This window comes from Muntiacus reevesi, chromosome 10, assembly GCF_963930625.1.
Source record: "Muntiacus reevesi chromosome 10, mMunRee1.1, whole genome shotgun sequence".
NCBI lineage: Eukaryota > Metazoa > Chordata > Mammalia > Artiodactyla > Cervidae > Muntiacus > Muntiacus reevesi.
In genome coordinates, this window is record NC_089258.1 from 11584514 (window position 1) to 11814046 (window position 229533).

A 229533-nucleotide genomic window follows, 5' to 3' on the forward strand; every position below is an offset into this window, starting at 1 on the left:
CTCAATAATTCCCATGGTTCGAAAACGACATCTTTATTAATAAATTTGACTTGAAAATATTTTCAAATGGTAAATCCCAAAAACAAAACAAAACTAAAACTGAACAACCAAAACATAGTAAAAAAAACAAATGACACACTGGCTTAAAAAATTCAACTTAAATTAAAAGTTAATACATAGAGCTTCTTAAGAGAAAAAAGAAAATAATCAATTCCATACACAACAGGCTAGAGATAAAGACGGATCACAGAGAAAGGTGCACATTGTCCTTAAAAAGATTTTCTACCTCACTCATAGTAAGAAAATGCTAATTAAAACTATACTGAAATATCATTTTCATCACTTAGCGTTTGGCAAAATTCTGAAAGTTTGGCCACATACTGTATTGATGAGGTTATGGAAAAGGGAGCACTTCCATACATTGCTAGTTTCAGAGAAAGAACCTTTGATTGGGGGAATTTGTCAATAGCATAGTTACATGTGCTGCTATAAAAAGTTAGCCCAAAGATATACTGGCAAAACTATGAAAAGGCATATGCACACTGCTATTCATGGTAGCATTATTTACAATGGTAAGCCCCTGAAAACAACCTAAATGTCTATCAACAGAGAACTGGTTGAACAAATTATAGTATATTCACTTGGTGAAGTGAGGTGACTATCTTCACAGTTTGTCAACCCAGGACACAGCCACATTAGGAAAAAAGATACATAATAAATATACACATACATATTAAACATAAATTTATGAAAATAGATATTTGATATTCTAGATATTCTGCATTCAATTTTCTGTTACTTAGTGCTGTAGTCTAAACAAGCAGACTAGTTAACAGTGGTGATTAGTAGTAACTAAAAGTATGAACAACAAATTAATGTGTGAGAAAATATAACTAGAAATATTACATAGAGGATACTTATCCATTATCTCCTAACACAGAAGTTTTTTATAACTCTTTATTACTGTATATCAAGATACACAAAATGTAAAACTTTTTAAAGAAGAATGTAAATATGATAGAACTACCTAAATTGATATTCTTGTTGTTTAGTCACTAAGTCATATCCGACTCTTTGCAATCCCATGGACTGTAGCCCATCAGGCTCCTCTGTTCATGGAATTTTCCAGGCACGTACACTAGAGTGGGTGGCATTTCCTTCGCCACAGGATCTTCTTGACCCAGGAATCAAACCTTTATCTCCTGCATTGGTAGGCAGATTCTTTACCACTGAGCCACCAGGGAAGCCCAAACTGATATTACCTATACTTAATAAAATATAATGCCATGTTTCTTTTTGTCACAGAAACATGAATATGCAGTAGGATATTATTTCTATTTCCTTTTCTTTTTTCTTTTTCTTTTTTTTTTTTAAGAGACATCAGTGGTTAAAAGGATGGTGGGAATCTTACATGTGTGAAACAAGGTCCTGGAACACACCTCACTGTGTGTGGCTGATGGCTGAAGGACACAGTGGCAGTCTTCGTTAGGCTCTATTTCCTTTTCAGAAAGCATTGCTATAAACTGCCTATAACCTTTCACTTCAGTTTAGTTCAGTCACTCAGTTGTGTCCGACTCTTTGCGACCCCATGAACTGCAGCACGCCAGGCTCCCCTGTCCATCACCATCTCCCAGAGTCCACCCAAACCCATGTCCATTGAGTCAGTGTTGCCGTTCAACCGTCTCATCCTCTGTCGTCCCCTTATCCTCCTGCCCTCACTCTTTCTCAGCATCAGAGTCTTTTCAAACGAGTCAGCTCTTCGCATCAGGTGGCCAAAGTATTGGAGTTCCAGCTTCAGCATCAGTCCTTCCAATGAACACCCAGGACTGATCTCTTTTATGATGGACTGGTTGGATCTCCTTACAGTCCAAGGGACTCTCAAGAGTCTTCTCCAACAACAGAGTTCAAAAGCATCAATTCTTCGGTGCTCAGCTTTCTTTATAGTCCAACTCTCACATCCATACATGACCACTGGAAAAACCATAGGCTTGACTAGACGGACCTTTGCTGACCAAGTAATGTCTCTTCTTTTTAATATGCTGTCTAGGTTGGTCATAACTTTCCTTCCAAGGTGTAAAGGTCTTTTAATTTCATGGCTGCAATCACCATCTGCAGTGATTTGGGAGCCCAGAAAAATTAAGTCTGACACTGTTTCCACTGTTTCCCCATCTATTTGCCATGAAGTGTTGGGACAGGATGCCATGATCTTAGTTTTCTGAATGTTGAGCTTTAAGCCAACTTTTTCACTCTCCTCTTTCACCTTAATCAAGAGGTTCTTTAGTTCTTCTTCACTTTCTGCCATAAGGGTGGTGTTATCTGCATATCTGAGATCATTGACATTTCTCCCGGCAATCTTGATTCCAGTCTGCGCTTCCTTCAGCCCAGTGTTTCTCATGATGTCCTCTGTATATAAGTTAAATAAGCAGGGTGACAATATACAGCCTTGACATACTCCTTTTCCTATTTGGAAACAGTCTGTTGTTCCATGTCCAGTTCTAACTGTTGCTTCCTGACCTGCATACAGGTTTCTGAAGAGTCAGGTCAGGTGGTCTGGTATTCCCATCTCTTTCAGAATTTTCCACAGTTTATTGTGATCCACACAGTCAAGGCCCTTAAGATATCCTTAACTTTTATGCAGTGGTAAAACTGATGCATTCAAACATAAAGTTCACTTTGGCAGCTCTAGTTTTATCAAAACCATGTTTTACTGATTCCTGATGTCTGTACAATGTAAAGGCATCTAGTTAAATTTCCTGTCAACACAAATATTTAAGAACAGAATACTTAGGATTTTACAATTCAAGACTTAGACTCATAGCTTCCAGCTCTCCAAAGATGCCCATCTACTCTGCATCTATTGGAAAAGGAAATGGAAACCCAGTCTAGTATTCTTGCTTGGAGAATTCCGTGGACAGGGGAGCCTGGTGGCCTCCAGTTCATGGTGTCTCAGAGTCGGACACAACTGAGTGACTATCACTCACTCACTCGCTCTGTAACTATAGACTTGTTTGGGTACACCACTACTTGTCAATCAATAGTTGTTTATTCAATACATAGTCTGCTGCTGCTGCTGCTGCTAAGTTGCTTCAGTCCTGTCCGACTCTGTGTGACCCCAGAGACGGCAGCCCACCAGGCTACCCCGTCCCTGGGATTCTCCAGGCAAGAACACTGGAGTGGGTTGCCATTTCCTTCTCCAATGCGTGAAAGGGAAAAGTGAAAGTGAAGTCACTCAGTCATGTCTTACTCTTAGAAACCCCATGGACTGCAGCCTACCGGGCTCCTCCATCCACGGGATTTACCAGGCAAGAGTACTGGGGTGGGTTGCCATTTCGTTTTCCAAATATGTAGTCTACTTAATGTGTAAAATGCTTACTTTTCAACTCTATGAAGCATATGGATATCATTATAAGTTAGACTTCTCCTTCTCAGGGAAAATGTTTTTAAAGCAGAGAGATAATTAGAACTTGTGAAAATAAATTTGAATTTCAAGTAAATTGCAATTTTAGTGAAGAAATTAAGAAAATCCTGATTCATTTGGTTACTTTGTTCTGCTGATTTTTCCTTTCTTTTTAGCTCTTTGTTTCACATTATTTTGGAAGCAGTCTAATTTTGAAATATTGGTGTTTTGTTTCAGCTTTTTTTTGTGCTATATTGGTGTTTGTCACAATCTACACATAATACTGAATAAATCAGATGAAGTTAGTTCACGCTTTCCTAGATTTCTTATGGCCTCCGTAAAGCACTGGAAAAAGTCAGTTTTCATTCCAACCCCAAAGAAAGGCAATGCCATAGAATGCTCAAACTACTGCACAATTGCACTCATCTCACACCCTAGTAAAGTAATGCTCAAAATTCTCCAAGCAATATGTGAACCGTGAACTTCCAGATGTTCAAGCTGGATTTAGAAAAGGCAGAGGAACCAGAGATCAAATTGCCAACATCCGTTGGATCATCGAAAAAGCAAGAGAGTTCCAGAAAAACATCTATTTCTGCTTTATTAATGATGCCAAAGCCTTTGACTGTGTGGATCACAATAAACTGTGGAAAATTCTGAAAGAGGTAGGAATACCAGACCACCTGACCTGCCTCTTGAGAAACCTGTATGCACATCAGAAGGCAACAGTTAGAACTGGACATGGAACAGACTGGTTCCAAATAGGAAAAGTTGGCTTAAAACTCAACATTCAGAAAACTAAGATTATGGCATCCGGTCCCATCACTTCATGGCAAATAGATGGGGAAACAGTGGAAACAGTGTCAGACTTTATTTTTCTGGGCTCCCAAATCACTGCAGATGGTGATTGCAGCCATGAAATTAAAAGACCTTTACACCTTGGAAGGAAAGTTATGACCAATCTAGACAGCATATTAAAAAGCAGAAACATTACTTTGTCAACAAAGGTCCATCTAGTCAAGCCTATGGTTTTTCCAGTGGTCATGTATGGATGTGAGAGTTGGACTATAAGGAAAGTTGAGTGCTGACGGATTGATGCTTTTGAACTGTGTTGTTGGAGAAGACTCTGGAGAGTCTCTTGGACAGCAAGGAAATTCAACCAGTCCGTCCTAAAGGAAATCAGTCCTGGGTGTTCATTGGAAGGACCGATGCTGAAGCTGAAACTCCAATATTTTGGCCACGTGATGCAAAGAGCTGACTCATTTGAAAAGATCTGATGTTGGGAAAGATTGAAGGCAGGAGGTGAAGGGGACAACAGAGGATGAGATGGTTAGATGGCATCACTGACTCAATGGACATGAGTTTGGGTAAACTCTGGCAGATAGTGATGGACAGAGAGGCCTGCTGTGCTGCAGTTCAGTTCAGTTCAGTCGCTCAGTCGTGTCTGACTCTTTGCAACCCCATGAATCGCAGCACGGTGCGACTGAACTGAACTGAACTGTAAAGATCATCAGATATTTTTGGAGAAACAACATAAATTTCTGTTTTATTGTAATTCTTTTCTATATTCTCATCCTCAGTGTATTTAGTGAGTACCCATTATATGTCAACCACTGCTTTTAATGGTAGGGATACAACTTTGTTCAAAATAGGCAAAGCTCCTGCTCTTATGAAATATTATTCTATATGAGACACAAAGATGTATTTTTTTGTTTTTAAAATCGACTTCATTGAGGCTTGATTTGCACAGAGTAAAATGCACACGTTGTGTGTACTTCAGTGAGCTTTACAAGTCAATTCAGCCATGTAACCACTGTAATAATCAAGATACAGAATGTTTCTAACATCTCAAATCACCCAGCCCTATTCCAATTAATTCCTCCTTGATACCCAGCTCCACTCCTGGCGCTCACTGTTCTATTTTGTCACGATAGATTACATGTCTTTTCTTGAATTTCATATAAATGCAATCATACTGTGTTGCTCATAGTCTGATATCCTTTGCTCAGAATAATGTTTTATGAGATTCATCTATTTGCGTGTCAAGTAGTCATCCTTGTTTGTCGCTAATTACTATTCATTATATGGATAATTACATATCTTTGTATGGGTATGCCACAATTTGTTATCCATTCATCAGTTGAAGAACATCAGGGTTGCTTCCAGTTTTTGATCATTAAAAATAAAGCTATGAAAATTAATGTACAAATTTTTGTGTGGGCACATTTTCATTCCTAATTAAATACCTAGAAGTGAAATTGCTGGATCATGTAAATACATGATTAATTTTATAGTAAAAGATGGACTGTTGACCAAAATTTTTGTACCATTTGGGATTCCCATCAGCAATATATGAGAGGTCCTGCTGATCCATGTTGCCAGCATTTGTATCAGATTTTAAATTTTGTCCATCTTAACGGCTGCCTGTGTGTGTGCTGTCTTGTCCGACCCTGCAACCCCATGGACTGTAGGCCGCCAGGCTTCTCTGTCCACGAATTTCCCAGACAGGAATATTGGAGTAGGATGCCATTTTGTCCTCCAGGGGATCTTCCCCACCTAGGGATCAAACTCCCAAATCCTGCACTGGCAGGAGGATATCACTGAGCCACCTGGGATTACCTGTTAATGACTATTAGTGGTAAGGCTGTGTTTTGTTTCCTACCCGTTCTAGTCACTAATGTAACCCCACTTTAAAACTGTTCATTTTATTAATTTTAGGAAAATGCTAAATCAAAGGTCTAAAAGAAAAAAAAAAAGCTCGATTCTGCTGTATTTTGTTTCCATTTTTCCTTTCGAAATTCCCAGACTTTCTAGGAAACATAAAACCGGTGTCAAGCAGCAGAGCTGGGGTCCTCATTCAAGGACCCAACCTCTAGGATCTGCGCACACTTCCATCCTTTCCTCACTCCTTCCTGTCACCTGTCTAAGAATTTCCCAGGTAGCCGTGCGAGGTGAGGAGGGGCGGGCTCTGGGGCCCCCAGGCTCCGCCCCTTGCTAGGACCCACCCATTACCCCGGATGCGGCCGCAGGGTGGAGAAGGAATATAGCTTCCGGTCTCGCGATCTGCTCTAACCCCGCGAGAAGAGAAGATGGCCGCCAACGGCCGAATGTTGGCGGTGGCGAGGAAGGGGGTGTGGCCGAGGGGCGCGAAGTCCTCAGGCGTGAGCGAGAGGAGGCGGGGTCGCGCGCATCAGGCGTGCGCATGCGCGCACCAGGCCGGTCAGGCAGGGCGGAACGGGGAGGGGGCGCCGGCGGTGGCCGAGGAGGTGTCGTTATTTCCGCGGTCTGGACGGTGCGTGGCGGCGCGGGTGGCCACGAGAGAAGTAGGTACGGACCGCGGTGCGGAGCCATTGAGACTTCCCTCCTCCCGTGCCTTAGAGCTACAGCCCCCCGCGCGTGTGGCGGACCCTAGGGAGGCCAGGTCACCCTGCGGCCCCGGCCCTCCCGCCGCGCTTCAGGTAGGAGCTTAGGGCTTACTCGTGCCCGCTCCCCGCCGAGGCCCTGCCCTTAGCTGGTGTTACCCGGGCGACGACCTGGTACCGGGCGTGCCCGTCCTTGCGCGCGACGCCAGCCCTGTCCTTGCTTCCCTGCCCGTGGAGCCGGGGCCGGCCGGGCTGACCCGTTTGGGGCGGGTCTCCTCTTCAGGTGTTCCCCCGCCCTGGGCCGGCGGTTTGCTTTCTCACGCGATGCCCCCACCCCCACCCCCCTGTACAGGGTGTGCGGGCGTCCAGCCGGATCGGGAGAGGTTCTCCCTATGAGCTCCGGGCAGGTGAGGGACCATCTTGACTTGACTAGTTGCTGCTTGGGGTCTTGGACTTCGAGAGGGGACCTTGAAGAGTGCCTTGGTTATTTGTGGCCAGTGTTAAAAGTTGGAAGCTCTGGAGTTCGTTCTTTGGGGCCTCTGGTGGGATGGTTTGTGATTTTACTTCTCAAATAGACACACTGATCATGAGTTCTGGTAGGTGATGGGCTATTTATTATTAAATGAGCAGCAGCAGTGTTAATTAACGTGAGATTTAATTGCATTAAGGTAGTTTTTCACAGAGCTGTCCTCAAACTCAGAAGATCTCTGCTTCAACAGTTTAGTAAGAGTTTCATCCAATACTTAAACACACATGATTTGCAAATATTCTTGCCCTGAAAGCTGCATCCTCTCTCTTACGATAATATTAATTTTATAGGCGTAATGGTTATGAAAGCTTCTGTAGAAGATGATGATTCAGGATGGGAGCTCGGTATACCAGAAAAGATGGAAAAAAGCAATACAAACTGGGTAGACATAACCCAAGATTTTGAAGAAGCTTGTCGAGGTGAGTTTGAATGTTTGAATTAGAAGTTCAAAATTTGGGAAAGGGTATAATAAAAATGTGGATTGTGATCTTTAAACTATCTCAATAAATGGGAAAAAAACATTACTCTGGTTTATTGAGTTACCACACTTACTCATTCTCTATCCTCTGATTTTAACTTTTATTTAAAACCAGTTTTTATAGATATTGCATTAAATACAGATGTTGAGGCAGTTTCTTCTGTTAAGATTTTCTAACTTTAACAGGTTAGAGTGCACATAGCAATAGTTTCAAATTGGAAATACGAATTCTGTCACCCTAAAGACAAGAGTATTATTGTATATTTGAGCTTTGAAAATAATTGGATCATGTCATTCCCTGCTTGAGATCCTCCAGTGGCTTCCTGTTGCATGTAGAATAAAATTCACGCTTCCCTACTGCCTATATGATCTGGTGCCTGCCTTAGACTTTTTGTACCACTGCTCCACTAGGCTCATTATGTTTAGTCAAGAGGTCCTTATCTCATTAAGTACACCAAAATTGTGTCTGCAGGTCTTCAGGTAGCTGGCTCCTTCCTGACCCCTTAAATGTTACCATTCCAGTGAGCTCTCAAAATAGCCAACCTAAGCAGATTTATCCCCTTATTCTCCTCTGTCCAACTCCACCCCAGTTGAATACCAGTTTATTTTCTTTGTAGTACTTATCTGCTGTGAGAAACTATCATTTTCAATTACTATTTACTGTCAGCCTCACCCACTGAAATAATAAGGTCTGTGAGTGCAGAAATAATCCTAGTACACAGAACAGTGCCTGGCACTTAGGAAGTTCAGTAAATGCTTGTGTATAAATGACTGGAGCGGAAAGAGCTTTGGAGAGGGAGAAAAGGAAAATAAAGAGAAAAGAACAAATGGTAGAGGGCTTGAACTTTAAGAGAGGATGGGATCAAGAACATGCAGAGAAATTAAAATTAACTTCAGGAAAAGAATGAATGATAAGATGGTAAAGATACAGGTGTGTTTTTAAGTGGGTGGGGAGGAATGGTAGAGGGATCACACATGATGGCTTCTATTTTCTTAGTGAACAGAGGGTTGGGCTTTTAGTGATGGTGGTGTGTATTTAGAATAGTGCTCTTAACAAGAGGAGTAAAGACTTGGAACTGCAGATGGACAGGGAGCCAGCTGAGTGTAATCACAGGGATAAATCATGTGCTTTCTCTTCAACTATTTTGAAATATATGTCCAGTTAAAGTACACCTAAGTGAGATAGTGGAAAAAACATTAGCCTGAGAGAGTTGGGTGACTGCCCATATATGTTTGTCTAAGGGAGAGAGAAATGTAAATTAAAATGTAGTGTTTGTGCTCAGTGTTCTTGGACTAGTAAGTGGATCACACCTATAATCTTATGCTGAGTGATGTGTATTAGAGAACTAACATGAACCTAAATAAGAAAGGTTCTATGAAGTAAATATAGCCTGAGTTACTTCCCGGGTTTGATCCCTGGGTTGGGAAGAGCCTCTGGAGAAGGAAATGGCAACCCTCTAGTACTCTTGCCTGAAAAATTCCATGGCCTGAGGATCCTGGTAGGCTTCAGTCCATGGGGTTGCAAAGAGTTGGACACAACTGAATGACTTCACTTTCACATGGCCTGAGCTGGGCTGTGAAGTAGTGGTCAAGATTCTGTTAAGTGAATGTGAGGGAATTACTCTAAACTGAGATTTTTATGTTTAAGGAACAGTGAATAACTGCTGCTTCTGGGAAGGAACCTTGAGTAGGACATGTGGTTTAATACCTGATTCAGTGTAGATTGAGAGAGGGTGGCATTTTATCTTGTTGTCAGCATCAGACTATCCTATTCCCCCATAATTAGCCCTTGTACTGTTTCAGGTGGCTCAAATGAGAGGTATACTTCTTGAAACTAAAAAGTTGACATAGGATTAAACTTTCGTATGATTTTAGGACTAAAGGCTGTTAGCAGTCTTAAGCCCATGGTATTAATAATTTGTTTAACTGTTGCAGTGCTTTCTCTTTGGTAACAGTGTGATGGCATTTAGTTAGACTTTTGTGATTCAGGGGCAGGGAAGTACTATAAAATACCCTGTCTACTGATGACAACATTTTTCATGCACATTTTTACTTATTCTTTTAGTGGCTCTTTAAAATCCTCAAATTCTAACTTTAATTATTTCTTTTATTTCCTGTTGGTCAGCTGGCACACATTCCTACCGCATTTCCTATAATTGACATTGAGTCTTTTTTTTTCTTTTCCAAAGTATTTTGAATGTATAGTGCCATCACTATTATTTTATGTAATATATGTAATGTATCATTCGTCTAAATAACACCTCTGAGCTTTGCTTCTCTGGGAAATCTGGCCTAATTCAAACCATCTCATTTTGTTACCTGTAAAGCCTTTGCTCTTTATTTCCATTTTGTTGTCTATATTTAGGCACTTTCTGAATTACAAAGTCACAACTTAAAATTTCACTTTAACATAAAGATCATAAAAAGTACACTGCTGCTGCAGCTTCTGACTGCAAGATTCCCTTCCACGCTCGTTCTGGACAGCCAACAACCTCTCCTGGAATGATGACACCATCATGTGTCTAGAGCTCAGAGGTAATCCAGAGTCAGCTCTCATAACTAATTAAACTCTAGTTTAGGAGATATGGACCCATCCGCTCACTTATTTTCTTTTCTTTTTGATGACTTAGTTCATTCTGCCTTCATCAATCTTTATAACAGATTTCACTGTTTAGGTTGGTTTCCCTAGTGTCTCAGATGGTAAAGAATCTGCCTGCTATGCAGGATACCTGTGTTTGATCTCTGGGTTGGGAAGACCCTCTTGAGAAGTAAATGGCAACATACTGCAGTATTTTTGCCTGGAGAATTCCATAGATGGGGAGCCTGGCAGGCTCCAGTCAGTGGGGTCGTGAAGAGTTGGACACAACTGAACAACTTAACACTTTTACTTTCATCACTGTTTAGGACTCCTCTTATCCATCCAGTTTCTTTAGGTCTTGCCTAGTATTTTCAGAAAACTTGTTGTTTTCTGTTCCCTCATTTAAAATCTAGGATGCTTTGGATGGGAGGGGAGTTTGGGGGAGAGTGGATACATGTATATTTATAACTGAGTCCCTTCGCTGTTCACCTGAAACTATCACGACATTGTAAATCGTCTACACCCCAATGCAAATGTTAAAAGAAAAAATCTAGGCTACTTAAGCCTCTTCTCTTCCTTTCTGTTCTATCTTCTCTTACCCAGAACAATATGTTTGTTTTTAAGAATAAAAGATATTCTAAGGCCATGTTTCTTCATACCAGAGACTATCTGGATCTTGTACTTAAAAGTTTGAGACCCTGTGTTATATGTGAGTGATCGCCTGGAACCAGCAGAGTTATGAACACAAGCACTGGCACTGTAGCAGTACTTGATTATGTTGTCAGCTGTTCGGTTTGGAATTTGTTTCTGTAATCTTTTAAACAATCACAGCAAACTGGAAAATTCTGAAAGAAATGGGAATACCAGACCACCTTAACCTGCCTTCAGAGAAACTTGTTTACAGGTCAATAAGCAACAGTTAGAACTAGACATGGAACAACAGACTGGTTCAAAATTGGGAAAGGAGTACATCAAGGCCGTATGTTGTCACCTTGCTTATTTCACTTACATGCAGATTGCATCATGTGAAATATCGGACTGGATGAAGCGTAAACTGGAATCAAGATTGCAAGGAGAAATACCAGTAGCCTCAGATAGGCAGATGACACCACCCTTATGGCCGAAACTGAAGAAGAACTAAAGAGCCTCTTAATGAAAGTTAAAGAGGAGAGTGAAAAAGTTGGCTTAAAACTCAACATAGAAAAACTAAGGTCATAGAATCTGGTCCATCACTTCATGGCAAATAGATGGGGAAGCAATGAAAACAGTGCAGATGGTCACTGCGGCCATGAAATTAAAAGACACTCCTTGGAAGAAAAGCTATAACCAACGTAGACAGCATATTAAAAAACAGAGACATTACTTTGCCAACAGAGGTCTGTGTAGTCAAAACTATGGTTTTTCCAATAGTCATGTATGGATGTGAGAGCTGAACCATAAAGAAAGCTGAGTGCCAAAGAATTGATGCTTTTGAACTGTTGTGTTGGAGAAGACTTCTGAGAGTCCCCTGGACTGCAAGAAGATCCAACCAGTCAATCCTAAAGGAAATTAGCCTTGAATATTCATTGGAAGGACTGATGCTGAAGCTCAGTACTTTGGCCACCTGATTCGAAGAACTGACTCATTGGAAAAGTCCCTGATGCTGGGAAAGATAGAAGGCAGGAGAAGAGAATGACAGGATGAGATGGTTGGATGGCATCACCGACCTGGACATGAGTTTGAGCAAGCTCCAGGAGTTAGTGATGGACAGGGAAGCCTGGTGTGCTGCAGTCCATGGGGTTGCAGAGTCAGACATGACTAAGTGACTGAACTGAACTGATTATTTTAGAAAGATTGTCATTGAACTGATTGCATAGCATTTAACAATTGTTAGAAATATGGATTTTTGATAAAACTTTAATGAACTTTCACTGCACCCTCTCAATTCATGAACCCTAGTTTCAGAATCATTATTCTATGTGTTTGCTGCTTGTTGCACCATTTTATTCTAAGAGGAAAAAGTTGAACAGAAATTCTCCTGGTGAAAGATCAGGGCAGCCTATAAAATATTTCTAAAGTGATTTTGGTTTGGGAAATGAAGATTTTGTTTTCTGTGTTCCATACTTTTAAGAATGTGTGTAGTGGCGGGGCATGGGTGGGGTGAGCAGCGTGGTAGCTGTGGAGCACCACCACTAGCTTTGTTTGTAGTGATACTTCCTAAGGCCCACTTGACTTCTTATTCTAGGATGTCTGGTTCAAGGTGCGTGATCATATACCATCGTGATTATCTGGGTCGTGAAGATCTTTTTTGTGTAGTTCTTCTGTATATTCTTGCCACCTTTACTTAATATCTTCTGCTTCTGTTAGGTCCATACCATTTGTGTCCTTTATTGTGCCCATCTTTGCATGAAATGTTCCCTTGATATCTCTTAATTTCTTTGAAGAGATCTCTAGTCTTTCCCCTTGTATTGTTTTCCTCTATTACTTTGCATTGATCACTGAGGAAGGCTTTCTTATCTCTGTGGACTATTCTTTGGAACTCTGCATTCAAATGGGTATATCTTTCCTGTTCTCCTTTGCCTTCACTTCTCCACCATGTGAGGTTAAAAAGAAGGCCATCTAGGAAATAGGTCCTTACCAGACACTGAGTCTGCTGGTTCCCTGATTTTGAACTTCCCAGGGTCGAGAACTGTGAGAAATAAAATTTGTTGTTCATAGGTCACCCAATATATGGTATTTTGGTTATAGCAGCTGAATGGAGTTAAAAGACTTTGAATTTAATTTCTTTTTCCTGTTACAATGTTTTTAATTTGTACTGTTTGGTTTTTTTTTTCCCCCTCCTCTGAATCTCTCTCTCTCCCTTATTTTGGATATCTCTTTTAAATAAAAGTAAAATGTCCTGGTTTTGTTTCAGGGTTGCACTGTTTTGTCTCTAAGGATAATAACAGTTCTTTTGAAATGTTGTTTCCCTACATAGTGTCTTTCCTCCAACCTGCCTTTTTAATTTTGTTTTCTTTGGTTTCTGTCTTCTGTGTTAGAGGATTACTTCAGGTATCTGAGAATCCTTTGTTGCCTAAGGGGCCAAAAAGCCAACTTGAATTTTTGAGCAGGACTCTTCTGCTGTGCATGTCAGTGTCAGATGATCTGACTTGGTTTTTGTGTTTGAGAACCTGTGGTGTCAGTTATTTGGCTCCTTCCTCTTGGAAAGATTATATTCTGTAGATAAAATTTATCTGCTTGAGGTTGGAAATTTGACTGCATTTTAAATAGGGGAAGAAGTCTGGAGTTGTCATGTATTCACTTAATGCCCCTTCTTTCTAGTACTGAATCCTAGCCTTCAAATAACCTGTTCTGAAAACTTTTTGGTTTGCCCCTTTCAAAGAAAATCTTCAGTATTACCCAAGGTGAGGGGAGGGGTAGTTCTCCTGATCTGTACATTAGGGCAGGGCTTTGGGCTGTCTGATGGCCCAGTCCTCCACATTTCAGCCTGTCTTTATCCTCACTTTCAAAGATGAGTGATATATCAAGTTGTTTTTGGCTTTCTCCACTGCTGGTAGCTCAGATGGTAAAGGATCTGCTTGCAGTGCAGGAGACCTGAGTTCGATCCCTGTGTCAGGAAGAACCCCTGGAGAAGGGAATGGCAACACACTCCAATATTCTTGCCTAGAGAATTCCATGGGCCGAGGAGCCTGGTGGGCCATAGTCCATGGGGTTGCAAAGAGTCTGACATGACTGAGTGATTCAAGCTTCACACTTCACTGCTGGTTTTATTTTTCTCGAGTTTGCTAAGAAATTACTTGTCTTTCTGTTTCCTAGTTTCCCTAATTTTGTTGTATTATTTTTGCAACAACTAGTTTTCCTCTTCCTTAAGGTTCATAGTTTTCTTTAAAAAAATTTTTTTTAACTTTAATTATTGAAATAAAATTACAGGAGGGAATTAAAGGTTATTGCATGTGTTCAGTTGGCCACCTTTACCCCAGGGGTAAACTTTAATTCATCTGTTAATTATTACTGTATAATGATACTGGTGTCCAGCTATGTCATAGATTCAATAGGGCCTTCATAGTGAAGAAAGCAGCAAATTTAACCATCATTTATAATGTTACATGTAGAGATATGTAACTTCAGTTTACAAATTATGTTCTCATTTGTAAGATGGTAAAATGTCAAATAGTTGCATATTTTTCTCATCCTGTTAGATTACTTTTTTCCGGGAGAATGAATATATGCTTCAAGTGCTTAGCACTACTGCAAATCCAAACTCCAGCTACAAGTTATAGTTTCTTGTTCATTTCAAAGGCAAAAGGGAGGATGTACTAAGGAACTTTACAGAGTCATCTAGTACAACCCTTCATTTTTCAGATGATGAACTCAGTGTCCAGAGTGATCTACTTGCTCCTAGTTCTCTGGAGTGTTCAGTGAAGCTGTTTGGTACCCACATCTACTCTAAAGTTTATGATAAATTATTATAGCAGTTCTCAAACTTTTTGGCATCAGGACTCCTTTATATTCTTAAAGAATTCACCTGCCAATGCAAGAGACACAAGTTTGATCCTGGGTCAGAGACAGTCCCCTGGAGAAAGGAGTGGATATCCACTCTAATATTTTTGTATGGAAAATCCATGGACAGAGGAGCCTGGAGGGATACAGTTCACAGGGTTGCAATGAGTCAGACATGACTGAGCATGCAAGCACATGTGCTTTTTTTAAAAAAGTATTGTTTATGTGTACTATATGTATATTGATGTTTATTAGAATTTGAAACTGAGAAATTTTTAAAATATTTGAAAATGATAATAAACCCTTTGCATGTCAGCATAGCAGTTTTAAAAGAAAAATGTATTTTTCAAAACAAAGGACAACTTTGAAGAGTGGCATTATTTTATACTTTTGAAAATCTCTGATGTAGGTATAATAGAGAGCACCTGAATTCCATAGCAGCTTCTCATTCAATCTGTTGCCACTTGTTGTTTTGGTTGAAACATTAGAAGTAAATCTGGCCTCACAAAATATATAGTTAAAAGATTGGGAAACTTTTTGGGTAATTTGCTACTACACCAAAACTTGTAACAGGTGATAGTTTCTTAAAGATTAGTTTGCAGTGTGGAATCTGAAAGCCTATCAGTGGACCTTTCCTGCTCTGTTACATAAAGTATATTGGTCTGTCTAGAACTTTGGATCTTTTATCCATGCCTCATTTTGTGACATGGATTATCATTTGCAAAAACTGGTTTAGTGAGTTAAGCACATCTTCCAGGTGTTGACACACTTCATTATACAATATTAAAAAACAAATTTGTTAATACTGTCACCACCAGTATAATCAGAAAAGTCCTTTTAAATATTGGGACACTGTCAAGTTCACAGTGGCAGATATGTGTTTTCCAGAGTTCTGATTTTTTTTTTTTTTTTTGAAAGTTCAAATGTTGTCATTGGCAATAAACCGTGTTGGTTATTTTCTTAAAGTGACAGACTCTTATTTTTTTAAAAAAAACTGCTATATCGTCAAGTTCGAATGACTAACTTGTCATGTTCTTTCCAGTAAAAATGGTGTTCCATGATAATTGTGTAAGAACTTTTCTTTGAGACAGCCTCTTACTTTGGTAGTAAGCAGAGGAAGTTTACATATGCTTCCTGTTTATCACATAGAGTATTAAAAAGATGTACTCAGAGATTAAAATTTAACTAGGTATATCAGGACCAGCCCTAGGATGAAATGACTGAGGCACATAGGGTACAAAACTTAAGAAGGTACTATCTGAAAGTGCCTCATTAAATTTTGCACCCTATATGCCTCACTTGCACTCTGGTCCTTGCCCTGAGATTAATAACTTATACCGTTCCCATCAAAGACTTCTTGAGTGAAAGTGCATGGAAATGAAGAATACGCTGTTTTGCTTGGGACCACTGAATTGATTTGTGCTAAAACTACAGTTCTGCCTTTTCCTCTTGACACTGTTGTTTTTGCATCATCATTGGAAATGTCAACACGATGAAAGAATCTTTTAGTATTATTTGAAAAGTAACTTTAACATCGGGCTTCCCTGGTGGTTCAGTGGTAAAGAATCTGCCTGCCAGTGCATGAGACATGGCTTTAATTCCTGGGTCAGGAAGATCCCCGGAGAGGGAAATGACAACCCACACCAGTTTCATTGCCTGAAAAATTCCACGGGCAGAGGAGCCTGGCAGCCTGCAGTCCAGGGGGTCACAAAAGCATCAGACATGACTTAAAGACTAAACAAAAACAACAACTTTAATGTCACAGACTCTGGGTTCTCAGACCATCTTTGAGAACTGTTGTATGTTCTACTTTATTGTAGTATTTTGATAAATGTTTCTCATCTATTTGTTTTGGTACATGAAAGGAAAGTGTTAGTTGCTCAGTTGTGTCTGACTCTGTGACCCCATGGACTGTAGCCCACCAGGTTCCTCTGTCCATGGGGTTTTCCAGGCAAGAATACTGGAGTGGGTTGCCATTTCCTCCTCCAGGGGATTTTCCCAACCCAGGGATCAAAGCTGCGTCTCCTGTGTCTCCTGCATTGTAGACAGATTCTTTACCCACGTGAGCCATTGGGGAAGGTACATAAAACTTTAAACACCGAATGTTACTGAACTTATAGTGAGCTAGGGGGGTTAGTAAAATTCTGAAAACTGCTTCTTTATATCTTCCACAGGATTTGACCATCAGCATTTAAGCTACTTAAAAATAATACAGGTGTGGTTCTCATCTTCCTTGCACACTGAAATCATCTGGAGTCCTTTAAAACCACTGTGTAGGTCCCACTCTCAGAATTTAATTAATTTGGGATGCTGATTGGACGTTAGGAATTTCAAAAGCTCTCCAGTTTATACTGATATGCAGCCAAAGTTGAGAACAGCTGCTTTACAGGGGATAAACATTCTTGATCAGCTGTTTACTCAAGTACTTTCTACCTTGTTTGAATCAAGTGTAATTTTAAAAAATGGCTTTTGGACTTCCCTGGTGGTCCAGTGGTTAAGACTCTGCAGTTATACTGCACAGGGTGCGGGTTCAATCCGTGGTTGGAGGACTGAGATCACCCTGTAAGCCATGCAGGGCAGCCAAAAAAAAAATAGTCTTGACACTGTTCCTGGGACAAAGAGAGATGAGATTATGGTGCCAAGTGGTTTAAAAACAACTTGAAAAATAGCTTAGCTGTTCTGTGGAAAAGTTTATGTAGGGATAAATATATTAGCGATTTTTTTTTTTAATGAGTCTGATAATTCTGATTGTATTACTGTGGCCTGTGATGGGTGGGCCACTTACTAAATTCTCAGAAGTTCAATTTATAGTTACTATTTAAATATTCACTGCATAGAAGACATTATATTAGTAATTGAGTAGAATAATATGACCATTTCTTAGAAAACGAAGTATAAAGGACTCCAAGCACATTTTCCAGATGCTAATATTTTGTTTCATTTTTTTCTTAGAATTAACAGTTAAATATAAATATGGTATTATTCAAAAGGTTTTTCTCTTCTTTTTTTGTTTCTTTTAGAGTTAAAGTTGGGAGAACTGCTTCATGATAAGCTGTAAGTATTTGTATCCTTTGAAGTACTGTAGTGTAATATTTCTATTTTGTCTTGTGTGCAGTAGTATTCCTTGAAGTCTGAGTAAATTTGCCTTTCAAAGTTGTAAGTATAACACTAATTACATATTTTTTAACCTTGGTGAGCTCTTTGAGACAGCTGACTTTAGTTGTGATAGGAAGTGGTTGTACCTAGTGAAACTGTGATTTCTGGTCCTTTCCTTGAGAATAGATGTACAGGATGTGAAATTTATTGAGAAAAGCTATTGGTTGCATTCACAACAAACTGGAAAATTCTTAAAAAGATGGGAATACCAGACCACCTTACCTGCCTCCTGAGAAATCTGAATGTAGATCAAGAAGCAACAGTTAGAACTGGACACGGAGCAACAGGCTGGTTCCAAATTCGGAAAGAAGTATGTCAAGGCTGTATGTTGTCACCCTGCTTATTTAACTTACATGCCGAGTACATCGTGAGAAATGCTGGATTGGATGAAGCACACCTGGAATCAAGATTGCTGGGAGAAATATCAATAACCTCAGATATGCAGATGATACCACCCTTACGGCAGAAAGCGAAAAAGAACTAAAGAGCTTCTTGATGAAAGTGAAAGAGGAGAGTGAAAAAGTTGTCTTAAAGCTCAACATTCAGAAAACTAAGATCATGGCAAATAGATGGGGAAACAATGGAAACAGTGGCTGACTTTATTTTTTGGGGCTCCAAAATCACTGCAGATGGTGATTGCAGCCATGAAGTTAAAAGACGTTTGCTCTGTAGAAGAAAAGTTATGACTAACCTAGACAGCATATTAAAAAGTAGAGACATTACTTTGCCAACAAAGGTCCGTCTACTCAAAGCTATGGTTTTTCCAATAGTCATATATGGATGTGAGACTTGGACTATAAAGAAAGCTGAATGCCAAAGAATTGATGCTTTTGAACTGTGGTGTTGGAGCAGACTCTTGAGAGTCCCTTGGACAGCAAGGAGATCTAACCAGTCCATCCTAAAGGAAATAGTCCTGAATAGTCATTGGAAGGACTGATGCTGAAGCTGAAACTCCAATACTTTGGCCCCCTGATGTGAAGAACTGACTGATTTGAAAAGACCCTGATGCTGGGCAAGATTGAAGGTGGGAGGAGAAGGGGATGTTAGAGGACACGATGGTTGGATGGCATCACCGACTCAATGGACTTGAGTTTGAGTAAACTCTGGGGGTTGGTGATGGACAGGGAGGCCTGGCATGCTGCAGTCCATGGGGTCGCAAAGAGTCAGACACTAAGTGACTGAATTGAACTGATTGGTTGCATGTCATATGTGATAGGCTGGTTGATGACCAGAAACAGATGACTAATTGCCTAGATGAAAGTAGATTGAGAATCCCTTGGTAAATGAAAGGAAATGCTTAATTATATGTATACTCCCATAGCCACTGTTTCATACTGCTATGGCCAGACTCAATTTTCAAGGTTGGAAGTATGAAATTTTAAATTAGTAAGTGGACAAGATTGGACATTTGGTTAGGAGAAATAGAATTTGAAGTTTAGTTTTTCTAAGACTTTAGTGATACCAGTGTCATCTGAAAGAGTTTTTAAAACATTGGTTGCTGGGACCTGCCCCCAGAGTTCCTTACTTAGTAGGTTTGGTGTGGGATCACAGAAGTTGCATTTCTGACAAGTTCCGAGGTGAGATTGATGCTGCTGATCTAGGACCACACTTTGAGAACATCATTATTTGATGCCACTGGCAAGTATAGGAAGGATGTAATGAAATCAAACTTGGCTCCTGGCTATGGAAGAGCATTTGAGAAGGATCACAAGAGGAACATAATCATTTTCATTTCCTCAGGGTTTTAGTCATTGAGCCCAGGGATCATGATTACCAGCAGCCTACCATGACCATATCTTAAAGTTGTATCCTTTTAATCCATATCATCTTTTAACTGTCATTTCCATCCCCTAGCATGTACAGTCTTCTAGCTGTCTATGTAATCTACCTATGTAATTTACTTTCGTGTTGTCTGTTTCCTTCCACTAGAATGTGAGCTCCAGGAAGGTCAGATTTGTTTTCCTCCCGCGTGTATCTCAAGTGCCTAGAACAGTGCCTTGCAGGTAGTAGTAGGCACTGAGCATTTGTTGAATGAATGGAATAGCTAGCTTATTGCTACTATAGTTTCTATGGCAGCGTTACTAATTAGACATATCTTATTGATCTAGGGTTTTAATTGTGCCCATAACAACTTTTCTTAAGTTGTTTTCATATAGTAATAAATGGATACTTTGTATTTTAACAGATTTAAGCATTAGGGATGAAGCAGAACTTCCCATGAGACTGTTTCCCCCACACAGTCTCTGTTCCTTGTCTGGAGATAGTCATTGTTATAAAACTAGGTAGTTGTAAATGGGGATATGCGGAGCAGTATTCAACTATGCTGTTTTATGTAAAGGACTCGAGCATCTGCCAAGGTGTCAGGAGCCAGTCCACTGTGGATAGAAGGGTTGACTATGTTGTACTGCAGATTTCTTTCCCATTCACTGTATCCTAGAGTTCTTTCCATTTTACTGTGTAATAGTTCCACCTTGTTCATTTTAAAATTGCTGTTTATTTTATAAAATGACTATCATAATTTGTTCTATGGGATCCCTATTGATGGACTTTCAGATTGTAGCATTTATTGGTAGCATGGGAAAATTGGAAAATTAAATGTAGATTTAATTTATACAACCGCTTTATACATATATATGTGCAAATAATTTTGAAGACAGAAGCCTAGAAATCAAATGACTGGATTTTAATGGAGTCAGCCAAATTTTCCTCACAAAAGGCTTTATCAGTTTACACACCAACAGTATATGAGAGTATGCTTACTTTTTAAAATTTCCCTTACTCCTCCCCTCAAAACACCATCATTTTGTTTTGCATTACTTGATTACATTTGAATTTTTATTCATATTAATAGTCTATACTTTCTCTTCTTTTAATTGTTCATGTTTCTGGTTACTTGCCTTTTTATATTATGAATTGGGCTTCCCACATGGCTCAGTGGGAATCCACCAACCAATGTAGAAGATACAAGTTCAATCCCTGGGTCAGCAAGACCCACTGGAGAAAGAAATGGCAACTCACTTCTGTATTCTTGCCTGGAAAATCTCATAGAAGAGCCTGGCAGGCTGTAGTTGATGGGGTTGCGGAAGAATCGGACATGACTTAGTAACTAAAACAACAACAAACATTTGTATGAATTAGTTATATTTTCTGGATGCTATTTCAAAATAGCCTATATTAAAAATATTTCCCCCAGATAATTGTCTGTATTTTAACTGACAAGTTTATTATTGCATGTGATTTTTTAATATTTTACACAGCTGGAGTAATCAACTTTTTTCTTCATAGCTTTGTAAATTATTGAAAAATTTTTGTTCATTTGTTTGTCTTAGATTTAGAACTTAAATCTGCCTGGGGTTTGTTTTCAATTGTGTAAATCAAAGATTTCACTTTTTCACAGTAGTTAGCCACTTATCTTAATAGTGTTGATTGACTGATGCACTGATTTTTCCACTAATTGAAATTCCATCTTTACATCTGTAATTCCTACATGGAATTACATGGATTACATAAATCTACATGGATTTAGATTGCTTTCTCTTGATCTGTGTATGCTAGAATGCCTTTAATTAATACAGGTTTATAGTATCTGATACTTGGTGAATCCCTGTTTTATTGATAAGGTTCTTTTCTATTTTTGCATATTTTCTCTTTTGGCTTGACAAGCTCTTTGGGTTTTGAGCCACAGCTTTGCATCAGATTTATAGATGAAAGTTGTCTTCAGTAATACCATATGCTCATATTGTCAGAGTGTCTTAAACTGAAGCATTATAAAGATTTGAGGAATTTCAGGGAGTATCTCCTTAAAGCACTGCTGCTGTTTTGTTTTTCTTAATTGAAGTATGGTTGATCTACAGTGTTAATTTCTGCTCTACAGCACAGTGACTCGGTTATATGTACATACACGTTTTCATGTATTCTTTTCCATTGTGGTTCATCAGAGGGCACTGAATACAGCTCTCTGTGCCGTACAGTTGGACCTTGTTTATCCATCGTGGATATGATAGCTTACACTTGCTAACCCCCAACTTCCTCCTCCATTTTCCCCCAGCTCCCTCCCCCTTGGCACCCACAAGTCTGTTCTCTGTGTCCCTGAGTCTGTTCTGTTGATAGACTACTTTGTGTAATATTTTATATTCCCCATATGAGTAATAACATATGGTATCTTTCTCTGTCTGATTTCACTTAATATGGTAATCTATAGCTCTATCTATGTTGCTGCAAAATGGCATTATTTTGTTCTTTTTTATGGCCAAGTAGTAATCCGTTGTATTAGGTTGGTGAAAAAGTAATTGCAGTTTCAGACCGTGAATTTTAAAGCATTATAACTCGACTCAAACATATCTTTATTCATGAAAATAGAAACCATTACAATCAACACATTTTTGCCAATGAGAAATAAGTTTGTTTATTTCTGTACCTTAAAAATCCGTGTTTTGGGATTCAGCAAACTTTTGGAACACTTCCTGCTGGTTGCGGAAGCATTTTCCCTGCGAAAAGTTGTAGCGATGCTTGAAGAAGTGGTAGTCAGTTGGCAAGAGGTCAAACGAATATGGTGGATGAGGCAAAACTTTGTAGCCCAGTTCCTTCAACTTTTGAAGCGTTGGTTGTGTGATGTGTGGCAGGCATTGTGGGAAAAAAGTGGGCCGATTCTGTTGACCAGTACTGGCTGCAGGTGTTGCCGTTTTCAGAGCTTCTTCTCAGTCCAGCCATTGAGCTGGTCATCGTTGGAAGTCGTATACAGTTGATGTTTTGTAGCACATCACAATCCGATCATTGTTGCACAGAGTAAAAGGAGATGACATTTAAGAATGCTAATTTTTTTTTATTTTTGGTCAGCTCCTGAGGCACCCACTTATCGAGGTTTTTCACCTTCCCAATTTGCTTCAGATGCAAACCACCATAGAATGGTCGACGTTGAGTTCTTCAGCAACTTCTGTAGTTGTAAGAGGATCAGCTTCGATGATGCTCTCAGTTGCTAGTTGTCAACTTCCAATGGCTGGCCACTGTGCTTCTCAACTTCAAGGCTCTCATCTCCTTTGCCAAACTTATTGAACCACCACTGCACTGTACATCTGTTATCAGTTCATGGGCCAACTGCGTTGTCGATGTTGCAAGTTGTCTCCTCTGCTTTACCACCCATTTTGAACTCAAATAAGAAAATAGCTCAAATTTGCTTTTGTCTTAACATCACTTCCCTAGTCTAAAATACATATAAACATCAAGTATAAGTCATTAGCAAAAAAATGCAAAGTGAGTAGTGTGCACTAAAATGATGTATAGCATAACCACATTTATTTGAGAATATTTTCTAGTATCAGCAAATCTCAACAGCATCAGTTCAGTTCAGTCGCTCAGTCATGTCTGACTCTTGGCGACCCCATGGGCTGCAGCAGGACAGGCTTCCTTGTCCATCACCAGTTCCCGGAGTTTACTCAAACTCATGTCCATTGAGTCAGTGATGCCATCCAACCATCTCATTCTCTGTCGTCCTCTTCTCCTCCCGCCTTCAGTCGTGCCCAGCATCAGTGTCTTTTCAAATGAGTCAGCTCTTCGCATCAGGTGGCCAAAGTATTGGAATTTCAGTTTCAGCATCAGTCCTTCCAGTGACTATTCAGGACTGATTTCCTTTAGGATGGACTGGTTGGATCTCCTTGCTGTCCAAGGGACTCTCAAGAGTCTTCTCCAACACCACAGTTCAAAACATCAATTCTTTGGTGCTCAGCTTTCTTTATGGACCAACTCTCACATCCATACATGACTACTGGAAAAACCATAGCTTTGAGTAGACGGACCTTTGTTGGCAAAGTAATATCTCCACTTTTTAATATGCTGTTGAACTTTAAACAGCAAAGTTCAACAATGCAAAACCGCAGTTATTTTTCCACCAAGCTAATATATGTACCACATGTTCTTTATGCATTTATCTGTCAGTAAACATGTAGGCTGTTTCCATATCTTGGCTATTGTGACTATAGCTGCTGTGAATAAAGGGCTGTGTGTATCTTTGAATTAAAGTGTTGTCTGGATATATCCCAGGAGTCTACGGCCATACCACCCTGAACGCGCCCGATCTCGTCTGGATATATCCCAGGAGTGGGATTGCTGGGTCATAGGGTAATTCTGTTTTTAGTTTTCTCAGGAAGCTCCATACTGTTTGGCATATTTATTTATTTATATACCAACTTTATATACCAGGGCTTCACTGGTGGCTCAGAGGTTAAAGCGTCTGCCCGCAATGCGGCAGACCCGGATTCAATCCCTGGGTCAGGAAGATCCCCTGGAGAAGGAAATGGCAACCCACTCTAGTATTCTTGCCTGGAGAATCCCATGGATGGAGGAGCCTGGTAGGCTACAGTCTACGGGGTCACAAAGAGTCAGACACGACTGAGCGACTTCACTTTCATTTTTCACTTTCATACGAACTTTCTTACATACTTGCTTACCATACTTACATACCAATTTACATTCCCACCAACAGTGCAAGAAGGTTCCCTTTGTTGTATAGCCTCTATAGCATTTGTTGTTTGTAGAGTTTTTAATGATGGCCATTCTGATTGGTGTGAGGTGGTATCTTGTAGTTTTCATTTGAAATTCACTAATTAGCAGTGTTGAGCATCTTTTTCGTGTGCCTATTGGCCATTTGTATTTCTTCTTTGTAGAAATGTTTAAGTAGGTCTTCTGCCCATTTTTCAGTTGGATGGTTTTTGTTGTTGTTGAGATGTATGAGCTATTTGTATTTTGGAAATTAAGGCCTTGTTGGTTGCATCATTTGCAAATATTATTTCCCATTCAGTAGGTTGTCTTTTTGTGTGTTGATGTTTTGTTTCATTTTGTTTATGGTTTCCTTTGCTGTGCAAAAGCTTGTAAGTTTGATCGGATCCCATTTGTTTATTTTTCTTAATATCTTACTGCTGCTGCTTTTCTGAGAGGAATGATGTAGTGTAACAAGGTAGATCTCTTTTATTTTCCTAGTAATCTGTTGGCTTAGACTAAGCATATTAGAAAGTGAATACCTTGATGGCCAGTCATACTTTCTTTTAGGTTCTTCGTTTTTCATATCTCAATTAAAGATATACTAACTTTTCAGGTGGAGAAGGCAATGGCAACCCACTCCAGTACTCTTGCCTGGAAAATCGCATGGACGGAGGAGCCTGGTAGGCTGCAGTCCATCAGGTCGCTATGAGTCAGACACAACTGAGCGACTTCACTTTCACTTTTCACTTTCACACATTGGAGAAGGAAATGGCAGCCCACTCCAATGTTCTTGCCTTGAGAATCCCAGGGACGGGGGAGCCTGGTGGGCTTCCGTCTATGGGGTCGCGCAGGGTCGGACACGACTGAAGTGAGTTAGCAGCAGTAGCAGCAACTCTTCAGGCCATACTGTATCACAACTAATAAGCCACTAATATCAGACCATCAGGATTTCTTTTTTTTTTTTTTTTCTTTCTTATGTAATTGCCAGAACTTTGGGCATTATGGATGGCGATGTACCAGATTTTTAGACTTTCAAGATATTAAGAAAATGAAAAATACGTGAAAGTTACATTTGATAATGATTATTCCAAACATATCTAAGTGTTAAATAAAGAAGGCAAAGTGAAATCCATTGCTGATCAGTTGATCTTTTTTCCCCGAAAATGTTCTAATGTGCAGATTTTTTGAAGGAAGAATGAAAAACAGCTTTTCTTTTAATTCTCTTGTTGTCCCATAGTGCATGTAAAATGATTTGAGTGACAAGTACATGGAAGAAATTTTATGTTGAAGGCAGATTATTTATTTGATTGAAATAGAAGTGATAGCAAGTTGTGGAGACTAAATACCTAGAATAGGGTAGTTATTTGAAATATTCAATACTATAATGATTTTTGTACCATTGTGGGAATCTATTTAAGCTTATTGGTTCAAATATAATTTGTAGAGTCAATTTTTTTTATTGCAGATTTGGTCTTTTTGAAGCCATGTCTGCCATTGAAATGATGGATCCCAAGATGGATGCTGGCATGATTGGAAACCAAGTTAATCGAAAAGTTCTCAATTTTGAACAAGCTATCAAGGTTGTTACCATTGTGCCTTTTGCGTTTTCTTTTATTATTTGTTATTCATACGTTAAAACATTTTGATTAATAATGGAAATCAAACTTAGTATATCAAATTTTCTTAAATGCATCTCAGGTATGTAAACTGGCTATCTGTCTGTGAAAATTTTAACAAAGGTCTCATTAAAAGCTTGTTCTAAATTTATGTATGCATGCATTTTTTTAAATTAACATTTGAAAGTGTTTTGAGTATACATGCCAAAGTAATTGGCTTAAGGATTAAATTTTAAGTATAAATATATTCAGTAAAATGCTTGTGGTAGTGAACTAGAAATTTACTCAATGAGAATTAATTTTGAAGTTCATTCATAGATGCCTCAGAGCTTAATTTTGCCTACCTTGTGAAGAAAGATTTGTTAAATAAGTGGAAACCATTAAAAAATTATGAGATATATCAGTTTAAGGAAAATTAAAAAAAATTTTTTTCTTTATAGTTTCAGTTCGTTAAAATGCTTCATATTTATTAATGTTCAAAACTAATTTTAACTGTGATTTTAAAATATTTGTTAGTTTGACTCATTTTTTTATAAAGGCCTTTATTTCAAATTAGGCTTTTATTTTTAGTATTGAAGACATATTAAGATACGTTATTTTTAAGAATACAGAGTTAATTTGGCCCCTTGGTTTTATCAGATGATGAGATAGAGTTTTCTTAGAATTTATACTTTAAAATATTTACTGTACATAGTAACCATACATTTTTAAAAAGCTTATATGTCATATTTCCCCTTTCTTTTAGGATGGCACCATAAAAATTAAAGACCTCACCTTGCCTGAATTGATAGGGATAATGGATACATGCTTTTGCTGTTTGGTAAGAGTTAAGATAGCACTATTTGTTAATTTTAGAACTGTGGCTTACTTGAATTTCAGTTTGAAAGTATATACACTATCACTGAATATGAAATATATATAATTCTTGGCCTAGTAAGATGTATGTAAGATTATTAGGCTAAGTTATGCTATAGAAAGCAGCTATTTTATCTTTTCATCTGGGTGATTTTAGGTTGTCATTTTCTGGAAGGATATTTTCTTTCCAAGAAAGATAATAACAGATAGCCATTATCCAAAGTGCTTTTTCTATTCTCAAGGTACCCAGGAAAACAAATCTGTAATTGAAAGGTTCTGTAAATAAGCATGAAATTTAACCAAAGAGAGTTTTGGATTGGCTTTGAAGAAATTTTTTTCCTAATCTAGTGAAAATTGAAGTAAACTGGCCATTTTACACTATGAGGAAAATTTTTTAGTTATTTCTGTATGCACACTGAATAGGTTGTCTTCCCGAGACAGTGCGGTTTAATTGTGGGAAAATACTCATTTGTGCTGCTATTGCCCCCCCCCCCGCCCCACCCCCACTTTCTGAGTGTCCCTTTCTTTTTTAAACTTGGTATTAAATCATTGTCTTTAGACATAATGTAAAATTTCTTCATTTGTGTGTCTGGTAAAATATTCATTGATTACCAGTGTGTATGAAGTATTTCTGTTATGTGTTTTATGTGTATATTTTTTACTTTGGTCTTTTACATCAGCTCCGTGAACGGTCTGGTATCACTCTTACCTGTTTGCCTATTATTTGCCTAGGGTTATGTTGCTAGCTAAGGGCATAGCGAGAATCCTGATCCTTCTTCCTCCAAAGCTCTTTCCCTCAGAAATATTTTTATTACTCTTTGGCCATTTCTAATTGTAGTGGAATAGGATTAAAGGGGGCAAGATGGAGGATTTGTGTCAAAGTTGAGGAACAATTCTATGAGAGAATTGGGGCTCTATCTAAGTTTGGACTTTAATAGGCAGACAGTTTTTAGTCTGGAGAGTCTTCTGCATCCCATTAATACAAAATATGCATCTTAATTAGAGCAATTTTCATGTGCATTTCTCATTTTGTAATGTAATTTTCTTGCTCTATTGCAGAATTCTTCGACCAAGTATAAATTATAACAATAAGCATGGGCAAATTGTTTATGCTATTTCTTTATATGTAAGATGAGAAAAACACCACCTTCCTCAAAGTGTTAGATGAGATAAGATACATGCAAAATACCTAGCATAGTACTCAAATATCATAAATTACTCAGTTTTGGTTGCAGTTCTTCTGGCTTCTAGCCCAGGGTACTTGGCCGATGGTAGTTACTCAGCAGAATAGTGTTGCATGATTATTTTTGTGCTTTAGAATGATCCTTTTTATTGGGAGTATTGAAATAGAGGTGGGAGCAGGAAAACAGTTGGCCAGTTTCTTGTGGTAATCTAGGTGTGATATGAATCTCTTGACTGGATTAGTAGTAGTTGGGATGAAAAAGAAGAGTTGAATGAGTGGCTAAGAACCTGGTTGGCTCTAAAATTATGAATTCCTTAATTTCATGGGTTTTTATTTACTTCGTTATAATAGAATTAATAGTGTTTGGATGTGAAGTAAGGAGGCACTCTAATTTCATTAATACCTAAATATTTTGCAAACTGAATTATTTAATAAAAGAATGCTTTCCATATCTATAACTTTGGGGTAATCATATTTTTAATTCTTGAAAGATTTTGGTCAGTGAAAGTGAATTCAGACTCTTCTGATCTTCCTTTTAATCTTCTTTTAAATCTTGTGATTAATCATATTTATTTGGGCCTGTGTCTGGCCTAGGACTGTTGAATCAAACTTTTCAGACTTGTGCATTCTTTTATTTCTTTATAGATAACGTGGTTAGAAGGCCATTCCTTGGCACAGACAGTATTTACGTGCCTTTACATTCATAATCCAGATTTTATAGAAGATCCTGCCATGAAAGCTTTTGCTCTGGGTATCTTAAAAATCTGTGACATTGCAAGGGAAAAAGTCAATAAAGCTGCTGTTTTTGAAGAGGTAAGATTTTGTTATTTAAGAATTCCTGAAACTCATTGGCCACCTTCCTCTTAATATATATTCTCTCAGTACCATTCATGGAGTATTCATTATGTAAAGAGGTACTTATTCTGGATGTTGTGAGGATTCACAAAGAAAATAGAAGAGATAAACTTGTCCTTTAAGTTTCTTATAAATTATAACATAAAAATTAATTTCAGTCTTTGGAGGAAAGGAAGACAAAAGTTATGAAGAATAGTTTAGAGTATAAACTTTTTTTCCCACTTAGTACCTCAGACTGACAGTGTTTTACATTTTAGTCATAGAAAGATTTTTCCATTTATCATTAAAAAAAATGATTATAGACCCTGTATTTTAAGGGGAGATGTGATAGCATTTGAAACTAAGTTATTTCTGTTTCTTTCATTTGTTGAAACTGTTAACTTTCTTTTTTACACTGTTACTGACCCAGAGTAAATATCTTAGGCTCCAGCAATGGTTCAGTGTAAAGCTTTTCTGAATGTATATTATATATGTGAGAATAATAGCTAAGTATACACCTAATGGAGTTCCACATTTAAATGTGTGGCTTATGAGTTGTTTATGAAGTACTGGGTATTTCTTAAACACTCATTGGTTATTTAGCTATATATTTGAATTGATACAGGTAGAAAATCTTACCCATTTGGATGGAATTTTTTAAAAGATTAGCTTGAGTTAAAAAATGAGAAGAGACACACAAATTGTTTTAAGTATTCCCAAAAGGACATTAAAAATCAGTGGGACAGAGAAAGGGTGTTTTTACCAAATAGTTCTGGAATAATTGGTTGGCACCCTTGAAACTTACTTTATCAGCATTTTACATCTGCCTTAGTCTGTTTGTGTTGCCATAACAGAATACCATAGCCTGGGGTGGCTTATGCACAGTTATTTATTTCTCATAGTTCTGAAGGCTGAGAAATCTAGGATCAAGGCATCAGCAGATCTGGTGCCTGGTGTGGGCCTGCTTCTTGGTTCATCTTTTCACTGTGGCCTCACATGGCAGAAGGAGGGATGGGGAGTTCTCCAGAGTCTCTTTTATAAGGACACTAATCCCATTTATGAGGGTCCCACCCTCATGGACCTTCTAAAGGTTCCATCTCCCAGCACTGTCACATTGGAGGTTAGGTTTCAACATATAAATTTTGAGGGGACACAAGTCAGTCTATTGCAGTTGGTTGATATTCTTAAGTCTCAGTCTGTAGGTTCCCTCTCTTTTTTTAGTTTTTTAAGCCTTGCAACTCGTTTTTAAAGAACTCTTCCAAAGGTTCCACCTCCAATTGCTATCACATTGGGCATTAGAACTTCACATATGAATTTGGGAGTGGGAGGGGGACACAAACATTCAGTTTATAACAACATCAAAGTAAATTGTAGAGAGATAAAATGTTTTAGATATTAAGAAGTTGCTTAAAAGTCAGAAGGCAGTTTATAGAAATAAAATGGCCAATAAGTGTAAGATGTTTAACCTCATTTTAGAAATGCAGATTAAAACTGTGAGATACCATTTTTTTTACCTATAATAGGCACTGGCATGCTGCAGGGGGCAGTGTATGGGGGGGGGATATGAATAGTCATTGTTTTCCTTTTTTTTAACTTTTAAAAATATTTTAACTTTAAAAAAAATTATTAGGGGAAAATTAACATTTCCAAATAACAGTGATATTAACAGTGATAGCACCAAGAGCACCCAGATTCAGCTGCTGTTAACCTATCATGTCATTTTTCACTTTTTCTCTCATGTATGTATGTATATATGAATCTTTCTGAACCGTTGACGAGTAAGCTGTGTACATTTTGGTCTCTGAGACACGTCAATATGGACCTCGTAAGGAAAAGGACACGCTCATAGACAACTACAGCACAATGATCAACCTCAACAAATCTATGATACCAGTCCATAGACTACCCATGTTCTCTGTCAGTTGACTTAGTAACGTCCTTAGTGTTTTTTTCCCTACAGTGTGGGATCCAGTCTAGGATCATGTCCTGCGTCTAGTTGCATATCTCTTTAGTGTCCTTTAATTTACAGCAGTTCTTCATTCTTTGTCTCTAATGACATCGGTATTTTTTGGAAAACAGCCCTCTCCTGCTTTCCCTTACTTAATAGAATGTTCCTTACTTGGGGCTTGTCTACTCATTCCTCATGATTAGATTTATATTATGCAGTCCTGGCTGGAATATGACATGAGTAATGCTGTGTCCTGTCTATGGTTTCATATCTGAGACATAGAGTGTCCATCTGTCTGTCCCTCAGTGGTAATGTGACTCTATCACCCCATCAAGGTGCTTTCTGATTACCGTATGGTTACTTTTTAAAAACAATTATTTTATTGATGTATAGCTTATTTACATTGCTGTGTCAGTTTCTGTTACACATCATAGTGATGCAGTTATACAGTTATCCATGTATATACATATTCTTTTTCATGTTCTTTTTCTTTATGGTTTATCACAGGATATTGAATATAGTTCCCTGTGCTAAACAGTAGGACTTTGTTGTTTATCCTGTATATAATAGTTTGCATCTGCTAATCCCACACTCCCAGTCCATCCCTCCTCTGTCCTCCTTGGCAACCATGAGACTGTTTTCTATGTCTATGAGTCTGTTTCTCTTTCATATATAAGTTCATTTGTGTCATATCTTAGATTCCACATATAAGTGACATCATTCGGTATTTGTTTTTTCTGATTTACTTCACTTGCTTAGATAATCTCTAGGTCCATGCATGTTGTTGCAAATGGTATTTCATTCTTTTTTTGCCTGAGTAGTATTCCATTGTGCATATATATGTGTGTGTCTGTGTATATATATACATATATACACACAACATCTTTATCCATTCATCTGTCAATGGATGTTTATGTTTCCATGTCTTGGCCATTGTAAATAGTGCTGCAGTGAGCATTGGGGTGCCTGTGTATTTTGAATTATAGTTTTGTCCAGATATATGACCAGGAGTAGGATTGCAGGATCATATGACAACTCTACTTGTAGTTTTTTTGAGAAGCCTCCGTACTATTTTCCATAGTGCCTGCACCAGTTCACATTTCATGGTTGCTGTTTTTAACCTTGCGTACATAGTAAGCAATATGTAGGGAAACTCTTTAAGATCATATTAATATCCTGCTTATTAAAAATCTTTCCATGTATATGTAGTATCCATTCACGGTACTTGCTTGGACTAATCTTAGTGTGTTGACTTCAAAATGACTTCAAAATGATGATTCTGAATTCCAGCACTCTTTCCACATTTATTAGTTAGGACAGGATTTAATGGGAGTGTAAATTCTACAACTTTTTAAAAGAGTAGTTTGGTACTATCTATGATTTAAAAGGCTTGTCTTGTTTCATCAGTTTCAGTTTTAGGAATTTAGCTTATAAATATATTCAAGCTTATCCCCAAAGATCTGTGTTCAAGGACATTAGTTGTAGTGTTTGTAGGAACTAAAGTCTGGGAACTAGTGTCCATCAGTACAAGACATTAAATGACACTACCCTCATACTGCCAAGTAACTGTTTTGCACCCTTTACAAAGGAGGGGGTAGGCTTGCTTATACAAATTAGATCTCCAAATTAATGTAAAAATATAAGGTTGGTATAGAAGAGCATGTGTAACTTGCTACCATTTTTGCTCTTTTTTTAAAAAAAGATGGGTAGTTAAATCATCATACACAAGAAGATAACTAAGGTATTGAGGATCAGAGTATAAACTTGTTTGTATTGTAATTTTTATTATACACCTGTGTTACTTTATAAGTAAACAAAAAAAAATTTATAATATTTTTTAGTTCAAATTTCTGCATACTCTGGATGAAGGACTTACTAAGAGATAAAAGAAATCCTAAAGAAAAGGACTACTAGAAAAAAGCTGATAGAAAAAATTCTTAGGAAAAATACAGAAAAAAAAATCAGTTTTTGTGTATTAAAATCCCATTCAAATAAAGATGAGAGTAAAACCCACATGAATAAATAGCAGTAGAATAAATAGCTTATTCATAGAGAAAGGTTATCAAATGATCATAATACTTTAAAAATTCAGGCTAAAAAAAAATTCAGGCTCAGTGTAATCCAAGAAAATCTAAGTAATAATTAGTTCACTTTTCCTCTACACAGTATTTAAAATAAGAATATATTTTTTTTACTAGTGAGAGTATGCATTAACATAGCTGCTTTGGAAAACAATTTAGCAGTGTATATATCAATAGTTCTAAACTTATTGATACCATTTAAACTAGTTAGTTCACCTTTAGAACTCAGCCTTAAAGAAATTATTAGGCATAGGGATGCTTAATGTCCAAATACATTAATCAGAGTTTTTAATAGTGAAAATTGGTGTTGATCAAAATACTACCATTAGGGTTATGGTTGAAATAAATTGTGCTTAACTGTATCTCATATAATAATGATTATGTGTAATGAATATATAGAGATGACAGTATTTAATATCATGGGAAAATGCATACTTTAAAAGGTTGAGAAGGCAGCACACAGTGTAACCAATTATGTAAAACTAAAACTGGAGAAACAAAAGTTAGTTCCTAGGCTGGAAAGATATTTTTCTTGTTTTGCTAAACTTTTCAGATAATCCAGATGAATTTGTCTCAGTTTGGTAATTTAAAAATGTTGATTGCCTAGTAAAATCCTTTAGAGGCCTTGTAGTGAATAAATATGAATGACTTAAAATCAACAAATAATTTGTTTGAAATGGATGCTTCTGAAGTCCCTAATGATTATGTATTATGTCTCTGCTTTGTTTTCACTCCTGAACTGGAGACACTCTCATTTGCCCAAAGAAGTTTCTTTTAATATGTTGCTCACGTGCAAAATGGGAACCACAGTTCCTCTATCAAATGGCTTTTCTGCTGTCTTGCAAAATGATGTTTTTAGTGTTAGCTTTGATTACTTTTTTTTTTTTTTAAACCTTCTACATCCAGATTCTTTTACCTTGCAAATGTCTTGAATCTGGGCACTGTTTTTTCTTCTCTACAGCCCACAAAGTGTATAATGAAAAATTATAGTGCTCTCCTCTTTCCTTATCCATTCATAATAATCAGTTCTTTTAGTTTTTCCTACAGTTTCCATATTTCTGTATAATAGGCTAATATTCTAGTTTCTAGGTTTAAGAATTTATCAACCTTTAGGTAGCATATAGTATCAAATTTTTAGTGTATACTTAGCATTTATATGCTAAGGATTCGTATACATCCCTCACTCCAAATAATAATTCAGTTTATGGTTAAATCATTCACTACAGACATTATTATGACTGTATAAATATTAATGACAGATGAGCCAGAGTAGTGTATGCTTTTCTACTCATGCAAATTTTTTTTCTTAAAGGCAGTGATTACTATTTCTTTTGAGTTTGCTTAGTTTTCTGTGTACTTCTCCTTAATTCCTTTCCCATTATTATTAAACTATCAAATAATCTGTATATTTCATCATGTATATATGCAGCTATACATACATCCAGTAATGTATAATTTTTTTTAATATTCTTGAACTTCTTTGTTTTCTAGCTAGGTCATTTGCTTTATAGGCCTGGAGCTGTCATCGCAGGTTTCTCTGCATTGTTCTCCTAGGAATTCCGTTTCCCTCTCCTTTTGTTAGATCCCTAGTTACCTGGGTCTTATGCCCGTATTGTTTGTAGTTTATAACCTTGCTTGTTCAGTGTCTCCAGTTTCTTTGGGAAGACAGGGAGGGAGTTTTTCTTTGAGACCTTGTATGTCTGAAAATGTTTTCCTTACCCTTTCACCTGGTCAACGGTTTGGCTATAATAGACTTCTAGGCTGGAAAATAATTTTCCTCTGAATTTTGAAGGCATTGTTCCACTGATTTGTAATCCCATTGTTACCATCCTGATTCTTGACTCCTGTTTTCTCTTGGAATCATTTAGGATTTATCTTTTTAGTGACCATACCTTAGACTTAGTCTTTGTCACCCCTTATGATCTTTGAAGCTTGAAACATGCTACCACCTCTGTTTGTAGATTATTTGTGTTCTGATTCCTGTGGTTCTTCACTCCTACTTGGAATAATGGAATGGATGGAAGTGCCTTTTACCAATGTGGTAAACACTATGAAAGTTCATATTTATACATGTACAATTTGAGAATCCTATTTGATGTCCAAGTAGAGATAAGAGTATAAACTTCATCCAGAGGCTATGTTTATAGCTCTGTAATACAATCTGAGACTTAAAAGATCCAGTCCTGTGAGGCATACAGTTCCTCTGAGTTCTTTGAGACTAGGATATTTGTTTGTACTTCATTCTCTCTGTAAGTTTAGTGTTTGACATAAATTGTATGCTTACTGACGTTTTTGTTGAGTCCGGAAATTTCTCTACAATTCTGGCAACAGCTGTGAATGAATGTTATTCCTTTATATTAGGCTTTTATATACATTTTAGAAGAATTGTAATATGGCAGAAACACTCCTTTATTAGAGCTTTTAACTTCCTAGCCAAAATCAGCCAGATGACCTTAAACTCTTCATAGTGGATCCAGCAAACCACTTAATTTGCTAATATCTCAGCAGTGTTTTAAATTATTTTGAGAGTGGGAACTCATATTTGAATCATTTTTTTCTTTACAATGGGTTGAAGTGGGAATGTGGTTCTGCTGTCACTTTGAGTAATTCTGTTTGAAAAACTTAACTTTTGTAGCCTAACAGTCTGTAAAAAGACACATAATAGGTTTCCAAGAGTCTTGTCTAAATTTTGCAACCTTGTCATCAAATGGTAATTGTTACGTATTTATTGTTCACCTGTAAATGTGAATTCTTTGTAGGTGGGAATAATTTGTAATATTATCATAAGCATTGTTTTGCAGATGAACATATTAAATGCAAGTATGTTTAAATAGCCTAAGGATAAACAGTTGAAATTAAGGTACTAGAGATAGCGTTAGAATGTGGTGTTTTCGTGGTATGACTATAAAGAAAGTTGGGTGAATGATAGCAATGTTTGAGTGACATTCTATTACCATTTCCTTTTAGCAAATAGTGATTTTGTAAGAGAAAAATGATGAAAGGTTTTGCTACTATTCAAGGGCCTAATTATTGCTTTTCCATATAGGAAGATTTTCAGTCAATGACTTATGGATTTAAAATGGCTAACAGTGTGACAGATCTTCGAGTTACAGGTAAAACCATTTATAAAGGTAATTCACAAGTTTTACATTTGAATTTGTTTCCTTTTAAAACTATTGTCTCTATTTCTAGGCATGCTAAAAGATGTGGAGGATGACATGCAAAGAAGAGTAAAGGTATATTTTCTTTCTCTTTTCTTTAGTATAGGATATTTATATTCTTCTAAATGTCAGGTTAACTTTAGCTAATTACAAATAGCTAGTAAGCTAATTACAAATAGCTAGGTAAGACTACCAAGTTCCTTTGTGTATGCTATGCCTTTTTTTGGTAATGAGTTTGAAGACTACTGGAGTGGTTTCTGATGAATTAATATTACTTTCTAGTATTCAAAATTTAACCATTTCAAATTTTTTCAATTTTTTGCCACTGTTTTAGAATTTTAGTATGCTGTTTTAAGAATAGCATAAGATGCTAGAGTTTTAAATGCCTCAAAGGTAAGGATTATCTTCTTCACCTTTGTATTTTTAATGGTTAGGACAGTGTCTAGAACATAGTAGAAGAGTGCAGTAAATAGTAGTTTCTCAAATCTGGTAAAAACCTATGGGTGACAGACACCCTTTGGTCAGATGACCATGATGATTTTGTTCTGATAGAGATTAAAAATGAAAAATTATATTTCTATTATTTTTTTACACTTATATAACACAGCATGGTTGTCAAAACAGTTTTGCATTATTGTCTTATTTGATATTTACAGTTACTCAGTGTATTAGGCAATAAAATACACTTTCAAATGAAGAAAATAGAGCTCAAAAGCGTCAGGTAACCTGTCTTGAGTCTTCTTAAGGGCATGCCGTTATTAAGTGGCAATTCCAGGTCTAGAACCCAGATCTACCGGATCTTCCTGTGGTATTGCCTTCGGGTTTTGCCCGAATCCTCAGCCACATGTTACATGCGTATGAAGAGTCTGTGTGTTTGTGTAGAACTGAGCAGTGTTTACCGTGTGACTTTATGATGTGATTCTGTAAAGATCACATTGCATTTCTCTGGATTAGTTTTGAGAACATCAGGAACTTCAGTTAATAGATCTTTTAAAAGAAAGAAGTACTGTGTACCATGTGCTTTTGCTTATATTATTCATTGTTTTGCTTTTGCTGTTTTTAGTAAGTACCTTTTTCCTTTGTGTGATATTTATATCAAAATGAACTAAGTGTGTATAGTACTGTTAGGTAAATAATTGATACAGTGTTTTCCTTCCAAATATTTGCTTCAAATAGATTATAGTGTATACTCAATAAGTTAATTTATTCCTTTACCTTGTGTAATCATAATTTATGCTTTTACAGGCTTGTGTTTGTTTTAATTCACATTTTTTAAAATTTTAGAGTACTCGAAGTCGACAAGGAGAAGAAAGAGACCCAGAAGTTGAACTAGAAGTAATTGAACTTATTTTCTGGTAGATAATATCAGAGAAGTCTGCCTCTTAATGTTGTAGTTTTATGAACTGCGTTATAATTTATGGAAGCCCTTTTTAAGGTATTTCTTTAAAAATTGGACATTACAAGGGAGTTTATTTCCCTTGTATTTATTTTGATAGAATTATAATACAACTCTTTCAGATACATGATTTCAGAGTTCTTCGATATTCTTATGAGGTAGGTAGGAAGAAAAAATGTGTGTTTTTTTTTTTTTTTTTTCAGATGATCCACCAAAACTTGGCAGAAGTCAAGAACTTACATATGAAATTTGTCTAGCCTTTGTTGAGATCCTAAATTTTCTGACTGCTTAAAGCATGTTTCTATCATTCCTCTTAAAAATACTAATTAAATCAGTTTTGAAATAATAGTGTAACTCCTGACTTGGGAAAAAAAATCAGCCCTTGTGATACAGAAGCTTTATTATATATTTCTGTTTCAGTAAAATAGGCTTCATTTTACTGTGTTTTATGCAGCTCATTTTCAGATATTTAAAAGCCTATAAGTGAAGGTATTTCTAAGGTATTAACACTGAGATTTAGAACTTAATATACCGTATTTTAAAATGAAATTTCTTTCACAAGGCTTTGCATCTTTTAACTTTTAGTCCTTTCTTATTTTTTTAGCACCAACAATGTTTAGCAGTATTCAGCAGAGTGAAATTTACTCGAGTGTTACTGACAGTGCTTATAGCCTTTACTAAGAAAGAGGTAAGGGTATTTAATCTGTTCATTGTTTTTGTTTTTGATGGAATGCTTTACTTTGGTAGCTCTGAGACTTTTCTGTTGGAATGTGTATGCACACATACACAGCACTCAGCATTTGGTGTGTTTGTGTCAGGATATCCCTGATGATGTTCTCCGAAAGTCACGTGAATTTTACATTGTGCCCTTAACATATCCATGTCTGTTGTTGATATAAAAATAATGTATTGCTTATTAGTGGATACAATAGTAGAAGCTGAAATTGCTTCTGTGAAGTTAATTGGAGAAATTAAAAATGAGAATTTTAGGTAGGCTCTTGTTTCATTCAGTTAAATAATTAACTTGGATTTGTGTAGAACCAAAAGCAACCTTTAGATGGTAAATATTTGTGTGTGTGTGTGTGTGTGTGTGTGTGTGTGTGTGTGTGTGTATTGTGTTAACTCAAGTAAATTACAGGCTAATTTGTGAATAGTTAATTTTGAGTAAAGATCCAGCCCTTAAAAGCTTCTGTAGTTCTCTTCTTTTTTTAACATTTTACCTTGATGAATGACTTAGGAATGTTGCAGTTTCTCATTTTCTAGTTGACTACATCTCTTTAGGGGAAAGAAAAACATGAGATTGGTAGAATAAACCAGAAATGTTTCCTATTATTTTTTAGTGGTTCCTACAAAGTATTGATATGAGTAAAAAAATTATTTCTATCCTAACAGGATCTGGGCATCCTGTATTAAGTGAATAGTTTGTGAAAACCAATGTCATTACAAGCATTTAATAATTTCATTATTGTTTATAGGATTTTCCTATTTAATGTATATCTTTCAGTGAAAGAATATGTAAGAATGTTTTTGGTGATTTATTTGCTAGACCAGTGCTGTTGCAGAAGCTCAAAAATTGATGGTTCAAGCAGCAGATCTTCTTTCTGCCATTCATAATTCATTGCATCATGGTATCCAGGCCCAGAATGATACTACAAAAGGAGGTAATTGTCTGTTTTGTTCTTGCTCTTGTTGTTGTTATTCTTCTCCATCCATGGTATATAGTGCTTGGTTTGTTCTAAAATATTATTTGTCAGTCTATCCAAAACTTTCTAACTTTGGATTGTTTTGCTCCATAGGCTTTTATATATAGTGTTTATGGTCCCTTCTTCATGGTCATCCTTTTTCTTTAATCACCTCTCCACTTTACTGCTTTGAGAGGTCATCACCTAGATTTCAGTCTTCCCTGACTCTACCAGGCAGGCCTGGGTATTTTCTGTGGCCTCATTGTCCTCATACATGCCTCTGTTACATTTTTTTAGTATATCGTATTATAGTTTACCTTGTAATTCCATGAGGTTTTTAATACTTCTATGCCAGAGTCTCTTCCTTGTGTTTTCCTGCAGTGCTTGGCACATTGTTGACACTCAGTAGAGTTTATCATGAACTGTTCCTTAAAAATAAAAGTGACAGTGTACCTTTATAAAACTCCAGCTGAGTTAACACTTTAGTAATGTGCAGCAATTTTGGTTATCCTTAAAATTCATTAAAATGAGATAACATTTATGTTTTTAAAATTTGTTTTTCACTATTGTTGGTCTTCTGACCAGAAGGTCCAGCTTTTATTGATTCATATTCCTTTGCTTTTTTGCCCCTTTTCCTCCTTTTTGGAGAATAAGTTGTGGTATTCCCCTTCCCATGAATTTTTTTCTTACTCCTACATTAGGTAGTGAAACAGTCCAAAGATAATTTGGCTTAGGGAATCAATATAATCTTTATGGATAATAATTATTCTGAGCTTACAAATTCATTATTAATTCTTTAACATTTTATCATTTTCTACAGAAGAGGGAAAGATCACGTGATGGTTAGATGACTGACTAGGTGGCATTCTGTAACTGTGGGACATTAAAAAGAAAAAAGTTTTATTCATAGCCGGCTATCTAGTACATGTTTACAGAGAGTTTAACATTTCTACAACTCTTCAATACTTTGAAATCGAGTGCAAGAATACTTTATGAAAACCAGTGTAAAATACATTCAGTTCAGTTCAGTACAGTCGCTCAGTCATGTCAAGCTCTTTGCAACCCCATGAATCGCAGCACGCCAGGCCTCCCTGTCCATCACCAACTCCCAGAGTCTACCCAAACCAATGTCCATTGAGTCGGTGATGCCATCCAGCCATCTCATCCTCTGTTGTCCTCTTCTCCTGCCCCCAATCCTTCCCAGCATTAAGGTCTTTTTCAGTGAGTCAACTTTTCACATGGGGTGGCCTAAGTATTGGAGTTTCAGGTTCAACATCAGTCCTTCCAATGAACACCCAGCACTGATCTCCTTTAGGATGGACTGGATGGATCTTCTTGCAGTCCAAGGGACTCTCAAGAGTCTTCTCCAACACCACAGTGCATTGCTTCCAAGTAATTGTTTGGTTGATTATGTATCAACAAGGTATTATGATGCAGAACAAGAGTCAAATGACTTGATTCTAATGCTCCTGTTTTTGCCATATTTTACATGATCTGTTCTGGTCTATAACTGAGGATAATAATTGCCTTGAGATCATTAGTTGCCCACATGTTTTGTGGCTTCCCTGTAGTTCATATCAGTCAGCAGTTAAAATAAAAACGTATGTGTATATTCTCAACTATTTCTCTGGTTTTATAGGCTGTTTATGAGTAAGCTTCTAGAAGATGGTTTGCATAAAGTTGGTTTGAATAAAATAAGCAAGTGAAGTTTTAAATATAGGGAGTTCTTTGTTTTTTGCTAAACACTTTTTATGCTCACTCAACTTTGTAATTATCCAACTTAAGCATGAAGCTAAACAGTTCTATAATAAAAAAGTGAAAACCTTCCCAGTAATTCTAAGAAATTCTTATTCTAAGAAAATCATGATAAAGCTATTAGTATAGATTAGTTTGGATCTCAGATTATTCATTTTGCCTTCTTACTGTTATTAGAATGCATCTAGTGACAGAATGACTGTAAAGCTTGAAATTGCTGAGCATTGATTTTATCTTCTTATTGAAAAAATACATAGTAAGTGGGAACTTGGAAACTGGTGTTAAGGGAGAAAATAGAAAGAATCAAGCTTGGTTCAAGGACTGCTTGCTGGTTGGTTTACTCAGTGGATATGATGGCTTGACAAATGAAGGAGGTGGAAGTGGTTTGGGGACAGGAGATGTTTAAGGAAGGCAGCTTGGGATTTTCTGATGCAGGGACATGGAGCAGACTGCTCACCAAGTGAATATTTCGCTCTGGAAAATAAACGGAAGAAGGTTTTGGAGTTATTTTCATGTTAAGTGCTAATTGAAATCGAAAAAGTAAATGTGGTTAATCAGAGCTTTCTGAGTTCAGGACTTTGTTAGACCTTTCATGAGAAAACAGGGGAAGCAGAGGATTCAGTGAAGCACATTGTTGCTCCTTGTATTTGCTTGTGCTGTTTTATTGCTTATGAATTCTGTACTGCTTTTTATATGTCTGTGGAGCTCTTCAAAATAATGTTCAGATTATTTCCTCCAATGATACTTTTCATGTTCTACTTGTCAAAGTTTGTTTCTCTCGCCCGTATTCTTTTCTATTTATCTGTGGATTAGGTTTGATTTACTCTTTCGAATGCAGACATCTTTAACAGTTGCTAGTAGAAATTAAAAATTTAATCAAACTTAGGTTGTCTGAAATTGGTAGGTACTTTGGAAGTGTATCTCCAACTCTGGCATTAAGTTTCAAGAGCCCTTGGGGAATTCCCGGGCAGTCCAGTGGTTAGGACTCTGCACTTTCACATGGGTTCAGTCCCTGGTCGGGAAGCTCAGATCCCACAAGCTGCGTGGCATGACTGGAAAAGCAAAAACAACGAAAAAGAAGTCTTGTCATCCTTTTGAAAAAAGATGTATGATTCAGATGATATATTAATCACATGCATTACCTTCTGAAACCTTAGTGACAATGAAGAAGTGTTTGGGTTTTTAGCAAATAGATATAATTAATAAAGGGGCATCCCAGGTGGCACAGGGTCAAAGAACCCTCCTGCCAACACAGGAGACTCAAGAGACCCAGGTTCAATCCTGGATCGGAAAGATTCCCTAGGAATAGGAAATGGCAACCCACTTCAGTATTGTTGCCTGGAAAATTCCATGAACAGAGGAGCCTGGCAGGCTGCAGTCCATGTGGTTGCAAAGAGTCATACACTACTGAGCACACATAATAAAGATGGAAAAGACAGGGAAAGAAGGCAGTAGCAACAAAATTTTAGAAGCTGGAAAACAGATGTTGAGCTCTCTGTTCAAGTAACTGAATTCTTAGCTGCTGATAAAGAAAGTCAAGATACAGTTCACTTTATACTGCAGATCCTCTGAAGGGCCTCCTTTTTAGTATACCAGATACCTCTGAAAATGAGGATGAGAATTATGCTGATGAGATCTGGTTGAAAATCTGTTTAGAAGCAGAGAGATTTCCCTCCCATTTTCTCCATGATAACATCCCTGAGCCTCAGAATACTAGAAGTTTATTCTCTTGAAATGCAGAACAGAGAGATTCTGGACTGAGGAGATACCAGGCACTGTTGAATGCTACACATTATGGGGGAGATAAGTGGTAATTTAGATACTTACTTTTGTAACATCTATCCTTCCTTTTCCTACACACCACATCAAGCTCTGGCGGGTCCCCTCACCCCTCACCCCCGCTCCCAGCTTCCAGAACAGTGCAGTCTAGCTCTTGCATTCCACTTAAGAATTTGGAAAATTCTTAGGGAAATCTGGCAAGCCCAAGAGATAGAGAAAAACATCAGCAAAATCTAAATTCATTGGTATTAGCAGTTCTCCTGATGAAATAGTTTGGTACAAAAACCTTGCCTATATTGATAGAGCTCCTAATGAGGTTTTTAGTCCTTCAGCTTCAAGCCTAGGTATATAGTCATGGGTTGAAATCTCTAGCCTATAAGAAAAGACCAAAACAGACAAGCAAAGACAATACCTCTTAAAAATGAAAAAAAAAAAAAGAAACAACAAACAAAACACAAAAAACTGTGTATGTAAAATAATAGGATGTTATAGAAAAGAGAAAAAATATATTCTTTGACATTCATAATTTTAAGAGCAGAATCATTAGTAGAAAATAGAGAATGCAAATTTGAGGAAATCTTAGAGAAAGTAGAGTAAAAATGAACAGGTTGAAAATAAAGAGAAAAAAGGAAACAATATTTTAGGCTCAATCCAGTTCCGTTATTTAATAAAGATCAACAATAAGATAAATGAAGGTAAGCTAGTAAAAGTTTTTCCAGAAATAAAGTGCAAAAAATAAATGTCAAAAAAGAAAAAGTCATGTAATGACTTAAAATTTCCCGGAATCAATGAAGCAAATGCCCAGGGTAAGAGCGCCAGTAAAGAGCTACTCAGCATAACCAGGGTGAAAGTAGACCTCTACTAAGGCATATGATCAGGAAATTTCAGAATAGTCGGGGAAAATAGAAGATCCTAAGAGATTTGAAAGAGAAAAAGAGGTTGCACACAGAATGAAGACAGAATGTCGTCAGAGTTTTAAACAACAGGAAAGGAAGCTAGAAGTCAGTGGAACAACGAACAAACTTGAAGTAGTCACACTTCCTGATTTTAAAACTTAGCACCATGCTACATTAATCAAGAGAATTAAAATTAGTATGAAGATAGTCAAATTAGTATAAAAATAGTGGGATAAAACCAAAAATCCAAAAATGATCGTTTATGGTCAGTTGGTATTTGGAATGAGTGTGAAGACAGTTAAGTGGGGAAAGAAAAGTATTTTCAACAAATGACAGTGGAACAACTAGATAACCACAGCAAAAGGATAAAGTTCAGCACCTTCCCCACCCCTCCTCACATCATAAACAAAAGTCAACTCAAAATGGATCAGTGACATAAATGTAAGAACTGAAAATATGGAACTCTAGAACCTGGGAATAAACCATTAAGAATCAATAAAAAGAAAAATCAGTGAAAAAACAGGCAAGGGATCTAAGTTAGACATTTCTCTGAATATGATTTACAAATGACCAGTAAACATCAGAAAAGATGGATATGCCATGGGAAATGCAAATCAAAATGAAAAGATTCCACTTCATAGTGAATCAGTGTTTTCAGAATTTGCAGGGGAAGTGATTTAAAATCTTGAGTTCTTTCCCAAAACTATCATCTAATTGTGAAGAAAGATATCAGGTTTTTAAAGTCTCAAGTGTTGATATTTTGAAGACATTGGAAACTTTATACACTGCTGGTGAGAATGTAAAATAAGCAGCTACTTTGGAAAACAATTTTACAGTGTCTCAAAATACGTAATGTTAGATTTATCACATGACCCAGCCACTAATTCTAGGTCTGTATATATACCCAGGAGAAGTGGAAATATATGTCTACACAAAAAGCTGTATGGTAATGCTCACAGCACTTTCATTCATAATAGCCAAAAGTTAGATACAACCCAGATGTCCCTCAGCAGATGAACAGATAAATAAAATGTTGTATATACATGCAGTGGAGTGGCATTTGGCAGTTAAATATCTGCTGCCACATAGATGGACTTTGAAAACATGCTAAGTGGAAAAAAAAGTCACAACAGATCATATATGATTTTCATTTATGTAAAATGTGCAAAATAGGCAAATCCATGGAGATAGAAAGTTGACCAGTGGTAGCCGTGGGCTCGGAGAAGGCAGTGGCACCCCACTCCAGTACTCTTGCCTGGAGACTCCCATGGACGGAGGAGCCTGGTAGGCTGCAGTCCATGTGGTCGCACAGAGTCAGACATCACTGAGCAACTTCACTTTCACTTTTCACTTTCTTGCATTGGAGAAGGAAATGGCAACCCACTCCAGTGTTCTTGCCTGGAGAATCCCAGGGACGGAGGAACCTGGTGGGCTGCCGTCTATGGGGTCGCACAGAGTTGGACATGACTGAAGCGACTTAGCAACAGCAGCAGCCTTGGGCTGGAAGAGAGTGGGAAGAAAGGGGACTGCTAATGTTTATAGGATTTCTTCTTGGGGTGAGGAAAATGTCCTGTTTTTCTTGTGGTGGTGGTGGTTTTACAACTCTGAATATACTAAAAAAAAACCATGTTATTTATCTTTAATAGATAAATTATACAGTGTGTTAATTATATCTGAGAGTTGTGATTAAAAGAAAATCAGTGAATCAGTGTTTTCGGAATTTGCAGGGGAAGTGATTTAAAATCTTGAGTCCTTTCCCAAAACTTATCATCTAATTGTGAAGAAAGATATCAGGTTTTTAAAGTCTCAACAAAATTAATCTCCCAGAAGGTTTACAAGACTACTGGAATGTGCTTCATGAAAACAGGAGAGTAAATTCAGTAAAGGAAAGCCTGGAATTTAAGGATATAAAAATCCAGCATGAAAGAAAAATGAAGGAAATCCCAGGGTCATAGTGTAACAAGAACCTAATACATTGTCTCAGCATTATACATGGAAGACAAGTCCAGATTGAAGAAAGGTCACAAGGCTCTAAGTAGATACAAGATCTGTTGTCACCAATGAAATTGATATAATAGCTGTTTTCCTTAATGTAGAAGGAAGAGATGTAGAGAATTGGCAGAGGAGGATTCCGTGGACAGAGGAGCCTGGCAGGCTTCAGTCCATGGGGTCTCAAAGAGGCAGACAAGACTGAGTGACTTTCACTTGGGGTTGAATTAAAGTGTTAAATACATACAAGGTGAACAAAAGGTAAGACTTTTTAATGCCAGAATATGTATGAAAGTAAAATTTATTTCTGTGTTTGCGAAAGTTATCCATGGTCCAAATGTGAAGTGTAATTTATTTAATAGTGCTAAACATTGATGATAATAAAATTCCGATCTAACTGTTGGAGGTAAGAGTATCAAAGTGCATACATGTGTGTGATTTATATGTGCTTATAGTGCTACTTTATATTATTTTCCCACTCCAGGATTCTTGTCTGGAGAATCCCAGGGACAGAGGAGCTTGGCAGGCTACAGTCCGTGGGGTCGCAAGAGTTGGTCACGACTTAGCGACTAAACCATCCAACCAACCATGTTATTTTCAGTGTCTCTCTTTTTACATTTATCTCTTTTAGACAATGAAGTAAGTTAGATAATGTGTAAAACTGAAAAAAATATGAAATAAAGTAGCACAATAAGCTTTTTATTTGGTGATATGGAGGTAGATACAAAAAGAAAGAGCTAAGAGGAAGTGGAAGGCATTGCCTCTGGGAAGAAAGAAAGAAATGGAATTGGAGGGAGAAGATTGTTAGTTTGTAAATAAGAACCTTGTTTGGCTATTTGATTCTTTTTTTTTTTTTAATTTAAATCAATGTATTTATTTTAGTTGGAAGCTAATTACTTTACAATATTGTAGTGGCTTTGCCATAAATCAACACTAATCAGCCACGGGTGTACATGTATCCCCCATCCTAAACCCCCCCTCCCACCTGGCTATTTGATTCTGGAGTGGCATGTATTTATGACTAAATAAAAGAAACTCAATTAAAAGTTAATGTGGATTAAAATATAAGATGAGTAGTTTAGAATTATGATGGTTTCTTGTCTGGTAATACTGTACTTGAACCTCCTGAGAGCTGCTGCTGCTGTTTAGTCGCTAAGTCATGTCTGACTCTTCTGTGACCCCATGGACTGTAGCCCACCAGGCTCCTCTCTCTCGGGATTTCCCAGGCAAGAATACTGGAGTGAGTTGCCATTTTCTTCTCCAGGGGATCTTCCCTAATCAGGGACCAAATCTAGGTCTCCCACATTGGCAGGTGGATTCTGTTACCACTTAGCCACCAGGGAAGCCCTCCTGAGGGCTATCCTTGATGCTGAAGCAAAATTGTGCTGCCTCAACCCAATCGACTTCATTTGTGGTTTGGCAGTGTACAGGAGAGGTGGGAGCTGACTTCATTTTAAAACAACCATGCATTAGAGAGACATATGCCATGATGTTCTAGTACTGGGAACTTGAGATGGTAATCTTTGCCAATAAAGGAAATAGGTAATTTCTCTTGATTACTTAGAGGCATATCACACGTGGCTTAAATGTAAGTCATTGAGGCTTCTTGATAGTCTGGAGTGTTACTCTAACACCACACCCAAATAACTAGCTCAGAAAGCATTTGCTGAATGATTTAATAATAAAGAAACTGCACAGTTTTCACACATATTCCAGGAAATTAATGAAAAAAAACAAAATGCAGAAGACAGATGAAAAACAGATCAGAAACATTTTTCAAAATTTCCAAAAATTCATTAAGCAATAAAATGACCCCTATAAAGCAAAACAGAAATATTAGGACCAAAGGAGGAAATAATAACAGTACAAGTAAACAGGTAGAGTTCAGGAAAGAAGAGAGAAAAATCTTGAAAGTGAAGAACAAAAGGTATGCTGGGCATTGTTGAAAAGTTGAAAAGAATGTGAAGTTCATGACTAAGGGGGAGATGGGTTTCAATGATTGATAACCCCAAAGGTATCAAGACCCAGTTCTCGGAACCTGTAATTGTTACTTTATTTTTGAAAAAATAAGATCTTTCCAGATGTTATTAAGTAAGAATCTTGTGATGAGGTAATCTTGGATTATCTGGATGGGCCCTAAATATCATCCTAAGTGTCCCTCTTAGAGGCAGAGGGAGAGTGGACCCACAGAGAAGATGAGAAGGTGATGTGATGACAGAAATAGAAATCAGCATAATTGAACTGTAAGCCAAAGAACTCCAATAGCCTCAAGAACTTGAAGAGGCAAGGAGTAGATTTTCTTTTAGAGCCTTCAAGAATTCAACCCACCTAAAAGTTTGATTTCAGCTAAGTGAAACTGATGTTAAACTTCTGGCCTCCATAACTGAGAGAGAATAAATGTCTGTCTTAAAACACACAATTTGTGATAATTTGTTACAGAAGACCTAGAAACTGATACAAAGATTGCTGGCACACAGTGGAATTGATCATTTATATAAATTTATTGATAATTATACTTTGCTATTTTCCTCAGGCTTGAGGAGCCAACTTAGACTAATTTCTAGAAAGGGAGAAAACTAGATTGAATTGTGTGGTGTTGGATTAAAATTACAAGTATGGGTTTAAGTTCATCGTTTCTAATATGTGTGTATATATGTATAGATTGATGTATTGATAGAAATGTACATGTAAATATATATGTTTGAATGTGCATGTATGTAAACATACTTGTATGTCCCTATAGCAGTAAGCACACTTAGCATCTGGGTCTTGCTTACTAAAGACTATTGTTTGCTAAAAGGAACTGGAGAAGACATGGGAAGCCCCTAAGTACCCCTTCCTCACATGGGCACACCAAATATATACCTATACATGGAGCAATTTCTTCTAAAAGAGATCCAGAAACTAGTTGAACAACTTATACACATTGGACAGTTGGGGATATATCTACATCAGAGTGGGTAGGAAAGATTGAGACACACTTGTCATAAACCCCGCCCTTGATGCAGCATCATGCAATTGGGAGAGAATCTCCAACTTGCAGGTTCTATCTGAGGAGTGAAGTGTGTTTTGACTACGTCTAGCACTCCAACTTTAAGATTCCTTCCAGTGGGGTAGGCTCCCAAAACATCTAGCTCTGAAAGCCAGTGGGGCTTGTGTCCATGAGACCTATACGACTATGACAACTGAAGGGAATGCAATCGTTTACTATGACTGTGCCTGTAGGGTTCAGCTCAGAGGAAGCAGACAAAATGCCCATCTTCCAGTCTTTCCTTGAAAGATCTATCCGTATACTGTAAAAATTGCTCTGAGGGCCAAGCTTCTAATTTACCAAGCACTAGGGACTGGCTGCAAACCTCACCAGAAGCCAGTGAAGCTGGAGGACACCTTGCCTTCTCCCTCTAACCCATTCCATGTCACTACTGTGTGCATGGAAAAAGTTTGTATGTACATTTGAACCCCAACTTTTGTGACTGCTGCTTAAATCAAGGGACCCAAATTTCCCGTCTTTTATAGCAAAAGGGATTTCCATTCATGAGGCCCAGAAGACTGTAGCAAAGAAGGATTCCTTAACTGGCTCTACCCCTCAGGACTCGGCACACAGGGAACAAGCAGAATTAGCCATTTTCCAGTCTTTCCTTGAAATAGGTTTATTTCTGTACTTTAATATCTACTGCCTGCATGTCAAGCTTCTAAATTAGGAGGCATCTAGGGACCACCGGAGAACTTCCCCAGAGACAGGGGAAGCCAGCAGGCATCTCTCCTACCTTCTCCCCTTTAGGCCACTCCAATAATAAAATCCAGTTGACAGCATCTCCCCAGAAGGAGCTTGTACTCACATTTAGTGCCCAAGCTGTTTCAGCTGCCATCTAAGGGATGAGGCCCCAGGTCATCTGGCTCCATTGGGGCTTGCATTCAAGAGTTACAAGGCTGTATCAAACAAACAGTTGTTAATGGGTATGGGGGTACCCTTCCCCATGGCTGTACTCCAAGATCCAACAAAGAAACATCAGGCAAAAACAACCTTCTCCCAGTTTCTCCTTGGAAGAAGTTTACATACTTTACCAGCTGCTGTTCCCAAGGGTCCAACTTCTAATGAGTGTACATATAGGTTCTGAGTGTGATCCTTTCCTTTGGGACATTGTTGGATCTTGGCACACCCTCAACTCCTGGGAGCCATAAGAGCAAGGAAGGAGGCTTGGCTGGTCACAAAACTGAGAGAAACCTAGGAGTTTGGGCTGGGCTGATTGACTAGGTGTCCATCTTGTCTATAGCAAGATTATCTCCTACATGAGACCACTCTGTCAAGACTGAAAGATATGATTATTTTATCTAACGCACAGAAACCAGAGTCAAGAAATGAAGACTCAGGATTACATTTCAAACAAACGAACAGGGCAGATATCCAGAAGCAGATCTTATATCTTACTTGTATCTGACTGAGAGTTTAAAATGACAGTTATTAAAGATGCTCACTGAGGTTAGGAAGCAAGCATATGAACAGTGAGAATTTCAACAAGGAAATACATAAAAAGAGAAATCACAGAGCTGAATAATTAAAAAATAACTGAAAAAATTAAATGGATTCAGTAGCAGACTACATTTGCTGGAAGAAAGTCAGTAAACTTGACAGGGCAGTGGAATTTATTTAAACAGGAAGGAAAAAATGAAGAGCTGGATTATGGAATTTGTGGGACAAAAGCAAGCAGACTACATGTGATGGGAGTTCCAGAAGAAGAGAGAAGCAAGGCAGAAAGCATGTTCAAAAAAATAATGACTGGAAACTTCCTTAACCAGGGAAAGAAACAGACAGTGCACACTGTCCAGGAAGCTCAGAGAGTTTGAAAGAAGTTGAATCCTAATAGACTCACTCAAACACATTGCAATTAAACTTTGAAAGATTAAAGACAAGAAGAGAATCTTAAAAGCAGCAACAGGAAAGCAACTTGGTTTGCATATTCAAAATATTTAGAGAATACCAGAAAAGTGCTAAGAACATCTGACAAAGTTGTCCTTAATAACTAAGGAAGAAAAAGAATTTTACAGACAAAAGCTGAAACAATTCATCACCACTGACCTCAAAACAAAAGTTAAAGGGAGTTCTTCAAGTTGAAACAAAAGGACACTAGTTAGTAACAGGAAAACATGAAACTATAAAACTCACTGGCAAAGGTAAATTTATGGCTACATTTAAAATACTCTAATATTGTAATGGTGGTGGATAAACCATTTATATCTCTGATACAAGTGTTAAAATACATAAAGCATTAAAATTAAAACTATAATCATTTGTTAGTGGGTTAGTCAGTTCAGTCTTTCAGTTCTGACTCTTTGTGACCCCGTGGACTGCAGCGTGCCAGGCCCCCCTGTCCATCACCAACTCCCAGAGTTTATTCAGACTCAAGTCCATCGAGTCAGTGATGCCTTCGAACCATCTCATCCTCTGTCAGCCCCTTCTCCTCCTGCCTTCAATCTTTCCCAGCATCAGTGTTTTTTCCAGTGAGTCAGCTCTTTACATCAGATGGCCAAAGTATTAGAGTTTCAGCTTCAGCATCAGTCCTTCCAATGAATATTCAGGACTGATCTCCTTTAGGATGGACTGGTTGGATCTCCTTGCTGTCCAAGGGATTCTCAAGAGTCTTCTCCATCACCGCAGTTCAAAAGCATCAATTCTTCAGTGCTCAGCTCTCTTTATGGTCCAGCTCTTACATCCACACATGACTACCAGAAAAACCATAGCTTTGACTAGATGGACCTTTGTTGGCAAAGTAATGTGTCTGCTTTTTAATATGCTGTGTATGCTTGTCCTAGTTTTTCTTCCAAGGAGCAAGCGTCTTTTAATTTCATCTGCAGTCACCATCTGCTGTGATTTTGGAACCCAAGAAAATAAAAGTCTCTCACTATTTCCATTGTTTCCCCATCTATTTGCCATGAAGTAATGGGACCAGAACCTCTGTCCATAGTTCATCAGGCTCTCTATCAGATCTAATTCCTTAAATCTATTTCTTTCTTCCCCTGTATAATCATAAGGGATTTTATTTAGGTCACACCTGAATGGTCCAGTGGTTTTCCCTACTTTCTTCAATTTAAGTCTGAATTTGACAATAAGGAGTTCATGATCTCACCACAGTCAGCTCCCGGTCTTGTTTTTGCTGACTGTACAGAGCTTCTCCATCTTTGGCTGCAAAGAATATAATCAATCTGATTTCGGTGTTGACCATCTGGTGATGTCCTTGTGTAGAGTCTTCTGTTGTGTTGTTGGAAGTGGGTGTTTGCTATGACCAGTGCATTCTCTTGGCAAAACTCTATTAGCCTTTGTCCTGTTTCATTCTGTACTCCAAGGCCAAATCTGCCTGTTACTCCAGGTGTTTCATCCTGGAATGTGAAGTCAAGTGGGCCTTAGAAAGCATCACTACGAACAAAGCTAGTGAACGTGATGGAATTCCAGTTGAGCTATTGCAAATCCTGAAAGATGATGCTGTGAAAGTGCTGCGCTCAATATGCCAGCAAATTTGGATAACAGCAGTGGCCACAGGACTGGAAAAGGTCAGTTTTCATTCCAATCCTAAAGAAAGGCAATCCCAAAGAATGCTCAAACTACTGCACAGTTGCACTCACCTCACACGCTAGCAAAGTAATGCTCAAAATTCTCCAAGCCAGGCTTCAGCAATACATGAACCGTGAACTTCCAGATGTTCAAGCTGGTTTTAGAAAAGGCAGACAAACCAGAGATCAAATTGCCGACATCCGCTGGATCATCGAAAAAGCAAGAGAATTCCAGAAAAACAACTATTTCTGCTTTATTGACCATGCCAAAGCTTTTGACTGTGTGGTCACAATAAACTGTGGAAAATTTTGAAAGAGATGGGAATACCTGGCCACCTGACCTGCCTCTTGAGAAACCTTATATGCAGGTCAGGAAGCAACAGTTAGAACTGGACATGGAACAACAGACTGGTTCCAAATAGGAAAAGGAGTATGTCAAGGCTGTATATTGTCACCCTGCTTACTTAACTTATATGCAGAGTATATCATGAAAATCCCTGGGCTGGAAGAAGCACAAGCTGAAATCACGATTGCTGGGAGAAATACCAGTAACCTCAGATACGCAGATGACACCACCCTTATGGCAGAAAGTGAAGAGGAACTAAAAAGCCTCTTGATGAAAGTGAAAGACGGGAGTGGAAAAGTTGGTTTAAAGCTCAACATTCAGAAAACTAAGATCATGGCATCTGGTCCCATCACTTCATGGCAAATAGATGGGGAGACAGTGGAAACAGTGTCAGAGTTTATTTTTGGGGGCTCCAAAATTACTGCAGATGGTGATTGTAGCCATGCAATTGAAAGACACTCCTTGGAAGGAAAGGTATGATCAACCTAGATAGCATATTAAAAAGCAGAGAATGCCAACAAAGGGCCGTGTAGTCAAGGCTATGGTTTTTCCAGTGGTCATGTATGGATGTGAGAGTTGACTGTGAAGAAAGCTGAGCACCAAAGAATTGATGCTTTTGAACTGTGGTGTTGGAGAAGACTCTTGAGAGTCCCTTGAACAGCAAGGAGATCCAACCAGTCCATCCTAAAGGTGCTCAATCCCGGGTGTTCATTGGAAGGACTGATGCTGAAGCTGAAACTCCAATACTTTGGCCACCTCATGTGAAGAGTTGACTCATTGGAAAAGACCCTGATGCTGGGAGGAGGCAGGAGGAGAAGAAGATGACAGAGGATGAGATGGCTGGATGGACATGAGTTTGAGTAAACTCTGGGAGTTGGTGATGGACAGGGAGACCTGATGTGCTGCTATTCATGGAGTCCCAAAGAGTTGGACATGACTGAGCAACTGAACTGAACTGAATGGGACCAGATGCCCCAATCTTCATTTTTGAATGTTGAGTTTTAAGCCCGCTTTTTCACTCTTTTCTTTCACTTTCATCAAGAGGCTCTTTATGAATGGATAAAGAAGTTGTGGTACATACACACAATGGAATATTACTCAGCCATTAAAAGGAATGCATTTGAGTCAGTTCTAATGAGGTGGATGAACCTAGAACCTATTATACAGAGTGAAGTAAGTCAGAAAGAGAAAGATAAATACTGTATTCTGGAATCTAGAAAAATGGTACTTAAGAATTTATTTACAGGGCAGCAGTGAAGAAACAGACATAGAGAATAGACTTATGGACATGGGGAGAGGGGAGGAGAGGGTGAATATATGGAAAGAGTAACATGGAAACATATTACTGTATGTAAAATAGAGAGCCAACGGGAATTTGCTGTCTGGCTCAGGAAACTCAAACAGGGGCTCTGTATCAACCTAGAGGGGTGGGATTGGGAGGGACGTTTTAAAGGGAGGGGGGATATGTTTACCTGTGGTTAATTCATGTTGAACTTTGACAGAAAACAACAAAATTCTGCAAAGCAATTATTCTTCAATTAAAAAGCAAGTTTAAAAGAAAAAAAAAAAAAGAAGCTCTAGTTCCTCTTCACTTTCTGCCATAACGGTGGTGTCATCTGCATATCTGAGGCTATTGATATTTCTCCCGGCAGTCTTGATTCCAGTTTGTGCTTCATCCAGCCTAGCATTTCTCAGTGTACTGTGCATAAAAGTGAAATAAGCAGGGTGACAGTATATAGCCTTGATGTACTCCTTTCCCAATTTTGAATCAGTCCATTTTTCCATGTCTGGTTCTAACTTGCTTCTTGATCTGCATACACATTTCTCAAGAGGCAGGTCAGGTGTTCTGGTAGTCCCATCTCTTGAAGAATTTTCCACAGTTAGTTGTGATCCACACAGTCAGAGGCTTTAGCATAGTCAATAAAGCAGAAGAGATGTTTCTCTGGAATTCTCTTGCTTTTCTATGATCCAGTGGATACTGGCAATTTGATCTCTGGTTCCTCTGCCTTTTCTAAATCCAGCTTGAACATCTGGAAGTTCTCGGTTCATGTACTGTTGAAGCCTGGCTTGGAGAATTTTGAGCATTATATTACTACTGTGTGAGATGAGTGCAATTTAAAGCCTATTTGTAAGGCCTCAGACAACCATTTTGCCTTTTTGCATTTCTTTTTCTAGGGGATGCTTTTGATCACTGCCTCCTCTACAGTGTTATGAACTTCTGTCCATAGTTCTTCAGGCACTCTGTCACATCTGATCCCTTGAATCTATTTGTCACTTACACTGTATAACTGTAAGGGATTTGATTTAGGTCATACATAAATGGTCTAGTGGTTTTCCCAACTTTTTTCCATTTAAGTCTGAATTTTGCAATAAAGAGGTCATGATCCGAGCTCGGTGGTTTTTTTTGCTGCCAGTATACAGCTTCTCGAATTTTAACTGCAAAAAATATGATCTGTCTGATTTCAGTATTGACCATCTGGTGATGGCAATGTGTAGAGTTATCTCTTGTGTTGTAAGATGGTGTTTACTGTGAACAGTGCATTCTCGGCAAAACTCTGTTAGCATTTGCCCTGCTTCATTTTGTACTCCAGCAAGGCCAGACTTGCCTATTACTTCAGGTATTTCTTGACTTCCTACTTTTGCATTCCAGTCCCTGGAAGGTCTTGTAGGTCATCATAGAAACATTCAACTTCAGCTTTTTCGGCATTAGTGCTTGGGGCATAGACTTGGAATACTGTGATATTGAATGGCTTGCCTTGGAAATGAACAGAGATCATTCTCTCGTTTTTGAGATTGTACCCAAGTACTGCATTTCAGACTCTTGTTGTCTATGAGGGCTACTCCATTTTTTCTAAGTGATTGCCCACAGTAGTAGATTTAATAGTCATCTGAATTAAATCACCCTTTCTGGTCCAGTTTAGTTCACGGATTCCTAAAATGTCAGTGTTCACTCTTGCCATCTCCTGTTTGCCCACTTCTGATTTACCTTGATTCATGGACTTAGCATTCTAGGTTGCTATGCAATGTTGATCTTTACAGTGGATTCACAGCTTAAAAAGATGCAAATTTTGAAGTTAAAACCATAAATATGAGAGAAGGAACCTTTTGTATGCATTTGAAGTTACTTGTAGCTTCAAATAGACTATGATAAATATATTTTATGCATGTCTCATTATAACTGCAGAGCAAAAGCCTGTAGTAGATATGCAAAAGGTAAAAGAGAAAGGAAACATACCACTACAGAAAATCAAATAACAAGGGAAGAGAGCTTGAGAAGGAAAAACAGAACAAAGGGATTGCAAAACAACCAGAAAACAATTAAACTAAAAATGTTAAGTCCATACCATTTATATCAGTACTATCATTGATATACCATTTATATATATACACACAACACACACACTGTTTATTACCATACTATCAATAATTATGTTAAATGTAAATGAGCTGAATTCTCCAATCAAAAGACAAAGTATAGATAAAATTTTTTCAATTTTATCTTTTTAAAAATTTAGCTCTTAGTTTTGTTCTTTTCTAGTGTTTTATCTATCATTTATTTCCACTCTGATCTTTATTTCCTTCCTTTTGCTGACTTGAGCTTAATTTGTTTTTCTAGATCTTGAGGTGTAAAGTTAGATTGTTATTTGACATCTAATTGCATAGTATATACATTGATTGCTATAAACTTCCCTCTCAGAATTGCATTTGCAGGATCCTATAGCTTTCTGTTTGTTTGTTTCCTTTTTTTTTTAAATTTGTTTCAGGACTTAAAAAAATATTTTTCTAGTTTTCTTTGACCAGTTGCTTGTTCAGGAGTGTGCTGTTTACTTTCCACATATTTGTAGGTATTCCAGCTTTCTTCTTGTTATGTTCTAGTTTCACACCATTGTCATCAGAAAGGACAATTGGTATGATTCAGTCTTCACTTTATTAAGACTTGTTTTGTGTCCTGTCACACCCTATGGTTGGGAATGTTCAATGTGCCTTTGAGAACAACGTGTATCGTATTGCTCTTGGTTGAAACATTCTAAGTATGTCTGTTAGGTCCATTTCGTATAATGTGTAGTTTAATTCCAACTTTTTTAAAACTCATTTTCTGTCTGAATGATCTATCCATTGTTGAAAATGGTATATATACCAGTCTCCTGGTATTATTGTATTGCTGTTTCCCTTTTTAGAGTTCTTACTATCTACTTTATATAATAGATGCTTCTATGTTGCATTATAAATATTCAAATTTATTATATCTTCTTGATGAATTGTCTACTTTATGACAACTTTGTCTTTTGTTATATTCTTTGTAGTCTGGTTTAGGTTTAGCTGCTTCTAAATGTTTTGGTTTCCATTAGCAAGCTTTTTCAATCAATGCTTTTTCTACCTTTATTCACTCTAAAAGTAAGGTATGGGAACAACCTCAGTGCCCACTGATGGATGAGTGGATAAATAAAATACAATATATGTACAGTGCAGTATTAGTCAGCCTTAACAGAGCGAAATACTGTCATTTGTGACAACAGGGATGAACCTGGAGGGCATTGTGCTAAGTGAAATAAGCCAGACCGAGAGAAATAAATACTGCAATGGTATCTAAACTTACATGTGGAATTTAAAAAAAGAAAAAGTAGAATTTATAGAAACAGTAGAAAAATGATTGCCAGAAGCTGAGGGAAATAAGGAGAGTTTGGTAAAGGGTACAAACCTTCAGTTAGAATATGAGTAATATCTGAGTATCTGTTGTATGAAACAGTGACTCTAGTTGATCACACTTAACTGTATAGTTGAAAGTTGCTAGAAGAGTAGAACTTACATGTTCTCATCAAACAAAAAAATAAATATTCAAGGTGATATACATGTTAAATTTAACTCTTGGGGGAATCCTTTCAAAATGTATACATATATCAAATTATCACGTTGTATACTTTAAATATCTTTTCAATTTTATTGTTAATTATACCTCAATAAAACTGGGAAAAAAATGAAGAAGAATTAGTTCATCTTGGAGGAATAGGTGATTCCAGGACTAGGGTAGAGATAGAAGAATGAGTCTGCTGGAATGTGTTAATTAGCCAGAAGTGAGTAAATGTTCAAAGAATGTTGGGACCAGTCATTTATACCCAAAAGAACTTGAAGGGGCATTCACACAGTCAAAGTTGGGAACAACTTGAGCATCAAATAATTCTGGTCATATACAATTGAATAAAGGATAAGCCATGTGTCCATACTGAATAAGTAGATTGATTAATGAGTGGATAGTTTGATATTAATGAGCATATTTAGTTGTCTTTCCCCTGACCCACACATATTTATTGACTACAAAGGCAAAAGGTAACAGTAGTGACTAGGCCTGTCAGACACCAACTTAATCAAGTGATCACAGTAAACATTACAAGAAGTGAGTCAAAACCTCCACTTTGTTGATGGGTTACAATGAGAACGATAATAATGTCGCTTCTTTTATACTCCTAAGAGTAATAATTTAAACTTAATCACAAGGAGACAAGAAAACCATACTGAAGGGCAGTATACAAGACTATTGGTGAGTTAGTCTTCAAAGTTGTCAAAGGCATTCATAGAAGCCAAGGAGGTGCTGATGAACTGCTGTAACTTGCAGGAGACTAAGAGACAATGAAATTAAATCCAACTTGTGATACTAATGTAGATGTGAAGTATGTTCCTGGGACAGTGTGCAAAACTTGAATGAGGTCTGAATATTAGATGACCAATAATGATTTTGATAGAATATTCATTGAAACCATGCTTTTTGAGTTTAGCAATTATTAAATACCTTTTCATAACATTTTTTGCATTGAAATAACATGAAATTTGCCATTTTAACATTTTATGTACAATTTTATGTGCAATTCAGTGGCATTAAGTAGATTTACATTGTTGTGCAGCTGTCACCACTGTCCATATCCAGAAGTTTATCTTATCAACCCCAAACTCCATACTCATTAAGCAATAAATCTTCATTTCCCCCTCTTTCAGTCCCAGACAACCACGATCCTACTTCCTGTCTCTATGGGTTTGACTACTCTAGGTACCTCATGTAAGCAGAATCATACAATATTTGTCCTTTTGGTGTATTTCACGTAGCATAATGTTATGATTTTATAATGGGAAGTCAAGTAGCCCAGAAGTACAGTACAATATTAACCTCAGCAGCTTCTGCATTGTTTTCTAGAATTGTTGTCAACTTCAGGGCATGGAAAACTTACTTCTGTAAGTCTAACTGTAAATTGCCAATATAACTCAGAAGACATATGTTGTCCAATAATGATGTAATATCTCTATCTCTTTTCACTTATACATTTCCAGATCTTTGATTGTGGCATCTAATTAATTTTAAAATGACCTTTTAAGTTAAATCACAGCACATTGTTACTGTAAATCTTTTATCCACAGACCGTGTGCTATTTGTAATACTTTTATTGATAATGAAGGTCAATTTTCTAGCAAGAACTTTAGCAACTAAAACACTCTAAACCAATGTGCCATAATGTTTTGATTATAGTAATTATACTTTAGTATTTTATCCTTAAAAGAGTTCTGGTGTAAAGGAAAGTGTTTTGACTGGAAAACTAAGGTAATTTTTGTACACCTACAGACTTGTAAAATCAGAAGAGACTCTAGAAGTTGACTTGTCTGATCTGTATCTAGTTTAATTCATGAAATCTTTACTGAGCATAGTACACATTGAGTAGAAAGTGATGTGAAGTTGCTTCTTTTCTGGGTTCATTTAGTAAGGGTTATCCAGGCTATTTTAGTGGGAATCATTTAGTGGGAAAATGTTAGAGCAGTTTATTCTGGAGGATTGGGCTTGGGTGTGGTAAAACTTTTTAAAAACTTTTTGTAGTTTGTGTTGTCATGAAGTCAGATGCAAACTCCTGCTTGGTTTTTATCCCTGCTGCTCCTTCACTGTAGTATACATTGAATAATGACTTTGATCTCTTATTACATCTCAGTTCTTATGTTCTTTTCTAGTTAGGCAAGTTACTGTGTGTTGTATAGGATAGTTACAGAGTCCTTAGGCATGAGATTCACCAAACAGCTGAGACTTAAAAATAGCTACTAGGAACTACTTTAACACTTAACTATTAACATGGACTATGTCCAAAAACATGTGTTGGGGAGGAGAGGATTTAAATGTGTGTAGAGAATAGAGAGAAGCTTGTAGATCTAAATTCTGTGCCTAGGGATTTTGTCCCCACTCTATTTATATGCATCTATTTTTACTTCTGAGTTCCAATAAGTTATCACTTGGAAAAATTGTGGCTCCCTGAGGGGAAAAGAAAAGGAGCCATTTTATCTGTCCTCCTTGCCTTTTATATGCTTGGAATACTTTGTGATGATTAATATTTGTCAGCTCTTTTCTTAGACTTCTATGAAATCTTTCATCTAATTTTTACATGGATAAGACGCTCCTATTACATTCTGAGTTTATTCTCACTAAATTATAGTTGCTATTTATGTTCCTCTAGACCAGTGTTTCTCAACTGGGGCTTCCCAGGGATATCTGGCAATGTCTGGATCCTTTTCACAATTAGGTTACTACTGGCTATGGTTTTTCCAGTAGTCATGTATGGATGTGAGAGTTCGACTATAAAGAAAGCTGAGCGCCGAAGAATTGATGCTTTTGAACTGTGGTGTTGGAGAAGACTCTTGAGAGTCCCTTGAACTGCAAGGAGATCCAACCAGTCCATCCTAAAGGAGATCAGTCCTGGGTGTTCATTGGAAGCACTGATGTTGAAGCTGAAACTCCAGTACTTTGGCCCCCTGATGCGAAGAGCTGACTCATTTGAAAAGACCCTGATGCTGGGAAAGATTGAGGGCAGGAGGAGATGGGGACGACAGAGGATGAGCTGGTTGGATGGCATCACCAACTCAATGGACATGGGTTTGGGTAAACTCTGGGAGTTGGTGATGGACTGGCATGCTGCGGTTCGTGCGGTCGCAAAGAGTTGGACATGACTGAGTGACTGGACTGGACTGGACTGGAATATAGAGGGCAGAGTCAAGGATGCACTCGGCATCATCTGTGCAGAACAGCTAGGTAGTTTCAGAAGTTAATACTGTTTTATATTGTACTTTTTTGTTTGTATAAAATTGAATTCAGAATATATCATGTTATTCATTTCCCATTAATATTTACTTCTTTCCATATAAATTTTCATGAGTGGCTATTATCTTCTATTTGTGGTTTAAGCCTAAAAATAAATGTTTTAAGAATAAAAGCATAGCCCTGGGTAATCATTTTAGGTGCATATGAGAATACTTTGAGAGAAAATAAGTAACAGCATTTAAGTATCTGGATTCTGTGCATTTATCATTAAAGTCTGAAATGTATTCATATTTACATGGTAAAGAAGCTTCTTACAGCATCATTATTATTACTTTTACCTTAGTTCTGAATGAAATAATGTAAATCAGAAGTTCAGACTATTATAGTGGTAGCAGCCTTTTATTTTATTTTGAGCATGTATATCTTGTCATTCAGCAAACAAGTATCCAGTGTCTGTTATGAGCCTGGCATTTGGTGTTTGGAATCCAACCCTGTTCTTGCTTTCAGAAGAACTCAGACAAATGCTATAATCCCACATAGACAGTATAATAGTGTACATACAAAGAACTCTGTGTATATATATATATATAATATATGCATCATTGGAGGGACCAATGATGAGAGAGAATTCAGGCTATATCAAGTTCAGGTTAAGAAGAAAGGGGTAGGTTTTACGGTAGAATAATTTGTATAAGTAAAGAGGCATAAAAGAATATGACATTTGTAAGTCACAATGCTTGCTTATGTCTTATAGTGCTTAGGAAATGGGGAGGATTAAAAGATGATTTTCAGGGGGTTCCCAGATGGTTCAGTGGTTAAAGAATCTGCTTACAATTCAGGAAAAGGTGATTTTCAAACAAAGGTAAAACCATGAGTCTCATACAGATAAAAAAGTGAACGTGGGTTAAGGATTTTGTTAAACTCATTCAATGACATAACCAGACATGAAAAGTTTTAAAACACATTTTTATGGAGTAGTGGAATACTGAAATAAAGTATAAATAGGTAAAACTTTTTTCTATAGAGTGAAACAGAATTTCATATTTATCAGATAGCTACAATTTCTAGCTGTGTAAAATAACTCCCATAGAATCAATCTGACAATGCATGCTCCATTGGAGTACAAAATTTTTTTCTTTGAAAGTGGCAGAAAATTTCAAGCTAAAGACTTAATTTGGAGCTTTGTACTAGTGTGAAAAGTGGAATCACCAGAGGACAAAGAGTGGGAAAGAGAAAGTTACCCTTAGGTCTCTTGTGATAGGTTATTTTCATTGTGAATTTATGGAATTGCATGTCAGTGCCAAATGCATTCCAGACTCATGGGGATGAAGTGCGACTGTTCTCTACTGCTTTGCATTGCTGTGTAGTCCAGTGTGAATTGATTCTGCCATTCAGAAATTGAAAGGAAGACAAGCCTCCTTTTGTGTTCCCATTTGAAACTTTTCTTCACAGTCTCATGGTTAATACACCATTGTCCTTTTATTTTATTTGTTTTTAAGAGAATATGTTAACCCTGTTTTATCCTGCTCTTGGCTTGGAGTTAATTTTGAGGTAGAAACCTCTCTCTGTCACCAATACCACCACCATGTAGGAAGGAGGTATAATTTTAGGTTGTTAAATCTGCTTATTTCCTTTAAAAAACACGTGTAAAGATACATTAATTGTGAATTATAAAATCCATCTAGAGGATACTATGATAATTTAGAGATGGTTTTGAAACTGATATTTTTCTTTATGTATTTAAGCAGTATTTGAGGTTAAAATGCATAGAAATATTGAAAATGTTAACTTTTTTCCTTTGTAGATCATCCCATTATGATGGGTTTTGAGCCACTTGTTAACCAGAGACTACTTCCACCCACCTTCCCTCGATATGCAAAAATAATAAAAAGAGAAGAAATGGTCAACTATTTTGCAAGATTGATAGATAGAATAAAAACTGTCTGTGAGGTGGTCAATTTAACAAATTTACATTGTATCCTGGTAAGTACAAATCAAGTCTTTATTCTGGAATATAGCTTTGATTTAATAGCAGAATAGTTTATTATGTTTTAGAGACTCTTTCAAGGGTAAATAATGCTCCTCACCTATTATCTGTCATATCTGGAGAATTAAGTGTTTGTGTATATTATTTTTCTTTCTATATTTAATCCTCATAAGCATTTTATACTACCCATTCTAGAGATTAAGAACCTAAAAAGTGGAGAAGTTAGGTAATTCACTCAAACTTTAAGAATGGCAGTTTGAACCCTCAATTCTATGCTAAACCTTTCATATAAATAAATGTTTGTTAATGTATACATATATGTGCATATGTTTTTTCATTAAAACATTGATAGTAACTTGCTTTTTCATCAGTAATCTCTGTATCTTGAATATGTTTTCATGTCAATAAATAATACACAAATAACAGCTACCAAAATACTAATTACAACTATTTATAAATATTGGAAAGCTATATGATAGTTTGTTTTTTGCATTTTTTATGCATTTTCAGTGTTTTTTGGTATTTTGCATATAGGGCAGAAACAATGGTAAGAGAGAGAATAGTGGTATTAGTGAAGGAAAGTTCATATATTAGGAACCCATATGATGATACTTTTGACAGTTATGAAGTAATAAGATATACCTAGTTTAAATGAGGTGAGTAATGGACTATATAGCATATATCCTGTTAGGAATGTGCACTAGGAATAAGAAATTGAGTACAAACTGTGATAGTGAGTATACATACATTCATACGTACATTCAGTCAGTGTGCTTTTTTTTTGTGCTAGGCACTGTGCTATGGGTAGTATATACAGTGATGAGCAAAAGTATATCATCCATCTTGTCATGGGGCTGTAATGTGCTATAGAAATTGATCAAATAATCACATAAATGTTTATAAAATTACAAACCAATATGAGCAGTATGAAGGAAAGGAACTGGGAACTGTAACATAATACCATATAATGAAGGAATTGACCTAAATGATCAGAGAAGGCTTTTTTAAAGAAGTGACGGTGAAGCTGAGATCTGACAGGTACATTTCATGCAGGGATAGAATGATAAAGGACAGAAATGTAAAGACCTGACAGAAGCAGAAGAATTTTAAAAGGTAGCAGGAATACACAGAAGAACTGTACAAAAAAGATCTTAATCACCCAGATAGCCACAATGCTGTGGTCACTCACCTACTTACAGCCTAAAATTCTAGAGTCTGAAGTCAGGTCAGCCATAGGAAGCATTGCCATAAACAAGGCTAGTGGAGGTAATGAAATGTGATGGATGAAACTGGAGCCCATTATACAGAGTGAAGTAAGCCAGAAAGATAAAGACCAATACAGTATACTAACACATATATATGGAATTTAGAAAGATGATAACGATAACCTCATATGCAAGACAGAAAAAGAGACACAGATGTACAGAACAGACTTTTGGACTCTGTGGGAGAAGGCGAGGGTGGGATGTTTCGAGAGAACAGCATCGAAACATGTATATTATCTAGGGTGAAACAGATCACCAGCCCAGGTTGGATGCATGAGACAAGTGCTCAGGCCTGGTGCACTGGGAAGACCCAGAGGGATCGGGTGGAGAGGGAGGTGGGAGAGGGGATCAGGATGGGGAACACATGTAAATCCATGGCTGATTCAGGTTAATGTATGACAAAAACCACTACAATATTGTAAAGTAATTAGCCTCCAACTAATAAAAATAAATGGAAAAAAAAAAGAAAAGAAATTCCAGCTGAGCTGTTTCAGATTCTAAAAGATGATGCTGTTAAAGTGCTTCAGTCAGTATAAGGACTGGAAAAGGTCAGTTTTCATTCTGATCCCTAAGAAGGACAGTGCCAAAGAATGTACAAACTACCATACAATTGTGGTCGTTTCACATACTAGTATGGTTATGCTCAAAATCCAAGCTAGGCTTCAGCAGTACGTGAACCGAGAACTTCCAGATGTCCAAGCTGGCTTTAGAAAAGGCAGAGGAACCGTGGATCAAATTGCCAACGTTCATAGGATCATAAAGCAAAAGGAAATCCAGAAAAACATCTAATTCTGCTTCACTGACTACACTAAAGCCTTTGACTGTGTGGATCACAGCAACTATGGAAAATTCTTAGAGATGGGAATACCAGAGCACCTTACCTGTCTCCTGAGAAACCTATATGCAGGTCAAGAAGCAACAGTTAGAACCTTACATGGAACAATGGACTGGTTCAAAATTGGGAAAGGAGTACAAGTGAAAGGAGTACAAAAAGACTGGATATTGTACTCTGTTCATTTAACTTCTGTGCAGAGTACTTCATGCAAAATGCCAGGCTGGGTGAGTTACAAGCTGGAATCAAGATTGCCAGGAGAAATATCAACAACCTCAGTTATACAGATAATTCCACCCTAATGGCAAAACGTGAAGAGGAACTTAAGAGCCTCGTGATGAGGGTGAAAGAGGACAGTGAAAAAGCTGCCTTAAAATTCAGCATTCCAAAAACTAAGATCATGGCATCCGGTCCCATCACTTCATGGCAAATAGATGGGGGGAAAGTGGAAGCACTGACAGATTTTCTTTTCTTGGGCTCCAAAATCACTGTTTACAGTGACTGAAACCATAAAATTAAAAAACGCAAAAAAAAAACCAAACCAAAACACCCACAAAAAACATGCTTTCTCCTTGGAAGGAAAGTTATGTTGAGCCTAGGCAGCATATTACAAAGCAGAGACATCTCTTGGCTGACAAAGGTCCATATAATCAAAGTTAGGGTTTTTCCAGTAGTCATATATGGGTATGAGAGTTGGACCATGAAGAAGGCTGTGCTCTGAAGAATTGATGGCTTCAACTTGTGGTGCTGGGGAAGACTATTGAGAGTCTCTTAGACTGCAAGGAGATCAAACCAGTCAGTCCTAAAGGAGATCAGTCCTGGGTGTTCATTGGAAGGACTGATGTTGGAGCCTAAACTGCAATACTTTGGCTACCTCATGCGAAGAGTTGACTCATTGGAAAAGACCCTGATGCTGGGAGGGATTGGGGGCAGGAGGAGAAGGGGACGACATAGGATGATATGGCATCACCGACTCAGTGGACATGAATCTGAGTAAACTCTGGGAGGTAGTAAAGGTAGGAAGGGAAGCCTGGTGTGCTGCAGTCCAGTGGGTCACAAAGAGTCAGACACAACTTAGTTACTAAATAACAGCAGAGTAAACATAGTGAGATAAATAAGGAAACCATTACCACAGTCCAAGGTAGAAAGGATTGTCACTTGGATTGGAAGGATGGCAGGGAGATGATGAGATTGTCAGTGTTACAGCTATGTGTGAGCTAAAAGGCTTCCCTGATAGCTCAGTTGGTAAAGAATCCGCCTGCAATGCAGGAGACACAGGTTCAATTCCTGTGTCGGGAAAATCTGCTGGAGAAGGGATAGGCTACCCATTCCAGTATCCTTGGGCTTCCCTTGTGGCTCAGCTGGTAAAGAATCCACCTGCAATGCAGGAGACCTGGGTTCAGTCCCTGGGTTGGGAAGATCCTCTAGAGAGGGGAAAGGCTACCCACTCCAGTATTCTGGCCTGGAGAATTCCAAGGACTGTGTAGTTCATAGTGAGCTGAAGTTGATAGAATATTGGTTGATGAATTAAATATGGGGCATGAAAGAGCTCTCGAAGTTCTCTAGGCTTCTGCCTTTCTAGTCTACATGCATATTTGGTGCTGTTCACTCAAAGGGGGAGATTCTCTAAGGAATTTGAGAGTCAAATAGGGGTCTTAGGGAAGTAAAGGATGAGCTACATTTAAAATATTTAGGTGAATGTTGAACAGATAATGACTTATGGGTAGAATTTAGAGATCTATGCTTAGAGTTAAAATTTTAGAATTATTACAGTGTAGATAGTAGTTGAAGCATGAGTGTTTATGCTTTACTATTTATGAGGAGAAGAGTATATAGATTAAGAAAAGAAGGTTGTCTGAAACTAAGCTTTGAACCTACAGAACAAACTGAGAAGTACCCAGAGGAAGAAACATGTGAAGGTCATTTAAAGATTTTTCAAGAAGGAAGTCATGCTGTTGAATAGTTGAATGAAAGAGAGAAATAAGGTCCAAACTCAGTGTTCTTTGAAGTTAGTAACGAGGGACAAGTGGTGCCTAGAGCCAAGAGTCAGGTTACATGTGTTGAAGAGGAGTAGAGACAGTGGCTTACAGCCAACTTCTTCAGAAAGTTTGGCTGAGAAGACAGCAGTTGAGAGGAAAATGTGGGATCATACAGTAATCTTTTCTAAGATGAGAGAAGTGAGTATTTAAATGAAAATGGGAATGATCTGGTAAAACGGAGGAATTTTAATATCTGTGAGAGCAAAGTATGGATACTTGACAGTGTGATGATTGTGAAAAAGCCAAAGGAATGGGATCCTTTTATACAGGTGTAGGATATCTGTTGTTAAAGTAGACAGCTAAAGGATCTGGGTACAGATGTGTATAGAGTTAGTTTAGAGGCTAAAGTTGGGGAATTTTCTGTGGTATAAATTATTTTAATTTTCTTTGTAATATAAAATAGTAGTATCTCTCTCTAGTGGAGAATATTCACTTTGAGGAGTGTGTGCAAGGTGTAAAAATTCATTGTGAGAAAAGTGAATGAATTCAGTTAGCTTGATTTACATGGTATTTATTTCTGTGAAGTAGGAAATAAACCTCTGTCTTTAGTTAGCAAATTAATATTGATACTATTATTTTCATGATATAAAAGTTTAATGTTGGTATCCACATAATACTATTTTTCTTCAGTTTGCTAAAATAATTTTTTTAGGCTCTAAAATTATCCATTGTTCCATTCTTGTTGTTGTTGTTTAGTTGCTAAGTCATATCCGACTGTTTTGCAGCCACATGGACTGTAGCCCAACAAGGCTTTGTTATGGGATTTCCCAGACAAGAATATTGGAGTGGGTTGCCATTCTTTCTTCAGTGGGTCTTCCCGATGCAGGGATCAAAATTCCATCTCCTACACTGGCAGGCAGATTCTTAACCACCGGACCAGGAGGGCAGTCCCAAGCTGGACAGCGTTTTGATACAAAACGAACTCTTCCTTTACCTTACAGACTCCCAGTCTCTCAAGAGCCACAGTACATTATCTTCCTAATACCTTTTGTTGTTGTTTAGTCGCTAAGTCATGTCCAATTGTGTGACTCCATGGACTGTAGGTTGCCAGGCTCTGTCCATGGAATTTTCCAGGCCAGAGTACTGTAGTTGATTGACATTTGTTTCTCCAGGGACTCTTCTCAACCCAGGGGTCAAACTCTCATCTCCTGCTTTGGCAGGTGGTTTCTTTGCAGCCAAACCACCAGGGAAGCCCGTTCCATTCATACAAATAGACAATTCTTATAGAAATGATCTTTAGCAATCTGTCTTATTGTAATTTTGATAGTGTATCATTTCCAGAAGATCTAGTAAAAATTACACTCTATATGCAAGCATTTTCAACTTTTATTTAATCTGTTAATGACATTACTTTTCTTCTGTGTATCTTTTAGGATTTTTTCTGTGAATTTAGTGAACAATCACCTTGTGTTCTTTCGCGATCTCTATTACAAGTAAGTTCCACTCGGTATCAAAGTAGTTCTTTAAGCAGCAAATAATGTGTATTGACATTGTTTTATTTATTATGGAATAAAAGGTGGATGCTTCTAAAGGGTATTCCATGGTGTTATATTTTTGGAATAGAAGTTTTGACTTACAGTGTTAGACATTCATTAAGATCATAGTCTGGGGCAGAAAACAAACCTTAGTAAGTAAAAAAAAAATTGAAATCATACAAAGTATGCTCTGTGACTATTTTGGAATTAAACTGGTAATCAGTAACAGAAGCATCTGGAAAATTTTCCACATGTTTGAAAATTAGCACACTTCTAAAGAACCTGTTCGTCAAAGAGGAAGTGTTGATGGTAATTAGGAATTATTTTTAACTGAATGAAAATATATCGGATTTTGTGGGATACAGTTAAAGCAGTACTTAGAGAGTAGAGTGTAGAACTAAATGTTTATATGGAAAAAAGGAAGAAAGGTCAGAAATTATAATTTAAGCTTCTACTTTGAAAATATAGAAAAAGAAGAGTAAATCAAACTAGAAACAAGCAGAAGGAATGTAATGTGTAAAATTACACAGAAATGTGTAAAATAGGAAAGAGACAAAGAACAGAGAAAATCATTACAGCCAAGAGCTAGTTCTAAAATTGATGAATCTCTATCAAGACAGACCAAGAATAAAAAAAGATACAGATAAATAATATTAGGAATCATTCTATATCCTAAACAAATTAAAAGGATAATATAGAATTTTCTAAATAACTCTATATCCATAAATGAAAAACTTAACTGAAATGGACCAGTTCTGTGAGGGACACTCCCAACGCCCACTGAAGAAGTAGACAATTGGAAAAATCCTGTATCAATCTGAGGAATTGTGTTCATAGTTAAAAGTCTTTGAACAAAATTCCAGGCCAGTTCTACACACAGACTCTTCCAGAAAATAGAAGAGGCAAGAACACATAGTATGAGGCCTGCATTGCCTCAATACCAAAACCAGACAAGGACATTTCAAGCTTAGAAAACTATAGACCTATATCCCTTAAAAACATAAGAATTAAAGTATTACCAGATCAAATCTACCAATATATGAAAAAAGAATACATTATAATCAAGTGCCTTTTATCCCAGGAATGTAAGCCTGGCTCAATGTTTAAAGTGTAATTTACCATATAATATAAAGTCTCAATAGATTCAAGAAATCTATTGGACAAAATCAACATCCATTCATGATAAAAACTCTCAGCAAAACTAGGAAGAGAACTTCTTTAATCAATAAAGAGCATGTGCAAAAAACCTATAGCTAACATCACATTTAATGATGAAAGAGTAAGTTCTTTCCTCTTTTGATTGGGAAGAAAGCAAGGATGTCCAGTCTCATCACTCCACTTTTACTCACTGTGGTACTGGAAGTCTTAGCCGATGAAAAAAGGCATGAAAAGAAATAAAAGACATATAATTGAGAAAGTAAGAAATAATATTTCTTTATAGACAACATAATTTATGTAGAGTACCAAGAAATCTGCAAAGAAGTTCCTAGACCTGATAGATGAGTTTGACAAAATCACAGGATATGATATCAATGTACAGAAAGCAGTTGTATTTCTATATACTTGCAATGAACAATGCAATCCAAAGATTTTAAAGCAGTACTATTTACATTAGACATCAAGAATGAAGTACGTAGGAGTAAGTCCAGCACCTGTTTGGAGAACCTGTATACTAAAAAACTACAAAGTGATAATGAAAGACATCAAAGGAGGCTTAAATAAATAGATAGGTCTTGTTTGTGAATTGGAAGAATTGATGTGTTTTTAAGATGTCAGTTCTCTCCCCAAATTGATCTACAGATTCAGAGCAATCTCAAAATCATAGCAGAAGTTTTTGTAGATGTCAACAAGCTACTTCTAAAATTTATATGGAGAGGCAAAGGAACTAGTACAGCCAAAACAAATTATTATGACTGTATTTTGAATTGAATAAGAATGAGAATATATCAGACTTTCTGGGATTGTAAATAATAATAATATTATTATAAATAACAATGTATTTTAATTTAATAATTCATTATTTTAGATATATTTCTCTTAGTTTCAGAAAGTTTTTATGTATTCCAAAGTATTTATTTGAGATAGGTTATCAACTGGCTTGATATTTATAGTCATTAAATATTTCATAATTTATGAAACCTTTTCTTGTATGTTGTTGACATATTCGGACATGTCATTTCATTTTCACTAGTTCAATATTACTACCCTTGACTTGAGAGATTTTTTTCGTGCACATTTCTTCTCCTGCATCAAAATACTCTTAAATAGGGATTAAGTAGTATCCATCATGGAAGCAATGATTTATAAAAAATTTTCTACCAGCTTTTTACATTTTAATCTCTTGTATTCTGTGACATTTAAAAGAAGTATGCTTATGTCATGGTAATGGGAAATACATGTACAATATGTCAAGATTGTGACAGCATTACTAATATATATAACATTTGTTTTAAGACCACTTTCCTGGTGGATAACAAAAAGGTCTTTGGAATGCATCTCATGCAAGACATGGTGAAAGATGCGCTTCGGTCTTTTGTCAGTCCTCCGGTGCTCTCCCCAAAGTGAGTATCACAGGACATTGTTTTGTACAGCCTGTGTGTTCCTTAAAAGCCCAAGTTCTCTGTGTTCCTATATGGCAAAGATATAAAAACTGTTGGATTCAAGTCTCCATGTAAAAAAATATAACTCTTTTCGTTAAAATTAATTGATTTCTGCCACATGTTATTTAAATTTAAACTGAGGTTTTTTGAAGTTGATACTGGGTCCAGTATGAGAAGAAAAGTTTACAAGGATTTGTCAGAAATTCAGCAAGTTGTATTGACCCTTATTGTGTGCAAAGCACTGTGCTAAGTAGACACTTTGGGAAATAATTATAAAAAGATAAGATTTCCTGTCAATAATCTTGAGTCTAGATAGAAATAGAAAATGCTGATAATTGATCTTTAATTATATTCTGGTAGAGTCATTTCCCCAAAATTATGCCACCATAAAAAGCTGGAAAGGATCGTTTGAATTGGCCTTTTGGAAAAGAATGCCAACTTTATTGACATTTCCCTTGAGAAAAGAAGAAAGGAGATGTTATTTCTTAGGAAAGAAACCAGCATTTGTTAAGATATAGTGTATGAAATCACATATTTTAAGGAATGTTGGTGGTTCAGCATTCAATTTGTTGAATAAATTGTGCCACATTTCACATAGAACTCTGGTAGCTTCCTGTTTTAGGTTGGTTCTCCAGAAGGTGATCCTGACACAAAGATTCATGCCAGTGTAATTTAGAAAGTAACTCCAGGAGAGCTTTCAGGCTTGTAGGCGGGTGGGCACGGAAAGGAAGAAAGCCGTGTAGTGGAGTGCCTCACAGCTGGCTGTTGCTCTTCAGTCTCGGGGTCCTGTTTGACTTCGAGACAGGATGAACTGTGGCACGCCTAGTTCCTCTGTCCTCCGTTATCTCCCGGAGTGTGCTCAGGTTCGTGTCCATTGAGTCGGTGATGCCATCTAACCATCTCATCCTTTGCCGTCCCCTTCTCTCTTTGCCTGCGATCTTTCCCAGCATCGGGGTCTTTTCCAGTGAGTCAGCTCTTTCCATCAAGTGGCCAAAGTATTAGAGCTTCAGTTTCAGCAACAGTTCTTCCAGTGCATATTCAGGGTTGATTTCCTTTAGGCTTGACAAGTTTTATCTCCTTGTAGTCCAAGGGACTCTCAGGAGTCTTCTCCAGCACAACAATTGAAAGCATCAGACTTGTTTATGGTCCAATTCTCACATCTGTACATGACTACTGGTAAAAAAACCATAGCTTTGATTATATGGACTTTTGTCAGCAAAGTGATGTGTCTGCTTTTTAGGGTGCTGTTGAGGTTTTTCATAGCTTTCCCTTCCAAGGAGCATGCATCTTTTCATTTCATGGCTGTCACCGTTGGCAGTGATTTTGGAGCCCAAGAAAATCTGTCACTGTTTCCACTCTTGCTCCTTTTATTTGCCATGAAATGATGGGACTGGACGCCATGATCTTAGGTTTTTAATGTTGAGTTTTATGCCAGCCTTTTCACTGTCCTCTTGCACTTTCACCCAGAGGCTCTTTAGTTTCTTTTCACTTTCTACCATATAAGTGATATTATCTGCATATTTCAGGTTGTTGATATTTCTCCCGGCAGTCTTGATACCAGTTTTATGATTCATCCAGCCCAGTGAAGTACTCTGCATATAAGTTAAATAAGCAGGGTGACCCTATACGACCTTGTACTCCTTTTCCAATTTTGAACCAGTTCATTGTTCCTTGTATGGTTGTAACTCTTGCTTTTTGACCCTCATACTGGTTTCTCAGGAGACAGGTAAGGTGGTCTGATATCCCCATCTCTTTCAGAATTTTCCACAGTTAATTGTGATCCACACAGTCAAAGGCTTTAGTGTAATCAATAAAGAAGAAGTAGTTGTTTTTCTGGAATCCCCTTGCTTTCTTTATGATTCTACAAATGTTGGCAATATAATCTCTGGTTCCTCTGCCTTTTCTAAACCCAGCTTGTATGTGTAGAAGTTCTCAGTTCACATACTGCTGAGGCCTAGCTTGAAGGATTTTTAGCATAACCTTGCTATCATGTGAAATGAATGCAATTGTATAGTAGTTTGAACATTCTTTGGCTTTGCTCTTCTTTAGGATTGGAGTGAAATCCAACCTTTCCAATTCTGTGACCACTGCTGAGTTTTCCAAATTTGCTGACATACTGAGTGCCTCACTTTGACAGCATCATTTTTCAGGATTTTAAATAACTGAAACTCTTTGTGTATAAGATATATATATATATATATATATATATATATATATGATTTTATATATATGGGATCACATTAAATAGTCTATTTTTATCATGAACGTTTAACTATTTTTTATGGATTTTTTAAATCAAAAGTTTAATTTTAAAATATTTATAATTTTTCTACTCAAAAGTAATCATAACTTTGTATCTCAAAGTACATAGTTAATTCTTTTTAATGACTGCCAAATGTTTCATAATATGCATGTATTTTATAGAGATTACTGGGTGGGGGGCATGTATAGTTTTAATTTTGATATATGTATTAGATTGTATTCTGAAAGATTTAACAGTTTATATTTCTACTAGGAATATAAGAGAGTACAATTTTCCTTTATCCTGACCAGCAGTAGTAGGTGTTATCATTCTTTAATTTTTTGCAGTGTGTATGATATCTCATTGTCAGTTTAATTTGAACACTTAATATGATGTTTATTGGACATTTGGAATGGTTTTTCTATGAATTGCCTTTTTTTTTTTTATCCTTTACCCATGGACTTTTATTAAATGGTTTACTTTTTCAGAAAGTTTGTAACAAATCCTTGTGTATTATGAGAGGTTAATCCTTTGTGATAGACATTGAAGATTTTTTTCCTTAATTTTCTGTCACATCAAAATGTGTAAAATGCTGTTTGAATTTTGATAAGAATTACATTGAATCTGTAGATCACTTTAAGTAGTTTGGCTATTTTAACAATATTAATTCTTCCAATCCATGTGCTTAGAATATTTTTCCATTTATTTGTATCTTCTTCAGTGTCTTTTATCAGTGTCTTATAGTTTGCAGTGTGCAGGTCTTTCGCCTCCTTGGTTGAATTTATTCCTAGATGTTTTATTCTGTTTGATGCTACTGTAAATGGAATCGTTTTCTTAGTTTCTCTTTCTCATAGTTCAGTGTGACAGTTTTGTATATTGAATTTGTATGCTGCAACTTTACTGAATTCTTGTATTAGTTCTAACAGGTTTTTTTTTATAGAATCGAGAGTTTTCAATATGTAATATAGTGTGCTCTGCATATAGAAATCAGTAAAAATTACTTTTAAATTTCTGTGATTAAATGTATCATATATTCAGAATATGAATTGACAGACACCTGTACCACCATCTATTTTAAGCAAAGTTTTTATTAATTTTGTTTTTATAAATTCCATTACTGATAAGGTCATTGGCAAAATTAAGTATTTCATAAACACTCAATGTGTGAATTACTCATACATTACACTCAATGTATGAATTATTGATACATTATTACACTCATACAAACACTCAATATATTAATTGGTAAATTTTATTAATTCCCTTATTTGGTGTCTAATGTTGTCAGACACCTTTCTACGTTCTAGAGAAAAGGACACACCTGGTGACAAGGAGCTTACCTTCTAATGGGAAAGACTAAATTGTGAACAAATATATAATGTCAGGTCATAAGTACTGTATAGAAAGATAAAGAGAAGATAGTTCTCATAAATGGGATAGTTGTGAAAAGTCTCTTGGAAGTGGTGATATATGTGAATATGCTGAGAATGAGCTACGCAAAATTAGAGGATGAAGCTTACTGACAGTAAACAGTAACTGCAAGGTCTCAGGGGTGAGACTGAGCTCTAGGTATCAAGGAGCAAGGTAATTTTAATGGATTCATTTATTAGAGTTACATCTAAGGTAGCAGTTCTCAACTGTTTTTGTATTTACATTCTTAAAAGATTTTAAGGACCTGAACAGCTTTTGTTTATATGGGGCCTATTTATTGATACCTACTATTTTAGAAACTAAAACAATACTTTAAAAATGTTTCTTCTTTTTGAAAAACAGTAAACTCATTACATGTTAATAAACATATATAACATTTATAAATCACATTAACATAAATATGGGAAATAACTTATTAATTAAAATTAATGAGACAAGTGTAATTGTTTTACATTTTTGCAGCTATCTTTCAAGTCTGTCTTAGAATATAACTGAATGACTTTAACCTGCTCTGTTTTCAGTCTGTTGTAGTATTGCTTGCCATGTAGCCTCTGGAAAAGCCATTGTACAGTTACGAGAGAATGAGTGCTTTTGGCAAATCAGTGTGAATATTATTATGAAAGTAGTTATAACCTTGTGTTCCCCTCAAAAGCATCTCACCAGGGAAACCTAGGCTACATTGAGAACCAGTGACTATATTTCAAATTCTCCTCTCCCACCCCCTTTTCTTTACTCTGGTCCTAGAGGTGACCACTACATTACAGTTTATGTGTCTCACTTTTATGAATACTTGTATACTTTCCCCAAATATCAGTTCAGTTCAGTTCAGTTGCTCAGTTGTGTCCGACTCTTTGCAACCCCATGAATCGCAGCATGCCAGGCCTCCCTGTCCATCACCAACTCCCGGAGTCTACCCAAACCCATGCCCATTGAGTCGGTGATGCCATCCAGCCATCTCATTCTCTGTCATCCCCTTCTCCTCCTGCCCCGAAATATATGTGTCCCTAAATAACATCAGCTTATTTTATGGTTTTAAACTTCACATAAACTTTGTCACAGTATGTCTGTGTGTGTGTGTGTGTGTGTGTGTGTGTGTGTGTATCCTTTTGCAACATGATTTTTTCCTTCAACATTAGAATGTTGAAATTGACCACGTTTATCCAACAAATATATTTTGTTAAAATCCATACTTTGTACTGAAGTTTATTTTGTTGCTTCTCTGCATTTGAAAATATACCTTATTTCTAATTTATCACCATTATCATCAGTGCAGTAGTGAACATCTTTGAATTCTGACTCCTTTTGCACATAAAAAATAAAATTAATTGCTTATCATAGGCAAATGCATATTCAGCTTTACTAGTTTTGCAAAATTGCTTTCAAAAATAATTCAATGAATTGTGTATGCCAGCCAACAGTGTATAAGGATTCCAGGTGCCGCATAGTCTAGGCATTATCAGACTTTTTAATTTTTGACAATATAATACATGTGAAATAAGTGTCTACATCTTAATTTGTGTTTTGTCTTCTCTATTTAATAATCTTTAACACTTAGATTCCATATTGTCACGCTTAGCATTGTTCATTTAGATTTAATTATACAGTATGATCCTCATTATTTGCAGATTCTATATTTGTTAATATGCCTACTTGCTAGAATATGTTTGTTAACCTTTAAATCTTTACTCACTCTGCTCTTGCCAGTCTTCATAGACATGTGCAAAGTAGCAAAATATTCAAGTCATGCAACACTGAAGTCAAACAAGACAACTCTGTACTTTCTTGTGCCTTATAGTGTAAACTCTTTATTTGCCCCAGTTTTTATGCTTTTTGTTGGTGATTTTGTAGTTTCATGGCCTCTGAGTTGTAGTGATATGCTGTCTAGTGTTCCTGGCACAAGAAGGCTGTGGTGTGCCTTACAGAAAGATTGTGTGTTAGATAAAATTTACTCAGGCGTAAGTTCTTTGCTAATCAGTCAGCAGTGTACTTTATATATAGTGTCTTTAAAAAGAAACACACATAAACTAAGGTTAAACATTGATCAGTTGATTAAAAACATTGGGACCAGAGGCTGGAGGAACCTAATCCTGTGTTTTATCCTAGCAGCAATGTTTCAGTATTCTCTATTTCAGCATCCACAGCAAGTTTATAGAACATAATTATCACAAATACTGAGAATCAACTGTGTGTATAGCAGAGTTTATTACAAGGTAGTCATCTGTTTCTTGTTCATTATTTTTTTCTTTTTTTCATTTATTTTTATTAGTTGGAGGCTAATTACTTTACAATATTGTAGTGGTTTTTGCCATACATTGACATGAATCAGCCATGGATTTACATGTGTTCCCCATCCTGATCCCTCCTCCCACCTCCCTCTCCATCCCATCCCTCTGGGTCTTCCCAGTGCACCAGGCCTGAGCACTTGTCTCATGCATCCAACCTGGGCTGCCGATTTGTTTCACACTTGATAATATACATGTTTCAATGTTATTCTCTCAGATCATCCCACCCTCGCCTTCTCCCACAGAGTCCAAAAGTCTGTGCTATACATCTGTGTCTCTCTTTCTGTCTTGCATATGAGGTTATCGTTACCATCTTTCTAAATTCCATATATATGCCTTAGTATACTGTATTGATGTTTATCTTTCTGGCTTACTTCACTCTGTATAATGGGCTCCAGTTTCATCCATCTCATTAGAACCGATTCAAATGTATTCTTTTTAATGGCTGAGTAATATTCCATTGTGTATTTGTACCATAGCTTTTTTATCCATTCGTCTGCTGATAGGCATCTAGGTTGCTTCCATGTCCTGGCTATTATAAACAGTGCTGCGGTGAACATTGGGGTGCACGTGTCCCTTTCAGATCTGGTTTCCTTGGTGTCTGTGCCCAGGAGTCGGATTGCTGGGTCACATGTCAATTGTATTTCCAGTTTTTTAAGGAATCTCCACACTGTTCTCCATAGTGGCTGTACTAGTTTGCATTCCCACCAACAGTGTATGAGGTTCCCTTTTCTCCACACCCTTTCCAGCATTTATTGCTTGTAGACTTTTGGATAGCAGCCATCCTGACTGGCGTGTAATGGTACCTCATTGTGGTTTTGGTTTGCATTTCTCTGATAATGAGTGATGTTGAGCATCTTTTCATGTGTTTGTTAGCCATCTGTATGTCTTCTTTGGAGAAATGTCTGTTTAGCTCTTTGGCCCATTTTTTTATTGGGTCATTTATTTTTCTGGAATTGAGCTACAGGAGTTGCTTGTATATTTTTGAGATTAATCCTTTGTTTCTTTGTTTGCTATTATTTTCTCCCAATCTGAGGGCTGTCTTTTCACCTTGCTTATAGTTTCCTTTGTAGTGCAAAAGCTTTTAAGTTTAATTAGGTCCCATTTGTTTATTTTTGCTTTTATTTCCAATATTCTGGGAGGTGGATCATAGAGGATCCTGCTGTGATTTATGTCAGAGAGTGTTTTGCCTATGTTCTCCTCTAGGAGTTTTATAGTTTCTGTTCTTACATTTAGATCTTTAATCTATTTTGAGTTTATTTTTGTGTATGGTGTTAGAAGGTGTTCTAGTTTCATTCTTTTACAAGTGGTTGACCAGTTTTCCCAGCACCACTTGTTAAAGAGGTTGTCTTTTTTCCATTGTATAGTCTTGCCTCCTTTGTTGAAGATAAGGTGTCCATAGGTATGTGGATTTATCTCTGGGCTTTCTATTTTGTTCCATTGATCTATATTTCTGTCTTTGTGCCAGTATCATACTGTCTTGATGACTGTGGCTTTGTAGTAGAGCCTGAAGTCAGGCATGTTGAGTCTTCCAGTTCCATTCTTCTTTCTCAAGATTGCTTTGGCTATTCGAGGTTTTTTGTATTTCCATACAAATAGTGAAATTATTTGTTCTAGTTCTGTGAAAAATACCGTTGATAGGGATTGCATCGAATCTGTAGATTGCTTTGGGTAGTGTACTCATTTTCACAATACTGATTCTTCCAATCCATGAACATGGTATATTTCTCCATATGTTTGTGTCCTCTGATTTCTTTCATCAGTGTTTTATAGTTTTCTATGTATAGGTCTTTAGTTTCTTTAGGTAGACATATTCCTGAGTATTTTATTCTTTTTGTTGCGATGGTGAATGGTATTGTTTCCTTAATTTCTCTTTCTGTTGTTTCATTGTTAGTGTATGGGAATGCAAGGGATTTTTGTGTGTTAATTTTATATCCTGCAACTTTACTATATTCATTGATTAGCTCTAGTAATTTTCTGGTAGAGTCTTTAGGGTTTTCTATGTAGAGGATCATGTCATCTGCAAACAGTGAGAGTTTTACTTCTTCTTTTACTATCTGGATTCCTTTTATTTCTTTTTCTGCTCTGATTGCTGTGGCCAACACTTCCAAAACTATGTTGAACAATAGTGGTGAGAGTGGGCACCCTTGTCTTGTTCCTGCTTTTAGGGGGAATGCTTTCAATTTTTCATCATTGAGGATAATGTTTGCTTTGGGTTTGTCATATATAGCTTTTATTATGTTGAGGTATGTTCCTTCTATGCCTGCTTTCTGGAGAGTTTTTATCATAAATGGATGCTGAATTTTGTCAAACGCTTGTTCTGCATCTATTGAGATAATCATATGGTTTTTATCTTTCAATTTGTTAATGTGGTGTATTACATTGATTGATATGCAGATAGTAAGGAATCCTTGCATTCCTGGGATAAAGCCCACTTGGTCATGATGTATGATCTTTTTAATATGTTGTTGGATTCTGTTTGCTAGAATTTTGTTAAGGATTTTTGCATCAGTGATGTTAGCCTGTAGTTTTCTTTTTTTTGTGGCATTGGTTTTGGAATTAGGGTGATGGTGGCCTCATAGAATGAGTTTGGAAGTTTACCTTCTTCTGCAATTTTCTGGAAAAGTTTGAGTAAGATAGGTGTTAGCTTTTCTCTAAATTTTTGGTAGAATTCAGCTGTGAAGCCATCTGGTCCTGGACTTTTGTTTGCTGGAAGATTTCTGATTACAGTTTTGATTTCCATGCTTGTGATGGGTCTGTTAAGATCTTCTATTTCTTCCTGGTTCAGTTTTGGAAAGTTATACTTTTCTGAGAATTTGTCCATTTCTTCCAAGTAGTCCATTTTATTGGCATATAGCTGCTGGTAGTAGTCTCTTATGATCCTTTGTATTTCAGTGTTGTCTGTTGTGATCTCTCCATTTTCATTTCTAATTCTGTTGATTTGATTCTTCTCCCTTTGTTTCTTGATGAGTCTGGCTAACAGTTTGTCAGTTTTACCTATCTTTTCAAAAAACCAGCTTTTAGCTTTGTTGATTTTTGCTATGGTCTCTGTTTCTTTTGCATTTATTTCTGCCCTAATTTTTAAGATTTCTTTCCTTCTACTAACCCTGGGGTTCTTCATTTCTTCCTTCTCTAGTTGCTTTAGCTGTAGAGTTAGGTTATTTATTTGACTTTCTTCTTTTTTCTCGAGGTAAGCCTGTATTGCTATGAACCTTCCCCTTAGCACTGCTTTTACAGTGTCCCATAGGTTTTGCGTTGTTGTGTTTTCATTTTCATTCGTTCTATGCATATTTTGATTTCTTTTTTGATTTCTTCTATGATTTGTTGGTTATTCAGAAGCATGTTGTTTAGCCTCCATATGTTTGAAATTTTAATAGTTTTTTCCCTGTAATTGAGATCTAATTTTACTGCATTGTGGTCAGAAAAGATGACTGGAATGATTTCAATATTTTTGAATTTCCCAAGGCTAGATTTGTGGCCCAGGATGTGATCTATCCTGGAGAAGGTTCCATGTGCACTTGAGAAAAAGGTGAAATTGATTGTTTTGTGGTGAAATGTCCTATAGATATCAATTAGGTCTAGCTGGTCCATTGTGTCATTTAAAGTTTGTATTTCCTTGTTAATTTTCTGTTTAGTTGATCTATCCATAAGTGTGAGTGGAATATTAAAGTCACCCACTATTATTGTGTTATTGTTAATTTCCCCTTTCATACTTGTTAACAATTGTCTTACATATTGCAGTGCTCCTATGTTGGGTGCATATATATTTATAATTGTTACATCTTCTTCTTGGATTGAACATTTGATCATTATGTAGTGTCCTCCTTTGTCTCTTTTCACAGCCTTTATTTTAAAGTATTTTATCTGATATGAGTATTGCAACTCCTGCTTTCTTTTGGTCTTGTTCTTTTCTTTTATTATTTTTGTTGTTGTTCTTTTCTTTTAAAAGAGCTCTTTTGCATACTCTGTCTTGTAGATTTTTTTCTCTGTATTCCTCATGACATCTATTTTTGCTGTGTTGTAAGAAAGTTATTCTCTTGCTCCTCAAGGCTGTTGTGAGCATCCTTTCATTTACCAACTTTTTTAACTTAAGAAATCCTAATTTTCAGATCCAGGAAGTCCCTTTTTTTTAAGTGCTTTATTTTTGTCATCTTAAGCAATTTTCTTACCTTGGACCTTCCAGCACTTCTCTTTTGCTGCCACCTGTTTTCAGGTGTCCTGCCTGTTCTTTCTTCTGGCTGCTGCCTGCTGTGTCGTTTTCTGTCACGTGTTCATGATTCTGTTTTATCTCTGAGGTTCTGGTCAGATTGCTCAGTTGTGGCAAACACTTAGGAATAGCAAGTTGTCAGCTCCTTTTGGTGCACCAAGGAAAGTTTTTCCTCCTTCCTGTCTCCTTAGGAGCAAAGGCTGCTGCCCTCCTACCTCAGAAAAAGGGGGGGAAACACTTTCCATCTCTTCAGCTCTTGTATTTCCTCCAGGGCCAGGCAGGTAACAGATCTTCCCAGACTAAACAGGAAAGCCTTTCTCAGTTAAGCGATGCTTTTAACTGAGATAAGGAGCACCACAGGGACACTGGTTTGTGAGGATAGACAGTGAGGTGCTAGCAGGATGTCGAGGTGATAATTTTGGCCAGTGATTGGAAATGTGGGTATATCTTGAAAAAAATCAGATTCTATACAGTACTTTTTAAATAATTACTGTTGTAAGTACAGTTCACAAGGGTACCACCTGTAGGAAAATAACGAATATTAGAGTAGGATTAGAAAAAGTAGAGCTTTAGAATTTTCCCTCTTTGTTGATCTTATTCGATCCAGCACTTAATTGTTCAAGTACAAAACTAAAGGAACTGGAAATATTGCACATTTATCATGTGGCTAACAAATAGTGAAATACTGCCTAATTTAACGCTAGCACTCTTCAACTTCATGATGTATTTGTTTCCATTTTCTCATTTTTCCACCTTCCCTATGTGTTGGTAGCATCTACAGTACTTCTTTTTGTAGGCCAAATAGTTTAATTTGAATAACAAGAATATTACATTATTTTACAGGTGCTGCCTATATAATAATCACCAGGCTAAGGACTGTATTGACTCTTTTGTTACTCACTGTGTTCGGGTAAGAGCTTCAGTTTGGATCATTGTGGTGGATTGTGGCGTGAAAAATCTTCAATAGCATTAATTTGTGCTGTTTTTTCATCTAATGTTTCTGACTCATTTTCCGTGAATAAGTAGGAAATTTTTGTCTCCTCTTAGACTCAAGTGGATAACTTCATAACCTGTAGTCTTCCTGCAAGATTGTTACATGCTGAGGCACCTTCTGATGCCCTCTCACCATAACCCTTGTGGACAACAGAAACAGAATTAGCTATGACCCCCATCTAAAAAGAAAGGAGTTTACTTTTTTTTGAAAAAGGACATAAAAACTCTTCTCACCTTTGACCTTATAAATAATGAATATGGGTAACATCCCCAGGCGTTTATGTTTGTACTGCTTTAATGCGCAGGATTACGTACTGTGCTTAGTCGCTCAGATGTGCCCAACTCTTTGTGACCCCATGGACTATAGCCCATCAGGCTCTTCTGTTCATGGGGTTTCTCTAGGCAAGAATACTGGAGTGGGTTGCCATGCCCTCCTCCAGGGGATCTTTCCAATCCAGGGATGGAACCCAGGTCTCCTGCATTGCAGGCCAATTCTTTACTATCTAAGCTACCATGGAAGCCCAAGAATACTGGAGTGGATAGCCTATCCCTTCTACAGGGAATCTTCCCACACAGGAATCAGACTAGGGTCTCCTGCATTGCAAATGGATTCTTTACCAGCTGAACTACCCAGAAGCAGGACTATAGTAATTTAGATGAGATTGTAAATCTTTTCAAATCTCAAATAATTTGAAAAAAATAAAAGCTTCATAGTCGATCAAATTAATTATAAATCATTCTTAATTATAAGCTTTTTATATATCTTTTTTTACCAATTCCATTTACTAAATGTGTGTTTGTGTGTAAAGAGGAAGTGGGATAAGATAGCATGATATGATGCAAGGAAAATCAATAAAAGACCAGATTTTATTTTTATTAATTGTCATTTTATCATTATCAGGCAGATCACTTTACTTTTTTATAAACTTGCCAATCTTTAAAAAATGAAATGTTAATACTGCTTTGATACCTCTTACAGACTACTTGTTGATTAAATGAGATAATAGCTATCAAAGTATACAAATGTAAAATCATTACTATCCTTAGAGAATCTTAAAATGCATATTTCTTAAATCAGAGCATTCCTGTCTGTTGTCTGATTCATGAACTGTTACAGTATTTTATATGAGAATACTGAATAGATTAAAAACAGTGATAAAGAACCTTAGTGAACAAGTGTAAGTCACACAGTCGTGTCTGACTTTGCGACCCAATGGACTGTAGCCCACAAGGCTTGTCTATCCATGGAATTCTCCAGGCAAGAATACTGGAGTGGGTTACCATTCCCTCCTCCAGGGGATCTTCTCAACCCAGGGATTGAACCCAGGTCTCCTGCATTGCAGGTAGATTCTTTACTGTGGTTTTCTGGGTTTTAGCCATTACCTAATTATTAGGCATTCTGGTATATTTAAAGCAGTACACAGAAGTGTCTGGCTTGAACAGTATCTTTTGACTTGAAATAAGCAGAAAAGAAACTACTCTTGAATATGTGGAAAAAATATCTAAAGTTTGAAGGAATTATTTTTGCCATATGAGAGCAAGTTTTGTAAACAATCACTTTCCTCTGGCTATTAATAATTTCTAGTATTGAGTTCCTTTAAAAGAAACACCTTTGTAGTAAGTATGCATAGGCATTATTTTTCTATACAACATTTTTTCACTTAAACCTGATTTTGAAAATTTGGAATGTTAATTTTCTTTAGTATCAGCAGATTTCATATTGACAGTTAATAAATTATACTGTTAACAAATACAGTTAACAATCGTATTGTGTATTACAGCCATTCTGTAGTCTTATTCAGATCCATGGACATAACAGGGCTCGGCAGAGAGATAAACTCGGTCACATTCTTGAAGAATTTGCTACCTTGCAGGATGAGGTAAGAGCCAAAAAGAAGCCTTCCCTTCCAAAATAAGCAGTTCTTATACCTTGACTAGATTTTCAGAAACAATTCCTTAGAACAATAATTTGACTACTTAATTTTTTAATATGGTGAATTTTCTTTTCCATTGAAATGTAACAGTTACATATACCAAAGAAAAATTTACAGAAAGAAATAGAACAGTAATCTAAATAAAAAACATTTTAAATTATTATAATTAATGAATTATAAAATAGGTATAGAGCTGTAGTTATAATTAGAGTAAGTTTGCATTGTAATAAAAATATATTAGTCTTCATTTAAATGTGAGCAACAGCCACATTGATAATATAGCTATAGATCTGAAGCCAGTTATTTTTATACTGTAAAATGAATGTCTTTTTAATCTAGGAAGTGTTTAGATAAATATTATCCTTTCAGAAATGAAAGGTTTGAATGTAGATCTTACCAAAGGTGCATTTTAAAGTATGAATTCTTTCGTTGTCTGCTTGTGTGCTGTTTTTAGCTGTTACATTTTCTGTAACTCTTTCATTACCTTAGCAAGTTGATATTAACGACCTTTTGTTGTGATAGGCAGAGAAGGTTGACGCAGCCCTTCATACGATGCTGTTGAAACAGGAGCCCCACAGGCAGCATTTGGCCTGTCTAGGTACCTGGGTCCTGTACCATAACCTGCGCATTATGATACAGTATCTGCTCAGTGGCTTCGAATTGGAGCTCTACAGCATGCACGAGTATTATTACATATATTGGTAAGAGAACGATTGGAGTTAAAATTGATGGTGGGTGGGATAGATAAGATTTGTGAGAGCATCTGTAGAGTGTAATTTTAGGGTTTTTTTTTAAATTTACTGTATTTGAATTTTAGCTGTGGGACAGTTGAAGAATATCTATTGAAAATTAGAGCCAGATCATCTTAAAAATCTTAAGTGTCTTAATAGTGTACAAATACATTTTTTCTGCCATTTGAATCATTATTTTAAAATTACTGGTAAAGTGCTTAAAAGTAAATTGATTAATGGACTTTTATCTGTTTCCAAAGAGAAAAATTAACATACATTTTGCCCTGACATCAGTGATGCTAGGTACTAGCTGTGGAATGTACTTAAATGAATTAAGGTTCAAAATATGAACCAGATCTTCCTTCTGAGAAGAAATTATGGCTAAGATTATCATTGGGAGTATAACTGTTGCAAACTGACCCTGAGGATTTGTCTCAGTAGCTTTGAAGAAGTTTACAAGAGTTAATCTTCAGCAGAGTAGTTCTTAACTTTCACTTAGGGGTGAGATATATCTAGTAAGAGGATGCTTGAGAATATTTTAGACATGAAAAACCTGTCACAGAAATAAAGTAAGAAAATTGAGATCTAAAATGAATTCAGCTATCTGGCATCTTTTTGTTAGTCTAGTAAAGTATAGTAATTTAGTTGTAATTTAAAATAGAAATGACCTATTGTTACCCATCACAAACAGCTAAGTTTAGTATATTAGATCTAATTATAGTTATTCTTTTCAATTCATTTTTAAATTATGTAACTTAAAATTTAAAATATTGTATATTCCCTGAAGTCAATGCTGTGGAGGCAGGAAAATAATTATTTTCCACACCATTAACAGCATCCATGTTAGAGATGGGAATACCAGAACACCTTACCTGCCTCCTGAGAAACCTGTGTGCAGGTCAAGAAGCAACGGTTAGAACTGGACATGGGACAACAGACCTGTTCCAAATTGGGAAAGGAGTACATCAAAGCTGTGTATTGTCACCCTGTTGGTTTAACTGTATGCAGAGTACATCATGTGAAATGCCAGACTGGATCAATTACAAGCTGGAATACAGGTGGCTGAGAGAAATATCAGCAACCTCAGATATGCAGATGATACCACTCTAATGACAGAAAGTGAAGAGGAACTAAAGAGCCTCTTGAGAAGGTGAAGGAGGAGTATGAAAAAGTTGGCTTAAAATTCTACATTCGAAAATTGAAGATCTTGAGATCTGGTCCCATCACTTCATGGATTACAGATGGGGAAAAAATGGAAACAGTGGCACTTTTCTTTTCTTGGGCTCTAAAATCACTGAGGATGGTGACTGCAGCCACAAAATTAAGATATGCTTGCTTCTTTGAAAAAAAGCTATGACAAATCTAGACAGCATATTAAAAAGCAGAGACATCACTTTGCTGACAGGTTTATAGAGTCAAAGCTATGGTTTTTCCAGTAGTCATGTATAGATATCAGAGTTGGACCATAAAGAAGTCTGAAGCCCTGAAAAATTGATGCGTTCAAACTGTGGTTTGGTGAAAGACTCTTGAGAATCCCTTGGATTGCAAGGAGATAAATCCAGTCAATCCTAGAGGAAATCAACCCTGAATGAAGCAGGGCAAAGGCTAACAGTTTTGTCAAGAGAACATGCTGGTCGTAGGAAACACCCTCTTCCAACAACGCAAGAGATGACACTACACATGGATATCACCAGATAGTACTGAAATCAGATTGATTATATTCTTTGCAGCTGAAGATGGAGAAAGCTCTATACAGTCAACAAAAACAAGGCCTATAGCTGACTGGGACAAAGATCATGAGCTCCTTATTGCAAAATTCAGACTTAAATTGAAGAAAATAGGGAAAACCATCATACCATTCAGGTATGACCTAAATCGGTGCTTTATGATTGTACAGTGGAGGTGACAAATAGATTCAGGGAATTAGATCTGGTCGACAGAGTGCCTGAAGAATGTGGACGGTGATTGGTGACCAGAACCATCCCAAAGAAAAGGAAATGTAAGAAGGCAGAGTGATTGTCTGAGGAGACTTTACAAATAGCTGAGGAAAGAAGAGAAGTGAAAGGCAAAAGAGAAAGATACACTCAGCTGAATGCAAATTTCCAGAGAGTAGCAAGGAGAGATAAGCAAACCTTCCTAAGTGATCAATGCAAAGAAATAAAGGAAAACAATAGAGTGGAAAACAGTAGAGATCTCCTCAAGAAAATTGAGGACATTTCATGCAAGGATGGGCATGGTAAAGGTCAGACACAGTAAGTAACTAACAGAAGCAGAAGATACTAAGAAGAGGTGACAAGAATACATGAAAGAACTATACCAAAAAAGATCTTAGACCTAGATAACTGTGATAGTGTGGTCACTCACCTAGAGCCAGATATCCTGGACTGTGAAATCACATGGGCCTCAGGAAGCATTACTACAGAGCTGCTGGGGGTAATAAAATTCCAGCTGATCTTTTTATTTTTTTTTCAGCTGATCTTTTTAAAATCCAAAAAGATATTGCTATTCAAGTGCTTTACTCAATGTTAGCAAATTTGGAAAACTTAGCAGTGGCCAAAGGACTAGAAAAGCTCAATTGTCCTTCCAGTCCCAAAGAAGGGCAATGCCAAAGAATGTGCAAACTACCATACAGTTGCACTCATTTCACATGCTAGCAAGGAGATGCTCAAATCCTTCAAGCCAGGCTTCAGCAGTACCTCAACTGAGAACTTTTAAATGTACAGGCTAGATTTTGAAGAGGTAGCAGAACCAAAGACCAAATTGCCAAGATTTGTTGGATGATGAAAAAAGCAAAGGAATTCCAGAAAAACAACTACTCTGCTTCATTGATTATGCTGAAGCCTTTGACTGTGTGAATCACAACAAACTGGAAAATTCTTAAACAGGTGGGAGTACCAGACCACCTTACCTGTCTCCTGAGAACCCTGTATGCAGTCAAAAAGCAATTAGAACCAGACAAGGAACAATGGACTGGTTCAAAATTGGAAAAGGAGAATGTCAATACTGTGTATTGTCACCCTGCTAATTTAATTTATATGCAGAGTGCATCACGTGAAATGTCAGGATGGATGAATCACAAGCTGGAATTAAGATTGCTAGGGGAAATGTCAGCAACCTCAGATATGCAGATGATATCACTCTAATGGCAGAAAGTGAAGAGGAACTAAAGAGCCTCTTGATGAGGGTGAAAGAGGAGAGTGAAAAAGCTGCCTTAAAACTCAACATTCAAAAAACTAAGATCATGGCATCCGGTCCTATTACTTCATGGCAAATAGAAGGGGAAAATGTGAAAACAGGGACAGATTTTATTTTCTTGGGCTCCAAAATCACTGAGGATGGTGACTGCAGCCATGAAATTTGAAGATGCTTTCTCCTTGGAAGGAAAGCTACGACAAACCTAAACAGCATATTAAAAAGAGAGACATCACTTTGCCAACAAAGGTCCATATAGTCAAAGCTATGGTTTTTCCAGTGGTCATGCATGAATCTCAGAGTTGGACATTCATAAAGAATGCTGACTGCAAGCGAATTGATGCTGGGAAAGACTCTTGAGAATCCCTTGGACTGCAAGGAGATAAATCCAGCCAATCCTAAAGGAAATCAACCCTGAATATTTATTGGAAGGATTGATACTAAAACTGAAGCTCCAATATTTTGGCCACTTGATGCCAAGAGCTGACTCACTGGAAAGACCCTGATGCTGGGAAAGATTGAGAGCAGGAGGAAAAAGAGGTGATGGAGGATGACATGGTTAGATAGCATCACTGACTCAATGGACAGGTGTTTAAGCAAACTGTGGGATATCGTGAAGGACAAGGAATGAAGCCTAGTGTGCTGTAGTCCGTAGAGTCACACAGAGCTAGCGGCTGAACAGCATAACCATTAACATGGTTTTGTTGTCATGGTTGCTAGGGCTTTTAGCAGGTAATTCTTGGTTATGAAAATGAATTGAGCATTAGTATAGTTATGTGAGAACAGTATTATTTTGTATATTCTCCAACATTTATGTAGGTAACAGCTCTTACCAACAGGTGTTATAGCTACTTAGGATTTTTTTCATTAATTCATACTGTACACTCCTGTTCAAACAAGGCATTTTGTAAAGGATTGTGCTCAAGTTTTGTTGTTTGAGGCAGCTGATTAGAAGCTTTTGTGCTCTTGATTGCTCAAAATATAATTTTTATATGATCTTTGACACACAGAATTGGCAGATGAATTATATTCAGATAAATACTTGAATAGAAATTTACCTATATATTTGAGCAGATTCATTTCTTGCTAACAAAAGAAATTTTACTTCTGCTTGTAAGTATCCTGGTCTACTTTGATGTTAGTTTTTTTTTTTTTTTTTTCCTTTTTTTCTCTCTTTTCTGGACCTCAGTTTCAATGAGGAGACGGTAGTGAGTTTGATGTTAGTTTTAACTGCTGTTTAGTTTTAGTATTACAGATTGGGCTCCAGCATTTTTATAAAATATGTATTGCTGTTGATCTTCCTGAATGTGATCCCTAAAGCATGTGGATCCTAAAAATCAGTTTAAAAAAAAACAGTAATTCTTAAATTTAGCATGCATCATAATCACTTGGAAAGCAACTTGCTGGCATCTGTTCTGGCGTTCCTGGTTTAGTAGGTCTAGGGTAGGACCCCTCCCCTCCCAATCATTCGCATTTGTAACTGCTTTGCTGGTAAGACTGCTTCTGGTCCTGAGATCACAGTTGAGAACTGGTATAGGATATTAGCTCTTTGATTCTCTTTAGATAAAATTGTATATTAATTTTGATAAAGCAGTTAGTAAAAAGCTTGTTGATATATCTGATAAATGAAAGGAAAGGCTTAAATTATGCTAGCTCTCCCCTTTACTCATCTCTTCTTGGGTTAGGTAGTCAAAAGGTAGAAGGTAGCGTTAGTTCTCTATAGAAATCATCCCTTTGAGTTAAGGTAGGTTACAAACCCTCATTTTATAGTGTGATGGGGGAAAATTTCATTTTTATTTTTTACAAGGATTCTGTAATAAGTGCTTTTCTTAAATTCATTGCCAGGAATTCTTTTCTCTCCACATAATACATGCTTCTTCTAATGAGATGAAACCGTACTTTCCATATACTTTTTCTGCTCAGATTTCCTGGTTTGCTTCAGCTGCCAAGAGGCATAGCGCTCAGTTTAGCATTAAAATAAAGTGCCCAAGTCATTCCAGGTGTATCTTTTCATTTGTTTTGTTTTTTTTCTCCTGGCTGTGCTATGTGACTTACAGAATTTTAGTTCCCTGATCAGGGACTGAACACGGTCCATGAAGTAAAAGCACCCGAGTCCTAACCACTGGATGCCAGGGAGTTCTCTGGCTTTGCTTGAAAATGTTCCTTTTTAACATGTTTTAACAGTATAACCTGCCTTATAACTGTTTGAGAAATTTTTGGAATGTGTCATACAAACTTGATCATGAAATTTCTTATAAATCTTTGATTTTCATTTAATATAGTAGTGGTCCTTAATTTTATTCAAGGAATATATATTTATGTCCTAGAGTTGAACTATTTTTCTGGTCTAAGAGAAAGTAGTATTTGCCATTTTAAACTTAAAAGAATTTAGTACCTGGTGAGATAATCTGTCTCACATTTCTTTATTGAATAAGCTCAAGTAAATTATATGCTTGCATGTTTTTAATGTTTTAGAATCATTCTGTCTAATGCATGTAATTTTTGTTCTGTGTTTGTTTCCTTTAGTAATTAATAAGAAAATAAGAAATTCCTTAATAGGTTTAGGTGAAATGTGACCTATATTGATAGAGTAAAAACAATTTGCTGGACATTCATTTGATTTACTGATATATGTAATTACCAAGAAATCTTTTTTAATTGAAATATACTCGATCTATAAGTATTGTGTTAGTTTCAAGTGTATAGCATAATGATTCAGTACTTTTGCAGATTATATTTAATTATAGATCATTACATGATAATAATTCCCTGTGCTATACAGTAAATCCTTGTTGCTTATCTATTTTATGTATAATAGTTTGTATCTGTTAATCCTATACCCCTGATTTGTACCCCCTCCAAAAATCTTTTGAAAAGTTGTAAAACTCACATCATTGTGGTATATTTTCCATATTGTGTGGCAACAAGAAATTTTCCATATTGTATGGCACCAGGATAGGGAAAGTTAATTATTTGTAATGGTCATTTTTTAAAGATTTAATCTATCAATTATCTATTTGAATAATCTTGTTTTAAAACAAAAAACTTTTAAACCATTATAAAAAAAAAAATCTCTCTTTATTAGTACTAGAGCATGTTTGACCAGGCCGTCTCATTTAGACATCTATCATTAACTAACGTTTTCTTTTCATTAAGGTATCTCTCTGAATTTCTTTATGCCTGGTTGATGTCGACATTAAGTCGTGCCGATGGCTCTCAGATGGCAGAGGAAAGGATAATGGAAGAGCAGCAAAAAGGGCGTAGTAGTAAAAAAACAAAAAAAAAGAAGAAAGGTGATGTGAATTATTTTTAAACTTAAGAAATAAGTAACACTGGAATGCACTTTAATTTCATCAAATAATGGATGAATTAGTCATTATATTTTTATTCTCACCCATCTTCTCTTCCCCGGTGACTCAGCTGGTAAAGAATCCGGCTGCAGTGCGGAAAACCTGGGTTCAATCCCTGGGTTGGGAAGATCCCTGGAGAAGGGAATGGCTACCCATTTCAGTATTCTGGCCAAGAATTCCATGGACAGAGGAGCCTGGCAGGCTACAATCGATGGGGTCTCAAAGAGTCAGACACAGCTGAGCAGCTTTCACTCACTCACTCACCTTCTCTCCAGAAGACACTGGGGTAGAAACTGAGTCACAGTATTAGTGTAGAATCCTTTCGGTTTCTTTCCTTGCTTTTCTTTTACTTCTTTCCTATTTCATGTGTCAAAGGACCTTAGGACAAAAAGTAGTAACCACATGGAATAAGATAAGGAACAAGACAGCAGGAGACTTTTGATACTCTTGACAGAAGGCTGACAGCTCAGGAAGGAAGGAAGTCTGGAGTGGTGCTGTTACAGTCAAACAGAAAGATGATCATACACTGCCCAAGGACCTTGAGAAGAAAGAAATGTTTCCAGGGGACTACCCTATTAATCACTCATGGGCTGATACAGATAGACTACAGTCATTAAAAATAGTGCTTTGTGTTCCCTTCAGATTCAGCAGTTTGAGTGGGTCATTAAATGACTATACTCATGGCTTTCCTGTAATAACAAATTCTCTCTGTATTGTGACTTGAGAAAAAATTACAATTAATTTATACTGAAGTCTTACAGTTTTGAGAACACAGTTACTGTTTAACCTTAGCTCTATTTTATTATTTGTAGATTTGGGCCATAAAATTTAGCCTGTGGGAACAAACTTTTTAATATTTTAATTTGGTAAACAAGATAGAAGATTTTTTTTTAATTTAGATTTCTTCTGCAGTAATGCAAGAGGAGGAGGGAAAAGAATTTGGATAATTTTCTTTCTAATTATAGTTCGCCCATTGAGCCGAGAGATCACAATGAGCCAGGCGTATCAGAACATGTGTGCTGGAATGTTTAAAGTAAGTTGCTACATTGCTGTTTTATTATTTAACTAAAATGAACTCTCCTATGATTCTAGGTTCTAATTTAACCTTCATTTTTACTAATTGTCTGCTTAAAAATGACCTTTTATCCAAGTCTAGTGGTTTTATTAATTTGTTCAACAAATACTGAACATTTGTCATGTATCAGATGTCTTGTACTAAGTGCGTTGTGAGATACCAAGTCTAATCTGATGTGATCCTTGTCTCAAGTGCCTAGTTAATGTTAGATCAGATGACATATATGTGGCATAGATATTTTAGAAGTATGTTAGGAAAGGGGCCAGCTCCACAATGAAAGGCTTAATTTGAGCAAAGCAGGCATTTTCAGGAGATAGTAACTTGAGGAAACAGTAAAATACATAAAATAGAACATGGAATTCTGTTTGGAAAACAGGATCAGTGCTTTTCTTATAGAAATGATATATTACTTTTTCTTCCAGAGCTTTTACTTGAAGTTTTCAAAGCTGTTACAAAAGCCTTAAAAAGAAGAATGTGCATGTGGTACAATTTCACTGGGAAAATTAAAATATTAGACACTGGAACATGAATGTTTTTCATATAAAAGATGGTGCAGAATGTCAAAATGAATATTAAAACTAGTTTTTCTTTTCCTGTTCTTGATTTCTGAGCCTTGTTTTGATTTACTGTGTATAAATAGCTGTTTCTTATTTTCTGCTATTAATGAGGATGTTCACATTTTCATATTGTTATCGTCTTTCTCTCTCTCTGTACTGTAGACCATGGTAGCTTTTGACATGGATGGCAAAGTACGAAAACCCAAGTTTGAGCTTGATAGTGAACAAGTTCGATATGAGCACAGATTTGCTCCATTCAACAGTGTAATGACACCACCACCAGTGCACTATCTGCAGTTCAAGGTGAACCTGCTCCTTAGAATAATTGCAAAATATTTAGTCTCAGACCTTCTTGGAGATGTGCTGTTTGTACCTATCCATTTTGCTAAAATAGTCAAGTGAAACTATTATTGGACCAGTGAGATAAAGGGATGAAATAGCAGTTTTAAATAGTATGAATATTATTTGATTTTGTAGGGTATACCCATCACATTAACAGTTATTTAATTATGAGAATAATATGAAGTGTGGTATATAAAGGTTGAAAATTGAATAGGAAAAAACCAGGACATGCAGAGTGTTTGCTTTAGTGTCCATATGTGAATGGATAATCAATGTAGACTTCTTTAATTTAAAAAGGTATTTTAGAGTTTTTTCACATTAAACATACTTTAAATAATAGTATTTCTTCCTTTTTAGGAAATGTCTGACCTCAATAAATATAGCCCTCCTCCTCAGTCTCCAGAACTGTATGTGGCAGCTAGTAAGCACTTTCAGCAGGCAAAAATGATACTGGAAAATATCCCAAACCCAGACCATGAGGTAAGACTGCAGTCACAGTTATTCTACAGAAAGTTTGTCAGGAAGTACATCACTTACTACTGGATAAGTTTAATCATAAAATGAACCTTACAGTATTAATAAATGAAGACTGTCATGTTTCTGCTAAGTATGTCAATCTAACTTTGTCAGACTTAAAATTATATGATGAACGATGATACAAATATCTCCTTTGTGTAAATTTAGAAATCAGTGCAAAGAGAAATTAAGACATAGAACCATAAAGCTGGAAGAACAGAAATAAGACCCAGATTGATCTACAGCTCAGTAATGTTAACATTAAATTTTAAAAATTTTAATTATAGTTTACTGTATTAAAATATAATTACATAAATCTTAAACCTAAAAAATGATCTAGTCAGTTATCACAGGAAGTAAAAACAACCTTATTCCATTTGACCATTTAAAATAAAACCTATTGTTTTAAAGACTATTTTGAGTATCATTCTACAGAGCTTAGAACTTGCAAAATACAAAATATTGTTTCAGCCTTTTATGAGTTTCATTAATTTACTGTGTAACCTAATTTTATTGAAATGTATTTATTCTGTAAATGCGAGTTACCTGTAACACACAGACCATTTGGGGGGTATATCTTGATACAGCCTCCATGAAAGGTATCTTGGCAATCTCTTAAAAATCACAGGTGCCTAGGCCCTGAAATTCTGCTTCTTGGGATTTACCTTACAGATACCTGTGTACATGTGGGAAATGGTAAATATACAGATATTTTTGAGTGTGTACTATGTCCTAAGTACTCTGGTATATTCCAGCAGGGGAAAAAAAAACAGAAATCTGGACCCTTCTAGGGGCAGGGGGGTGCAGGCAGTAAGTAAATAAATAAATAGTCTGTTATAAGATCAGAAGTACTATGAAGAAAAACCTTAAAAGAGATTTTTGTTCTGAAAATAGAGATAGTGAATGCTCCAGGAGGTATGGAAGTGGACGGGATTAGACATTTTTAAATAAGTTGGCCTCTGAGCAAATCCTGGAGGAAGGTAGAGAAGCAAGTCATATGACCACCTGGGAATGGAGCCTTCTAGGCAGAGGGACCCACATGTGTAAAGGTACAGAGGGAGGAGTGTGTCTGGAGTATTTGAAGAACAGCCTAGGACTGTGTGCTGGAGTGAGGTGAACACAGGGTTGAGCTGCTGGAGAGTTTTAATGTGACCAGATCTGATTTTTGTTCTAAAGGATTACCATGCTGGCCACTGTGTTGGTAAAATAGACTGGTGAAACCAAGGATGGAAGCCAGGGAGCCAGTTAGAGGCCATGGCTATGATGCAGGTGAAAGATGGTAGTGCCAGTGGATCAGAAGTGATTGCATTCTCTCTAAATTTTAAGGTCTAGCCAGTGGTATTGACTGATAGATTGGAGGTGGAGTTAGAGAAAAAGAGGAGTCAAGGGTGGTTTTGAGGTTTTTGGCCTGAGCACCATCTGGTTGGATTGAGCTATAAGGGGAAGACTGAGGCTGGAACACATGGGGAGGCAGGGCTGGGAAGGTCAGGAGCTCAGTTTTGAACATGGCTTTTGGATGCCCAAATGGAGTAGTCATGTAGGTGAGTGGATATGTGATATGGAGCTGAGGGGCAGCACTTCCTGAACTTGAGGTAATTAATGTGTCAGGTGAGGTGAGTAAGAAGCAGGCAATGGGAATTTTTTTTTCAAGTTGCCCATTACTCCTTCTTAAAGAGAAGTGAGTATTCCATTCTGTTGTTATTCATATTTTCAGGCGAAATGTTTTAGACAAATGGTTATCAGAAATAGCAGTTAAAGGACACTTACTGCCTGCTAGGCATGAGTTTCGGTTCATAATATGTGTTAACTCAGTCCTCAAAAATCTTTGCGGGATAGGCAAATTATATTCCCATTTTTACAGATGAAGAAACTGAGGACAGAGAGGTTAGAAAACTTGCAGAGGTTTCATAGCTAGTAAGTGGCAAAACTGAACTTTGAAACTAGACAGCTTAACTCCAGAGTCTGTGCCCCAAACATTATATTGTACTGTCTTTGCAGGACTTCACAATGTAATGCTTCTTTGTTTTAATGAAAACAAGATACAGTAGTCCTTTCAAGTTTTCATGATGGTAAACTAGAGTCCTTTGTTACTAAAAGATACATGGTGGTGCTCATGTTTTGAAATTGCTTTCATTTTAATAAAATACTGACACTTATTTTGTGCCACATTCCTATTGGTATCTATAAATCAATATATTTTGACTATGAATTTTATATTTTGATAGCTTAATGTTGTTTATTATTTAGGTCAATAGAATTTTAAAGGTTGCCAAACCCAACTTTGTGGTTATGAAGTTATTGGCAGGAGGACACAAAAAGGAATCCAAGGTAAAATATATTATTCAATTATTATAAACTTCATTTTTTTTTAGTAAGCTGAAAATAAATATTACAAAAAAGTCAAAATGCCCATAAAGATGATTCTTAAAGAGATTCAGTGGCAGAAAATAAATTGGAGCTTGCCATTTTGCCTTGAAACTTACAGATTTTGTTGACTTAAAATCTCTAAAGTTTGTTCTGCCCTTACACATAAATTACTGAATGACTTGAGGTAACAAAAGAAAATGTGTGGAAACCAGCTTACGGGAGTTATTTAAAAAGTCCTCCCCCTTTAGAAAAGTGAACGCTTCAATCAGTAAACACTTCAGTGGCTCAGGAGAGGGACGATCCTGTCAGCCTCGCTTGGTTCCACTGGCGCTGTGTCAGCAGTCGGTGCAGAAGTGAGGCCAGCCGCTGAGCCGTTTCTGGTGGCGTCTGTCCATTGTATAAGACACACCTCTGTTTGTTTGCGCCCATTGCTTTTCTGTTACCCCCTTTCTTACCGCCTCTGCTTTACCAGTGACTCATTTCACTTCTCACAAGTAGCAGCCACCCTGGGACTAAAAGAAATCGCTGACCCACCTTTTCCTGTAATTTAAGTCTGTTTTCATTAAGTAGTCTCTAAAAATAGAAAACCATTGGTCAGCATGTTTTCTAATGACCTTCACAGATCCAGAGATAAGCTAAATCATTTTCTTTTCCTTGTTTCTAAAAACACAGGAGTCTAAAATTACGTCTTTATTTTGCTTACTGTCTGAATATGTATAAGATACATCAGTTGACTTTGTTTTCACAGGTTCCTCCTGAATTTGATTTCTCTGCTCACAAATATTTTCCTGTTGTGAAACTTGTTTGAGAGAAAGACTGAAAAGGTGACCAAAAGGGTGGAGTCTACTTTCAGATTCTGTTCTTAGAGGATCTATCTGTTAGTCTTACCACATAACGTGAAGTGAAATGGATTTCTTGGATAACAACCCATTATAAGGAATATTTTTAATTTGACAGCCTTATATGACGTGAATGAAAACTGCTGTTTTAAAGTGGTTTATTATGTTCCATGGATGAAACTAGTCTTATTGAATGCATTGATGAATGTTACATGGTTTTATTACAGATTTAATCATAAATCATTTTTTATGAATGAGTGAAAATAGTGTTTGTAAAGGTTAATAAATTTCTTGACAAAAAATGCACTATTGGAGATGAAAACCAATAGCACTTTGTTGGTACAAGTTAAGAATTGAAGGTGTTTACTCTTAATATTTGAGCAGTTCAAACAAATTAAAAAGTTTTAAATCAAGGGATTTAGTAAACACTCACATGGGATTTGGGCTAAATACACTTAAGGGAGGTTTGGGGGGACCTCCTAGCTATACAGGGATACTAAGTCACACAGGGATTGTGATTTTGTGTGTCACAGTATCTTAAATTATATACCTGTCAGAAGTTTTTTTAATCCTTTAACTGTTACTTTTGGCACTTTTAAAAGATTATACATCATGTTTGCTAGTGATATTATAGGATTAGGTTTAAACATGACATACCGCTTTTTATTACCACTTATTTAGTTTAACCCATGAAACATTTTCAAATGGGGCCTTTCCAGCATCCTCTGGCTCTGAAAACTGACTTAAATTCACCTGTACCTACAAGTGCCCAGTGCCAATGGCCCCAGCCTTCTTCCTTTGCTGCCAGTTCCTCCCCCATCTGCTCTGCTGTTCTGTGCCATATTGCTGTGATATCTGGGGGCCTTTCCTTTGGTCCTGCTATTAATAAGACAGTCTTGTTAGCAGAAGGAGTTACATGAGCTTTTGGCTTGGCTTAAAATGGCAACAGTTTTAGATTTCCTTTATGGTTGAAAGGGTTCTGTGTTTCAAGTATCTTAATTCTTATTTGACACCTTTCTTGCAGATGTCTTATTGAAACTTTTATTTCTGGAAATATCTTAAAGCAGCTAACCTGCATAAATCTTGCATATAGTAGAGCCAACTGTAGAGTAAGAACATTCGTGACTCCTCTCTTCTCAGCTCCTGAAGGCTCTTGTTAAAGGCTGTGTTTACCAAGAGTGGTGATAAACATTGTTAACCAGGAACAGTCGGTAAACATCCTGAAATCTCAGAATCCAGAAGTCTTAAAAAAAAAAAAAAAAAGTAGTCTGTACAAAAGAAACGAGCTATAAAAAGAGAAAGAATGTATCTGTTGCCTTCTATTTGGTTAGTTTTCTGAGAAGGAAAACACTTTCTGGCTGGTAATTTCTGATCATTTTAAACAAGAAAAATGGTAGAAAAGAGGTGACAGAAGAAAGAATTCAAAACGCAAAGAGGATAAATAAAGCAGCAAGATTTGGCAGACAGCCAAGAGCCTGAGGCAAGCTATAAGAATGTGGACCAGTGCCAACAGGAACCATGGATTAAGAGGGCGCTGCTGGCATTTTTTAACTGATGCCTAATTAGGTCAGCTGAAAATGTACATGAAAATTATTGAGCAAGGGTTCTGCCTAATTATAGAGCACCTAAGGCTGTTTTTTCAGGAGTGGCTCTCCCTAAGAGCAAAGAGTGTTCGTAAGTTTCAGCTGCAGGTTTCTAATCAGAAAAGCTGAAAGTTGCGTTTTTCACAACTTTTTAGAAATCTACCATGCAAGGTGCAAAAAAAAAAAATGATGGGGGAAATAAGACTGTCTCTCCCCTCAGAGATCTAATAACCCTAAGAATGCAGAAAAATCAAGAAGTCTTTATTATGCCCTGGGGAAAATGCAGTGTACTGGTGTAGGAGACCCACCTCACATGATTAATGGAGAAAGTCACCATCTCATCCAGGTCCCAAAGGTTAACGATGACGCACTACCTGAGCCCCTTGACAGGGACACAGATGGGCCAGGCCTGAGGTGAGAAGGTGGCAGTTGACTAAAGTATAGAGCAGGACAAGGGACTGGAGAGAGGAGCTGGAAGGAAGGGGAGACTGTTGACTGATGGTGGTGGATACTGCTGGAAAGTTTGAATCAGGTAAGCAGCAGGATCAAATCAGATCTGCTTGCTCATGATTACTGGTTCAGAAGGCTGTAGGCAGGGAAGCTTGTTAGGTGAGAAGAAATGATGGTTGGTCTTAAGGTAGTGGCAGAGGGAACAGAGATGAATGGACAAAACCCACTGAAATGTTGTGAAGTAATTAGCCTCCAACTAATAAAAAAATTTAAAAAAGAGGTACAGGACTTCGGTGAGTTTGTGGGAATCAAGGGTGATGATTCACAGGTTTTATGGCTTTGACTACTAGATGAATGTGGTGCTATTTGCTTATATAGGCAAAACAGGACACAAGGTTCAGGGATAAAGATTGTTTTAGATGTTAAGATGTCTTTTTTTCTTTCGGGCTGTGCCGCTTGCAAGGTCATAATTCCCTTACAGGGGATTAAACTCAGGCCCCTGGCAGTGGAAGCATGGAATTCTAATCACTGGACCACCAGAAAATGCCTTGTTGAGCTGTCTTTGAAAAACATCCTAGTGAGAGTGGCAAGTAGTTTGGTGTGGAGCTGAAAGGCGCATTCTTGGGTAGACATGAACTGAAGACTTAAGTGGCTGCAGAAATGAATTGTAAATAGAGGCCTGCACTGGGGGTTGCCGGAGAAGGCAATGGCACCCCACTCCAGTACTCTTGCCCGGAAAATCCCATGGATGGAGGAGCCTGGTGGGTTGCTGTCTGTGAGGTCACACGGAGTTGGACACGACTGAGCAACTTAGCAGCAGCAGCCCGTGGGGGTTGCACTTGCTCAGGGAACATGTAGAAGAGCCTGAGATTGGTCCCAAGGAAGAGTCAGGATAGCCAAGTTCTAAGAGTGGGCCAGGGAAGAGGTGGGAGAAAGGAGCAGGTAGGAAATGAAACAAAAGTGAGCACCTTAAAATCATGCTGTGCCACCCTCTGACCAAGTTTCTGTCACTGGTTTCATAAGACTCTGGCCTTCTAAGAAATCACCTTAATTACTGGTCAAAAAAGCACCCATTTAGAAAAGTTTAGGAGAGTTTTTCTCTGGCATGAAAAGGAGATTTAGCCAGAAAATAAGCAGTGCAGGGCCATATACAGCTAATAGACCTAAGATAAGGACCAAAATGGGCCCACTGGATCTGACAGGTTGCTGGCGACAATAGTCAGAACCTTCTTGAAGAGGAAGGGCAGAATTGGCACGTTGAAGTGTTAGTGAGTGGGGTGTGAAATAATGGAATCATTCTTTAGAACTGACTTCTCCACATTCATCCTTACTCCACCCTGTTCTTGGAGGAGCTGGTATGATCATAAAAGATCAACTATTCTCTGGTTAATGATAGTCTTCACTAAGCGAAACCTGGTTTGGCCACTTCATTTCTGCCCTCTCCCCTTGGCTTCTCAAGCTGCATCTTACGTTGCTTTTCCTCTGACCAACTAACCTCTTCTCTTGGACAGCTTTTCTTTATCCTCCAAGTTTCTGAAACGTTACATCTTCAGAGAATGCTCCTGTATCTCCTGGTTTAGGCCAAACCATTTAAAAGTGCTTAGCATTTTCAGTTCAGTTCAGTCACTCAGTCATGTCCGACTCTTTGTGACCACATGAGCTGCAGCATGCCTGACCTCCCTGTCCATCACCAACTCCCGGAGTCCACCCAAACCCATGTCCATTGAGTCGGTGATGCCATCCAACCATCTCATCCTTTGTCATCCCCTTCTCCTACTGCCCTCAATCTTTCCCAGCATCAGGGTGTTTTCCAATGAGTCAGTTCTTCGCATCAGGTGGCCAAAGTACTGGAGTTTCAGCTTCAGGATCAGCTTCAACATCAGTGCTTCCAATGAACACTCAGGACTGATCTCCTTTCAGATGGACTGGTTGGATCTCCTTGCATCCAAGGGACTCTCAAGAGTCTTCTCCAACACCACAGTTCAAAAGCATCAATTCTTCGGCACTCAGCTTTCTTTATAGTCCAACTCTCACATCCATATATGACTACTGGAAAAACTATAACCCTGACTACACGGAACTTTGTTGACAAAGTAATGTCTCTGCTTTTTAATATGCTGTCTAGTTTTGTCATAGCTTTTCTTCCATGGAGCAAGTGTCTTAATTTCATGGCTGCAATCACCATCTGCAGTGATTTTGGAGCTCCCCAAAATAAAGTCTCTCACTGTTTCCACTATTTCCCCACTATTTGCCATGAAGTGATGGGACCGGATGCCATGATCTGTTTTCTGAATGTTGAGCTTTAAGCCAACTTTTTAGCATTTTCAGTTGTAGTTAATTGTTTCTGTCTTCCCAGCTGTAGTATAAACTTGAGAAAAAGGCCTTCATCTTTGAGGAACCTGCTCACTCAGTTAATAGCCTGGGGGCAATTAGTTGGACAACTGAATGAAAGTTAAAATCAAAGCCTCCAGGGCAGTAGGAAGGCTCAATTTGAGACACTTGATGGTGAGAACACAGGACACTTAAGAATGCTAGGGGAGTTTTGAAGTAGGAACCTGGAAGTGGTCAGTTGGAGTCTGGTAGCCTTGCCCATAAATGGCTTGCATCAGCTGAAGAAATTGGTTGCATTGACTTAAACTATAGGAATTTTTTCTGTAGTCCTCTGCTAACAATGCCTTCTATTCTTTCCATTTAAAAAGAATCTATCGGCTTTTGGAGGGCCACATAAAGTTTATTATGCAAAACTCTGAATTTCTAAACAACTGCTAAGATACAGATGCAGTAACTGCAACCATCTGTGTAGAATTCAAACGTTTTAGGCCAAACCTTTAAGCCAAGCTTAAAGGAAAGTGTGGTGCTTTGTTTTGATCAGAGATGTGTAATCCGTTGACTTCCAGAATAACTTTTGAATGAACCCATCTCAAAAAGCCAGAGCAAGGATGTTATTATAGCAGAATTGTCCTTCACAGGGTAAAAACTGGCAGCTGTAGACTGGTGGTTAAGGTCACAGAACTACTCTTTTAAATGATATTCAGATGTGAAATAATAATGTGGCCGCTTTTTTGGTGTGAGTTAAGACGTTCAGGTGAAGGTTTGAGTTCTGGATAAAGGCAGATATGTTACATCATACTGGAAGTTCCACTGTCGTTTTACTACTAAGAGAGCCACATTAGTAAAAAGCAAGCTCTAACATCAGGAGCTCCTCCACAAAGACTCTGGTTTGCTTCTTTTTTAAAAAATATTTATTTTTAATGGTGCTGGTTGTGGCACATGGGCACTTGGTTGCTGCACATGGGCTTTGCTAGTTGTGGCCTGTGGGCTCAGTAGTTGTAGCTCACAGGCTTAGTTGTCCTGTGGCATGTGGGATCTTAGTTCCTGGAACAGGGTTAGAACCTGTGCCTCCTGCATTGGCAGGCAGACTCTTAACCATTGGACCACCAGGGAAATCCCTCTGGCTTATTTCTTAAAGCCTGAGTTTTCATCCTCATTCTTATGTGTCTATTAACATTCATTATAAAAATGCATTTGTTTCCCTAAATCTGTTTATGAGGGTTCTAAAAGGCAAAACTTCAGTTAAATGAAAAATTAGGTTACCTAGGACCACGTCTCTGATCACTCAGTCTTTATTTGAACTTTAGTCAAGTTTACCAAGCACCCCTCGCAATATTAGAATCTCTGTAGGGATATGAAGTGTAAGCCTGTGTCACTCAACTCAGGATTTTTAGTCTACTTTAAAACATTTAATTTTATTCTAAGGAGTAAGGATTAAAAAAAAAAAAAAAACAGGTATTTGTCCCAGGGCCTTGGTGTATAAAAAAGTCATTAAGTTTATATATAGTTTACAGATGAGAATGTCTCAAGTCATGTCTCTTCCCAGAGATGAGTTTCACAGGCACATCAACAAGCACAGTGCATGGGAAGAGACCTACTTCTGGGGAATCCTTCAGTGTGTACATTACCAGAACCTTACAAACCTAGTTGTTAAGAAGAGTGACTTAGTTAGTACCCTTAAGAAAGTGTTGCCCTCTGAGCTGAAATAGAACACAAACATATAAATACACAAGATAAGCCATTTCCCCAACTTTCTAATACTAATATTTTCAAAATCTAAGATGACAATGTGAAAAAAATATTAGTATAACCCAGAGTTAATGGAAACTTTAAAATTAAATATATATTTTCAAACTCATTTCAATGGCAAGTGTTAGAAGTGAACTGAGTCTCTTATAAACTATCCTTAATCTATAATCATTAGTAAAGATTACCATCTCTATTAATGATTATTGTTATTAATCATTAATAAAGATTACTTTATAATCTTTTAAGCTAAAATACATAATGAGAATAGACCAGTTTCCCCTGGACCTTAAAAGACCCTGAAATTACAATTCTCTTCCACCATTCCAAGTTCTGTAATGAATAGATAACCACCAAGTAAAACAATTATGCCAGTTATCAACCTAGTTATTTAATGACACCACAATGACTTAAACAGGGAATGTTTTTTCAAATTCCATCACACAAAAGTATGCTAGGTGCAATGATTAGAGTATTCATGAAATCTAATCCAAAGCTGCTATGGCAATCTTCATCTGCAGGAAAAAAGATCAAATTAATCATCATTCCTTGTCTACACACCATTTGAAAATATAGAGGAGGGTGTGAATCAGTTTATTAAAAATTGGACTAGCTGCTGATTTTAGATGAACCCAAGACCACGTTGTTTGATAATCTACTTGATGCTTATTACACAGGTTTTATTTTTTAAATAGCTGTGGCATCTCTAGATTGTTCCTTGGAATAGTTGATCCCAAGGGAAGCCGACAGCAATAAAGCATGACTGCCTGAAGAAACACCTAAAGTACACACCTGAACAAACAGCTTTCAGGTGCCTCTGTACAGGGAAATTAAATCATGATTATTTTTTATTTATATCAGCATCTCATTCCACAGAAAGGTTTAATTAATAAGGCAACCAACCATCCTTAATCCACAGTTTACAAGCTGATTCCTTAGGGTTTCAACAGTAGATGAAGGGAAAACTGAAAACAGTTTTAAAACCTGAACAGAGTTTCATTTCTCAGCAACTCTAGGCACACTGATTAAACATGAGATGAATAAAGGCTAATATGCAAAGACATCAACCCTAAGACTGATTGAGACTTAGACACTGGACAAGGACCTAGATGAGTATCTTATAAAGCTACTTTCACACCCTTCAGTTGCCTTTTCTGGGTGGAAAGTTATAATCTTAATGATTAGGTAGGAAAAATACCACACAGCATTCAAGTTGGAGATCATAACCTGAATGCAGACCAGGCCCTGCCCCTCAGTGGCAGCAGGAGTCCACAGCTGGCGGCCAGGCAGGCACTCTGGCTGGGACTGGAGAAGCTTCAGAAGTCCTCTGGGCCCCAGTCTCTTCTCTCTTAATCAGGGGGTTATGTCACATGACCTGAAGCCCCTGCATCTCAAGCCCTATGACTCAGAATGCTGATTTAATAAGCATCACCACCCACTTAACCCTGTAGGGAGCCTTTCTAAAGGTCACTAATGTGAGTCTGCCAGTCATTCACAAGTCTAACAAGAGCCTGTTTATTTGCAAAGTTAAGAACCAACTTAAACCTGATGTCACTATTAAGCAAATTAGGATGAGTCATTTTCAAATTAACTTTTGGTTTTTAAATCAGTTTGTGATATGGTCCTTTACCACAAGGTACATGTGTAAACTGAAAAAGACAACTACTGTGTTTTTTTGACTTTCTAAACTTTCCAAATCTGTATGCTGTATGTCTCCTTCCTCATCAAATTTCTCTTCTCTTCTTCTAGCAGTGAAGTAGGCAGTTTGTCCACAGCACACCCAGCCACAGTGCGGTACCGCCCTCTCTGCCACACGTGCCCAAGGTCAGCCCCGCTTTGGCCCCCGATGTGTCAGAAGTCTAATCCACACTGGCTTTTCTTGGTAATGCTTTGCCCACACACACTAAGCAAGGCAAGTATAGATCACAGGTATTCAAATTACAAGTCACTTATAAGCATTTTGTACATTAATGACAAGGGTTATTGTACAAGTAGCAGTCTTTTAAAAAATCCTCACACAAAACACCTCTGTGTTTAGACTTGTTTAACACCGTTGCTAGTGATGTTTATGTTAACAGTCAGTGCTCTAGGCCACTGATTGTCAGAACCAGAAGTGAGCACAGAAGAATAAACCAAAAATCACTCAGTGCCGACTGCAGGGCTGGTTCCTGTCTCAGCACTGCACGTGGCGAAGAGAATGACTCCACGTGGTGAAGAGAATGACTCCAGAGGGAACTGAAGACCAGCTCTGCAAGTATGGGAGTCCCCTTCACATCAAAGGTTACACTTCACAATATGAATCCTGCTGTTGCCGCACTTGAAGGAGAACCTGTGTTCTATTTCTGGTGTTGCTCTTCTTATGAAATACCTATTAGCCAACAAATTTCAACAATTTTGACATCTCAATATAAACACTTCAAAAATACCTCTAAAACACTGTCTCAAAGACAATCTCATTTTCCTACATTGTAAATACAAACTCCACAATAATCATCTTTAGATATTTTACTTAGTACATTTCACAGTATTCAATCCCTCGTGACTATTGTAGTGATCTCTGTTCGATTCTGACACAAAAGAATGTGATTCCAGTTTGATTCAGAGTGTGTGATTCCTCTTTTCACGCTGATCAAGTAAATTTACTGTGTCTCCTTTCTGATTTTCAGCATTAAGAACTAAAAAGGAGAGAAAGAAAACAAAATGTTCTAGTATTAAACATTTTGAGAAACCAGCCCAGGCAGGGCCCATTTGACTTGTGTCTATAGAGAGGACTGTCTCCCAGGGTAACATCATAATGTGGAACTTCATTGCTAATCAAGGACAAGATAGCAAGAGTCCGTATGTACAGCCAACAAGGTACCGTGAACTGTGAAACAGTGTAATGATGTTCTACAGAATGGACAGTATGAAATGTGCTCATAGAATTTGTGACATGATCATGACCCTCATGCGCTGCATGAATCTGTTTCCTGCACCTCCAAAAGGAAGCACACTGCCTCCTAAAAGCCATTCACAGATCAGGTGAGCTTCTGTGCCTCCAAAGCTCTTCCTTTACAGAATGGACGTCTACATGTGGTTTCCACCCTCTTTATCCTACGACACCCAAACGCTGTAAAAAGACACGTCACAAATATATCCTAAACCCAAGATCCTCATTTACAACTACTGCACATCTTAATGATTTTATTAAATAACTGACTGTCTTAAGTTCTCTAATAAAAGTTGGGACTAATGCCTTTTTCTTCTAATTTCCCTGGAGAAGACAGGGTCTGAAACCATCCTGATGACATAATTTTAAAATGACATTTCTTCAACCTAAAATTCTTTCTTAAAAGAGCTGACAGAACCATTTCTCTACTTTGCTCACCTCCTCAATTTGTTTAAAAACCTTAGCAGGTACAAGGTCAAATCCTTAGAAGGACACCTGGGTGTAAAGGATGAAAGATCCCAAGGCTTCATTGCAGAGTCACACACCTAACTTGTATTTGCTTAAAATTCTGACTCCTAACATGTTCATCTTTTACATTAAAAATAATTAGCTAAAGAGTCTATGAAAATAATTTAAAAATGAACTTAAGACTTTCAATTTTAGAAACCCCAAGCAACTCTGCCAATTGTAGTAAGTGACATGCTGGATAAAATACGAAAGACTTTTTAAGGATGCACTGCTGAATCAAATTGAACTTTCTACCAAACAACTGGCCAAAACACTTAAAAAATTATCAGTGCTATAAGTGATAAAGACAGAGGGTTCCAGGTTAAAAGACACTAAAGAGCTATGATGATAAATGCAATGTATGATTCTGGATTAGATCTTGAATCAGAAAGGGGTTAATAGTTGGACAATTCAAGAAATCTGAATAATGTCTATAGATAATAGCATTATGTGACTATTAAATGTCTTCATTTTGATAACTGTACTATGGTTACATAAGATGTTAACACTCGGGGTACCTGGATGAAGGTTTGTGGAAATTCTTACTAGTTTTGTTTAAATTATTTCAAAATGAAAAGTGAAAATAAAATTAATAAAGCATTAAAATGCATTGCCTACAAACACTAACAGGAAGATCAAAAATGGAGTGGAAATATTAACAACTGAAGCTAATAAGCATCAATGCCAGCTTTTGTCCTGAGGACTTTTGCTGAAGGCTGAAGACTCCGAGCTCCCCTCACAGCTTCAAAAGGCCCTAAACACGAGGGCTCCCCTCAAGGTGGGGAGTGAAGAAAGGGATGCCCATATAAAGGTGAACCCTAAAGTTTCACATCCTTGACTTAGAAGCAACAGGAAACAAACCTGCAATGAAAAGTCTCATGTGGTTAAAAAGAGCATTTTTAACCACATGAGATGATCGTGCAGGTGCATAATTCAAACTCTCATTTTTCCATGTGATCCCCAAAAATCCTCAAGGTGACAACCTACTTTATTAAAGCAGTTGTGAGTTTGCAGTACCCTCCTTGGGACTGGCAGAGGCAAACAACCTTCTCTCTGTGACTCGGTTCTCAAAGACTTCCCACAGATGAAGTTCCAAGGAAAGTAGTAAGGCTCACAGTGAAGCACAAAATACACAAACAAGGTATGTGAGGAGAATCAGCAGAAATGAAATGAAACCCCGCAAGTTTTCAGATACTACAACTGGAAGACAAGGCATATGAAATAATGTTGACGGAGAAATTGAAAGCATGAGCAAGGAATAAGGACCCATAAAGAATGGCCAAGTAGTAAAACAGAGCAAAGAAGGCATAGATGAAAGAAAAATTTTTGAATTGGAAGATATTTCTGAGGAAATTATTCTCAACACAGATCAGAGAAGCAGAAATGCAAAATATGAAAAAGAGGACATGAGACATGAATAGATTGAAAAGATCTAATACACTTCTAATCTGAATTCAAGGAGGAGCCAAAAAGGAAAGAAGCATTATTCAAAGAGATGTTGGCTTGAATTTTCCAGAGAAAGTAGACTGGCTAGATTAAAAAAAGAAAAAAAAAGCTGCTATACTTGGAACAATGTGGTACACTGTGAATCAAGAGAGAAACCAATAGAACAGAAATAGAAAATCCAAAAATCAGAACCAAGTACATATGAAAATCCAGTGTTTGATGATGGTAGCACTGCAAATCACTGACTATGAGATGGTGATCTGAGATGGTGTTGGGCCAACTGCAAACACTTTCGGAAAAAGAAAACGACCCACATCTCATGCCCATACACTTGAAAACATTTAGAGTGAGTCACATGAATCAAGAGATGTAAATTATGAAAATAGAGGATTCTGGAAAGATGGCAGAAAGAGTGGCAGTTTTTGAACCTCTCAGAGTCCTTATATAAAGCAACTACTAAATTTAAAAACTCAAAAACTAGAGACCATTTACAGCAAAACTAGATGAGCAGGAGTCCTGCAGACCCCAAAATACACGCAGTCAAAAGTAATCCATGGACAGCAAACCATACACTCGCAATATCTGGAAAGAAAACAGAGGGAAGCAATGGAGCCTCTGATGGACCCGAGAACAACAGAAACCCTACCAACCAACAGGTTACGCCGGAAAGCACCTGGGCCAGTGGAGGAGCTGCAGCTGGGAGGGGCAGTCTCTGCTACTCCCACAGCAGGTGCCCGTGGAAGACAAAGGAGCAGGCGGAGGTCCCTGAGACACGCTGGCAGCAGCTCCTCTTTGGGTTCTTCCCAGGCAGAGCCCCTCACAGAGAAAAGGCACTGTATGGAGTGAAGCGGTGGCTAAGCGGGACGAGAGACTAAGGAACCAATGGTTCAGAGAGAAGTGGGGCAAACCTCACTGGCCAAAGAAGGTGGGACGATGTGAACTTCAAAAAAGATTATAAATGCAACTGAATGAAACCCATCAAAAAGGCTTAAAAGTTTATATTTTCAAATGGTCACCTTCAAAAGGTCAAAGGAAATAATTCCTTATTGTGAAAACTGGTAAAGAGAAAGAAGCATTTATCCTGCCTATGCTATATGAACAATACCATGACTTTTCTATTTATAAAATATTTCAATTAAATGAAATAGGAATGGCTGAATTAAAACACCGCCTCCAGATATCAGCTAGTGATCTGCATGAAATAAACAGGGAGGAAAGAACACACTAAACCAAACCATGACTAGAACCGTGAATACACAATCGACACTCCCCAGACTGTGATCAAACAGCAATGGCTGGCTGGATGAATGGATGGATGGAAGAAGGGAGAGAAGACTTGTAAATTGAGACATAAACTCATATCAAATATAAGAAAATGGGCAAGACTAAACTATGGCATCCAGGGATGCCCACTTGAGTGATAAACCCATAAAGAAATTCAAGAAAATGCCGAATGAAAAGGTGAGGACAGGTATTGCATACAGGGAAGGAAGATGCTGGGACAGGAAGGGCAACAAAGAAGGAACTTCCTGGAGCCCAGTTCTGTTTCTTGATCAGGAAGGCGGGGTGCAGTTACAAAATGTTTAACTTCTAACAACTCGCTTGTTTTGTGTGTTTTTTGAATCTGATTTACTTCATAAAACCAAAAGAAAAATCTGAAAAGTATACTGAACAACAACAAAAAAAAGGGTGAATTCAACTCTAAATGAGAAAACTGTGACTCCATATCTGTAGGCAAGAAAAGACATAAAATTTTTTGAAACTTTCACATGGCAAAAAACCATAATCAAAATCAAGATAAACTGCTAGGTAGTATTGGCAATCCACCTCACAGATAAAGGCCAACCTCCCAGCATGTAAAGAGCTCTTAAAAACTGAGAAAGAAACAGCAAGAGTTTGATGGAAGAACGAACGTTAAGAAAGGAAACCTTGAGTCTACAGTGAAACTAACACAAGGGAGAGAGAGTATGTGTGCCTGTGTGAGTGTGCAAATGTATACACACTGGGGGTGAGCGAGTCCTTAAAGAATGACAGCTGATCAATGTTGGAACGACCATCCAGACAATGGCTTTCAATGGACAACAAAGTCACACCACTGCACAGCACCCCCTCTGGATGACAAGCTAGTTACACAGGGAAAATGGACCTTTGTGGCAGAGAGACCTCATGGGTACCACCTTAACCAAGGATCAGCCTGCCACACCGTGCCTCCTGGTGTGAAGCTAGAAGAACACAACTGCAGCTATTTTAAAAAAAAAAAATGTTCAACCAGAATCCAATGACAAGGAGACAAATCCAGAATCTGACCATCCCACAGGCCTGGACTCTTCAAAAGTTCAAAATAACAGTAACACAAAGTAACACGGAGTGCTACTATAAAAACTTGCCTGTGTACACATCACGGCATTTTGACTGGTGCTATGAAATGATCGTGCAGTGATCTACCATTTTGAAGGGAAATTCCTAAACTTCACTGAAGCATATCCGCACTGACCCCTGAGGGGCTAATGCCCATGTTCATGTATGCAGACTTTCTGAAAGGTCCTTGTTGTGACTTCCTGAAACCATCACCTCTCTCCACTGCCCCTACACTCCAAGGCTTCCGGAGAAAACAGTATTCTAATGAGGGATTACTTACAACATTACTGTTGGGATTCAGTATACAGTCATACCAAAAGTGAAGGACCACAATCAGACATGAAAGGTGACCCCCACCACCACCACCATTGTTAATTACCATTTCTGTTTTTATCATTCCCCGCAAGGGCTGCCTGCTTGTCTGTTTCAGATTCTGCCTCATTCTCATCCATGTTGTAGTCATCATCAGCTCCCAGTTTCTGCTGATTTCTCCCTGAAAAATTAGCACAGAGCCACAAAACATAAGCTACATCATTTCTCTCTCAATGCCATGGGAACACCAGAGCCCAGGTGCTAGGGTTATCCCAACCCTGGTTTAACAATCAGCTCTTTCTGCTTCCTCTCCGGAAATGACAGGGACACATGTGCTTGTTCCTGGTGCAAAGACCATGCAGGATTTCTCTACTTATGTATGCCCCATTCCAACTCTGAATCTATTTAAAACATGGCCCTAAATAAAGAGCTTCATTCCAGGCTGGAGTCAGGGTAACTAGTTCACCAAACCAAAATTCCAGTTTTTTAAAGAGATAATCAACTCAAGATTAAAGGAAGGTGTAACTATTTGCAAACAGGTTTCTGGTTAAAGGAGGTATCTGCTTAAAATGGTTCACTGCCCTGAGAGGAGGAAATGGAATGGCTATTGTGAGTCAAAGGGTAAAATTTTTCCATCAAACATACAGAATTAGCTCATTTATCACTGCATTCATCCCCAGAGAGAAGAGCAACCAGAAAAGATCAGGACAGGATGCAATCAAGAGACATGCTCAGAGGATTACTGTAAACATTTCATATCTGTATAAACAAGATCTTCTGTTTAAAAAGCATGCCTGGAAAAGTCAGTTCTAGTTCTGTATCCCGGCGCTAACTGCCTGGAGAGGAAACAATGCCCAGGCCTGTGTGCCGTGTGGCTTTATCCTGCTAATCAGACCGTTACAGGTGACCTTAAACAAGGTGTGACTCACAGGCCCTCGCAGTAGCTCAGGCCTACTGGCAGCTGTTACACCCTGTGACCTACTGCTGAGGAAGCTGAAACTAGACTGCCACTCTGATCAGCCCCCAGAGTGTCTTTTCTTTTTTTCCTCCCCAATTATTTAACTGAAAACTTGTGAGAACACACTCTTCAGAAAATCGGGGTAACTTCTGCCAGTAAGTCCTATCCCCGCCTTCTGTCACTTTATCAGGCTCAGCACACAGGTGTCTTCTAAGTGCCCCTGGCTTAGCTAGGATTAAAATGTTTTCCGTCTTTCAGGGACCAAGATACATCCCAGAATATTCTGCTCATCTCAGTTTCCCACACTTTTCTTTAAAAAAGAGAAGTCAACCAAACCAGGAAGGTGAGATTCCCATGTCACTTTTGTTTTCCTGCAACGCTCAAACACGCATGACCCTCCATCTATCCGATCCTTCCATCTGTCTTTCCTCCCTCCTTCGGCTCACCAGGTACTGCCAGTGAGACGGCAGGAGGAGGTGAAGGGACAAGGAAAACGTGTGGGGTCTGCCTGCCAGGCGACCTATGTGGACTCTACGCTCAGCTCCCATCCAAGGTCTTCTGCCTGGCAAGCCCCCTAGGCTCCCAGTGAATATGATTTCTACAAGTTCCAAGTGCTAGGAGGGCCTGGCCCTTCTGTCTTGTCTCCTGCCTGACAATGGACCAAACAGACAGAACGGACTACCAGATGGCGCCCTGCAGGTCGGGCACCTTCACGGCCGCCCATTCTGCATCGGGAAGGACGTGGGCTGGCTGGCGCCTGGTGCAGAGGACTGAGCGGGCAGTCCAGGGAGCCTCTCACCCACCTTCCTCGTCGGCGTCCTGCCCCTCCTCCTGTCCATCGCGGATGACGAGCTGGTCCCGTTCGGGGCCCTCCGCTTCTTGATTCTCCTGGCTGGCCAGCAGGGCGGCTGGGGCCTGTGCGATTTGACCCAGCTCTCTGGGCTCTCCATTGCCTTTTCCGCCCACTTGTTCGTCTCCTTCCACCGCCTGCTCTGGGCCTGGCTCCTTTGGCAGCGCCAGGCTGTCCCTCTGAGGCTCCTCGTCGCTGACGACCTGAATCTCCTTGGTTTCCTCTGGGCACAGGACACAGTTTGCTGTGACCTCACCATACAGAACAGAAATCCTCAGACCACTCAATTCCCAGAGCCTTCCCAAGGACTGTGGGTGGACGGGGCAGCCGATCATGTATGCCATGGCCTAGCAGATGGCATCACTGACTCAATGGACTCACTCCAGGAGACGGTGAAAGACAGAGAAGCCTGTTGTGCAGCGGTCCGTGGGGTTGCAAAGAATTGGACAAAACTGAGCAACTTAACAGCAGCAGACTCCAAGCCTCTCTGTGCGTGGAGTATATCTTCAGAACCATGAGAAAGAGGAAATGGTTCAGAAAACAAATCCAGACCAAGTCATCTGGATTGAGCGCATCCTCCAAGTGGAGGAGTCTGTAATGCCAGGTTTATCTGATCGCCCTACTTGAGGCCAGAACCTGGGAGCCAGTGACAGCCACCCAGGACTCAGCCACATCCCCTTAACTAAACAGTTCCACCACTGTCCTGAATAAAGGCACACCTAGACCTGCCTTTACCAAGCTGCCAAAGAATGAGGAAGTTTACAAGGGTGGGACATCAGGAAGGCAGATAAAAGCCCTGTGGCCCCGAGTCCAGGTGCCCAGAGAGACACTCACTGCCACATGCAGCCCCACTACTGGGCTCCCCACAAGCAGCGCGCTCCGCTGTCTGTATGGACTGGGGGCAGGAGCTGCCGCTGTGCTTTTTGTTGGCACAGGGCCCTGAGACAGCACGTCACTGGCAAGCTTCACTTACCCTTCTCATCTCGTCTCTTCAGATCGAAAGCCACCTCGGAGCTAGGGGCTGGTGTCTGGGGCTCCCTGTGGCTGGGCACATTTCCTCTCGCTTCTGGCACCTCTGCCTGGGGCAGGCCTGCCTCCTGCGGCCTGGGCTGGGGCTCACCGGGGGCTCGGGGCTGAAACAGGAACACAGGTGGTCAGGGCAGCAGCTCTGTGACCATGAACCTTCAATAACCCTGAGCAGTGCAATGGACCACTGCATCCTTCTGATGAACAAGAACACGGAAACCCTGACTAATGCCATACCCTACCCTGGTCGTGCCCTACCTGGCATAAAGCAGAGATCTGAGCTTGGGCCCATATCTCCCAGAAAAAAAACTTTTAGTAATGGATTAACAAGTAGGCAGAAGGTCAACAAGTAAAGAGAAGGCTTGAACAACATGACAAACCACCCAAGCAGACATCTATAGAGACCCAACCCAACAAGAGCAAAATACACACAAACGTGTATTCTTCTCAAGGGCACATGGACTGCTGTCCAGGACAGACAGATGCTAGGCCACAAAACGAACCTCAGCAAATGTTAAATGACTGAAATCATACAGTGTATGGCCACCAATCACAATGGAATGAAATTATAAGTCAGGAACAGAATGAAGTTTTCTGAGAAATTCACAAATATTTGGAAATTAGACAATACACTCCTAAATACCCAGTGGGTCAAGGAAATCACAAGGAAAACTAGAAAATACCTTGAGAAAAATTAAAATGAAAACACAACACACCAAACTTCTGGAAGGCAACTAAAGCAGTGCTTAAAGGGGAATTTTCAGGCCTATCTCAAGAAAAAAGACAGATCTCAAGTCACTAACCTAATCTCCCACCTTGAGATACTTGAAAAAAGAAGAAAAACCTAAACCTAAAGCAGGGAAGGATATAGTAAAGATTAGAACAGGAATTAATGACATATGTAAAAGAAAAACAATAAAGAAAATCAACAAAACCAAAAGTTAGTTCCTTGAAAGATGAACAAATTTGACAAGCTTTAGCCAGATTAATTTAAAACAATTTCAAATTACTAACATCAAAAAGAGGATAACACTACCAACCCTTACACAAATAAAAAAATTGTATTATAAGGAAATACTAAGAACTGTTTGCCAACAAGTTTGATAACTTAGATAAAACAGACAAGTTCCTAGGAAGACACATACTACCAAAACTCATTCAAGAAGTAGAAAATCTGAGCAGATTGTAACAAGAGACTGAAGTGCTAACTTACAAATTTCCCCCTAAAAAAGCCCAGTTACAAATGGCTCCCGTGGTAAATTCTACCAAACATTTAATACTAAATCTTCCCAAACTCTTCCAAAAACAGAATAGAAAGGAATACTCCCCAACTCATTCTATGAGCCCAATAATGACCCTGATACCTAAGCCTGACAAAGACATTATAAGAAAATAAAACTGTAGAACTAATATGAATATAGACCCCCAAATCATCAACAAAATACTACTAAATTAAATCAAGTGACATACAAAAGGATTACACACTATGGTCAAGTAGGATCTTCCTCATCAATGCCAACGCTTAACATCAAAAGTCAATTAATATAATACTATGTCAATAGTGTAAAGCATAAAAAACATACGATCATTCTAGTAGATGTAGAAAAAACATTGGCAAAATTCAACAGCTTTTCTTCATAAAAACACTCAACAAATTATGAATAGAGGGTAACTTCCTCAACTTGATAATGTGCATCTATGAAAAATACATAGGCATACCATGAATATATCACAGGTTCAGTTTCAAACCACTGGAAAGAGGTGAATATCACAATAAAGTGAGTCACACCAATTTCCTGATTTCCCAGTACGTATAAAAGCTATGTTTACACTATTCTGTAGTCTATCAGGTGTGCAATAGCACTATGTTTAAAAAAAATGTACTACCTTAGTTAAAAAATACTTTATTTTCTAAAAATACCAAAAAATTACAAGAGTAACATCAAGACCCCTGCTCATAGATTCCTATAACAAATATAATAATAATGAAAAAGTCTGAAATATTTTAAGAATTACCAAAATGTGACAAAGAGACAAGAAGTGAGCAAATGCTGTTGGAAAAAAAGGAAGCCAATATATCTGCTCAACACACATTTGCCACAATCCTTCAATGTGTAAAAAAGACAAACATCTGTGAAGCACAATAAAATGAGGTATGCTTACACAGTTAACATCAGACTTAAGAGTGAAAGAGTTAAAAGCTTTCCCCCTATGATCATAAAGAAGACAAGGATGTCTATCCTCACCACTTTAACATTTAACATTATACTGGAGGTTCTAGCTAGGGATATTAGGCGATAAAAGAAATAAAAGGCATCCAGATTGGAAAAGAAGATGCGAAACTACCTCTGTTTTTAGATGACATAATCCTGTATTCAGAAAATCCTAAGGAATCACAAAAAATACTATTTGAACTAATAAAGTTCAGAAAGGCTGATACAAAACCAATATAAAAAATGAATTATCTACACACTAGCAATAAACAGTTGAAAATGAAATTAAGGAAACAATTCCATTTATAACAACATCACACATACTTAGAAATAAATTGAACAAAAGAAGTGCAAGAATTCTGAAAACCACAAAACATAATTGAAAAGATTTTTAAAGGACTTAAAAGAAATGGAAAGAAATCCCACATTCACACATCAGAAGACAGGATGTTAAGAGGGCAACACTTCCCAAAGGGATTTACAGACTATAATCTCTGTCCAAATCCCAGCTGGCTTGAAGACACTGAGAAGTAGATCCAAAAATCTGTATAAAAAGTCATCCAGTGCAGAATAGCCAAAATAATTTTGAAAAAGGACAAAGTTGGAGCAGTCAAAGCTGCTGATTTCAAAGTTTATTACAAAAATACAGTAATCCAGACTACGTAGTGCGGACATAAGGATAGAAAAAGAGATCAAAGGAACAGATGGAGAGTCCAAAAACAGACCCTCATCTTTACAGTAAACTGATTTTTCTGACAAGGATGTCAAGGCAACTTAGTGGCGAAAAGAATCATTTTTTTTTCCTTTCCCAACAAATGGTGTTGAGACAACTGGATAGCCACACGCAAGATAATAAAGTTGAACCACTACCTCACATCATATGCAGATTAACTCAATATGAATCACAGGACTAAACAGAAGAACTAAATGCTAAGAACTTTACAAGTCTCAGGAGAAAAAACAGGAGTAAATATTCATGATGCTAGATTAGGCAAAGCAGTTTTAGATATGACACCCATAGAACAAACAACAAAATAGATAAACTAGACTTAAAATTAGTAACTTCTCTACTTCAAAGAACACCATCAAGAAAGTGAAATGATAACTCACAGAATGGGAAAAAATATTTGCAAATCATACACTCAATATCTCTATATGAATATATAAAGAACTCTAACAACTCAATAATAAAAATAACTCAATTTCAAAATGGACAAAGGATACAATTTACAATTTCTCCAAAGAGAAATTACAAACAGCCAACAAAGTTACATGAAAAGATATTCAATATCATCAACTATTGGGAAATGCAAATCAAAGCCACAATGAGATAGCACTGCATACCTACTAGAATGGTTATAATGAAAAAGACAAATGTAATAACAAGAGTTGGCAAGGATGTGGAAAAACTAGTACCCTCATAAACTGTTGGCAGGAATGTAGAAGGGTATGATCACTTTCCGAAACAGTATGGCAGTTTCTCAATATATTGCGGAGAGTTACCACATGATCCAACAATTCCACTCCTAGGTATATACCTAGAAGTAATGAAAGCCTATGTTCACACAGGCTCATGTGCATGAGCCTTCACAGCAGCATTATTCATAGTAGCCAAAAAGTGGAAATAACCCAAATGCCCATCAACTGACAAATAAACAAAATACAGTATAGTCATACAATGGAATATTATTCAGCCATATAAAGGAAGGAAGTACTCATACATGCTACAACACGGATGAATCCTGAAAGCTGTATGAAAATAACTGATAAATGTTATTGTCAGTCATAAATAAATGTCCAGATAAGGCAAATCTATAAGGCAGAAAATAGATCACAGCTCATCTAAGGCTCTAGGAACTGGAAGTAAAAGGGGAGTGAGCTAATGGATATGGCATTTCTTTTGGGTATTATGAAAAGGTTCTAAAATTGACTGTGATGATGACTGTATCACAGTGTGATGATGAGGACTTCCCATTTGTGAATATACTAAAACCACTGAACAGTAAATATTACATAGATGACTCTATGGTAGGTGAAATATATCTCAATAAAATGGCTATATTTAAAACAAAGACCCCCCAGAAGGCTGTGAGCAGCACTTCCATAGGCTGTGCTTACATAGGCGGCAGTCTGACAGCGTGGCTCAGATCAGCTCCATCACTGACCAGGCGCGCTGACCTTGGGACAGTATTTGACCACCTCCATGGACCTTGGCGCCCTCAAAACAGGAAAACAAAAATAACCCTCTCCTAGGGTGGCTGTGAGCTTTAAATGAAGCCTGGAGCACAGAGGCTGGGTTCAGAGGCCAGCATACTGAGTCAGAGGCCCCACACCCTGGGACCAGGCTGTTGACTCTCAGGGAACTTGAGCAAACCGGACAGCAGATGCCTGCAGAGAGGGCAGGAAGACCTCTGGGAGATTCTGGCAGAAAAAGGCAGGACTACCTGCTGGCTTTGGTCCTTCTGTTCACTGAGATCTCGGGAAGGCAGGGCCTCAGTCCCCTTTCTGGTGACTTCTTGTATTCGCTCTTCACACTGCTCCTTCACCTCTTTCATCTGACTGATGCACTGGTTCCTGTGAAGGTGGGAGAAAGCAAAGAAAAGGACAGCTGTTCAGAGACACTATTTAAGCTTGGCCCTGCTGTGACGGTGAAATCCAATCCCCAGACAGACACAGTCATCTCTTTCTTGCTTCCTGCACTTCATCTGAAAAAGACACTGAGTCAGGGCAACAGTATGTTATTAAATGACATGAAAACTGGAGTCAACTGAAACTTCAAAAAAATACGTCATATTGTTCTAAAATAAATGACTTATCTGGTTAAAAAAAATTTTTAATATAATCTGTGGCATAATGAAAAATATATATATGTGTGGTCTTTGTCCCCAGCTATTGGCACAGAGCTCCTACAACCCTTGGCGTTTCCTGAGTAACAGTGTCTTCCGCTATGCATAATGAGCCCCTCCACACCATACCTGAGTTTATACTAAGGAGCTGACTGACTGGGAGGAGCCTACACAGCTTCAGGATGGGGGCTGGTGGCAACGGCAGCCAACTGTAGAATGAGAGGGTTGGAACTCACAGCCCCATTTTCTAGGAAGAAGGGAGAGACTGGAGACTGAGTTCAATCATATGGCCATTCAACCAGTCACGCCTATGTAATAAAACCTCAGATAAGCACCCTAGATCATGAGGCTTGGCGAGCTTCCCATTTGGTGAACATCTCTGTGAACCAGTAAGGAGGCAACCCAACTCTAACAGAAGCTCCTGCCTAACCCCTACCTCCACCCCAGGCCTTGCCTCATGAGTCCCTACCATTCCACTCTTGCTAAGTTGTATCCTTTATAATAAAACTGCAATTGTAAGCACAGAACTTTCCTGAGTTCTAGAGAATTATTTATCCTGAGGGGGTTGTGGGGAGCCCTGAATCTGTAGCTAGCCACGTAAAAAGCACATGTGGCCTGGGGCCACGAGAACTTACGGCTAGCATCCAAAGGAGGGGCAGTCTTGCGGGACTGAACCCCATAACGTGGGGTTTGTGCTAACTCTTGGTGGTGTCAAAACTGAATTGGACTTCCATTTGGGGAAGACAGAATAGATGTATTTTTCACTATTCCTTCACTAAGCACAATTTGAACTCTGGAAATTATATTTTCAACAAACAGAAGAAGACTATGAAAGATGGGAGTGATGAAGGCAGACAGTTAGGGACCTCAGGATCTAGAACAACACAGTGGGGTCCCTGGAGAGTACACAGAAAGTCTGCGTTTCCACCCCACTCTGACACTAGCGAGGTCCCCCTCCCTCTCCCCAGGCAGTGATGTCACTGAAGTGATGTCAGTGAAGAGCCAGCCTTTCACCACCAACTGCTTAGAGGTGTCAAAGATCACTCATCTTATCAAGAACCAGGAAGATCTTAAATTGAATGGAGAGAGACAACCAACAGATACCAAACCAACATGACAGAGGAGTTGAAATGATCTGACAGATTTTAAAGCAGTCACTTCATTAAAAATGTTTCAATGAGTAATTAAAACATGCTTGGAACAAATGAAAAATTTAATCGTTTCATCAAGGAAATAGAAATTCTCAGGAAAGAAGAGAAGATATAAAGAAGAACCAAATGGAAACTTAATGCCATAAGTAAAATGTTAAAACTCAGAGTAGGTAAAGAACCAATGAACTGGAAGATACAACAGACATTACCCAATCTAAACAGAGAAGAAACAGACTGAGGGGAGAAAAAGGACAAAGCTTCATGGATCTACCTGACAATTACAAAGGACCTAACATTCACGTCATCAGAATCTGTGTAAAAGGCTTTCTCAGCAGGTCCACATAACTAGTCACTTTCACACTCATCCTTAAGATACGACTCTTAACTTGCTACCCTCCATGACCATATGATACAATCTGCCCTGCCCAGGTCACTCTGACCTCGCCAGGTTCTTTCTCTCCTAATTATCTCCTCATCTTCCTTCCCAGCTCCTTATTGCTTAGGACTCAATTCTCAATAGCCTCTCCTAAGAAGTCTTGTTTGGAGGGGTAACAGATAAGCATTAATGAAAATGATCTAGGTTAAAAAAACAATATTTAAAGAGATAGGCACCTTCAAAAAGTACGTAAGTTAGCTTCAGGTTTGGCTAGGTGAAACAAAAAGGCCAAAAGATAGCAGTTTATATTTTCCTCACATAAAAATAGATCAGGGTTAGTATGGCAGCTTGGAGTCATCAAAAATTCAGGTTTTTCTTTTGGTTTTACAATCCTAGCACTGATTTCTATCCCCCATGATTACCTCATGACCCAGGATGGCTACAAGCAGTCCAGCCATCTTGTGTGAAGCCCAGGCAACAGGAAGGAAGGAGGAAAAAAGGTAAAGAAAAGGGATGTGCACTGAACTATCCTCATATTCAGAAGTCTTCCTGTAAGTCCCTCCCCACAATTTCCTTTCCCCACTGGCCAGAACTTAATCACCTGGCCATACCTAACTGCAAGGAGGGACTGGGAATGTAGTATTTTTCTGGTAAAATGATAAATGGATGGATAAGCACTGACTGTGCCACTGAGAGCTTCAAAATGTTTTGAGTTACAAAACATTGATAAAATAATTGAAGAGTATCCCAGGTTAAGAACACAACCAATTACATACTATTATGTTAATTTACATGGATTAGAGTTGAAGATAGCAGTATAAATTTATGTTTAATTTAAATACAGATAGACACATACACAAATATTTATCAATATATAACACAATAGTATACACACATATATATCTCTTTGCTCCATCATCTGAGAGGACCTAATAGCAATGATATCCTAGTAGCAAAAAGCACACCTAGTACCCAGATCTTGATTTCTAAAATACCATTCTCCAATAAAGAGAACAAGGACTCCTTGGAGAAATGGTTGACTGGATGATTCTAGGACTGGGACAAGAAATATATGAAAATAATTCTGAAGTATCTTTTGGTGCCAGATTACAAAAAAGTAATTTAAAAGGGGGCTGGGACTGTTTATAATAGCCAGGATGTGGAAGCAACCTAGATGTCCATCAGCAGACGAATGAATAAGGAAGCTGTGGTACATATACACTATGGAATATTACTCAGCCATTAAAAAGAATTCCTTTGAATCAGTTCTAATGAGATGGATGAAACTGGAGCCCATTATAGAGAGTGAAGTAAGCCAGAAAGATAAAGACCAATACAGTATACTAATGCATTTATATGGAATTTAAAAAGATGGTAACAATAACCCTATATGCAAAACAGAAAAAGAGACACAGAAGTACAGAACAGACATTTAGACTCTGTGGGAGAAGGCAAGGGTGGGATGTTCAGAGAGAACAGCATTGAAACAAGTATACTATCAAGGGTGAAACAGATCACCAGCCCAGGTTGGATACATGAGACAAGTACTCAGGGCTGGTACACTGGGAAGACCCAGAGGGATGGGATGGGGAGGGAGCCGGGAGGAGGGATCGGGATGGGGAACACATGTAAATTCATGACTGATTCATGTCAATGTGTGGCAAAAACCACTACAATACTGTAAAGTAATTAGCCTCCAACTAATAAAAATAAATGGAAAAAAAAAAAGAAAGTAAGTTAAAAAAAAAAGGGGGGGGGGCGAGGCTGGGAAGAGAAACCCACAATATCACAAATATGTCAACTGGATAAAGGAACTAACTGAAAAAGTTCCCAATGGCCAAAACTGAAAAATTTAAGAAAAATAAATAAATCAGTATTGGATTATAACGTAAGTATAAAATAAACATCCACTAATCCATACTAATATCAATCATTAGACAAACAAGAAGAGTCACATCTCCTGTGCAGGAAAACTTCATGTGGACACTCCACCTTTAGGGAAGTGGAGCATAATTTCCCAATCTTTAAGCATGGTGAACTTTTTCCAAAGATGAAAGGAGAAAAAACAGAGTAACTTTACAATGAAAAAAAACCTGATAAACATGACCTCAATCAGACACTGAACAGGGATAAGTCACAATGATGCATGTACCCTTGATGTGAAGCCATGAGAATGGCATTTCACCTCTGTGGCCTTCCCCTCAAAAACGGGCTGCCCTTGTCTCACCATGAGAAAAAACATGAGTTACATCCCAATCGAAGGACTTTCTACAAAACACCTGGACAGCACTCCTCAAAACTATCAAGATCATAAAAAAATAAGTAAAGCCTGATAAAACATGATAAATACAGCATAATTACCACACTCTCTGCCTGGCATATAAGAAAAAACCTATAAATGAGTCATGCCATGATTTGTGTGCCTTTTTATTAGTGAATCTCAGTTTTCATGCTGACATGTTAGACTCCTTTTATGTTATGTAATCCAGGAAGTAATTATATAAGCTTAGATTAAAACAACTATGCAACTTATTACTTTGTATAAGGATTAAAACAACTATGCAACTTGTTAAGGTGTATAAGACTTGTGGACTTTGCTAATTTAATAATGCCACTTGTAAAGTTAGGTTACACCTAATTAAACAAATAAATTCTTGAAAGTTAAAAAAAAGTAAAGCCTGAGAAACTATCACAGCCAAGAAAAGCCTAGGGAAACATAACAGATCAATGTAACGTATACCTGGAACAGAGAAAGGACAAAACTAGGGAGAAACTGAAGAAACACTGAGTAGAGATGAACTTCAAGATAAAAATAAGGCAAATATATTGGGTAATCAATCACGACAGGTGCTTCACGAACGTGAAATGTGAACAACAGGAATCTGGTGTGGGTTGTACAGGAGCTTCCCGTACTGTCTCTACAATAAGGCTGTAAATCTAAAGCTGTTCAAAAATTTTTAATTTATTTTTAAAAATTAAAAATTGAATTGGAGACATCCGACTGGTGTCAGAAAGTTATTATTGGGACAAATAATCTAATTCAGCCTGAACTCCCAATTAGACATTTCAAGACATCACTTCAGCTCCCTGCCTGGAATTTATTTTACGAATATTTCAAGTGTCAGAGCTATAAAGTAACTGAATTACCCACTTGTACAAATAAGAAAGACAGAAATAAACCATGTAGGTGAGAGTGTGGAGCAAAGGGAACCCTCGTACCCTACTGGAGAAGGAAATGGCAACCCACTCCTGTATTCTTGCCTGGAGAATCCCATGGACAAGAAGCCTGGTGGGCTACAGTCCATGGGGTCACAAGGATATGACTGAGTGACTAACACTCATACCCTATTGGTGAGAATATAAATTGGTGCAGCCACTACAGAAAACAGTATGGTGGTTTCTCAAAAAACTAAAACGAGAATTACCATATGACCAATTTTACAGAAAAAAACAAACCATTAATTCAAAAAGACACATGCACCCCAATGTTCAAGTCAGCATTATTTACAATTGCCAAGATACGGAAGCAACCTCAGTGTCCATAAATAGATGAATAGATAAAAAGTGCGATACATATATGTGTGTGTGCACACACACAGGAATACTACTCAATAATAAAAACAATGAAATTTTATCATCTTCAGCATATGGATGGACTTGGAGGGCATTATGCTAACTGAAATAAGTCAGAGAAAGACAAATACCGTATGATACCACTTCTATGTTGAATCTAAAAAATACAACAAGCGACTGAATATAATATAAAAAGAAGCAGACTCATAAACTAGTTACCAGTGGGAGAGGGAGAGGCAGAGGGGAAATATAGGAGAAATATAGTGGGGAGAGAGAGGTACAAACTATTGGGTATAAATAGGTATATATTGTACAACACAGGGAATCTAGCCACTATTCTGTAATAACTATAAATGGAAACAGTTGGATTATAATCCAACTCTACAATTATAAAAATTGTATATTTTTTTATTTAAAATTATTCCCAATATAAGAATACAGAAAATACCAAAGAGAGAGAGAAGAATGTGAGGATTCCAGGAGTAGTTTTGTTATACCTTTGTTTGGAGTTTCAGACAGAGAAGCAAGGGTGAATGGGGTCAAAAAGCACTGTAAGACAGAATGGCTGGAAATTATTCAAAATTGATAAAAAAGAAAAAAAGATCTCAACAGACTTGAAAAAATAAGTATTTCCCCAAAAAAAGAAAGAGCAATTAAATAAATACATATACACATACATACAAATAAGGAAGCTAGGAGGTGATCAGACCGACCGTGACCAGGGTCAGAGAGACAGAAAGTGGTAAGGCTGAACTCAGAAACCAGACTTGGGGCTCCCTGACTAAGCAGGGCTCTCTCTATCCCCTGGCTGCCTCTTTGGAACTGCAGGTATTTCAGAGCCAAGTGTAACTGTACTCAACCTCTAACTCTTGTAACAACCCTTTAGTTCAAAGGACTTACTGGGTCTCAGAGTACCACACACAGAAGGGCAACAGAATTGCAGGAAAAAAGGGGAGACAGAGCATCTGACCTTGGACAGCAATACAGAGATCAAGGAAAGACCTGGGGAAACATTCATGGAAATAAAGTTCACATGAACATGCAAGCCACAGGAGGTGGACAAGTGCACAGTAGCCTAAACGGAACAAACAAAAAGATGTCTGTGTAAGGAAAGAACAAAATGTGTGCAATGCATTGTGATCAAACAACCTCCCAGAAGCTCAGGATTGGCAAGGAGCAGATGCACAGCCATTTCCAAACCTATAAATCTACAAAAGGCAAGTACTGTTCTCACCTGCTCTCAGCCCTTCCAAAGTCAAGTACAAAGAGTCTTGCACAAGATCATGGCATCCGGTCCCATCACTTCATGGCAAACAGAAGGGGAAAACACAGAAGCAGTGACACATTTTATTTTCTTGGGCTCCAAAATCACAGGATGGTGACTGCAGCCATGAAATAAAAAGATGCCTGCTCCTCGGAAGGAAAGCTATGACAAACCTAGACAATGTATTAAAAAGATAAATATCACTTTGCCAACAAAGGTCTGGATAGTCAAAGCTATGGTTTTTCCAGTGATCAAGCACGGATGTAAGATTCAGACCAGTGAAGAAGGTTGAGCACTGAAGAACTCTTGCTTTCAAACTGTGGTGCTGGAGAAGATGCTAGAGAGCTCCCTGGACTGCAAGGAGAGCAAAACAGTCAATCCTAAAGGAAATCAATGCTGAATATTCACTGGAAGTTCTGTTACTGAAGCTGATAAAGCTCCAATACCTTGGCCACCTAATGTGAAGAGCTGACTCATTATAAAAGACCCTCATGCTGGGAAAGATTAAAGGCAAAAGGAGAAGGGAGTGGCAGAGGATGAGATGGTTGGATGGCATCACTAACTCAATGGACATGAATGGGAGCAAACACTGGGAGAGAGCGGAGGACAGAGGAGCCTAGAATGCTACAGTCCATGAGGTCACAAAGAGTCAGACACAACTTAGCGAACTGAACAATAACAACACATCAAAGAAAAAAGAGGACTGGGGTCATGGGCAGCTGGTTGTCTCTGAATCCCAAATTTCCTGTGTCTGGAGTATACTGTTTCTACGAAGGAAAAGGGAGAGAAAAGTAAACAGACTATAACTTTATTCTCTACCCTCTAAATTGGTTTTTACTATCTTACTAAGGGGTTTAGCCAAACGTTTTAAATGTTTATTGTTTTGACCACCAAAGTACTCTGATATATATAAGTATAGAGTTTTTATATGCTACTAAAGTCATTAGCTTAAAACAAACTATCCTAACTATATGCTGGAGATCTAATGTATGGCACAGAGACTACAGTTAATAATAATGCATTTTATACTTGTAATTTGCTAGATCTTAAGTGTTCTCACCATACACATAAAGGTAGAGACAGGGGGTTATGGATGATTGTGGGCATCATTTCACAGTGTATAGGTACATCAAAATATCATGCTTTTATGTCTTAAATACATGCAATGATTATTTGTCAACCATAACTTAATAAGTTAAAAAAAAAAAACCTCCATTCTCACTGTAAAAATTTGGAAAGACACTTAAAAGCCTCAAGAAAACAAAATGTCCACAATACCAATGCCCAGTGATAAATTACATTAATATTATACCAAACTCCTTAAAGTCTATGATTTTGACTTAGGTCACATCTGAGCACTTTTGGAACACATTTTTAAAGGCTTTTGATTACTGATTTACTAGAACACCTGCACTTTACAGAGGTCTCAGTTATGTATTTTAAGGTACATGGAGTTAGTCATTTCCTGCTAAGGAGAACTGCCCTCTTGCACGATGGCTAACAGCCCCTGGGCAGTGCACACTTGATGTGGACAAACTTACAGGTCGTAGGAGAACTTCCTCTCCAGGTTGGTCTGGTTCTTCTGAAACTGGAGGACATCCTGTTGCAGCCTGCCGTAATTCTTCTGCAGGGCCTTTAACTGGTCTAAACCAAGAGGAGCACACGAAATGACTGGGGTCGCCGACATGGCCATCCCGAGCACAGGAGACACACCAACCCCACCAGGGGAACCCAAGGGGCCGGGGCAGCGAAACAAGGCGGGCGAAGAGGAAGTATGAGGGCCCCGCGCCAGGAATGTCCCCACCCTGATCCGGGAAGCAGCCCAGAAGGTGTGTGACCCCATAGGAACCAGCACCCTGATTCCTTCCCACACATTTCTCCTAGATGTCCTTTTGACCTCCAGCCCTTACAACGCATCACGAGCTCCTACCACCTGTTTCCCTCCTAGACATCATAAACTCTGAACTGCTCACCACGCTGCTCTTGGCAGCTCCATGGCCTTCAGTCTGAAAAATCGACTCCGGCACCTGGTCAGACCAGCAGCCTCTCCTACATCATCCCTTCTCCCCCCACCCTCAGCTACCAGGCTACCTGCCAGCACCCTTCTCCTGTCATTTGCTCACAGCCCAGTTATTCTCTGAGGCCCCCTGTGCATCTCACCCAGTCCCCCTGCTTGGGAAACAACAGCTTTCTTTGAGGAGATCCATCAGCCCCAGGGCTGCAGCCCTGGCTCGTCAAAGCTCTGCAGAAACAGCAGCAGCTCACTGACCAGCAGCCCAGTTGGGGGCAGAAGGAAAAAGTGCCACAGAGGTGACCACAGAAGGGGCTGCGGGCAGCGACGAGGGCCTGGGACGCAGCCCTGGACAGACACCTGGCTCCCCAGGGCTGGCCTCACAGCTCGGGACCTGCAAGGTTCGGGCGGCGGGGAAAGGGGAGACGGGTGTGTTGGGGGGAGTGGTTTAAAATTTTTAAAAAGTGAGAGACACCCTGTACTGCAACATGGATCCATCACAAAAGCATGTGACACACTTGAAAAGACAAAACTAGGCAGGAGAGAATGTTTCACTGGGTGCCTGAGGCCAAAGTGAGGGCAGTGGGGGGGAAGGAATTCCTGGAGTGGGACATGAGCTATGTCTTGACTTCATGTCAAAATACACTGAAAGGTACACTACAAAGGGTGAATTTTATTGTGTATAAATTATACTTTGATAAACCTAAAAAAAAAAATAAATTTTGTATCAAACCAAGCCCAGGGCGATGGAATACTGCTCAGCAATAAAAAGGAATGGACTATTTATTGCAGCCCCAACAGCATGGATGAGTTTCAAGATAACTATGCCGAGTGAAAGCAGGTTCACAAAAAAGGGTATATGCCATCTGATTCCATACATACAAAATCATAAAAATTACAGACTAATCTAGAGGGACAGAGAGCAGAGCAGACGGGGCCTGGGGAGGACTATCAAGGGGCCCAAAGAAGCTTCCTGGGGTGACAGATATGTTCGCTGTGTTGATATCATGGTGGTTTCCTGAAGAGCCACTTATGTCAAAACGAGTGGGACTGCACTTTAAATATGTGCAGGGGACTTCCCTGGTGGTCCAGTGGTTGAGAATCCACCTTCCAATGCAGGGGACGCAGGTTCAATCTCGAGTTGAGGAACTACGATACCACATGCCATGCATGGGGCAACTAAGTCCATGTGCCACAGCTAGAGAAACCTTGCAGGCTATAACAAAGACCCAGTGCGGCCAAAATAATTAAATGTGTGTAGTTTATTATATGTAAATCATGCCTGATTAAAGCTGCTTAAAATACTAAGTATAAGAAAGGCTGCAGGCGGTATGCCATACTTGAGGACAGACCAGCAGGTCGTCAACTCTGAGAAACCATGGCAGTCAACTAACCCATTTAACTTAGCGTAACTCTGCGTTTCCCCTATAAATATTCTTAGAAGCTGGTTTGGAATTAGAATTCTAGACCAGCACTGCTGAAAAGGACAATAATAAGCCACACAGATCATTTAAAATTCCCGAGAACCACATTTTTAAAAAGTAAATAAAACCAGGTGAAATTAAGTTTAATAATATATTTCATTTAACCCAACAGATCCAAAATATGATCATGGCAACATAGAATTAATGTAAAAAAATATGAATGAGACATTTTATACTCTTTTTTTTTTAATACTAAGTCTTTGAAACCTGGTGTGTATTTTACAGTTATAGCACATCTCAATTCAGATGTTAAAGAGGAATTGGGATTCTTGATCTGAATATATACAGTTATATATATATATATATATATATATGCATATTATATATACATAATATATACAGTTAAAATAATGTTGGTATAAGCGAGTTGTCCTAAAGATACTTAAGCTTCCCAATAACTGAGTCAAGTATCAGTTTTAATTTTAAATTGCAGAAAAGTACACAAAAATTAAAACTCCAGTTGTTCTGTCCCATGAGCCACATCACAAATGTTTACTGCCCACACGAGTCCCACATAGTGGGTCTCAGGGCTAGTATTCTGGAGCCCAGTTCTAGATTGATCTTCCCGTCTTAGAGGTGGAAACTGAGGCTGAAGGCGCTGAGTTTCCTAACTAGGGGCACAGGCGAGATCAGGGTCAGGTTAAGGATCACAGGACCCCTTGCTCCCTTCACCAGGTTGTAAGGCTGCAGGGGACCCTCTGGTCACACTACAAGAGGGGCTCACCCCCTCCCCACCTTCCCCACTGCTGCAGAAGGGCCCAAAGAAAAACAAACTCTGGCTGCCAAACTGAGTGAGAGCAGCAAAAATATGGAATTAAACTGGGCTGCATCACTTTTATATAAATTTCATGAAGAAAATCTGAATTCAGGATAATCCAGTGAAAAGAGCATACATATATCATATATACATAATATGTATATATATAAAACGGATTACACATGTATCATATATATATTTCTTAATGTATCACAAAATGAGAACCTGAAATCTCCTCAAAATAGCTTGCAACGTATTCAGTAACACTGTAAAAAGGTAAAGAGATACAGTTGGCAAAAAGAATAAAGATTACTCAATTACTCCAACACTACCCATCATTACGGCTTCCCTGGTGGCTCAGTCGGTAAAGAATGTGCCTGCAATGCAGGAGACCTGGGTTTGATCCCCAGGTCAGCAAAATCCCCTGGAGAAGGGAATGGCTACCCATTCCAGGATTCTTGCCTGTAGAATCCCACGGACACAGGAGCCTGGCGGGCTACAGTCCATGGCGTTGCAAAGAGTTGGACGAGATTAAGCAACTAACACTTTCACCTTCTACCCATCACCATATTTCGATAAGAGACCCCAGAATAGGATGGAGGAAAGGTGGGTTTTTCCTAACAAACCTGACATCTGGGGTAAAGTGGGGAGTGGAACTCACCTTGCAAGGTTCTGATGAGCCTCTCGCCGGTGGTGATGTTATTCACTAAAACGGCCTGCAAAGAAGATAAACATATAAAATGAAACACTGACAACCTGACAACTTAGAAGAGCCCTGACGAGACGTGACTGCGGGAGAAAGGCTGGGAAGTAGCCCCTGGCGACCCCCCGGGATGAACTTGGGCCCGGGGAGGAGCAGTATCGGTGTCCCAGCACCAGCCTGCAGCCCAGGCAAGGGGGGCGGCTCCTCTGGCTGTCTCCACTCCATGCCCGCAGGAACAGCAACCCCACAGTAACTGCCATCTTTCTCTGGGGGAATCAGGCACGGTCCGTCTCAACCAGAAATTAAACTGGCTGGGGGCGGGTGTTCGGCGACCGCTCCACCTGTGTTATTAGTCAAAGCTGTGGTTTTTCCAGTAGTCATGTATGGATGTGAGAGTTGGACCATAAAGGCGGTTGAGTGCCGAGGTACAGATGCTTTTAAACTGTGGTGTTGAAGACTCTTGAAAGTCCCTGGACTGCAAGGAGATGAAACCAGTCCATCCTAAAGGAAATCAACCCTGAATACTCATTGGAAGGTCTGATGCCTGAAGCTCCAATACTTTGGCCACCTGATGTGAAGAGCCGACTCACTGGAAAAGACTGATGCTGGAAAAGACTGAAGGCAAAAGGAGAAGGCAGCAGAGGATGAAATAGTTAGATAGCATCACCGACTCAATGGACATGCATTGAGCCAACTCCGGGAGATAGTGAAGGACAAGGAGGCCTGGCATGCTACAGTCCACGGGATTGCAAAGAATCAGACACGACGGAGCGACCAAACACCACCATCTGTGAAGCCTCCTGATCCTTTCTAACTTCCAACATTCCTCCTTCCATCCAGACTGCAAGCTCAGGGGATGGAGGGATTCACCCCCAGCTAGCTACACAATGTTGGGACTGCCCACAACAGAGGACAAAGAAGCAACGGAGGCCTCAGGCAAACAATGAAAAACACAAAAAAGAAGAAACATGACCGCGGGGCTCAGTGTAACCAGCAGCCTGTACACAGGCGCAGAGTCACCACCCTCAGGGGGCCCCAGGGCCCACACTCTCAGCAGAACACAACCCCACGGTGGGGGATAGGAAACTGAGGCACCAGTGGCTTCAGAGACTCGAGGTCACGTGGCCTTCTCAACAGCAAACAGGCAAAGCCCAAGTCCGAGCCTGGCAGGCCTGCCCCAGAGGTGAAGCTCTTCCTCACTGCATGCCTGCCAAACCGGGATCTGACCCCAGCAGGACTGCGATCCAGTGACAAATGGGGACCCAAACCCCAGCAGGACAGCGATCCCGTGATCCAGCGACTGTACGCGGTGCTGCCCCCTGAAGAAGAGGTGACATCAAACACCAGTGTGCATCACACAGGTATATAAGTGATGTTTTGTACACAGAGCCAAGTACTGGGCCACAAGACGAAAGTTTCTTACTGTGTCATAATCAACAAAGTTTGTCGACCTGCTGGCCATTACCTGGAGACCGGCTTCTGCCCCATTCCTGGGTAAAGGAGGACGACGACGCCCTCCCGGCGCCCTTCTGTGCTTCCATTTCCTGTTGGATCTCTGTCCAGCCCTCAGTCTTTCCTTGTCCTGGACTGGGCTTTCTAGAGGAAGGTGTTTATGAATACAGGGATGCACACCTAGAAACAAAATCTGGCCAAATGATTCAGGAGGTCTGGCACAACAGGAAACAAGTCACAGTGATACCATCTGTACAATTAATCTATCAGGGAGGGAACATGACAACCATGGCCCCTGACCTTCTAGGTGGGCCAGCGGGGAGTTATATTCACACAGCTCATAGCTCCTGCTCCTCTCAGAAAAGGCTTGCACATGTTCTATTAAAATGGCAAGAGATGGCCCCAAGGCCCCACAGTCCCACTTCGGGATATATACTCAGAACACAAAGCAGAACCTTGAAGAGATATCTGCATCCAAGTTCACAGCAGCACCCCTCACAACAGTCAAGAACTGAAGTAACCCTGGTGTCCCTCAGTGGATGAGGATAAAGGAAATGCAACATATACAAACAATGGAATAGTACACAGCCTTTAAAAAGAAAGAATGTCACATGCTACAACATGTGCGAACCTTGAGGACATGCTAAGCCTGTGACCAAGTACAGACACTATGTTGAGAAAAGCATGGAAATTTCTTTAAAAACTAGAAATAGAAATACCATGCAACCTAGCAATCCCACTCATGGGCATGTATCTAGAGAAAACTATAATTCAAAAAGATATACGCACTCCATTACACACTGTAGCACTATTTACCCGACCAGGACATGGAAGCAACCTCAATGTCTAGCAACAGAGGAATGAATAAAAAAGAGGTGATACATATACACCATGTAATATCGCTCAGCAATAAAAGAGAACAAAGTAAGGCCATTTGCAGCAACCTGGATGGACCTAGAGATTGATATTGAGTGAAGTAAATCAGACAATGAAAGACAAATATCATATGATATGGCTTATATGTAGAATCTAAACAAAGAGGTGCTGTTTTTCAGATGTTAAGTCATGTCTGACTCCTTGTGACCCAATGGATTGCAGCACACCAGGCTCCCCTTCTCCCAGTCCTTCACTATCTCCCAGAGTTTGCTCAGATTCATGTCCACTGTGTCAGTGATGCTATCTGACCATTTCATTCTCTGCTACCCCTTTTCCATTTGCCCTCAATCTTTCACAGCATCAAGGTCTTTACCAGTGAGTTAGCTCTTCCCATCAGGTGGCCAAAAGCATTGGGAGGGATAACCTGGGAGACTGAGACTGACGTATACACACTGCTATATATAAAACAGGTAATAACAACCTGCTCTACAGCCTAGGGAACTCCACTCAATACTCTGTAATGGCTTATGTGGAAACAAATCTTTAAAAAAAAGAGTGGCTATATGTGTATGTATAACTGATTCACATTACTATATACCTAAAATTAACACAACACCGTAAATTTTAAAAAAATTAAAAAAAAAAAAAATGCGGCACATACATACAATGGGATGGTACACTACACACCCCTTAAAAAGAATGTCACATGTCACTACGTAGGGGAACCCTGAGAACGTCACGCTAAGCTAATCAAAAATGGGCGAGCACCATATGATTCTATTTATATGCACAGTGCCTAAAGCAGACAAAGTCATGAAAACATAAAGCAGAAAGGTGGCTGCCAAGGGCGAGGGGTGAAGTAGGTTGGACAGACTAGTGTTTAATGGGCATAGAGTCTCCGTGTTGCAAGATGAAAAAGTTCCAGATATTTCCTGCACAACAATGTGAATATATTTAACACAGCTGAACTGCACCCTTAAATCTCTACCCTGCATAAGTAACAAAACCACCTTCCCTTTGAATATCAGTGATGAAAGAGGACAGGAAAAGAAAAGATGCACTTAAAAGATTATATGCTGATAATCTCAGAAGCCAACCTCTCCTGGGCAAATCATTTCTATAGCAATTACAGCAATCTGACTTGCCCCTTCTTCACTCACTACCCTTAGTTCCACCCAAAAAAAAAAGTCCTTATTAGAGTTTGCAACTGCCTGAGGGTTTAGGAATTGTTGCAATTTGATATATCTGAAGATATTTCTGTCTCCCACGTGACTTTATTCTTCCATAGAAAATATATTTTAGTTATCTCACCCAACCTACTTCCTGATGCATGGAAAAACAGTCTCCATTTAAGTAAACGAGAAAAGGATCATAAAACACCACTGAGAGCTTTATGTATGCAGTTTTATATTTACTGAAAATCTTGCTGAATCACTTTCAGGAAAACTATGAAAATGCTTTTAGTTTTTTGAGGGGTTCAAAATAAAGGGGAAAAAACCACCAGCATTAAACAAAATTATGTTTAAATCAATTACGTATTGAACCCTAAACAGCCCAGATGATTTTCGCATTTTGGTAAAGCGTGACTTTAGGGGAGCTGGACTTCCTGGTCTGTGTGACCTGTTTCCTGGGAATTCTCAGAAGCAGACAAGGAGGCAGTAAGTGCCGTCAAAATTCAATTAGACACTAGCTCAGAAGGCCTTGGAATGAATCGCCCATAAATCAACGTATCATAGCTATTCTATTCCAGAAACAAGTATAATTGATAAAACTATTTCTCCATTAGTTTCCTAAGAAAATAACCTCAACATTTCATAGTAAATTTTCAAAGCAATAAATCTACAACAGCTTACCATGTTCTGAAAACCTGAAACACACACACTAGGATGGTGACAAGTTAAAGAAACAAACAAAAGGAAAATAACAAGCAAACAAAACTGACAAGGATGTGAAGAAACTGGAAACCTCCCAGCCAGTTGATGAGAATGCAAAATGGTGAAGTCGCTGCAGAAAACAATTTGGCAGCTCCTCAAAAAGCTGAACAGGGGCTTCCCAGGTGGCTCAGCAGGAAAGAACCCACCTGCAATGCAGGAGACTTGGCAAGAGATTCGAGTATATTCTCTGGGTTGGGAAGATCCCCTGGAGAAGGGAATGGCTACCCACTCCAGTATTCCTGCCTGGAGAATCCCATGGACGGAGGAGCCTGGCGGGCTACAGTCCACGGGGTCACAAAGCGTCAGACACAACTGAGCAGAGCACACAGCCTGCACAACAATGAAGACCCAGCACAGACAAAAATAAATAAGTAAAAATAGGGGGAAAAGCTAAATAGTTATTATACAACCCAGAAATTCTCCTCCTAGGGTATATACCCATGGAGTCTGTCCATGGAATTCTCCAGGCAAGAATACTGGAGTGGGTTGCCATTCCCTTCTCCAGGGGATCTTCCTGACTCCGGGACTGAACCTGGATCTCCTGCATTGCAGGCAGATTCTTTACCACCATCTGAGCTACCAGGGAAGCCCAGGTGTATACCCAAGAGAACAGAAAACACATGTCTACACAAAAATTGTCCACGAAAGTTCACAGCAGAATTGTTCTTCACAGCCAAAAATGTGGCAAGAACCCAAACGTCCAAGTGATGAATTAATAAATAAAAGTGGTCTGTCCATATGATGGAATATTATTCACTCATAAAAAGAAATGAAGGAACTTCCCTGGTGGGCCAGTGGCTAAGACTTGCACTCCCAATGCAGGGGGCCTGGGTTCACTCCCTGGTCAGGGAACTAGATCCCACATGCCACAAGTAAAGATCCTGCATGCCACAACTAAGACCCGGTGCAGCCAAACAAATAAACAAATAGATATTTTTAAAAGAAAGAAATAAATTAAGTACTGACACACTCTAAAATGTTATATGCCCAGAACAGGCATACCCATAGAGGAAGAAGGTAAATTAGCGGTTACTGGGGGGCTAGAGGAAGGGAGGAAGGGGTGAGGAGTAACAGCCCACAGGCCCACATTCCTTCTTGGGATGATTAAAACTTTCTGGAACTAGAGAGTTTGCACAACATTAGTATGCTTGCACAACACTGTGCGTATGTGAAAAACCACTGACCTGCACACTTTAAAATGATTAAAATGTGTGTGCTTTATGTTATGTGAATCTATCCCACTTAAAAGAAATAGATGAAATTAAATATTAACATTTCATCTACATATAGCCGAACTGTCATTTCAAGATGTAATCAACATAACAGTATTAATGAGATATTTTACTCTTTTTCTTTTACTCTAACACACTTTTACGCTTAAAGTGCATCTCAGTTGGGACTTCTCGGCGCTCAGCAGCCACCTGTCCGTGGAGACAGCACAGTCCCGGAGCAGGAGGGGAGCAGAGTGCGCCAGCATCAGGTAAGTGCCAGTCAGTTATTATTTATTTACGGCATCTTGACAGGATCACACACTCACACCAGCACCATTCACCACCACACAGACAAGCTGCCGCCCAGACACTTCAAGCTTATGGTGCCTGTGGGCGCCCTGAACACGCGTGTTCTCAGAGAAACCACGGCACAAGCAGCGAGGTGACACATCCAGTCCAAAACCCTACAGCTGACGTAAGCCACTGTTGTGATTTAAAGCATCACGTGCAGAAATATGAACACTGGCTGAATAGCTGATGCTAAGAAATGATTGGGACTTTGGTTAGGGTAGTTACGAGAAAGAGATGATCCCACATTTTAGAGATACACATTGAAACAAGAACTATTCAAACAGCATGAGGTATGGTCACTGAATGTTGGACATTGAGGGTCCATTAGATCACTCTCTCTACTTCTCATGTTGAAACTTTCTATGATTAGTCCACACATGGTACACACTAATATTAGTCACTAAGTCACATCCAACTCTTTTGGACCTGGTAGACTGCTGAAGGCCAGGCTTCCCTGTTCTTCACTATCTCCCGTATTCCCTCAAACTCATGTCCATTGAGTCGGTGATGCCATCCAACCATCTCATCCTCTGTCACCCCCTTCTCCTGCCTGCAATCTTTCCCAGTATCAGGGTCTTTTCCAATGAGGCAGCTCTTCTCATCAGGTGGCCAAAGTATTGGAGTTTCAGCTTCAGCATCAGCCCTTCTTGTGGCATGGGCCAATAATTAAAACTGAAAGCAAAGTTAAGAACAAATCCTTTTTTAAACTTTTTAAGTACAAGCCTGATTTTAGTGGTAAAGAAAGATGAGTCAGATGATGCTGAGATGAAATTAACTTTTTTTTTTTTTGCCACACCTCACAGCTTGCAGGATCTCAGTTCTCTGACCAGGGATCGAACCCAGGTCATCACAGTGAAAGTTCCTAGTCTTAACTACTGGACCTTCAGGGAATCCTGGAACTTTCGTTTTCTGAGTGGAATCTAGGGAGGTTCAAGATCTTCTAGAGGTATAGATACTTCCTGTTTGTTACTTCTTACCTGTGGCCCTCTGTATCTGAGGGTGCCACACTCTCAATTGGTTGAACCCAGGATGTGAGGGCTGGCTGCATGTAGCCACTTGATACACACCGCCTGAGCACTGTGAAGATTGGCATCCACAGGGCCGTGCGGGAACCAAACCTCCGTGGACACCCAGGGATGAATCAAATTTCAGTTCCCCAACTGAGCTGTCTTATCACAGTATATACAGCTCCGCCAACAATTTATCAACTATCATAAGGGATTCTGAGGCGCATAAAGTGATAAAAGAGAGGAAGGAGAAAGAAATAAGTAGAGAGATTGAGAGCAACTAAAAGAAGATAGGGGAGGGTGGAAATTTTTTTTGAAGAAAATAAAAAGACGTGGAAGGAGATGGAAGGTTCTATGGATTCTGGTTTCAGATCTGCTACAAATTTGCTTTATCTCTGGACACCTCACGTGACTTCTCCTGGCCCCAGGTTCCACGACTGGAACCTACCAGAGGGACCTGCGACATTTAATGGGAGCACACCATGCGCACGTGAAGGTGGGGCAATTCTTTATTTCACAGGGTCTCCTCATGGCAGCATGTTCAGCAGCCCTGCTCCCCTCACCCCTCCCAAAACCGGCAGCACCCTCACCCCTGCAGTGGGCGTCACCAGCCGAAAAGAGCCCTGCCCCCGACACTTCCAAATGGCCCAGGGCAGAGGCAGGAGGTTTCACCAGTGAAGCCATTCTGCTCTGCAGAAGAAATCCTGCACAGCCAGGCCCATGTGAAAACCTACCCGGACCCCACCTCTCCACCACAGGCCTCTGCCGAAAACCACAGCCCAGAGAGGCTCCAGGACAGCGGGCAGGAGGCAAGCACCAGGAGGAGGCTGCACTTCCCCGTGAGCGAGGCATGAAGAGATGCCACCCAGAGAAACTGCCGACTAACTAAGGGAGACGGATACTCATCCACATCTCACGCGCATCCAGAGGTGGCAGGGCCACTGAAAGGCCCCAGGACTCGGCACACCCGATCCGCCTGTGCAACGTGGGGTCTGCACACCGCTGCCCCGGCTCCCCCAGCAATGGGGAGGCCAAGCAGGCCCCCCCAAAAAGAGACGGGGAGAGGTGTGCAGGGGCAGGTGGGCTGCAGAAGGCGGCTGAGTCCAGACCACAGGGAGGAGCCGAGAGACAGACGCACAAGTTAAGGCCAAGACCTACTCTCGGGGGTTTCAGAGACCCAGGTCACTACACGGTGTGAGAACTCGGGTTATTCAAGGTCCAGAAATGGTTTAAGGGCACATGCGGAAGGGATAAGTGAGTGCACACGTGCGCGTGTGGGAGACGTGGTGGAAGAATGAGCGTGCTGAGTGAAACGGCCAGACACCAGGGCACAAACACCGTGTGATCCTGCTGAGGGGCGCTGTGAGCAGCCGCGTCCAGATACGGAAGGCAGAGCCACGGATGCCACAGCGGGGAGCGGGGACAGTCAGTGCTTCCCATGGACAGAACCTCAGGCGGGCAGACGAGAGAGCTCCGCGTGGGACGCTGGTGACAGTCGCGTGACGATGAGAATGCACTTGATGCCGGTGAACTGCACGCTGAAAAATCGTTAAAACGGTTGTTCTTAGATTAACTACATGGCAACCCACCCCAGTATTCTGCCTGGGAAATCCCATGGACAGAGGAGCCTGGCAGGCTACAGTCCACAGGGGTCCAAAGAGCTGGACAAGAATAAGCAGTGAACACTTTCACTTTTTCTTTCAAAGCAGGACAAATGGCTAGGCTTCTTCACATTTGTTGCCTCCTTTTCAAGAGACAGAATCTTCCACAGGAGGCAACTCATAGAAACCACTGCCGCTATGACTGAAGGGAGCAGCCGTCACCTCAGGTCCAAACAGCACACAGGAACAGGAGCCACGCGGCCTGGGGCTCCCACCACCCAATGAAACCTCTTCTACGCGTCACTTATGACAGGAAAGTCCTAGAAACACAGAATATCTTCATGCCACATCCCTCAAATAACGCTTTCCAGAGCCTCCTCAGGCCCCACATCACCCGGCAACAGAGGATCAACCTGCGTCTCAGAGGCCACCTCGATGCGGACACAGGTCACACAGGCGAGTGACAACATGGGGCCAAGGCACATGGAACGGGAGCCGGCCTCCCTCCACCTCCTACTGCCTCTTCTATTGAAGCGTTTCTCTTCCTGGACACAGAACAGCTCATGTGTTGCCAAGTCCCCTCATCCTTCTTTCCACTTCACTTCTTTGTTAGGTCAGGACTGACACAGGAAGTGTATTTCCACCACAAAGGAAAGAAACGTAACTCAAACGATATTCTTTGCACTATAATGGTGTTAAGTCGCTCAAGTTATGTCCTACACTGCGACTCTACGGACTGTAGCCTGCCAGGCTCCTCTGTCCACAGAATTCTCCAGGCAAGAAAACTGGAGTGGGTAGTCATTCCCTTCTCCAGGGGATCATCCAGTGTCAGTTTACATATATTAACAAATTAGTGAAAAATCTCAACATGTCGTAGCAGATATATGACTGCAAGAAATCAACCTAGAAAGAATGTCACAGACAAAACTATGGAAAAGGAAACCACTTCTCTCACTTTCGGCAAGTGAAAATGAACACAACGGCAGGAAGCTCAACCTTCCCTGAACAAAGTGCTACTCGGTAATTCAGGGCCTTCCAGATTCTTCCTCCAACCATCTCAGATATTAGGAAATTAGTACCTCAACTGCCTTTAGGACCACCACGTGGCTATGGGGCAACAACTAGTCAGGAGGCCACCCAAGTTTTTAGTAAGTCTTCAGACTCACAAACATTAAGTGGCTTTCTGACAACAAAATAAAAGAATGAACTGAGCCACTCTGTGCCATTCTTAATAGAGTTGACACAGATCTTTACAACAGTAGCTCTGTTAACTTTTGCCAAAACTAACTAAAACCTGAGGCTCTGTTTCCAGTGAGACCCCTTAAAAATCTGTTTTGTATGTACACATATATACGTCTGTACAAAGAAAACAGTATTTCACTGGATGCTTGTGTGAGGATGATCTATACCCAGACAAATGTGGTGGTTTAAAAATAACCCCTCAAGTTCCTGACACTGCCCCCCAGAATGGAGTCTAACTTCTACCCCTTCCACCTGGTCTGGCCGTAGTGACTTGCTCCTAACGAATGTGTAAGAAGTGACCCTGAGCACTTCTGAGGCCTGGCCAGTGAAAGGTGTAGGGGGTTGATTAGTGTAACCCCGAATTTATGTCCACCCAGAACATGGCAATGAACCTGTTAACAACCTCGTTTAGAATCAGGGTCTGAACAGATTTAAGTGAGTTGTAATAACGTCGGGGGGAGGCGGGTGGGGGGGGGGATGGGCCCCAAATCAGAAAGACTAAAGGGAAGAGATGAAGAGACACAGACAGACACAGAGGGAAGACGGAGGCAGAGACTGGAGCAGCGTGCCTGCAGGTCAGGAGAGGCCAGAATCTGCCAGCAAACACAAGAAGCCACAAGCGCCAAGGCTCCCAAGAGCCTTCGAGGGAGCATGGCCCTGCTGACACCCAGATTTTGGACCTGGACTCTCCAGAACAATGAAGGAATACATTTTCATTTTAAGGCATCCAGTTTATGGTATCTGTCTTGGCAGCTCTGGGAAACTCCTGCAAAAGATTATAGCTTCCTCCCCTTCATTGCTGGGATCCTCACCCGGGAAGCCCAGCTTCCATACTTCAAGGAAGCCCCAAGCCATGTGGAAAGTCTCGTGGTGCCGTGGCCTCACAAGACCCCTCTGAAGTCTCAGTTCCCTGACCGCGACACATGAGTGAAGGAACGTTCAGGCGACTCCACCTCAAGCCTTCAAAGCACCCCGGATGTAGAGTGTGGAGTAGAACAAGCTGTTCCCTCTAGGCCCTCCCAAAGGGCTAGTTGTGAACAAAATAAATGTCTGTCATGGTTTTAAACCACTGTGTTTGGGGGCAATTTGTTATCCAACAATAAATAATAGGACAACACATATATGTATAATCCTATTCACCTGACTCAAACACAGATCTTCAAAACATGGTCCCTTATGCCAATCAGATGTCAAGGCATTCTACAAAGGTCCCTTCAGCAAATATTTATGAAGAATCCTCTTATCTGGAAGTACACCCCTGCCTTCCTTCCTAAGGTAAGGTCCCTCAACATCCCTAAGATAACAATGCAGAATGAGCCAAGAGTTCCTGGGTCCCTTTAAATGGTGTGCAAAAACTAGGAATGTTCAAACATGTTTACGGTTTAAAGAAGCCACCTTATCTACAATGTTCATGACACAATACCTTAATAAAAGTTTGAACACAATCATAATTTATAAATGCTACAAATAGATGGGGAAACGGTGGAAATGGTGACAGACTTTATTTTGGGAGGCTTCAAAATCACTGCAGATGGTGACTGCAGCCATGAAATTAAAAGACGCTTACTCCTTGAAAGAAAAGTTATGACCAACCTAGACAACATATTAAAAAGCAGAGGAATTATTTTGCCAACAAAGGACCATCTAGTCAAAGCTATGGTTTTTCCAGTACTCATATATGGATGTGAGAGTTGGACTATAAAGAAGGCTGAGCGCTGAAGAATCGATGCTTTTAAACTGTGGTGTTGGAGAAGACTCTTGAGAATCCCTTGGACTGCAAGGAAATCTAACCAGTCCATCCTAAAGATCAGTCCTGAATATTCATTGGAAGGACTTATATTGAAGCTGAAACTCTAATACTTTGGTCACCTGATGCAAAGAACTGACTCATGTGAAGAGACCCTGATGCTGGGAGGGATTGAAGGCGGAAAGAGAAGGGATAACAGAGGATGAGATGGTTGGATGGCATCGCCGACTCAACAGACATGAGTCTGAGTAGGCTCTGGGAGTTGGTGATGGACACAGAGGCTTGGCAAGCTGCAGTCCATGGGGTCGCAAAGAGTCGAACACGACTGAGCTACTGGGCTGAACTGAAAGTGTAGTATTTTTTTTTTAAAGGTTCTCAGTGGTTAATCTCCAAATGATGGAATTACAGGTGATTTTTATATTTTCATAATTATCTTTTAAAATATTTTTATATTTTCATAATTTTTATATTTTCATGATTCCCAACCCAGGGATTGAACCCTGGTCTCCTGCACTGGAGGGAGGTTCTTCACTGCTGAGCCACCAGGGAAACCTAATTGTCTATAATAAAAATATTTTGATAACTAAGAAAAAGACAACTTCTTTGAAAGTTACTGAAGGCTGATGTATACAATCATTTTTTTTTTTTTAAACAAAGCTGAATATCCCTACTAATAACATACAACTCAGGAAATGAGTTTCTACCCAGTTATATAAATACACATGAACTTGTGTAATTCATTTATGCAATCAAACTGAATTAACCACACCTGAAAGGGCAGTCCACTCCAGTATTCTCGCCTAGAGAATCCCATGAACAGAGGAGCCTGGCAGGCTACAGTCCATGGGGTTGGAAGAGTCAGACATGACTTAGCAACTAAACCACCATTCACACAACAGGAATGCAGAAAAGAAGGAAAATGAAAATGACAATCCAATCTCCAAGGATCAGCTTAAGTCTCATCGGAAGCATTTACCATCAACCAATCAGAGTCTGTGGAATTTGGTTCAAATCGCCAAGACAGGGAACCTGACTGACCAGCCGCAGCCCTGGGAATGGGTACACTTCACTGACCCAGGCTTGTCTCTGCTTCCAACAGGCTACGGCTCATGAAAATGGAACAAGCCAGGAAAGCGTAAGAGGAAAAAGTAACAGGACCACATTGGTGAGCAAGGTGGAAACAGATAATAAAAATGTAATAACACCATTGAGCAATTCAACTTTTAAGTTTACCTCAAAAACTCTTTTGACCATGACCCACAATGACAAATTTTATACAGTGCAAACATTCACATATGTATTATCTTTAATACATACACTGACACAATGGTTTCACCAAAGAATATAAAACAATATAATATACTCTAATATTTTAAAATTTTTAATGTGGATCATAGCCAGTAAATTATTACTCCCAGCTCATTAATGGGTCCCCAAACTGTAGTCAGAAATGTACTGCAAGCTTAGAGAAACTCACACGTGTCAAGGGAGCCCTCAGAAGCAGCTAGTTCGCTGCAACAGCCAACACTAGAAACAGCTGATGGGCCCAGTGCAGAGGAGGGTAAACTGCAGTACATTTATACAAAGAAATAGGCACAGTGGTAATAATGGATAAACTAGATCTATATACCAATAGCCCCTTCATGGATCACAGCCATGTCACACTGAAGGGGCCTGTACAACTCAACGAAGCCATGAGCCATGCCATGCAGGGCCACCAAGATGAGCAGGTTACAGTGGAGAGTTCTGACAAAACGTGGTCCACTGGAGGAGGGAATGGCAAACCACTCCAGTATTCCTGCTTCAAGAACTCCATGAATAGTATGAGAAGGCAAAAAGATACGACACTGGAAGATGAGCCCCCCAGGCCAGAAGGTGTCCAGTATGCTACTGGGGCAGAGCGGAGAGCGACTACTAACAGCTCCAGAAAGAATGAAGTGGCTGGGCCAAAGCGGAAACAGTGTTCAGTTGTGGATGTGTCTGGTGGTGAAAGTCAAGACTGAAGCTGTAAAGAACAATATTTCGTAGGAACCTGGAACGTTAGGTCCATGAAACAAGGTAAATTGGACATGGTCAAGCAAGAGACAGCAAGAGTGAACACTGACATCTTGGGATCAGTAAACTAAAATGGGTTGCAATAGGCAAATTTAATTCAATTGACCATTGTATCTATTAGTACGGGTAAGAGATCCTTAGGAGAAATGGAGTAGCCCTCATAATCGATAAAAGAGTCTGAAATGTAGTACTTGAGTGCAATCTCAAAAATGACAAAATGACCTCAGTTCATTTCCAAGGCAAACCATTCAACATCATAGTAATCCAAATCTATGCCCCAACCATTGACACAAAAGAAGCTGAAGTTGACTGGTTCCATGAAGACCTACAAGACCTCTTGGAACTAACACCAAAAAAAGATGTTCCTTTCATCACAGGAGATTGGAATGCAAAAGTAGAAGAGACACCTGGAGTAACAAGCAAGTTTGGCATGGAATACAAAATGAAGCAGGGCAAAGACTGACAGAGTTTTGCCAAGAGAACATACTGGTCACAGCAAACATACTCTTTCAACAACAAAAGAGATGACACCACACGTGGATATCACCAAAATCAGATTGATTATATTCTTTGCAGCCAAAGATGGAGAAGCTCTATAAAGTAAACAAAAACGAGACCTGGAGCTGACTGTGGCTCAGGCCATGAGCTCCTTATTGCAAAATTCAGACTTAAATTGAACAAAGACAGGAAAGCCACTAGACCATTCAGGTATGACCTAAAGCAAATTCTTTATAATTATGCAACGTAAGTGACAAATTGATCCAAGGTATTAGATCTGGTAGACAGAGGGCTTGAGGAACCATGGATGGAAGCTTGTTAACAATGTACAGGAGGTGGGGACCAAAACCACTCCAAAGGAAAAGAAAAGCAAGAAGGCAAAGTGGTTGTCTGAGGAGGCATTACAAGTGGCTGAAGAAAGAAAACAAGTGAAAAGCAAGGGAGAAAGGCAAAGATATACCCAACTGAATACAGAGGTCCAGAGAATAGCAAGGAGAGATAAGAAGGCCTTCTTAAATGAACAATGGATAGAGGAAAACAACAGAATGGAAAGACCAGCGATTTCTTAAAAAAAAAACCAGTGATATCAAGGAAACATTTCATACAAGGATGTGCACAATAAAAGACAGAAAGAGTAAGGACCTAACAAAAGCAGAAGAGAGTAAGAAGAAGTGGCAAGAATACACAGAAGAACTATACAAAAAATTGTCTTAATGACCCAGATAACCACGATGGTGTGGTCACTCACCTACAGCTAGACATACTGGAGTGTGGACCTTAAGAAGCACTGCTATCAGTAAAGCTAGTGGAGGTGACAGAATTCCAGCTGTTTTTAAAATTCTAAAAGATGACGCTGTGTGAAAGTGCTGCACTCAATATGCCAGCAAATTTGGAAGACTCAGCAGTGGCCACAGGACTGGAAAAGGTCAGTTTTCATTCCAATCTCAAAGAAGGGCAATGCCAAAGAATGTTCAAAAAGAAAAAAAAAAAAAAGATTAAAAACAAAATATAGAAAGGCCAGAGGCTCAGAGTAAAAGGTAATTCTTCCTAAGGGAAAAAAAGTCAGATTTTCAGGTAATAACAGATACACACAGGGGTGGAGAGGCAGGCAGAAAGGCACACAAAACATTCTTTTTCCTCCCTCCCTGTAGAAGGGAAATCTTGCTCAGGCTGGTTTAGTTAGGCGCTGACAAACCACTAAACCAGCACGGTCCTTCCCACCTTGCCCGGTGCAGTCCAGACCTGATGGAGCAGAACTCTGGTCTCTGCCGGGTCCCCCTTCTCAGTACAACACTCCCCAGGGCCCATCAACACGCCTCCTTCCTCACCCAGCAGAGGCCTGGGTGTCAGAGACCACTCCACACCCCCTGAAAATCCCACATGGAGTTTCTGCCAACTTCATCCCTTAAGAATAAACCCTATGTCCTCCCAAAATGTACTGCAAGAAGTTAAGCTTGTGAGAAATAGCAAGGTCCTATTCTACACAGTTGAAGAGGATTTCGGGAGCACACACAGCGTCACCCACATATAAGAAAAATGAGGCAGTACCCTCCTACAACAGCATTAAAACTGGAACAATTCAGAGAAGAAACAGACATTTGTGACTATGAGAACGTACTCTTCAGATTTTTTAAAAAAAGTATTCCTCACCCTTCAAACCAGTCACATAGGAGAAGTCTGAGGCCCTGTTTAGAAATGATTCATTATCTGGTAACTAGTAGGACTTTAAATAGACTTGGCTCATCTAAGCCACGTGCCTCTCTCTGTGAAATGCTTGATTTACTGGAAGGCAGTCATATCTTGAGATGTGTTATCTTGAAAATGGACTTGATTTTAGTACAAACTAGTAGCCAGGTCTTCAAAGAAATAAATGGTCATGAGTCTGCTGCCCTTTAGAAAAGAAGATATTAGTAACGCATACCATTACACAATGTAACAAACAGGAAACCGGAGTCACACAGTCCCAAGCAAGCCAGAAAAAGCAAGACACACAAAGCTGCTCTCATTAGCAGGAAGTCCCTTCTAAAATCTGTGCAGGGTCTAGTATTTTTTAAACATCAAACCCAGCACTTTCGGATCCCCTACTTTCTTCATGTGTATTTAGCAGGAGGTCTGCATCTCCTCTCCCTGTGGGATACTCATGGGCACAGCGCTGTTCCTTTTGAGATACAAGCATCCAGCTCACACTTGGCACAGAGGAGGTACTTAACACAAATTTGCAGAGAGTAAGAAAACAAGGTTAACAGGAGGATGAACCTGATGCTTACACAGTTCTTTGGCATTTCTCCCTTTTATCACCACTTCAAAAGATTTTCCAACAAGCTCACCCAGGGACTACCAGCAAGATGGGGAAACGCCCAAAGCTTGAGCGAGAGGCTCATCCCACATCTGAACAGCCATGTTCTTTCACATGCAGTTTTGCACATGCAGTTTCTTTGCCCTTCCCGTCTGTTCTGTGTTTCCAATTCCAGCTCATCCTTGAACACTCTACTTAATTTCACTTCTTGATGACACCTCCCCGCCCCAGTCAACAGAATTCACTCCTTCTAAGGGCTTCCCTGGTGACTCAGTGGTAAAGAACCCGCCTGCCAATGTAGGAGACCTGGGTTCCATCCCTAGGTCAGGAAGATTCCCTGGAGAAGGAAATGGGAAATCACTCCAGTATTCTTCCCTGGGAAATCTCATGCACAGAGGAGTCTGGTGGACTACAGTCCATGGGGTTGCCAAGAGTTGGACATGACTGAGTGACTAAACAACAACTCACATAAACACACAGCTGCTTATCCTCCCATTGAGCAGAATTCAACAGGGTATAAATGGCATTCAGGACAGAATTAAGAGGAAAATCAAGTGGGTCTTGCCTTTTCGTCCTGGTACAACTTGTTGACGCTCTCCATCTGAAAGTTGTGGCTGGACTGGATTTTGTCCAGCTGCTCCCGCTGCTTTTCCAGCTCCCCCTGGAACTCATTCTTCTTCATCTCCACGGCCCCTCGCTCCGCAGCCGCCCTGCGGACCCTGCCTTCCAGCTCCACAATCCGCGTCTGCAAGGACACCGCAGCATAAGGACCATGTGAAGCTATCCTCAGACCAGACCGCCCCGTTCCCTCAGGAAGACCACCCCACAGCCCCCAGCCGGGGTCAAGTGTGTTCACGGTGTACCCATTCACACATGGTGTGTGTCCAGGGCTAGATCTTCTAGGTGAGTGGTGCAGATGCTCCCACAGGCTATTCTAGAGGCTATTCACTTCTCTGAGCATCTGTGCGTCTACTGTGTGTCTCCATGGAAACATCATCACACTCCTCACAGGGACTCTGCCAGGCTTGCCTGAGGCAGGTATAGGCACACCTCATTTTACTGAGCTTCACAAGTCTTGTATTTTTTAGAAATTGAAGGTAGGCGGCAATCCTGCATGGAACAAGTGCGACAGCACCATTTTTTCCAACAGCATTTGCTCACTCCATATCTCTGTATCACATTTTGGTAATTCTCATAATATTTCAATTTTTTCATTATTATTATATTTGTTGTGACGATCTGAGATCATGATCTTTGAAGTTACCAAGGCTCCCTGAATGCTTAGATGATGGTCAGCATTTTTTAGCAGTATTTTTAAGTTAAGGTATGTACTTTTTTTTAAGATATAACACTACTGAACACTTTAATAGAGTACAGTATAGTATAAATATAACCTTTTATGCTCTGATAAAACAAAAACTCACATGACTTGTTTTACTGCACTATTTGCTTTATTGCAACAGTCTGGAACTCAATCTGTGATATGGCCAAGGTCTGCCATAAAATGGTCTGTACATAAAATGCTTTATGCTTTACCTGGCGTGAGCTGGCGCTCAAATATTTAGTTTCTTTTCCTCACTGACACAGCACTTAAACACTCTTTATAAGACACAATTTCTGAAACAGATTGAGTTCTCTGGACACCAAAACCCCATCTGCCCAGAAAACAGGGGTCCAGGGGAAACTCAGACAAAACCGCTACAACTGCGTGGGGCAAGCAGCAGAGGAGTCCAGAAACACTCCTTGGGACGGGCTTCCTGAGGACTCAAGCTCTGCCACCAGGAAGACTGGGTTGGAGTCCCAGCTCCCCTTGTCCTTTCTCTGTGAAGTGGGGTGGGGAACAAGATCCTAGCCTGACAGAGTACAAAAGAAGGTAATGTATGCAACATACTCTTAAAGAAACAGTATTCTGATACCTGTTAAAATGATAAGGAAAACTTGATTCAAGGCTGCTGCAACAGGGGTCATGACTATTGCAGTTGAGAGAGAAACTGTTCTCAATTCTGAGTACAGTAGAGACAGCTGAGGATTTACAGCCAAAGAGCAGAGAGAAGGGGTTGGTGGGTGGAAAAGTACCAAGAGGGTAGGGGGAGTCTTGCTAAAGACAGCCCCATCAATGATAACGCATGAGGAGCTTGCTTGGGCATCAGGGGTGGAGGACTGAGTTAGCAGGATTCTCTGCTGAGCCTGGGCTAGGCAGGCCAAAAACAGGATGGGGGCCAGGACTGAGGCCTTCTCAAGAAAGGGGATCCTCAAAGCCTGACGGAACCGTGGTCAAGGAGAGTCCTGGCCGTCGCTCAGTACTGCTGGTCCACAACGGGTGGCAATAAATAGGAAAGATAAAGTTATTAAATATCAGTAAATGATGCTCGTCAAGACTGGTACCTCTAAATACATTTCTCACACCCGCTCTCCATATACACTGCCCACACCACTCGGGTACTGAATGTGGAACGGAGGACCAGACGGGCTGTGGGCAGGGTACTTAAGTTGTTTTTCCAGAACCAGCCCCAAAGGCCTGACTAAAAATTGTTAGCTTACAGAAGGGCAGACAGGCATCTCCCGGCAGCAAGCCTAAGAAGTCACAAGGGGGTCCTCTCCCACCCAAGAGCAGGGCTGGTGTGGGGCCAGGCCTGAGGCTGGGCGGTGGGCCCTGCAGAACATGCGTTACTGTGCACAAAGCCTCAGGGGCCGATAAACCGCGAACTCCTCAGAATCCAGCACCCAGCAGCTCTAAATACTCTGTGACATCCACACAAGCAGGACCAAGAGAACACCTGGAGATCCACGCTCCGGGAGCTGGCGATCCAGTAGTTGAAGCCCAGGACAATGATACAGGCCACCAGGGCAGCCAGCACGAGCGGTGGTGACTTCATGCTCCGACGTCCGTTTCCCAATCCCATCATCTCAAGGGCCGGGCTGAGAACCTGCCGAGTAAGAACAGACACACAGGCCTCAGTACTAGGGCTGCCATGCCCCGGACTTTCCACATCCATCATCACAACCAGCAGGAAGGCGGCCTGCCCCGAAACAGGGGCTGGTGTTTCCTCCTTGAAATGCGGCGCTGGCGGCAGAGAGGACTGTACACAGCACACCGGACCAGGTGATATGTGCCCCGGGCAGTGCGGCTAGGTCCCTGGGACAGGCCTGTGGGAGTGGGCCCCGTCACAGAAACCCATCACACAGGCTCAACACCGTGGGCAGGTCATAATTTCTCTTACACCTCAGTTTTCCCATCTGAAATATGGGGATAACTATAGTTTCTACCTCCCAGGACAATTTGAGAAATCACCATCTCTGTAAGCAGTTAATAGCAAATATTAGTGCTTCTACATCACATTAGAACAACTAGAACGACTCCAGGGACTTGCCTGGTTGTCCAGTGGTTGGGACTTCACCTTCCAATGCAAAGGGTGAGGGTTCCATCCCTGGTCAGGGAGCTAGGATCGCACATGCCTGACCACCAAAAAAACCCAGACATGGAACAGAAGCAAAAGACTTTGAAAATAGTCCACATCAAAAAGTCTTTTAAAAATGAAAGAAAGACTCCCTTTCTCATCACTCCCCAAAGAAGTCTTTTTGATCTGATTCCTAACAAGAGGAGGGATTTCTATCCTTTGATAGAATTGTCAGTGACACCCAATTATTGACATTCCCTGAGCCCAGCAGGAAAGCCTCCTGGAGGCGTGTGAAGCCAGGACCCGAAGTGCCCCGACTGCCTCAGAAAGAAGCATTGGCCCGGCTTCCTTTGAACACTGTTCCCTCCCTTCTGAGCCCGTATCTGTGCAGCACAGCCAAGTCAGGAGGAGACTTCAAGGGCTGCAGGGAGCATCAAACTTCTGGAAAGAAACAGAAATACAGCCGACAAGGAAGGAGCCGTGTTTTTGCTCCTGGGCTTCAATCCCAAGCCCGGTCTGGCTGGATCCCAGCCCTGCTCCAGGAAGGGTAAGGTTAGTGGACTGTTCCAAACGGCTTTCGCTGAGCCAGATCAACAGGGCCTTATCAGAAGGAAGGCAATGCACACATTACACTTAATAACGGTCTCCCTCACAACAGATATGCTTTTATGCCAAGTGAGGCCAGCAATGGAGGACGGGGAAGAGGTGGTGAGGGCAGAAGGGGAGAAGGAAACGTGGGAGGAGGGGAAGAGACAGCACCAGGGACTCAGCTTCGAGGTGAAGTTCCTGCAGGTGAGGACACAGGAGAGCCGAGAGCCAGCCCTCCCCCAATGGTACCTATAGCTGAGTCATGTCCCTGGGAGACATCCTCTCTCTCTAGGTAAGGGTGTGGGAGCTGAGAAGGGGATATAAGAGCAATCTAGTGGAAATCACCTAAAACAAAGCACTCCCAGAATTCCCACGCATAGAACTGAGGGCTGAGTCCAGCCTCCACTGACCGGTGCCTTCTTCACCAGCTTCTGGTCTCTTGGGACAAAAGAGGAAAAAAAGTTTTAAATTTAACTGTCAGTTGCTATCAGCAAGCACTGTATGTACTAACAGAGAGTGATGCTCAGAAATACTAAAGTTCCAGAAAATTCTATGGATCTGCTAAAAATGCATCTCCACTGCTTTATCATGTTTTTGATCACGAAAACAGTCTTTCTTTAAAAAAAAAAAAAAAAAAAAAATATATATATATATATATATATAAGATTACAAATATAATTGGGGAGAAAAATCACACACAGTGAAGTGTAAAATTAAAATTAAAAGTCCTCCTCTTTCTACTCCACTGGCTATTCCTTCTATTCCAGCTGCTCTTAACCCTCAAAAGGCATTAAAATAACCTGGGACATTTCTTAAATTACCGACAAGTAGGCCCACTCCTCCTTTCTCTATGAAATAGTTTACCCGTAATTTTTGGCTATTGTTGGTGCTTTCAAAATAATCTAATCTCATCACTCTTTCATTGTTTCTAGATTTTGCTTTATTTTGAAAGACATTTCCTACTTTAAGTCTAGATATACATTTACCCATATCTCCTCTCAACATACCTATGGGTTTCATATTTATATTTAAATCTTTCATCCATTTGGAATTTCTTTTTGACCTAAGAAGTACAGAAATACAAAGAAAACTTTTTTTTTTTTGAATGGCCAGCCAGTTCTCTGAGCACCCTCTTATGGAATAATTATTTTCACTCAGTTCTCTGAAAGGCCATCTTTGTCATATGCTTAAACCCTTAACAATACCCTTTTAGAAGGGATCCTCACTTGATCTTTTGTTATGCCTGCAGATGTATGTCAGGTTGGTGTACTGTAACTTTGAAAACAATGTAACTTAATTCTCACTTCAAGGAAGTATACAGATCATCATTTAACATTCTCCTTCCTTTAGCCAGTCAAAAAGTTTAGTTAACAGCTGTGACAGGACAGGCTGTCGTGCTAGCAACAGGAAGCCAGGGCAGCATTAAGAGAACAAACTCAGAACCCAATGGCCAGAGTCAGATTTGGCTCCACCTCTTAAGAACCACAGAACCCTGACTGTCTTCCTCAGAGAGTTTAAATGAGGACTATAGACCAGAAAAGATAAGAGAAGTGCCTAGACCACAACTGACACATAGTTTAAGTGGCTCAGGGAATGCTATCATATTAGAGGCTTCCCTGGTGGCTCAGACAGTAAAGAATCTGCCTGTAATGTGGGAGACCTGGGTTCGATCCCTGGGTCAGGAAGATCCTCTGGAGAAGGGAATGGCACTCCCACTCCAGTATTCTTGCCTGGAAAATCCCATGGACAGAGGAGCCTGGTGGGCTACAGTCCATGGGGTTGCAAAGAGTCGGACATGACTGAGCAACTAACACTAACTAATCATTATTAGAGATGGAAAGATGAGTAACAAATCATTTCCAGATCTGGCCTTTTCTGCACTTTATAAGAAAAAGGTGAAGAACGTTTTCCTTTTTTATAGGAAGCAGCCATTGGTGCTCCTCCCTCAACTCTGCTGTCCACTGAAGCAGCAGTCACTGCCATCACCTGGGCGGACTCTCAGATGCTGCTGCAGCAGCAGACGTCCTAGACTAGGACCCTACTATGCAAGAGAGAGGTTCCAGGAACCTCTGAGTGCAGTCTCAGAGGCCCCTCGCCTGACCCAGCACTCGGCAGGTCAGTCGGTGTGCAGAAGCCCAGAGGACACAATAAGGGGTGCCCTGGGCTCCCAACGGACAGAGGGCTGCCCAGGTAAGATGACCATGAAGGAGAAAGGGCCAACAGTGACCCTTCACCCTGCAACGTGCCTCACCCAGGACTTCCAGGATTGCAGAAACACTGCTGCCCAAGACGAAGGGAGTCAGGGCTGGGAAAATGCCAAAGCCTGATGAAGACTAAGGGCAGGCACTCAAAGTCAGGGTTGTCAAATGTTTCAAAGGCTCTCCTCTCCTCCACTTTAGAATTTATACAGACTGGGGGTGATGGAAGTGGGTCAGAGACAGTCTGTCAAACAGATTAACAGTCATAATTTAGGCTTCAGAATGTTTTGTCTTATATTTGATTATAGTCACTTGACATACTGAAAAAGATTAACCTAAATCAGCTAAACTCTGTGAAATTCCAGGTGTATCTGCATTAAATGTTTCTTGGTGAGTTGGAAGAGTCGTTTTAAAAAAAATGACTGGCTTAATTAAGAAATTCAATCTACTGGTTAAAATTATTGCTGCCTTTTAAGCAAAAATTTTATAAGAGAACACAGACCTTTTTTGTTTTAAGAAGAAGCATAAGAAAATGGGCAACTGGTTAAATACATGAGCCCTTTGAACTTCCTAGTTAAATAATCTTTCCGTTTCCTCATTTTCACATAGAGGTTTTTAATCATATAGGCAAATACACAAGCAATCAGATCAGATTGACTTGTTTGACCAATGTTATCACTGCAGGAACAATACAGCTTCTCCAAACAATGTGGGAGCTGCACCTTTATTCCTTCTCAGAAGAAAGGGCCTTACCAGGTGGGCGGAGGGCCAGAGCCGGAAGTGCCCTGAATGAAGCCGGAAGTGCCCTGGATGGAGTTCGGAAGCCACCTCAGTGAGCGAACAGATCGGAGGACGCCTCACTTAGCGCTGAGGTCTCAGGAGTTGGTCACCAGCATTTTTTTGGAAGGTTCAAAGATATTCCACCCCACCCAAAGAATGTCTCCAAGGCAGGAGTCAGCATACTGAGGCCTAGAGCCATTAGCAGCCTATTGTGTAAATAAGGTTTTAGTGAACACGGCCTCGCCCAGCCCTTGAAGTACTGCCCACAGCTGCTTTCTGCCTACCAGGCAGAGTTGAACTATTAACATGGGGATTTACTCATAGAGTTAGAATGAAGACTGAAGCAGTTAGATGTATTATTATCTGGCCTCTCTGGGGAAATGTGTAAACTCCTGTCTTAAATTCTTTTAAAAACTTACTAGGAAGTATACAGTTCTACTCCCACTTTCCCAACCCTAAACTTTCCCCCAATTCTAGAATCTAATAGTTTAGAAATAAAAACCTTTAACAGCATGGTAACTACAATAATACCATATCACATATCAGAAAGCTGTGAGAGTAGATCTTAGAAATTCATCATAAGAAAAAAATTTTGTAACTATGTTCAATGATGATAACTAGATTTATTGTGGTTAGCATTTCGCAAAGTATACAAATAATGGATCTTTACAATGTATACCTGAAACTAATATGTGATGTCAGTTATGCTCAATAAAATGTTTTAAAAAGAAAAAAATGTCAAAATTCATGTGCATATTTAGTGCTATGGAGTGAAAATACCAAAGAGTGAGATGGATGAGTGAAAATGAATGAGGAGAACCAATTCCATTGTGTTTCTTCCAGCACTTGACTTTCTGCAGAAGGGCCAACTCCCCTGTGGATGACATGGCTACATGATAGCAAGTGTTCCCAAATTCCTCCTCTTGTTCGGAGTTGGCAAGCTGCAGCCTCAGGGCAGAATCCTGCCAGCCACCTGTCTTTGTACACTGTCTAAAAGCTCAGGTTTCAAGCTTTTTAATTGAGGAAGAAAAAAAAAACAAAGAATAATATTTCATGACATGAGAAGTACATGGAATTAAAATCTCACTGACATAAATAAAGGTCTGATGGGACACAGCCGTCACCATTCATTTATATATTGTCATGGCTGTCAGGCTACGAGAATTGTGTAGCTATGACACAATCCACTGAGCCTGCAGAACCTAAAATACCATCTGGCTCTTTACAGAAAACGTTTGCCAACACCTGCTGTAGTTCAATGGTTCTCAAAGTATGGTCCCTGGACCAGCAGCATCAGCATCACATGATTATAGTTCTCCAGGTGATGCTGATACAGGTCAAGATTGAGAACTGTGCCCTCCAGAGCTCACTGGACAGGTCTGAAGAGTGCCTCTTGTTCTGGTCGCACTCAATTTATTCTTAAGAAGCAGAAAGGCATGTTGAAGAGGGTGTGTTGTTTATCTTTGGGGAAACATTTCTATGCTGTTTAAACATTTCCATAGTGTTTAAGGTTGAGTTTGGATTCCCCAAACTTCCTTGGCTTTTGGCTACAGTCCACCAGGCTCCTCTGTCCATGGGATTCTCCAGGCAAGAATACTGGAGTGGGTTGCCATTTCCTCCTCCAGAGGAGATCGTCCCAACCCAGGGATAGAAATTGGGTCTCCTGCACTGCAGGCAGATTTTTTACCATCTGAGCCACCAGGGAAGCCCCAATCAGAATGAAGTGATCACTAATTCCAGAGCAACATGGCTTCTACAGGACCCTCCCTCACTGATACAGAAAACAGAGAGGAAAAATAAGGTATCATCTACCTGCTGCATGGATATAAACGATGGAGAGCATTTTGATGGGCTAGACCCTCCAGTTCTGGCAGCATCGGAATCAGAGAAATAGCTTAAAATTTTTTTTCTAAAATCATTAGTATATTAAAATTGTGTCCAAGAATTCACCAAGGCAATACTTTTAAAAACTAGTAATAGCAAATGAGCCATCTTGAAATTCCAGCCCAGCTGAGCCTCAAAAGACTGCAGTCCAGTCAACTCACAGAACCAGAAGCAATAACTAAATGATGGTTTTAAGCTTGCAAAGCTGATCTGTTATGGAGCAACAAATGATCAAAACTTAAACTGTTACATAACAAATGATCAAAACTTAAACTGTTACATGAACAAAGTTACAAAATTGTAATGTTCATATCCTATTTTTGTCGAAAAATTTAAAAAATATACTCAATAAATCAATACATATTTCTATAATAGAAAATGTACAGCAAATGTTTATAAGGAAAGATATTTACAAGTTGGAATAGGAGAGGAGGAAGTAGAGAGGAACAGAAAGACTTCATTTTTTGCTTTGTATCTTTTTTTCCCTCAAGGAGCCTATCTTTAATGCAAAAGCCAAAGAGTAACAATAAAAAATTAAGATGCTAGGAAGATATACAACGGTAACATTAGCAAGTTTTGAAGTTGTATTTCTAGCATTCCCAGATGAAATCACAGTATTTTACAGCTTCCTCTAAAACAAAACAACGATGCCATATGTATGCATTCTGAAGCAGAAAAACAAATTGAACTCATTCAAATACATTCCCAGCTCTCTTCTGTGCTGGCCCCCACCACTGGGGGCACTAAGAAACCTCAGGTTCCTGTCTTGAGCCTGGGCAGGAAACTGAGAGGAAATTCAGGGCAGCCCATTTCTGACCTGGTGACAGGGTGGTTCCTCATCTCCTCCCAATCTCCTGGGCTCCCCTGTGAAGCCTTATCCCTGTCTTCTAAGGCTAGTGTGAAAATTAAATAAGAGTACTTGTCACCAAGCAAATATTAACTGAAAAGAACTGCTTGGTATTAACCTTTTAAAGTCTCAGTTTACTCATTTTAAAAAAAATGGGGAGTGCAATCAATTATACCTGCATTCACAGGGTTCTTCTGAGAATCAAAGGAAAGAATTACCTGAGGCTGAAGTGAGAGAAACAGCTGTCTACCGGCAGGGCGTATGCAGCCCAGAAGGTGTAAAAGATGCTCCACCTGGGCTGGGGGAAAAATCCTAGAAGTTACATTTATTTTTGTCCAAAAAGTAGAATAGCAACTACATTTAGTAATGTAAATATTACACCAACAAGTTAAGTATATTATGTGTACACTAATTACTTTACACTGTGTTACACTATACTAATTATACTACCATGAAATACTAACAGTGCTAGTAAAAGCAGGGACTGTCTGCACCCTCACAAAGTCCCTTTGTCAAAAGGGTCACCTGTCACCAGCCCTCTGAGGTCCCTGACTAACTCCTCTGACTGGGCAAGCACATAATGAGATAGATGCACAAATTAAAACTAAGCTAAACCTCAGAGGATATGAAGCTTTAAGGTTCCCATAAAAAGCACAGATTAAAGCTATACTAATAAACGCAAGCACAGGTGAACTTAAGCTGGGGGTTAGGAATGCACTTCCCACCCTGAGTCAGCTTCATCTGAGCGACATCACCAAGTAAAAACAAGGATGATGTACTCAGACCTAACAAGATCCAGACAAAAAAACCTCAAAATTCAAGGAGTATTTGAAAGACGGTTTTACCTCCACAATGAACAATGAACCCAGCCCTAAATGTATACTGGATCTTGAGCTACAACATTAGCACATGTAGATTAATTTATAATTAAGTAACAAACACACAGAGGAGTGCTAAAAACTGGTCTTAAATGAGGTACAATTGACATTATGGTGGACTAGTTTTAGATGTTAAAATTTTGTTTTACTAACAAGAATGAGCAAAAAAGCTTGGAAACCACAGCAAACTATTTCATTATACAGTAATTTTACATGTGTGTTCTTCCTGTCTGGCACTAGCTAATCATCAAAATCTTAGAGGAAGTTTTATTAATGCAGTCTTGAAAGAGAATAAGATCACAATGTAAAAATCTGAGAAGGCGTACATTTTCTTTCCTGAAAGTGGGGGACATTTCTTTGTGAAGCAAAATAGGCTCTCGGGGAATTTTGGAAATAATCCTTAAACTTCAAGCCAAGTCTCTCTTTCAATGTAATTTCATCAGTAACTTGAAAAAGTCTAGAAAGCAGCCACACTCTAAGACCATCTTGGGGGAGCAAGTGAAACGCCATTCACACTTTGTTAGGGTGAAAGCCCCCATGGCGTAGCAGGCAAAGAATCTACCTGTCAGGAGACCCCCTGGAGGAGAACACGACAACTCTCTGCAGCATTCTTGGAGTGGACAGAGCCTGGCGGGCTGGTGGGCTGCAAAGAGTCAGACAAGACTGAGCGACTAAGCACAAAGGTTTATCAAGACCATTCCTTCTACTTTTGTGAAGTTTTAGAAATAATGTTAACCACGTTTTTCTTTTAAACAAAAAGAAAAGTGATTTTGTTTCTTATCCCAGTTACAGATGTTATTTCCCATTTCAAGTCATTAAAAAAGAAATCAATCTTTTCCTAAGGCAATTTACTATTTTTTTCCCTACAGAAAACAATAATACAACTGAATTAAAGCCCCAAGCACAGGGCCTCTCCTCCAGTCCCTGCCTCCCCTCACAGCCCCTCCTGGACCACTCACCACTCCAGGACTGTCTAAAAGCAGGGCCACACTACCTCATGTTCCCTTCCACTACACTGCCAGTGATGGGATCCGACCCTCTGCCCAGCATGGTGAGTGGAAAGCGACACCCCACCTTCCAACTCTTCCCACACAGGCAGTTTCCCCAGGCTCTGCCAGGCTATCCTTTGTGCTTCATTGAAATGCAGAAAGCTGGCCTGCAACGTTCACGAGGTCAGCAGTTCCCTCCTGGCTGGGGGAAGGGCCATATAAATGGACTGAAGCTGGCCCTGGGCCTGACACGGTCAACCATTCTCACTGCTGTTCAGCCCCACTCCTGAAAAAACCAATATAAAGGCAAAATCTTTTCATTCCCCCATCAATAACTGGACCAGCAATTGGAAAACAAATGGCATCCGTATTTTCTAATAGCAATGTTCCCAAATCCTGACCTCCACCCCTCACCCCCAGCATTCCTTACTCTCTCTCCTCCTTGGTCTTTCACTTTTGAGCAAAACCAATGGTGAGAAAAGGTGATATCTTCACAGGAGAAGAAAATATGTCTTGAAGTGTTGTTTTCTTTAAACATCCTAAGAATTCAATGTCTTTTCACCACTGACACCTTAAAAATTGAGTTCTGACCTAAAAAACGCAAGTCTTAGCAAGCTACTGGTTTCCATTTACAAATAAACTTATTCTTCACAGTAGCCTGCACTTACCTTAATCTTCTCTAACATAGGGAGAAGGAGCTATGGATGGATGCACTAGGAGACCCACAAGTACCAACAAGGGATTCAACTTCTCAGACCCCATACTACAGAAAAATTCAGAAATACTAAAACTGCCTAAATATGAGTCAATCTCGTGGCCAGGAGACAGAGAGTCACCGTAAAGCTGTTAAACATGTAATCAGGCTACTAGACTATCTTACTCTGCCCCTAGTAATGTCTCTCAATATTTGCATTATTAGGGCAATTGGACCTTGGAGACCACAAACCAGCCAAAGGAAATCTCAAAGCCGTGAAAGTCACACAAGTTTGGCTTTGCATATTTGGAAACCGGCTATCTCAAGCATCCCCACGACTTGCCGAATACAATGATTCTAAAATTCCGCTAAAACGAACACTCATCGAAACAGGTATTTTGCATATTTTGTTTTACTGAAAGACAATCATTAAAAATACTAAGTAGGGTGTGCCATATAGAGTATGTAAACCCGAGAGACTATTTTTACGGCAGAGCAGAAGTTTAGTGGATCCTCCACGCCGCCAAAGCTGGGAAATACAGGTACAGAAGGAACCCGGAGCATCCCTGAGACGGGATTCGGAAGAGGTCGGGCAGCTCGCAGACCGAGGAGCCGGTGTCAAGCTCACCTGCCAGGACGCGGCCGCTGCCAACGTGGGCACCGCGGCGGCGGCCCGGGCGGAGGGGGAAAGAGACGAGCGGCGCGGCCAGCCCGCCCTCCCCGCGTGCCGATCACGCCCGCACCGCTGCCACGAGCGCCACTTCGGGGATGCTCGCTTTTGACTCTGGATGCCGACGCGCGTGACACAGCTAAGAACAAAAAGAAAGGCCCCGCATCGCCCCAGACTGCCCTCCTCAGGGGAGCCCAGCAACGGAGAGGAGCCCGGGAGGCGGAACCCGGCGGGTCGGGGCGGCCCGGGGAAGGAGGCTCCGGGGCGGGGAGGTGCGGGGCCGGCCTCGAGCCCACTCCGGTAAAAGGCTGCGGCCCGGGCGCCAGCCGGGGAGGGCGGGTGTTTCCGGGGCCCGGCGCGGGGTCCTTGGGCGCGGGCCCGGGGCCGTGGAGGAACAAGGAGAGAGAAGGGGGCCAGGGCGACCGGGGGAGGGCAGCCAGGCACGCGCGCCGCCTACTCACCTCCTGCCGCGGCTCCGGCGGTAGCTCGGCGCTGCAGGGGCCCGGCTCCCTGCTCGCCCGGGCCGCTCTCCCACCGCCGCCGGCCTCGTGCTCCCGTCCGCCCGGGGCAGCGTCCAGCGCCGCCGCGTTCGCGGCCTCCGCAGCGGCGAGTCCCCGCCTCTGGCCAGCGCCCGCGGCGCGCGGAGGAGACGGCCTCGGGAGCGCGAGGAGGCGAGGCCGGGACCGCGCCCGGACTCCCGGCCCCGCGGTGCGCGCGCCCTGGCCCGCGGCCGCCGAGCGGCGGGAGCTGGAAAAGCCTGGTCGCGCCCCCCTCTCAGCCTCCTCCCCAGCTCCTCACCGGAGGCTCCCGGCGCGCCTTCGGGACTGAGCCCCGACAGACCAGCAGAGCGGTCTCGATGCTTTCGCAGGAGGTGAGAAGCGGCGGCGGCGAGAAGGGCCCCGGGAGACCGCCCTCCCCACCCCGCAACGTCCCCCACCTCCGGCCCGGAGGAATTTTCCGGAACCCAGAGCCGACCACACCCATCGTCACACTCCTGGTCTTGCTCACGTCTCCTCTGGTCTTGCTCACGTAGTCCTGGCCGAAACTGCCCAGGATAGAGGGGCCAAGGAGAAACAGGTATTTGGGGGATCTATACTCACAAATTTGTCCTTTTTCTTCCACCAGCCCTCCCCAGGTGGGCTTGATCTCCTGGGCTGTTGTCTCTCGGCGCTCCTTTGTTGAGCGTTGGGACACTCCACCAGTGTGCAGCAGAGGAAACCGGAAGGCTCTTGGGTGCTGCCCAAGCGGGATCCTCTAGGACTTTCTCAGTATGGAGCCTGGAAATCTGAGTTTTAAGCAGCACACAGGTGGCCTTCTGGCACACGGAAGTTTGAGAAGCACTCTTGAGCCACACCTACCCGAGAAGATGCCACAAGATTAGTAACATATAGACTAACCGTATGAGAAATGGAGTATTTCCTGCCATATCAGTAAATAAGACTGTCATAGTCATCAGCAGTTGCAGCCTGCCAACATGAGCGTGTGTTCTAAGGGAACACAGGAAGAATACCAGCAGACTTCGGACGCTCCCTGCAGTGAGCCCAAGGGAACTTGGGAGGTGAAAACACAGAATACTGGCCCCGTAGCTGAGATGCATATAGAAAAATTATTTCAGTGCGCTGAGACTCTTGCATTGTCTCATTCACAGAAAAGTACAAACTTCCTTAACGTGGGGTATCTGCTTTCTTTAATTAACAATAATCTTCTGATGTTCCAACTAGCTGCCCTTCCTTGCAGAACTTCTATAAAACCTGGCTCTTCCTCTCACCTTCTTACAACAGTTGTCTCAGAGTCACTTGAGATACTGTCTCCTGGTCTTGAACTCCCCAGATGCCCACCAAATAAAACGTAACTCTTGACTCTTAGGTTGTGAATATATTTTAAGTTGACCTCTAACAGAAAATCATAAAGCAATGATTCTTAACCCTGGTAGCATGGGCCAGATGTTCGAATTATCTGGGAGATTTTAAAGTATCTAGATACCAGGGTCCCACCTCTAGAGTTCTGAGTCTGAACATTAGTATTTTTGTTTTAAAGCTTCTCAGATTGAACATGTGGCCAGGATTGAGAACAATTTTCCTACAATCATCTCTTTTTGAACCTACCTAGCTCTAGTATCTGAGAAAAGAACCCCCTGGCTCACCCCTCCCAAACCCCAATTCCAAAAGACAAATGGGAACACACACAAGCCCTCACAGTCAAAACTGGTTTCAACCAGAACAGATTCCCCTTCAAAAAGTTAAGGTTCCTTACTACCACCTGAGCATGCATCTCTTTAACAGCAGTTATGAGAGGTTTTATGAGTCAAAACCTGAGTCATGAGCTGACAATAATAACCCCTTCAAAATGATATTCTAATATATTCCAAAATGATGTTTTCATTGCCCAATGTTAGACTGCCACCTGGTCAAACTAAGTGTTTGAAAGCTGTGTGTGTGTTGACCATCAGCCCTGGCTCATCCTTGGTCTTGACTTGCAACTCTTGCCTCTGATTCCCCACCCACCTTCAGTGGCCATAGTCAGGGTTTTAGAACAGGCGCAGTATCTTCCCTTATTGCTCTTTTTGGTTCTCCTAGTTACACTTTTCCTTCTTAGACTGTGAACCATAACTTCCATCTCATTTGCCTCTAAGTATGTTCCCATTAGTGTCTGTGATTTATCAACAGCTAATTAGTCAGTGACTAAGCCAGTGATTCTTAAACACTTTATAGAAGAGGTCCATATGTCTAGGTACTAGGGAAGCTGGCTAAATTAACTACATCTTTACTGAGAGGGAATCATCCTTTCCAAGTTTCATGGGGATCTTTAAGGCAAAATTTGGAATTAAAGAGTAGTTCTTAAAGTTCTTTAAAGATGCACTATTTATATATGCAGTGTTGCATATGTGAATTTGGATTTACATTGCTTATAAAGCGCTCTTCTATTTCCTCAAGGCTTCTCATCCTGAATGTTTAACCTGATCAGTTGCTCGGCGTAAAATTTAAGTGCATAGATTTTGATTAAATAAGGGCTTCCCTGGTAGCTCAGATGGTAAAGAATCTGCCTGCCATATAGGAGATCAGGGTTTGATCTCCAAGTCGGGAAGATCCCCTAGAGGAGGGAATGGCAACCCACTCCAGTATTCTTGCCTGTAGAATTCCATGAACAGACCTTGGGGTCACAAAGAGTTGGACCCGACTGAGCAACTAACACTTTCATTTTCAATGATTAAATAATATGCGAGGGGCTGTTGTGGTTGGTTGCAGTGTGCCTCAGTGTGTTGTCTGTTTAGCTTTCTTTCCTTCACTGGCTACGTTCATCTAGGAACCTACCTCCTACTCTCCAAGGGATACAGCCATAGTTGGACTGTCAGTCAAAGTGACGTCCTCTCTAACTCAAGGAATAGACCATTGTATCAGTTTTCTATTTGCTGCCATAACAAATTATCACAAACCTAGAGGGCTTCCCTGGTGACTCAGAGGTAAAGAATCTGCCTGCCAATGCAGGAGATGCAAGTTTGATACCTGGGTCAGGAAGATCTCCTGGAAAAGGAAATGGCAACCCACTCCAGTATTCCTGTCTGGGAGATCCCATGGACAAAGGAGTCTGATGGGCTACCATCCATGGGGTTGAAAAGAATTAGACACAACTTAGGAACAACTAAGTTGTTAACGACAACAACAGAGTTAAGATGACACAGTTCTGTTGGTCAAAAATCTCACTGAGCTAAAACCAAGGTGTCAGAGGGGAAGTGTTCCTTTATGGAGACTCTCAGGAAGATCAATTGCATTGCTTTTTCTGGCTTTTAGAGATTGCTTCCATTCCCAGAGCATAACCCCCTTCTTTCCTTTTACAAACAAGCAATCTTCAAAATCAGTAGCACCTTTCTAATCCTGCTTCCATAGTCAAATCTCTCAGATCCAGCTGAGAAGCTTTTTTCACTTCTGAGAACGCATGTGATTGCATGGGTCCCACCCAAACAATCCAAGATAATGTCTGTGGCTCAACCCCTAATTTAATCACATATGCAAATTCTCTTTTGCCATTTAAGGTAACATTTACCGGTTTCAGGGATTAAGACATGAACATCTTGAGAGGCCATTATTCTGTCTACTACAGACCCCTACCCTCAGCTGATTCATTACACTCTATTCCTGGGGATAAGCAAAGTGATGACCCAAAGACTAAAAATGATCCGTGTGCACTTATGTCAATAATGGTACCCATCATTTTTGGCATGCAGATCTGTGGGGCTGGTTCCTATGCTCCTCAAAACCTGACTTTTCTTCAGTTTATCCTGCAATCCTGAGGCTTTCCCCATAGCTAGAATTTGCTAGAAATAAATGTAATACATAATAGAACAACAGTGTGGAATCAGTTTCAGAGTTCTTGGTCACAAACAAAAGAGCCTTTGTAAATCTTAAGGAAAAGAAGTTGATTGGACAAAGGTCAGGGTCTCAGGGAGTCAATGGTGAGAATCAGTGAATTCATATAAATTGATTTTCAGTCAGTTTGGAAAACCTAGATGCTGCAGTGGGCTAAGCAGCAGAAATCACTGCAAAAGTGACACAGAAGATAGAGTGAGTTTAGTATATATGCCACACTGCAGCATCTGTAGGAAATATGCCCTCCAACTTACCCCACTTGTTTACAACATTGCTCAAGATACAAAGTGTCCAGAGGGAGCTTCCAGTTAGAGGGATTTGGTTCTATGCCCATCTACCAGGCTCACTGGCACAACTCTGGTTTCTGTAGCTGGACATGGCCACTAATTCCACAAAAGGAAATTGAGGTAATGCCTAAAAAAGAGGATTCTGGCAGACAAATAATCAGCAAATGTCCCCCACAAATATCCTAAGAGAAATTCAAAGAGCTGTGGAGCAAGCAGAATTCATGTCTGTCTAGGAAAATCAGGAAAGACTGAACAGAAAATGGGTGTAGGACAGGCTGTCCAACAGAAATAGATTTCAAACCACATATATAATTTAAAAATTTCCAGTAGCTGCATTAGAAAAGTAAAAAGCAAGCGAAAATAATGTTCATGTATTTTATTTAACCCACTATATTCAATGTATGATCATTTTAACAAAAAGGCAAAATGGTGGTCTAATGAGGCCTTACAAATAGCTGAGAAAAGAAGAGAAGGTAAAGACAAAGGAGAAAAGGAAAGATATACCCATTTGAATGCAGAGTTCCAAAGAATAGCAAGGAGAGATAAGAAAGCCTTCCTCAGGGATCAATGCAAAGAAATAGAGGAAAACAATAGAATGGGAAAGACTAGAGATCTTGTCAAGAAAATTAGAGATACAAAGGGAACATTTCATGCAAAGATGAGCACAATAAAGGACAGAAATGGTATGGACCTAACAGAAGCAGAACATATTAAGAAAAGGTAGCAAGAATACACAGAATACACAGAACAGATCTTCATAATCCGGATACCCACGATGGTGGATCACTCACCTATAGCCAGACATCCTGGAATGTGAAGTCAAGTGGGCCTTAGGAAGCATCACTATGAGAAAGCTAGTGAAGGTGATGAAATTCCTGTTGAGCTATTTCAAATCCTAAAAGATGATGCTATGAAAGTGTTGCATTCAATATACCACCAAATCTGGAAAATTCAGCAGTGGTCACAGGACTGGAAAAAGTCATTTTCATTCCAATCCCTAAGAAAGGCAATCCCAAAGAATGCTCAAACTAACACACAACTGCACTCATCTCACAGACTAGCAAAGTAATGCTCAAAATTCTCCAAGCCAGATTTCAACAGTACGTGAACCGTGAACTTCCAGATGTTCAAGCTGGATTTTAAAAAGGCAGAGGAACCAGAGATCAAATTCCAACATCCACTGGATCATCGAAAAAGCAAGGGAGTTCCAGAAATATATCTACTTTTGCTTTATTGACTATGCCAAAGCCTTTGACTGTGTGGGTCACAATAAACTGTGGAAAATTCTGAAAGAGATGGGAATGTCAGACCACCTGACCTGCCTCTTCCGAAATCTGTATTGCAGGTCAGGAAACAACAGTTAAAACTGGACATGGAGCAACAGACTGGTTCCAAATAGGAAAAGGAGTACGTCTAGGCTGCCTATTGTCACCCTGCTTGTTTAACGTATATGCAGAGTACATCATGAGAAACGCTGGGCTGGAGGAAGCACAAGCTGGAATTAAGTTTGCCAGGAGAAATATCAATAACTTCAGATATGCAGATGACACCACCCTTATGGCAGAAAGCAAAGAAGAACTAAAGAGCCTCTTGATGAAAGTGAAAGAGAGTGAAAAAGTTGGCTTAAAGCTCCACATTGAGAAAACTAAGATCATGGCATCTGGTTCCATCACTTCATGGCAAGTAGATGGGGAAACAGTAGAAACAGTGTCTGACTTTATTTTGGGGGGGCTCCAGAATCACTGCAGATGGTAACTGCAGGCATGAAATTAAAAGACACTTGCTCCATGGAAGAAAAGCTATGACCAACCTAGGCAGCATATTAAAAAGCAGAGACATTACTTTACCAACAAAGGTCCATCTAGTCAAAGCTATGGTTTTTCCAGTAGTCATGTGTGGATATGAGAGTTGGACTCTAAAGAAAGCTGAGTTCTGAAGAATTGACGCTTTTGAACTGTGGTGTTAGAGAAGACTCTTGAGAGTCCGTTGGACAGCAAGGAGATCCAACCAGTCCATCCTAAAGGAAAGCAGTCCTGAATATTCATTGGAAGGACTGATGCTGAAGCTGACACTCCAATCCTTTGGCCACCTGATGCAAAGAACCAGCTCATTTGAAAAGATCCTGATGCTGGGAAGGATTGAGAGCAGGAGGAGAAGGGGATGACAGAGGATGAGATGGTTGGATGGCATCACCGCCTCAATGGACCTGAGTTTGAGTAATCTCCAGGAGTTGGTGATGGACAGGGAGGCCTGGCGTGCTGCAGTTCGTGGGGTTGCAAAGAGTCGGACACAACTAAGCGACTGAACTGAACAGAATGGGACATTTTACATGTGATAAAACATTTAACAGAAAATAAATACACTGCTTCAGTGTTTTTAATTTTTATTTATTTATTTTTGACTGCTCTGGGTCTTTGTTGCTGCCTGCCATTTTCTCATTGTGGTGGCTTCTCTTGTGTAGAGGGCCGGCTCTAGTGCATGGGTTCAGTGTCCATGGAATGCAGGATCTTCCCGGAGCAAGGACCATCCCATGTCCCCTGCGCTGGCAGGTGGATTCTTAACCACAGGGCCATCAGGGAAGTCCGCTTTTTTTTTTGTTTATTTCAATATGAAAATAAACATGAAGAAGTCAGTTTCTCCTTGGCACCAGCCACATTTCAAATGCTCAATAGCTACATGTGGCTAGTGGCTACAACATTAGACAAGGAAGGTGTAGAAGGGTGGTGTATCCACTTGGATCTTATCTAGAGAGAGACAAAGTACACAGTAATTTAAACAGGGTAAGTTTAAATATAAATATTCTTTAACATTGCATCACAAGAGTCTGGCCGGTAAAAAGCAAAGAGAACTATAACTAATATAGAAACGGGGCTTCCCTGGTGGTCCAGGGGTTAAGAGTCCACCTTGCAATGCTAGGGACACCAGTTCAATCCCTGGTCTGGGATGACTCCACATGCAGCAGAGCAACCAGGCCCATGCGCCACAACTCCTGAAGCCTGCTCGCCTAGAACCTGTGCTCTGTGCAACAAGAGAAGACACCGCAAAGAGAAGTCCGCACCTGACATCAAAGAAGAGCCCCCCTCGCCACAGCTAGAGAAAGCCCGTGTGCAGCAACAAAGATTCACCACAGCAAAGAAATACCAATCTAACTAATAAATAAACCTTTAAAAAAAAATACAAGAATGGAAGGTATTCTGAGGAGCTGTTATCATCTGCTCTCAGATCTGCCTGTCTCTCCGCCGACCACATGAATAAGATTGAGACCTCTGTGGAGAGGGCTGTGGCTCCCTGAGTGGCAGAGAAATTGCTATGTTGTCAGTAGAACTTGCTGAAAATCTGCCCTCCAGAACTTTCTAGAAATCACCTTCTGAGCTGCCCAGGAAAGCTATTCATGGGTTGGTTTCTCACTGGAGGTGCTCTTACAAAACTGCTCCAGGTGCCCAGGGAAGCTGCAGTTGCTTGGTACTTGTGCTGCAGAGGCTGGGTGCTGCAGGAGTCTGGAACAGGCCTGGAAGGGTGGAGAAGCACTCCAGCGTGACAAGACTCAAAAGAGAAAAGAGTGAAGTAGAACAACAGGGGACTAGTTCAGCTTGGGGAGTCGGTGTAGATGGGAGGGCAGAAAAGAAATGTAAGATAGAAAGGTAGACCCAGGGATTCTACCTTAGATGCAACAAGCCATTCTATGCGTATTGTAATTTTCCCCAACTACCAGTCTGGTCACATCACCCCTCCCTTTAATAACTGCCCACAGCTTTTCCTGGCTCATATAGAATCTTAGCATTCTAGGCTATGTGTCCAAATTTCCTCAAACCAAGCCAGGCTGCTCTCCTGCATTCCCCATAGACCAGCTTTACTCTGCTATTCTGCCTAGAAGGTCCCTGTTCCCCCTTCTCTTTCTTACAACTCAGAACCAACTCGTGTTCCCCATCAAACACGAAAGGAGCCTTGACTTCCTTGATGGAACTCCAGAGAGTCCCCAAGAACACTGTCACAAGTCTAGAGGGACACTGAGGTCCCAGTAGCAACATGAAAGAGCTCCGTATACCCCAAATCAACTGGAGATGAGGCCCGAATCCCCTGCATTGGCTCCAGAGCCATTCCGCATTCCCCATCAAACACGACAAGTGGCTTGACTTCCTTTAGGCAACACCAGAGATTCCCCGCGAACACTGTCCCAAGCCTAGAGGAACACCAAGTTCAGCACAGCATCTCAAGAAAAGCTCGTGTACCCCAAATAATCTCGAGATGAGAGCTGATTCCCTGGCTTCGACTCAAGAGGAATGCCAACTTTCCACAAGCACCTCAAGAGAAGGCTTCTCTCAGCTATAGGTATGTGAGAGGTAACCTGAGATTGCTGGGGTTTTATCTTTTATAAAAGTGGCAGCCCTGTGTGGGCAGAAGGGCTTTTATTGATCATCTGAAACCTCTGAAAGCCCAGCTGACTGTCATACAAAGGAAGGTAGGGATCATCTTTATTCTAAGGGTGCTGTGCTTAGTCACTCGGTTGTGTCCATCTCTATGTGACCCCATGGACAGAGTAGCCTTGTGGGCTACAGTCCATGGGATTCTCCAGGCAAGATTACTGGAGTGGGTTGCCATGTCCTCCTCCAGGGGATCTTCCCAACCCAGGGATCAAACCCAGGTCTCCCACATTACAGGCAGATTCTTTACTATTTGAGCCTCCAGGGAAGCAGATGCCTCTTTTTGAATAACTGTCTTCAGCCTCCTGTATTGACTGGAGCTGTAAAAGACTGTGATTATAGCCTCATACTGTCAAGAAGCTTAATATGATTTGAAGTTGAGAAGGAAACATCAGTTTTTAGTAGCCTGGGCAATACTGAGCAAAGTCGTGGAAAGATTCCTGAATGGGTTGAGAGCCCGACAACATACTTTAAAGCTGATACTCTTAAAAAAAAAAAAAAAAAAGAATAAGAAAAAAAAAAGCTGATGCTCTTCCAGGACTTCTTTTATGGTTTCCTTGACTTGGTGTGATGTACCTGTTACGGCGTGACCCAAATGCAAAGGATTATGGGAGACCCAGCTGGAGGGGCAGAGCAGGGGGCCAGGCAATGCCCACTGAGCAGATGAGAAGTGCCCGAGCTAAGGGTATACTGAAATCTGGAGGCCAGCCTGAAGGCATGAAGTCTGGTATATATAAAACAACACCCTAGCCCAGGATATACGGGAACAGTGCTGTGTGTTTTTGGCACCAAGACGCAGTGTTCAAGAAAAGGAGGTTCTGCTTCATGAATGCTTGTATGCCTTTGGTTCTCAAAAGTCCTTTCAAAAGACTGCTGAGGTAGGTTAGTTCTCTAACCTTGAGAGGTATGTCTAGAGTGAGGGACTCACAGTTTGTTTTAACTTTGCAGCAATGGTAAGAATACTTGAAAACTTACAAACTTGAGAAGTTGGCTGGCTCAATAACTCATCCACTATTGCTTATTTTTCAGTGATGTTTGAGGATTTCTTTAAAATACAGTTTGAAATGTCAATTATATTTCATTGATTTCTGCTTTAAAAAAGTTTTTTTTAAATTTACTTATTTGGCTGTGCCAAGTCTTAGTTGTGGCACATGGGATCTTTAATCTTTGTTGGGGCATATGGGATCTAGCTCCCCAACCAGGTGTCAAACCCGGGCCCCATGCATTGGGAGCATGGAATCTTAGCCACTGAACCACCAGGGAAGTCACTCTGCCTTTTGTTTTCTGTGAATTCTCTTTTTGCATACAAATATGTGCTTGAGCAGGGTTTTCCAGGTGGCACTAGTGGTGAAGAACCCACCTGCCAACACAGGAGATGTAAGAGACCTGGGTTCAATCCCTGGGTCGGGAAGATACTCTGGAGGAGGACATGGCAACCCACTCCAGTATTCTTGCCTGGAGAATCCCCATGGACAGAGGAGCCTGGAGGGCTAAGTCCATGGGGTCGCAAAGAGACACGACTCAAGCAACTTAGCAGAGCACGCACATGTGCTTAAGCACTGGGGAAGACAGTATATGCATCCAGTCCTGCGTCTTAGTTTTGTTCATATCCCTACTGACTTACCACCTTACCACATCTGTCAAGTTCTCCACACCCAGCAAGATCTTATCCCAACTTGTGTTAATAACCACTTTGTTTCCTCTAGGGTGACACAGTGAGGTCACACCCTTGTGGGTATGGGAAAGGTCCTGGGCAGCGCGTCCACTCCATGAGTGAGACTTCAAATTGCAGTTTGGGGGCTCTTGCTTGTAATCTCAGGCCGCAAACTGACATCTTCATCACTTTGCACGCAAAAAGGCAGCTCTGGTTTTACTTTAACACTTTTACCACACTATTGATTTTATCTTGCAATTCATAAGATTTCATTAAACCCCAGGCAGCTGGCCAGGTCTTCAGGGGCTCAAGAATTCCAAGACCCACTCCTTCTTTTATCTAAAGTGCTGCCTGATGAGCTGTGCTTAAGGGCAAGCATGGAATCTGGGCAGTGCCCAGGCAGATCACAAGTAAGATCAGAGGACTGCTCTGCTGCTTCTGAAGCCTGAACAAGACTTCTTCCATTTTAATTTCCCTCACAGTGGGTAAGTCTCTTTGGTCTGGAGCAGTGGTTCTCAGTTGAGGGTAGTATCCTGCATGGAGGGAGCATTTGGAAATGTAAGGAGACTTTTTTTGTGCTAAATTATATTTTACATACAATGTTGTGTCAATTTAACATGTGCAACATGTTAATATGATTCACTTGTGTATTGTAATATGATTTCCACTGTAGCAATTCGTAGCACCTCGACAATGTTTTGTAATTATCATTTCTTTTTAGTAGTTGAAATAATGAAGTTCAGTCTCTTAGCAAGTTTGTGATTGTAATCAGTTTTATTTATAATTCTGTTTTTTAACAATGACTTGGAGGGGTTGGGGAGCCATCTGCTATTGACCTTTAGTTGAGGATCCTACCCAGCAAAAAATGATCTGCCTGCAATGCAGGAGATACCAGAGATGTGAGTCCGACCCCTGGGTTGGGAAGATCCCCTGGAGGAGGGCATGGCAACCCACTCTGGTATTCTTTCCAGGAAAATCCCATAGATGGAGGAGCCTGGCAGGCTATCATCCATAGGGTTGCAAAGAGTCGGACATGACTGAAGCGACCGAGCATGCACGCAGCGCAGTGCCAATAGTGTACCCACCCTGTCAGCTGAGAAACACTGGTCTCTGATGATCCAGTGAGCAATGCAAGGCTAGTCACCCTCTGAAAGGAACGCCTGGAAAAAACCTTTCTTCCCTGTAAGGTTCCACTCTATGCAATGTGAAGTTTAAGCCCATAAAGGGAGCTTTGCTTTGTTTATCATTTTAGGATTAGGTTCAGCTGCTAGTGACAAGAAACCCAAATAATAGTGGCTTAAACCCACAAAGCTTTATTCTCTCACAGGTAAGTCTTCAAGTAGATGGTCTTGGCTGAACTGAAAGGCCTGCAGAGTCTGAAGGGACTTGGGCTCCACTGCTCCTAGGGGTGGCCTTCATCTACATGGTCCAGGACAGCTGTTTAAGCTGAAGCTGTCACTTCCTCATTCCATCCAGATGAAGGAGAAAAGGAGAAAGGAAAGTTTGTTCTTTTCCTTTGAGAATACCTCTCAAGAGTTGCATATGACATTTCTGACCACCTTCCTTGGCCAAAACTTTGTCTCATGTCCATTGCTAGTAGCCAGGTAGCTGGGAAATAGAGGCTTCCATTCTGGTTAGCCATGACCCCAGATGTAGGTACCATTTCTAAAAAAGAAAAGGAAGAAGGGTTTAGCAATAGCAATCAGTTCTTCCATTCCTTCTAAGGCAGATTACCTACATCCTGAGAGTGAAGCCCCAGTGTGTTATTAAAGCTGGATTTCAGTGCTCCAGCCTTGACTGAGTAGGGAAAGAAAAAAGTATTGACTTGCCTTGGCCCTAAAATTCCTTGACACTCCTCTCATTGAGACCATAGGCTGTGTCTCCTCCCCATAAAACAGTGGGGGTTTATGACTGCTCCAGCAAATAGAGTACAGCACAAATGATGTCATACAAGGTGACGTAGCTGCCTCTGGGTCTCTCCAGAATGTTCACTGTTACGCTCCAGCCATCACGCTGTGGGGGAGCCCAGGGCACGTGGAGAGGCCACGTGTGGGTGTGTGGCTGGGACCCCAGCTGTGGTCTCAGCCGACAGCTCCCAGAAATTGCCGTGCACATGGAGGAAGCTCCAGATAACTCCCCCTCAACCCCAGAGTCAACCGCTTCTGTGATCTGAATGTGCCCCCCACCAGATACCTAACTCCTGGGGTGATGTTAGAAGGAGATGAGGCTATTAGGAGCGATGGCCCATATATAGAGAGACCCCAGAAAGCTCCCTTCTCCTTCCACCATTGGAGGACACGGTGAGAGGTCAGCGGTCTGCAGCCGGGAAGCAGGATCTCACCAGAACCTGACCATGTAGGCCCCTGATCCTCTGACCTCCAGCACCCTGAGAAAGAAATTAATGTTGTCTGTAAGCCCCCCAGTCTGTGGTATTGTGTTACAGAGGCTTGAATGGACTAAGACAGCCTTTGGCTTTTCCATCTGACTCTGACTGCAGGAGGGACTCTGCATGTCAGTCAGTCAGTTCAGTCGCTCAGTTGTGTCTGACTCTTTGCGACCCCATGGCCTGCAGCACACCAGGCTTCCATGTCCATCACTAACTCCCAGAGTTTACTCAAACTCATGTCCATTGTGTCAGTGATGCCATCCAACCATCTCATCCTCTGTCATCCCTTTCTCCTCCAGCCTTCAATCTTTCCCAGCATCAGGGTCTCTTCAGATGAGTCAGTTCTTTGCATCACGTGGCCAAAGTATTGGAGTTTCAGCTTCAGCATCAGTCCTTCCAATGAATATTCAGGACTGATCTCCTTTAGGATGGGCTGGTTGCATCTCCTTGCAGTCCAAGGGACTCTCAAGACCCTGCACGAGAAGTGCCCAACTGCATCCAGTCAGCATAGGGGCTTTAGGAAGGATCACGGAATGTATATTTTCTCAAGCCCCTGCATTTGAGGTGGTTGGTTATGCAGCAATGGATAATCAGCACAGCCCACAGAACACTGACACTTCAGTATTGACTGGTTTTCCAGCACCTTCCTGAGGTTGGCAAGTGGAAATCAATCAGGGGAGACATCAAGGACACAGTAAATCAGGGCCCGGCGGGGCATGATGGGGATAGAGGTGGAGATTGCAGGAAGAGAGGATGTCGCTTACAAAGCAATGCAGCTGCTCTTCATCACCAAGGGCATCTTCTTCCTCTGTCAGTTTTGGTGGCGCTAGTTCATCACACAGTACATCCGGAGAAACCATATGATGTGAATCAAAAAGTTGGAAACTGGGAGCCAAAGAAAAGGAGGAAAATGCATTGTGTGCCAAGGGGCTATAATTGGAAGTAGAGAAAGAAAGGAATCCTAAAAGCTAAATTATATTGTCCATTGTATATATTTACACCACATCTATTTTATCCATTCATCTATTGATAGCCATTTAGGTTCCTCTCATATCCTGGCTATTGTGAAAAAGGCTGCAATGAATATAGGGGTACATATATCTTTTTGAACTAGTATTTTTGCTTTCTTTGGAAAAATACTCAGAATTGCTGAATCATACTGGTTTTCATACTGACTGCACCAATTTACATTCCCAGCAACAGTGCACAAGTGTTCCCTTTTCTCTACATCCTTGCCAACATCTGTTACTTGTGGTCTTTTTTAAATAACCATTCTGTGTAGTGGGCTTCCCAGGAGGGTCAGTGGTAAAGAATCCACTTGCCAATGCAGGAGATGCAGAGACGTGGGTTCAATCTCTGGGTCAGAAAGATCCCCAGGAGGAGGAAATGACAACCCACTCCAGTATTCTTGCCTGAACAGCCCCATGGACGGAGGAGCCTGGTGGGCTACAGTCCATGGGGTCACAAAGAGTTGGACATGAATGAGCGACTGAGCTTGAATGCATGCATTCTGAGAAGTATGAGGTAATATCTCATTGTGGTTTTGATCTGGATTTCCCTGATCATGAATAATGTTGAGCATCTTTCCATGTGCCTTTTGGCCATTTGGGAAAATGTCTATTCAAATTCTCCATTTTTTAAATTAGGTTGTTTGTTTTTTCTGAAGTTGAGTTCTATGAAGTCTTGTATCTTTTGGATATTAACCCCTTATCAGATGTATCATTTTCAAGTATCTTCTCCCATTCAGTAGCAGCCTTTCCACCCTGTTAATAGTTTCCTTTGCTGTGCATAAGTTTTTTAGTTTGATGTAGTCCCATTTTATTTTTTATTTGTTTTTCTTACTTGAGACACATCCAAAAAAAAAAAAATGTTGCTCAGACCAATGTCAAAGAGCATACTACCTATGTTTTATTCTAATTTTATGGTTTCAGGTCTTATATTCAAGTCTTTAATCCATCTTAAGTTTGTTTCTGTACATTATGTGAGAAAGTAGTCCAGTTTGATTCTTCTGCATGTAGCTGTCCAGTGTTCCCAGCGCCATTTATTGAAGAGTGTTTTTCCCATTGTTTAATCTTGCCTCCTTTACCCTAGATTAATTGACCATGTAAGTGTGGGTTCATTTTGGGGTTCTTTATTGATCTATGTGTCTGTTTTTGTGCCAGTGCCATGCTTTTTTGATCACTATAGTTTTATACTATAGCTTGAAATAAGATAGAATACCTCCAGCTTGGTTCTTCTTCCTGAAGAACTTTTTTGCTTATTCAAGCTCAGGACCACAAAACTTTCAGTAGATACACTTAAAAATTATTGATGACCCCAAAGAGTTTTCCATCATGTGAGTTCCACTATGAATATTTTAGAAATTAAAAAAATTTATTACTTTATTTAAAAACCATAAATTCATTACATGTTAATATAAATAATAAAATACAACCCACTGTGTGTGAAGTGTCACCTGGCATTCTTCACATGACTTTGTGGGAAATGAGGTTCAGAGGACCAGCTTGAATGTTGACACCTCTGCCTACTCTTCTAACTGTGGCTTACCAACTGCCCTTTGTCTCCTCCTCAAGAATCTCCTGTTTTCTGTGAGCACCTGTGACACCATGACAAGCTAACTTATATCCTTCCGAGAAGAGAAGAACAGCTCTTCACAGTTGTTGACATAACCTCTAACTGGGACTCAGCCTGTTTTTTCAGTCACTGTCATGTTTGACTCTTTTGTGACACCATCGACTGTAGCCTGCCAGGCTCTTCTGTCCGTGGGATTTCCCAGGCAAGAATACTGGAGTGGATTGCCATTTCCTTCTCCGGGTGATCTTCCTGACCCAGTGATTGAACCCATGTCTCCTGCATTGGCAGGACTAAGCAATCAGGGAAGCCCTGAGACTCAGCATACTTTCCATTTTAATGTGGCAATAGACTTCACTATATTCACAGTACCCATGACTTTGTAACCAAGAGAAAATACAGATACTTTGACAACATATCATAATTGTATCAAATGTCTCTAAATAACATTTATGCATGACAACTATTTGAAATCAAAGTACTTGATCTTGTTGATGCATTAAATAAGCACATGTATTACTATATCATTTGTTATATATATTACTACATGTTTGTTTTTTAATATATTAACAACTATATTTTAATATGATTGCTTTTTTTTTCATTTTACTTTCATGCATTTAACATTTTTATTCTGAGAATGGGTTCATAGGCTCCCAATTTAGGCACTCTGTTTATTGCCTGAGGCTCTGTATAGCACAGGAAAACCAGAAGTAAAAAACATTTCAATTATGGGTCTTTGAATTTCCCAAGCCCCAGTACCAGGATGAAATGGAGGGATGCATGCTTGTTGAAAGAGATTTAGAAGAAATGCCTTGAAAGAAGTAAAGCCTTCTGTACCTGAACCTAGAGCTTCAGGGTTGGGGGGAGGGGATTGGGCACAGGGGTGAGACCGATGAAGTCTGGATGGGGGTACAGAATCTGAAGGGTGGATTGTACCTCCAGAGGCTATCAGCTTTCTCTTGACATCCAGGAGGCCTCATGGGGGCTTCTTCAGGCCCTCAGCCCACATGCTCTCCATCTAAGTGATCCTCAGAACTGCCTCACCTCAGTCTACCTTCTCAGAGGCTGGCTAGGGCCGCCTTCCCCCACAGCCAGAAGCCCCCAGGCTATACCTTTTCAGCCACCAAATTGTGTTCAATTCCCAACAATCCACTTCTCCCTCTTCCGATAGCCCAAGATGCAATCCTGTGAATTGTAGGGTGGAGCTAAGCCCTTGAGGGATGGGGCACTATGGAACAGAAGGTCTCCTGACCTATATTTTGGGTCATCCTTGTTTGGGTGGGGTGAAACAGAACCATCTTAAGATTTCCCTCTGGGTTAGAGAAAAACTCTACCATTCACAAGAGAGGAAAGAGGTATGGAGGTGAGTAGTAATTTTCCCAAGAGTTACTGTCTCCCTGTTTTTCAAGTCTATGAGCTGGGAAATGCAGAGTTGCCATTTTAGCCAGCCTGACGTGTCTGTGACCCAGATCCGTGGTTGTGTGCAAGCGCGCGATCTCCCTCTTTGTTAGTGCCGATTTCAGCAGTGTGCTCCTATTGCTAGGGTAATGAGCCGGGGAACCTTCACAAGCTGGCCAGGAAGAGCAACCTTCACAAGAGAAAGGATAAATCAGGGCTGTGCTATGCTCAGTCACTCAATGCATCTTACTCTGCGAATCCATGGACTATAACTCTCCAGGTTCCTATGTCCATGGGTTTCCTAGGCAAGAATATTGGAGTGGATTGCCATTTCCTCCTCCAGGGGACCTTCCTGACCCAGGGATGGAACTCAAATCTCTTGCGTCTCCTGCATTGGCACTGCGCCACCTGGGTAGCAAATCAGGGCTACAGTTTGACAATTGAAAAGGAGTAGAGTCAAGAGACATGAAAATTTGAAATAATGATGGGAGAAACACAGCAGTGGGGCCAGCTTAACCCAGGGGAGGAGAAGGGGCACATTTTAGAAGGCTCGGAAATAACTTTTCCTACTCCCAACTGTCTCTCTGAAAAAGCCAAACTGTCCTGGCATCTAACTTTGCAACATTTGTACTGTATCTCCTTGTGTGTTTACTTGGTCCTCTCTCTAATGTGTATGTATTTATTTTTTTGCTTTGTTTTCGTTTCTAGCAGAATCCTAGTTCCCTGACCAGTGATCGAACCAGTGCTCCATGCAGTGGAAGACATGGAGTCCCAACCATTGGACCGTCAAGGAAGTGTCATGTGTGTGTGAAAATGAACGTGTTAGTCGCTCAGTCATGTCCAGCTCTTTGCCACCCATGGACTGTAGCCCACCAGGTGACTCTGTCTGTGGAATTCTCCAGGCAAGAATATTGGAGTGGGTTGCCATTCCTTTCTCCAGGGAATCTTCTCAACCAAGTGATTGAACCCGGGTCTCCTGCATTGCACGCAGATTATTTAATGTCTGAGCCATGTATTTTTAAGTAAACTCACCAGAGATGAAAAATACATATATCAAGACAGTAAGATGTGAAAATTGAGTTTTTAAAAAAGATATTTCTCTTTTCCACCACCAGAATAGAGTATCATTCACATATGGATGGATCATCTAGAAAGGTGCACATATGGCAAAGAGGGAAGTGGGGGAGAGAGTGAAGGGGGGTTGCTGAAGATGGGCTTGCAAATTGCCTAAGATTCCAGGATGAGTGATAAAGGGAAAAAGTCACTGAGAACGCTGGCAACACGAAACGCTGACGAGGATGTGGAGCAACAGGATCGCTCAGTCACTGCTGGAGGGAATGCAAAATGGAACAACCACTTGGAAGACAGTTTGGTGGTTTCTTACAAAACTATATATCCTTCCCATAGGATGCAGCCACTGTGCTCCTTGGTATTTACTAAGAGAAGTTTAAATCTTATAATCACACAAAACTTGCACATGAATATTTGCAGAAATTTTGCTCATAATTGCTAAAACTTGGCAGCAACGAAGCTGTCCTTCAGTTGTGAAATAGTGAGTGGACAAGGAATTTCCTGGTGGTTCAGTGGTTAGGGTTCTGTGTTTCCACTGCGGAGGGCACAGGTTCTATCCCTGTTGGGGGAACCAAGATCCAACATGCTGTGTGGTGCAGCCAAACAAAACAAAAGAAAATAGTAAATACATAAGCAGTGGTACATCCAGACAATGGAATATTATTCAGCACTGAAAAATAATGAGCTATCACACCATGGAAAGACATGAAGGAAGCTTAAATGCCTATTACTAAATGAAATAAGTCAGTCTAAAAAAGGTTACATATGGTGCAGCTATGGAGAGAGTAAAAAAAAAATCAGTGGTTGACAGGGATTGGGTTTGGGATAGGATTAATAGGTGAGAAACAGGATTTTTAGGGTAGTGAAAATATTCTGTAATGGTGGATACATGTCATTACACATTTTTTGAAAAATCCATGGGATGTATAATACCCAGAGTGAACCCTAAGGTAAACTATGGACTTTAGACATGATGTGTTAATGTAGGTGCATCAGTTGTAACAAATGTATCACACTGATGGGACTTAACAGCCCCATAGTCTCCCCATAGAGGAGACTGTGCTTGGGGTGGGAGTGGGGTGAGGAGGAAGTATATGGGAAACTCTGTTGTTGTTTAGTTGCTGAATTGTGACCCCCATGGACTGTAGCCCACCAGGCTCATCTGTCCATGGAATTTTCTAGTAAAAAATATTGGAGTGAGTTGTCCTTTCCTTCTCCAGGGGATCGTCCCAACCTAGGGATGAAACCCACGTCTCCTGCATTGACAGGTGGATTCTTTATTGTGGAGCCACCAGGGAAACACACAGAAAACTTTACTTTCTTCTCAATTTTACTGTGAACCTAAAACTGCTCTTTAAAACAAAGTCTTAAAAAATGATTTTAAAATGGTAGATTGTATTCTTAAAGTTAAAATGTTACTTAATCATGTTTCATCTTATATAAATTATTAATACATGTTTGTATTAGTTTGTAAGCACTGCTGTAGCAGAGACATTACTTTGTCAACAAAGGTCCATCTAGTGAAGGCTATGGTTTTTCCAGTGGTCATGTATGGATGTGAGAGTTGGACTATAAAGAAAGCTGAGCGCAGAAAAATTGATGCTTTTGAACTGTGGTGTTGGAGAAGACTCTTGAGAGTCTCTTGGACTGCAAAGAGATCCAACCAGTCCATCCTAAAGGAGATCAGTCCTGGGTGTTCATTGGAGGGACTGATGCCGAAGCTGAAACTCCAGTACTTTGGCCACCTGATGCAAAGAGCTGACTCACTGGAAAAGACCCTGATGTTGGGAAAGGTTGAGGGCAGGAGGAGAAGGGGACGACAGAGGATGAGATGGTTGGATGGCATCACCAACTCAATGGACATGAGTTTGGGTGGACTCTGGGAGTTTGTGATGGACAGGGAGGCCTGGCGTACTGCGGTTCATGGGATTGCAAAGAGTCGGACATGACTGAGCGACTGAACTGAACTGAACAGACCAGGTGGCTTAAACAACAGAAGTTTATTTTGGAGGCTGAAAGTCTGAGCTCAAGATGTCAGCAAGGCTGGTTTCCCTAGAAGCCCCTATCCTTGACTTATAGATGCTGTCGTCTCCACATGATCTTCCCTCTGTACCCTGACCTAATCTCCTGTTTTTATAAAGACAGTGATGCTAGATTAGGGCCCACCCAATAGCCTGATTTTCACTTAATCACCATTTTCAAGATTGTCTTCAAATACAGTACATTCTGAGGTGCTTGGCGTGAGGACTTCAACATAATCAATTCTGAGAGGATACAATTCAGACCATAGCATGTTTGTAAAATAAAGCTATTTTGTTACTTGTAAGCAGTTTTCTAAAAATGGTTGTGGCAACACATAGAATTAAATAGACACAATTCCTTCACTTCATACTAAAACAAGGAGTTGCTAGCTCTGCTCTTTTAAATAAATAGCAAAATTTTGAAAAGAACACAGACCTAGAAATCTGATAAATACCACCACAAACATCTGTGACAATAGCTAACAATTCCCAGTGATTACTATCTGTCATACCTTGAGTTAAATCCTTATTTGCTCCCTGCAACAATTCCATGAAATTGATACTATTGTTACTCTATGTTACAAGTGAGTGTAGGCTTAGAAGTGAAGTGACTGGCTCCAGTCACAAAAGTGGGAGAGGGAAGGTTGAACCCCAGGTGCCCCAGACTCCAGGAGCCAGACTAGTGGCCATTGTGCATTCCTGCATGTAATTCACACTCTGATGGTGCTTCAGGTTCATAGACACCAGCAAGAGCCTTTCTGACCGAGGTCTCTTGGTGACCAGAAAGCATGAATTCAGGTCAGGTCTGTGCTTCCTGATGCAAGCCTGGACCACCATTCCACAGCATGATATTCTTTTCCTATGTGCCAAAAAGTGGTGTTTACATGAGGTAGAAAAGAAGTTTTGGTAGATCAGTTTCTTGTATGGAATATTTCAGTACAGTGAAATACACAGACACTTCCTGGGTTGACAAAAGCATTTAACTGTGTAACCACAAACCCTATTAAGATATAGAATATTACTGTCAGGACTTCCCTGGTTGTCCAGTGGTTAAGAATCCACCTTCCAATGCAGGGCACGGAGGTTTGATCCCTGACTGGGGAACTAAGATCCCACATGCTCCAGGGCAACTAAGCTGGCACGCTCTCTGTAGCCTGTGCATCACAACTCCAGACCTGTGTACCACAACTAAAGAGAAACCCGCGTGTCACAGTGAATAACCGGGCTCTGCAACTACAACTCGACACAGCCAAATAAACAAAAAAAGGTATAGTACTCTCAAAAAATAAATGCATAAATGAAGTTCTAAAAAAAATGCATAAAATGCATAAAAATGCATTAAAAAAGTTCTAAAACCCGACAATTCTCCCCACCAAAAGAAAGAAAGATATAGAATATTACTGCCACAGAAATTTCCCCCATGTAACCCTTGCCCATAGCAGTCAGGGAACCACGGCTCTTAATTTTTTTGCACTTGGGTTTTTTCCCCCCCACGGGCCTTTAAGTCATTTGTCAGTATCATCAAACTCCTTCAAAGTTTAGTGGTGCTGGGGATTGAGGTAAAAAGAGACGGAAATCTGCACTTCTCAGTCTGTGTTTGGTTTTTTCTTTCTTTTTTTTTTTAATCTACAGAAGCTGATTATTCTGAATACTTTAACTTTACATAGAACGAAAGAGCCACCCCCAAGAAAATGACTAGAAAGGGCAGAGTCAGCCACCATTAATTATCAGCCCTCTCCAAAACACCATCATCCAGCGCAGGCTCTGCTTTGCTCAGGACAGCCAGCAGCTCCTACCCTATCTCGCCTGCCTGTCTCCTTCATCAGGAGTAGCTTCTTATTCCCTGTAGCCTTCTGGAGGTAAGGAAAGAGTTATGGAGCCTGTCACCTGGGGTGCCTGTTTGAAAAGTCAATATTAATATTGGGTCCAATCCTTAGGAATATTGATTTCATGGCTAGAACGATGCCTAGAAAATCTAGATTCTAAATGAGAATCCTATGTCACTACTCTATGCTTTGAGAAATGCCACCTTGGGAGTGAAGGAGATAAAGTCTGATGCTATTTTGACAACACTCAGGTCTGAGAGAATCTTCCATCACACCCCCCCCCCCCCCCACACACACACAGAGTCAAGGGGTGTGTTAGTTTCCTGAGGCAGCCCTTACTAATGACCACGAACTGGGTGGCTTAAAAAAAACAGAAGCAGAGACTTACTTGGTGGTCCAGTGGTTAAGAATCCACCTTCCAATGTAAGGGACACTGGTTTGATCCCTGGTCAGGGAACTAAGATCCCACATGCTGGAATTAAGACCCAGTAAAGCCAAAAATAAACAAGCAACTGTTAAAAAGACTAATACAGTAAGCAAGAACACACTGTTTCACAGTTCTGGAAGCTAGAGGTCTGAATTCAAGTTGTGGGCAGGGCTATGCTTTCTCTGAAGACTCTGAAAGTCAGTTATTCTTAATATACTTCACTGTACTAGCTAAAAAAGCAAAAATAAATCATATGATCACCTCAACAGATGGAGAAAAAGTATTTGACAAAACCCAGCGTTCATTTCTTATAAAAACTCTCAGCAAATTAAGAGTAAAAGGGCACTTCCGTCGAATACAGGGCATCTGCCGAAAACCTGCCTGTTATCAGTAAATGGTGAAAGATTGAATATTTTCCCCCTAAGATCAGGAATAGGACAGGGATGTCTCACCACTTTTATTTAACATTGTACTAGGGGTATACAACTGGACAAGAAAAATAAATAAAATGCATCCAGACTAGAAAAGAACAAGTAAAACTGTCTTTATTTTCAAACATGTGCATCTATCAGAGCATTCCATCAGAAAATCAAATGGAATTTGAAAAAAGAAGCAAACAAAAAACTTCTAGAACCAAGAATTTGGCCATTTCTTTAAAAGTTAAACATAAATCTACAATATGATCTAGCTATTCTAGTCCTAGATATTTAACCCCCTAGAAGGGAATATTTATCCATACAAAGATTGTACATAAATGTTCACAGTTGCTTTGTTTTGTAATAGTCCAAAATGGGAAACTACCTCCATCAGTGGTTAAGTGGATAAGAAAGAATAATATATTTACCTAGTAGAATAATACTCAGCAATAAAAAGGAACGAACTATTGACACATGCAATATGGATCAATCTCAAAATAATTTTTCTGAGTAAAAACCAGACAAAAAGAGTACTAAATATTGTATGACCCCACATGTATTTTAAAAGTCTACATTTTTAGAATGGAATTGTAGAAAGGTGATCAAAAGGTACAAACTTGCAGTTACAAGATAAATAATTACCAAGGATGTAATGTATAGCACGACTATAGTTAACATTGCTCTGTGATATATAGAAAAGTTTTTAAGAAAGTAAATCTTAAGAGCTCTCATTTCATCAAAGTAAAATATCTGTTTCTTTTTTGGTTTCTCTTTTTATTGTAATAGATCTATGTGGAATGATGATGTTAACTAAACTTAAAGAGTTAATCATTTCACAACATATGTAAATGAAACCATTACACTGTACACCTTGATGAAATAAAATTTAGATTTTAAGACAGGACAAAATTAAATAAAAATTAAATATAAAATTCTCTCCAGGTGTTTATTTGCACCTCCTCCCTCCCTAATGTGCAAGGTGTATCTGTACTTCACATTAACCAGGGAGAGACTGCTCAACAGTAAAGATCATTTTTTTTTTAAACTTTCTTCAATTCCTTAAAGAATAGTGTTCTTTCCCAGCTCTGTGGAGGATCATGGTGACTTGCTGCTGGTTTTATAGGTGCTTACCTGGAATATGTATCCTTGGTGAACTTCATATAAAATATCAGAATGTCATTTTTTATTGGAATATAATTGCTTTACAATATTGTGTTAGTCTCTGCTGTACAATGAAGTGAATCAGCAAAATGTACACATACACCTCCTCCCTCTGGGGCCTCCCTCCATCCTCAGCATGTCATTTTGACGTGTGATCCTTTGTCTGGAAAATGCTTTCAACACCTAACAGGAGGAACAGTTCTCAGGGCTTTCTGAGACTCTACTTTCCAGGTTATAATCCTCAGTTCGGTTCAAATAAAATTTCATTTCTTCCTCTTAACTTGATAGTTAATTTAATTTTCATCAATAGCCTTAAATTTATACAGTGATGTATATCAACTCTAAATCATTAGATGGTGGAGGGAGTCTAGAAAATGCAGTCTAATTTATGGACAAAAGCACATCATTGGTTGCTTGGGGTTGAAGAGTGGGTGGGGAGGGCCAGGAGGGTCTTTTAAACATTCAGGTGAAAATTAAATTAAATTAAAAAACAAACACTGGCGCGAACTATGGAAAAGTCCTAGAGGACATTCAGAGATGTGATTAGAGGTAATGTCATTCAAGAAAAAGGTTTGTCTTTCTCAGCATTTTCTTATCCTGACATGTTTATTAAGGAGGATGCTAAAAGCTAAGGCAATTATAGTAATAATAATGATGGGTGTGTTTGTTAAAAGCAGATAATTTGTAGACAAAATGGAAAATGAAAAATGAAGTCTCTCCTTCATGAATTTCTTCCTAAAATAAAATTCTGCCTTATTAAAGTGGAAGCACAGATTTTGGAAAGTAAACTAGCAATCTTTACTTTTTTGGGAGAAATATCAATAACCTCAGATATGGAGATGACACCACCCTTATGGCAGAAAGTGAAGAAGAACTAAAGAGCCTCTTGATGACAGTGAAAGAGGAGAGTGAAAAAGTTGGCTTAAGGCTCAACATTCAGAAAACGAAGATCATGGCATCCGGTCCCATCACTTCATGGCAAATAGATGGGGAAACAGTGGAAACAGTAGCTGACTTTATTTTTTTGGGCTCCAAAATCACTGCAGATGGTGATTGCAGCCATGAAATTAAAAGACGCTTATTCCTTGGAAGGAAAGTTATGACCAACCTAGACAGCATATTGAAAAGCAGAGACATTAGTTTGCCAAAAAAGGTCCATCTGGTCAAGGCTATGGTTTTTCCAGTGTTCATGTATGGATGTGAGAGCTGGACTATAAAGAAAGCTGAGCACCGAAGAATTGATGCTTTTGAACTGTGGTGTTGGAGAAGACTCTTGAGAGTCCCTTGGACTGCAAGGAGATCCAACCAGTCCATCCTAAAGGAGATCAGTCCTGGGTGTTCATTGGAAGGACTGATGTTGAAGCTGAAACTCCAGTACTTTGGCCACCTCATGAGAAGAACTAACTCATTGGAAAAGACCCTGATGCTGGGAAAGATTGAGGGCAGGAGGAGAAGGAGACGACAGAGGATGAGGTGGTTGGATGGTATCACTGACACAATGGACATGGGTTTGGGTGGACTGAGGGAGTTGGTGATGGACAGGGAGGCCTGGCGTGCTATGGTTCATGGGGTGGCAAAGAGCCGGACACAACTGAGCGACTGAACTGAACTGAACTGAATCTTTGCTTTGTGGTATATGTATCTTCTAGGAGATGCTTAATAAAAACAAGGACTTCCCTGGCGGTCTGTGCTTCCACTGCAGGAAGCATGGGTTTGATTCCTGGTCAGGGAACTAAGATGCCTACCTAAAGCTGTGTGGTGTGGCCAAAAATTAAAAAAATAATTTTTTTGGATAAATTTTTTAAATTAAAAAAATAGGAAGATAATTCTTATAAATTCCTTGTAATTATAATGCATCTTAATGAAACGTTAGAACTTGAACATTCAAATATTTTAAGTATCTATTTCAAAAGAGAGATGTGATTAGGCTATCTGTGTCTAATGGTGCTTATTGAGGTTGGTTCCTACTCTCTCACAAACACCGCATGATAGAGACTTATCCTTCTTGATGGTCACATTTTAAAGGAAGGGCTCCCTTTGAGAAAGACATTCCTGGATTATAGAAGATACATATACTTCTCAAAGGCATGGGAGGAAGGACTTACACTTGCAAGTTTTCTAAAGTAAATACTCTTAAGAAAAGGGAGGTCAGGGGGCTCATTAGGTCTTGGCAGGAACAAATAGTAAGTTTGTCTGGCAGCCTGAGTTTTCCCAAGCAGGAAATTAGAGGAGCTGTGTCAACCCAGGGACACAGCTGCAGGCCACTAGGGCCACGTTAGAGTTTGGTCATGTCCCTTTGTGTTGGAAAGTGGATGGAGTCTTTCGTGCTGAGAGTTTTGCAATTCCCAACCCCAATGTCAGTTATACACTTTAAATGTGTACAGTGTACTGTCTGCCAGTTATACCTCAATATGACTGCCTTAAAAAAGAAAATACAATATTGTAAAGTAATTAGCCTCCAACAAATAAAAACAAATGAAAAAAAAAGAAAGCGTCATTATAAATCACCTCTACTTCAGTGAAAAGAAAGGAAAATAAAGAAGTCTTCTTGTTGACTGAGATCTCAGATGGAGGAGGGAACCAGAAATTCAGCATCTGTCTTCTTTTTTTTAATTTTTGAAATTTTTTGGCTGCACTGTGTCTTTGTTGCCGTGCCCAGGCTTTCTCTAATTTTTGTGCATGAGCTTCTTTTTATGGTGGTTTTTCTTATTGGGGTGTGTAGGCTCTAGGCGTTCAGGCTTCAGTAGTTGTGGCACATGAGCTCAGTGGTTGTGGCACATGGACTTAGCTGCTTTGAGATATGTGGAATCTTCCTGGACCAGGGATTGAACCTGTGATCCCCTGCATTGGCAGGTGGTCTCATCCATTGCGCCACCAGGGAAGTCCCAGCCTCTCTCTTGATAAAGGGTTTCTTGGCTTTGGGACCAGATGTGATCACAGCATGGTATTAAACAATACGTTGCTCAGACACAACCTTTTCTAACATTCTCAGAAATAACTTAGTGTCTTTTGAAAAACCAATAGCCTCAGGATCCAAACCTTGGTTTAAACTGATTTGACAGAAAATTTGATTTTTTTTTTTTTTTGCTTACCAAAATGCAAAATTTGCAATATTTCCTGATAATTTGCTCTGGAAAGTTAGCATAAACTGTACTTTAAGAAGTGGCATAAGTGTTTTTGGATTTTATTTTTTGAATCATTCACGTGAATCACACACTAAATATGTATACAGTGAAAAGTACCCCATGTTGCTCTTCATCCAACCAGCTCCCAACCTGCAAGAAGGTAATAACTGTCATTTGTTTTTTGTATATCCTTCTAGGTCTTTTATGTACATGCTTTATTCTATTTTTTACCGTTGATCACTTTGTCTACCATTATGCCAATATCATGATGTTCTAAACAGTAAAGCTTTATAATATTTCTTGAAATCATGCACTGTTAGTTTCTTCTTTACCAGACTTGTTTTGGCTCTTCTAGGATCCTTGCATCTCCATTTGAATTTTAGAATCAATTTAGAATTAGGAAAAAAGCATGCTGAGATTTGGATTGGAATTGCATTGAATAAATACACACACACACTCTTTCTTCTCTATATACCAAATGAAGAATGGTACTCATAAGAGTTTTAGAAATTATTTTAAGTTAAATTCAAAAGATAGCAAAAGATAATACATTCATACTATACCAAACTCCAAATACAGCGAAAAGTATGTCCTATCACCCTCTCCCTCACCCCAATTCCTAGTTATTCAGTTTTTGTCCCTAAAGGAACTCTCTGTTACCAGTTTCTTGGGAATGTTTCTGTGTTTATTCTGGTCATATCTGCATCCTCTTCATCCTTGTCCCCCACCTCTTCAGCACAAATGGGAACACAGCAACCACACGGTCCTGCTCCCCACTTTTAACCATGTCCAGTGTGTTCTGGGCTTGTTCCCCGTCAGCGCATATGACTCTGCTCCATTCTTTTTCATGGCGGCATGGTCCTGAGCTCAGAGCTTCAAAGCCACGTATTTATGTGATTCATCCTTCGATTGCTTAGCTCTGGAGTTTATGTTGACACTGGCCAGGTATCAGCTCAGTGTCACTTTTCTATTACACCCCATCTTCTTGTTGACTCGTGGGTCAAGAGATCATGAATTTACTGAGGGCAGGAACTCCAATCTCCATTGCTGTCTCCCCCAGCACGGCAACGTTCTGAATTGCAGATACAAAGATCACAGCACAAGGCTGACATCCAACCAGCGTCAGCTCTGCAGAAGTGAGCAACAAGTACTCAGCAAGAATCAACATCCTTTTGACCAGTGAGAAGTTGGTATCATATGGACAAACTCTGCATACTTGAAAGGCTGCTCTGAGGTCTGTGCTAACACCCCTCTGTTTGGGGTTCATTTACATGGGGTGTTTGTCTTCTAGAATTTCCTCATAGCATCCTTTAGAAAGGAATTTGGAAGTTGTGGAAAAATCAATATGGGCAGCCACCAAAGGGCAAAAAGTCAACTGTAGTTATTCACGGTCTTTTTAACAATCAAGTCATGACTGCGCTGGGGCTGGGGAGGAGAGAAAACAGGTTTGTGTGAAGCATTTTCTATAGCAGAGCTCAATTGACCTGACACAGAGGGCTAGGTCACTTCTCCCCTTGAGCCCCTTCTTGGGGAGTGTGTGCCTTTGTTGGGAGCCAGCTGGGCCCCCAAACACTGGCAGTGTCCTTTTGGGCAGAGTGATGGAGCAGCTGCCCATTCATAAAGAAAACTGGCTCTTTCCATGACAACCAATGTTAACTTGACTCTGTTGAGATATCTGAGTGGCCCGTGGGTCTCCTGGTCTGGCTGCAATCAGGCCTGTGGCTTTTAATTGAAACAGACACGACTTGGGTCAGCTTCCCACTGGAGTTGGGACCCTGGAAGCTAAGGAACCTCTGAGTGAGGCAGGGTAGTTTTATAAGTCTCTTTTAAAATGATTTTGAAACTGTGTGTGTCTGTAAGATTTGTGCTGTGCTTATTTGCTCAGTTGTGTCCAACTCTTTGCAACCCCATAGACAGTAGCCCACCAGGCTCCTCTGTCCAGCAGAATTCTCCAGGCAAGGATACTAGAGTGGGTTGCCATCCTCTCCTCCAGGGGATCTTCCCAACCCAGGGAGCGAACTCAGGTTTCCAACATTGCAGACTGATTCTTTACTGACTGAGTCACCAAGGAAGCCCAGGAATACTCAAATGGGTAGCCTATCCCTTCTCCAGGGAATCGTCCCAACCCAGGAATTGAACCTGTGTCTCCTGCCTTGCAGGAGGATTCTTTACCAGCTGAGATCTAGCCTGGAGCAAAGAGCTGAGTTCAGTTTGTGACTTATTTTCTTGGTGGTAAGCTTTATATGTTGTTTAGCTCTTGCCTTTATTTTATTACTTCATTAAGTAGCTGTCACAAGAACAGGGACCATTTCCTTCATATTTGGAGTCTTGTTTTTACTTGATACCTCTAGACACATGTCCACTTAGAGATAAAGAGCTTTGAGAATTATAAAGTATGGACCGTTTATATATATATATATATATGTATGTATGTATGTATCCTGCATTGTGTTCCAACAACACAAGAGAAGACTCTACACATAGACATCACCAGATGGCCAACACTGAAATCAGATTGATTATATTCTTTGTAGCCAGAGATGGAGAAGCTCTATACAGTCAGCAAAAAGACTGGGAGCTGACTGTGGCTCAGATCATTAACCCTTATTGCCAAATTCAGACTTAAACTGAGGAAAGTAGGGGAAACCACTAGACCATTCAGGAATGACCTAAATCAAACCCCTTATGATTATACAGTGGAGGTGACAAATAGATTTAAGGGATTAGATCTGATAGACAAAGTGCCTGATGAACTATGAATGGAAGTTTGTGACATTGTACAGGAGACAGGGATCAAGACCGTCCCCAAGAAAGAGAAATGCAAAAAAGCAAAATGACTGTCTGAGGAGGCCTTACAAATAGCTGTGAAAAGAAGAGAAGCAAAAAGCAAAAGAGAAAAGGAAAGATATTCCCATTTGAATGGAGAGTTCCAAAGAACAGTAAGGAGAGATAAGAAAGCCTCCCTCAGTGATCAATGCAAAGAAATAGAGGAAAACAATAGAATGGGAAAGACTAGAGATCTCTTCAAGAAAATTAGAGATACCAAGGGAACATTTCGTGCAAAGATGGGCTCAATAAAGGACAGAAATGATATGGACCTAACAGAAGCAGAAGAAATTAAGAAGAGGTGGCAAGAATACACAAAACTATACAAAACATATCTTCATGACCCAGATAATCATGATGGCGCAATCACTCACCTAGAGCCAGACATCCTAGAATGTGAAGTCAAGTGGGCCTTAGGAAGCATCACCACAAACAAAGCTAGTGGAGGTGATGGAATTTCAGCTGAGCTATTTCAGATCCTGAAAGATGATGCTGTGAAGTGCTTCACTCAGTATGTCAGCAAATTTGAAAAACTTAGCAGTGGCCACAGAACTGGAAAAGGTCAGTTTTCATTCCAATCCCTAAGAAAGGCAATCTCAAGAATGCTCAAACTCACACAATTGCACTCATCTCACATGCTAGTAAAGTAATGCTCAAAATTCTCCAAGCCAGGCTTCAGCAATATTTGAACCGTGAACTTCCAGATGTTCAAGCTGGTTTTAGAAAAGGCAGAGAAACCAGAGCTCAAATGCCAACATCCGTGGGATCATTATAAAAGCCAGAGAGTGCCAGAAAAACATCTATTCCTGCTTTATTGACTATGCCAAAGCCTTTAACTGTGTGGATCACAATAAACTGTGGAAAATTCTGAAAGAGATGGGAATACCAGACCACCTGACCTGCCTCTTGAGAAATCTGTATGCAGGTCAGGAAGCAACAGTTAGAACTGGACATGGAACAACAGACTGGTTCCAAATAGGAAAAGGCTCTGTATTGTCACCCTGCTTATTTAACTTATATGCAGAATACATCACAAGCAATGCTGGACTGGAGGGAGCACAAGCTGGTATCAAGATTGCTGGGAGAAATATCAATAACCTCCGATACACAGATGACTCCACTCTTATGGCAGAAAGTGAAGAAGGACTAAAGAGCCTCTTGATGAAAGTGAAAGAGGAGAGTGAAAAAGTTGTCTTGAAGCTCAACACTCAGAAAACTAAGATCATGACATCTAGTCCCATTACTTCATTGCAAATAGATGGGGAAACAGTGGAAACAGTGTCTGACTTTATTTTTGGGGGGCTCCAAAATCACTACAGATGGTGATTGCAGCCATGAAATTAAAAGACCCTTACTCTTTGGCAGGAAAGTTATGACCAATCTAGACAGCATATTAAAAAGTCAGAGACCTTACTTTGCCAACAAAGGTCCGTCTAGTCAAGGCTATGGTTTTTCCAGTGGTCATGCATGGATGTGAGAGTTGGACTATGAAGAAAGCTGAGCACTGAAGAATTGATGCTTTTGAACTGTGGCATTGGAGAAGACTCTTGAGAGTCCCTTGAACTGCAAAGAGACCCAACCAGTCCATCCTAAAGGAGATCAGTCCTGAATGTTCACTGGAAGGACTGATGTTGAAGCTGAAACTCCAATACTTTGACCACTTCATGCGAAGAGCTAACTCATTTGAAAAGATCCTGATGCTGGGCAAGATTGAAGGCTGGAGGAGAAAGGGACAACAGAGGATGAGATAGTTGGATGGTACCACAGACTCAATGGTCATGAGTTTGGGTAAACTCGAGGAGTTGGTGATGGACAGGGAGGCCTGGCATGCTGCAATCCATAGGGTTCCAAAGAGTTGGACATGACTGAGGGACTGAACTGAACTGATTGTGTGTGTATAGCTCACCCATACTGTGTGTGTGCATGTGGGTCTCACCTTCTGTTTACTTTACCAGTTCATAAAAGAAAAATATTTTAATACCAGAGAGTAGAAGAGTAGGAAGATGATTATTTATCTCAGGAAAAAAACTGTCATTTTCCCTCCATGAAAACTAATTTCTTTATTTTTCCCATTGTGCAGATGATGAACAAATGATCTGTGATGGATCAACTTCAGAACATGCATTGTTCTCTGCAATGCATTATTCTTCATTATGGAGATCATATGATCTGATTTCACTGTACACAGAGGGCACACAACAACTAGCAAAAATAGATCATTTAAGAAGGGGAGCAGAACACATTATCCCTAAATATGGCTCTGAATTGGCATGTGGGTTATTTTGGGCTGAAGGCAATCTTGATCTAGAGAACTCAAGAAACACTTTTATCTCTCCCTTAATGATTTAAAAGTTACCAAGTACAAGTTCATACTGACCCCTATAGGAGAGGCCAATCAATCAGGAAATTAGGTGTTGGGACAAGGAATAGTGACTTTATTCAGAAAGCCAGCAGACAGAGAAGATGGTGGACTAATGTCCTAAAGAACCATCTTGCCCAGGTTTGGATGCTAATTTCTTTTATAGAGCAAAGAAGGGGTGGTGAGGAGGTAAAATAAAAAAGGCAGTAAGCTGTTGCAAATATTTCCTGATTCTGGGCAGACTTCAGAGGGGATGTGTTAATTTTTTCATGCCTGCAGCCACTCTCAGGTGGGTCTGGTCAGGATGTTTCTTGTAAGCGAAACAGTTGTTATAGTTTAAGCTCAGGCAAGAGAGCCGGGTTCACACAGATGAGCCATTATGTATACATTAAGCTGTAGCAGCATCCCTTTAGTGATTAACTTGTAGTGAAGAAATAGAATACAAAGGTTAAAGTAAAAGAAAGAGATCCAATATGGGGTCAGATTTGTTCTTCCCTATTACATATTTAGATAGGGAGGCCTCCTTCTTAACTTAAGAGGAAGTACTCTTACTAGAGATAACTGTCATCTGAAAAACTTGTCTGGATGCAGGGAGAACATCTAATTACCAAACGTCAGCTCTACTTTTTGTCCTGTGAATGACCCTCCTTCCCTTTGAAGCCCCAGACCCCTGTCCCATCCTCTAGCTCAGGACAGCATATAAGCCCCAGCTTGCCCTTGGGTCTAACAGTATCACGGAACTCCCATATCTATGTAATCAAGTTGGTTTTTCTCCTTTATGTCCTATGTCAATTTAACTAATAAGCCAGTCAAAAGAACCTAGAAGGGTAAAGGAAAAGTTTTCCTTCCCTGCATCTGGACAGTCTATAATAAACCCTTTGGGAAGTGGCAGAGAAAAATCTTTAAGATAAATCGTGCATTCATCCATTCATTAAACAATCATGAATCCCTGTGTTAGGAACTATGTTCTTTGTTGGGGTCACAGAGAAGAAAAAGGGATGCTTTTTGCCTTCAAGGGGCTCACATTCTCATGATTTACAATACAGCCGGATGAGTACCAAAAGACAGGTTTTAAGAATTTCAGAGGTGTCTGACTCAACGTGGGAAAAGGGAATTGTAAGAACAGGTGATACCTGAATTTTGAAAGTAGGTGAACAAAGTTGTCCTTCCCAGGTGGCTAAAGTGGTAAAGAATTCACCTGCCAATGCAGTAGCCGTAGGTTTGATCCCTGGGTTGCAAATATCCCTTGGAGAAAGAAAAGACAAGGCACTTCAGTTTTCTTGCCTGGGAAATCCCACGGACAGAGGAGCCTGGCAGGTTACAGTCCATGGGGTCACGAAAACATCGGACATAATTTAGGACTAAACAGCAACAACAAACAAGGTTTGGGGCTGGTGTGGGAGGCAGAGGGGCCATTCAAAGACACACAGGTGGGCAGAAAAGAACCAACCTGTGTATTACATGTGGGAATAATGATCCCTGCTGGGGATTCATAAATAGCCTCTATGGAGACACATGCTCATATTAGTGAGATTTTGAGTAACTAAAAAGAAATAGGGACTTCCCTGGTGGTCCAGTGGTTTAAACACAGAGCTTTTACTACCAAAGGTCTGGGTTTAGTCCTTGGTTGTCAAACTAATATCCTGCAAGCCATGTGGTATGGGCAAAAAATTTTTTTAAAAAGAAGAAAAGGAAATGGAGGTATGGGTTTTTTCCTTGCTGCTGTATATTCCAATGGTTATTAAATTGCATATACTTGAGTAGGATCAGTCCTGCAAAACTAGGCATTGTCTCCCACAATCAAGGCATAATCTGCTGAATGATTTCTTTAGCATAAAACCAATTTTCTCCCAAACGCAAAAGACACACTAAACTAAATGAGCTCAACAAAAAGATCTCAGTGGGGAATTTTCTCATTATTTGTTTTACAGATGGTGAAGGTTACTTCTGTGAGCCAAACATTTAAAATTATTTTTAAAAGAACCTTGTCCTGAGTCACACAGGGTATCTTCAAATAGAGGTTTCATATTCATATTCATCGAATATGGATATGAACAAAATTCATATTCAAGTGAGCCCTGATGCATAGCAGAAAATCAGACAAACATTCATCTAAATAACTAATGTTTAGGACCTGACTGAGAATCTGTAGCATCAATTTGGCTTTTACCCATTAGAAATGGGAAAGTCTTCAAGTGAGCATTTATCTTTCTGAAAACTGTAATCTTTAGAAAGATAATAATGTACTTTATTGTTATAAAAAGTGATACTACCCTTTTGGACTTGATCATGTCTCTCCTGCATGAATGTTTCCCATATTTACAAGTCCACTCTATATCTGGGGTGATGTACACACTTGGCTGCTTCCTCACCAGGCCAAAACCTGAGCCTCAAAGCCCTGAGCTCCCCAGGGGTGGGGAGTAATGTGATTGCAGGTGGTTGGCTAGAATCAAGGCAGAAAAAATGTCTGTGCTTGTCAGCAATTGCTGGGGAACAAGTGACAGATGACAGCTAGCTAGTGACAGCTAGCTCAGGGACAGGGGTATTATTGGAAGGGATTCACCATACATTTTGCCAGACCCCCAGGAGCTCTGACCACACAGGAGAGAAGTCCATTCACACATGCTCTTTCACTTCTCTTTTATCCAGGTCTGCTCCATCTCCTCTGAGTTTTAAAGCAGGTTTAATTCACACACCATAAAATTCACCCTTTTAAAGGATGCTCAGTCGTGTCTGACCGCTGGTGACCCCATGGGAAGGTCACTTTCCTTGTGGCTCAGCTGATAAAGATCCATCTGCAATGCAGGAGACCTGGGTTCAATCCGCGGGTTGGAAAGAGCCCCTGAAGAAGAGAAAGGCTACCCACTCCAGTATTCTGGCCTGGAGAATTCCATGGACTGTATAGTCCATGGGGTTGCAAACAGTCAGACACGACTGACTGACTTTCACTTTCACTTTCAAAAGATGCTATTTGTTGGGCTTCCCTGGTGACTCAGGGGGTAAAGAATCTCCCTGCAATGTGGGAGACCTGGATTCAATCCCTGAGTGGAGAAGATACCCTGCAGAAAGGAATGGCAACCCACTCCAGTATTCTTGCCTGGAGAACCCCATGGACAGAGGAGCCTGGTGGGCTACATTCCATGGGGTTGCAAAGAGTCAGACACAACTGAGCAACTACACTAATACTACTATTTGTTTCTTTAGTATATCTCAGACTTTCAAAACTGTAACTACTATCTAATTTCCAAACATTTCATACTCATTAGCATTCACCGCTTATTCCCCCTCTTCTCAGCCCCTGGAAACCATGAGTTGTCATACTTTCTGAATGTCTATATGGATTTGCCTATTCTGGATACTTAATATAAATGAGTGGCTATGTGGCTTTTTACTAATATGACTGGCTTCTTTCACTTAGCATGTTTTCAAGGTTCATCCATATTGTAACATCTGTACTTTGTCCTTTCTGTGGCTGGAGAATATTCCTTTGTATGGATATTTCACAATTTATTTATCCATTCACCAGGTGATGGGCCTTTCCACCCCCGCCCCCTACTTGTTGGCTATTGTGAATAATGCTTCTATGAACATTTGTGTACAAGTTTTTAAGTCAACATATGTTTTAATTTCTTTTGGTATAAACCTAGGACTGGAATTGTTGAGTCATATGATAACTTGATACTTAACTTTTTGAGGAACTTCTAAATTGTTTTCTAAAGTGGCTACACCATGTTATATTCCTATCAATAGCATATATTCTTGTAAGCACTTGTCATTGTCTGTCTTTTGTATTTTAACCTCCTTGTGGTTTTTATTTGCCTTTACCTAGTGACTAGTATGGTCAGTTGGGTATGTTCTTTAGAGAACTATCTATTCATATTGTTTGTTTATTTTTTCAGTTGAGTTATTTGACTTTTTATTTTGTTGTTGTTCAGTCACTAAGTCATGCCCAAATCTTTGTGACCCCATGGACTGCAGCACACCAGGATTTTCTGTCCTTCACTATCTCCTGGAGTTTGCTCAAACTCATGTCCATTGAGTCAGTGATGTCATCCAACCATCTCATCCTCTGTCATCCCCTTCTCCTCCTGCCATCAATCTTTCCCAGCAGTTGTAAAATTTATTTATATATATCCTAGAGAAACATCCCTTATCAGAAAGATACATGCTTTCCAAATAATTTCCTTCATCCTGTAGATTACAGGTCATTTAAAAAATTTGATCTTGATGATATACTTTGAAGTACAAAAAAAGTTTTAATTTTTCTGAAGTCCAATTTATCTGGTTTTTGTGGTTTATTTTTAATTTGGGCTTTTGGTATCATATCTGAGAAACCACTGTGTGAACCAAGGTCATTAAGATTTACTCATACATTTTCTTTGTATGATTTTAGTTCTTATATGTAATTCCATGATCCATTTGGAGTTAATTTTTGTATATGGTGTGAGGTAGGGTCCCAACTTCATTCTTTTCCATATGGATACCCAGTTGTCTCAGCACCATTTGTTGAAATGATTTCTCCACTGAATTGTCTTGGCACTCTTGTAGAAAATTCATTGAACATAATGTGAATCTGGACTGCAATTCTGTTCCATTCATTCATTTGTGTATTCTTATGCCAGTATTACTCTGTCTTTTTTACTCTTGTTTGTAGTAAATTTTGAAGTTGGGGAATGCATTTTCTCCAATTTTGTTATTTTTTAAGATTGTTTAGGCTATTGTGGGGCCCTTGCAATATCATATATATTTTAGTATTAGCGTTTCAATTTCTGCAAAGAAGCGAGGTAGGATTTCAATAAGGATTGTGTTGAAGCTCTGTATCAATTTGGGAATATTATTGTCTTAATAATATTGTCTTCCAATTAATGAACATGGAGTATCTTTTCCTTTATTTAGGTCTTCTTTGTTTCCCTTCAAAAAATATTTTATAGCTTTCAGTGTATACCTTGCAATTATTTTATTAAATTTATTCCTGAGTATTTTATTCTTTTGATGCTGTTGTAAGTGGAATTTCATTTCCAGATTGTTCATCTTAGTGTACAGTATGCAATTGATTTTTGCTTATCGTTCTTGTATCTTGCTACCTTCTAAACTTATGTATTAATTCTAATGGTGTTTGAGGATTCCTTGGGATTTTTTATATATAAGATCTTGTCTTCTGTGAATTAGGGATAGTTTAATATATATTTTTTCCAATCTGAATGCCTCTTATTTCTTTTCCTTGTCTAATTGTCCTGGCTAGAACCTCCATTACAATACTGAATAAAAGTGGCAAGAACAGACATCTTTGTCATTCCTGATATCAGGGGGAAGTGTTTCCATCTTTCATCATTAAGGATGGTATTAGCTATGGGCTTCTTTTTTTTTTTTTTTAACTTGGGCTTTCTCTATCTCCTCTGCCCCTTCATGATCTCAGCTCGTTTTTGTGTTCTGTAGTACCAACCTGGCCCTGAACTTGCCTGATCTTTCAGTTGAAGGCCTCATCATCTTCTTACTTCTTGTTTCTCTCCAATTCTAGAAAAAACAAATATAATTGACTCAGCCAGGTCTAGGGGTTGGTTTCTTTTTGGTCCAAACTGCTGGGGTTAGGTAGAGGGCTGGGGCAGGCAACACACACGTGGCCCCTGAGGCCTGCATCTAGGAAGATGAATTCGTCCCAGTTTTCCCAGACTTTCCCAGTTTCAGCACTGACAGTGTCTCCCAAATTAAAATGGTTGGTTACTCTGTACCTCTCTCTCAGCAACACCTGTGTGGACATAGGTCTGTTGTGGGTCATTTAAAAGCAGGAGAGTGGATTGGGAGGTAACCATGGACACGTTTGGCACAATGTTTTCACTCTCAGAGTAAATCAGATTGATAAGTGAGTTCAAAACTGCAGTCCCAGTAGTACTATGAATCCTCTTTGGGCACTGAGTACCCAGGCTATGATAGAAGACACTTGTAGCCACGGTCCTTGGGAGAACCCAACTCACAAAACAGAAAGAAGTACTGTGCACAAAATACCTAGCACCGTGGGCTGCAATCCAGCAGCAGCTGGCCAGACTCAGTTGTTTCAATCAGCCAGCAGGGCAGTTCTGTAAAATGTGTGTTTGCACACTTCTCAGGGCTGCTCAGGGTTGGTGCCACCTGTCATTCCGTGCCTCTCTACACACGAAGATCATCTGCCTGATCCTGGAAGGTATCTGACTTTGTGGCCCCTGACCTAAAGAGAACTGTTACACAACTCCTTCTTCAGGTGCTGAGAGAAAGAAAGATTGCATCCAGGAGTTGAGAACAGCTCCAGTTGCCAAAAGATCACTTATATGTTGAAAAATACTGAGTATAATAAAGTGCATGATGTGATTGGTTAGTTAATAATACTTAACTAGATACCATCAGTACTTAAAGGGGAATTCCAAGGAAAAATAAGAATTGGGATCAATGGAAGTAGTTAGAAAATTATTAAATCCTTGGAGATTTGGACGTCAGTGGAAGCAAACCCTGAGATGAGAATCTGAGAGTGAGCAGTTCAAGGGAAAGTGATCCCAGGCAACCCTGTAGTAATAGGAGCCTGACTCAGGGAAGGAAGTCAGTAAGAGGCAAATTGGCTCAGTGCTCTGGGGAAGTCTGGACAAGGCTGCAGGACAGAGCGTCATAGCTACTCTGGAAGCTAGGGGAGAAGGTTGGGGCATTTTTTCACCAACTCCTGTCAGCCGCTGGTTGACGGCTGTTCCCTGGGGGCATAAAATCCCTGACACCTCCAGCCTGTCCCAAAGAAAGCCCTGAAGCAAACAGAAGCAGCTGCTGGGAGTTGAAATTCAGGCCACATTCTCTGGCCCGGTGCCTGCTGAGGGCAGGGTTATGGCGGCCTCTCCCACACACATGGTCTACTGTCACCACAGCACCCACTTCTGACAGAGATGCCACATGTCTGTCCCGAGAGCCAGATGATTTGGAATATTAGATTTTGTCAGTCGGCATCCTTGGCTGTGAACACCAGTGTTGCCTCTAGCTGAGGAAAACCGAAAAGGAACTTATTATTGAGTATTCGGTGGCTCACAGGCTCTCTGAGAGGTGGGGGGACGGGAGCGATGGCCACACCACAGGCTGTCCCAGGAGAGATGCCGCTGTCCTGCTGCAGGCCAGAATTGTACCTCACAGAGCCGCTGGTCAACGTCCCTCACCACTGTCCTGGGTGGAAACACATGAAGACCACCCAAAGGAGAACAAACAGAGGCCGCAGCAAGCGTGAACTGCAGCCGGGGAGTCCACACCTTCACTTGCACTTGGCAGAGGCTCAGGGCGGCAGGCAGTGGGGAAGCTTGAGGTGAGTCCCGTGGTGCCTGTAGGGCCTCCAATAAGACTGCTTAGAAGGGCACATGTGGCTTTCTTGGGATGGTCCTGACTTGAGAGCAGAAGCAAAAATTAAAGAAGCTGGCAGGCCTTCCCTGGTGGTCTGATTTAGGGGAGACAGCAGTGAGCAGTCCTGAAGGGAGATCTTCGATTACTACTCAGGAATTGAACCTGAGGAGTGTGGATGAAAACCAGCAACACTAGCCAGCAGAACACCAGGGATAGAGGCTAGAAGCAAAGCGGCCCTGGCTCTTTCCCCCATTTGAAAGCAAGAATGTTTCAAGGAGGCAAAAACTATAAAGACAGGTAAGTTTATTGTGAAAACAGAAAGTTTATTGTTACAGACATGGCACAACGCATGGGAGAGCGTACAGAGAAACAGGTTGCTTATTTAAGACAGAAGCAAGGCAGAAATACACACCTGAGGACGAGAGCAGTAAAGAGGCGATTTAAATCACTTATATAGGTAGGGCCCCATCCCTTTTTGACCCCCAAGAAGCCTTCCTGCGCATGTGCAGACAGGGGAGCCTTCCTTGACCTCAGAAGTGGACACCTTATCTCTTTGCTTTAGCAGATCTCCGCTTTTGCCACTAGCTTTGTCCTTGGAGCATCTGGGTGAAACAAAGCTTGAATTTTACTCCACTTGACCAACAGCAGTATACGACCCAAGCCCTGCTATCTCCTACCTCAATCGAGTGGTTAAGACTTCACATTCCAATGCAGGGGACACGGGTTCGATCCCTGGTGGGGAAGATCCCCCATGCTATGGGGCAACTAAGCCCGGGCCCCCACAACTACTGAGCCTGTGCTCCGCAACAAAAGAAACCACAGCAATGAGAAACTAGCGCCCTGCAACTAGAGAGTAGCTCCCCCTCGCTGCAACTAGAGAAGGTCCACACACAGCAACAAAGACCCAGCCCAGACAAAAATAAATAAATACGTTAATAAGAAGCTGGTCGTTACTGACCAAGTCCTCACTGTCCTGTGGTTTGGCTTTCCTGGCAAACCAGAGGTTGTGGGTCCAGTTTTACATATGGGCTGATCATCGTCCATTTGAATCTTTAGTCTTTCAACCCCAAAGTCAGATGCCTCTGGGGTCAACCTCTCCTAGAATCCACATAGCACCTGCGTCCTCAGGTTGCTGTACTTTATTACTGGTTTGGGTTCTTGGATCAATAGAAATTGACAAGAGGACAGATGAGAAATTCATGCAAGGCTTCACTGGAACTCCTGCTGCAGCAGGAGAGAGCGAGAACAAGCAACAGATGCTCCTTGACCTGCGGGGAGAGCGGGTCCCTGAAAGGAGTGAGGGGAGGCGGGGTCGGTGGGTGGGGCAGGAGGTGGGTGGGGCCCAGGTGGTCGGCCCACCCACTTGCTTGTTGGCTCTGGATGCAGGGATCATGTGCAGGACCCTGATTTTGCTCCCCACACCTCAGAAGTGGCAGTTGCATTTTGGTCTTTTTGTATCTTGTGGGTTAAAATTTCCCCAACTGCACATGCATGCCACTATTTTTAGCCTCTTAGAGTTTCTTTGTAGTTTGCCTCAAGGAGACATTTGTCTAGGTGCAAGCACAGCAGCACAGGGTTTGGGGTGCCTGGTCCCAAGCTGTTTCGCTTTGAATGGACTCTCTGCTCTTGACTGGAGAGCCCAGATCAGAGGCCTGAGCTGCAGGGGGCACCTAGCTCTTTCCTGGAGGCAGGGATTCAAGACCCTGGGCAGCCACACAGCATGACCAGCATCCTCCACACGAGTATGTTAGTGACCAGAGAGTCCCAACACTTTGGAGGCTGGGACTCAGCATCAATGGGTTTCTTGGATTGATGGATACAAAGAGACATGCTTTCTGTGTACCTATTCCTCCAGGGGGTGAAACTTAAACCTCTTCTTCCAGAGAAAGTACAGAAAGTTTAAAGAAACGTAAGAATATCCTCATGATGTCTCCACACACACACAAAAGCCATTGTTATCATTTCGACATAAATGTATTTCTTTGGTCTTTTTTTTTTTTAACATGGTTGAGTTCACTCTGAATACAATTTCACATTCTGCTTTTTAAGTCAATTTCATAAGCATTTAGCCACTTCCTACAAGTCTTTGTATACACCATTTCATGACTTCAAACTATTTTATTGTGTGACTATATGTATGTAATTCTTATAGTTATTCCCAGAATGCTGGCTATTCAGATTGTCTCTCATTTCTGTTGCTATTATGAGTATAAATCCTGTCTTTGTTTCTAAGTGGGATAGAGTTTTAGAAGGGAATTATTAAGCACAAGTCATGAATAGTTTTGCTTTTCTTAACCTGTAGGCCACAAGACTGTTTGCAAGGACAGATGGATGAAATGCATTTGACGGTCTTTGTACCATGTGCTCTCTATTTCTGTACCAACAGCTTTCACCAGGAGAGAGGATCAGAGTAACTGAGGACACTGTAAGGACATAAACATTCAAAAAGAAAAGGCTTTCTGAACAAGTGTCCTGGGATGGCTTCCGGCTTTGGATTATGCTATGAATGGTTCATTACCGGATGAAGCACACTGCAAGCGTATGTGAGGGAAGATTTTTTGCTAGCTTACGGTGTGAAAAGAGAGCAGACACTCATCCTGATTCTCTGCTTTCAGAGGAATCAGAAGGAGTACAAAGAGTGGTTCTTCCCTCCGAGCACATGGCTGGTAGCTTTCCTCTCTGCACCTGTCCGGGGTGCCAAGACTGAAACGACTACAAGGTTTTATGGGGGAGAAGCAGAGAAACTCTAGTGACTTGTCATTTACCCCAGAGTTAACGGGGAAGGTGGCTTCACCCTACCAGAGACCTTTCTTCTTTACCAGTGGTTCTCAAAGTGTGTTCCTGGATGAGGCTTCAGCATCAGAAACTACAGTTGACCCTTGAACAATGTGGGGATTAGGGGCACAGACCCCTGAGGAGTTAAAAATCTCCAAATAACTTTATGGTCAGTCCTTCAAATCGAGAGTTCCAAGTCCACAAATTCAACCATCCACACATCCTGTTAACCTCAGATGGTATAGTACTATAGTACATATTCAGGGAAAAATATCTGCATATAAGCGAACTCATGCATTTCAAGCTCATTTTGTTCTGGGGTTAACTGTAATTAGAAATTCAAATTCCCAGACCTTACTCCAGACCTACTGGATCAGAAACTCTGGGGATGGGACAGCAGTCTGTTTTAACGGGCACTCAGGGTGATTCTGATAAATCCTGAAGCCTGAGAAATACTGCTTCATATTTACCAGTTTGAATAGAAATAACATTCTCATAACTGACCTATAGATTCTGCCTGGAGGCGGAGGGAGGTGGAGATCCTCCCTACACTCTGGTCTTATTGCATGCTCTCTGTCTCTCCTTAGGAGGAGGGCATGGCAACTCCAGGATTCTTGCCTAGAGAATCCCATGGACAGAGGAGCCTGGTGGACCACAGTCCATAGAGTTGCAAAGAGTTGGACACAACTGAAGTGACGGAGCACAAATGCACGCACCCCTCCTTAGATGATCACACTTAGCAAAGAAAAGAGTATAAGCCCCTGTTTTTTATGGACCTTCTTTCTCACAAACAAGTATAAATCTCTTCTTTAAAACTAGAAGATAACCTCTAACCAGCAAAGCACTTGCTATCTAGAAATAAGGCTAAAGACAAGCCTCAGTGAACTTACATTCTTTCCGCTCAGTCATTGCTCAGTAAGAACTTGCCTGCTCCTAATGAACTTGTAGGTTTTACTTCTTTTTTTTTTTTACTGCACATTTAGAGACCAATTATGTAATTGAGTTATTTCAAGCACTTGTGAATTATTTCTTAGAAAAAATTACAAAATGGTACTGTGAAAATCAATGACAGTCACCAAGTAGTATCTGCTGTAATTGAATCAGCAATGAACTCTGGAAGACTTTCCTTAAAGGTGCATTGGATTCTGTACAGGAGAAAATCTTTTCCTCTATCCTCATATGTTCACTGATTAGGGCCTGCAAATTAAACTGACAATAAGTAAATGAACGGGAGAAAAGATTTATTTCATGTGCATGTGGGGAGCCTCACAGAAAGGAAGTGAAAACCCTACGAAGAAATTAAGTCTGGGAGACAGGGAAACCTGGCGTGCTGCAGTCCATGGGGTTACAAAGAGCAATTGAACTGACTGACTGGGAAATTTTATACCATTTTAACAAACAGGCAATAAGTTGTGGAGAAGTGACAAAGCAAAGGAAAACGCTTTGGCTTCTAGGGCTAGTAAATTGTGGGATGGTAAATATATGGGAGACATGAATGGGAGATAATGGTTATTTAGCATGATTTGTTATGCGAACTCAAGTCAGCAGCTGTCTCTAGTGATGATTCATCTCCTTTTCCTAGAACAAAAGAGGGAAGGAAGGATAGAGAGGGAAATGTTTTGCCTGCTTCTAGGCAGAAAGGAGAAGGGCAGAGAATACCTCTTGCATCTGTTATTTCTCAATCGCCTCAGCTCCAAGTAATCTTTATGCCAAAGTGGAATAAAAAATTGGGGGGTTGCCATATTCTGATCTTCATCAATGCAAAGGCTATAAAAAATCCACTTGTGGTATTGATGTTAGAACTTTTCACTGTTCTCTTGCTACTGAAGAATAACATGTTAAAAAGTGATTCCCCCCACCCCACCCCGTGAAAACTCAGGTGTCTAATAATGAGAAAACAGCAGAGAAACCCAGATTAGGTTTCTTTAACTGGTTAGTGCTCCTCATGATGGTCAAGGTCATGAAAAACAAGGAAAGATCGAGAACCAGACGCAGACCAGAGGAGACGGAGGAGACATGATGGTTAAGTGCAATGTGGGGTCTGGATGGGATCCTACAACATTAATGGAAAAACTGGTGGAATGTGAGTTAAATGTGGGGTTGAGTTAATACTCGTGTGCCAATGTTAGTTTCTTTGTTTTGACAAATGTACCACAGTAATGTAAGATGTTCAGCAGTATATGAACTGCAAACTTCACATACTATACAAACTGGATTTAGAAAAGGCAGAGGAACCAGAGATCAAATTGCCAACATTCTTTGGATCATGTAGAAAGCAAGGGAATTCCAGAAAAACAACTACCACTGCTTCACTTACTACATTAAAGCCTTTGACTGTGTGGGTCACAACAAACTGGAAATTATTTAGAGATGGGAGTACCAGACTACCCTGCCTGTCTCCTGAGAAATCTGTATGCAGGTCAAGAAGCAACAGTTAGAACAGAACATGAAACAACTGACTGATTCAAAATTGGGAAAAGAGAATGACAAGGCTGTATACTGTCACCCTGATTATTTAACTTCTGCGTAGATACATCACGGGAAATGCCAGGCTGAATGAATCACAAGCTGGAATCAAGATTGCCAGGAGGAATATCAATAATCTCAGATATGCAGATGTGTGATAAGTTGTGTCAGTCGTGTCCAACTCTTTGCAACCCTATGGACTGTAACCCACCAGGCTTCTCTGTCCATGGGATACTCCAGGCAGGAATTGTCATTTCCTTCTCCAGGGAATCTTCCCAACTCAGGGATTGAACCTGTATCTTTTATGTTTCCTGCACTTGCAGGTGGGTTCTTTACCACTATCACCATGTGGGAAGCCCAGAGATATGCAGGTGATACCACTCTAATGGTAGAGCCTCTTCATGAGGTTGAAAGAGTCTTCTTGAAAAAGTCTTCTTGAAACTCAACATAAAAAAAAAACCAAACTAAGATTATGGCATCTTGTCCCATCACTTCATGGCAAATAGAAGAGGGAAAAGTGGAAGCAGTGACAAATTTTCTTATCTTAGGTTCCAAAATCACTGTGGACAGTGACTACAGCCTTAAAATGAAAAGATGCTTACTCTTGGAAAGAAAGATATGAAAAATCTAGACTGTGTATTAAAGAACAGAGACATCACTTTGCAGACAAAGGTCTGTGTAGTTAAAGCTATGGTTTCTCCAGTAGTCATGTACAGATATAAGAGTTAGGCCATGAAGAGGGCTGAGAGCCAAAGAATTGATGCTTTCAAATTGTGGTGCTGGAGAAGACTCTTAAGAGTCCCTTGGACTACAAGATCAAACCAGTCAATCTTCAAGGAAATCAACCCTGAATATTTATTGGAAGGACTGATGTTGAAGCTCCAATACTTTGGCCACCTGATGTGAAGAACTGACTCATTGGAACAGATCCGGATGCTGGGAAAGACTGCAAGCAAAAGGAGAAGGGGGTGCAGAAGATGAAATGGTTTGCATTACTGACTCAGTGGACATGAATTTGAGCAAAGTCTGAGAGGTAGAGGAGCCTGGCACGCTGTAGTCCATGGGGTAGCAAGAAGTTGTACATGACTTAGTGACAGAACAACAAAAACAAATGTAAGATGATATCAGGGGAAATGAAAATGGATTGTATGGAAGAAAATTTTGTACAATTTGTGCAATACTCCTATAAATCTAATATTATTTCAAAACAGAATTTATTTTAAAAATGCTATGGTAAATTATATTTAACAGTTAGATTATGGTTTCTAAACTTCAGTTATTTATGTACAATCATGAGTTTGATTTTTGCTATGTATTTGCACCATCTGTAATATAATAAATATATATTTGATCTCTGCCCACAATTCCTGGCATAGAGCTCCCAAAGCCCTTGTAATTTTCTGAATTACAGGGGTGAAAGGAGCAACTTTTGTTATATTATTTGGTCTTAATTCCTGGTTTCTGACATAGAGCTCCTAAGACTCTTAGAATTTCAGAAGCCGAGGGTGTCTCTGTCCTAATTAGGTGACTCTTGCAGGTGTGGCTGTCCAGGAGCTGGTCATCAAAGGAACCAATCATGTAATTAAAAGATTGAAACTTCTGGAACTTCTCTGATGGTCTAGTGGTTAAGAATCCTCCTTGCAATGCAGGAGATGCAGGTTTGATCCCTGGTCAGGGAACTAAGATCCCACTTGCTACAGAGCAACTATGCCCGCTCACCATGTAGAAAAATCCAGAACGACACAATGAAGATCCCACATACCTCAACTAAGACCTGAGGCAGCCAAATTAATCAATAAATATTATAAAAAGGAAACTTCCCATCTCATTTCTCCCTACCCTCTACCTCCAGGGAGGGGAGAGGGGCTGGAGATCCAGTACATCATTGGTGACCCCAAAATGACAGGGTTTGCAGAGCGTCTGGCTTGGTGAACACTGATATTCTGGGAGGTGGCAATCCTGGAGAGGACACAGGAGTTCCCCAGGCCTTCCCCATACCCTGCCCCATGCAATTCTTCCTGAGCTGCATTTTATGTAATAAACCAATAATAATAAATGTTTCATTGAGGTCTGTGAGCCATTCAAGCAAATTATTGACCTTGGGTCTCAGGAAGCCCCAGTTTATAGCTAGCAAGTCAGAAGTACGGGCGGGTCAGATATACAGTTGGGGTCTGAAGTGGGGGCAGTCTTGTGGGACTGAGCTTTGACCTGGTCAGGTCTGCACTAACTGGATAGTGTCAGTGAAAGTGAAAATCGCTCAGTTGTGTCTGACTCTGCGACCCCATACTGTCCATGGAATTCTCCAGGCCAGAATAGTGGAGTGGGTAGCCTTTCCCTTCTCCAGGGAATCTTCCCAACCCAGAGATCAAACCCAGGTCTCCTGCATTTGTGGCTGGATTCTTTGACAGCTGAGCCACAAGGGAAGCCCAAGAATACTGAAGTGGGTAGCCTATCCCTTCTCCAGGGGATCTTCCCAACCCAGGAATCGAATCAGGGTCTTCTGCATCACAAGCAGATTCTTTACCAACTGAGCTATCAGGGAAGCCCAGGATAGTGTCAGAATTGAATTAAATTGCAGGACACCTGGGATGCCTCAGGTGATGCTAGTGGTAAGGAATCTGCCTGCCAATGCTGGAGATGCAAGAGTTGAGGGTTCCATCCCAGGGTCGTGAAGATCTTTTGGAGGAGGAAATGGCAACCCACTCCAGTATTCTTGCCTGGAGAATCCCACGGACAGAGGAGCTTGGCGGGCTGCAGTACATGAGGCTGCAAAGAGTCAGACGTGACTGAAGTGACTTAGCACACAGGACACCCTGTCAGAGTCTGCTGAGAACTGCAGAATTGCTTGGTGTGGAAAACCCACACTTTCGGTGTCAGAAGTTTGGTGAGTAGAGGAGGGTTTTTTCTTTTACCATCTATACTAATATTATCTACAAACTGAATATTTAAAAATAATGTAAGTATGAATATCGTTGTGTGGGGTCATTTCCTATGACCTCAATATAGTGGTATATGTTTAACGTGTTATTTAAATATTTTTCTAATACACTTTAGAAAGGTGAGTCTTGTCTGGTTCTTTGTCTCCTGGAATCCAGACATGATGTCATGAGTTCTGTTGATTTTTCCAGCACACGCCTCAGTACCTTGGCATTGCTCTCTCATGGAGTGGTAAGCTGTGCCCATACTTCTTTGCCTGGGAAGCTTCCCCTGTCCTTCATCTCTCAGCTTAGACCTAACTTCCTCGGGGAAGAGCCTTGCATCTTCCTGCCTAGCCTCTTGAAGCCTTGGGTAGCTCTCCTTTCCAGCACTTGACACCAGTGTCTATTACTTGTCACAACAACTCTCTGCCCATTTCATATATCCTCCTCTGCCCCCAAACAATCAAGCCTCAGAAGCAACACCAGTTCCTAAGTTCTGCTCTTCCTGGAGTCTCCTGGAAGCTCAGCATCCCCTGGCAGAGGCAGCTGCAAGGTGGCACTGTGGTATCCGTGGTGGGAAGGTGGGTGGGTGGGGACACAATGACCCATATATAAGGGAAAGATGCAGGTTAAGTGCATGGCAGAGGGGGTCAGAAAAGAACTGGATTTTCTCATTCCAGGAGAAGGGAAGGGGTAAAGAAGGAGGTGAGGAGATCTATATGCCACCCAGGCATGAAGATTCTTTGGTGTTGAAAGCAGTTAAGAAAAAGCAGATAGAAGAGAAACTCTCTACCCTTCCCCCCTACCAGCAAGGACAGGAGGATTTCTAATATGGAGACAATTTTAAATGCTTATCAGATCAGAAGCAGCACCAGAGGAACTGAGATAATAAACCTTGCAACCTAGCCATCTTATCTCCCATGAGTTTCCCCATATTTACCTTCTTAAGATTTGCCACTCCAGAAGCTCAAAGTCCCTTCCTCTTGTCTTGTCACTTCTCTATAAATGTATTTTTCTTTTGTCCAGCTGCTGTATAAGCCAGGTTCTAACCAGCCCTTTGAGTTACTCATCACTGAGTGCTTCAGGGTATACCTGTGATGTATGTGTTAATAAACCTGTTAATTTTCTCCTACACATCTGTTCTTTGTCAATTTAATTTACAAGACCTTAGTCAATGAACCTCAGGTGGGAAGTGAAAAAAATTCATTCCCTCCTCTACAGAAATGTGGAAGAGAATGAGAATGTCTTGGGTCTGACTACTTGGGAGGATTATAACTTGGAAAAGGAGAAGAGATAAATGATATCAAGGAAGATATTCAGAGGTGAAAAACCTGGTGAGGTTATCCAGCTTGTATTTGTCAAAGAGAAAGACATGTTCTTAATAAATACACAATTTATAGCTTCCATGCATTATAACAGTTCTATAGTGTATAGGTTGTGAAGAAAGTGAAATTATGGAGTAAATTAAAATATTCTGGTATCTGATTCTAATTAGGGATGTCACCCATTCAAGATGGATTGGAAGGTGCCCTGAATAAAGGTTTGAACATCCAGGAATGAAAGGCAAACCCATTACTGATAACACAGCCAGCTCATAAAGGGCTGGTATATTCACTAGGAATCAGAAACCCATGACCTGGAACAATCAGTTCAGTTTAGTCGCTCAGTTATGTCCGACTCTGCAACCCCATAAACCACAGCATGCCAGGCCTACCTGTCCATCACCCACTCCCAGAGTTTACCCAAACTCATGTCCACTGAGTTGGTGATGCCATCTAACCATCTCATCCTCTGTCGTCCCCTTCTCCTCCTGCCTACAATCTTTCCTGACATCAGGGTCTTTTCAAATGAGTCAGCTCTTTGCATGAGGTGGCCAAAATATTGGAGTTTCAGCTTCAACATCAGTCCTTCCAATGAACACCCAGGGCTAATTTCCTTTAGGATGGACTGGTTGGATCTCCTTGCAGTCCAAGGGACTCTCAAGGGACTCTGACAGAATGTGGTTCACTGGAGAAGGGAATGGCAAATCACTTCAGTATTCTTGCCTTGAGAACAGTGTGAAAAGGCAAAAAGATAGGACACTGAAGGATGAACTCCCTAGGTTGGTAGGTGCCCAATATGCTACTAGAGATCAGTGGAGAAATAACTCCAGAAAGAATGAAGGGATGGAGCCAAAGAAAAAACAACACCCAGTTGAGGATGTGACTGGTGATAGACGCAAGGTCCAATGCTGTAAAGAGCAATATTGCATGGGAACCTGGAATGTTAGGTCCACGTTCAGTTTGGTTCAGTTGCTCAGTTGTGTCTGACTCTTTGTGACCCCATGAACTGCAGCATATCAGGCCTCCCTGTCCATCACCCACTCCCAGAGTCCACCCAAACCCATGTCCATTGAGTTGATGATGCCATCCAACCATCTCATCCTCTGTTGTCCCCTTCTCCTCCTGCTCTCAATCTTTCCCAGTATCAGAGTCTTTTCCAATGAGTCAGCTCTTCGCATCAGGTGGCCAAAGTATTGGAGTTTCAGCTTCAACATCAGTCCTTCCAATGAACACCCAGGACTGATCTTCTTTAAGATGGACTGGTTGGATCTCCTTGCAGTTCAAGGGACTCTCAAGAGTCTTCTCCAACACCACAGTTCAAAAGAATCAAGTCTTTGGTGCTTAGCTTCTTTATAGTCCAACTCTCACATCCATACATGACCACCGGAAAAACCATAGCCTTGATTAGATGGAGCTTTGTTGGCAAAGTGATGTCTCTGCTCTTTAATATGCTGTCTAGGTTGGTCATAACTTTCCTTCCAAGAAGTAAGCATCTTTTAATTTCATGGCTGCAATCACCATCTGCAGTGATTTTGGAGCCTAGAAAAATAAAGTCAGCCACTGTTTCCACAGTTTCACCATGAATCAAGGCAAATTGGAAGTGATCAAACAGGAAATGGCAAGAGTGAATGTCAACATTCTAGGAATCAGTGAACTAAGATGGACTGGAATGGGTGAATTTAACTCAGATGACCATTATATCTACTACTGTGGGCAGGAATCCCTTAGAAGAAATGGAGTAGTCATCATGGTCAATGAAAGAGTCCGAAATGCACTACTTGGATGCAATCTCAAAAACGACAGAATGATCTCTGTTCATTTCCAAGGCAAATCATTTAATATCACGGTAATCCAGTCTATGCCCCAACCAGTAACGCTGAAGAAGCTGAAGTTGAATGGTTCTATGAAGACCTACAAGACCTTTTAGAACTAACACCCAAAAAAGATGTCCTTTTCATTATAGAGGAATGCAAAAGTAGGAAGTCAAGAAACACCTGGAATAACAGGCAAATTTGGCCTTGGAGTACAGAATGAAGCAGGGCAAAGGCTAATAGAGTTTTGCCAAAAGAATGCACTGGACATAGCAAACACCCTCTTCCAACAACACAAGAGAAGACTTTCCACAAGGACATCACCAGATGGTCAACACTGAAATCAGACTGATTATAGTCTTTGCAGCCAAAGATGGAGAAGCTCTATACAGTCAGCAAAAACAAGACCGGGAGCAGACTGTGGCTCAGATCATGAACTCCTTATTGCCAAGTTCAGACTTAAATTGAAGAAAATAGGGAAAACCACTAGACCATTCAGGTATGAGCTAAATCAAATCCCTTATGACTATACAGTGGAAGTGAGAAATAGATTTAAGGGACTAGATCTGATAGACAAAGTGCCTGATGAACTATGGACGGAGGTTCATGACATTGTACAGGAGACAGGGATCAAGACCATCCCCAAGAAAAAGAAATGCAAAAAAGCAAAATGGCTGTCTGAGGAGGCCTTACAAATAGCTAAGAAAAGAAGAGAAGCAAAAAGCAAAGAAGAAAAGGAAAGATATACCCATTTGAATGCAGAGTTCCAAAGAATAGCAAGGAGAAATATGAAAGCCTTCCTCAGCAATCAATGCAAAGAAATAGAGGAAAACAATAGAATGGGAAATACTAGAGATCTCTTCAAGAAAATTAGAGATACCAAGGGAACATTTTGTGCAAAGATGGGCTCAATAAAGGACAGAAATGGTATGGACCTAACAGAAGCAGAAGATATTAAGAGGTGGCAAGAATACACAGAAGAACTATACATAAAAGATGTTAATGACCCAGATAATCACGATGGTGTCATCACTCACCTAGAGCCTGACATCCGGGAAAGTAAAGTCAAGTGGGCCTTAGGAAGCATCACTATGAACAAAGCTAGTGGAGGTGATGGAATTCCAGTTGAGCTATTCCAAATTCTAAAAGATGATGCTGTGAAAGTGCTTCACTCAATATGTCAGCAAATATGGAAAACTCAGCAGTGACCACAGGACTGGAAAAGTCAGTTTTCATTCCAACCCCTAAGAAAGGCAATCCCAAAGAATGCTCAAACTATTGCCTAATTGCACTCATCTCACATGCTAGTAGAGTAATGCTCAAAATTCTCCAAGCCAGGCTTCAACAATACGTGAACCATGAACTTCCAGATGTTCAAGCTGGTTTTAGAAAAGGCAGAAGAACCAGAGATCAAATTGCCAACATCTACTGGATCATCAAAAAAGCAAGAGAGTTCCAGAATAACGTCTTTTTCTGCTTTATTGACTATGTCAAAGCCTTCAACTGTGTGGATCACAATAAACTGTGGAAAATTCTGAAAGAGATGGGAATACCAGACCACCTGACCTGCCTCTTGAGAAATCTGCATTCAGGTTAGGAAGCAACAGTTAGAACTGGACATGGAACAACAGACTGGTTCCAAATAGGAAAAGGAGTATGTCAAGTCTGTATATTGTCACTCTGCTTATTTAACTTATATGCAGAGTACATCATGAGAAACGCTGGGCTGGATGAAGCACAAGCTGAAATCAAAATTGCTGGGAGAAATATTAATAACCTCAGATACGCAGATGACACCACCCTTATGGCAGAAAGTAAAGAAGAACTAAAGAACTTCTTGATGAAAGTGAAAGAGGAGAGTGAAAAAGTTGGCTTAAAGCTCAACACTCAGAAAACGAAGATCATGGCATCTGGTCCCATCACTTCATGGCAAATAGATGGGGAAACTGTGGAAACAGTGGCTGACTTTATTTTGGGGGGCTCCAAAATCACTGAAGATGGTGATTGCAGCCATGAAATTAAAAGACACTTACTCCTTGGAATGAAAGTTATGACCAAACTAGACAGCATATTAAAAAACAGAGACATTACTTTGCCAACATCTAGTCAAGGCTGTGGTTTTTCTAGTAGCCATGTATGGATGTGAGAGCTGGACCTGGAACAACAGAAGTTTATTAAGTCACACATTGTGCTCCTGTGGAGAAGTAAGAGGTGCTTGTCTATTAGTGCAGAGTGGCATGTACACAGCTGCCATGGTGTGATGGATGGAGGTGTGCCGTTGTATGTGTGTGGCATGTGAGAAAGTGGGTCAGAGGAGAGAGTGACATGTGTGAATGGGCATGAGTGCTAGAAGAGTTCACAGAGGCAGTAATGCTGCATAAAACCACCCCAAAACTCAGCTTGCAATAGCAATAGTGATTTTTTTCACTCGTGATTTGCAAGTCAGTGGGAGCGTCTTCTCCAGGTTTTTCATCTACTTTGGACCTGTGGCTACCCCAGGACATGTTCTCATGGCAAATGGCAGGAACGCAAGAGGAGAGATGGAAACACACAATGCCCCTAAGGCTTGACTGGGAACCATCTCCATACCACTTCCGGCCACATGTCATTCATTGGCTGGAATGTCCTCATGGTCAAACCTAGCATCCCCAGGATGAAGTATACTCTGCTCCTCTAGTGGTAGGTGGGGCAAAGTCAAATAGCAAAGGGAGTGGGTGCAGAACTTCAGCCTGGGGTCAGGGAGAGTGGGAAAATGGGATCAGCGATATCACCTAGGGTGGTGATGCCTGAGTTGGGTTTTATCCTGTGAAGGGTAAACAGGATATTTTTATGAATTCCATTTCATGTTTCAGGCTGGAGTCATTACGGGTTGCCTCACATGCCCTTTATCAAATTTCTGATCCAGGTGTGAGAGAAGGGAAATCAGACCCCTTGCTGTCTTCTAGCTGAAACCTTATTTCTTAGTCTTTCTCTGCACAGTCTTCAAAGGAGGTCCTTGTGTGAGGTTCCACTGGGCAGTCTTTTGCTTTTTGTTCAGCCTGGATATTGCAAAGGTGAATTGAGGAGAGAGGCCGGGGTAATTGTGACCTTTAGGAGGAAGATGACTTGTGCTGTTGTGAAATATCTTTGTCTTCACGAGGCAGCCCGTGGTCCTCTCTGGGAGTCAGTTTTAAAGGGCCCTGTTTGTTAGTGTCTCTGGCCCTGCAGAAGAATTTTGTGTCTACAGGTACCTCAATTTCCATTCAGTTTTATTGAGAAATAATTGACATAGAGCATTGTGTAAGAAATCCCACGGACAGAGGAGTCTGGCAGGCTACAGTCCATGGGGTCACAAAGAGTCAGACACAACTGAGCAACTAACACACGCATTGTGTAAGTTTAAGCTGTAACATGATACACACACACACATATATATTCACCAAAATAAGTTAGGTTAACACCCATCACCTCACAGAGTTACAATTTTTTCCTTGAAAACTTTTAAGATCTACTCTCTTGGCAGTTTTTAAGTATGCAAGAGCGTATGATTAACTATAGTCACCATGCTGTACATTACATTTGCAGAACTTACTTATCTTAAACTGGAAGTTTGTACCTTTTGATCACCTTCATTCATTTCACCCCTTTCTCACCCCTACTTTGGCAACCACCAATCTGTTCTCGGAATCTATAAGCTTGTTTTCTTAGATTCTACATATAAGTGTGATCATAGGTATTAATCTTCCCAGCTGACTTATTTCACATAGGCTGCCTATGTCTCCTCTTCACCATGCTTCTGCTTGGCAGCTGCGTGCCGGCTCTCAGTTCCTTTGGGGTGCTAATCTTGTCCCCGCCCTAGGACTTTTGCACTGGCTGTTCCCTCTGCCTGAAACGTGGACTCCTTGGGTTTTTGCATAACTGGGCCCTTCTTGTTATCAAAGCTCAGTTTAAACATTTCTTTTTAATGAGTTCCCCTAGTCACCAAACCAAAAACAGCACCCAGGGTCCATCCCCTCTTGCCGTTTATCTCTTTATCAATTAGCAGTCTCACCGTCTGCTATTTTTGCATATGTGTTTATGTGTACATTTATATGTGTATTGTTATGTCCATCCTGGAGTGTAGAGACATGGTTTATACCCCAGCACGTGGCACAAAGCCTATCATATATGACTTAGCACACATCTTTCTAATGACTAAATAATCTCAAGGACCCTCAATTCAATAAAACTATATTTTCCTCTTCTTTGAGGAGGAAATGTACTTATAGTTTGTGATTTCTTTTTTTGGTCTCTTGTGCAAAAAGTCATTGCTCACATAGAATCACAGAATAATACTCCATGTTCTCATTTTTCATCCTTTACATATAACCTATACAATTATTGCAATTTTGAGCTAGAGTCCAATAGAATCTTTCAGAGAGGTTAAAAAACTAATTCTAAAGTTTATATGGAAGATGTCAGAATGGGGAAAATGTTATAGGAAGAGCAAAAGTAATTTTGAAGATGAAGAATAGTAAACTAAGATCTATGTATAATTTGTGTACCTACAACATTAGAAACATCTTAAATGGCATTGGAACTGCTTAAAAAATTATGGAACATCTAGCATTATGAAATACCATGAAGTTATGACTATAAAAGAAACAGCTCTGCTGATATGGAATAGTCTCTAGATGCTAAAAATGAGTGATATGTGATGTATGAATTTATATGCAGACCAAGCATTTAAGTCATCAAATGACATCAGATGACATAATATTTGCTTATTCTTCACTGCTGAGAACACAGAGTTTGAAAAGGCTTGATTCAAGTTCTCTGCTCCCATTGGAGATGCAAAGGTACAGGCCATGTCTTTTTACCAAAAACAGTCAGGAGGCAGGGAATGACTTTGAACATGTGAGAACTGAATGTGATTAGGCTTACATGTGGCAAAGATTCCTCTGGCTGACATGTGGACAATAGATTAGAGGGAATTACAAAAGGATTAGAAATGATACCAGGAAAGCAATCACAGTAACCCAGAAGAGAGAGAAATGGTGACTGGCAATATGGAAGCGCTGGGGCCTGGCTGCTCACTACTGGAAAGCCGATACTCGAGGAGCTAGGTTGGAGGAAAGGAAACTGCTTTACTCCAGAGGCTCGCACCTGGTGGGAGAAGAGGCTCATGTCTGAAGGCCAATTCCCCACTGACGATCAGTGGGCAAGAATTTTTAAAGGGGAGTCTGGGGGCACATAGACAGGGCAAGGCCATGCAGAAATAGCAGAGGCAGCTCCAACAGTCGTCTTGAATTGGTGGATGGTGGTCTGACCAGCATCATCTTGATTGTCCTGAGTACAGTTATTTTCGGTTCCATGGTTGGTTTGTTCCCATTTCTCTGAGGCCAGTTCTTGGAATTGTGATAGCTCATGCCATGGCTACAGTCTGGTTATCACGTATTTAACTTCTTCCATCTGGTAGGGGTTTCAGTATCTATAAGACAGCTCACAGGATATGGCTCAGAATATTATGTATAGCCTTTGAGAAGGAACAAAATGTCCTTGACTTTAATGACTAAACAACTGTGATTTAGTCTTGTTGAACTGTTTTCCTTTGCTTCTGCATTTTCTCACTTCTCTGATTAAATTTACTCTTTGACCAGAGTTTTTCTACAGACCAAAGGCAGGCGGAGGACATTGGAAGGAAGGACCATAGGTCCTACTCTGTTTCAGAGGTGCTGGTAAAGATGGAAAGAAATGGATGGATTTGAAAAATATTTATGAGTAAAACAGTAAGGACCTGGTGGTAGATACTGGGGAGTGGGGAGCATGAGGAGCATCAGAGTGACTCCCAGGCACTTTCAAACATGTTCCTGCCTTCAAAGAATTTCCAGTAATTAAACCAATACAGTAACAGCTGAAATTAGCCTCCTTTGGGGCTTTTTTTAGTGGGTGATTGCTGATCTCTCTTTCTTCACTGGGCCAGCCCCTTGCATCCTCAGCACCCTCATCTTCATCTTTGATTCTGCATCAGCACCTGGCTCAATGCTTGGCTTGTGGTCAGCAACACAGCCTTGTGGAATGAGTGCCGGTGACCATGGCACTTGCCAAGTGTTTAGAACCTTGTAACCAATTTGTCAAATAGAGTGGATTCAACACTGGAAGAATTGAATCAATTACTCTTTTTGAAAGTGGATCAATAAAAGGATAAGCAATTAGATGTGAGATGTGGTATAATAACTGATGGCCTGATACAAACAAATTTAATTCAAAAGAGCAGAGCCAACATCATTGTAGGACTAAAGTTTATTGCTCCTGTTCCTTATAACTGTGGTGCCTCTGCTAGGAACACTCTCCTTCCTGGGTCGTCAAATACTTGGAAAATGTTCACTGACTTTTTTGAGATGAGGCTTCATTTCCAGGCAGCATCTCATGATCCATCCAAATCAGGAGAACTTCAGTGATGGCATTCACACTGGCTGCACCTGTCTGCACCCAGCTGTCCCCTCTAAGGACAGGGACCTGGCTTGGTTCTTTTTGCCCCCTAAAATCCATTAGAATCCTCTCATTTTGTCTAAAATTCTCTTGAGATCAAAGTGATTGTGATTATAAGGATTGTAAGATAAAAAAAGGAACAAGCAAGAATGATCACTAAGTGACGATTAAATAAGTGGTGGAAAATATTAATTAGTCAAATGTTACCAAGGACCACAAAACACAGTTTATTCAAGTTAGGGGCAGCATGGTTTAGGAAGAAAAAGTATTGAACTTTGGACTCAGAAATTCCACTGTTGACCCTTGATTTTTCTCTTTGCAGGAGTTTTGATTTCTCATCTACTAAAGGTCTGGGGAGGGAGTTGGGCCACATTTGTAAGGTTCTTTCTAATTCCAAAGAGTCAGGGTAGCAAGTTGCATGTTGGGAGGTCTGAGTCCTCATTCTATTCATCCATCAAAGATTATAGCCAAGGAATTCCCTGGTGGTCCAGGGTTAGGACTCCGTAGGACTCCGTGTTTCCACTGCAGGGGGCATGGGTTTGATCCCTGGTCCAGAAACTAAGATCTCGTATGCCATGTACAATGGCCAAGGGAAAAAAAAGATTATAACCAGACACTGTGCCAGGCCTGGCAGCAAAATGATGACTAAGAGTGTTTTGTCCTTTCTGCTTACAGCCCAGTGGAGCAGATGGGCAGTGCAGAGAGAAGACCCCACTGTGGGTACCTCCAGGGGACACGTGGAGTCCATGCTTCGTTGGGACTCCATGCTCCTCTCTCTGGTTTTGCCCCTGGCCTTTATGCCTTGCACAGAGGACTGTTCTTGAAAGAGTTGTTGGTGAGTAAATGAAGAAGTGAACTGTCAAGATGGAGATATTCTGGAAGCAGGAATGAGGGGTCCCTGATACAGTCTTAGTCCAGGAGCTAAGGTGGAGGAGAGGTGAAAAAGGCTTTCCAGGGGTATTAATAAGTAGGATTAGCTGGTGAAATGTGTGTGGGATGAAGCTTGTAGGCAGAAGAGATGGTGGAAGCCAGGTGGAGAGACAGCTGGTGGAGGGGTCCAGCGACCAGGGCGTAATGTGAGAGTCAGGGATGGGAGAAGTGGGAAGAAAGAGAGGCCTCAGGTTCCACTTGAGACCCAAGACTTCCTCCAGTAGGTGGAAGTTTCAACCCCGAGCAAGAGTTAGGTTTGCTTTTCAAATAGCCCACCCTTTTCCCACCGTGTGGAATGTTGATGTGATGTAGACAAGAAAGGGCTAGAAGGCTGTTCGTAGAAGGCTGTGCTGGGTGAGAGCTATGGGATCAGAAAAATTAGGGTAGAGGTCAGAGAAGTATTTCAAAGGTGAAACGGACTGAAGTTGTATTATGTGGATGTGGAGAGTGAGGGAGAGTGGGTTTAGAGTCCCCACCAAGTGTGACTTGGGTGACAGATTGCGATGGTAACTGAGTTCAGAAAAGAGGCGGGAGAGCAGGCAGAGAGGAAGAGTGGCCTGATGTAGCCTGAAGCGCCCCCGGGCAGGTGTGAGGAGGCCACCCAGAAGATAAGGCTGCAGACACAAATCTGAGAGGTGTCAGAGAATCGCTGGTTCTGGAACCATGAGAAGAGCATGGTCCCTCGGGAGAGTGGACAGAGACAAAGGCGGATCTTCCCCACTTAGAGCATCAGGGTGATTGTGGCGCCCAGGGAGCAGCCAGACTGCAGATTTTAGCTGGAGGGGAGTCACTGAGAAGACAAATTTGGAAGACTAGATGATTGATGGGGAGGACATGGGTTCTAGAATGGGGATGTGGATAGGATTTGAGCCTGTTTAGAGACTGTAGGAAAGAGGTATTTTTTTAACAACATATGACAGGTGGATCTAGGCCCAAACAAGCATGACTGATGGCCTTAGGGACACAGGTAGGCTAGGGAGACCTGGACAGGGTCAGACTCGGGAAAAGCCATGGCAGGGAGTGAACCTGCAGATCCCAAGGTCTATAACACTGAAACAAGACAAAGACATGGTTGAAAAAACTGCTGTGGTATTTTTTCAAACAATGCTGGGAATCACTTTCCTAGACTGATGCTATCATTTATTAACAAAGTGAATCACTTTGGAGAGGAAAGAGAAGAGTCCAAGTCAAGACAACAGGCATAAACAGCAACTGTTTCACATCAACTGGGATGCACTGTTATTTTAATTTGAGATCACTATTATTGGCTTTGTAAAGTAATCAGGGGAAATTTTCTATTACTTTGGTTATATAAATATCTGTTTCACATTTGACGATTCCCTAAGGGTCACCGCAGCAAAGGTGTCCCTTCTTCTATATTAAAATTGGGAATATTGTCTTGAAAAAACTCTTAAATAGAAATACAGATCTGCAAAGAGTTGGTCTTGTCTTTGAAATCTTACTCTATGAGTATGTGCGAAAATTTATTAATATTTTGATAACATCTTTTTCATAGGGTACAAAAATTCCTAGGTAACAAGAGCAGGAAGAGACAGAGAAAGACAGATACTATATGATATGAACTTTCAGGTTGAATCCTCAGTGAATGCTTGGATTTTTTAATTGAAGTATAGTTGTTTTCTAAGATTGCATTAGTTTCTGGTGTGCAGCAAAGAGATTCAGTTATTTTTTCAGACTGTATTCCATTATAGGTTATTGGATATTGAACATAATTCTCTGTGCTATATACTGTAAATTCTTGTTGCTTATCTATTGTATATATAGTAGTTTGTATCTGTTAATCCTGTGCCCCTAATTTTTCCCTTCTTCCCTCTCTCTTCCCTCTGGTAATCATGCGTGTTTCCTATATCTGTGAATCTGTTTCTGTTTTGTATATGGATTCATTTGTATTATTTTTTAGATTGGACATTTAAGTGATATCATATAGTATTTGTCCTTCTCTTTCAGACTTATTTAACTAAGTATAGTATTTTCAAAGCCCATCCACACAAATGGCAATATGTCATTCCTTTTTCATGGTTCAGTAATATTCTACTGTGTATGTATTCCACTTCTTCTTAAGATAATTGTCTGTTGATGGACTCTTGGGCTATTTCCATGTCTTGGCTATTGTAAATAGTGATGCCCTAAACTTTGGGGTGCACATACCTATTCAAATTAGAATTTTTGTTTTCTTCTGGGTATATATCTAGGAGTGAGATCACTGGGTACATATCATGTGGTAGTTCTATATTTAATTTTTTAAGGAACCTCTATATTATTCTCCATAGTGACCACGCCAATTTACATACTCCAATTTACATACATACACCAATTTACATACAGTGTAGGAGGATTCCCTTTTCCTTATCCCCTCTTGGCAATTATTATTTTTAGACTTCTGATGATAGCCATTCTGACTGGTGTGAGATGATACCTCATTGTGGTTTTGATTTGCAATTCTCTAATAACTAGCAATGTTGAGCATCTTTTTATGTCCCTGGTGGCCATTTGAATGACTTTTTGGAAAGAATGTGCATTTAGATCCTCTGCCCACATTTTGGTTGGTTGCTTGTTTTTTTCAATATTGAGTGTATGAACTCTTTGGGTTTTTATGTGGTAAATCCTTGGTTAGGTATGGGGTGATTTTATATAGTTATTTTAAATTAACTTTTAATTTTGGAGTAGTTTTAGATTTATTGAAAAGTTGTAAGGATGGCGCAAAGTGTTCTCATAAGCACCTCATCTCCTTTTCTCTGTTGTTAGCATCTTATGTTCCCATGGTGCATTTATCAAAATTAAATAGCCAATGTTGATATATTATTATAACTAGACTGCACACTTTATTTAGATTTCATTACATACTTATAGTGTTCTTTTTCTGTTCTAGGATCACATTTAGTATACATTACTTTTGGTCATCATGACTCCCTAGGCTCCTCTTGGCTGTGATAGTTTCTCAGACTTTTCCTGTTCTAATGACCTTGACAGTTTTGTGGAGGATTGGTCAGGCGTTTTGTAGAATATGTCTCCATTTGAGTTTGTTGATGCTTTTCTCATGGTTATATGATGGTTATAACTTTTTGGAAAGAACACCACAGAGGCGAAATGCCATTCTCACGGCCAATCCTACCGAGGGCATGTGCTCCCAATATAATGCATCACTTGATCACCTGGCTGAGGTCATGATTCCAAGTCTCTCCATAGCAAAGTTACTCTTTGTTTCTCTCCCCTTTTCCAAAGTGTATTCTTTGGAAATGAGTCATTAAGTGGAGCCCACACTCAAGCGACAGGGCTTCCCTGATAACTCAGCTGGTAAAGAAACGCCTGCAATGCAGGAGACCTCGGTTCAATTCCTGGGTCAGGAAGATCTTCTGGAGAAGGAATAGGCTACCCACTCCAGTATTCTTGGGCTTCCCTCGTGGCTCAGTCAGTAAAGAATCCACCTGCAATGTGGGAGACCTGGGTTTGATCCCTGTGTTGGAAAAAATCCCCTGGAGGGGGGCAACCCACTCCAGTACTCTTGCCTGGAGAATCCCCATGGACAGAGGAGCCTGGAGGGCTTCAGTCCACGGGGTCGCAAAGAGTCGGACACGACTGAATGACTAAGCATCGTACAACACACTTGTTGTTGTACGTGAGACGTGAGCCCTACCACTGAGGACAGAATTTTCCTTTTGAAAAAAATGGGTTTTATTTTTAAGATTTACTTACTTCTTTATATTTTTGGCTGTGATGGGTCTTCATTGCTGCTTGTGGGCTTTCTATAGTTGTTGCAAGCAAGGGCTACTCTCTAGTTGTAGTGCTCCGGCTTCTCACTGTGGTAACTTCTCTTATTTCAGAGCACAGGCGCTAGAGCCTGCGGGCTTCAGTAGTTGCAGTGCGGGCTTAGTGGCTCCATGGCATGTGGGATTCTCCCAGACCAGGGATGGAACCCATGTCCCTTGACAGGTGGATTCTTAACCACTCTTTCACCAGGGAAGCCCCAAGGACAGGGTTTCCACAAAAATTATTTGGAGTTTTGCTGCACAGGGGATTTGTCCCATTTATTTATTCAATCACCTATCTATGCCAATATGGATTCAAGGACATTTGTTTTGTACTTTGGGTTTTAATCCATACTATGTTGCTTTTTTTTTTTTTTTTAAGCTTTGGCCATTGGGAGCTCTTTCTGTTGGTTCCTATGTCCCTTTGACATACCCACATTGGTTTGATTTTTGAGCACTTTCCTTTTGGCATTGCAAGGTACTCCAGGCTCATCGTCTGTATTTCCTGCCCTGGCCCCAGAACCAGCCATTTCTCAGAGTCTTAGATTCCTTTCATTGGAGAATGGGCTTAGAAACCAAGATTTGTGCACTGGGTGTTCCTGTTGGTACTGAGGTGTCATGGTTCTTAGACCTCTCACTGGACAGAGCTAGGTAATACATGTACAGGTACTAACCTACATTTTTTTGTTGTTGTTCAGTCACTAAGTCTTCTCCGACTCCTTGTGACCCTATGAACTGCAGCATACCAGGCTTTCCTGTCCTTCACTATCTCCGGGAGATTGCTCAAACTCATGTCCATTGAGTTGGTGATGCCATCCAACCATCTCATCCTCTGTCACCCTCTTCTCTTTTTACCTTCAATCTTCCCCAGCATGATGGTCTTCTCCAATGAGTTGGCTCTTCAGCCCACAGTTACCTAATTATTTCTGTATCTAGCCATCCGTATATACAAGGCTAAATATGATTTCATAATGATGTCTGCCTGTAATCCAATATCACATGGTTCATTCTATCTTCACGAGGGTGATTTTTAATAAATGAAAGGATGAAAGTGAGAGGGGAAAACAGAGGCGGTCAATGCAGACTTAGATAATACTGAACTAGAGGAGAATATATTCAGTTAATCACAGAACTGAAAGTAACCTTGGAGAATATGTCACCCAACTTGTTCACGTAACTATGAGAAAACGGATCCAAAGATATGAATTGTTCAGGGTCCAGAGCCAGTTAGCAGCAGAGGAAAATCTGTTGACCCTGAAGACAGTCCCTTTTACACCATCTTTTGCTCACTGTCTCATTGGCTAGGCACTTTTCTGTGGAGGGCCAAAGACTAAGGAAGTGCAGAAAGGTTTCACACATTGGTGACAACCTCAGTTTTTATCATATGCAAGGACTGTCCCACAAGTGATCCATGTGATGCAGACAGTCTCTTCCTTGGAGAAGTTCTGAGCTTGTGAATTAATACTAAAATAATGAGTTTAAAGAGCTAAAATAATGAGTTTAGAGAGTTCTGGGCACATTGAAGGGTAAGGGGTTATTTGTGCTATGCCGGCAGGTCAGGCTGAATTTGACAGGGTAGGATTCTGCAGATGAAATCCAGACCCAGGGAAACTGGAGAATTCCCCGAGGGTGGGTTGTGGAAAAAGCAGATCGCACGTATCTTGTACGTGACACAGCCTCTCTTTCCCCACAAGATGAGAGCTTGCTGGTGCCCTCAACTAGAGTCTCGGTAGTTTTTGCTTTGCCCTGCATTTTGCGAGCTGGAGTGGAAAGCATTTCTGTTTTCCTTTTCTCTTTCCAAGATGAGTTCCTTGGCATGACGGCCAAACGAGATGTTTTCGGGGCCTTCTCACTGATTGGGTCCCCAAGCTCTCTTGTCATGCTCCCAACTTAACCTGGGGTTCTGGGAAATGGGAAGTCCTGGGAAAGAAGTTGGGCTTTGGGGAGCAAGATGTTCTAGGAAGATATGTAGAGTTACTTCTTGGGAGACCCCTGATGGGAGTTGGCTGGTGGAACTTACCTTCTTAGAGTGGGTGGAAGAGCTAAGCTAACCCAGGCATGCACTGGCTGTTGTTGCTGCTGCTAAGTTGCTTCAGTCGTGTCCGACTCTGTGCGACCCCATAGACGGCAGCCCACCAGGCTCCCCCGTTCCTGGGATTCTCCAGGCAAGAGGACTGGAGTGGGGTGCCGTTGCCTTTTCCAGTCACGCACTGAGCCAGTTCCCAACTCAAATTTAGGTTCTTATCATCAGCCACTAGGTGGCAATAGCATGCAGGGGAATGTATCCAACTTCCAACCTTCAGATTATTCTTTTCACAGATGTGGAAACTTTAAGAATCTTTTTAAAAATGTTAAAGTTAATGAGTATAACTCTATGGCTGATTCGTGTTAATGTATGACAAAACCCACTGAAATGTTGTGAAGTAATTGGCCTCCAACTAATAAAATTTTAAAAAAAATAAAAAAATAAAATTAAAAAAAAATGTTAAAGTTGAACAAACTTGTTTGAAGCAGAGGCATTCATAGCATCATGAAATCACTAAAACATAAGCTCAATGTGTTAAAAGATCTATTTTTTCCAAAACATTATTTACTTATAACATCATACATAAATCAGTGAGACAATATTAAACGTATGAGATTAATAGCATGAACGCTTTCAATATTCTGATCATTAATTTTTTTATTTGTTGTGATTCATTTTCATATTTCTGTACTATTATAAAGAATATAAATGGGACAGTTAAAATGTCTATGTAAATACCTGAATATACTTTAGGGAAAAATAGATTGTTAGCAATTCCTTAATGCTCTTTTTCCTCTGTACATCTGGTTGAAGATGGCTAGTGGAACTTCTCGATTTACTGCTGTTCTGGTCAAAAGAATCACGCAGACTGAACTGGAATGTCAGCCCAGTATGGAACCTCTGGTGGAGAAAACCTGAGTGGCTTGTTATGAATCAGGTGCCTACCCTCAGTCCAAACAACTGAGCCCAGGGCAAATATGGCTGCAGTGAGAGGGTTGATGGGAATCGAGCAAATATCTACTATTGGGTCATCACGGATATACATTTATATTTATTTTACCAGTCTCCTGCTAAAGATTGATTTTAACTTTCTGATTTTGTTCAAGAGCAATCATTCTATTATCACATTGTCTTTGTTACTCTTCCTAAAATTCTGTTGAAAAACATTTCTAGAAGTAAGATTTCTGGGATAACAAGAATTTTCATTCTTTTGCTTTTAAAACTTTCACTTGGGAATAATTTCAAACTTACATAAAAGTTGCATGAATAAAAAGGGAAAAGGAAAAGTTGCATGAATAAGAAGAGGCTGAAGAACACTTGTATGCTCTTCATTCAGATTCACCTAATGTTAACATTTTACTCTTAAATATTCAGTGTATATTTTCTAAAAATGCAGAGACTCTCTTATATAGCTACAGTAAATTTACCTTTGGTAAAATACTTTCACTGAATCTCTTGCCTATACTCCAGTCTTAGATATTAACTCACTTGACTCACTTATTGCGTCAGTAACTCAGATGTTGACTCATTTATGCCTATAAAGTTTTAAAAGCTTTTTCTCCAGTACAGGATCTGTGTTAGGATCATGCATTATATTTAGTTGCCATATCTCTTTAACCTCCTTTAATCTGAAACATTTCCACAGTCTTTCTGTGTATTTACAACCTTAACATTTCAAAAGAATAGAAGTTATCCTAACCCTTTAAGAGAGCAGCCTGCTCCTCATGGATCTGTTTGGTGTTTCTTCATGATTAGATTCAGATTATGCATTCTTGTGTCCTTTTCAGGGCATCACGTCTGGAGGCACACCATGTCCATCTGTCCTTCACTGTGATGTTAATTGTGATCATCTGGTGAAAGTCTTCTCTTATTTCTCCACTGTGTAGTGACTACTACTATTTTCCCTTGGAATTACTGAGCAAGTTGTGTAGAGACATTCTAATATCCAGCTCCTCATCAAAATTTCTCCCTCAATATAGTGTTAATATGATTCTTCCCAAACCAGTCATTATAATGATGGCTGTAGAATGATAACTCAGCACCAGCACTATGTCCCCATTGTTCAGTTGGCAACTGGCATTCTACTGTAAGGAAGAGCTCCCTTTTTGGTCATTTGTTAATAATGGATACAGATCCCTCAGTTTCCATTTTTTCCCCTAATGGTTTGTGATTCATTACCGTAATCAATTATTTTAGTGCTCAGGTTGTCCCAGACTTGGCCAGTGAAAGACGCTTTGAGTAGGCTGCCTCCATCATTTTTTAGGGTGCTTTCCTACTTTCTGGCATGATAAGATATTCCAGACTCATCACGTATCCATCCATCCACCCTACCCCAGACCTGGAATTGGTTATTTTACCAAGGAGCCCTGCTCCTTTTTTTTGGTTTGTATTACAGAACAATATCTGAGTGCTAGGTATGCTCACTGATACTGGGGTGTTTTTATTGCTTAGCTCTGCAAGAGTCAGAACCAGGAAATATATGTGTGTATGGTATATATACATATAATATACATGCAGACATACTTACCTACATGACTATGCACATGTGCGAGTGTCATGCATATGGTCACTTCTCCTTTCTTTCCATCGTTATGTTCTATACAGTTGCCACAAACACTGAATTAGAAAATACTAAACCATTGCTAAGAGGGCAAATACAGGGGTGTGCCAAGTTGTGCTTAGTCACTCAGTCGTGTCCAACTCTTCCACGGACTGTAGCCCATCAGGCTCCTCCGTCCATGGGGATTTTCCAGGCAAGAATACTGGAGTGGCTTGCCATGCCCTCCTCCAGGGGATCTTCCAAACCCAGGGATCGAACCCAGGCAAATTCTTTACTGTCTGAGCTACCAGTGACTACGGCTTGTTGAAATCGCACCAAGAGCCTAACCACACGCTTCAGATGACAGTATCCACAATAGGTGAACTCTAACTGTGCAAAGTAGAAAATTGGCAGCTGCTTGTTCAATCTGCAGTGACTCTGCAAACAACAAACTTGCTCTGTTGCATGATCGATCCCCTTTTAGAACCAGCCTGGTATGCATCTGTTTTCCAGGCCACATGCACTGCACTGTGTAATTGTGTTCCTGCAAGCCTCTGGTCACATTTTTGTCAACTGATCAATACATAACTTTGTTTTGTATGTGTTTATTTAAAGACAACTTATTTAGTATATATTGTTGACTCATTGACATTAAATTCATGGCCAATAGCATGGTATTTCCATGCCTCAGCTAGGTTTGTCTTATAAATATATTTCTCCATAAATCACGTCACAGCTTCCTTGTGCTTGGGAACATTAAACAGCTCTTCAGCACTACACTTGGGGGCCGTGTTAACAGCAACATCACCAACAGAAAGCATCAGAAATGGGGAAGATGTGGCACTGAAGAGCCTGCAAAACAGGCATTTGGTTACAGAAGGACAGTTGCAACAGGAACAAGCTTGAGAGCACTGCCTCCTCCTACCTCAGGTGGGAACGTGAGTGTCAAGATGACTCAAATTTTTTGCCACTCTGTACATGTCTGCGAATGACCCCAGACTGGCACATGTATTGACTTTAGTGAGTAGAAGAACCCTCCAATAATGAGGATTAACAACATAGTTTGGAAATCATGAGACCCCATAGATACTCCGATTCCAGTCTGTACCCCTAAGGTTCTTTCTGACCCTCCAGAAGCCCCCTTTGTATCTGTAGGTCCTCCCTTCCACAGCAGGAATCCTGGCTGCCAAAGTATTAATACATTTACAATTTTACTCAACCTTAAAACACGTCTAAAAAGTTTTAGGACTCCGCTGGAGGCTCATGGTGAAGAATCCAACTGCCGATGCAAGAGACACAGGTTTGGTGACTGGTCCAGGAAGATCCCACATGTTATGGAGCAACCAAGCCCATGTGCCAAAACTACTGAGCCTGTGCTCTGGAACCTGGAATCTGCAGCTACTCAGCGCATACCCCTAGAGCCTGTGCTCCACAACAAGAGAACTCACAGCAATGAGAAGCCCAAATACTGCAATGAAGAGTAGCCCCGGCTCGCCGCAACTGGAGAAAAGCCCAGAAGCAATGAAGACCAAGCACAGCCAATAAATAAATAAAACTATATATATGTATATATATATATATATAATAGCTTTAGAATTGTTTCTAATATACCACTGCAAAAACAGATCTACTCAGAAGAACCACTCTGCCTAATCTGTTTTTCTGTGTTGGGTTACTTCTTTCTCTTTCTCTCCTTCAGGAATTACGTTCATTTGATAAACTATTGGGTTTATTTTTTTCCCCCAGTTTCCTTTAGTTTATACATTTTCCTCTCTCATCTTTGTTAATTTTGTTTCGTGAACACAAGGAACATTAATATGTTTCCGAAAGTCAGAACTATACAAAGAAGGAAGAGAGTGCTGTTACTCCCCTTCATATCCCTCAGCTCTTACCTCTTGAAGGCAATTAACTTTATTATTAGTGAGTGAACAACAGCAGCAAAATGCCTGGGTGCTACGTTTTTGGCAGGGTGGTAGGAGGCAGCCTCTAAATAAGGTCACCACATCTTCAGTCTAAAGCCTCCTGAATGACGTTGTTCTAACAGCCCTGAGGCTGTTTAGCACAATAGGTTTTGTTGTCTTCCTTTTCTTCCTTTCTGGTTTCTATTCACGTGTGTTCCAAATGCTTTAATCAATGTCACCAGAAGGCCTGGTTCATTACCATTCTCTGCCTCTATGACATGATGAATAGTTTGCTTTTCCAAGATCACAAAGTCTATTTCTATTTTCAGAGACAGTAACCTGATTATTTGTTTTGTTTTTGGACCTGATAAGAGACCCCACTTCCTTTTAAAGTGACCTTTTTTTCCTTAGTAATCACTTCTTAATAGAAGGCACATGAATTCAAAACTATTATGCTTACTTTCATCATCAGATTGTATCATTTGACAATAATTTTCCCTTGATATTTGCAGATTATTATTTGATTATCTCACAATCCTGATTGTGTTACATATTCTTTTAATGAAACTCCATGTGTATCTGCAGCCCCTAATCTTATTTTGTTATATGATTCAGGCTGATTTTATTACCATTCTAGAAGCAGATACAAATTAGAGGGAAATTAGGAACAAAATTGGTACAACAGGTTCTCAATTTCATGATGCATTAAACTCAGAGGCAATTGATCGCTAGTGGGAGAAGATCAAGGGAGGGCAATTATAAGTGAAGGCCCTGGAAGAGAGGATTTTATCTTTAATGTCCAGAATAAAGGAAAGCATTTATTCACTACTCTGAATAGGAATTGACTTCATGGGCCTCATTTTCACTAGTGAAGTTTATTGACTATTCGTGAATTGATTTTAAAGAGTTTACTTTTAAAGCAGTCTGGCACATAGGACCTAGTATGTGACACTACAGAGTTAGTGGTCACATTTGAAACTTCCTTGGAGAAGGAAATGGCTATCTACACCAGTATTATTGCCTGGAAAATCCCATGGAGGAGGAACCTGGTAGGCTACAGTCCATGGGGTCGCAAAGAGTCGGACATGACTGAGCAACTTCACTTTCACTTTCAGTTTTCACTAGGGGAGGTCCAGTTCCATAGAGATGCTTTCATTTATTCTTTCAACAAAATAACTAGGATTATTTTATTCATCCCACAAATAATTATTGAGTATTTATCATGTGTCAACAAGTGTTCTAGGCACTGGAGACATGAGAGTAAACGGAATAACAAGATTCCTGCTGGGAAATACAGACCAATAAGTATCAAAACGTGAAAAAACATTATATAAAGTTCTAGTAAACTATAGTTGTATGATTATACATTATATACTAAGCAGAGGTGGTGTGTGAGAGAGGGATGGGGTGGAGAGTGCTAAGTTGGGGCTTTGGAAACGAAGAGGGAGCAGCCAGGTAAAATTCAAGGGGATGCATTCTGGGCAGAGAGGGCTCAGTATCAAGATTCCAAGGCAGGAAGGGACTTAGTGAGTTGAAAGGACTAAAAGAAGGCAGTGTGGCTAGATGGCAGTGGCTGAGGGGAGCTGGGCTTGAGACGAGGTCATAGGGTGTGGAGGCATCAGAAAACTAGAGCTCTGTGGGCTCTTAGCTATACCCCTCTCACCAACTTGATGGACATGTGTTTGAGTAAACTCGGGAGTTTGTGATGGACAGGGAGGCCTGGCGTGCTGCGATTCATGGGGTCGCAAAGAGTCGGACACAACTGAGCGACTGAACTGAACTGAACTGAGCTGAGCTATACCCCTCACTGTTGACACTGCCGAGCACTTGCCCTGTAACCATCCATCCCCACTTCTTCCTTTTCTAACAGAACTACAATTTTGTTTGGGGCTGCATTGTACCCAATTAAAAATGTTTCATTTCCAAGAATCCCTTGCAGCTAGAGGTGGTCACATTACATGGTTCTGATTAATAGTCTGTATCTAGGATTCTTGTAGAAACAGCTTCCCTTCCTGTGCAAAGAAGGAAACTTCTAGAAGATAGTTTTAATTTTTTCCTGTTCTTCT

At 40.2% G+C, this 229533-nt stretch overlaps 2 protein-coding genes across 8 annotated transcripts; one reads left to right on the forward strand and one right to left on the reverse strand.

Annotated features, from left to right (window-relative positions):
- The first annotated feature begins 6603 nt into the window (after positions 1-6603).
- On the forward strand, positions 6604-97078 carry NAA35 (N-alpha-acetyltransferase 35, NatC auxiliary subunit). Of its 5 annotated transcripts, none has more exons than XM_065946839.1 (23): positions 6604-6852; positions 7576-7704; positions 17841-17874; positions 25916-26030; positions 26812-26886; positions 28750-28917; positions 36014-36080; positions 36160-36203; positions 37413-37463; positions 38129-38212; positions 39071-39185; positions 62384-62562; positions 68076-68135; positions 70632-70738; positions 81783-81849; positions 83714-83812; positions 84389-84567; positions 90946-91082; positions 92105-92172; positions 92934-93074; positions 93471-93593; positions 95877-95957; positions 96745-97078. In XM_065946839.1, exons 2-23 carry the CDS (start codon positions 7581-7583, stop codon positions 96802-96804), a joined length of 2178 nt encoding a protein of 725 aa, XP_065802911.1. In that variant the 5' UTR covers positions 6604-6852; positions 7576-7580; the 3' UTR covers positions 96805-97078. The 5 variants fall into 5 exon arrangements, with proteins under 5 accessions (XP_065802911.1, XP_065802909.1, XP_065802912.1 ...); XM_065946837.1 differs by having other exon boundaries at positions 6608-6721; XM_065946840.1 differs by having other exon boundaries at positions 6618-6717.
- A 6233-nt stretch (positions 97079-103311) lies between these two features.
- On the reverse strand, positions 103312-159855 carry GOLM1 (golgi membrane protein 1). 3 transcript variants are annotated; one of them, XM_065946843.1, is made up of 10 exons: positions 159704-159855; positions 148757-148906; positions 146545-146724; positions 129668-129722; positions 126296-126398; positions 117989-118118; positions 113279-113438; positions 112259-112528; positions 110565-110678; positions 103312-105620 (listed from the first exon to the last, which is right to left on the reverse strand). In XM_065946843.1, exons 2-10 carry the CDS (start codon positions 148883-148885, stop codon positions 105544-105546), a joined length of 1218 nt encoding a protein of 405 aa, XP_065802915.1. In that variant the 5' UTR covers positions 148886-148906; positions 159704-159855; the 3' UTR covers positions 103312-105543. The 3 variants fall into 3 exon arrangements, with proteins under 3 accessions (XP_065802915.1, XP_065802916.1, XP_065802917.1); XM_065946844.1 differs by lacking the exon at positions 159704-159855 and adding an exon at positions 159367-159599; XM_065946845.1 differs by lacking the exon at positions 159704-159855 and adding an exon at positions 158864-159033.
- Positions 159856-229533: the final 69678 nt, after the last annotated feature.

Excerpts from the sequence above, each read along its gene's own strand:
- GOLM1 (XM_065946843.1), bottom strand. The coding sequence starts at position 148,885 with ATGATGGGATTGGGAAACGGACGTCGGAGCATGAAGTCACCACCGCTC. Across the intron at positions 118,119-126,295 it reads AGGAAGTTCTCCTACGACCT|GAACCAGTGCATCAGTCAGA; the intron begins GTAAGTTTGTCC and ends CCACCTTCACAG. Across the intron at positions 112,529-113,278 it reads GAAGAGACGAGATGAGAAGG|AGGAAACCAAGGAGATTCAG; the intron begins GTAAGTGAAGCT and ends TCCTGTGCCCAG.
- NAA35 (XM_065946839.1), top strand. The coding sequence starts at position 7,581 with ATGGTTATGAAAGCTTCTGTAGAAGATGATGATTCAGGATGGGAGCTC. Across the intron at positions 92,173-92,933 it reads TGTGTGCTGGAATGTTTAAA|ACCATGGTAGCTTTTGACAT; the intron begins GTAAGTTGCTAC and ends TCTGTACTGTAG. Across the intron at positions 95,958-96,744 it reads GACACAAAAAGGAATCCAAG|GTTCCTCCTGAATTTGATTT; the intron begins GTAAAATATATT and ends TTGTTTTCACAG.